Consider the following 272,254-nt stretch of genomic DNA (forward strand, 5'->3'; position numbering starts at 1 on the left):
CGAACAATAAATTATGCCGATGCTGTCTGGCTATGTGTGTCTTTGCTATAAAGGATCTCAGTTGCAATGTGTAAGGGACACTCAGAGAATTCATTGATAGACACTGAATTGATCTGAAAGTCACAGGGTTGTGATGGAGCTCATATAATTAAAGATGGACTTTGTGATAACTAACTCTGACTTGTGTGTGGTTTGCTCTCATGATTTGGTAAATACAGTAAATTTCCACGACACATCATGAGGTAGGAAAATTATATGGATATATTGAAGCAATTTCTCAAGACATCAGTCAGGAAGTTAAAGCTTGGTTGCAAATGGGTCTTCCAAATGGACAATGACCCCAAAAATACTTCCAAAGTTGTGGCAAAATGTCTTAAGGACATCAAGGTATTGGAGTGGCCATCACAAAGCCCTGACCTCAATCCCATAGACAAATTCTGGGCAAAACTGAAAATGTGTGTGTGAGCAAAGAGGCCTACAAACCTGACTCAGTTACACCAGCTCTGTCAGGAAGAATGGGCCAAAATTCACCCAACTTATTGTGGGAAGCTTGTGGAAGGCTACCCGGAACGTTTGACCCAAGTTAAACAATTTAAAGGCAATGGTACCAAATACTAATTGAGTGTATGTCAACTTCTGACCCACTGGGAATGTGATGAAATAAATCATTCTCTCTACTATTTTTCTGACATTTCACATTCCTCAAATAAAGTGGTGATCCTAACTGACCTAAGACAGGGAATTTTTAATATGATTATATGTCAGGGACTGTGGAAAACAGAGTTTAAATGTATTTGGCTAAGGTGTATGTAAACTTCTGATTTCCAACAGTACATATTTTGGCATAAAGTGTGTCAACAGACATTTCTCACATAATTAATTTTACTGACCCAAAAGAATCCCATTTTGCGTATTTAGTTTTGTCGACATTTGGAAAGGTTTCATCATTCCTGTCATGAAATGTTTTATCTGACATTTAATTTACTTGCATAAAAAGGTTGGATGGAAACCTGGTCACACACAGAGACAAGCAGGTCTCCACATACTTGTGGTCATGTAGTGTATTTGTCATACGCCATCAGGATTTCATCAATATCGAGTGATCTCTCTGTCTAAACATGGTTACCGAGTGGGAAGGAGAGAAAGAGAAAAGGACATATAAGTAATATCTTCACATGTGGTGTCCTTTTCTGTATGTACCTGTTTCTCCCTTTTTTGCTGTCTAAAAAACACGCAGACACACACACACACACACACACACACACACAGACACAGACACAGACACAGACACAGACACAGACACAGACACAGACACAGACACAGACACAGACACAGACACAGACACAGACACAGACACACACACACACACACAGGCAGCCATCTTGTTTTTCCGTAGGGGACAGGTGGATCAATGTCCCTGGGGACTCTCCAGAATTGTGTGTATGCTTTTTTTTCATGTGTGTAGTATGTATTATTGGGTATTGTAAAACAGAGAGTGACACAGTCATAAACCTACAGCCATAGCTCCCATGCATGGAAGCTGCCATAGTCTCTGTCAGAAACCATTTAACGCACTCTCCATTTCTAGAGTCATTCAAACATTAACCATTGTTCTGAAGAGGAGATAAACACAAACCTCAACCTCCTCAAATCCTCAAACTTAACTTAGCCCTGATAACTCAAAACACACTAAAACCTGTGATGTTCAATAATGTTGTCTTAATCAGTCCACTACCGAACCAAAACGATCTAGTAGATACTATATGGTAAACCTATGTTACTCAGTGTTCAGGAGTTCACTGTGAGTTTAGTGGTGCCTGTCACTTGGTCTGAAAGAGGTACATCAGGGAGTTTAGTGGTGCCTGTCACTTGGTCTGAAAGAGGTACATCAGGGAGTTTAGTGGTGCCTGTCACTTGGTCTGAAAGAGATACATCAGGGAGTTTAGTGGTACCTGTCACTTGGTCTGAAAGAGGTACATCAGGGAGTTTAGTGGTACCTGTCACTTGGTCTGAAAGAGGTACATCAGGGAGTTTAGTGGTACTTGTCACTTGGTCTGAAAGAGGTACATCAGGGAGTTTAGTGGTACTTGTCACTTGGTCTGAAAGAGGTACATCAGGGAGTTTAGTGGTACCTGTCCCTTGGTCTGCAAGAGGTACACCAGGGAGTTTAGTGGTACTTGTCACTTGGTCTGAAAGAGGTACACCAGGGAGTTTAGTGGTACTTGTGACTTTGTCTGAAAGAGGTACATCAGGGAGTTTAGTGGTACCTGTCACTTGGTCTGAAAGAGGTACATCAGGGAGTTTAGTGGTACTTGTCACTTGGTCTGAAAGAGGTACATCAGGGAGTTTAGTGGTACTTGTCACTTGGTCTGAAAGAGGTACACCAGGGAGTTTAGTAGTACCTGTCACTTGGTCTGAAAGAGGTACACCAGGGAGTTTAGTAGTACCTGTCACTTGGTCTGAAAGAGGTACATCAGGGAGTTTAGTGGTACTTGTCACTTGGTCTGAAAGAGGTACATCAGGGAGTTTAGTAGTACCTGTCACTTGGTCTGAAAGAGGTACACCAGGGAGTTTAGGGGTACTTGTCACTTGGTCTGAAAGAGGTACATCAGGGAGTTTAGTGGTACCTGTCACTTGGTCTGAAAGAGGTACATCAGGGAGTTTAGTGGTACTTGTCACTTGGTCTGAAAGAGGTACATCAGGGAGTTTATTGGTACTTGTCACTTGGTCTGAAAGAGGTACACCAGGGAGTTTAGTGGTACTTGTCACTTGGTCTGAAAGAGGTACACCAGGGAGTTTAGTGGTACTTGTCACTTGGTCTGAAAGAGGTACACCAGGGAGTTTATTGGTACTTGTCACTTGGTCTGAAAGAGGTACACCAGGGAGTTTAGTGGTACTTGTCACTTGGTCTGAAAGAGGTACACCAGGGAGTTTATTGGTACTTGTCACTTTGTCTGAAAGAGGTACATCAGGGAGTTTAGTGGAAGGACATGCTCTAGAGGAAATACTTTAAACTTTCTAGTGAACGATTGTTCTTTAAACTCATTTCCCTGTTTAAGCAGAAAACTCCACTCCTTATTTCTTTCACCAATCTGCTTTTTTTCTTTCATTCATTTTTTATGCTCTGGGAGGAATTTAACATTTCTGAGGTCATGTAAGCCTATAGTCAAACTATGTGCTGCTGTTTCAATGGAAGGACCCATGTGAGTTTGAGTAGAGTTGAGTGGAACATTCTTTTAAAAAACATGTACAGTACATGTGAGAGATTAGCAAAGAGAAACTATGAATGTTAGTCATTCTTTTTCTGCATAAGACAATGTGCAATAAAAGGCTGCTAAGCAAGTGACTGGACATTTTATAAAGGATAAAACAGTCCTTCAGTGTATCTCAGTCATAACCTGTAGGTGCCATTTTGAATAGATGTGCACTGTACCTTTGCATTTAGTAAATTTTAAGACATGACTATGCTACATATTCTGTTCAGTTCAGAAGAAGGTCAAACAACAGTTAAGGGCAGTTCCTGAATGTCCATAAGGAGCTGTGGGCACACGCACATATGGACACACACATGGTGAGCAGGAACCACGAGGAGGTGGAAGAGGAGGGATGTTATACAGTATATAACATGTCATGTTTGATTATATGAACACTTCAGTGGATCTTTGGCATTGGGATGCGTGGGAGGCTGGGGGGAACCAGGACTCTGGCTCTGAGCAGTCCCAGGTCTGGCATTTCCAGATTAGGGCTAGGAGGGCTGGTTCTCCCAAGGTCCCTTCTGACCCCCAGAGTGCGGGGCTTAGTGAGCACCCCGTGGTCCAGAGACGGGCTCACCGCCTGGGGACCAGAATTGAAGCAGGCCAGGCCCCTGGAGGGAGGCGACAGCTGCTTGGTCCTGTGGTTGGCCAGCAGCGCTGAAGACTCCGATCGAAGAAGAGAGCCATTAGTGTCCCCCTGAGGCAGAGCCGGGATGGACACACGCTTGTGGAGGCGTGGCGGCTGCAGGATGCGAGGGCAGCCAGGGCCCTGTGGCCCCAATGGAGAGGCTCGCTGCCCTCCCTCTGGCCTGGACAGAGCTCCTGGGGTTGGGCTGCTGGCTGCAGCAAGCCCCTGGGTGGGACTGGGGGTGGTTCCAGGCCACTCTCTGATATGTTTGTTGAGCTGGGTGCTAAGCAGCACACTCAATTCATCTGGTGGAGTGTCCACACCCATGGCCGGGCTTCCAGTGGGTGGGTCAGAGTCTGTGCAGTGGGATCCATCTTCCTTGGTCCTCCTCCCTCTCTGGGGGTCACTGTGGCCCTCGGTGTGGGCTGTTTTTACTAGTCTTTCTTGGGTGAGGTGCTCGTGGTGGTTGGGGCTGGAAGGCTGTATTTGTGGCTATGGATGAAAAACAAAAATAAACACATTACTATCAATTCACTGAGAATGTTGAGATATAAATATATTGTGTACATCACATATGAACTTCTGTCAGATAGAATGGAATATACATTTTTACTCTATTCAATCTCTTTATGCAGTTCCTGATACAGCCCTGCCTTTAGTTGAAGGAGGCTAATCCAATAGTTTCTGTTCCAGACACAACCGACCATTAGTTAAAGTCATTCAATCCAATATTTTTTTAAAGTATTCCCTTTCTGAGATCTGTATTCAAATATTTTCTTAAGTAGTTGCTTTCTCAGATCTGTATTAAAATATTTTTGAAAAAGTAGTCATTTTCTGAGATCTGTATTCAAATAGTTTTCAAAAGTAGCCATTTTTGGGATCTTAATTCAAATAGTCACCTCCAAAGTAATTATTTGTTCCCCCCCATAAAATAGTTACTTTCCACAAAGCATATTTAAAAACTACAGTTATCGCAGGTCTGGCAAGAACACTAGGTAGACTCCAAAATCAACCCACAGCATGCAGATGCACATCAACACTGGCATGCTTTCATCGTGCCATGTCATCGTGCCATGCCAGCGTTCAGGGCCCAGGGTGATGGCAGAGGTTAGAGGGTGGGAAATGCTTACTGTACCACGCTTTGGCAGTGATTTAGAGAGAGATGGGAAATGCTTACTGTACCACACTTTGGCAGTGATTTAGAGAGACATGGGAAATGCTTACTGTACCACGCTTTGGCAGTGATTTAGAGAGAGATGGGAAATGCTTACTGTACCACGCTTTGGCAGTGATTTAGAGAGAGATGGGAAATGCTTACTGTACCACGCTTTGGCAGTGATTTAGAGAGAGATGGTATGGACTAATTTCAGTACCAACACAAATTGTAATTGAATTCCATCATTTTGAATTTGTATTAGGATATTGAATTTGAATGTAATATTGTTGTATTTGTAATGCACAGTTGAATCATTGAATTCATAAATGTAACTTGTCTTTCATGATTTGAAACTGAATGAATATTGCATTCAGTTTAAATGTTTTTTTCAATTTAATTGAATATTCAAATTCAATAATTATATATTCAGTTTCAATATGGTAGATATCATATAAACGGTGAGTAGCAGCAGTGTAAAAACAAAGGAGTGGGGTGGGGGGGGGTCAATGCAAATAGTCCGGTGGCCATTAATTGTTCAGCAGTCTTATGGCTTGGGGATAGAAGTTGTTATGGAGCCTTTTGGACCTAAACTTTGCATTCCAGTACCGCTTACCATGCAGAAGCAGAGAGAACAGTCTATGGCTTGGGTGACTGGAGTCTTTGATATTTATTTTTTTTTTCTCCCCAATTTCGTGGTATCCAATTGTAAGTCATTACTGTCTTGTCTCATCGATACAACTCCCGCACGGACTCGGAAGAGGCGAAGGTCGAGAGCCATGCCTCCTCCAAAACACAACCCAACCAAGCCACACTGCTTCTTAACACAGCACGCATCCAACCCAGAAGCCAGCCGCACCAATGTGTCAGAGGAAACACCGTACACCTAGCGACTTAGTCTGCGTGCACTGCGTCCGACCCACCACAGGAGTCGCTAGTGCGCGATGAGACAAGGATATCCCTGCCGGCCAACCCTCCCTAACCCGGACGACGCTAGGCCAACTGTGTGCCGCGCCATGGGCCTCCCGGTCACGGCCGGCTGTGACAGAGCCTGGGCTCAGAGCCTGGGCTCAAACCCAGAGTCTCAGACCTGAGGCAACTCTGCCTCGTTAGACTGCACATTTTCAGGGGCTGTTTCAGTGCAGCACAGGGGAGCCCTTGGTGGATGCCGGAGGCTGAGCCCTACAGACATTTGTTTGAAGTCTCTAGCATTTCCACAATTTTGGCTATAAGAAATTATGAAAAAGTGCTAAGACTCTTCTCATACTCAGGACCTCTGCTTCACAAACACACATGACCACCCTCCTTGTCAATGTACTAACCGTTTGAGCTATCTAAAAATATCAATTTATGAAATCAATGATTAAATTTGTACATTACAAATCCACAAATATTAAATGAATGTCCTAATACAAATGCAAAATTATGCAATTCAAATCAAATTGGCACTGAAATCACTCTATAGATGGGATGAGAGAGAGATAGGAGATAAGGCACAGTAGCAGAAAGCAGACTGACAGAGACACACACACACATTTACATGTATGCACAGTACAGACATGCACGCACACATCTAGGACGCACGCGTCCATGCATGCAAGCACGCATGCACAGACACTGTTAAAACAGGGTTAACAGAGTTTGGTAGAGTTGGGTAGCTGAAAAGGAGCAATTGCATCAATGAGTGAGGATATCTTCAATGGCATCCACATTTTTACAAACGGGTACTTTGACCACTCCATCATACTGACTCAGTCTCCCAAACAGGCACAGAAAAGGACAGACACACTTACATCACACCTGAATTCAAGGGTTAAATAGTTCATTGCAAACAAGCTCAATCCAGTGCAAGCTCAGAAGCCAGGGCATTTGGCTATCCAGTGCATCTACTGTATTCTTGTCATCCTAACTCCTACCCACACATCTCCTCTCTAATATCCATGTTTTAATGACTGCATGCATGTGTTTTAATGACTGCATGCATAATTCTCTCTCTCTCTCTCTCTCTCTCTCTCTCTCTCTCTCTCTCTCTCTCTCTCTCTCTCTCTCTCTCTCTCTCTCTCTCTCTCTCTCTCTCTCTCTCTCTCTCTCTCTCTCTCTGTTCTAAGACTCTAGCTGAATAAAGACCTTGAAGTGTCAATGATGCCAAACCCGACAAATGCACCCCTTTGATTGACAGCGGGGTTGCCCATTATTATTGTCAAATCTAATTAAACACAGCCAATAGACTGCCGTGGTTGTGGAAATGCGTCCCCATTCCCACTGTTATGCTTTGGATGATGCCCAACCAGAGCCCTGTCGAGAAACATCAAAAGAATGTCATTTCTCTCTTTATTTATCATTCTTTTTGTCTCCTCTTCTCTGTCACCCTCAGTTCATCAGCAGAACACAACGTATTCATAATAGTGGGGTTTGGTAGGACAGAATGGCAATATTTGCACTGTGATTGCTAGTCTGCTTCATTTTAAATGAAAATGTCTCAGGGACTTGCTAAAGTAAATGATAAACAACCAACTGTTCACTATTACCATGTAGTAATTGTACTGTAGATAAAAGACGAGGTCTTGATTTGGGTGTCATAAACTCATCCAAGTAATTAGCTAGGCTTGTTACTTTACGCTGAGATGTGTCAGATAACGATCCAAGTCAATTTACAAAAACTACCCACTGCTTTTGCTTACTCAACCATGCTACCTACTGATTTCCCTACACACACTTTGTTCAGGTGAATGAACTGAACATCACTCATCCACTTCACTGATGAAAGCAATGGGTAGATCACACAGAGGAAGGGAGTAATGATGGAGAGAAGGGGGGCAGAGACAGGGGATAATGGAAGCAGACAAGGCAACGGGGGGGGGGGGGGGGGGGTTAGTGACTCACTCTGTCTGCGCTGGGGCATGCTGGTGCGGGGCAGACCCTGCCCGGGGGAGAAGAAGGGGGTGGGCAGCAAACCCTGCACAGAGAAAAGACAATGGAGGTATGACGTATAGTACCAGTCAAAGGTTTGGAAACACCTACTCATTCCAGGGTTTTTCTTTATTTTTACTATTTTTTACATTGTAGGATAATAGTGAAGACATCAAAACTATGAAATAACACATATGGAAACATATAGTAACCAAAAAAGTGTTAAACAAATCAAAATATATTTTAGATTATTAAAATTAGCCACCCTTTGCCTTGATGACAGCTTTGTACACTCTTGGCATTCTCGCAACCAGCTTCATGAGGAATGCATTTCAATTAACAGTTAAATGTTAAGTTAATTTGTGGAGTTTCTTTCTTTCTTAATTAATTTGAGCCAATCAGTTGTGATGGTAGGGGTGGTATAGGCTGCAGATAGGCCTATTTATTGGAAGAAAAGTACAAATAGGCAAAGAGAAGTGACAGTCCATCATTACTTTAAGACATGAAGGTCAGTCATGGTGGAACATTTTAAGAACTTTGAAAGTTTCTTCAAGTGCAGTCGCAAAAATTATCAAGCGCTATTATGAAACTGGCTCTCATGAGGTTCGCCACCGGAAAGGAAGACCCAGAGTTACCTCTGCTGCAGAGGATCATTTTATTAGAGTTACCAGTCTCAGAAATTGCAGCCCAAATAAATGCTTCACTGAGTTCAAGTAAACAGAGTCATCTCATCTATTCAGAGGAAACTGCATGAATCAGGCCTTCATGGTTGAATTGCTGCAAAGAAACCACTACTAAAGGACACCAATAAGAAGAAGAGACTTGCTTAAGTCAAGAAACATGAGCAATGGACATTAGACCGGTGGAAATCTGGCCTTTGGTCTGATGATTCCAAAATTGAGATTTTTGGTCTTTGTGAGACACAGGGTAGGTGAATGAATGATCTCCACATGTGTAGTTCCCACCATGAAGCATGGAGGAGGAGGAGGTGTGATGTTGTGGGGGAGCTTTGCTGGTGACACTGTAAGTGATTTATTTATAATTCAAGGCACACTTAACCAGCACGGCTACCACAGCATTCTGCAGTGATATGCCATCCCATCTGGTTTGCGCTTAGTGGGACTATCATTTGTTTTTCAACTGGACAATGACCCAACTCACCTCCAGGCTGTCTAAGGGCTATTTGACCAAGAAGGAGAGTGATGGAGTGCTGCATCAGATGACCTGGCCTCCACAATCACCTGACCTCAACCCAGTTTTGATTTGTTCAACACTTTTTTTGGTTATTACATGATTCCATATGTGTTATTTCATAGTTTTGATGTCTTCACTACTACTCTACAATGTACAAAATAGTAAAAACAAAGAAAAACTCTTAGTAGGTGTGTCCAAACTGTGGACTGTTACTGTACATGCATATAGAGATAGGTCCTATACATGTGAGAGTATAGAGTCACCATACCGCACACATACAGTACACAAACAGCACATAAACAGGAACACATACTGTCATACAAACAAAGACCCCCCCCCCCAACACACACAGTCCCAGAAAAACACCCACTGTTACCATTCTTACCTCTCCCTCTCTATGTCCTTGCTCTAGGATATTAATGCAAACATATTCCCTTTTTGAAAGGCATACAAATGAAAATGCATGAGGTTCTTATGTGAACCTCCCTCCAATATCTCATTCCTTTCTTTTCCATCTCTGCCTCTCTCACTCAATCTCTTTCCCACAGTCTATTACATTCAACACTGAAGAATCAGACCGACTCTTTGTCTGTGTGTGAGGGTGAATGCCTGTCTTCAATATCCGGCTCAATCCCACCTGAACAAACCCAAACTGTGCATAAAGATAAAATCATCCTGTGTAGAAGAAGAGTGGAGGCTCTTCTTGACTGTCAACGGGTAATCTCCTTCTCATGACTGTTTGGTGCTGCTCTTAAATTGGCCACATCTCCTCAAACCGAGAAGGACGCATAGGCACAGAGTGAGGAGAGACTGGACTCTCTGGGATGCCCGAGCAATTTCAGAGACAACCGCAGTGAGGGAAGTGGAGGACAAATGAGGTTTCTGATCGACTTCCTCCCTGTTTCTTCGGTACTACACAATTACAGAAGGACCCTTCTGTGCTGCCACCTGCCACGGCTTAATTTGCAGAAAGGAAGGTTTGAATTGGGAAAGAGAGCCTAGCACTGACAGTGGCTGGAATTTTCATTGGGCTGTCTCAGCTCAGGGCAAGCTTTCCTGTCTTCATCTTACATTCTGGTGTGAATACGTAGCTACTTCCCAGTTCTGACAGGTCTAGGAGGAACCCTTTATGTAAGGAGTATGGGATTCTCTTTCATTAGGAAGTACGAGCAAAGAACTAGCAATAATCACAATGGTGTTTTGTATGGAATGTTTCAAACACACACGTAGGCTAACGCTATAAACTACCTTGAACTCTACCATAGTTATTAGACGGATTTGACTTTCATCATGATGTCACCTCTTTAAGGAATACCTAGGATAGGATAAGTAATCCCTCTCACCCCACACCCCCTAAGTTTTAGATGCACTATTGTTGTTAAGTGACTGTCCCACTGGATGTCATAAGGTGAATGCACCAATTTGTAAGTTGCTCTGGATAAGAGCGTCTGCTAAATGACTTAAATGTAAATGTAAATGTAATGTCATTAGCATGCTTAACATGTCAGTGTGAAGCATTCAGAAACTGTGCATATTGTTGTTGATTTTCTCATAATTAAGTGTTAGTAAAGCATGAGCCGTTATGCTAGTAAAGCGTTAGCTTCCCCTTTCATCTTACAAGCTGGTGTGAGTCCTTATTTGAGGATCATGTTGTCATTGCTCATTATAAATTGTCAAGGCATTAGCAGCTCTGCTAGCAGTGTCCTTAAGGATGTCATGGCTTGCTTGATAAATCTTACGTAACTCCCCTAATCATTCACTACAAGAAAGACTTTCAGCTCGATTGAGAAAAATAGCAAGACATACAACCAAGGTCTGTACATTACTTTTTACTTCGGTAGTTCTCACAATTACATTTGCACCTGTCTGATATTATGAAGTTGATTTTCAAAGCAGAGTTTTGGTGGTAGCTGTGGGCAGGGCAGTGAGTGTGGAATCTCTGGGGGTGGGAGAGAGAGGCGGTATGGGGGACTAATGTCAGGACCTCTCTGTGAAAACCACCCATCATTCTAGATTAGAATGCTGGACACAAGCTGTTCTGTCATTGCCTCTTTCTCTCTCTCGCTCCCTCTCCCTCTACAAACCAACCTCCTGCTGACAGAATGACAAGAACATTGTGTCTGATTACAGCTTAGATAATGACAGAAAGAAAGAAGGAAAGAAAGAAAGAAAGAAAGAAAGAAAGAAAGGAAGGGAAGGGAAGGGGAAGGGAGAGAGATAGAAAAAAATAAAAGAGAGAAAGTTGGAGGAGGAGCGAGAGAGGGGTAGACAGAGGGGGGGTGTAGCAGTAATTAGCCTCTTGTCTTGGTCTGATGAAACATAAGGTTTAGCATTCATTTAGTCTTCCTGCCAGCACTTGTTTGCTTGTTTGTTTTAATGAGGCCATTTGGTATTCCCCTGTTTACTAAGCCCTTTGTTCAGAGGCATCTTCTCCTTGCCTCTGTACTCTATCTATCCTGCACCTCCATGCACGCACAAACATACTCTGTCTCTCTCCATGTCACTCTAATCACTGCATTGAGTTAACAGTAGGGTTGGGCGATTTTACCATTGCATCATCTATCGACGATGTTTGACAGCTATCGTCGATATTTGACTAGTCATTGTCGATAGTGACGAAATCATGATGTCAGATTTAACATATTGGAACTCACCTGCACCGCCGGAGACTGGCAGCGCACAACAACACAGCACAGTGAGGTCAAGATACAGTGGAGGCCTGTCAAGTTCTTCCACATCGATCTAGACAAACCATATCTGTATGGACCTCGTTTGTGCACGGGGGCATTGTCATGCTGAAACAGCAAAGGGCATTTCCCAAACGTTTGCCACAAAGTTGAAAGCACAGAATCATCTAGAATGTCATTGCATGCTGTAGTGTTAAGATTTCCCTTCACTGGAACTAAGGGGCCTAGGCCGAACCATAAAAAACAGCCCCAGAACATTATTCCTCCTCCGCCAAACTTTACAGTTGGCACTATGCATTTGTGCAGGTAGCATTCTCCTGGCATTGGCCAATACCAGATTCGTCTGTCAGACTGACAGATGGTATAGCATGAGAACGTGATTCCACTGATCCAGATGTCAAGCCCTGACCTTAGTTATCTCTGTTTTCTTTATTATTTTGGTTAGGTCAGGGTGTGACGAGGGTCGGTATGCTTGTTTTGTCTTGTCTAAGGTTTTTGTATGTCTAAGGGTGTTTGTAAGTCTAGGCATATGTAGGTTTCTGGCCTGAATTGGTTCCCAATCAGAGGCAGCTGTTTATCATTGTCTCTGATTGGGGATCATATTTAGGTTGCCATTTTCCCTTGGCTATTGGTGGGTTCTTGTCTATGTGTAGTTGCCTGTCAGCACTCGTTTATATAGCTTCACGGTTTGTTATTTTGTTAGTTTGTTCAGTGTTCTTCCTTCATTAAAAGAAGAATGTCTGCATATCACGCTGCGGCTTGGTCTCCTCCATACAACAAACTTGACACCAGAGTCTAATGGCGGTGAGCTTTACACCTGTAAGGAGTGCGTATCTGGTGGCAGGGAATTCAGACACAGGAGAGCAGAACTTGATAATAGCCGGAGCAGTTTAATAGTAAAACCAATGTATGGGCACAATAACCCGATGCGCACCAGTCAAACAAAATGTGCACAAGCACTTACAATAAACAATACCACAAAAAGACATGGGGGGAACAGAGGGTTAAATACACAACACATAATGAGGGAAATGAGAACCAGGTGTGTGGGAAAATGAGACAAAACAAATGAAAAATGGATCGACGATGGGTAGAAGACCGGCGACGTCGACTGCCGAACACCGCCCAAACAAGGAGAGGCATCAACTTCAGTAGAAGTCGTAACAACACCACTCCAGCCAACGCTTGGCATGGCAATCTTAGGCTTGTGGGCGGCTGCTTGGCCATGGAAACCCATTTCATGAAGATTCCGACGAACAGTTATTGTGCTCATGTTGCTTCCAAAGGCAGTTTGGATCTCTGTAGTGAGTGTTGCAACCGAGGACAGAAGATTTTTAAATGCTACGCACTTCACACTCTGCGGTCCCGTTCTGTGAGTTTGTGTGGGCTTACCACTTCGCAGCTGAGCCGTTGTTGCTCCTAGACTTTTCCACTTCCCAATAACAGCACTTACAGTTGACCAGGGCAGCTCTAGCTGAGCATCCATTTAACGAACTGACTTGTTGGAAAGGATGCATCCTATGATGGTGCCACATTGAAAGTCACTGAGCTCTTCAGTAAGGCCATTCTACTGCCAATGTTTGTCTATAGAGATTGCATGGCTGTGTGCTCAATTTTATACACCTGAAAGCCGTATCAACTATTTTGAAGGGTTCTCCACATACGTTTGTATATATAGTGTACCTGACTACCTGGCAATACATGGATGTGTGCACAGCGCTCATTCAAAAGTGTTCCTCATTGAGAGACCAGACAGGGAAGGGATATATAAAGGCTTCCATTTTCCTACTCACAGTACTCACACACTAATAAACTTTTTACACCATTGTGCCTACCCAGACCATAATACTCTGCTGGCTTTGATAGTTTATTCCCACATTGTTTATTCCATCACATTTCCAGCAGCATAACAAGACCATCTCTAGTTATGTAATTGGCTGTCTGCTCCTCTGACCTCGGTTCCAAAAATCTGTCATGACATTTCTCATGTAGCCTTTACAGTATGCAGCCGTTCTAATTATATTTACTTTAATCCCGTCTTTTATTACACAATTTAACATCTGAAGATCACTGCAGCCAGTTTGCTAGTCCCCTACTTCCTCAAAGAAGATCCAAGTGGGCTGTATGTCACAGACTGTTATGCAGGTGAATGAGGACCCAAAAGCGACTTGGCGAAAACAGTCTTTAATCCAGTTTAAGGAAATAGCAATACTCCTAGACAAATCGGAGCGGTAAATAAAGCATAAAAACAATTTCACTCGTAATCACGAGAACTGACTGGAGACTCGATAATAAACTGCAGGTTGCCTCGGGAAGGCACTTGACCGTAGCAGACTCAGACACCTGCTCACCACGCAGCATCTGAGGGAAACACGACACGACAGGGCGATACAAAGACACAGCACGGTGAACAATATACAAGGATCCGACAGGGCAGAAACGGAAAACAAGGGGAGAAATAGGGACTCTAATCAGGGGAAAAGATAGGGAACAGGTGTGGGAAGACTAAATGATTGATTAGGGGAATAGGAACAGCTGGGAGCAGGAACGGAACGATAGAGAGAAGAGAGAGAGGAAGGGAGAGAGAAAAAGGGGAACGAACCTAAAAAGACCAGCAGGGGGAAAACGAACAGAAGGAAAAGCAAAATGACAAGACAATATAAGACAAAACATGACAGTACCCCCCACTCACCGAGCGCCTCCTGGCGCACTCGAGGAGGAATCCTGGCGGCAACGGAGGAAATCATCAATCAGTGAACGGTCCAGCACGTCCCGAGACGGAACCCAACTCCTCTCCTCAGGACCGTAACCCTCCCAATCCACTAAGTATTGGTGACCCCGTCCCCGAGAACGCATGTCCATGATCCTACGTACCTTGTAAATAGGTGCGCTCTCGACAAGGACGGGAGGGGGAGGGAAGACGAACGGGGTGCGAAGAAAGGGCTTGACACAGGAGACATGGAAGACAGGATGGACGCGACGAAGATGTCGCGGAAGAAGCAGTCGCACAGCGACAGGATTGACGACCTGGGAGACACGGAACGGACCAATGAACCGCGGAGTCAACTTACGAGAAGCTGTCGTAAGAGGAAGGTTGCGAGTGGAAAGCCACACTCTCTGGCCGCAACAATACCTTGGACTCTTAATCCTACGTTTATTGGCGGCTCTCACAGTCTGTGCCCTGTAACGGCAAAGTGCAGACCTCACCCTCCTCCAGGTGCGCTCACAACGTTGGACAAACGCTTGAGCGGAGGGAACGCTGGACTCGGCAAGCTGGGATGAGAACAGAGGAGGCTGGTAACCCAGACTACTCTGAAACGGAGATAACCCGGTAGCAGACGAAGGAAGCGAGTTGTGAGCGTATTCTGCCCAGGGAGCTGTTCTGCCCAAGACGCAGGGTTTCTGAAAGAAAGGCTGCGTAGTATGCGACCAATCGTCTGATTGGCCCTCTCTGCTTGACCGTTAGACTGGGGATGAAACCCGGAAGAGAGACTGACGGACGCACCAATCAAACGACAGAACTCCCTCCAAAACTGTGACGTGAATTGCGGACCTCTGTCTGAAACGGCGTCTAACGGGAGGCCATGAATTCTGAACACATTCTCGATGATGATTTGTGCCGTCTCCTTAGCGGAAGGAAGTTTAGCGAGAGGAATGAAATGTGCCGCCTTAGAGAACCTATCGACAACCGTAAGAATCACAGTCTTCCCCGCAGACAAAGGCAGACCGGTAATGAAGTCTAGGGCGATGTGAGACCATGGTCGAGAAGGAATGGGGAGCGGTCTGAGACGGCCGGCAGGAGGAGAGTTACCTGACTTAGTCTGCGCGCAGTCCGAACAAGCAGCCACGAAACGGCGCGTGTCACGCTCCTGAGTCGGCCACCAAAAGCGCTGGCGAATAGAAGCAAGAGTGCCTCGAACACCGGGATGACCAGCTAACTTGGCAGAGTGAGCCCACTGAAGAACAGCCAGACGAGTGGAAACAGGAACGAAAAGAAGGTTACTAGGACAAGCGCGCGGCGACGCAGTGTGCGTGAGTGCTTGCTTAACCTGTCTTTCAATTCCCCAGACTGTCAACCCGACAACACGCCCATAAGGAAGAATCCCCTCGGGATCAGTAGAAGCCACAGAAGAACTAAAAAGACGGGATAAGGCATCAGGCTTGGTGTTCTTGCTACCCGGACGGTAAGAAATCACAAACTCGAAACGAGCGAAAAATAACGCCCAACGAGCTTGACGAGCATTAAGTCGTTTGGCAGAACGGATGTACTCAAGGTTCTTATGGTCTGTCCAAACGACAAAAGGAACGGTCGCCCCCTCCAATCACTGTCGCCATTCGCCTAGGGCTAAGCGGATGGCGAGCAGTTCACGGTTACCCACATCATAGTTGTGCTCAGATGGCGACAGGCGATGAGAAAAATAAGCGCAAGGATGAACCTTATCGTCAGACTGGAAGCGCTGGGATAGAATGGCTCCCACGCCTACCTCTGAAGCGTCAACCTCGACAATGAATTGTCTAGTGACGTCAGGAGTAACGAGGATAGGAGCGGACGTAAAACGTTCTTTTAGAAGATCAAAAGCTCCCTGGGCGGAACCGGACCACTTAAAACACGTCTTGACAGAAGTAAGAGCTGTGAGAGGGGCAGCAACTTGACCGAAATTACGAATGAAACGCCGATAGAAATTAGCGAAACCTAAAAAGCGCTGCAACTCGACACGTGACCTTGGAACGGGCCAATCACTGACAGCTTGGACCTTAGCGGAATCCATCTGAATGCCTTCAGCGGAAATAACGGAACCGAGAAAAGTAACGGAGGAGACATGAAAAGAGCACTTCTCAGCCTTTACGTAGAGACAATTCTCTAAAAGGCGCTGTAGAACACGTCGAACGTGCTGAACATGAATCTCGAGTGACGGAGAAAAAATCAGGATATCGTCAAGATAGACAAAAACAAAGATGTTCAGCATGTCTCTCAGAACATCATTAACTAATGCCTGAAAAACAGCTGGCGCATTGGCGAGACCGAACGGCAGAACCCGGGACTCAAAATGCCCTAACGGAGTGTTAAACGCCGTTTTCCACTCGTCCCCCTCTCTGATGCGCACGAGATGGTAAGCGTTACGAAGGTCCAACTTAGTAAAGCACCTGGCTCCCTGCAGAATCTCGAAGGCTGATGACATAAGGGGAAGCGGATAACGATTCTTAACCGTTATGTCATTCAGCCCTCGATAATCCACGCAGGGGCGCAGAGTACCGTCCTTCTTCTTAACAAAAAGAACCCCGCCCCGGCCGGAGAGGAAGAAGGCACTATGGTACCGGCGTCAAGAGACACAGACAAATAATCCTCGAGAGCCTTACGTTCGGGAGCCGACAGAGAGTATAGTCTACCCCGAGGAGGAGTGGTCCCCGGAAGGAGATCAATACTACAATCATACGACCGGTGAGGAGGAAGGGAGTTGGCTCGGGACCGACTGAAGACCGTGCGCAGATCATGATATTCCTCCGGCACTCCTGTCAAATCGCCAGGTTCCTCCTGAGAAGTAGGGACAGAAGAAACGGGAGGGATGGCAGACATTAAACACTTCACATGACAAGAAACGTTCCAGGATAGGATAGAATTACTAGACCAATTAATAGAAGGATTATGACATACTAGCCAGGGATGACCCAAAACAACAGGTGTAAACGGTGAACGGAAAATCAAAAAAAGAAATAGTCTCACTGTGGTTACCAGATACTGTGAGGGTTAAAGGTAGTGTCTCAAATCTGATACTGGGAAGATGACTACCATCTAAGGCGAACATGGGCGTAGGCTTCTCTAACTCTCTGAAAGGAATGTCATGTTTCCGAACCCATGCTTCGTCCATGAAACAACCCTCAGCCCCAGAGTCTATCAAGGCACTACATGTAGCACCCGAACCGGTCCAGCGTAGATGGACCTGTCATGTTTTGTCATTTATTATCTTGTCTTGTCCCTGTGCTTCCCATTCTATTCGTTTCCCTCTGCTGGTCTTATTAGGTTCTTTCCCTCTTTCTATCCCTCTCTCTCCCCCTCCCTCTCTCACTCTCTCGCTCTCTCTTCTCTCTATCGTTCCGTTCCTGCTCCCAGCTGTTCCTATTCCCCCTAATCATCATTTAGTCTTCCCACACCTGTTCCCGATCCTTTTCCCTGATTAGAGTCCCTATTTCTCTCCTTGTTATTCGTTTCTGCCCTGTCGGTTCCTTGTCTAGAATTCACCGTGCTGTGTTTGTGTATCGCCCTGTCGTGTCGTGTTTTCCTCAGATGCTGCGTGGTGAGCAGGTGTCTGAGTCTGTCTGGTTCAAGTGCCTTCCCGAGGCAACCTGTTGTTCACCTGCTGTTCAAGATCGAGTCTCCAGTTTGTCCTCGTCATTTCGAGTGAAAGTTGTGTTTTTTGGATTGTATTTACTTTACTGGATTAAAGACTCTGTTTTCGCCAAGTCGCTTTTGGGTCCTCTTTCACCAGCATGACAGGACCGACATAGTAGTACAGGATCTAGATGGAGAGACCTGAGTAGTAGCGCTCACCAGTAGCCCTCCGCTTACTGATGAGCTCTGGCTTTTACTGGACATGAATTGACAAAATGTCCATCAAATCCGCAATAGAGGCACAGGCGGTTGGTGATCCTCCGTTCCCTCTCCTTAGTCGAGATGCGAATACCTCCCAGCTGCATGGGCTCAGTCTCTGAGCCAGAGGAGGGAGATGGTTGCGATGCGGAGCAGGGAAACACCGTTGACGCGAGCTCTCTTCCACGAGCTTGGTGACGAAGATCTACCCGTCGTTCTATGCGGATGGCGAGAGCAATCAAAGAGTCCACACTGGAAGGAACCTCCCGGGAGAGAATCTCATCTTTGACCACTGCGTGGAGTCCCTCCAGAAAACGAGCGAGCAGCGCCGGCTCGTTCCAGTCACTAGAGGCAGCAAGAGTGCGAAACTCTATAGAGTAATCCGTTATGGATCGATCACCTTGGCATAGGGAAGCCAGGGCCCTAGAAGCCTCCCTACCAAAAACTGAACGGTCAAAAACCCGAATCATCTCCTCTTTAAAGTTCTGGTAATTGTTTGAACAATCAGCCCTTGCCTCCCAGATAGCTGTGCCCCACTCTCGAGCCCGGCCAGTAAGGAGTGAAATGACGTAAGCAACCCGAGCTCTCTCTCTAGAGTATGTGTTGGGTTGGAGAGAGAACACAATATCACACTGGGTGAGAAAGGAGCGGCACTCCTTGGGCTGCCCGGAGTAGCAAGGTGGGTTATTAACCCTAGGTTCCGGAGGCTCGACAGACCAGGAAGTAACAGGTGGCACGAGACGAAGACTCTGGAACTGTCCAGAGAGGTCGGAAACCTGAGCGGCCAGGTTCTCCATGGCATGACGAGCAGCAGACAATTCCTGCTCGTGTCTGCCGAGCATGGCTCCTTGGATCTCGACGGCAGTGTTACGAGCGTCTGTAGTCGCTGGGTCCATTCTTTGGTCGGATCCTTCTGTTATGCAGGTGAATGAGGACCCAAAAGCGACTTGGCGAAAACAGAGTCTTTAATCCAGTTTAAGGAAATAGCAATACTCCTAGACAAATCGGAGCGGTAAATAAAGCATAAAAACAATTTCACTCGTAATCACGAGAACTGACTGGAGACTCGATAATAAACTGCAGGTTGCCTCGGGAAGGCACTTGACCGTAGCAGACTCAGACACCTGCTCACCACGCAGCATCTGAGGGAAACACGACACGACAGGGCGATACAAAGACACAGCACGGTGAACAATATACAAGGATCCGACAGGGCAGAAACGGAAAACAAGGGGAGAAATAGGGACTCTAATCAGGGGAAAAGATAGGGAACAGGTGTGGGAAGACTAAATGATTGATTAGGGGAATAGGAACAGCTGGGAGCAGGAACGGAACGATAGAGAGAAAAGAGAGAGGAAGGGAGAGAGAAAAAGGGGAACGAACCTAAAAAGACCAGCAGGGGGAAAACGAACAGAAGGAAAAGCAAAATGACAAGACAATATAAGACAAAACATGACACAGACAGGCTATGTATTTCTCAGTATGGCAAATAAATGAATCAACGTTGTTTCCACAAAGCGTTCTCTTGAGTGATGAATCACGTTTCACCATCTAGCAGTCCGACAGACGAATCTGGGATTGGTGGATGCCAGGAGAGCGCTACCGACCCCAATGCATAGTGGCAACTGGAAAGTTTGGTGAAAGAGGAATAATGGTCTGGGGATGTTTTTCATGGTTCGGGCAAGGCCACTTAATTCCAGTGAATGGACATATTAATGGTACAGCATACAATGACATTCTAGATGATTCTGTCCTTCCAACTTCATGTTTCAGCATGACAATGCCCCCGTGCACAAAGAGAGGTCCATAAAGAAATGGTTTGTTGAGATCGTTGTGGAAGAACTTGACTGGCTTGCACAAAGCCCTGACCTCTACTCCATCGAACACTTATGGGATGAATTGGAACATTGACTTTGAGTCAGGCCGATTTCACCCAACATCAGTGCCCAACCTCACTAATGCTCTTGTGGCTGAATGGAAGCAAGTCCCTGCAGCAATGTTCCAACATCTAGTGGAAAGCCTTCCCAGAAGAGTGGAGGCTGTTATAGCAGCAAAGGGGAGACCAAATCCATATTAATGCCCATGATTTTGGAATGAGATTTTTGATGAGCAGGTATTCACATACTTTTAATCATGTAATATATTACTCTCATTTCTATGTGGATTTTTTTCTGGTATTGCACAAAGCTACATACTGGATCTTTAACATAATGCAAGAGAACAATTTAGATTGTAGAAAGAGAGGAGAGTACCAAAGCAGCGCAGAATGTCAGTCTTTTTATGTGGGAGAACTTGCACAATTGGTGGCTGACTAAATACTTTTTTGCCCCACTGTATATCGGAGTATTTTTATGGACAAGAGAAACATAGTTCCCCCTATTTGAAAATCATTCTGCAGCCTGGAATCATTTCATAAGTAACTAGGTCTAACACTTTTGTTTGAACATTGATTCAATGAGATGTTTATTGTGGCTTTTGTAACAATTTAAAAAAGAGGAATGACATTATGCACCAAATCACAGTTCTGGTATAACCAATGTGTCCTTTATATTGTGTTCTTCCCAGGCACCCAGTGTCCGGTCTGGAGCATGAAGTCACAAGCTCTGCTCGTGACTGCATACTGTAGCAACCCAGCAGTGCAAAATCCCCTGGTCTGCCATAGAAAGCCTACAGTATGTAAATTACGATCGCCAGAAAGGCCAAACCCCCCAAAAATGTACAGATGTTTTGGGCTCTAAAGCTATGATCAAGTTCGATCCCCGCTGTGAATTATTTAAAAGATAGTGATCCATTCTGACTACTACATTTGTCGACACACAGGACCACTTGATGACACAGACCAATCACAGGCCGGCAGGCTACGAAGAGGCTCGTGCCTGGTTGGTTTACTCTCTCAGGCAGGATGAAAACGACTACTGTTTGTCGACCATGATCCTTTGCTAGTTACGGAAACTTTCACCATGATACGTAGCAACTTGTTAGTGCCATTCAGCCCTTTTCAGCAATATGGCACGCTTCAAATTCAAATACTTCAGGCTTCATGAGCCATCGGGAGTTTTCCATAAGATTATGTGGATGATGTCACTACCTACTGGTTTTAATGTCTATGATTCTTCCAGCCAATTGACCCCTCCGTGCTCCGCAATGTTCGGAGAGGACGATGGGACGATCTGTCATTCCATACATTGCCAAAACCCTAGTTAACAGTGTATCAACTAAGCCATGGGAACTTAAGAGTTATATCTAATAACATGGGTACCCTTCATATCTCCCGAAGTTACAGTGGACTACGTTAAATTTATGAAAGTGTGGTGTATATAAATTCTCCAATTCCATAACAGTTTAAACATTTATAAGCCCAAACAACATCCTGGTGATTGGACAGTAGTAGTGTAATGCATTGGGTAAACCCCTATACAGGGACTAGTAGGCAGGACACAGGATGTCACACGCTAACAGTAGTGGTGGGAACTAAGATCAGAGGAGAAGATAAACCACATTTTCTACCTGCTCCAACAGCCATTTGAACTGTGAGGGGAGAGAGGGAGGGAGTGGGAGAGAGAGGGAGAGGGAGGAGAGAAAGGACAGATGTAGAGAGAACGGGAAGTGCAATCTGCAGTGCAGCATAAAACGTGCAAAAGTAAACAGTGTGAAACCTGGAACTTTGATACTGTCTGAAATAAAGAGAAAAAGAGAGAGAAACACCCTGCGGTTGTCATCTGATTTCTGTTTGTTTACACTCTTCTTTTTTCCTCTACTCATCATAAACCACTTCACTATATTCCTCCTAACCTTTCAGAGCAATTTGGACAATGTCAAAGTTATCATTATCGACTGTTTCCCTACAAAGAGTTAGAAGCAAAACCATCACACAACCGAATGTAACAGTGGATAAAAAGAAAGCAACAGGAAGGGAGAGGGTATATCAGGCGGGGAAATAGAACAATTAAATGGGGAAAGACTAAGTGAGATGGAGACAGACAGAGGATGAAAGAAAAAAGAAGTCACTACACCTGTAAATGGCTGAGAGCTGACGGCTTGTCTCAAGCACACAGTCAGTCTCACCATCCATCAAGTGATTCCACCATATAGGGAAATGGTGATGGGTGGGAGTATGAAAGGGGGATTGGGCAATATAGTACCAGTTATAGGTGAGAGAGTATGTTGAATGGGGGGATAGTGTGAGGGTGGGGACTATAGGTGATGGACTGGCTTGATGACTGACACAGTAGTGGACACAGTAGTGGACAGATTGGAGACAAACTGGATTTAGGTCTCCACTCTCCAGATATACAGTATATACTGTAGGTGTACTCACCGCTTGGCTGTGTCCTTGTCCTCTCCAAGAGGTCTGTGTGGCTTTGTCGTGGTGAGTTCGTCTGTCCCCCCCGAGTGACTGTGTCCTCTGGTGGCAGTGACCCCTCCCGGACAGGGCAGCATGAGCAGGCTGGGGGAGGAGAGAGAGAGTTACCACTACTGTATCAGGAAAATAACAAAAACAAATGAATGATCTACTAGGGTGAGTTGGTATTCAAAAACTGCATGTGTGGAACTTATTTCTGAGTCTTTGGGTTCTAATGAAGATACAAAAACAGTCTCTAGTCTAGACATAACTAGTAGACCCTATTAACTCTATGAGCTTGTAGGTCATCCCCAGTGGGTTTTGAAGTTTGGATTATATCAGTGGATCAGTTGGTAATTGACAGTTTGTCGTTAAACAATGTATTCATTCCAGGAGCCTCAATGTTGAGTGAGGTGAGGTTAATATTAATATTCAATACAATCCAACCTCATAATCAATGAAGAGCTAAGCTACATTAAAATGCAACATACCCACATGTCTGTCTCTCTCCTCAGAGAAAAAAAAAACACCCTTTGCTAATGACAGAACAGCTGCAGCTCTGCATCAACTGCTGACAAAGCAGACACACAAACTCAAACGTCAAAACTTAAAGTATTTTGGCAGCTCACCCCACAGAGAATTCAGCATTTCTTTCTCCCTTTATCTGGCTCATTATATTATTCTATCTATCTGTCTCTCTGTTATTCTCTCTCTCCCCATCCCTCTATTATTCTATCTCTCCTTATCTGGCTCTCATCTAATATTCCATTACATAACTCCCTTAATCTTTCTCTCTGTGTCCTTGGTAATTCTACATTATTGTCTATCCGTTTCAATCAGAATCCTTCCCTACTGCAGTTCATCCTCTCTCAATCTTTTCTATCCATCTCTCCCTCGCTTGATTTTTCCCATTCTCAGTTCTTAAAGTTCAGACAGAGATGTGCAAATATCAAGACACTGGTTGCGTGTGTGTTAGAGGTGGCAGAAGTGTGAGGGAGAGAAGATGCTATGTGGGATATTCTTATTGGAATTAGGAGAGCTGGAGAGGTTGGAACATTGATGTTGCTCTGACATTTTCTATTACTGTACCTGACTTTGCTGTAAGGAGGCCCTGAAGCTCAAGGCCAAAAACAAACAAAAAACATACTCTTGGGATGATTTTGTTTGTACGACTTTGTATCTCGTTTGAACGACTTAGTATCTCATTCCAATTACTTAGTATCTCGTTTGAACGACTTAGTAAAAAAAATAACTATTTAGTCGAATTAGTTCTCATTTGTTATGCAGCTTCTCAGACCGTGTAATGGTTTGCTACAGCCATTCCTTCATTGATTCCATTAATGTGATTATTCATTAGTTCTTTGATAGCCTAAAACAGGGCTGTTTTTGAATGCCAGAGCATGTAAGTGGGTGAGTGCAGAACAGAGCATAATTCAAGCTGATTTTTTAAAATGGTGTCAGCTTCTCTCCCGGCTCCAATTTCGCTCTGGTATTGCTCAGTCACAAGCTCTGGGCATGCTCTCCCTAGCATTTTTCATTTCCTCTATTCGGTTGTAATTATTTAGCCTACCCCACCTACAGTAGCCTATATCTAGTTTATATTCTACTTTCTAACAATAGGATATGTCGTTTCTATTTTGAAGGTAATCTATTATAGATGTTTCAGGTAGGCAAGACATAGACTACTGTAAAATGAATGTTTGCTTATCTTGGAATAGAAACACCATAATATAAATCTATTTAATTAAGCTAAAACATGTACATGTAAATAATAAAGGACAGTATCAGCTCCTTTTCATAAAGGGGAATAAATCATGTCAAAGTGCAGAGATCAAACCATTTGTGCACACAAGCAAGCACCAACAAGCTTCACCTGTGCACTGAGCATGGGGAATGCACCCTACATATAAAAAAATATTAGCATTATATAGACAGGAAAACACAAATGTAAAAGCTTGATTACAAACATTTTAAATACATTGAGATGAAGCCACCCCCATGTGTGGGATGTTATTTCTCAAAAATCAATTACATTTAAGTAGGGACCGACATAGAGTCCAGTAGGGCAGTATCACAAGGTTACATAGTCTACACTTCACTACTGCTGGAGGGAATACACAGCCATCCTTGATTGTGAGCTTGTATTAAATGTGTGCAACACAAGAGGTAAACAAACATTTTAGATCAATAGAACCAATTTCGGGAGGTAGCTTGATATATCATAAGGGAATTGCTTCAACCTCACTTACTGGTCGGACTAGATATCTTGCGCAGTCTGACAGAGAAGTGGCCTATATGAGTACTTTAATAGTAGCCTAAACATACAGCTAAAGTATTAATCACCAATACATTCATGAACTTCAGAGATAATAGGCTGGTTCATGCTGCAAACAACATGTTTTTATTAGCCTACCAGAATACAAAAATAGGTTTGTGATAGGCCTTCAATTGAAAGGTTTAATTAACTTGTTATATCATATAGTTCACAATAACAGGAACAAATACTTTAAATCACCTAAATAAAAAGATGACTTTGTTTCATCTTTAAAGAGTATGCTGATTGTATACTGAAACTTAAGGAAGCTCTCTGATTTTCAATAGCACTGATGACAACAACCTCTAAGCCATAACATAAGACTGCTGAACAGTTAATGAAATGGCTACACACACACACACACACACACACACACACACACACACACACACACACACACACACACACACACACACACACACACACACACACACACACACACACACACACACACACACACACACACACACACACACACACACACACACAATGCATCCTCGAGAAGCAGTGCTTGAGAGGGAGAACCGTAAGTAAAGGATGGATTTGACTGATGGGTTGCAAAAAAAATCCTTGCATTGCAGGGATCAACTTGCTGTGGCAGATGAATAGCCTCATACAGCAGGAGCAATAATAATAATAATAATAACAATAATAATAATAATAATAATAATAATAAAACAACGAATAAACAATTATTACCTTACTATTTTGTGCAGGCTGACGCAGACTGATAAGGCTCTTTCAAACATTTCAAGCTACCAGGAGTCAAAAGCCACCTACTGGGCAAAAAATGTCTGAGGTGTGCATGGATGAAATGTACAATAATGTTGTGTGGAGTTGTTTTTATTAGCGGGAAATAGTTGAACTAATGTCTAATTGGTCTTTGGTAACAAATATGTCACAATACAGAGTTGAGATCTTCATACCTTCTGCCAAACCTGGTCTGATATCGCAAAGAAGATTTGTCCTGTCCCTTTGAAGATTTAGATTGTAGATTACTGGTGTGGAACTGTTTTTACGCACCAATAATCTGTGTTCTCTTTTGGTAATACCACCATTTTGCATGCCGTCTGTGACTGTCGATGACAGCCAAAAGCTGTTTTGTTTGTAATGCGTCTCTTATAGAACGTTTGATCATTCAGTTGCCTGAGTACTTCAGTCTTGTAGACAGTGCAGTCTTGTAAAGTATCAGTGCCTCCCATGTCCACTGGGCTTGTTTCTCAGAGCGCGTAAAGTTATTCCTGAAATAGGGGATAGAGGCCTCCAACTTGGATATGTCTTTATGCATCACTCTGTAGTAGGTATCCACAGCTGGGTCAATAGGTCCATGTTGAATGAACATAGAGGACAGAGGGGTTGCAATCTCTAAAGAACCGTTTCAGATGTGCTTATGAATTAGTAGTCGACTCGAAACCTGTTGCAGTTGTGCTTCCTGATATTCAGGCTGATTTGCTTCTAGATGTTTTAATTTGTATATATTGTCTGTAAATAGTTCACAAAAGTTTATTGCACTGTACTGGCCACCAACTTGCTTTCTTTCATCAATCCCAAAAAATAAATGGCACAATAACATTTTCGGGAAATAGAATCCACACAAGGGATTGGCTTCATCTCAATGTATTTTTCAATTTCAGGCTTTTGAAATATACTAAACAAAACTATCAAATCAACATGCAATATTTCTATGATTTTACTGAGTTACAGTTCATATAAGGAAATCAGTCAATTTAAGATAAATAAATTAGGCCTGAATTTATGGATTTCACATGACTGGGCAGAGACGGAGCCAATCAAAATGAGTTTTTCCCCACAAAAGGGTCCAGCTGTCCGGGTGACTGGTCTCAGACGACTCCGCAGGTGAAGAAGCCGAATGTGGAGGTCCTTGGCTGGCGTGGTTACACTTGGTCTGCGGACGTACTTCCAAATTCTCCAAAATGACGTTGGAGGCAGCTTATGATATGATTCTCAGGTAACAGCTCTGTGGGACATTCCTGTAGTCAGCATGCCAATTGCACACTCCCTCAAAACTTGAGACATCTGTTGCATTTTTTTGTGTGGCAAAACTGCACATTTTAGAGTGGCCTTTTATTATCCCCAGCACAAGGTGCACCTGTGTAATAATCATGCTGTTTAATCAGCCTCTTGATTAAACAGCACTTGACACCTGTCAAGTGGATGGATTATCTTGGCAAAAGAGAAATGCTGACTAACAGGGATGTAAACAAATTTGTGCACAACATTTGAGAGAAAGAAGCTTTTTGTGCATATGGAACATTTCTGGGATCTTTTAATTCAGCTCATGAAACATGGGACCAACACTTTACATGTTGCGTTTATATTTTTGTTCAGTATATATTAAATTCTCCTTTCACTTGTTTATATTATGGCTAGATTTACAATAATAGTCCTTTATGTAATTGTGTATTGTTCTGTCTTAATAATAATAATAATAATTATATTGTCACGCCTTGATCTGTTTCACCTGTCTCTATGATTGTCTCCACTCCCTCCAGGTGTCGCTTATTTTCCCCAGTGTATTTATCCCTGTGTTTCCTGTCTCTCTGTGCCAGTTTGCCTTGTATGTTTCCAAGTCAACCAGCGGTTTTCCTGTTCTCCTGCTTTTTGCTATTCTCCTTTTTCTAGTCCTCCCGGTTTTGACCCTTGCCTGTTTCTGGACTCTGTACTCCCCTGCCTGACCACTCTGCCTGCCTTGACCACGAGCATGTCTGCCACTCTGTACCTCCTGGACTCTGATCTGGTTTTGACCTTTCACCTATCCACAACCATTCTCTTGCCTACTCCTTTTGGATTAATAAACATTGTAAGACTCTAACCATCTGCCTCCTGAGTCTGCATCTGGGTCTCGACTTGTGTTATAATAAATATTTAATTTGTAGAGCGCATTTCTCATACTCAATGCACATGTGATGCTTGCTTCTGTGTGCAAATCATTTGACCGTTGCAGTTTGAGATTTATTCCGTTTAATTTATGAAAATAAACTGATTCTGGCCTTTATCATTTAAGATTTATTTATGAAATTTTAGCTTCATTAAATATATTATTATTATATTATGGTGTTTCTACATTTTACAGCAGCCTATGTATTGCCTACCTGAAACATGCGTTAATACATTTGAAGTCCTTCAAAATAGAAATTACATATCCTAATGTTAGAAAGTAGAATATAAACTAGATGTAGGCTACTGTGGGTGGGATAGGCTAAATAATTACAACCAAATAGGCCTAATTAAAAGTGATAGTGAAAAAGTAAACAAAAAATGCTAGGAAAAGCATGCCCAGAGCTTGTGGCTGAGCAATACCAGAGCAAAATAGGTGCGGGAGAGAAGGCGTCACCATTTTCCAAATCTTCTCGAATTACGCTCTGCTCCTCCCTCCACACTCGCCCACTTAAATGATCTGGAATTAAAAAGCAGCCCTGCTTTAGGCTATCAAAGAACTGTCAATTCATAATAATATCAATGGGTGGAATCAGCGAATGAATGGCTGCAGCAACCATGACACTGACTGACAAGCTGCATAAGAAATTAGGTCTAAAATAACATTTTTTTACTAAGTCATTCAAACGAGAAAACTATGTAATTTCAACGAGATACTAAGTTGTTCAAATACATTTGTAATGTATTTGTTTTGCCTTGGGCTTCAGGGCTTCCATACATTTGGTATTACTGTACATGGGGAATTTGAATAACGTCAGTGGACAGTCTGTGTTTTTGCCTATTGAGACCACTAGCCCCTGAACACTAATGAACGTTCCAACACTGATGGATCCAGGTAAAAGCTAACAGAACTGAGATTACCATTCCCACATATGTAGATGTCTGACTATGGTATAAGTAAAACCACAACTCCCACATAACCCAATGTTGCACTAAGCAGCTGTCGTGCACTGGCAGAAAATGACTGCCGTCCTCTCGATGACCCCTCCTGGAGACTCACCCCCTGTTGCTGTAGCTGCCGTTGCTGTAGTGTGAGCTGAGCGATTGATCTCTCCTTATTCCTCAGCTCCTCCCTGAGCTTCCACACCTCCTTCATTAGCTCCTCCAACTGAAAAACGCACAGTGGTTAATTTCAAGTCTAACAATGCTACTTGTTTTGGCTCAAAGTCCGAAATAGTGTTTTTCCAGGTGGGGTCCTACCTGTAGGGTCATGCTGTTATCCTCTTCACCGCCCTCAACAACCTCTGGGCCACCGTCCTCCATCTACAAACATCAGAAAAAACACAACATAAGATTCAGTATTCTGAACAGTACTATGCTGGGCAGAAAGGAGAACTACCTGAAGGTATACAGTATTTTACATGTTATTATAGTGATACTACTAATTGCTACATAGTTGGGAGCCTCTTCGGTAGATTATTCTGTAGAATGGCTGATAAGGGCCTTGTAGCAGTTTGGTAGACATAAAAATAACTTTTCTCAAGCAGAGGGACATGTTCACTGTGTATCCCGAAATAACTGTAATTTTCTGCTTTTGGACGCTCTAGCTTGCCTATAGTCAGCTAGGTACACCGGTACAGCCTGTTGCTTGTAGCTCAGATAGATCAATTATGACTAAAGTAGAGATGCATTTTACAGCTGCTGCCCAGAGCACAACATTACAGCTCCAAAGAAACAATTAAGAAGAGAACAACTAATGGGCGGGCCAACAAACTGTGTGGTGCTCAAGGCCAAACTACCCTGTTAATTAAAGAAAACAAACAGACTTTGTCAATTAGATGACTACTACCAGCAGCAACAGCACTTCTTTTACAGTCAGAGGTCAAATATCAAATGAACATGAATCAAACATTTTGGGAGATAATGAACAGAATCGCTGCTCTGACAAGCAAATACAATTACCATCACAGAAGGTGAACTGTGTGTCGATATGTGTTTGTCATGTCATGTCAGAGATAATCTTGGGGCACAGTTGACTTGTTTTGGGGGAATGTAATCTGTTGAGGTCTGTGAGGCCAAAGCCAATATCAACCAGCCTGACACTAAGGTAGATATTGGGGTCCTACAGGGCCAGACATGAGACGCTGTACAGTCCGAGGCTGGACACTACTGATTAGCTGTCTCACACGTCACATCACACACTGTGCGTGCGTGTGCGTGTGCGTGTGCGTGCGTGCATGCGTGTGTGTGTGTGTGTGTGTGTGTGTGTGTGTGTGTGTGTGTGTGTGTGTGTGTGTGTGTGTGTGTGTGTGTGTGTGTGTGTGTGTGTGTGTGTGTGTGTGTGTGTGTGTGTGTGTGTGTGTGTGTGTGTGTGTGTGTGTGTGTGTGTGTTAAATGGAATGTGTCATCTGATACCGACAGATCTATTAAGTGATTAGGTACCACAGGTAACCCACAAGGGAGGAGCAGGGTCGTAGTAAGAGGTAAGAGGAGATGAGTGACACATAGAATAAAACCATGTGTCACAGTCACTCACTCGCAAGCCATGGACATGAGACATGTGACATTCTCAGTAAAGCACAGTAAAGCCAGCAGCTATTTTCTATGATTACATCATATCAAACCAGTTCTCTTCTCCAGAAATCTCTCCATCTAAGGAGATGTGGGAGAGATTCAGTGTGTACCTCTGCTACATTCTCACAAGTAGGCATAGAGGTTCACTGTGGCAGCAATGCAGATTTCTACTGCCTTTCAACTTCAGAAGCCTTCTCCCACCTGGATGTGTGATAAACTCCTATAAAGCTACTGCTTGATACAACATCAGCAGCCTTCGTCTAGCGAAGTGTAAACTCAAACCTTGACATAATAGTTATTCTACTAAAGTTACATTTTATTGGATGCTAAATCTATTTAATTGTAAAAGGAGCTGACAACAGTTACAAGATATGATTTCCACTTGCTTAGTCATATCTCAACTCAACAGAGTGATTAGATTGGAATTACATTGAGTTCCCGGGGAATACATTCGAGCCTTTGAGGGAGTGTGTGTTACCTGTAATAAACTCTTGAGTGTAAGCAGCTGGTTTTTCACTGAGCTGCAGTCCTGGGCCATATGTTTGAGTGTGAGCTCGTCCAGCGCCCCCGTGTGTCCATTGTGTCTCCCTACGGGAAGAAAGGGCTGGGGGCCTACCCTGAACCCCACAGGGCCAGCATAACCATCATACTGCTGGAACACTGGATCCCTGGGAGTGGGAGTGGGGGGGGAGAGAGGCAGTCAGATATTTATATTTGCCACATTGACAAGGTGTAAATGGGCAAATTAAGTCATTTACAAAATGCACTCTGGCTTTTTGTAAATCATTTCACCCTGGAGCTTCATATTCACGATTATCAAGTGGGTGGTTCGAGCCCTGAATGCTGATTGGCTGACAGCAGTGGTATATCAGACCATATACCACAGGCATGACAAAACATTTATTTTTACTGCTCTAATTACATTGGTAACCTGTTTATAATAGCAATAAAGCACCTCAGGGGTTAGAGGTATATGGCCAACATACCGCAGCTAAGGACTGTATCCAAGCACTCTGCGTTGCATCATGCATAAGAACAGCCCTTATCCATGGTATATTGGCCATATATAACACCCCCTCGTGCCTTATTGCTTAAATATAGCACACCTAGCATATTATGTTATGTTTGGTATTTTTACCATTTTCATGCTGTAGGATAGCTACTTATTCTCACCTGGTGTCATTGTGGAAGTGATCCGGTCCATTCCAGTGATGCTGCCTTCTCCTCCAGTGACCTTGTCGTCCCCCCCTCTCTGAGCGTTCAAAATGGGACATCCCGTTAGGGTCTTCACAGAGAGAAAGAGAGGTCGCGGTCATCCAAGAGTTAGCTTAGAATCTAAGATGTTTGTGTTTGTGTGTGTGTGTGTGTCTGGGGGCAGTGGTACTATATGTTGCATGTAGACAGACTCCTGGACACACACAAACAAATATTGCCCCATGATCTTATCTTTATCCCTACATTGTTGGAAAATGATAAACATTTCACTGTTAGTCTACACCTGGGTTCGATACTGTGACCAAAACAGTTGCATTTGCGACCATTTGACTTGGCAGTGCAACACAAATTTTGATTTGATTTGCTCAAAAAATATATCTATATATTTATTTTTACCTGGTCCCATTCCTTTTTTGTTCACAATTCGCTTTTTTTAATCATCAGAATTTATTCAAACAGTAATATGCAATTGACCAAAATTAAATCAACTTTCTGAAGAGGCAACAACGGCACGGGAATACCCATGTCTGTGTGTGTTAGGGCTCAACATGCAGGGGAGGTTTTGGAAACCCGCTTGGGCCAGTGAAAAAAAATGGTGTTTTTAATCCAGGCTAAATCATTTATTTACAACAAATACAGATAGATTCCAGAAGCTGTTTGTTCGTTATGTTGATTATTAATCACGCACGCAGCACACATATAGTCTATAGGTAATCTGTCGGGCAGAATAGCGCACAGCTCTCAAACAGCTGGTTGTTGTGTGGAGAGAAACCCGACAGCGGTAGGAAACATTTTCAAAGTTATGATATCTACCAGTAAATGCTAAGGCAAGAATGGGTATGCAAACCAATTAAATTCAAAGTCTTGGTTGAATATTTGCAATGCACAATTCAGTCATCATGGAATAGCCTACCTTGAATATGAAATACAAATGTAATTTGTCACATTCCCTGAATTAAACAGGTGTAGGCTTTACAGTGAAATGCTTACTTATGAGCCCTTTCCCGACAATGCAGAGTTAAAAAGTAAGGAAAAGTTGCTAAAAGTGTTAAAGGAAATAGTAACCCAAAAAAATAACAATAACGAGACTATATACTGTACAAGGAGTACCAGTACTGAGTCAATGTGCAGAGGCACGAGGTAGTTGAGGTAGTACAGTATGTACATGTACTAGGTAGTGATAAAAGTGACGAGGCAATCAGGATAGATAATAAACAGAGTAGCAACAGCATTTGGGAAGAGTGTGAAAGTTTTTTAAACGTGTCTTTATGTGAGTGTGCATGTGTGGCATCAATATGCATGTGTGTGTGTTTTGTGTGTGAGCGTAGGTAGTGTGTGTATATGTGTGTATATGTAGCCTAGTGGTTAAGAGCGTTGTGCCGGTAACTGAAAGGTTGTTAGTTTGAATCCCTGAGTCAAATTAACAAAAAATCTGTCAATGTGCCCTTAAGCAAGGCACTTAACCCTAATTGCTCCTATAAGTCGCTCTGGATAAGAGTGTCTGCTAAATGACGTAACTGTATGTTGGAATGTCAGTGTAGTATGTGTGGGTAGAGTCCAGCATAGAGTTATTGCAAATAAAAAGGGGATCAATGCAAATAGTCAGGGTAGCCATTTGAGTAACTGTTCAGCAGTCTTAAGGCTTGGGGGTAGATGCTGTTCAGGAGGCTTTTAGTCCCAGACTTGGCGCTCCGGTACAGCTTGATGGCGGAAGCAGGCGCTTTGATCCTTGAAAAGTCATTGAAGTTATGGTAGCAAATTTAGAAGTCTAATATAATTATTCCGTGATTTCATTTATCATAACATTTTATGAGATACGTAGGCGTTTTCATTTCCTGACATTTCAATTGAAGGGTTTTGCGCTTCTTTCTGTAGCTAGAGGACTCCTGATATCTCCAGGAGTGATAAGTATCATTTGTTTGTCTTAATCTGTTGTGGTCTAGTACTGTCTTTTTGCTAGGTACTTATGGGCTTGTACCAAATACCTCTGAGAGTACTGACAATCCTGCTTGATCTGTCCATCTGAGACCTGGCTTACGGAACAGGATCCCAACTCCGTTGTGGAGCTGCATTGCTCCACAATTATTAGAATGGATCAAAACATCGACTCTGGTAAGATATGGTGGTGGGGTTTGTGCAATCATCCATGAGAACTATTGCAATCCTGCCCATACTACAACTAAGCACAATGTCTGTAATAAAGACATTGAACTCCTTGCTCTGAACCTACGGCCATACTACCTGCCATGGGAAAATAAATCAGATCCAATTTTTTATTGTTTCCGTATCCCACGCTGACACCCAAATAGCTGCCGACTTGATTCACGACCTTGTATCCCAGGCTGAGACAGTCACCTGAAGCACTAAAGCTGATCCTGGGAGAATTTAACATGTGCAATCTATCTGAACACTTACCATCATATATCAGTAATATGTTACATGTCCTACCCGAAATGAAGCCTTTCTGAACCTCTGTTTTGCTAACATCCCAGGTGTGTATTTATCCAAGGCACTACCCAATCATAACATGGTTCAGCTCATCCCAGTCTACAAAGCACGTCTGCAATGATCACCACTGGTGTCCCCCAGGGCTCTGTTCTAGGCCCTCTCCTATTCTCGCTATACACCAAGTCACTTGGCTCTGTCATAACCTCACATGGTCTCTCCTATCATTGCTATGCAGACGACACTGTCATGTTTTGTCTTATATTGTCTTGTCATTTTGCTTTCCCTTCTGTTCGTTTTCCCCCTGCTGGTCTTATTAGGTTCGTTCCCTTTTTTCTCTCTCCCTCCCTCTCTCTCTTCTCTCTATCGTTCCGTTCCCGCTCCCAGCTGTTCCTATTCCCCTAATCAATCATCTAATCTTTTCACACCTGTTCCGTATCTTGCCCTCTGATTAGAGTCCCTATTTCTCCCCTTGTCTTCCGTTTCTGTCCTGTCGGATCCTTGTATATTGTTCACCGTGCTGTGTCTTTGTCTCGCCCTGTCGTGTCGTGTTTCCCTCAGATGCTGCGTGTGAGCAGGTGTCTGAGTCTGCTACGGTCGGTGCCTTCCCGAGGCAACCTACAGTTTATGGTCGAGTCTCCAGTCTGTCCTCGTCACTACGAGTGGAATTAGTTTTTTATGCTTTGTTTACCGCTCCGATTTGTCTAGGAGTATTGCATATTTCCTTTACTGGAATAAAGACTCTGTTTTCGCCAAGTCGCTTTTGGGTCCTCATTCACCTGCATAACAGAAGGATCCGACCAAAGAATGGACCCAGCGACTACAGACGCTCGTAACACTGCCGTCGAGATCCAAGGAGCCATGCTCGGCAGACACGAGCAGGAATTGTCTGCTGCTCGTCATGCCGTGGAGAACCTGGCCGCTCAGGTTTCCGACCTCTCTGGACAGTTCCAGAGTCTTCGTCTCGTGCCACCTGTTACTTCCTGGACTGCCGAGCCTCCGGAACCTAGGGTTAATAACCCACCTTGTTACTCAGGGCAGCCCACGGAGTGCCGCTCCTTTCTCACCCAGTGTGATATTGTGTTCTCTCTCCAACCCAACACATACTCTACAGAGAGAGCTCGGGTTGCTTACGTCATATCACTCCTTACTGGCCGGGCTCGAGAGTGGGGCACAGCTATCTGGGAGGCAAGGGCTGATTGTTCTAACAATTACCAGAACTTTAAAGAGGAGATGATTCGGGTTTTTGATCGTTCAGTTTTTGGTAGGGAGGCTTCTAGGGCCCTGGCTTCCCTATGTCAAGGTGATCGATCCATAACGGATTACTCTATAGAGTTTCGCACTCTTGCTGCCTCTAGTGACTGGAACGAGCCGGCGCTGCTCGCTCGTTTTCTGGAGGGACTCCACGCAGAGGTTAAAGATGAGATTCTCTCCCGGGAGGTTCCTTCCAGTGTGGACTCTTTGATTGCTCTCGCCATCCGCATAGAACGACGGGTAGATCTTCGTCACCGAGCTCGTGGAAGAGAGCTCGCGTTAACGGTGTTTCCCCGCTCCGCATCGCAACCATCTCCCTCCTCTGGCTCAGAGACTGAGCCCATGCAGCTGGGAGGTATTCGCATCTCGACTAAGGAGAGGGAACGGAGGATCACCAACCGCCTGTGCCTCTATTGCGGACTTGCTGGACATTTTGTCAATTCATGTCCAGTAAAAGCCAGAGCTCATCAGTAAGCGGAGGGCTACTGGTGAGCGCTACTACTCAGGTCTCTCCATCAAGATCCTGTACTACTATGTCGGTCCATCTACGCTGGACCGGTTCGGGTGCTACATGCAGTGCCTTGATAGACTCTGGGGCTGAGGGTTGTTTTATGGACGAAGCATGGGTTCGGAAACATGACATTCCTTTCAGACAGTTAGAGAAGCCTACGCCCATGTTCGCCTTAGATGGTAGTCATCTCCCCAGTATCAGATATGAGACACTACCTTTAACCCTCACAGTATCTGGTAACCACAGTGAGACTATTTCCTTTTTGATTTTTCGTTCACCTTTTACACCTGTTGTTTTGGGTCATCCCTGGCTAGTATGTCATAATCCTTCTATTAATTGGTCTAGTAATTCTATCCTATCCTGGAACGTTTCTTGTCATGTGAAGTGTTTAATGTCTGCAATCCCTCCCGTTTCTTCTGTCCCCACTTCTCAGGAGGAACCTGGCGATTTGACAGGAGTGCCGGAGGAATATCATGATCTGCGCACGGTCTTCAGTCGGTCCAGAGCCAACTCCCTTCCTCCTCACCGGTCGTATGATTGTAGTATTGATCTCCTTCCGGGGACCACTCCTCCTCGGGGTAAACTATACTCTCTGTCGGCTCCCGAACGTAAGGCTCTCGAGGATTATTTGTCTGTGTCTCTTGACGCCGGCACCATTGTGCCTTCTTCCTCTCCTGCCGGGGCGGGGTTTTTTTTGTTAAGAAGAAGGACGGTACTCTGCGCCCCTGCGTGGATTATCGAGGGCTGAATGACATAACGGTTAAGAATCGTTATCCGCTTCCCTTTATGTCATCAGCCTTCGAGATTCTGCAGGGAGCCAGGTTCTTTACTAAGTTGGACCTTCGTAACGCTTACCATCTCATGCGCATCAGAGAGGGGGACGAGTGGAAAACGGTGTTTAACACTCCGTTAGGTCATTTTGAGTACCGGGTTCTGCCGTTTGGTCTCGCCAATGCGCCAGCTGTTTTTCAGGCATTAGTTAATGATGTACTGAGAGACATGCTGAACATCTTTGTTTTTGTCTACCTTGACGATATCCTGATTTTTTCACCGTCACTCGAGATTCATGTTCAGCACGTTCGACGTGTACTCCAGCGCCTTTTAGAGAATTGTCTCTACGTGAAGGCTGAGAAGTGCTCTTTTCATGTCTCCTCCGTTACTTTTCTCGGTTCTGTTATTTCCGCTGAAGGCATTCATATGGATCCCGCCAAGGTCCAAGCTGTCAGTGAGTGGCCCGTTCCTTGGTCACGTGTCGAGTTGCAGCGCTTTCTAGGTTTCGCTAATTTCTATCGGCGTTTCATTCGTAATTTCGGTCAAGTTGCTGCCCCTCTCACAGCTCTTACTTCTGTCAAGACGTGTTTTAAGTGGTCCGGTTCCACCCAGGGAGCTTTTGATTTTCTCAAAGAACGTTTTACGTCCGCTCCTATCCTCGTTACTCCTGACGTCACTAGACAATTCATTGTCGAGGTTGACGCTTCAGAGGTAGGCGTGGGAGCCATTCTATCCCAGCGCTTCCAGTCTGACGATAAGGTTCATCCTTGCGCTTATTTTTCTCATCGCCTGTCGCCATCGGAACGCAACTATGATGTGGGTAACCGCGAACTGCTCGCCATCCGCTTAGCCCTAGGCGAATGGCGACAGTGGTTGGAGGGGGCGACCGTTCCTTTTGTCGTTTGGACAGACCATAAGAACCTTGAGTACATCCGTTCTGCCAAACGACTTAATGCACGTCAAGCTCGTTGGGCGTTGTTTTTCGCTCGTTTCGAGTTTGTGATTTCTTACCGTCCGGGTAGTAAGAACACCAAGCCTGATGCCTTATCCCGCCTCTTTAGTTCTTCTGTGGCTTCTACTGATCCCGAGGGGATTCTTCCTTATGGGCGTGTTGTCGGGTTGACAGTCTGGGGAATTGAAAGACAGGTTAAGCAAGCACTCACGCACACTGCGTCGCCGCACGCTTGTCCTAGTAACCTTCTTTTCGTTCCTGTTTCTACTCATCTGGCTGTTCTTCAGTGGGCTCACTCTGCCAAGTTAGCTGGTCATCCCGGCGTTCGAGGTACTCTTGCTTCTATTCGCCAGCGCTTTTGGTGGCCTACTCAGGAGCGTGACACGCGCCGTTTCGTGGCTGCTTGTTCGGACTGCGCGCAGACTAAGTCAGGTAACTCTCCTCCTGCCGGTCGTCTCAGACCGCTTCCCATTCCTTCTCGACCATGGTCTCACATCGCCTTAGACTTCATTACCGGTCTGCCTTTGTCTGCGGGGAAGACTGTGATTCTTACGGTTGTCGATAGGTTCTCTAAGGCGGCACATTTCATTCCCCTCGCTAAGCTTCCTTCCGCTAAGGAGACGGCACAAATCATCATCGAGAATGTGTTCAGAATTCATGGCCTCCCGTTAGACGCCGTTTCAGACAGAGGTCCGCAATTCACGTCACAGTTTTGGAGGGAGTTCTGTCGTTTGATTGGTGCGTCCGTCAGTCTCTCTTCCGGGTTTCATCCCCAGTCTAACGGTCAAGCAGAAAGGGCCAATCAGACGATTGGTCGCATACTACGCAGCCTTTCTTTTAGAAACCCTGCGTCTTGGGCAGAACAGCTCCCCTGGGCAGAATACGCTCACAACTCGCTTCCTTCGTCTGCTACCGGGTTATCTCCGTTTCAGAGTAGTCTGGGTTACCAGCCTCCTCTGTTCTCATCCCAGCTTGCCGAGTCCAGCGTTCCCTCCGCTCAAGCGTTTGTCCAACGTTGTGAGCGCACCTGGAGGAGGGTGAGGTCTGCACTTTGCCGTTACAGGGCACAGACTGTGAGAGCCGCCAATAAACGTAGGATTAAGAGTCCTAGGTATTGTTGCGGCCAGAGAGTGTGGCTTTCCACTCGCAACCTTCCCCTTACGACAGCTTCTCGTAAGTTGACTCCGCGGTTCATTGGTCCGTTCCGTGTCTCCCAGGTCGTCAATCCTGTCGCTGTGCGACTGCTTCTTCCGCGACATCTTCGTCGCGTCCATCCTGTCTTCCATGTCTCCTGTGTCAAGCCCTTTCTTCGCACCCCCGTTCGTCTTCCCTCCCCCCCGTCCTTGTCGAGAGCGCACCTATTTACAAGGTACGTAGGATCATGGACATGCGTTCTCGGGGACGGGGTCACCAATACTTAGTGGATTGGGAGGGTTACGGTCCTGAGGAGAGGAGTTGGGTTCCGTCTCGGGACGTGCTGGACCGTTCGCTGATTGATGATTTCCTCCGTTGCCGCCAGGATTCCTCCTCGAGTGCGCCAGGAGGCGCTCGGTGAGTGGGGGGGTACTGTCATGTTTTGTCTTATATTGTCTTGTCATTTTGCTTTCCCTTCTGTTCGTTTTCCCCCTGCTGGTCTTATTAGGTTCGTTCCCTTTTTTCTCTCTCCCTCCCTCTCTCTCTTCTCTCTATCGTTCCATTCCCGCTCCCAGCTGTTCCTATTCCCCTAATCAATCATCTAATCTTTTCACACCTGTTCCGTATCTTGCCCTCTGATTAGAGTCCCTATTTCTCCCCTTGTCTTCCGTTTCTGTCCTGTCGGATCCTTGTATATTGTTCACCGTGCTGTGTCTTTGTCTCGCCCTGTCGTGTCGTGTTTCCCTCAGATGCTGCGTGTGAGCAGGTGTCTGAGTCTGCTACGGTCGGTGCCTTCCCGAGGCAACCTACAGTTTATGGTCGAGTCTCCAGTCTGTCCTCGTCACTACGAGTGGAATTAGTTTTTTATGCTTTGTTTACCGCTCCGATTTGTCTAGGAGTATTGCATATTTCCTTTACTGGAATAAAGACTCTGTTTTCGCCAAGTCGCTTTTGGGTCCTCATTCACCTGCATAACAGACACACAATTAATCTTCTCCTTTCCCCCTTCTGATGATCAGGTGGCGAATCGCATCTCTGCATGTCTGGCAGACATATCAGTGTGGATGACGGATCACCACCTCAAGCTGAACTTCGCCAAGACGGAGCTGCTCTTCCTCCCGGGGAAGGACTGCCCGTTCCATGATCTCGCCATCACGGTTGACAACTCCATTGTGTCCTCCTCCCAGAGCGCTAAGAACCTTGGCGTGATCCTGGACAACACCCTGTCGTTCTCAACTAACATCAAGGCGGTGGCCCGTTCCTGTAGGTTCATGCTCTACAACATCCGCAGAGTACGACCCTGCCTCACACAGGAAGCGGCGCAGGTCCTAATCCAGGCACTTGTCATCTCCCGTCTGGATTACTGCAACTCGCTGTTGGCTGGGCTCCCTGCCTGTGCCATTAAACCCCTACAACTCATCCAGAACGCCGCAGCCCGTCTAGTGTTCAACCTTCCCAAGTTCTCTCACGTCACCCCGCTCCTCCGCTCTCTCCACTGGCTTCCAGTTGAAGCTCGCATCCGCTACAAGACCATGGTGCTTGCCTACGGAGCTGTGAGGGGAACGGCACCTCAGTACCTCCAGGCTCTGATCAGGCCCTACACCCAAACAAGGGCACTGCGTTCATCCACCTCTGGCCTGCTCGCCTCCCTACCACTGAGGAAGTACAGTTCCCGCTCAGCCCAGTCAAAACTGTTCGCTGCTCTGGCTCCCCAATGGTGGAACAAACTCTCTCACGACGCCAGGACAGCGGAGTCAATCACCACCTTCCGGAGACACCTGAAACCCCACCTCTTTAAGGAATACCTAGGATAGGATAAAGTAATCCTTCTCACCCCCCCCCTTAAAATATTTAGATGCACTATTGTAAAGTGGTTGTTCCACTGGATGTCATAAGGTGAATGCACCAATTTGTAAGTCGCTCTGGATAAGAGCGTCTGCTAAATGACTTAAATGTAAATGTAATGTAAATGCAATGAGAAAAGGGTGTTGCGAGAACAAACGGTCTTTTGTTAGATAAATGGAGCCAGGTTCCTGATAACTGCATAATCTGCAATAATCTGCAGTGACTGTTCCACTGGATGTCATAAGGTGAATGCAACAATTTGTAAGTCGCTCTGGATAAGAGCGTCTGCTAAATGACTTAAATGTAAATGTAAATGTAATATAATAATATAATAATAAATCAGGTGGCAGTAAAGAGGAAAGGAAAAATAACAGAGGCAACTTAAAAATATTTAAGCAGTGCAAAGCAGAGTACAAAGACCAATTAGAAAACATTTTCAAGGACCGTAAGAAATCCTGGCAAGGGCTACAAACCATCATAGGCTACAAACCAAAGAGACATTGGATGACTGTCAAATGACCTTGCTTTTCCAAAGTATTTTAACAGTTTCTATTTAGGTTGACTTTTTGTGATTTTACATCACAGCAGAAAGTGGACTTGGACAGTATAGACACCATACCAGCTGTTGATATACAGATTTCTGTGAAAGACATCAAGCAATAATTTCAACATGTCAACCCACGAAAATCATATAGTCCAGGCGACTTTGTCAACCACTTTGAAAAAAATCTGCTACTCATTCACTCAGCTTATTGACTCTGGTCTCACTCACACAGAACTACCCTACGCCTTGACCTCTTTCTTTTTTTCCGTACTCTCACAACTAGTGTCCCCTCATGGCTTGGTTCTAGGCCCTTTTCTCTCTAGTCACCAAGTAACTTGTCCCTATATTCTCACATGGTCTCTCCTATCATTGCTATGTGGATGACACTGAACAATTCCCCACTTGTGCCATCAAACACCTGCAACTTATCCAGAATGCTTCTGCCTGCCTGGTTTTCAACCTTCCCAATTTCTCTCATGTCACACCGCTCCTCTGAAAACACTCCACCGGCTTCCAGTCGAAGCTCGCAGCCACTACAAGACCATGCTGCTTACCTATAGAACAGCAAGAGGAACTGCCCCTCACTAACTTCAGGCTATGCTCAAATCCTACACCCCAATCTGAGCACTCCGCCACCTCAGGTCTTTTGGTCATCCCACCATTACGGGAGGGCAGTTCCTGCTAAGCCCAGACCAAGCTCTTCTCTGTCCTGACACCCCAAACGTGGAACCAGCTTTAAATAATCCTCTTCCTCACCTTGAACACCCCCCCCACAAAAAAATACAAATAAAAAAATGTAACCAACACTTTACACCCCCCCCCCGATGCTCACATTACTCTGACATTTTAGAATGTAAAAAATAAGGTGAAAATCAAACTTAATACCATTTAGGATAGATTATAAAAAATGCATTCTTAAAGTGGTAATGCATACTTTTTTGCATACATATTGGGGGGAGTTTTTTAAAAATCTATAGGCTATTACAACAATTACATATAAAATGTAGGTCCTTAATTAAATTACAATTTAAGTGCTTGTAAAGCCCTTGAATCTCACTTTCAAATGTCTGTATGAACCCTGTATAGATTATTTTCTCAGACCGCAAATTAAATCTAAAATCACCTGCTATTGAAATTATGCACCCATCATTTGCTTTGTGGTCAGATTTTTTTTAAATTTGTGCCAGTAGATTTCAGTTGGCACTGGCCCAGTGCGCCACAGGCAAATTTACCTGAATGTTGAATTTTGTATGGAATGCAGGCACATTATGGGACACAGGCCAGGTCATTATCAATGTGTGTGTGTGTGTATGTACAGTTGAAGTCGGAAGTTAACATACACTTAGGTTGGAGTCATTAAAACTCGTTTTTCAACCACTCCACAAATTTCTTGTTAACAAACTACAGTTCTGGCAAGTCGGTTAGGACATCTACTTTGTGCATGACACAAGCAATTTTTCCAACAATTGTTTACAGACAGATTATTTCACTTATAATTCACTGAATCACAATTCCAGTGGGTCAGAAGTTTACATACTTCTGTTCACTGTGCCTTTAAAAAGCTTGGACAATTCCAGAAAATGATGTCACAACTTTAGAAGCTTCTGAAAGGCTAATTGACATCATTTGAGTCAATTGGAGGTGTACCTGTGGATGTATTTCAAGGCCTACCTTCGAACTCAGTGCCTCTTTGCTTGACATCATGAGAAAATCAAAAACAATCAGCCAAGACCTCAGAAAATAAATGTAGACCTCCACAAGTCTGGTTAATCCTTGGGAGCAATTTCCAAATGCCCGAAGGTACCACATTCATCTTTCCAAACAATATTACACAAGTATAAACACCATGGGACAAAACAGCCATCATACTGATCATGAAGAAGACGCATTCTGTCTCCTAGAGATGAAATTACTTTGGTGCGAGAAGTGAAAATCATTCCCAGAACAACAGCAAAGGACCTTGTGAAGATGCTGGAGGAAACCGGTACAAAAGTGTCTATATCCACAGTAAAAATGAGTCCTATATCCACATAACCATAAAGGGCCACTCAGCAAGGAAGAAGCCACTGCTCCAAAACCGCCATAAAAAAGCCAGACTATGGTTTGCAACTGCACATGGGGACAAAGCTAATACTTTTTGGAGAAATATCCTCTGGTCTGATGAAACAAAACTAGAACTGTTTGGCCATAATGACCATCGTTATGTCGGGAGTAAAAAGGGGGAGGCTTGCAAGCCGAAGAACCCCATCCCAACCGTGAAGCACGGGGGGCAGCATCATTCTGTGGGGTTGCTTTGCTGCAAGGAGGGACTGGTGCACTTCACAAAAGAGATGGCATCATGAGGTAGGAAAGTATGTGGACATATTGAAGCAGCATCTCAACACATCAGTCAGGAAGTTAATGCTTGGTCACCAGTGGGTCTTCCACATGGACAATGACCCCAAGCTTACTTCCAAAGTTGTGGCTAAATGGCTGAAGGACAACAATGTCAAGGTACTGGAGAGGCCATCACAAAGCCCTGACCTCAATCCCATAGAAAAATTGTGGGCAGAACTGAAAAAGCGTGTTTGATCAAGGAGGCCTACTAACCTTACTCAGTTACAACAGCTCTTTCAGGAAGAATGACCCAAAACTCACCCAACTTATTGTGGGAAGCTTGTGGAAGGCTACCTGAAACGTTAAACAATGTATAGGCAATGCTACCGAATACTAATTGAGTGTGAAATAACAAATATACACACACACACACACATTGCCTTTTCAGGCCCTTTGACTTTTCCACATTTTGTTACGTTAAAGCCTTATTCTAAAATTGATTAAAATGTTTTTTTCCCTCATCAATCTACACACAACTGAAATATCACATGTACAAATGTTACGGATACAGTTATCCTGTGTGTGTGTGTATCCTGTGTGTTTCTTTTCTCTCCTTCTCCCCTCACAGGTGAAAACCATCACTCCCCAATCAGTCAACAATCAATCATCAATCAGAAGACACACCTCCTCCTATTTCCTGACCTATCACAGTTCCTTCCCCATGGTTTAAAAACCCCATCATTTGTTTGTTCAAAAGCTCAGCTCAGCTCAGGTCAGCTCAATCTCAATCTCTCTGTAAATGCCATGTCTGTAGGTCTCTGTGTTTCACTCTCGCTTTGTGTCTTAACCTTTTGTTTAAAGCACCTCCATAGCACTTTGTCATCACCTGTGAGTATTGTTTTTGGTTATGGTGTTTGTTTGTTTGCTGGTGGGAAAAGGGGAAACCAAGACAAGTCGCCCATGGGCATACACTACCCGTAGGTGAACTTTGTTAAATACACTAGGTAGAACTGGGCGGACCACCCACTGTATTTTTGGTTAGTTAGTTAGTTGTTGTTAAAGTAGGCTAGTCTCGCTTAGGGGTGTGTTTTTGTATATTTATCGTTTCTTTCCTTGGGTCCAGCTCAGCCCCTTTTCCTGCTCCCCCTATTACCGTGTGTTTATAAATAAACCTAGAGTTTGACGGTAGATTTCTGTTGTCGTGGTTATTTCGTGCACACTTTTACTTTGTCACAATAATAATTTGCATGAGTTATGTTACGGGTCTCATTACCATCCCCCCTAGACTGTCGGGCCAAAAGGGATTCGTAACAACATAAGTATTCAGTACTTTGTTGAAGCAGCTTTGACAGCATTGAGTCTTCTTGGGTATGACGCTACAAGCTTGACACACCTGCATTTGGGGAGTTTCTCCCATGCTTCAGGTAGGGTGGAGGGGATATGGTCATTGACTAGTCTCTCAAAGCACTTCATAATGACAGAAGTGAGTGCTACGGGGCGATAATCATTTAGCTCAGTTACCTTCGCTTTCTTGGGAACAGGAACAATGGTGGCCCTCTTGAAACATGTGAGAACAGCAGACTGGGATAAGGAGTGATTGAATATGTCCGTAAACACACCAGCCAGCTGGTCTGCGCATGCTCTGAGGACACGCCTTGCGAAGGTTAACACGTTTAAATGTTTTACTCACTTTGGCTGCATTGAAGGAGAGCCTGCAGGTTTTGGGTTGGTTTTGGTTTTGTTGTCCTCAAAGCGAGCAAAGAAGTTTAATTTCTCAGGGAGAAAGATATTGTGATCTGCGACGGGGCTAGTTTTCCTTTTATAGTCCGTGATTGACTGTAGACACTGCCACGTACCTCTCGTGTCTGAGCCGTTGAATTGCGACTCTACTTCATCTCTATACTGACGCTTAGCTTGTTTGATTGCCTTGCGGAGGGAAAAGCTACACTGTTTGTATTCGGTCATGTTTCCGTTCACCTTGCCATGATTAAAAGCAATGGATCGCACTTTCAGTTTCACGCGAATGCTGCCATCAATCCACGGTTTCTGGTTGGGTAATGTTTTAATAGACGCTGTGGGTACAACATCACCGATGCACTTCTAATAAACTCGCTCACCGAATCTGAGTATTCATCATTGTTATTGTCCGACTCTATGCGGAACATATCCCAGTCCATGTGCTCGAAGCAATCCGATTGGTCGGACCAGCGTTGAACAGACCTGAGCATGGGCGCTTCATGTTTTAGTTTCTTTCTATAGGCTGGGAGAAACAAAATGGAGTCGTAGTCAGACTTTCTGAAAGGAGGGCGGGGAGGGCTTTATATGCATGCGGAAGTTAGAATAACAATGATTCAGGGTTTTGCCATTGGATATGCTGATAATATTTAGGGAGCCTTGTTTTCAGATTAGCCTTGTTAAAATCCCCAGTTACAGTAAATGCAGCCTTAGGATATGTGGTTTCCAGTTTACATAGAGTCAAATGACGTTCTTTCAGGGCCATCGACGTGTCTGATTTGGGTGGGATATACATGACTGTGATTATGATCGAAGAGACATCTCTTGGGAGATAATGCAGTCAGCATTTGATTGTAAGGAATTCTATGTCAGGTGAACAAGAGGACTTGAGTTCCTTTATGTAGTTATGATCACACCACGTCTCGTTAATCATAAGACACACCCCCCTGCCCTGCTTCTTTCCAGAGAGATGTTTGTTTCTGTCGGTTTCTGCCGATCCATTGTGGTGGACCAAACAGAGGATCCGCTTCGGGAAAGTCATATTCCTGGTCGTAACGTTGGTGAGCTGACGTTGCTCTTATATCCAACTGTATGTAATAAAACCTAATATTTCCTGGGGTAACAATGTAAGAAATAACACATAAAAAACCAAATGTGCATAGTTTCCTAGAAACGCAAAGTGAGGCGGCCATCTCTTTCGGCGCCGGAAGAAAATTGTAGAAATCTCAAGGAAATCTCAACGATAATCAACAAATAGCATAGCAAAGGAGCTGAATACTTATGTAAATAAGGTATTTTATTAAAGTTTTCATAATTTTCCCTAAATGACAACCTTTTTCATGTTGTCACTACAGGTTATTGTTTGTAGATTGCTGAGGATTTGTATTTAGTTAATCCATTTTAGAATAAGGCTGTTACGTAACAATGTGGAAAAAGGCACTTTCCAAAGGCACTGTTTATATAAAAATTGGTGCAACCAAGTTATGTGCTGCTGCTGCCAACTGGAAAAGCACCAGTGGAAAAAGCTTGTGTAGAACCCTGAGAAGCATGTGACAACTTGATTTCTTTAGATTTTTAGAGGACATCTATTTGTTCCTACACGCACACCTACCCACAAACAAGCACACACACTCAGAAAGTCAGAATACAATCACATAGCAAAATAAGGATTCTTTAAGCAGTTCTTCATCTCATAAAACATTCACACATTGCTCCATTGCTTGAAGTATGATTTGTACTGAATAAGACATCAAACCAAAGACGGCAGTTCTAGACTCAAGCTAAGGCCGACAGTCAGTAGGACTCTCAGGGGAAAACATCAAGAGAGAAGTTTAACAAACTCGTACTCACCCACAAAACACAGACAGACACGCAATTTCCCTTTCAAACAGAGCAAGAAAGGAAGGGACATAAATATTTGGCAACACTATTCAAACAAGCCATTAATGAACCGAGACAACATCAAAAAGACAGACTGCATAAAATTGATTGCCCGTCTTTAAATAACTGAATCTTACTGCAGTTGTACCATGATGTGGTGCAAAACAAAGGACACAGAATACAGAAAGTCGGCCACTTTCTTCAGCTGAGGACTCAAGAAATAATTTATCCAGCCTCTCTCCACATACCGCAACTGATGACGACCCTGTCCAAATGGTCAGCTCAGCTACATTCCAAGACTCTCTGCTACATCCATAAACACGTTCTCAACAGTACAAAACTGAAATCCACATATAAGAAAGTGTGAGAAAACAGTGTGGGCTAAAGTGTCAGTCAGCTGTTTAAAGGGCTAGAGAAACTCATCCACCCTGTTTTCTGAGAAACTCTCTAGGAGCTGGGGCCAGAGAGGGAGGGAGAGGCTGGGGTGGCTGTGTTCGTGGCCAGGCTGGGTGTCACCAGCTCGGGGAGGGAGGGAAGAGACCACTGGGCCTCTCCTGTCATTGGAGCTAGAGCCTGCCTGCTGGATAAAATAGCAGGGCCTCCCTTTCCCTTCTCTCTTCTTCCTTTCCCCTTCCTGCTTGGCTGGCACAGCCTGCGTGTCAATGGAAAGGAGGGTGGAAGGGGAGGAGAGTGAGCCTAAGACTATGCAACATTAAATCTCCCTCCCTTCCTCCCCTCTCTCTAGGCCTGCCCCAAACGGCTGAGCTTGGCTGGACCCTCTCTCTGCTCTCCTCTCCCTTAGCTACGACCCTTCGCTATGACATACAGGACTATAAATACAGGCTCTTCCCAAAAAGGAGGAGAAAAGTATGCCTGTTGGATTCACATTCTTTCAGAGTGAACATTCCTGTTCATTCCTAGCATTCCTAGAACATTCCTAGAACATTCCTAGCACTCTGTAAACAGAAAAACAAGGCTGTGACTGTTTATATAGTCTTTCATTAGCTAGTTCTAATTAAAGGGCAGCTGCCCCAGTAATGTGTGTGTGTGTGTGTGTGTGTGTGTGTGTGTGTGTGTGTGTGTGTGTGTGTGTGTGTGTGTGTGTGTGTGTGTGTGTGTGTGTGTGTGAAGACTACATAAGCTTTTGGTTTGTCTGTGCGTTTTGGGGTCATGAAGGGACCCTTGTTAGCAATCCCTTGGCAAGACTGGTCAGTGGTCTGACACTGGGCAAAGTCTATTTGGAGCAGTAGAAAGAACTACATTACCCATGAATAGCATTGTCAGCACTGCATTCACAATACAGTTGAGAGACTTCATTACCCACGATTCACGGTCGATGTCCGATAAATAGTAATTAAATGCATGCCCATCCACACCCATAAATTCAGACAATTATGCTGTTTCTGAGAATAAAAGCATATTTACCAAAACGATACATGGAATTACTTTATCTTGTTACCTAATCAGCACTTGTTATAGGGCTAGGGAATGTGTCATGATTAGATATAACATGGAAAGGAAACATGATTACAATTACACAGTGGAATGAAGAGCTACATTCAAAAGGTGACCGGATCTGATCACAGTGATTAGGCTTTCAGTGTAATGATTAGGGCTCTCCTGAACCAATCATATTATTAAAGAGCACCAAGCCTGGGGAAGGGTGAAGGTCGAGGTCAATAAACACTGTGTGTGACTGCACCTGGAGCCACTATTGTCTGTCCTCTCACCATTGTGTAGAGAGCCTGCCTCAGGGAGGTTCACATCCAGCAGGAGGTCGTCATCCTCCAGGTCAGCTGGCTCCAGTGGTCCAGGTTGTTCAGAATGTTCTGCATAGAGGAAGAGAGGGAGGGAGAGAGACAAATGTTGGTTTCAATAAAAATTCCAATTTTGATTCACTTTATGTTTACACATCCATCATCTAGGACAATAATCAAGCTAGTAGCCCAACTGTTTGTCGTATCATTTCACAAGAGATTGTTACAAGAGATTCTAGAGGATGTCGGGGTATGTAAAAAAACACCTCACAATGCCCCCATCTGAAAAGGCATGATTGGGGCAGTTTTTGTATGCTAAAGTGAACAAGTAGTAGCCAAATTTCTATGCTCACACTTCTCGTTTTGAATCTCACAAACATCGGTTGACATTTAAAACAACAAGACGCAGAGTTGGAGACAAAAAACGATTAGCAGACAAATTCATTTCTCTAAAGGAAAATCCCTCTTGGAATGAGTATAATAATGTGCCGGCGAGCAGGTAAAATTATTACAGCTAAAATAGTTTGCATTCTGATTATACTACTTGTTGTTGAATTCAAAGCGTAGCACACCTAAAAGCAAAGAGGCCTAGAGTACAAATTAATACGTTAAAGTTTGAAGTATTGATTTGTACTCTTGACCTTTTTGCTTTCGGTATGCTATTCAAAGGATGAATTGCAAGGCAATTTTGTACATCAGATGAACATTTTTATAAATAACGATTGAAGATGTGCCCATAAAATGGAGGTTGGTGGTCATCAATGGATGATGTGTTATTTAAGGTAAGGAAAGCAGGGAACCATGATAGAAAACAGATAAAGAACATACAATATCTGATCCATACTTATGTCCCAACTGAACAGTCTTCCACACTGTAACAGTTCTCATCCTCATCACCATTCATTAGAAATGATCCCGAAATACAAGTTACTATTTCATTGTTTATTGAGCAGATGTGTGTAATGTGCAGCAGAGCGCCATATGCGTGTTTGGAGCCTGGGCACACAGCAAGATGTAACAGAACAGACAACACATTTTATCTGTCGTCCATTGTTAGACTGATCACCTAATATTATGAAGTCATTATGTTGTGCTCTGTATGTGAATGTCTGATCGCTGAGGCTGAGCTGTGTACTTACCTTGATGTGCATTCCATTCGCTTTGTCTCGTCCTGCGTGTTGTAAAGAAAGTGATGGTGCATTCAACCCCTTTTTATGAATGGATTCCCACCACTGTTGATGGTGGGCTAGTCCAAGTCAGTAGTGGACCCCAGGAACAATAGCTGTTGCTTCCGCAAAAAAGAAAATGGGGATCCAAATAAACCAATAAACTAATAGTGAAATGTGATCCTGTGTATTTACAGATAGACCATTATGAAGTTTGATATTATTTGTCAACATTATTTAAATTATAAAGATTTACATATGAAAATCATAATGATGTAACATGTAAACTGGTGAATGTTGAAGTTATTTGATATGTTGGTTTGTTCAACATCTGCATGATATAAGAGCAGGTCCAGTTAGAGCTGGAGTGCCAGAGGGCAGGCTGGGCTTCCGGCTAGTCAAACGCAGTGCAAGGATTAAGTTTATCAATGAGTTTATCATATTTATTGAGGTAATTTGAAGTTTATTCATTTTTTCTCATTTATTAACATGTTGATTTTTCAGATTTCTGGTACTATACCAAGACATTCACCTTTGCTTGAAAATAAATAATAAATAAATAAATAAAGCAATTTGCAACTGTTAACCAGCGTCCTGTTCGGGCACCTTAGACACCTCTCCAGCCGGTCTGCCTCCTTACACACACACACACACAAACACTTTCTCTCCTGTGATCTCTCCACTGCTCATTTCTTAGTCCTATTATCATTCTCTTGACTTCTCTCACTCTCCCTTTTTACCTTTCTGCATCTTCTTCCTCTCTTTACTCCTGACTCTCTTCACCTCTCTCTTCTTTCCCTCTGCCCTTACACACCTTCTCTTCTCTTTCCCCTCTCTCTCCTCTATAGAAGTCCCTTATGTGGAGAAGGTCTTAGTCACGGCACGTTGCACCAGAGGAAATGGGATTTCACACCGGCGGGCTTCAGCTAGGATGCAGAGCGGGCCTCATAATCTACCCCAAAAATGTGGAGAAAAAGGCTGGTTGAATAGACTGAGAATCTGGGATCATATTTCAAACAAATGTCACTCAAGCTGACTTCCCTGGCACTCTGATGTTTGAACCATCAGCCAAAATCAGAGGACTGGGGGGTCCAGCAGGACCACAGTAGCACAGCAGGTCCCCATTAGAAATGAAGCTAGCTCCAGTGGTGGTCCAAACAGTGGTGCTAAACCTGCTCAGCAGATTAAGACTCTTGGCCACTAATTTATAGGAATAGTGTGATTATCTCTCTCTCATGTCATATATATTAAATATAGTTAGATATTTCATCAATTGAGGTTACACATTGTTCAAATATTTAATCGATTGAGGTTAGGTCATTTCCATGTAAAGGGACCCATGAGCACCAACGTGAAGTTCACAGGATTATATCAAATTGGGTATCAAATGATAGCTAGTCTATACATTTTTATAAAATTAAAGCATATACACATTTGTTAACCATTTTCAATTAAAAAAATGTGGAATAAGTAAAGGGGTCTTAGATCACATCTTCCAGAAAAGTTTTTTTAAATGTATTAGAAATACATTTGAACTGAATAGTGCGGTAAATGTTCTGCCTTTTTTAAGTTTAAATCTTCTTAGGGATAGGGGGCAGTATTTTTACGTCCGGATGAAAAGCGTGCCCAAAGTAAACTGCCTGTTACTCTGGCCCAGAAGCTAGGATATGCATATAATTGGTAGATTTGGATAGAAAACACTCTAACATTTCTAAAACTGTTACAATAATGTATATTAGTATAACAGAAGTGATTTGTCAGGCGAAACCCTGAGGACAAAAACAATTGAAGGCATAGTATTGCCCAATGGGTTTCTATCGGAAGACCTATTTAATAGGAACCAGGTTGCAGTTCCTATGGCTTCCACTAGAGGTCAACAGTCTTTAGAAATTGTTCAATGTTTTTATTTTGAGAAATGAAAAAGTATGGCTATTCTTTGTAAGTGTCACTCCAGGTGGACTCTACTGTTTGATGCGTGTGAACTGGAAAGCGCTTCCTGCTGTTTTTATCCAGTATTGGAAACAATTTATCCCATCTTAAATTTGATCAGTTATTTACATTTACATTTACATTTAAGTCATTTAGCAGACGCTCTTATCCAGAGCGACTTACAAATTGGTGCATTCAACTTATGACATCCAGTGGGACAGTCACTTAACAATAGTGCATCTAAAACTTAGGGGGGTGGGGTGAGAGGGATTACTTAACCTATCCTAGGTATTCCTTAAATTTATGTTTTAGGGTACCTGAGGTAGGATTAGGAAGTTGTTTAAAATATTTGGACCAAGTTTACAGGTAACTTATTAGATACTTTGTAGTCATGTTGGGCGAGTTGGAACCGGTGTATTTCTGAATCAAACACACCAAATAAATTGACATTTTGGGGATATAAAGAAGGAATTTATTTTATTAAATGACCATTCATTGTGTCACTGAGACATTCGGGATTGCAAAAAGAAGAAGAACTTCAAAGGTAAGGCATTTATTATATTGTTATTTCTGACTTTTGTGTCGCCACCTGCCTGGTTGAAAATGATTTTCATGTGTTTGTAGGCGGGGCGCTGTCCTCAGATAATCGCATGGTATGCTTTCGCCGTAAAGCCTTTTGAAATATGACACTGCGGCTGGATTAACAAGAAGTTAAGCTTTATTTTGATGTATTACACTTATATTTTTGTGAACCTTGAATATAGATATTTCTGTAGTTTGAATTTGGTGCTCTGCAATTTCACTGGATGTTGTCAAATCGATCCCGCTAAAGGGATTGGTGCATGAAGGTATCACTAACAGGATATCCATTTTGCATCCGGTTTATACGGACCAACATCACATGCACAATAGCACTCAGTGTGCACAAGGAGCAGCGCGAGAAGCTATGACATCTCACATCATCCAAAAACAAGGCAGACATTGGATGAAAATAAAATGTTAATGTATTTGGCTGTGAGAGATGAAAAATAATTCTGCCTCAGTGAAAATTATTTGAATAATTCAATGGATGATTTGTGCACAAAAGTGATGACTAAAGTGTCTTATTAGCAATTTTCTAAATCTACTTCCCTACGTGGCTGTCTTTGGAAATGTCTGTGGATGGGCTTCAGTTAAACTGCAGTAACAAAGCAAAACTGATCCTTGCTTCTAGACCCGAAACCTGGCCCCTTGGTATCATCTAAATTCCAGGACTGCGGAATTGCCCTTTACACATTATTCACATTTTGGTTAAATCAACTCAGGATGCTTTTTGCTCTGGTTGTGTATAGCGACTGTAACATAATATGGGAATGCCAGCACTATTCTGTGTCCTACAGTGAGTCAACCTCTATTCCCCCTTCTTTTCCCTCCTGCCCCTCTCAATCTGCACCCTGTGGCGCGATCATCAAATCAAATCAAATCAAATGTATTTATATAGCCCTTCGTACATCAGCTGATATCTCAAAGTGCTGTACAGAAACCCAGCCTTAAACCCCAAACAGCAAGCAATGCAGGTGTAGAAGCACGGTGGCTAGGAAAAACTCCCTAGAAAGGCCAAAACCTAGGAAGAAACCTAGAGAGGAAACAGGCTATTTGGGGTGGCCAGTCCTCTTCTGGCTGTGCCGTGTGGAGATTATAACAGAACATGGCCAAGATGTTCAAATGTTCATAAATGACCAGCATGGTCGAATAATAATAAGGCAGAACAGTCGAAACTGGAGCAGCAGCACGGTCAGGTGGACAGGGGACAGCAAGGAGTCATCATGTCAGGTAGTCCTGGGGCACGGTCCTAGGGAACAGGTCCTCCGAGAGAGAGAAAGAAAAAGAGAATTAAAGAGAGCATATGTGGGGTGGCCAGTCCTCTTCTGGCTGTGCCGGGTGGAGATTATAACAGAACATGGCCAAGATGTTCAAATGTTCATAAATGACCAGCATGGTCGAATAATAATAAGGCAGAACAGTTGAAACTGGAGCAGCAGCACGGCCAGGTGGACTGGGGACAGCAAGGAGTCATCATGTCAGGTAGTCCTGGGGCATGGTCCTAGGGCTCAGGTCCTCCGAGAGAGAGAAAGAAAGAGAGAAGGAGAGAATTAGAGAACGCACACTTAGATTCACACAGGACACCGAATAGGACAGGAGAAGTACTCCAGATATAACAAACTGACCCTAGCCCCCCGACACATAAACTACTGCAGCATAAATACTGGAGGTTGAGACAGGAGGGGTCAGGAGACACTGTGGCCCCATCCGAGGACACCCCCGGACAGGGCCAAACAGGAAGGATATAACCCCACCCACTTTGCCAAAGCACAGCCCCCACACCACTAGAGGGATATCTTCAACCACCAACTACCATCCTGAGACAAGGCTGAGTATAGCCCACAAAGATCTCCGCCACGGCACAACCCAAGGGGGGGGGCGCCAACCCAGACAGGATGACCACATCAGTGAATCAACCCACTCAGGTGATGCACCACCTCCAGGGACGGCATGAGAGAGCCCCATTAAGCCAGTGACTCGGCCTCTGTAATAGGGTTAGAGGCAGAGAATCCCAGTGGAAAGAGGGGAACCGGCCTCTTTGGTTCATTGCTCTAGAGCCTTTCCGTTCATCTTCCCGCACCTGGGCAAGACTACACTCAATCATATGACCCACTGAAGAGATGAGTCTTCAGTAAAGACTTAAAGGTTGAGACTGAGTTTGCGTCTCTGACATGGGTAGGCAGACCGTGCCATAAAAATGGAGCTCTATAGGAGAAAGCCCTGCCTCCAGCTGTTTGCTTAGAAATTCTAGGGACAATTTGGAGGCCTGCATCTTGTGACCGTAGCGTACGTGTAGGTATGTACGGCAGGACCAAATCAGAGAGATAGGTAGGAGCAAGCCCATGTAATGCTTTGTAGGTTAGCAGTAAAACCTTGAAATCAGCCCTTGCTTTGACAGGAAGCCAGTGTAGAGAGGCTAGCACAGGATTCTAGCAGCCGTATTTAGCACTAACTGAAATTTATTTAGTGCTTTATCCGGGTAGCCGGAAAGTAGAGCATTGCAGTAGTCTTACCTAGAAGTGACAAAAGCATGGATACATTTTTCTGCATAATTTTGGGACAGAAATTTTCTGATTTTTGCAATGTTATGTAGATGGAAAAAAAAGCTGTCCTTGAAACAGTCTTGATATGTTTGTCAAAAGAGAGATCAGGGACCAGAGTAACGCTTGGGACCTAGAACAAGCATCTCTGTTTTGTCTGAGTTTAAAATAACTTCCTTATGTTTGAAACATCAAAAAAATCATCGAAAAAATCAAGAGAAAACTGCAAGACTCAATAGAAGACAAAACCAGGAACAAACCAAAAAAGACAGGCTTTTGAAAAATTAACTATTTTTCATAAAATTGTACAGTTATCTTAGCTAGCTGAATTGCTAGCAGAATTGTTTACTTGTTGCTAAGCAGTTGCTAGGGACTCTCCTGGAAGAAGCTAGCTAGCTTACAAAGAATAACAACAAAACATATCTAGTTAACAGAAGAAAGGAAGACAAAATAAGGACAAAAGAAGGACAGAAGAAAAAGGAAAAGAAAGAGGACAACAAAGTGAAACAGTCAGCACTTCTATTGCAACTTCGTATTTCGTCGTCCTAACGTAGTCTACACTGCTATCTGCCCAGCAGCTAGCCAGCTAGCAAACGTCCACCGTCTACCGAATAGCAGCACTGTAGAAACTATTACACTCAACTGAACGACTTGATTAGTGTAGTGTTAGCTAGCTACATAGTTGTCTTTGCTGTCTTCGTATCCAAGATAATTGTGTAGTTTAGAGTGTGTAGTCTTAGAGTGATTATCTTAATTTACTGAGGTTAGCTAGCCAGCTATTTGTCGTCCTTAACGTAGGAGACTCTGCTAGCTAGCCAACAGCTAGCCAACGTCTACTGAATAGAACTTCCGCACTCAACAACCCGGTCGCATTCCGCTTCGCTCCACAGGTAGTATCACATTTTTCATTTCATTTCTTTACAGCACAACGGTTTGATTTGTTTGATCGTAGCTAGCTACATAGCTAGCTACATAGCCGTCTGTGTATCAAAGATAATTGTGTAGTCTAGAGCGATTTTCTAGGTTAGCTAGCCAGCTATTGTCGTTCTTTTAACGCAACGTAACGTAATCAACACTGCTAGCTAGCCAGCTAGCCCCCGAATAGCAGCACTGTAGAAACTATTACACTCAACGGAACGACTTGATTAGTGTAGTGTCAACAACGCAGCCACTGCCAGCTAGCCTACAAAGTCAACAACGCAGCCACTGCCAGCTAGCCTACTTCAGCAGTACTGTATCATTTTAATCATTTTAGTCAATAAGATTCTTGCTACGTAAGCTTAACTTTCTGAACATTCGAGACGTGTAGTCCACTTGTCATTCCAATCTCCTTGCATTAGCGTAGCCTCTTCTGTAGCCTGTCAACTATGTGTCTGTCTATCCCTGTTCTCTCCTCTCTGCACAGACCATACAAACGCTCCACACCGCGTGGCCGCTGCCACCCTAATCTGGTGGTCCCAGCACGCACGACCCACGTGGAGTTCCAGGTCTCCGGTAGCCTCTGGAACTGCCGATCTGCGGCCAACAAGGCAGAGTTCATCTCAGCCTATGCCTCCCTCCAGTCCCTCGACTTCTTGGCACTGACAGAAACATGGATCACCACAGATAACACTGCTACTCCTACTGCTCTCTCTTCGTCCGCCCACGTGTTCTCGCACACCCCGAGAGCTTCTGGTCAGCGGGGTGGTGGCATCGGGATCCTTATCTCTCCCAAGTGGTCATTCTCTCTTTCTCCCCTTACCCATCTGTCTATCGCCTCCTTTGAATTTCATGCTGTCACAGTTACCAGCCCTTTCAAGCTTAACATCCTTATCATTTATCGCCCTCCAGGTCCCTCGGAGAGTTCATCAATGAGCTTGATGCATTGATAAGCTCCTTTCCTGAGGACGGCTCACCTCTCACAGTTCTGGGCGACTTTAACCTCCCCACGTCTACCTTTGACTCATTCCTCTCTGCCTCCTTCTTTCCACTCCTCTCCTCTTTTGACCTCACCCTCTCACCTTCCCCCCCTACTCACAAGGCAGGCAATACGCTCGACCTCATCTTTACTAGATGCAACTCCCCTCCAAGTCTCCGACCACTACCTTGTATCCTTTTCCCTCTCGCTCTCATCCAACACTTCCCACACTGCCCCTACTCGGATGGTATCGCGCCGTCCCAACCTTCGCTCTCTCTCCCCCGCTACTCTCTCCTCTTCCATCCTATCATCTCTTCCCTCTGCTCAAACCTTCTCCAACCTATCTCCTGATTCTGCCTCCTCAACCCTCCTCTCCTCCCTTTCTGCATCCTTTGACTCTCTATGTCCCCTATCTTCCAGGCCGGCTCGGTCCTCCCCTCCCGCTCCGTGGCTTGACGACTCATTGCGAGCTCACAGAACAGGGCTCCGGGCAGCCGAGCGGAAATGGAGGAAAACTCGCCTCCCTGCGGACCTGGCATCCTTTCGCTCCCTCCTCTCTACATTTTCCTCCTCTGTCTCTGCTGCTAAAGCCACTTTCTACCACTCTAAATTCCAAGCATCTGCCTCTAACCCTAGGAAGCTCTTTGCCACCTTCTCCTCCCTCCTGAATCCTCCTCCCCCCCCTCCTCCCTCTCTGCAGATGACTTCGTCAACCATTTTGAAAAGAAGGTCGACGACATCCGATCCTCGTTTGCTAAGTCAAACGACACCGCTGGTTCTGCTCACACTGCCCTACCCTGTGCTCTGACCTCTTTCTCCCCTCTCTCTCCAGATGAAATCTCGCGTCTTGTGACGGCCGGCCGCCCAACAACCTGCCCGCTCGACCCTATCCCCTCCTCTCTTCTCCAGACCATTTCCGGAGACCTTCTCCCTTACCTCACCTCGCTCATCAACTTATCCCTGACCGCTGGCACCCCTTCTGAAAAAACCTACACTCGATCCCTCCGATGTTAACAACTACAGACCAGTATCCCTTCTTTCTTTTCTCTCCAAAACTCTTGAACGTGCCGTCCTTGGTCAGCTCTCCCGCTATCTCTCTCAGAATGACCTTCTTGATCCAAATCAGTCAGGTTTCAAGACTAGTCATTCAACTGAGACTGCTCTTCTCTGTATCACGGAGGCGCTCCGCACCGCTAAAGCTAACTCTCTCTCCTCTGCTCTCATCCTTCTAGACCTATCGGCTGCCTTCGATACTGTGAACCATCAGATCCTCCTCTCCACCCTCTCCTAGTTGGGCATCTCCGGCGCGGCCCACGCTTGGATTGCGTCCTACCTGACAGGTCGCTCCTACCAGGTGGCGTGGCGAGAATCTGTCTCCTCACCACGCGCTCTCACCACTGGTGTCCCCCAGGGCTCTGTTCTAGGCCCTCTCCTATTCTCGCTATACACCAAGTCACTTGGCTCTGTCATAACCTCACATGGTCTCTCCTATCATTGCTATGCAGACGACACACAATTAATCTTCTCCTTTCCCCCATCTGATGACCAGGTGGTGAATCGCATCTCTGCATGTCTGGCAGACATATCAGTATGGATGACGGATCACCACCTCAAGCTGAACTTCGGCAAGACGGAGCTGCTCTTCCTCCCGGGGAAGGACTGCCCGTTCCATGATCTCGCCATCACGGTTGACAACTCCATTGTGTCCTCCTCCCAGAGCGCTAAGAACCTTGGCGTGATCCTGGACAACACCCTGTCGTTCTCAACTAACATCAAGGCGGTGGCCCGTTCCTGTAGGTTCATGCTCTACAACATCCGCAGAGTACGACCCTGCCTCACACAGGAAGCGGCGCAGGTCCTAATCCAGGCACTTGTCATCTCCCGTCTGGATTACTGCAACTCGCTGTTGGCTGGGCTCCCTGCCTGTGCCATTAAACCCCTACAACTCATCCAGAACGCCGCAGCCCGTCTAGTGTTCAACCTTCCCAAGTTCTCTCACGTCACCCCGCTCCTCCGCTCTCTCCACTGGCTTCCAGTTGAAGCTCGCATCTGCTACAAGACCATGGTGCTTGCCTACGGAGCTGTGAGGGGAACGGCACCTCAGTACCTCCAGGCTCTGATCAGGCCCTACACCCAAATAAGGGCACTGCATTCATCCACCTCTGGCCTGCTCGCCTCCCTACCACTGAGGAAGTACAGTTCCCGCTCAGCCCAGTCAAAACTGTTCGCTGCTCTGGCTCCCCAATGGTGGAACAAACTCCCTCACGACGCCAGGACAGCGGAGTCAATCACCACCTTCCGGAGACACCTGAAACCCCACCTCTTTAAGGAATACTTAGGATAGGATAAAGTAATCCTTCTCACCCCCCTTAAAATATTTAGATGCACTATTGTAAAGTGGCTGTTCCACTGGATGTCATAAGGTGAATGCACCAATTTGTAAGTCGCTCTGGATAAGAGCGTCTGCTAAATGACTTAAATGTAAATGTAAATGTAAACACAGGCTTCTAGCGAGGGCAATTTTGGGGCTTCACCATGTTTCACTGAAATGTACAGCTGTGTGTCATTAGGGTTAACATTATGTTTTCGAATGACATCCCCAAGAGTTCAAATAGATAGTGAAAACAATAGTGGTCCTAAAAAGGAAACTTGAGGAACACCGAAATTTACAGTTGATTTGTTAGAGGACAAACCATTCACATCTCTCCAAAGGAATGTGGTGATCGATGGTATCAAAAGCAGCACTAAGGTCTAGGAGCACGAGGACAGATGCAGAGCCTCGGTCTGACGCCATTAAAAGGTAATTTACCACCTTCACAAGTGCAGTCTCAGTGCTAAGATGGGGGATGCCTGGTAATTATCTATAGGCTATGTTTCAACTTGTCAATTTAAAATGATTTTCTAACAAGTTGTATTTTCTAACAACAGTTTGAATTGAGGTGTGTTCTGCCTCCTCATTAATTCACATAGAATCAAAGTAAGTTCTTTATTTTCTGTATATTATGTTGTCGTTTCTACTGTAGGTGCATACAGTATGTATGTATCGATGTATGTATGGAGCATAATGTATTTACATTTTTATTCACATGTTTTCAAGTACTGGTGACAAATAATGCATTCTGATGCATTCTGATGCATTATGTACTTCCGGCGCCGATAGAGATGGCCGCCTCGCTTCGCGTTCCTAGGAAACTATGCAGTTTTTAGTTTTTTTATGTGTTATTTCTGACATTGGTACCCCAGGTCATCTTAGGTTTCATTACATACAGTCGAGAAGAACTACTGAATATAAGAGCTGTTCAACGCTGGTCCGACCAATCTGATTCCACGCTCCAAGACTGCTTCCATCACGTGGACCGGGATATGTTTCGTATTGCGTCAAACAACAACATTGACAAATACGCTGATTCGGTGAGCGAGTTCATTGGAATGTGCATTGAAGATGTCGTTCCCATAGCAACGATTAAAACATTCCCAAACCAGAAACCGTGGATTGATGGCAGCATTCGCGTGAAACTGAAAGCACAAACCACTGCTTTTAATCAGGGCAAGGTGACCGGAAATATGACCAAATACAAACAGTGTAACTATTCCCTCCGCAAGGCAATCAAACAAGCTAAGCGTCAGTATAGAGACAAAGTAGAATCGCAATTCAACGGCTCAGACACAAGAGGTGTGTGGCAGGGTCTACAGTCAATCACGGATAACAAAAAGAAAACCAGCCCAGTCACGGACCAGGATGCCTTGCTCACAGGCAGACAAAATAACTTTTTTGCCCGCTTTGAGGACAATACAGTGCCACTGACACAGCCCGCAACCGAAACATGCGGACTCTCCTTCACTGCAGCCGAGGTGAGTATAAGATTTAAACGTGTTAACCCTCGCAAGGCTGCAGGCCCAGACGGCATCCCCAGCCGCGCCCTCAGAGCATGTGCAGACCAGCTGGCTGGTGTGTTTACGGACATATTCAATCTCTATTCCAGTCTACTGTTCCCACATGCTTCAAGAGGGCCACCATTGTTCCTGTTCCCAAGAAAGCTAAGGTAACTGAGCTAAACGACTACCGCCCCGTAACACTTACTTCCGTCGTCATGAAGTGCTTTGAGAGGCTAGTCGAGGACCATATCACCTCCAACCTACCTGACACCCTAGACCCACTCCAATTTGCTTACCGCCCAAATAGGTCCACAGACGATGCGATCTCAACCACACTGCACACTGCCCTAACCCATCTGGATAAGAGGAATACCTATGTGAGAATAATGTTTATCGACTACAGCTCAGCATTTAACACCATAGTACCCTCCAAACTCGTCATCAAGCTTGAGACCCTGGGTCTCGACCCTGCCCTGTGCAACTGGGTCCTGGACTTCCTGACGGGCCGCCCCCCAGGTGGTGAGGGTAGGTAACAACATCTCCACCCCACTGATCCTCAACACTGGGGCCCCACAAGGGTGCGTTCTGGGCCCTCTCCTGTACTCCCTGTACACCCACGACTGCGTGGCCACGCTCGCCTCCAACTCAATCATCAAGTTTGTGGACGACACAACAGTGGTAGGCTTGATTACCAACTACGACGAGACGGCCTACAGGGAGGAGGTGAGGGCTCTCGGAGTGTGGTGTCGGGAAAATAACCTCATACTCAACGTCAACAAAACTAAGGAGATGTTTGTGTACTTCAGGAAACAGCAGAGGGAACACCCCCCCTATCCACATCGATGGAAGAGTAGTGGAGAGGGTAGTAAGTTTTTTAGTTAATCGGGGTAAACATCACAGACAAACTGAATTGGTCCACCCACACAGACAGCATCATGAAGAAGGCGCAGCAGCGCCTATTCAACCTCAGGAGGCTGAAGAAATTTGGCTTGTCACCAAAAGCACTCACAAACTTCTACAGATACACAATCGAGAGCATCCTGTCGGGCTGTATCACCGCCTGGTACGGCAATTGCTCCGCCCACAACCATAAGGCTCTCCATAAGGCTCTCCATAAGGCTCTCCAGCAAACTACCTAGCCTCCAGGACACCTACACCACCCGATGTCACAGGAAGGCCATAAAGATCATCAAGGACAACAACCACCCGAGCCACTGCCTGTTCACCCCACTATCTTCCAGAAGGCGAGGTCAGTACAGGTGCATCAAAGCTGGGACCGAGAGACTGAAAAACAGCTTCTATCTCAAGGCCATCAGACTGTTAAACAGCCATCACTAACATTGAGTGGCTGCTGCCAACACACGGACTCAACTTCAGCCACTTTAATAATGGGAATTGATGGGAATTGATGTAAAATATATCACTAGCCACTTTAAACAATGCTACTTAATATAATGTTTGCATACCCTACATTATTTATCGAATATGTATACGTATATACTGTACTCTATATCATCTACTGCATCTTTATGTAATACATGTATCACTAGCCTCTTTAAACTATGCCACTTTGTTTACATACTCATCTCATATGTATATACTGTACTCGATACCATCTACTGCATCTAGCCTATGCCGCTCTGTACCATAACTCATTCATATATCTTTATGTACATATTCTTTATCCCTTTACATTTGTGTGTATAAGGTAGTACTTTTGGAATTGTTAGCTAGATTACTCGTTGGTTATTACTGCATTGTCGGAACGAGAAGCACAAGCATTTCGCTACACTCGCATTAACATCTGCTAACCATGTGTATGTGACAAATAAGATTTGATTTGATTGTTGAATAGATTGTAAAGGAAACCTATGATGTGTGTAAAATACTTTCTTGAAGGTGGTTCTGATTATAATGAGCTAATGCTAAGCTATTTGCACAGTGTATCCTGACCCCTCCTGTCTCAGCCTCCAGTATTTATGCTGCAGTAGTTTATGTGTCGGGGGGCTAGGGTCAGTTTGTTATATCTGGAGTACTTCTCCTGTCCTATACGGTGTCCTGTGTGAATTTAAGTGTGCTCTCACTAATTCTCTCTTTCTTTCTCTCTTTCTTTGCCTTTCTAGGGAGTTTTTCCTAGCCACCGTGCTTCTACACCTGCATTGCTTGCTGTTTGGGGTTTTAGGCTGGGTTTCTGTACAGCACTTTGAGATATCAGCTGATGTACGAAGGGCTATATAAATACATTTGCTTTGATTTGCCAGATATGTGGTGCCATGTTTGTTGACATTATACAATGCATTCTGGATGTCACGTAAACGTCTGTCAGACCAAATATGTCATAATGAGGTGAAGGAATGGTTCACTCATCTTTCGGGTAAACTTCCGGAAGTGAATGATCATAGACAACACACCCCTTTCAACATGCATGCAAATATATAAACAGACTCCAAACGCATCTTGTCTGCTCTTATTATCTTTGGTTGATGCGAAAAAACAAGTATGGCTGTGCGCACAAACTACCCATTGATGGATTACTTTCAATTTCTAGAAAATGTTTAACTCAATTATTTGATTAATGGTGAGCTCACCCGTGATGTGGTTAATTATAAATATGAATTGCTATTAGCTCATTCATATTGTAGTTTCTGTCAGTGGAGAGTTATATAAATATCCCTCTAGTGGTGTGGGAGCTGTGCTTTGGCAAAGTGTGTGGGGTTATATCCTTCCTGTTTGGCCCTGTCCGGAGGTGTCCTCGGTCAGTTTATTATATCTGGAGTACTTCTCCTGTCCTATTCGGTGTCCTGTGTGAATCTAAGTGTGTGTTCTCTAATTCTCTTCTTCTCTCTTTCTTTCTCTTTCTCGGAGGACCTGAGCCCTAGGACAATGCCCCAGGACTACCTGACATGATGACTCCTTGCTGTCCCCAGTCCACCTGGCCATGCTGCTGCTCCAGTTTCAACTGTTCTGCCTTATTATTATTCGACCATACTGGTCATTTATGAACATTTGAACCTCTTGGTCATGTTCTCTTATAATCTTCACCCGGCACAGCCAGAAGAGGACTGGCCACCCCACATATGCTCTCTCTAATTTTCTCTTTCTTTCTCTCTCTCGGAGGACCTGTTCCCTAGGACCGTGCCCCAGGACTACCTGACATGATGACTCCTTGCTCTCCCCAGTTCACCTGACTGTGCTGCTGATCCAGTTTAAACTGTTCTGCCTTATTATTATTCGACCATGCTGGTCATTTATGAACATTTGAACGTCTTGGCCATGTTCTGTTATAATCTCCACCCGGCACAGCCAGAAGAGGACTGGCCACCCCACATAGCCTGGTTCCTCTCTAGGTTTCTTCCTAGGTTTTGGCCTTTCTAGGGAGTTTTTCCTAGCCACCGTGCTTCTACACCTGCATTGCTTGCTGTTTGGGGTTTTAGGCTGGGTTTCTGTACAGCACTTTGAGATATCAGCTGATGTACGAAGGGCTATATAAATAAATTTGATTTGATATAAATATGACCACTTGTGTTATGTCAATCTTTCCTCAGTTAGCGCTAGGACAAATGTAGCCTACATTTTCTGGTTTGGATGATTGTGTTATGCTGTAGCTACGTCTGTGAATGTCTGAACATTGCATCCAAAAATAAACTCATCACATTCTGGACATAACTTTGTACGGACTGTGTTTGTGCAAAATGTTTCTGCGAAAAAACAGTGTGGCCAGCTCAAATGCTAATTGTTGCATCAATCGAAACTGGCCGTTCTAAATAAGCGTTCTAATCACACTGGTTTGAGCGTATGCTCCAGGGACCACTGTAGAATGATCACACCCATTTGTTGGTATGTGTGAAAAGGTTCATCAAAACACATACAAATTCATGCAATACCCATTCTGAAAGATTATGATACATAATAAATATACAAAAACGAATCCAGGTTCAATGCAATAATATTTTGGGGATTTAAAGGACCAATGCAGGCATTTCAATATCAATCTCATCTCATTTCAACAAACAGCACACACACACACACACACACACACACACACACACACACACACACACACACACACACACACACACACACACACACACACACACACACACACACACACACACACACACACACACACACACACACACACAGGTATTCCATGGTGGCGCAGAGGGTTAATGATCTGGTTGCAGGTTCAATCCCATATATTCTATAAACATGTTTCTAATGAAAATAAACTATGAAATTGAGGCTCAGATACAATATGAAAATAGATGTCTTCATTTCGTCCAGATGTTCAGTATAAATCCTGTCAAATGCAGAATTTAGAATAAACCTAAAAAACGACATTGTGTAAAAATGTAAATATACTTTTTTGGGCATCCAACATAATTCCTACTTTGAGACGCTTGACATGGTTATCCTAGATAAAGGACATGTTTTAGAAAAGTAAGCAATATGCAAACATGATTGCCATTGCTAGCTAGATAGCAAAAACGGTTAACTAGCAACAAACACCTTAAGACGATTTTTAATAAGTTATTTGAGAAGTTCGTAAATAAATCATTAAATATTAAGATATTGTTGAGGAATTGCATTTCCAAACTTATTTTTTCTTAATAAGCTTCTTAAGTTTATGTAACAAAACTAAGGCGGTAAAGTGCAATTCCTTAATAATATATTAAGATTTAATGATTAAAATAAAGGATCATTTATTTTATTTATTTTTCTTCTTAAAATTGAGATACTGTAGCTATCTAGCTTGCAATGGCAAAAATGTTAGCATATTTTTTATTGAAATTACTGTTCTAAAACATTTTCTTGGTTTTAAAAGAATCAACACTGAAACTTTCAGATGAAGTCTGTGAGTGAATTGCTAAATTGCTTTCATTAGCTTATTCTCTCACTGCCCTGAATATTTCCAACAACCATTCCAATACATTTATTTTCAAGAATCTAATTTATTCTTATTGTTTTGCAAAAGGAGAAACATTTTCAATAAGCTTTTTGAGGAATAGCAACTTTGCTTTACTTTCTTCATAAGTCTACAGTTGAGAAAGTGCAGTTAAGAAGCCATTCCTTCTTAAACCCTGGCTTACGAACAAAACATTGCAGGTTCAAACCCCATTTGCAGATTGTCAACACAAAGTGTAAATATTTTGTTTCTATGAGTAAATGCTATACAAATGTCCTATGAATTCATCTAAAATGAATTCATCTAAAATGGCGTGTCTATCAGCTTCTAGTGGGCCTACAATACATCCACACTGTCATGTTTTGTCTTAGATTGTCTTGTCATTATGCTTTCCCTTCTGTTCGTTTCCCCCTGCTGGTCTTATTAGGTTCGTTCCCTTTTTCTATCCCTCTCTCTCCCCCTCCCTCTCTCTCCTCTCTCTATCGTTCCGTTCCTGCTCCCAGCTGTTCCTATTCCCCTAATCATCATTTAGTCTTCCCACACCTGTTCCTTATCTTTTCCCCTGATTAGAGTCCCTATTTCTTCCCTTGTTTTCCGTTCCTGTCCTGTCGGATCCTTGTCTATTATTCACCGTGCTGTGTCTATGTATTGCCCTGTCGTGTCGTGTTTCCCTCAGATGCTGCGTGGTGAGCAGGTGTCTGAGTCTGCTACGTTCAAGTGCCTTCCCGAGGCAACCTGCAGTTCTTGATCAAGTCTCCAGTCTGTTCTCGTCATTACGAGTAGTATTATGCCTTTTGTTTGTAAAGTAACTTTACTGGATTAAAAACTCTGTTTTCGCCAAGTCGCTTTTGGGTCCTCATTCACCTGCATAACAGAAGGATCCGAACAAGGAATGGACCCAGCGACTACAGATGCTCGTAACACTGCCGTCGAGATCCAAGGAGCCATGCTCGGCAGACATGAGCAGGAATTGTCTGCTGCTCGCCATGCCGTGGAGAACCTGGCCGCTCAGGTTTCCGACCTCTCTGGACAGTTCCAGAGTCTTCGTCTCGTGCCACCTGTTACTTCCTGGCCTGCCGAGCCTCCGGAACCTAGGGTTAATAACCCACCTTGCTACTCCGGGCAGCCCACGGAGTGCCGCTCCTTTCTCACCCAGTGTGATATTGTGTTCTCTCTCCAACCCAACACATACTCTAGCGAGAGAGCTCGGGTTGCTTACGTCATTTCACTCCTTACTGGCCTGGCTCGAGAGTGGGGCACAGCTATCTGGGAGGCAAGGGCTGATTGTTCTAACAATTACCAGAACTTTAAAGAGGAGATGATTCGGGTTTTTGACCGTTCAGTTTTTGGTAGGGAGGCTTCTAGGGCCCTGGCTTCCCTATGCCAAGGTGATCGATCCATAACGGATTACTCTATAGAGTTTCGCACTCTTGCTGCCTCTAGTGACTGGAACGAGCCGGCGCTGCTCGCTCGTTTTCTGGAGGGACTCCACGCAGTGGTCAAAGATGAGATTCTCTCTCGGGAGGTTCCTTCCAGTGTGGACTCTTTGATTGCTCTCGCCATCCGCATAGAACGACGGGTAGATCTTCGTCACCAAGCTCGTGGAAGAGAGCTCGCGTCCAACGGTGTTTCCCTGCTCCGCATCGCAACCATCTCCCTCCTCTGGCTCAGAGACTGAGCCCATGCAGCTGGGAGGTATTCGCATCTCGACTAAGGAGAGGGAACGGAGGATCACCAACCGCCTGTGCCTCTATTGCGGACTTGCTGGACATTTTGTCAATTCATGTCCAGTAAAAGCCAGAGCTCATCAGTAAGCGGAGGGCTACTGGTGAGCGCTACTACTCAGGTCTCTTCATCTAGATCCTGTACTACTATGTCGGTCCATCTACGCTGGACCGGTTCGGGTGCTACATGCAGTGCCTTGATTGACTCTGGGGCTGAGGGTTGTTTCATGGACGAAGCATGGGCTCGGAAACATGACATTCCTTTCAGACAGTTAGACAAGCCTACGCCCATGTTTGCCTTAGATGGTAGTCATCTTCCCAGTATCAGATTTGAGACACTACCTTTAACTCTCACAGTATCTGGTAACCACAGTGAGACTATTTCTTTTTTGATTTTTTGTTCACCTTTTACACCTGTTGTTTTGGGTCATCCCTGGCTAGTATGTCATAATCCTTCTATTAATTGGTCTAGTAATTCTATCCTATCCTGGAACGTTTCTTGTCATGTGAAGTGTTTAATGTCTGCCATCCCTCCCATTTCTTCTGTCCCCACTTCTCAGGAGGAGCCTGGCGATTTGACAGGAGTACCGGAGGAATATCATGATCTGCGCACGGTCTTCAGTCGGTCCCGAGCCAACTCCCTTCCTCCTCACCGGTCATATGATTGTAGTATTGATCTCCTTCCGGGGACCACTCCTCCTCGGGGTAGACTATACTCTCTGTCGGCTCCCGAACGTAAGGCTCTCGAGGATTATTTATCTGTGTCTCTTGACGCCGGTACCATAGTGCCTTCTTCCTCTCCGGCCGGGGCGGGGTTCTTTTTTGTTAAGAAGAAGGACGGTACTCTGCGCCCCTGCGTGGATTATCGAGGGCTGAATGACATAACGGTTAAGAATCGTTATCCGCTTCCCCTTATGTCATCAGCCTTCGAGATTCTGCAGGGAGCCAGGTGCTTTACTAAGTTGGACCTTCGTAACGCTTACCATCTCGTGCGCATCAGAGAGGGGGACGAGTGGAAAACGGCGTTTAACACTCCGTTAGGGCATTTTGAGTACCGGGTTCTGCCGTTTGGTCTCGCCAATGCGCCAGCTGTTTTTCAGGCATTAGTTAATGATGTTCTGAGAGACATGCTGAACATCTTTGTTTTTGTCTATCTTGACGATATCCTGATTTTTTCACCGTCACTCGAGATTCATGTTCAGCACGTTCGACGTGTTCTACAGCGCCTTTTAGAGAATTGTCTCTACGTAAAGGCTGAGAAGTGCTCTTTTCATGTCTCCTCCGTTACTTTTCTCGGTTCCGTTATTTCCGCTGAAGGCATTCAGATGGATTCCGCTAAGGTCCAAGCTGTCAGTGATTGGCCCGTTCCAAGGTCACGTGTCGAGTTGCAGCGCTTTTTAGGTTTCGCTAATTTCTATCGGCGTTTCATTCGTAATTCCGGTCAAGTTGCTGCCCCTCTCACAGCTCTTACTTCTGTCAAGACGTGTTTTAAGTGGTCCGGTTCCGCCCAGGGAGCTTTTGATCTTCTAAAGGAACGTTTTACGTCCGCTCCTATCCTCGTTACTCCTGACGTCACTAGACAATTCATTGTCGAGGTTGACGCTTCAGAGGTAGGCGTGGGAGCCATTCTATCCCAGCGCTTCCAGTCTGACGATAAGGTTCATCCTTGCGCTTATTTTTCTCATCGCCTGTCGCCATCTGAGCGCAACTATGATGTGGGTAACCGTGAACTGCTCGCCATCCGCTTAGCCCTAGGCGAATGGCGACAGTGGTTGGAGGGGGCGACCGTTCCTTTTGTCGTTTGGACAGACCATAAGAACCTTGAGTACATCCGTTCTGCCAAACGACTTAATGCCCGTCAAGCTCGTTGGGCGTTGTTTTTCGCTCGTTTCGAGTTTGTGATTTCTTACCGTCCGGGTAGCAAAAACACCAAGCCTGATGCCTTATCCCGTCTGTTTAGTTCTTCTGTGGCTTCTACTGATCCCGAGGGGATTCTTCCTTATGGGCGTGTTGTCGGGTTGACAGTCTGGGGAATTGAAAGACAGGTTAAGCAAGCTCTCACGCACACTGCGTCGCCGCGCGCTTGTCCTAGTAACCTCCTTTTCGTTCCTGTTTCCACTCGTCTGGCTGTTCTTCAGTGGGCTCACTCTGCCAAGTTAGCTGGTCATCCCGGTGTTCGAGGCACTCTTGCGTCTATTCGCCAGCGCTTTTGGTGGCCGACTCAGGAGCGTGACACGCGCCGTTTCGTGGCTGCTTGTTCGGACTGCGCGCAGACTAAGTCGGGTAACTCTCCTCCTGCCGGTCGTCTCAGACCGCTCCCCATTCCTTCTCGACCATGGTCTCACATCGCCCTAGACTTCATTACCGGTCTGCCTTTGTCTGCGGGGAAGACTGTGATTCTTACGGTTGTCGATAGGTTCTCTAAGGCGGCACATTTCATTCCCCTCGCTAAACTTCCTTCCGCTAAGGAGACGGCACAAATCATTATCGAGAATGTGTTCAGAATTCATGGCCTCCCGTTAGATGCCGTTTCAGACAGAGGCCCGCAATTCACGTCACAGTTTTGGAGGGAGTTCTGTCGTTTGATTGGTGCGTCCGTCAGTCTCTCTTCCGGGTTTCATCCCCAGTCTAACGGTCAAGCAGAGAGGGCCAATCAGACGATTGGTCGCATACTACGCAGCCTTTCTTTCAGAAACCCTGCGTCTTGGGCAGAACAGCTCCCCTGGGCAGAATACGCTCACAACTCGCTTCCTTCGTCTGCTACCGGGTTATCTCCGTTTCAGAGTAGTCTGGGTTACCAGCCTCCTCTGTTCTCATCCCAGCTTGCCGAGTCCAGCGTTCCCTCCGCTCAAGCGTTTGTCCAACGTTGTGAGCGCACCTGGAGGAGGGTGAGGTCTGCACTTTGCCGTTACAGGGCACAGACTGTGAGAGCCGCCAATAAACGCAGGATTAAGAGTCCAAGGTATTGTTGCGGCCAGAGAGTGTGGCTTTCCACTCGCAACCTTCCTCTTACGACAGCTTCTCGTAAGTTGACTCCGCGGTTCATTGGTCCGTTCCGTGTCTCCCAGGTCGTCAATCCTGTCGCTGTGCGACTGCTTCTTCCGCGACATCTTCGTCGCGTCCATCCTGTCTTCCATGTCTCCTGTGTCAAGCCCTTTCTTCGCACCCCCATTCGTCTTCCCTCCCCCCCTCCCGTCCTTGTCGAGAGCGCACCTATTTACAAGGTACGTAAGATCATGGACATGCGTTCTCGGGGACGGGGTCACCAATACTTAGTGGATTGGGAGGGTTACGGTCCTGAGGAGAGGAGTTGGGTTCCGTCTCGGGACGTGCTCGACCGTTCACTTATTGATGATTTCCTCCGTTGCCGCCAGGATTCCTCCTCGAGTGCGCCAGGAGGCGCTCGGTGAGTGGGGGGGTACTGTCATGTTTTGTCTTAGATTGTCTTGTCATTATGCTTTCCCTTCTGTTCGTTTCCCCCTGCTGGTCTTATTAGGTTCGTTCCCTTTTTCTATCCCTCTCTCTCCCCCTCCCTCTCTCTCCTCTCTCTATCGTTCCGTTCCTGCTCCCAGCTGTTCCTATTCCCCTAATCATCATTTAGTCTTCCCACACCTGTTCCTTATCTTTTCCCCTGATTAGAGTCCCTATTTCTTCCCTTGTTTTCCGTTCCTGTCCTGTCGGATCCTTGTCTATTATTCACCGTGCTGTGTCTATGTATTGCCCTGTCGTGTCGTGTTTCCCTCAGATGCTGCGTGGTGAGCAGGTGTCTGAGTCTGCTACGTTCAAGTGCCTTCCCGAGGCAACCTGCAGTTCTTGATCAAGTCTCCAGTCTGTTCTCGTCATTACGAGTAGTATTATGCCTTTTGTTTGTAAAGTAACTTTACTGGATTAAAAACTCTGTTTTCGCCAAGTCGCTTTTGGGTCCTCATTCACCTGCATAACACACAAATCTGGAGAGAAACATATTGCGGATGTATTCCAATCTGCTTTAAGGAGCTACACATTTATATGTTGAGAATGTTGTGGTAATATTAGGTAAAATAATTAAACAAAACATTTATGAGCACCTCCAAGACAAGGTCAAATGTACATTGTATGAACATCAATGGAGCAATGTTAAATCTAAAACCAATATGCTATGAATGTTATAAAAATGGAGTTATTTGGAACTTGTAGAACATTATACAACATTGTGGGAATGTTCTGTGCTACCTTCGCGAATGTCACAATAATATTCTTGCAACATTAAGGGAATGTCCATTGCAACCTAACTTAAACATTGCATGAATGACATTGCATATAAACATATTTTCTGTTCTGGGAAAGTTCGTGCAACTTTGGGGAATTGTTTTATGTAAACTTTGCATAATCATAAACATGACTAGACAGCTTTTGTGACATGAGAACATTTGCCACAACATAAGAAATGTTCTGGGAACTTTTGGTTTGCTGGGAAAAACATTAGTGGTACATTGTGTTAATAAATTACTTGGAAACCTAATGAGAACTTTTGGGAAATGTTTATTGGTGGTTGTTACACATGTTTGTGAATATTAGGAAAACATTGTTATCAAAAACAATATTTGAATATTTTTGGGATGTTGTCATCCTAATGTTAAAACCCTAACTAGAACTTAATGGGAATCTTAACTAACTATTGTTCTGGGCATGCTCCCAGTATGCTGGGATGAGCCTGAAACAGGAAATGTTCAAATCAGTAGCTGTCGCAGAAATATCCTCTGACGTACCATGGCATGTTCACAACATGTACATTATATTTACAATAACTCTCAATAGAGGCTTCAGATCTACCTACAGATCAAGCTCTTTAAATAGATCATTACTCTAATTGACAATCATTCCCAGAAAAGAAAATGTAACACAGTAGGGCTTATAGCAGCGTGAGATACTTAAGAGTTCTAAATAGTTCCTTTCATACAAGACCACTGCAGTGTATCTGAATAAAGTTGGACTAACTAACCATATGTGTGAGTGTGCCTCTGTAACGCCTCCACAATGGCATTATGATGACCCTATCCTACACTGAAGTTCTTTATGGAAAGCACTTAGCCTGTCCTTTAGATATAAAATATGTCCTCTACCTCTACAATGATAGCACTCCTTTGTAATCCAATTACTCGACTCATTTACTGCTCTTGAACTAATGCATTTCCCCCAAACCCAATTCTCAGGCTCTAGCCAAATGGATATGACCCTTCTCTGTGGTTCTATAAAGTGTGTAATGTGGGGTAATCTAAGCGTCCATTGCTGCAAAGGGCTTATTGACTTTTAGAGGGTCACTTTGAGCACAAAGAGTTTTAGAGAGATTCACGAGAGCACAACTTCACTTCCAAGGACAGTAGGATGATACAGACTTGGGCACAAAAGAGAGATTTAGGGAGAGTAACATGCTGACCAGACCAGACATGTCGTGTGCACGAGCGTCACAAAATAAATGTAGAAATCCATCAATTATTGCACCCACACTGCTCACGCGTGCCAACGAGCATCTGCGCTGCGAAGGGCTAAAATAGAAATCAGTTGTATTTCTGACACAGAGCTCACTGCAAGTCCTGCCTCTCCCATCTCCTCATTGGTTTATAGAAGCAGGTACCCACGTGCCATCTCCTCATTGGTTATACCCACGTGGGTGATTGAAAGACTAAATGTTTTGATGGTCGTCGTGGTAATACTATGAAAGTGTAGATGCCAATCCCCATATATGTTCAAAGATGAAAAAGCCTGGAAGGAGGAGAGATGACTAGAAATGATTCAGTTGACCGTTTAATATGAGGATTAATTGTCGAAGTAGAGGACATTGTGCATTTCAGGTAAAATAACAACTCAATGTTTATATCCCAGGACAAATTAGCTAGCAAGTGCAAGCTAACGAGCTAAATTGCCATAAATGTTTAATGTTTAATGCTTTTTGACCTGTCCCCAAATTAATGTCATTGGTTCAGAGTTTGTTTTAACCTGCGTGTCGTGATCGCGTTTGGTGTAGGGCGATAAAATAAATGTATGCACAATAGCGCACGATGGCACAAACGCACAGCCGGTTTGTGTTCCGTGTCAGCCCCATACTCTGATTCAATATTCACATTATAAGAAGGAATTCCCTTCGACCACGCCCACAAATTGGGGAAAACAAACAGTCTTTCCTACTGACCACCATTGTAAAAGAGCAAACGATTTTTAGTTATACAGAAATAACAAAAAAGTGCCAAAAAGCTGCTGCTGTTCAAAAATCCCGACTTACAGTTAGCAAATTAATTATTCCAAGTAGGGAAATAGAGCCTGCGAGAATAGCCCTCTGGATTTAGGCTATTGTGGTGTTGGAAATGTGGAGACCCGGTGTCTAAGTGCTATTGAGGTGACCGTATTACTGCCACACAGGCGGTCACGAGTCATGAAGGCAGTCAAATTCCACATGACCGTTTAGTCACGATAATTAGGCTTCTCCAAGCTCTGACGCTGCTGATGGTTATTAGTAGGCTACCAAATTTGCTAACTGCCTGGTACATTAACATCAATGCGAATCTATTGAAAAATCGAATCAAACACTTCATGAGAGCTCAGACTGACATAGGCTCGTGATTTTGAATCAGAGAGGTGTGGGGGGCTGCCATAATCAACATCCACATCTACAGCACCGGGGGAACAATGGGTTAGCTACCTTTCACAGGGGCAGAACAACAGAACACATTGTTAGCTCAGGGATTCGATCAAGCAACCTTTCGGTTACTGGCCCAATGCTCTAACCACTCGGCTACCTTCCGCGCATCATTATCAAATGCTTGTCAAATTGTAAATGAGAGACTATTGGAAAGTGTACAGCCTGCAAAAAAAAGAGTTCATGCCTTTCTAGCTACTTTTTTCAAATCCTCATTAGTCTCATCATGCAGCCTTACAATGTATTACAAATCTAAACATACAGCCCAACAGTTGTAGAACAGCTAAAGCTACATTAATAACACTAAATTAAGCATACACAGTTGAAGTCGGAAGTGTATATACACCTTAGACAACTACATTTAAACTCAGATAGGATCACCACTTTATTTAAGAATGTGAAATGTGAAATGTCAGAAAAATAGTAGAGAGAAGGATTTATTTAAGCTATTATTTCTTTCATCACATTCCCAGTGGGGCAGAAGTTTACATATACTCAATTAGAATTTGGTAGCATTGCCTTTAAATTGTTTAACTTGGGTAAAATGTTTCACGTAGCATTCCACAAGCTTCCCACAATAAGTTGGGTGAATTTTGGCCCATTCCTCCTGACAGAGCTGGAGTAACTGAATCAGGTTTGTAGGCCTCCTTGCTCACACACACTTTTTCAGTTCTGCCCACAAATGTTCTATAAGATTGAGATCAGGGCTTTGTGATGGCCACTCTATTACCTTGACTTTGTTGTCCTTATGGCATTTTTCCACAACTTTGGAAGAATGCTTGGGGTCATTGTCAATTTGGGAGATCCATTTGCGACCAAGCTTTGTTGCTTCAATATATTCACAAATTTTCCTACCTCATGACGCCATCTATTTTGTGAAGTGCTGCAGGCCCTCCTGCACCAAGTCACCCCACAACATGATGCTGCCAAACCCATGCTTCACGATTGGGATGGTATTCTTCGGCTTGCAAGCCTCCCCCTTTGTCCTCCAAATATAACAATAGTCATTATGGCCAAACAGTTCTATTTTGTTTCAACAGACAAGAGGCCATTTCTCCAAAATGTACAGTCTTTGTCCCCATGTGCAGTTGCAAACCGTAGTCTGGCATTTTATGGCGGTTTTGGAGCAGTGGCTTCTTCCTTCCTTTCAGGTTATGTCCTGGGGTGGCAGCGTAGCCTAGTGGTTAGAGCGTTGGACTAGTAACCGGAAGGTTGCGAGTTCAAACCCCCGAGCTGACAAGGTACAAATCTGTCGTTCTGCCCCTGAACAGGCAGTTAACCCACTGTTCCCAGGCCGTCATTGAAAATAAGAATTTGTTCTTAACTGACTTGCCTGGTAAAATAAAAATAAATATAGGACTAGTTTTTACTGTGGATATAGACACTTTTGTACCGGTTTCCTCCAGCATCTTCACAAGGTTGTTGTTCTGGGATTGATTCGCACCTTTCGCACCAAAGTATGTTCATCTCTAAGAGACAGAACGCGTCTCCTTCCTGAGCGGTATGATGGCTGCGTGGTCCCATGGTGTTTATACTTGCTATCTATCTAGCATTTGGAAATTGCTCCCAAGGATGAACCAGGCTTGTGGAGGTCTAAAAAAATGTCTGAGGTCTTGGCTATTTCTTTAGATTTTCCCATGATGTTAAGCAAAGAGGCACTGAGTTTGAAATACATCCACAGGTACACCTCCAATTGAATCAAATGATGTCAATTGGCCTGTCAGAAGCTTCTAAAGCCATGACATCATTTTCTGGAATTTTCCAAGCTGTTTAAAGGCACAGTCAACTTAGTGTATGTAAACTTCTGACCCACTGGAATTGTGATACAGTGAGTGATAAGTGAAATAATCTGTCTGTAAACAATTGTTGGAAGAATTGCTTGTGTCATGCACAATGTAGATGTCCTAACCGACTTGCCAAAAGTATAGTTTGTTTACAAGAAATCTGTGGAGTGGTTGAAAAACTAGTTTTAATGACTCCAACCTAAGTGTATGTAAACTTCCGACTTCAACTGTAGGAGTACCTATGGGTTGGTCCTGGACCAGGATGGAGGGTGGTATGCTGCTGGCTCATAGCGTGGAACTGAGGAAAATGGCTTCAACATGTTTTAATTGTCCAGCCAAATTAATTCTAGGAAGATCATTGGAGATGTTGCCTTACTATGAGTACAGTTTTTATTCATATTGACCCTGACATGTCCTTTGAGCCTTAAACTGCAGTTACTGCCTTCTTCCTTGGCATGATATGTTACAAAATTAAAGGGTAATACCAACTCAAAGAGCAGTATCTGCCATTTTCATTTGTTAGTTTACTATACTTCTCATTTATGCTATTAATAAAAGAGCTGTGTAATTACTAACGGTGTAACAGAGTTGAAGCTGCATCCTTTGCGTGTCTTCCACTAAGATACCAGTTGCATTTACATGGAGATGTGGGTTCTGTGTCAGTCACATTATATACTGTGTTTTACAAGTAGCTCATGTCTTGTTATAAGAATAAATGTGAAAAGCAGCCCGGCAAATGTTTTAATTAAATTAAATGATTACCTATCTTGTAATATAAAATGATGGAATATGATAGAAGTATGAGGTAGGGTAATACTAATTATAAAACATTACAATGAGATTGCTAATTAATAAAAACATTAAATCAATTTATCAATCTTACATAGACAATTTCGAATAAATAACAGCTTTAAGAATTCATTTTAAACATATTTAAATTTTCATAATATTCATAAGAGGACACAAATTAATGACATTTAGCTACATTTGATAAAATGCTGAATAGTTACATTTAATTTAAGTAACATTTCATTTTTAAGTATAACATCTTCAGGGCTCATTCTCAGCAAAGCCAAGGCATTCCAGAAGTGCCTTCGATTTGCAGGCGTCAGAGAACACAGCTTGGTGATGTCCATCTTCTTCCACTCTTCTATCCCTCTATCCTGTGTTTGTAGTGCCGAGGGTGTCTCTAGAGTGACTTTCTTCATGATAAAGTCAAGCTCTGTGAAGTCCTTTTCTTCATGGGAGACTTCAAAGAAGAGGTTCCTGGATCCACGCCTCACCTGGATCTCAGCCATCTCTGCCATCTTTGATGCTGCTGCCATCTTCAGCTTCACGATGGAATGGCCAGCTTTACATGCCATGATGTTTTTCCTTTTATTTTCGACAACCTCCAACCTGCCTGCGTTGGAAGTGGCTACCACATGGAGGAAGTCCATGAATTCATATGCCAAATCTCCAGGTCAAGATTTAATTTCCTGTTCCACAACATGGTGGAAACTGTCTGCACTCATGAAGGTGTGTCCCGGCTCGAAGAACTTGAGGGTGATTTCCTCCATAAAAGTTGAGTCGGCATTGACAACACTCACCAGTGATGTTAGTGGATTGGCAGGCTTGGGTTTCCATGGCCTCATTCTCCCTGTGCTCCATCTTCAGTTGATGGCTCGCACTCCTCCTCTCCAAGCTTCATAAAGTTGATGTTCCTTCCCTTTACTGCCTTGCGATACAGTACGTTTCATAAACGCAGCTGGCATTTTTGTTCTACTCCTTGTAGTCATTATGCATGAACCAAATATTGACGTCACTCGGTAGGTAGAGGTGTGCTCTCTTCTGTAGTGGCTGATTTGGGGATTATTTATTTTTTACCTTTATTTTAGTAGGCAAGTCAGTTAATAAGAACAAATTCTTATTTTCAATGACGGCCTAGGAACAGTGGGTTAACTGCCTGTTCAGGGGCAGAACAACAGATGTTGTACCTTGACAGCTCAGGGATTTGAACTTGCAACCTTAAAGTTACTAGTCCAATGCTCTAACCACTAGGCTACCCTGCCGACCCATGGAAGGACTCAATGTGTTGCAGGATTGGATTCATGTTCAATTTGCTCGCTGAAGCTTTCTTTCCCCTCTCATCCTTTGGTGGAATCAGTTTGGTGCTGATTGACTTGCCCATCATCGTGATAATCAGCTTGTCACTTTTGGGGTGGTAGCCCAATGTTGTCAGAAAAAACACTTTGCAAACCTGTTGTGCAGAACCGCTCTGGTTGGGGAGATGGTACACCAACGACCTGCTGCATCGACTGTCAGCGCCAGCAGTGATATTTCTCTTAGATTGCTGTGCCACCATGTGGAAGATCCATGTCCTCTTCTCCTTATACTTCATCTCCAAATACTGTTATTTCCAATACATTTCCCATATTTCCTTTTGCTTAACCTCTGAAATATTCTGAGTACAGTGCCTCTTGTAATTGGGACCACATGGCTTACCCATTGGTTTAATATTGGATTTCTTGTTTGATAGTACATCTGGAGTTTTGTCTATGGACTCAGATGTCACTTGTGCTGGAACATCCAACTCTGAAGGCGGATGATAATCCTCATTATCCTCATCGGCAATTGATTTCTCATCTAGTAGACTGATGTCTAAGGAGTCAGAGACCACCCACTGGTTCTCTATTTCTTCAAATAGTGTTGACACTGTGACTTCAGTTGAAGGGGGCAGATCAGGAATTTTTTTGGAATGTGTCCCTCACAATCAACTGAAATAAATAGTGCAAATAATCAGGAACATGCACCCTAATGATTATTTTCTGTCAAGGATGATAATTATTAATATTGACATTTTGTGGGGTGCAGACATGATCATAAACCTTTTCAGTTATTCTATTCTATAATTATAGGATATAATCAATATTGATTTTAACTTGTTAAAACATTATCATGTTACTTTTCATGGTCATAAGTCAGTTCATCTATTCATGTCATACCGTCTCCCAAAAAGGCTCTTAACTGTGCATCTTTATTTACAAATAAAACAAATTGCATGGATGGACATTAACAGAAATAAAACCTAGTATTGACGTCACTGGCTAGAAATCGTGTGTATGGTGTAATGATTCATAGAAACCATCAGATACAATTTCAGAGTATAATTCTTTATACGGCTAATAGATTGAAGCTAGTATCATTTGTGGATCTCCTCTTATGAGAGCAGCTAGTTAGCTAACTTCATTTTGATCTACTTAGCTAGCTAGTTCTTACCAGTGTCAACGTTTCAGAGCAAGTTCAACCATCATTTTCCCCCGGGAATGCTGTGCCGTGATGTTGTGTCGCTAGATTAGCATTGTATGTGTGTATATCTGTCAGTCAGTGTCATACAGGTTCAATTGTATAGCTGTCAGAATAAAATTATAGTTACTGCTATTTACCTTGGTTTCACAGTAACGTTTTGCAGTTACTGCTACTATGACCTTCACTTTCACAAAAGCCATTGTGCATTCAGGCTGTATAGATAACCTCTGCTTCTCTTGTTCCCTCAAGACTCCATGCAGCTTTCTTTCCCTGTCTCTGAAGAGGTGGTCGCTCCTGAGCAGGAGTTGAGCAGCAGTATGTGGCAGGAGGACCATGTTGTGCAGGTGAGTGAGGACCCAAAAGCGACTTAACAGAAACTGAGTTTATTTAAGTCCAAACAGAAATAACATAATCCTCAATCCTTTACAGGAAATGTCCAAACGGGGAAAACAGAAATCCTCTAGTTGTAGAGGGGAATTGCAGGATAAGCGGCAACAGACTGCAGGTCCCTTCGGGTAGGCGCGGGCCGTAGCTGACAGAGACACCTGCTCACACGCAGCTTCTGAAGATAAGGCAAAACACGACTGGACGGAACAAGAACACAGCAAACAGCAAACAAGAATCCGACAAGGACAGAAGCAGAAACAGAGAGAGAAATAGAGACTTAATCAGAGGGCAAAATAGGGGACAGGTGTGAAAGAGTAAACGAGGTCGTTAGGAGAATGAGGAACAGCTGGGAGCAGGAACGGAACGATAGAGAGAGAGAGGGATAGAGAGAGGGAAAGAAACCTAATAAGACCAGCAGGGGGAAACGAATAGAAGAGAAAGCACAGGGACAAGACATGACAATATATGACAATACATGACAGTACCCCCCCACTCACCAAGCGCCTCCTGGCGCACTCGAGGAGGAACCCTGGCGGCAACGGAGGAAATCATCGATCAACGAACGGTCCATCCCGAGATGGAACCCAACTCCTCTCCTCAGGACCGTACCCCTCCCAATCCACTAAGTACTGGTGACCACGTCCCCGAGAACGAATGTCCATAATCTTCCGGACCCTGTAGATAGGTGCGCCCTCGCCAAGGACGGGGGGAGACGAACGGGGGCGCGAAGAAAAGGCTTGACACAGGAGACATGGAAGACTGGGTGGACGCGACGAAGATGTCACGGAAGAAGAAGTCGCACTGCGACAGGATTAACGACCTGAGAAATACGGAACGGACCAATGAACCGCGGGGTCAATTTGCGAGAAGCTGTCGTAAGGGGAAGGTTACGAGTGGAGAGCCATACTATCTGACCGCGACAATACCTAGGACTCTTAGTCCTACGCTTATTGGCGGCTCTCACAGTCTGCGCCCTATAACGGCAAAGTGCGGAAGGAAGCTTAGCGCGGGGAATAAAATGAGCCGCCTTAGAGAACCTATCGACAACCGTTAGAATAACAGTCTTCCCCGCTGACGAAGGCAGACCGGTAATAAAGTCTAAGGCGATGTGAGACCATGGTCGAGAGGGAATGGAAAGCGGTCTGAGACGACCGGCAGGAGGAGAGTTACCTGACTTAGTCTGCGCGCAGTCCGAACAAGCAGCCACGAAACGGCGCGTGTCACGCTCCTGAGTAGGCCACCAAAACCGCTGGCGAATAGAAGCAAGCGTACCCCGAAAGCCGGGGTGGCCAGCTAACTTGGCAGAGTGAGCCCACTGAAGAACGGCCAGACGAGTAGAAACGGGAACGAAAAGAAGGTTACTAGGACAAGCGCGCGGCGACGGAGTGTGAGTGAGTGCTTGCTTTACCTGTCTCTCAATTCCCCAGACAGTCAACCCGACAACACGCCCCTCAGGGAGAATCCCCTCGGGGTCGGTAGAGGATACAGAAGAACTGAAGAGATGGGACAAAGCATCAGGCTTGGTGTTCTTAGTGCCCGGACGATAAGAAATCACGAACTCGAAACGAGCGAAAAACAACGCCCAACGAGCCTGACGCGCATTGAGTCGTTTGGCAGAACGGATGTACTGAAGGTTCTTATGGTCAGTCCAAACGACAAAAGGAACGGGCGCCCCCTCCAACCACTGTCGCCATTCGCCTAGGGCTAAGCGGATGGCGAGCAGTTCGCTGTTTCCCACATCATAGTTACGTTCCGACGGCGACAGGCGATGAGAAAAATACGCGCAAGGATGGACCTTATCGTCAGAATGGGAGCGCTGGGACAGAATGGCTCCCACGCCCACCTCTGACGCGTCAACCTCGACAATGAATTGTTTAGTGACGTCAGGAGTAACAAGGATAGGAGCGGATGTAAAACGCTTCTTGAGGAGATCAAAAGCTCCCTGGGCGGAAACGGACCACTTAAAGCACGTCTTGACAGAAGTAAGGGCTGTGAGAGGAGCTGCCACTTGACGGAAATTACGAATGAAACGCCGATAGAAATTCGCGAAACCGAGAAAGCGCTGCAACTCGACACATGACTTAGGGACGGGCCAATCGCTGACAGCATGGACCTTAGCGGGAACCATCTGAATGCCTTCAGCGGAAATAACAGAACCGAGAAATGTGACGGAGGAGACATGAAAGGCGCACTTCTCAGCCTTCACATAAAGACAATTCTCTAAAAGGCGCTGGAGAACACGTCGAACGTGCTGAACATGAATCTGGAGTGACGGTGAAAAAATCAGGATATCGTCAAGGTAAACGAAAACAAAGATGTTCAGCATGTCTCTCAGTACATCATTCACTAATGCCTGAAAGACAGCTGGAGCATTAGCGAGACCGATCGGCAGAACCCGGTATTCAAAATGCCCTAACGGAGTGTTAAACGCCGTTTTCCACTCGTCCCCCTCCCTGATGCGCACGAGATGGTAAGCGTTACGAAGGTCCAACTTAGTAAAGAACCTGGCTCCCTGCAGAATCTCGAAGGCTGACGACATAAGGGGAAGCGGATAATGATTCTTAACCGTTATGTCATTCAGCCCTCGATAATCCACGCAGGGGCGCAGGGTACCGTCCTTTTTCTTAACAAAAAAACCCCCGCTCCGGCGGGAGAGGAAGAAGGCACAACGGTACCGGCGTCGAGAGCAACAGACAGATAATCTTCGAGAGCCTTACGTTCGGGAGCCGACAGAGAGTATAGTCTACCCCGGGGGGGAGTGGTCCCCGGAAGGAGATCATGAGGTCTCTGATGAGTCCAAATTGAAGATTTTTGGTTCCAACCGCTGTGTCATTGTGAGATGCAGAGTAGGTGAAATAATGATCTCTGCATGTGTAGTTCCTTGCATAAGGAGGTTTGATGGTGTGGGGGTGCTTTGCTGGTGACACTGTCGATGACTTATTTATAATTCAAGGCACACTTAACCAGCATGGTACCACAGCATTCTGCAGTGATACGCCATCCCATTTGGTTTGAGCTTAGTGGGACTATCATTTTTTTCAACAGGACAATGATCCGGCACACCTCCACACCCAATTGTGATGGGATGGGATGGGATTAGTTGGACTGCAGAGTGAAGGAAAAGAAGCCAACAAGTGCCCAGCATATGTGGGAACTCCTTCAAGACTGATTTGAAAAGCACTCCAGGTGAAGCTGGTTGAGAGAATGCCAAGAGTGTGCAAAACTGTCATCAAGGCAAAGGGTGGCTACTTTGAGAAATCTTAAATAGAAAATATATTTTGATTGGTTGAACACTTTTTTGGTTACTACATGATTCCATGTGTTATTTCATAATTTTGATTAATTCACTATTATTCTACAATGTAGAAAATAGTCAAGATAAAGAAAAGTGTGTCCAAACTTTTGCCTGGTACTGTATATATATATATATATATTTTTTTTTTTTTAAACATGTATTTAAGCCTTTATTTTTGGGACCATTTAAACTGTAGTTCCATACATGTTTTCAACTGGTACTGGGGGACCTTCAGATGAGTCTTGTGTGGTATGTGGGTGTCTTAGAGCACAAACAACCGACATGTTCATGTTTGTAAGAGTCTCACCTTTACACAGAGGAGCAACCAGACGCTGCACCTAACTGCATTCAGCAAACAACGGAATTGCGAGAGCTAGCTATGTACTGTCCCACAAAATTATTAAACATAGCAAGCCATTTGCTGAGGGCTATTTCATTAAAGAATGTTTAATTGACTCTGCAGCAATACTTTGCCTGACAAGAAAGAGCTGTTTGAAAATATTTCCCTGTCAAGAGGAAAAGTGACACGGCGTGTTGAGGACATCGCAGAGAATATGGAACAACAGTTGAAAGACAAGGTAAAGGATTTAATCTTTTTCTACTTGGACCTGGATGAGAGCAGTGATGCATGTGACATGGCACAGTTGTTGATATTCTTACGAGGCATAACCCCAGACTTGAAATGACAGAATAGCTTGTTTCAGTCAATGAAGAGCACGACCACAGGGAAATATTAATTGGAGGTTAATAAGTGTGTGGAAAAGCTGGGACTGAGTTTTGAGAAGTTATTCATTGTGACCACTGATGAGTGCCCAAACTTGACAGGAAAAAAACATTGTCCATTTGAAAAGGATACAAGATCAAGTAGCTGAGCTGAACCCAAATAAGACAAATATTTTCCTGCATTGCATTATTCATCAGGATTTGCTCTGTAAATGTGTTGTGAAAATGAGTCATGTTGTGGATACAGTCACTAAAGTGGTAAACTTCATAAGAGCAAAATCTTTATCTTTATCAAAAAATCTTTATCTTTAATCTTTGTCTCACTGTTGGAAGAGATAGTCGGGTCTTTCAGATCTCCCCTACCACACAAACGTGAAATGGCTGAGTTTGGGGAAGGTGTTTAAAAGGGTGTGGGACCTGAAGTTGGAGATTGCTGCGTTTTTACATATGAAAGGAAAATATGTGGAATACCCTCAGCTGCAAGATAAAGAATGGTTGGCTGATTTTGCCTTCACAGTGGACATCATGGCCTTCATGAATGAACTGAATTCCAAACTACAAGGTAAGGGCCTTTTTGCACATCAGATGTACAACCTTGTCAAAGCCTTCAAGGGAATATTACTCCTCCTTACCTGCCAAGTAGAGGCCAACAATCTCACCAATATTCTGACACTATTAGTCTGTTCCCTATCAGATGACCAGCAGGAGAAGTATACATCGCTGCTGCAGGCTTTGAATGGTGAGTTTACTCATCATTTTGAGGATATCAAAGTGTTGGAAAATGACATGCGGTTGGTTTCCTCTCCTTTCACCTTGTTGATAATAATAATATTTATTTTATATCCTATTATATATTTCCTTTTATATCCACAGTTAAATGAGTCCTATATCGACATAACCTGAAAGGCCGCTCAGCAAGGAAGAAACCACTGCTCCAAAACCGCCATAAAACTCCAGACTATGGTTTGCAACTGCACATGGGGACAAATATCAAATTTTTGGAGAAATGTCCTCTGGTCTGATGAAACAAAAATAGAATTGTTTGGCCATAATGACCATAGTTATGTATGAGGGAAAAGGGGGACTCTTGCAAGCTGAAGAACACCATCCCAACTGTGAAGCACGGGGGTGGGAGCATCATGTTGTGCGGGTGCTTTGCTGCAGGAGCGACTGGGGCACTTCACAAAATAGATGGCATCATGAGGAATGAAAAGTATGTGGATATATTGAAGCAACATCTCAAGACATCAGTCAGGAAGTTAAATCTTGGTTGCAAATGGGTCTTCCAAATGGACAATGACCACAAGCATACTTCCAAAGTTTTGGAAAAATGGCTTAAGGACAACAAAGTCAATGTATTGGAGTAGCCATCACAAAGCCCTGACCTCAATCCTATAGAACATTTTTTGGGCAGAACTGAAAAGCTTGTGTGAGCAAGGAGGCCTACAAACTTGACTCAGTTACTTACACCAGCTCTTTCGGGAGGAATGGGCCAAGATTCATCCAACTTATTGTGAGAAGCTTATGGAAGGCTTCCTGAAATGTTTGACCCAAGTTTAACAATTTAAAGGCAATGCTACCAAATAGTAATTGAGTGTATGTAAACTTCTGACACACTGGGAATGTGATGAAAGTAATAAAAGCTCAAATAAATCATTCTCTCTACTATTATTCTGACATTTCACATTCTTAAAATAAAGTGGTGATCCTAACTGACCTAAGACAGGGAGTTTTTTACTAGGATTAATTGTCAGGAATTTTTAAAACTGAGTTTAAATGTATTTGGCTAAGGTGTATGTAAACTTCCGACTTCAACTGTAGGTGGAAGTTCACACGATGGAAGTTCACACGATTCACATATCACTGCTCTAGTCAATGCACATCAGAGACTTCACTCTTCACACCAATTGAGTAGTTTAAATGTAATGTTGAGCTCTCTCTCTTTCTTGTGTTTTTGTTCATACCCGTTAACAAGAGTTCTGTCAGTGGTGCTGAATGCACAGAATGCTTTTCCCTCCGTGTTGTTCATTGCATGTTTAATAATGAAAATACCTACTAAAAGGAGAACATGGATGTGGTTTATTTCTGTGCATGTTAAAAAAGTTAAATAAGTAGCATTTCTGGATGTGATTTACAGTAGATACATCTGTCAACACAGTCATACACATGAGGTATAATCATGTGATATGATTCTGGCCTGAAATGGGAAAAATATATTCTAATGTGGCCCTCCATGGAAAATATTTGCCCAGGCCTGACCTCCACCCATCCATGTCTACGCCCCTGAATGCAACCAGCGCATGTTGACATTTGGCACAAATAGCCTACTAACCAACACTTTGGACTAAACTTTTTCAATACCTGGTTTGCATACCCATTGTTTCCTTAGTTAGCATTTACTGGTAGATATCATAAGTTGAAACATCTTTCCTATCTTACCGGCTACCGATGTCATTCTTCTGTGAGCTGCTCCATGCCAAAACGAGTTGAGAGCTGCACACTCTTGTTGCCTGCAGATGATATTCCTCTGAAACTAGGCTGTGTGTGTGGCACACGTGAATATATTTAATGTGCTTTGCGATTGTGTAGGCTACTTTGTTCATTATTTCTCTACTGTACTGCATTATTGATAAGTCGTATACCTCCACTACACTTTGATACACATCAGTAGGGATTAAGAAGTGAGTATAATCAATGTCCACTGACAAAAAGTGGGTATACGGCTTATACCTGCGTATACCCTCCACTACACCACTGGCCCTTTTGTGTTTTACAAAAAGTGCACTCCTACGTGAGTGAGCTGGTATTACGGTTGATGTCCTTTCAGAATCATGAACCTGTCACACACTGAAGGTCTATAGGTTCAGCACTGCACAAACATGTCTATAATATATATAAAGGCTCTTAAGATATGCATGTTTCATGAAAAGTGTGTATGTACCTGTACATACATGGATTACCAACTGGGGTCATTTTGACACCAATAAGAAACTATTGGAATAGCAGTAATAGCAAAATAACATAATTCTTATCAAAATATCATTAGATAACTAAATCATTTTAGTAACATTAATATTGATTTGTATATTGTTGGAGGAAATTATAGTTGAAATGATTAATTACGTATACATTTTTAATTAGAACCATTTATTCTAATACTATTATGTTATGGTATGAAATGTATGGGTTCTTGGTTAAGCTGTTACTGAAAATGTAAGTAAAACGAATTAATTGTCTGTACCTTGCGGGTTTAACCTGTTACTCCTACCCCCTACTTTTTCGAACATTCTGTTAAAAATCGCGCAACATTTCAGTGCCCTGCTGCTCATGCCAGGAATATAGTATATGCATATGATTAGTATGTATGGATAGAAAACACTCAGACGTTTATAAAACTGGTTAAATCACGGCTGTGACTATAACAGAACGTGCGTTTCATCGAAAAGCGCAGGAAAATCTGATCACTGAAAATGGAAATATATATCCATCCGCCACTTCAAACCATTGATAAAGGTGAACCACAATAAATGGGGCTGAGGTTGCAATACCTACAGCTTCCACACGATGTCAACAGTCTTGTCATTTGCCTAGGCTTTGTTTCTTGGTCAAACGAAGAAGAGACAAGCCATTTGTTCAAGTCTCCGACCGGATATTTTGGTTGAGATTTACCCGGACATTATTTCCAGACGGACAGCTAAAGAATATACATCGCCTCGTGATCAATTTGGTCCCTTATTAACGTGTACTAATACCTAAAGTTGCATTACAAAAGTATTTCGAAGTGTTTTGTGAAAGTTTATCATCAACTTTTTTAATTTAAAAAAATGACGTTACGTTATAAGACGCTATTTTTTTCGTTTATCACACAATCTTCATAGATCGATATCTAGGCTATATATGGACCGATTTAATTGAAAAAAAGACCCTATGGTGATTATGGGACTGTCACGGTTTTCCTGTGGTGAAGGAGAGTCGGACCAAACTGCAGCGTGTCGATTGCAATCCATGTTTATTGAAAACAAACGTAAACACGACTAAACACAAATACTACAAAACAAATAAACGAAAACCGAAAACAGCCTATACTTGTGTCAACTAACATCGAACAAGGACATCAAGACACTAAGGACAATCACCCACAATACAACCAAAGAATATGGCTGCCTAAATATGGTTCCCAATCAGAGACAACGTTAAACACCTGCCTCTGATTGAGAACCACTTCAGACAGCCATAGACTCTCCTAGAACACCCCACTAAGCTACAATCCCACTAAGCTACACACCACATACAAAAACCCATGTCACACCCTGGCCTGACCAATTACATAAAGAAAAACACAAAATACTTCGACCAGGGCATGACAGAACCCCCCCTAAGGTGCGGACTCCCGAACGCACCTCAAATCAATAGGGAGGGTCCGGGTGGGCGTCTGTCCATGGTGGCGGCTCCGGAGCGGAACGTGGACCACACTCAGTAAATTTCTTAGTCCCCACTCCTTGCGTCCCTAGATAGTCCACACTCGCCGCCAACCATGGCCTAGTATTCCTCACCCAGAACCCCACTAGACTGAGGAGCAGATCGGGACTGAGATGAAGCTCGGGACTGAGGAGAAGCTCGGGACTGAGGGGAAGCTCAGGAGTGAAAAGAAGCTCAGGAGTGAAAAGAAGCTCAGGAGTGAAAAGAAGCTCAGGAGTGACAAGAAGCTCAGGAGTGAAAAGAAGCTCAGGAGTGAAAAGAAGCTCAGAACAGAGGGGCTCTGGCGCCTCTGGGCTGAGGGGCTCTGGCGCCTCTGGGCTGAGAGGCAGCAGCACCGGACAGGCGGGAGACTCCGGCAGCAGCGTCGGACAGGCGCGAGACTCCGGCAGCAGCGCCGGACAGGCGGGAGACTCCGGCAGCAGCGCCGGACAGGCGGGAGACTCCGGCAGCAGCGCCGGACAGGCGGGAGACTCCGGCAGCAGCGCCGGACAGGCGGGAGACTCCGGCAGCAGCGCCGGACAGGCGGGAGACTCCGGCAGCAGCGCCGGACAGGCGGGAGACCCCGGCAGCAGCGCCGGACAGGCGGGAGACCCCGGCAGCAGCGCCGGACAGGCGGGAGACTCCGGCAGCAGCGCCGGACAGGTGGGAGCACCTGCAGAGAGGAGACAGAGAGACAGCCTGGTGCGTGGGGCTGCCACAGGAACCACCAGGCTGGGGAGACCTTCAGGAGGCTTGGTGTTAGGAGGAGCCTGAAGGACCGGGCTGTGGGGGAGCACTGGAGCTCTGGTGCGCAACCTTGGCACCACTTCTCCAGGCTGGACAACTACCCTAGCCCGGACCCTCCAGAGCGCAGGCACAGGTTGAACCGGGCTGTGGGTAAGCACGGGAGATCTAGTGCTTACTACACGCACCTCTCCATTAGGCTCCACTCCCACATTTGCCCGGCACGAGCGGAGCGCAGGCAGAGGACGCACTGCACACTATCAGCACCCCGGAGACACAGCACGCAGAGCCGGCGTACCGGCGACCAGACCCACTGAGCAGGCACCATACGCCCTGGCTCAATGCCCACACTCATATGGCACTTTCGGGGGGCTGCCCTATAGCGCACCGGGCTATGGGCACGCACTGGCGACACCGTGCGCTTAACCGCATAACACGGTGCATGACCAGTAATGTGCTGCTTATAATAAGCACGAGACGTGAGCTCAGGTCTGGTACCTGGCTCAGTACCACACCTCGTCTGCCCCCCCCACAAAAAAAATTGGGGGCTGCCTCTCGTACCTGTCGCACTGCCGTGCTCCCTCCTCATATCGCCGGCTCCTCTCTCCGGCTGCCTCTGCTCTCCTCGCTGCCTCCACTTGTTCCACCTTTGGGCGGCTACACTCCCCTGATTTAGCCCAGGGTCCTCTCCCGTCGAGGATTTCCTCCCATGTCCAGAAATCCTTAATACGCATCTCCTCTTTGGGCTGCTCCTGCCTGTTGACACGCAGTTTGGTCCGTTTCCGGTGGGTGATTCTGTCACGGTTTTCCTGTGGTGAAGGAGAGTCGGACCAAACTGCAGCGTGTCGATTGCGATCCATGTTTATTGAAAACAAACGTAAACACGACTAAACACAAATACTACAAAACAAATAAACGAAAACCGAAAACAGCCTATACTTGTGTCAACTAACATAGAACGAGGACATCAAGACACTAAGGACAATCACCCATAGTACAACCAAAGAATATGGCTGCCTAAATATGGTTCCCAATCAGAGACAATGATAAACACCTGCCTCTGATTGAGAACCACTTCAGACAGCCATAGACTCTCCTAGACTCTCGTTCACAACGAGTGTAGGTTTAATTCAATACCCTGCATGTGTATTTTAATGAACGTTTGAGTTCTAACTAGTACTATTAGCATTTAGCGTAGCGCATTTGCATTTCCAGATGTCTAGATGGGACGCCTGCGTGTCAGGTAGGAGCAACAGGTTAAGGGAGAAGGATGACGTATCTTTTCAGACAGATAAGAATGTTTGTTTTGTGTTCCATTAGTGGAGAAAAGTATATATTTTAGACAGTTTGGAATGTAGTTTTATGAGGGGGGTAGAAGAAGATCTCCAGACCTGAAGACACTGCGCTATTGTGGGGATCGGAGAGAGTGTGTGAAACTGATGACGTCATTTTATGTTTTCTCTTTAAAATTTAATGTTCTTTGTATTTTGGGTCAGTACTCATCAAGAATAAATGCTGAACTTGTTTTTAAGACTGGTCCCTTTCTATTTCATGCAAATGATAAATTTACAACTTATTATGAAATAGATAGAGTGTGAATTTGGTTTTGGCTACAAAACATATAGGAATTTAGAATTCCTCTATCAATTGGTCCTTCGATCCCGGATCTAAATACCCCTCCCTGTTATCTGGAGGTAGTACGCTGAAAATCGTGCACGGACGGGAGACACCCGTTTAAAAAAAAAGTCCTGGCCTCCGAATTGAGGTTAAAATACAGGCCGGCGTATTATAACAGAAATCAGAGAGGGTAACTAGATACAACGAACATTGCTTTCCCAGTCGGCCTGTATCCCTTCCGTCTTCAAGAGAGCGAGAGTTGCACCCCTTCTGAAAAAACCTACACTCGATCCCTCGGATGTCAACAACTACAGACCAGTATCCCTTCTTTATTTTCTCTCCAAAACTCTTGAACGTGCCGTCCTTGGCCAGCTCTCCCGCTATCTCTCTCTGAATGACCTTCTTGATCCAAATCAGTCAGGTTTCAAGACTAGTCATTCAACTGAGACTGCTCTTCTCTGTATCACGGAGGCGCTCCGCACTGCTAAAGCTAACTCTCTCTCCTCTGCTCTCATCCTTCTAGAACTATCGGCTGCCTTCGATACTGTGAACCATCAGATCCTCCTCTCCACCCTCTCCGAATTGGCATCTCCGGCGCGGCCCACGCTTGGATTGCGTCCTACCTGACAGGTCGCTCCTACCAGGTGGCGTGGCGAGAATCTGTCTCCTCACCACGCGCTCTCACCACTGGTGTCCCCCAGGGCTCTGTTCTAGGCCCTCTCCTATTCTCGCTATACACCGAGTCACTTGGCTCTGTCATAACCTCACATGGTCTCTCCTATCATTGCTATGCAGACGACACACAATTAATCTTCTCCTTTCCCCCTTCTGATGACCAGGTGGCGAATCGCATCTCTGCATGTCTGGCAGACATATCAGTGTGGATGACGGATCACCACCTCAAGCTGAACCTCGGCAAGACGGAGCTGCTCTTCCTCCCGGGGAAGGACTGCCCGTTTCATGATCTCGCCATCACGGTTGACAACTCCATTGTGTCCTCCTCCCAGAGCGCTAAGAACCTTGGCGTGATCCTGGACAACACCCTGTCGTTCTCAACTAACATCAAGGCGGTGGCCCGTTCCTGTGGGTTCATGCTCTACAACATCCGCAGAGTACGACCCTGCCTCACACTGGAAGCGGAGCAGGTCCTAATCCAGGCACTTGTCATCTCCCGTTTGGATTACTGCAACTCGCTGTTAGCTGGGCTCCCTGCCTATGCCATTAAACCCCTACAACTCATCCAGAACGCCGCAGCCCGTCTGGTGTTCAACCTTCCCAAGTTCTCTCACGTCACCCCGCTCCTCCGCTCTCTCCACTGGCTTCCAGTTGAAGCTCGCATCTGCTACAAGACCATGTTGCTTGCCTACAGAGCTGTGAGGGGAACGGCACCTCAGTACCTCCAGGCTCTGATCAGGCCCTACACCCAAACAAGGGCACTGCGTTCATCCACCTCTGGCCTGCTCGCCTCCCTACCACTGAGGAAGTACAGTTCCTGCTCAGCCCAGTCAAAACTGTTCGCTGCTCTGGCCCCCCAATGGTGGAACAAACTCCCTTACGACGCCAGGACAGCGGAGTCAATCACCACCTTCCGGAGACACCTGAAACCCCACCTCTTTAAGGAATACCTAGGATAGGATAAGTAATCCTTCTCAACCCCCCTTTAAGATTTAGATGCACTATTGTAAAGTGACTGTTCTACTGGATGTTATAAGGTGAATGCACCAATTTGTAAGTCACTCTGGATAAGAGCGTCTGCTAAATGACTTAAATGTAATGTAAATGTCAGTAATTTTTATTATTGATTAAGGGGGAATGACTTAAATTATCATAGAGTGGATTTAAGTTGTTCTCAGATTGAAAGTCAACTCTACAAATAGGCTATGCTTGGAGCGACATTGTAGTTAAAAGTCTTATAGGAACAGCGACTTACTGTATATTCCTACAGTGATCACTGTATATGGGTGAAAACTAGTGTCAGATCGAGCGATGAATAGAGGGGGGTCTTTCCCGGTTTTTAGTAGTCTGTGTTCTTGATAGTGAAACGATCTGAGAGACAAGGCAAGAAGGGCATTCTATGCCATCAAAAGAAACATAAATTTCAACATACCAATTAGGATTTGGCTAAAAATACTTGAATCAGTCATAGAGCCCATTGCCCTTTATGGTTGTGAGGTCTGGGGTCCGCTCACCAACCAAGACTTCACAAAATGGGACAAACACCAAATTGAGACTCTGCATGCAGAATTCTGCAAAAATATCCTCAGTGTACAACGTAAAACACCAAATAATGCATGCAGAGCAGAATTAGGCCGATACCCACTAATTATCAAAATCCAGAAAAGAGCCGTTAAATTCTACAACCACTGACCCAAAATTAAGGAAAGCTTTGACTATGTACAGACTCAGTGAGCATAGCCTTGCTATTGAGAAAGGCCGCCGTAGGCAGACATGGCTCTCAAGAGAAGACAGGCTATGTGCTCACTGCCCACAAAATGAGGTGGAAACTGAGCTGCACTTCCTAACCTCCTGCCCAATGTATGACCATATTAGAGAGACATATTTCCCCCAGATTACACAGATCCACAAAGAATTCGAAAACAAATCCAATTTTGAAAAACTCCCATATATTTTGGGTGAAATTCCACAGTGTGCCATCACAGCAGCAAGATTTGTGACCTGTTGCCACGAGAAAAGGGCAACCAGTGAAGAACAAACACCATTGTAAATACAACCCATATTTATGCTTATTCATTTTATCTTGTGTCATTTAACTATTTGTACATTGTATATATATATATAATATGACATTTGTAATGTCTTTACTGTTTTTAAACTTCTGTATGTGTAATGTTTACTGTTAATTTTTGTTGTTTTTCACTTTATATATTCACTTTGTATGTTGTCTACCTCACTTGCTTTGGCAATGTTAACACATGTTTCCCATGCCAATAAAGCCCTTGAATTGAATTGAATTGAAAAGTGATTGTGTGGTTGAGGTTCCGTGGGAAGAAACGGAACAGGTAATTTTATGCCATCAGCTTTCAAGAATAGACACTGCAGGATTGGTTTTGGGACTGGCCTCGTTCCATTTGTTTTCGGTCAACTTTACAAGTAGGCTATGTTTGGAGCGACATAGTTTAAGTCAAAAGACCTATAGGAACAGTGATTACTGTATACGGGGGTGTTAAATGTCAGATTGACCAATGTATCCAGCGGAAAGACAGAACAAGTGACCCCATAGATATATAGTTCTTTTATTTTTTTTTATTTTTACCTTTATTTAACCAGGCAAGTCAGTTAAGAACATATTCTTATTTTCAATGACGGCCTGGGAACAGCGGGTTAACTACCTGTTCAGGGGCAGAACGACAGATTTGTACCTTGTCAGCTCGGGGGTTTGAACTCGCAACCTTTCGGTTACTAGTCCAACGCTCTAACCACTAGGCTACGCTAATAATAGACACTGCAGGTTAGTGGTCTTTATTTAGATTATGGGGAACAATTGAGTTGCTTTTCCGTTGGTCATTTTCAATCAACTCTACAGATTAAGCTATATTTGGGGCGACATTTTAGTTCAAAGTCCTATAGGAACAGTGATTACTGTATATTCCTACAGTGATCGCTGTATACGGGTGAAAACTAGTGTCAGATTGAACGACGAGTGGACGGAGACTCTTGAGACTCTGTCTATTTGTCCTCGGTCAACCCTACAAGTCAGCTGATTTGGAGCGACAAAGTCCTATAGGAACAGTAATGTATTGTATACGGGTGAGACTTAATGTCAGACTTTAGTAGATGAGGATTCGAATAAAGAGATATTAACCATAAGGTGTTAAATATTGGAATTACTAGGCGTGAGTAGATAAGGATTCCAATAAAGAGAAATTAACATAAAGGGTTGAAGATTGGAATTATTAGGAGGGGCAGGAATTTATTATAATGGGTAGTAACCCCTCTAAACTGCTTTCTGAAGAGACGGAAGATTACCGTTATATGAAACAAAAAGATAGAAGGAATGTAGATTTCTGTCCTAAATGGGAAAAAAGGTATGGTTTTGACGGACGCCTAGATGTCGAAAAGTTAGAATTTCTGATAAGACAAATATACAAGGATTGTGACAAAGATGTGAAGAAGCAGAGTAAACTAGGTTTAAACGTAGCTCGGGCCTGGCTCTCGGAAGCTAGGAAGAGAGTGGAGAAAGATAGAAAAAAGAGAGATAAAGGGAGCCAAAATATTCTGCCCTCCGCTCCCACAGCTGTAAAAAGTGATCAATTGGGTGGGGGTGGGGATCAAAACCTATACCCTTCTCTAATAGACCAAGCTTACAGGGATAATATCGATGATGAGGTGGTGGTGACCCAGAGGAAAGCAAAGTTACCGCTTCGTGCTGAGCCCCCCCCCCAGCTTATGACCTGGGAGCGGATGGCGTGAATACAGAGAAATTGATTAGGACAGTATTGAGAAAAGTGCAGTCAGAAAAATAATCGGTAGAGACTCTGACCGTAAAAGACGAGGATAGGACAGGGATGGAAAAATATCAGATGCTTTCACCAAATCAAAACAGATCGGGACTACTTAGAATGACTTCTGATATGGGAGAGAGAGCAAGACCGCTGCATTGGAGAAATTCTCAGAGTTATAGAGGGGGAAAAGCCAGTGCAGAGAAGGAAGAAATGTACCCTCTGATAGAATTACCTAACTCCCAGGCGGGAGAGGATGATCATGAGCCAATTGTTCGGGTTTACAGACCCTGGACACTGAGGGATGTAGAAAAGGCAGTTGAAGGGATCCCACACCCTAGAACTGGAATGGCAGGTTTTGAGAGAGATCTGAATGGACTGGCGTTCAGTTTCAGATTGAACACTGGAGAAGTGGAAAGAGCAGTTAGAACTATGGTAGGAAAGGATTGGTTTGCTGCGCGCGGGGCCTGGGTGCCAATGGGGAATAATGGGAACATTATACAGTGGAGCACGAGGCTTGGGGAGCCATACAGAGCAAAAATTACAGAATTGTGTGCTAATCTAACTGAATATTACCATCGACACACTGACTTCTCAATAGTAACTGAATGTAGACAGGGAGAAAATGAATCTGTCAGTCAGTACCTAGAACATTTAAGAGAGGTATTTAATGCCAATATTGGTACGCCAGAACCAGCCCAAGGGGGATCAAAATACCCCTTATCATCAAGAACTGAAAATAGCCTTTTTAACGGGAATGCGCGTTGAAATTAGCAAGGAGATGAAAAATAACTTAGTGAGATGGGGGTTGGCAACTCTCGCTGAGGTAAAAATAAAAAGATATGCGCAACACGGACAGACAGAAAAAAGGAAAAAAGAGAAAAGAAAAGATGAGTTTTTAATGGCATTATTAGAAGACAAAGCAAATGAAGGAAAGAATAGTGGAGACAGAGAAGATCACGTGTAGGGTAAGGGGAGTTCATATGTTTTAATTGTCAGGGGATGGGGTACATGGCCAGAGAATGTGAAGCACCCTGTAAACACTGTGATGAGAAGGGACACAACATCCGCGATTGCAAAAAAAAAACACAAAAAAAGAAGGGAGGCGATAAGGGAAGGAGGCGCCCGAAATCTGACTCAGAAAGCGAGGTAGATAATTCCTGACTAGAGGGGGATACAGCTAAAATAGTCATGCAAGAAGTAGCAGACTGGTGCGACAGAGATGACAACGACTGTAGTAATCACAAACCAGACATAAACAATTTTGAGATAAGCAACAGAGGCTGAAGTGTTTGAATTGGCAACAATAGATCTTGCTCTAGCTCAAGAAGAGAAACCTTTTATGACACTGACAGTTATGGGAAAAAGAATGACATTTTTGTGTGATACGGGGGCATGCAGGACAGCCATATGTAGCGGGGATGCGCCTGAAGTGATTCAATCCTCAGGCGATAAGATAATTGTCCGTTCTGCGTCCGGTCACCATTGTGTAGAGAGGCTCTCGATTCCCATAACCCTCAGACATGAAATGACTGAGGATGAGGCAACGGTCCCAGTACTGATATCAAAATTGTGTCCAGTAAATCTACTAGGGAGAGATGTCATGAAAATCTTGAACATAGCCATATCACCTACAGACAAAGGTATGAAAGCCCAAGTGATTAAAAATAACATGGTAATCTGCGGGCAAGGGGATCCGCTTTATTGGTATAGTCAAGATTTGGTGAAGGGGGGTTTAACAGATATACCCAAAGCATTGGCGGATTTGACGGACGATGTGATGTCAGGACCTACTAAAAGAGGCCCAGATTACTTGCACTGTGCACTGAGGTACAAAGGAAACCCCGGTCCGGACCTGGAGTATAAGGGGGCACTTCTGAGAGTCGGGGAAAGAACCATTGGTTTGAAATGGTTTTACTATGATTATACGCATGCGGCTGTAGAGGTGGAACTGTCAGCTCATGTCCAGGCCCTGTACAGGGAGAAATGGTGCCCTTATGTGGCCCTAGCTAAGAAACCCTCTGCACAGTGGAAGGACATGGGAAAATGGGTACCAAAGGGAAACGAACTGACAGACTGGGAAATGAAAAAGGGGGGGGGCTGCAACACAGCCCGTCCACGGATAGATACAGACGTAAACTGAACTGGAGAGCAATTTGTGCCCCCACAGTGCACATCACTGAGGGCGGAGAAGGTTTTTGAGAAGCAGAATACCTGTTGACAGTAGAACAGGAAGATGATTTAAAAGGGATACCCGAACATCTGTGGTCGCAAGGTCCCGGAGATGTGGGATTAACTAAGGGAGTAACGCCGGTACAAGTGGTTCCTAAATCAGATTATAGACCTTACCAAAAACAATACCCTTTGAAGCCGGAAGCAATAAAAGGAATAACACCCTCGTTTGAGCAGTTGAGGGAGGTGTTAACATACCGGGGGATGAAGCATTCTGTAACTCGCCTCTCTTCCCAGTGAAGAAGGCGTTCCCTAGCACTGATTGGAGAATGGTGATGGATCTACAAGGAGTCAATAGCAGTGTGATCCCAAGAGCACCTTGTGTGCCAGATCCACACACGCTGTTAAACCAGTTGAAGCCCGGGAATGCTTACTTTACTGTGATAGACCTGGCCAATGCATTTTTTAGTATTCCACTACATCCAGACAATCAGGGATGGTTTGGATTTACTTTTTTGGGTCAGAAATGGGCGTATAGCCGCCTAGTCCAAGGCTATCTCGAGAGCCCCACGATCTATTGTCAGGCTATCACTAGAAATCTCAGAAAATTCGACCCTCCACGGGGAAGTCAAATTTTGACATATGTGGATGATATTCTGTTGTCCAGCCCCTCAGAGGAGGCCTGTAAAGAGGACACACTGGCACTGTTCCTCTTCTTGGCTGACCAAGGTCACAAGGTTAATAAGAAGAAGCTGCAGCTCTGGCAGAAGCAAGTTATCTATTTAGGACACACCTTAACACAGGAAGGAAGAACACTTAATTTGACCAGGAAGACAGCCATACTAGAAGCGCCCAAACTATTTAACAAAAAACAGATGATGAGATTTTTGGGAATGATTAACTATTGTAGAACATGGGTCCCGCATTTTGCATTACATACAGGGTTACTTAGTAATTTGATCTATGGTAAGGCTATGACGGCGAAAGATAAGATAATATGGACAAAGGAGGCGGAAGAACAGTTTACGGCTATTAAACAGCTATTGATATCCGACACTGTTCTGGCATTTCCTAAAGTATGACCGTGAATTCACACAGACCGTGGATTGCAGGGAGGGGTTCATGACATCAGTGCTGACCCAGAGACATGGAGGGAAAAATAAGCCAGTGGCCTATTATTCCTCCCGTCTTGATGAGGTGACACAGGCAATGCCTCTGTGTTTACAGTCGGTAATGGCCACGGCACGGGCGGTGGAGGATTCCGCCTCTGTAGTGCTATATCATGATTTAACATTGAGGGTACCACATGCGGTCTCAATTTTGTTATTGGAACATAAAATGGCATACATGTCACCAGCTAGACATTTGTCTTGTATGATCATTCTGTTAAATATGCCAAATTTAACAATTGAGCGTTGTACTACCTTGAACCCCTCCACTCTAATTCCTATAGCCACAGATGGGAGTCCTCACGATTGTGTAGCGGAGACGGAGAAAATGATTCTCCCCAGGGCAGATCTGACTGATATGCCTTTGACAGATGCAGAAATAACTATGTTTGTTGATGGATCTTCTAGAAAGAATCCAGATGGCTCAAATGCTACTGGATATGCGGTAGTGACCCTCACTGAGGTGCTAGAAGCTGAGGTGTTACCAAAGAATTACTCAGCTCAACAAGCTGAAATTGTTGCACTAACCAGGGCTTGTGTATTAGGGAAAGGTAAATGTATTATGATATATACTGATAGTGCTTACGCTTTTAATACTGTTCTTGTATTCGCAGCACAGTGGAGGATCAGGGGCATGGTTACCACTACGGGAAAAGCCATCACTCACGCGCAACTAATTTTAAATTTACTAGAGGCAATTTTACTTCCCCAAAAATTTGCCATTTGTAAATGTGAGGCACATACCAAAGGCATGGATAGTGTCAGTGTGGGTAACAGATGGGCAGATGTGGTTGCGAAAAAAGCAGGGGAAAAAACGCACTCTCAAATACTCTCTTTTAAAAGAGGAAGGTTGTATCAGCACTGAGATACTGAGGGAAAGTCAGCTTAGAGCCCCCGTTAAGGAAGTTACTAAATGGGTCAGAATGGGAGCTGTAGATAGATGAGGTATTTGGCATAAAGGGAATCTACCTGTTTTACCTAAGTCACTGTTTAAATATGCTGCTGTATTGATACATGGGCAAAGTCATGTATCAACAGGGGGGATGGTAGGAATGGTTAAACAACACTTTGTAGCATATGGAATAACTAACTATTTTAAAAACTTTTGTTCACGGTGCACTATATGCGCACAAAGTAACAACCAAGGTGGAGTAAGGGTACCACAAGGGGTTTACCCAGCAGCTAAGTACCCATTCCAACAGTGGGAAATGGACTTTATTGAATTAACTAAGAGTGAAAACAAGAAGTGGTGTTTAACAATAATTGATAAATATACCAAATGGGAAGAAGTGTTTCCTACATCCTCAGCAGACGCAGAAACAGTGGCTAGAGCATTATGTCAAGAGATAATTCCACGATTCGGATTACCAGAAACTATTTATAGCGACAATGGTTACCATTTTTCTCATCAAGCAATTGATCATATAGGTCAGAAATTGAATATAAATATGAAGAAACATTGTTCTTATCACCCCCAAAGCGCTGGCCTTATCGATCGCATGAATCGATCGGTAAAAGGTTGATTAAGGAAAACACACCTAAGTACTGGAATGAACTGGGTAAAATGCCTGCCCATAGTGTTAATGACTATTAGAATAACCCCTGATAGGGAGGGGCTATCTCCATTTGAGAAGGTTTTTGGTAGACCCTATAGAATGCCCCAATTAGGGCGATTGGAGGAAGCAAATGTAGAAATAGAAAGCAGTATGGTGGAACACATGAGGAGGTTGTTCATTAAACTTCTTGCGGCGACCCATCCCGGATCCGGGATCGTGACTACGGCTCAAGCTCATTACCATAACGCAAAATGCAAAATAATATTCTTAGAAATATTTAACCTCCACACATTAACAAGTCCAATAGCTCAAATGAAAGATAAACACCTTGTTCATCTACCCAGCAAGTCAGATTTCTAAAATGTTTTACGACGAAAACATAGCACATATTTATATTAGACCACCACCGAAACAAAAGACGAGAGGCAGCCATTTTGTCCCAGAAAATATAAAATTATAAAAGCAGGATTAAAAAATAAATAATTCACTAACCTTTTGAAAATCTTCATCAGATGACAGTAATAGTACATGTTACACAATACATTTTTTTTTCAATAATATGTCATTTATATCCATAAATCTCCGTTTACAATGATGACATTTCAAAAAATGCTACTCAAATGTCCGGAGAAATTATGATAGCTCCGACAGATAACGTCAGATAACAAGCAATAAACATGACTAAATATACATGTTCTACATATAGTTACAAAGATACACTTCTTCTTAATTAATGCAACCGCTGTATTACATTTATTTTTAACGTTACAGAATTCGTTCACTGGCTATACCATGAGACGGCGCTCAGATATTAGCAGTATGTCTCCTCTACGTTTGGAGTCCACAGAAACCCAAAATAACCACATAAATATTCCCTTACCTTTAATGTTCTTTGATCAGAAGACGTAGAAGGAGTCATACTTACCCAATACATCGTTTGGTTTCACGTTGTGTGTGTCTGTATTAGCATATGCTAACAGCTTCAGCTGAAATGCACCCAAAATGACTTCTGGTCCCGCACTCTTGCGCATCAAAACTTCAAATTTACATATTATATGTCGACTAAACTGGTCAAACTATGTGCAGAATCTAGCTTTATGATGTTAACATGTAAAACAATGATCAGCGCGAACAGACAAACCGCCTTCAATTGGTGTTTCTTGGAAAAGAATGTGCCCCAAATCGGCCGCGCGCAATAGAGTGCATGTATTTGAGAGTGACCCGAACATTTTCGCCCGTCAAACGAAGAGGGCTCGCGAGATTCTCACAATGAACGCGCCATTTGAAAGCAGGCATCGCGCTGAACACATACATACTGTTTCCAGATCGGTAGCTGCCTGGGAAGGGCGGGGTCGATGACGTCAAAGTTGACCCAACTTTTATCTTGACAAGAGAGAGTTTGGGAGAAAGGCTGCCCTGAGAGTTCTGCTTTACATACAGACATAATTTAAACGGTTTTAGAACCTTTAGAGTGTTTTCTATTCAATAATAATTATTATATGCATATATTAGCAATTTTGGGAAAAAATATTTTCAGTTTACTATGGGCACGCACTTCCTCCAAAGGGGGCAGTATTGAGGCCTAGTCTTAAGAGGTTAACCAAACCCGTATGTCAAAAGTTTTATGCCCAACAGGAGAACTACAGAAGGAGGTGGCACACAAGATTCGACCAGGAGACAACCTCGGTGGGAGGGACCATTCCAAGTGCTCCTGGTGACTGCCTTCGCGGTGAGAATAGCCGAAAAAGGGACCTGGGTCCATATCACGCATTGTAAGAGGGTGAGACACCCTGACACTGTCGAACAATCACAGGGGTAGGAGAGGAACTGCTACCTCCAGGGTACGGGGGTCAAACTCCTACTTAAGATTTCTTTACCTGACATTTCCCCGCTGTGAGCGTTCATAGAAGTGTGGTGATGGCTTGGTCTCTTGCTGATGATATGTTTTCAGGAAAGGGGTGGGGCTTTATAGGTTCACTGACCATCCTTGGCTGTCTTATTGTGGGAACTATATTCTTAATCCATCATGAGCCCCCAGAAAAGATTAAAGAGGATAACCTGACCCAGGTGCTAGACGATGGAGCGTTTACATTACTGAAACATTTCAAAAGATCACTGCAGCAGATCAGTAAGGAAGTGAGAGTAGAATTGGGTAAGGATGTTTCAGCTGAATTTTATGTTGATCAAATGGGGTCATTCACTCCTTGGCAGTCTAGGACCATGGGTCTCTATGGGAAATATTTGTGTAAATCACCATGTAATTCATGGAGTCAGGTCATAGCTAATACTAAAGGACATGGCTACATGAATCCAAACACCCGATTTGGGACCAGATGGAGTTTAGTGAGAGTTGATGTTTCGGACTGTCTTCCCGAGCAAAATAAATATTGTATAAAGGTACGAATAAACATCAAAGCAGTAAACTCCCAGGATCTTGGTTTATGGTATATCGGCTTTGACCAGTTCTCAACTGATACCATGGTGCCGTTCTGGGTGGTGAAGTTGAGAGGGGGTAGAGAGGATATGGTCCAGCAGAGTTCGACTAACATCTCCAAAACATCAGGCGTTCTTAGTAAAATATTCCAGGGTGAAGGACCAGTACGAATAGTCCAGACAAAAGACCTTATAGAGGTGGAAACCGGGTATAGAGATTCCAACTTATGGATGGAATGGATACAGTATACGGCTAGGTCAGTGGCTACAGAAGAATGTTATGTCTGCGCTACTGCTAAACCTCGCTTGACCACTATCCCTTTTCCACTTAATGGAATGAATTCACCTAAGGGAATGACCTGTATGATGAGATTGTTTATGAAGACGAGTATGCCAGATAATGACAGCTGCATTGAATTGCACTATTTATATCCACAGGCACCCTTTAAATCAAGGCTTCCTCCCTTTACAGTATCCAGAGGAGATTATTACTGTTTGGCCCGGTACAGTACTCATGGAAATTATGTGGGAGAAGTTAGTATTTGTAATAGAACAGAGAATGTTACCACTAATAAGACCATGTCGGATTTGAGAGGAAGGTTAAACTCTGAAGATTTCAGTAAAGTAAGCTGGGCCAGGGCTGACATCTGGTGGTTGTGTGGGGGAACAATTCTATGGCCAGTATTACCCACAGATTGGGTGGGGTCATGTGCGTTAGTGCATTTGGGGATGCCTTTTACACTCATTCGACACCAGGACATGAAGTGATCTAAACGGGAAAAGAGAAGCACTCCATCTGGGTCATTTGATGACAGGGTATATATTGATAACATTGGGGTTCCACGGGGAGTGCCTGACGAGTTCAAAGCAAGGAATCAGATCTTGGCTGGCCTTGAATCAAGCATTTTTTGGTGGTCCACTATCAATAAAAATGTGGATTGGATCAATTATATATATTATAATCAGCAACGCTTTATTAATTATACTAGAGATGCTGTTAACCTCTTGCTTCTACCTGGCACGCAGGCGTCCCATCTAGAGCTCTGGAAATGCAAATGCGCTACGCTAAATGCTAATAGTATTAGTTAAAACTCAAACGTTCATTAAAATACACATGCAGGGTATTGAATGAAAGCTACACTCGTTGTGAATCCAGGCAACAAGTCAGATTTCTAAAATGTTTTACGGCGAAAACATAGCACATATTTATGTCAAACCACCACCGCAGACATAGCTCATTAGCATAGCCAAGTAGGGAAAAATATGCAATCAACAAACGCAGGATTAAAAAAAAATCATTTCACTAACCTTTTGAAATCTTCATCAGATGACATTAATATAACATGTTACACAGTACATTCATTTTTTTTCAATAATCTGCAATATATATCCATAAATCTCTGTTTACAATGACGCATCGTTCAAAAAATGCTACTAAAATGTCAGGAGAAATGAAATAGCTCCGGCAGATAACGTCAGCTAACAAGGAATACACATCATAAACTTTGACTAAATATGCATGTTTTACATATGTATAGGAAGATACACTTCTTCTAAATGCAATCGCTGTGTTACATTTATTTTTAACGTTACAGTTTACTAGGCTATACTAGGAGTCGGCGCTCCAAATGTATCATTATGCCTCCTCTATCTTGGAGTCGACAGAAACCCAAAATTAACACATAAATATTCCCTTACCTCTGCTGTTCTTCCATCAAAAGACCTGGAAGGGATTATACTTACCAAAACAGCTTTTAGTTTTCAAGTCTGCGTCTTTCGATTCTCAAAATAGCCACTTTTCGGTCGAAATGTAGGCAAAATTCAAGTGGATGCGCACCAAAACGTCGAAATTATATATTATATGTCGAGTAAACTTGTCAAACTATGTTCATAATTAAGCTTTAACATGTTATAAAGGTGTACAGCAATTGTGAGGACGAAGCGAAACACACATGTCTTTTAATTGAACCTGAAGAAAAGAGAGAGTGGGAGCAGAGCGCGCATAAACGTACACTTTTTTTCGCGTGACCGAGACCTTTCGGCACGCTCAACGTCTCGTGAGCGCGCGATTGTCACAATGAGAAGCCCCATTGAAAGCAGGCTTCGCGCTGAACACGTAGGAACTGTTCCCAGAGCGGTAGTTGTTTGGGAAGGCGTTTAAGATGACGTCAAAGTTGGGCCAACTTTTTCCATGACAAGATAGATTTTGGGAGAATGCATGCCCTGAGACTTCTGCTTTACATAGAGACCAAATTTAAATGGTTTTAGAAGCTTTAGAGTGTTTTCTATTCGATAATATTTTTTATATGCATATATTAGCAACTTTTGACAAAAATGTATCCTGTTTTATATGGGTACCCAATTCCTCCAGAAGGGGCAGTAAACAGGGCTAGGCTTAAGAGGTTAAAGGATTGGCAGAACAAACTGAGGCAACTAGTCTAATGGCTTGGCAGAATAGGATCGCATTAGATATGTTGTTGGCTGAGAAGGGAGGAGTTTGTGTGCTTTTCGGAAACTTGTGTTGCACGTATATCTCAAATAATACAGCACGGGATGGCTCAGCGACAAAAGCCTTAGCTGGTTTGACCACCCTGGCTAATGAAATGGCAGTAAACTCTGGGGTGGATACTACTTTGACTATTTGGCTTGATGATATTTTTGGAAAATGGAAAAATGTTATGATAACGAGGTTGTGGGCTACATTTACTTGTCTGATTGTTTTGGTTTTGTGCAGTTGTTGTCTAATACCCTGTGTACGAGGCCTTGTTTCTAGAACTCTGGAGAAAATTATGACTCAGCAGATGATGAGATATGGGCAGATTCCAAGTTCTGACCCGTGGGATGTGGAATGTGGGACTACTGAACAAGGGGATGAATCCGGATCTTTCGTCATTGGGGAATTTATGCTTGATGAGACTAGTGTTGAGATGAAGGGGAATTAGATTCTACTTTGTTTCAATATTAGACTGTTTTTTTAATGGAGATTGTAACGAAAATCCTGATGAGAAGAGTTATGATTCTGATGTAGGTTATAAAACAGTTGGAGTTAAGGTTAGACTTGATTAATGATGGGTGAAGAGTCTGATAAACCTTCATAATAAGGTTAGTTGTAAGTTTATTCATATTCATTATTAATTATGTATACATTTTTAATTAGAACCATTTATTCTAATACTATTATGTGATGGTATGAAATGTATGGGATCTTGGTTAAGCTGTTACTAAAAATGTAAGTAAAACTAATTAATTGTCTGTACCTTGCGGGTTTAAGGGAGAAGGATGATGTATAAGACAGATAAGAATGTTTGTTTTGTGTTCCATTAGTGGAGAAAAGTATATATTTTAGACAGTTTGGAATGTAGTTTTATGAGGGGAGTAGAAGAAGATCTCCAGACCTGAAGACAATGCGCTATTGTGGGGATCGGAGAGAGTGTGTGAAACTGATGACGTCATTTTATGTTCTCTCTTTAAAATGTAATGTTCTTTGTATTTTGGGTCAGTACTGATCAAGAATAAATGCTGAACTTGTTTTTAAGATTGGTCCCTTTCTATTTCATGCAAATGATAAATTTACAACTTATTATACAATTAGATAGAGTGTGAATTTGGTTTTGGCTACAAAACATAGGAATTTATAATTCCTCTATCAATATTCTGTAAAACAATATAACATATTTCATCTACATATTTCCATTCAATAAGTGCATTAGTACTAAAAATCTGATTTTGAAGTAAATATAAATTGTTTCGTATTTATGTGGAATAAAACGAATTCAAAGGGGCGGTACACCAACATGTGAAATATACTTAATTTTATTGATAAAAAGTGATTCATCCATTTATCCTGAGGGACAATGGGAGTTTTCTTTATTTAATTACCCCACAGCCAGCATTAGCATAGCTGTTAGTGAAACAATGGGAGTGGTAGGGCATATGGTAGGATGCTTCAAAAAGTATGCTCAAATCCTCAATGTAACTTCAAACCAATGTTATAGCAAACCAAAAACCATAAAATGTTGCACATGTAGAATATTGGAGGATATTACAAAATGTCTGGTATTTACTGTATATAACATCTCCCATAGAATAACGTTTTTTTGGAGAATACATACTGATTTGCGTTTATTGTCGGGGGAAATGAGCATTACACCAAGGTCTGTACTCTGGAGCAGGATCGATTTGGAGGAGGAAGGTCCGTCATGGTCTGGGGCGGTGTGTCAGAGCATCATCGGACTGAGCTTGTTGTCATTGCAGGCAATCACAACGCTGTGCATTACAGGGAAGACATCCTCCTCCGTCATGAGGTACCCTTCCTGCAGGCTCATCCTGACATGACCCTTGAGCATGACAATGCCACCAGCCATACAGCTCGTTCTGTGTGTGATTTCCTCCAAGACAGGAATGTCAGTGTTCTGCCATGGCCAGCGAAGAGCCCGGATCTCAATCCCATTGAGCACGTCTGGGACCTGTTTGATCGGAGGGTGAGGGCTAGGGCCATTCACCCCAGAAATCGACCTAGCCCTCACAGGCAGGTGCCTGGGTGGAAGAGTGGGGTAACATCTCACAGCAAAAACTGGCAAATCTGGTGTAGTCCATGAGGAGGAGATGCACTGCAGTACTTAATGCAGCTGGTGGCCACACCAGATACTGACTGTTACTTTTGATTTTGACCCCACCCCCCCTTTGTTCAGGTACACATTATTCCATTTCTTTTCATCACATGTCTGTGGAATCGTGTTATATTCATACAAATATTTACACATGTTCAGTTTGCTGAAAATAAATGCAGTTGAAAATTAGATGTTTCTTTTTTCTGAGTTTACAAAAATGTTGTTGAAACATATTTAATTAAATTACCGAGTTCGGGAGCCGATGTTAGGTGATTTGGCCTGGCTCGCATTCGGAATTCCGCATTCCGCTTCGCTTTGTGCACAGGGGCATTGTCATGCTGAAACAGGAAAAGGCCTTCCCCAAAATGTTGCCACAAAGTTGGGAAGCACAGAATCATCCAGAATGTCTTTGTATGCTTTGATATTAAGATTTCCTTTCACTGGAACTAAGGGGCCTAGCCCGAACCATGTCAAACAGCCCCAGACCATTATTCCTCTTCCTCCTCAGGTAGCATTCTCCTGTCATCCGCCATACCCAGGTTTGTTCTTCGGACTACCAGATGGTGAAGCATGATTCATCACTCCAGAGAAAGCGTTTCCAGTGCTCCAGAGTTCAGTGGCAGTAAGCTTTACACCATTCTAGCTGAGGCTTGGCATTATGTATGGAGATCTTAGGCTTGTTTGCGGCTGCTCGACCATGGAAACCTATTTCATGAACCTCCTGACAAACAGTTCTTGTGCTGACGTTTCAGAGGCAGTTTGGAACTCAGTAGTGAGTGTTGCAACCGATTACAGACAATTTTTACGCGCTACGCGCTTTAGCACTTGGCGGCTTGTGTAGCCTACCACTTCACGGCTGAGCAGTTGTTGCTCCTAGACATTTACACTTCACAATAACAGCACTTACAGTTGACCGCGGAAGCTCCAGCAGGTTAGAAATTTGACAAATTGACTTGCTGGAAAGGTGGCATCCTATGACAGTGCCACATTGAAAGTCACTGAGCTCTTAAGTAAGGCCATTCTACTGCCAATCTTTGTCTATGGAGATTGCATGGCTGTGTGCTCGATTTCATAGACCTGTCAGCAATGGGTGTGGCTGAAATAGTCGAATACACTAATTTGAAGGGGTGTCCACATACTTCTGCATATAAAGTGTAAATTAGAAAGCAGCAACTGCGGCTTTGAAGTCAGACGGAGCGAGGATTAGAGACAGAGAGCCATCAGGAGTATGCTCTGCTACTGGGTGGATATGTCTCACATGAGGGAAGCTGAGTTTTAATAACAACACAGCAAATACTAGGTACCTGCAGGAATAAGGATTAAACAGCCCAATGAGACTAAGAGAAAATAAGATAAGAGAGAGGGGCTTCACTGTGTATTCCGATGTCAATCAAAGTGAATCAGTTACTGTATTTCTTGGGAAATAGCCATTTTCAGGTACATTACAATGAATACTGATAGCCACTCTACAATATGTCTTCCAATGGCATGATGTAGAAGTGTTCAGACACTCTTTTTTTGTAATTTCACTTGGTTTTGAAAATCTTACCCCACTATTGATAGACCTCCGCAGGCTCATTTGGCCGTATAAGGGCACACAGAAAACATGAACAAAGGTGTTGTACACATTAAATTGTGTCATTCTAAACTTTATCCTGAATGTAATGTTTAATTTTGTTGGACTCTATACTTCCCCATGTGCATGCATTCTCGTTCATATTGTGGTGATACTAATGTTTTCTCATGACAATGCATTCTACAGTGACCAAATAAAGCCAAATAATTATTATCCGTTCTCATATTATTATAGCCCATTTAGGACATAACAAATATTTGCTATTATCCACAACACATACAAGTGCCATTTTTCACCTGCAGACTGCTTGTACTCGCACATGTAGGGGGAGGAATGGAAAAGAGAAAGCATGCACGGGCATGGAAAACTATCACTCGAGTACAACAAAAGAGCATGTCATTTACATAAAAATAGAGATTTGGTTAAAACAAAACAGAACCTGTCTGTTATTGCAGCTGTTCCGAAGGAGTCCACTTCCTCTCACTCCCCTGACTTACCATAAGTGACTATATGGATTTGATTTGTTCTCAGAGAGATTCATCTAAGCTTGTGCATATGTGGCGGACAGTGGTGAATGCAATAGGCTAGCCGGGAGATTAAAGTAATTCCATTATAATGCATTGAAAACATCTTATATAATGACTTCTAATTGAGAAGCTGGCAGTCTCAACAGTAGGCTATAGGAAATCATCAACAGTGCACCATGGAAGTCATTTGAACCTTACCACAACCACACACACACAAAAACACACTCTTGTGTCTTAAAATAAATTCACACTGCCATCAAGTGGAGTCATAGAGCAATTGCAAGCCAGCAAAACTAAGATGATGACTGTGATTTGATTTGTCTTGGGAAAAACAGAGTTTTCTGACTCGGATCTCATTAGTGTTATGAAGCTCTTTTACAATAATACGTTTGTCTGATTAATCCAACGCCAGACCTTCAAGGCTGTCAGTTCCCTCTGTTAAGATACTTGTCTGTCTAGATGTCAGTTCCTGACAGTACAGGGGAGGGTACCAGGCCCTCTGGAATACCCAGCCCAGCAATTATTCTGCATGTCTTACATCCTTCTTCTGGTCTATGTGCCAGACTGGTATTCATTGTCTATTCCGACATGATAAGATGATAGATGATAGAGAGTTAGACTCATTCTATTTATTGAGCCAATTCTCTATCATCTCATTATTTTTATAAAAACATGTTTTTAACCTTTATTCAAGTCAGTTAAGAACAAGTTCTTATTTACAATGACAATGACTTCCCATGAAGCTAATCAGTCTGCAGACGACTCTTTCCCACTCCATTCCTATTCATCTCCTTCTCCGTCTTACTCCTTTGCTCCCTCTCTTCATAACTTTCTCTAAACGATTTATTTTAAATACTCTTAATGACACAGAACATCGAATGTCTTGAAGGTTGTTTTGTTTTGATTCTATCTACGCTTCTTTATTAGTGAAAAAATGCCACTGCACAGTTGCCCGCAAGGTGTCGCCCTACACACATGCTGTGCAGGCACTGAATCACGTTCCAAATTAATGCAGAACATCTCAAGGATGCATTGACTTTTCTAACAGGCCAAACAATTATGACACAGTATGTTAGATGGACTCTATCCCACTCGGTCTACCGGACACAATATTGTTTTAATTGTAATTGTATCAGTACAATGATTTTCTAGTCAGAAAGTCACACACACCTACTCAGAACAGTTGGCATCCCCAGACAGCTCTCTTATCAATCAATACATATGGCCTCAGTTGTCTTTAAACCACTGTTAGGTCAACAGTCCCATGTCTACATGTAATGGTAAACCCCAGAAGAAGAGAAGAAAATACAAAGCTGATTAACTTATGTAAATCCCTTTCATTAAGCATTTTAAACATTCCAGAGCCAATGGCACCACACCAGAGACGAAACAGGGAAAACAGTCAGATTATCTTCAGGAGATAATATGTGACTTGTAAGGACCTATGTAGACATTCCAGAATCTGGGAACCCAGACGGAGGGAGACCTTGGTTGGAAGTGGGTGGCTAGCAGCCTTGGCATTCCTGTTCCTTTTCTGTCCGAAGTCTTTGTTTTCCTAATCCCTATTAAGGATCCAATTCACTAAATATTTAGCAGCGGGATTAAGGGCAGGTAGGCATGCTGGGAGGACAAGACTGACACAATAGGGTCAAAGGTACACACTGTATCAGGCCTTTGGTGAATAACAACACTAGTCAATCTGATGAAATAACTATGTAGTGTACATCATACATAAATGACAGTACATCATTACTAGTCAGTGATACTATATCAAGTGTATGCTAGGTGAAAGACAAGGCAATTGGGGACCAAAAAAAATAGTTTTGCCACATCTAAACAATGACACTCTCTATGTCTAGGCTATCTAACCAGCCAGGTAAATATAGGTGTTTCCTTGTGTATGAATTTGGTACCTTGGGGCAAACCAAGCGTTGACGCACTATGTTGTTGAGGTGGCCTGAATAGTCGTAGCTCTCACATGGGTGCATGCTCCGTCCCAGGGGCTCTAAACCCCTGTAGGTGCCTCCCAAGCTATTGGAGGACAGCTCCAGAGATGAGCCCTGGAGGAAGATGCCCTCACCCCTACTTCTTCATTCTGGACTGCACAGGGGACATACACAGGCCAAACAGTTCATACTGTACCTTTTATTGACTGTCAGGAATCGCGGGAATCGCGCCCCCTCCCCCCCCCTCCTCCCTCTCTGCAGATGACTTCGTCAACCATTTTGAAAAGAAGGTCGACGACATCCGATCCTCGTTTGCTAAGTCAAACGACACCGCTGGTTCTGCTCACACTGCCCTACCCTGTGCTCTGACCTCTTTCTCCCCTCTCTCTCCAGATGAAATCTCGCGTCTTGTGACGGCCGGCCGCCCAACAACCTGCCCGCTTGACCCTATCCCCTCCTCTCTTCTCCAGACCATTTCCGGAGACCTTCTCCCTTACCTCACCTCGCTCATCAACTCATCCCTGACCGTTGGCTACGTCCCTTCCGTCTTCAAGAGAGCGAGAGTTGCACCCCTTCTGAAAAAACCTACACTCGATCCCTCCGATGTCAACAATTACAGACCAGTATCCCTTCTTTCTTTTCTCTCCAAAACTCTTGAACGTGTCGTCCTTGGCCAGCTCTCCCGCTATCTCTCTCTGAATGACCTTCTTGATCCAAATCAGTCAGGTTTCAAGACTAGTCATTCAACTGAGACTGCTCTCCTCTGTATCACGGAGGCGCTTCGCACTGCTAAAGCTAACTCTCTCTCCTCTGCTCTCATCCTTCTAGATCTATCGGCTGCCTTCGATACTGTGAACCATCAGATCCTCCTCTCCACCCTCTCCGAGTTGGGCATCTCCGGCGCGGCCCACGCTTGGATTGCGTCCTACCTGACAGGTCGCTCCTACCAGGTGGCGTGGCGAGAATCTGTCTCCTCACCACGCGCTCTCACCACTGGTGTCCCCCAGGGCTCTGTTCTTGGCCCTCTCCTATTCTCGCTATACACCAAGTCACTTGGCTCTGTCATAACCTCACATGGTCTCTCTTATCATTGCTATGCAGACGACACACAATTAATCTTCTCCTTTCCCCTTCTGATGACCAGGTGGCGAATCGCATCTCTGCATGTCTGGCAGACATATCAGTGTGGATGACGGATCACCACCTCAAGCTGAACCTCGGCAAGATGGAGCTGCTCTTCCTCCCGGGGAAGGACTGCCCGTTCCATGATCTCGCCATCACGGTTGACAACTCCATTGTGTCCTCCTCCCAGAGCGCCAAGAACCTTGGCGTGATCCTGGACAACACCCTGTCGTTCTCAACTAACATCAAGGCGGTGGCCCGTTCCTGTAGGTTCATGCTCTACAACATCCGCAGAGTACGACCCTGCCTCACACAGGAAGCGGCGCAGGTCCTAATCCAGGCACTTGTCATCTCCCGTCTGGATTACTGCAACTCGCTGTTGGCTGGGCTCCCTGCCTGTGCCATTAAACCCCTTCAACTCATCCAGAACGCCGCAGCCCGTCTGGTGTTCAACCTTCCCAAGTTCTCTCACGTCACCCCGCTCCTCCGTTCTCTCCACTGGCTTCCAGTTGAAGCTCGCATCCGCTACAAGACCATGGTGCTTGCCTACGGAGCTGTGAGGGGAACGGCACCTCAGTACCTCCAGGCTCTGATCAGGCCCTACACCCAAACAAGGGCACTGCGTTCATCCACCTCTGGCCTGCTCGCCTCCCTACCACTGAGGAAGTACAGCTCCCGCTCAGCCCAGTCAAAACTGTTCGCTGCCCTGGCCCCCCCAATGGTGGAACAAACTCCCTCACGACGCCAGGACAGCGGAGTCAATCACCACCTTCCGGAGACACCTGAAACCCCACCTCTTTAAGGAATACCTAGGATAGGTTAAGTAATCCCTCTCACCCCACCCCCCCCCTAAGTTTTAGATGCACTATTGTTAAGTGACTGTCCCACTGGATGTCATAAGGTGAATGCACCAATTTGTAAGTCGCTCTGGATAAGAGCGTCTGCTAAATGACTTAAATGTAATGTAAATGTAGTGTTATCAAGAGCACTAGAGCTGTCAATTGTGGCAACTAGTAAAAACAAATTACAACAGTAGAAGATGTGATTCTATCAGGTGTTTAAGCTTACCTGAGAGGCCCATCCCAGCCCAGTCCATGGTCTCATTCAGGAAGCTACGCAGGCATACTACGTCTCTTCTTGTTGTCAGGGACATCCCTGTCCCCATCAGTCAGGTTATCAAAATCATCCAAGAACTCCTCGCTGGTTTTTTTATTTTCTTTTTTTTCTCATCTTTATTTAACCAGGTAGGCAGAGATTTTTGTAGTTCGTTCCAGTCATTGGCAGCAGAGAACTGGAAGGAGAAAGAATTGGTTTTGGGGGTGACTAGAGAGATATACCTGCTGGAGCGTGTGCTACAGGTGGGAGATGCTCTGGTGACCAGCGAGCTGAGATAAGGGGGGACTTTACCTAGCAGGGTCTTGTAGATGACATGGAGCCAGTGGGTTTGGCGACGAGTATGAAGCGAGGGCCAGCCAACGAGAGCGTACAGGTCGCAATGGTGGGTATTATATGGGGCTTTGGTGACAAAACGGATTGCACTGTGATAGACTGCATCCAATTTGTTGAGTAGGGTATTGGAGGCTATTTTGTAAATGACATCGCCAAAGTCGAGGATTGGTAGGATGGTCAGTTTTACAAGGGTATGTTTGGCAGCATGAGTGAAGGATGCTTTGTTGCGAAATAGGAAGCCAATTCTAGATTTAACTTTGGATTGGAGATGTTTGATATGGGTCTGGAATGAGAGTTTACAGTCTAACCAGACACCTAAGTATTTGTAGTTGTCCACGTATTCTAAGTCAGAGCCGTCCAGAGTAGTGCAGGCGGGTAGGTGCAGGTAGCGATCGGTTGAAGAGCATGCATTTAGTTTTACTTGTATTTAAGAGCAATTGGAGGCCACGGAAGGAGAGTTGTATGGCATTGAAGCTTGCCTGGAGGGTTGTTAACACAGTGTCCAAAGAATGTCATGCTGGTGATAGAGGACCCAAAAGCGACTTAACAGAAACAGAGTTTATTCAAGTCCAAACAGGGAATAACAGAAATCCTCTAGTCTGTAGAGGGGAATAACAAGAGAAGCGGCCACAGACTGCAGGTCGCTTCGGGTAGGCGCAGGCCGTAGTTGACAGAGACACCTGCTCACACGCAGCATCTGATGAAGGCAAAAAACACGACAGGACAGGGCGAAACACAATCACAGCACGGTGAATACTAAACAAGGAACCGACGGGACAGGAACGGAACACAAAGGAATAAATAGGGACTCTAATCAGGGGAAAGGATCGGGAACAGGTGTGGGAAGACTAAATGATGATTAGGGGAATAGGAACAGCTGGGAGCAGGAACGGAACGATAGAGAGAAGAGAGAGCGAGAGAGTGAGAGGGGGAGGGGGAGAGAGAGGGATAGAAAGAGGGAAAGAACCCAATAAGACCAGCAGAGGGAAACGAACAGAATGGGGAGCACAGGGACAAGACATGATAATAAATGACAAACATGACAGTACCCCCACTCACCGAGCGCCTCCTGGCGCACTCGAGGAGGAATCCTGGCGGCAACGGAGGAAATCATCGATGAGTGAACGGTCCAGCACGTCCCGAGACGGAACCCAACTCCTCTCCTCAGGACCGTAACCCTCCCAATCCACTAAGTATTGGTGACCCCGTCCCCGAGAACGCATGTCCATGATCTTATGTACCTTGTAAATAGGTGCGCTCTCGACAAGGACGGGAGGGGGAGGGAAGACGAACGGGGTGCGAAGAAAGGGCTTAACACAGGAGACATGGAAGACAGGATGGACGCGACGAAGATGTCGCGGAAGAAGCAGTCGCACAGCGACAGGATTGACGACCTGGGAGACACGGAACGGACCAATGAACCGCGGAGTCAACTTACGAGAAGCTGTCGTAAGAGGAAGGTTGCGAGTGGAAAGCCACACTCTCTGGCCGCAACAATACCTTGGACTCTTAATCCTGCGTTTATTGGCGGCTCTCACAGTCTTCCCCGCAGACAAAGGCAGACCGGTAGTGAAGCCTAAGGCGATGTGAGACCATGGTCGAGAAGGAATGGGGAGCGGTCTGAGACGACCGGCAGGAGGAGAGTTACCCGACTTAGTCTGCGCGCAGTCCGAACAAGCAGCCACGAAACGGCGCGTGTCACGCTCCTGAGTCGGCCACCAAAAGCGCTGGCGAATAGACGCAAGAGTGCCTCGAACACCGGGATGACCAGCTAACTTGGCAGAGTGAGCCCACTGAAGAACAGCCAGACGAGTGGAAACAGGAACGAAAAGGAGGTTACTAGGACAAGCGCGGCGACGCAGTGTGCGTGAGTGCTTGCTTAACCTGTCTTTCAATTCCCCAGACTGTTAACCCGACAACACGCCCATAAGGAAGAATCCCCTCGGGATCAGTAGAAGCCACAGAAGAACTAAACAGACGGGATAAGGCATCAGGCTTGGTGTTCTTGCTACCCGGACGGTAAGAAATCACAAACTCGAAACGAGCGAAAAACAACGCCCAACGAGCTTGACGGGCATTAAGTCGTTTGGCAGAACGGATGTACTCAAGGTTCTTATGGTCTGTCCAAACGACAAAAGGAACGGTCGCCCCCTCCAACCACTGTCGCCATTCGCCTAGGGCTAAGCGGATGGCGAGCAGTTCACGGTTACCCACATCATAGTTGCGCTCAGATGGCGACAGGCGATGAGAAAAATAAGCGCAAGGATGAACCTTATCGTCAGACTGGAAGCGCTGGGATAGAATGGCTCCCACGCCTACCTCTGAAGCGTCAACCTCGACAATGAATTGTCTAGTGACGTCAGGAGTAACGAGGATAGGAGCGGACGTAAAACGTTCTTTTAGAAGATCAAAAGCTCCCTGGGCGGAACCGGACCACTTAAAACACGTCTTGACAGAAGTAAGAGCTGTGAGAGGAGCAGCAACTTGACCGAAATTACGAATGAAACGCCGATAGAAATTAGCGAAACCTAAAAGCGCTGCAACTCGACACGTGACCTTGGAACGGGCCAATCACTGACAGCTTGGACCTTAGCGGAATCCATCTGAATGCCTTCAGCGGAAATAACGGAACCGAGAAAAGTAACGGAGGAGACATGAAAAGAGCACTTCTCAGCCTTTACGTAGAGACAATTCTCTAAAAGGCGCTGTAGAACACGTCGAACGTGCTGAACATGAATCTCGAGTGACGGAGAAAAAATCAGGATATCGTCAAGATAGACAAAAACAAAGATGTTCAGCATGTCTCTCAGAACATCATTAACTAATGCCTGAAAAACAGCTGGCGCATTGGCGAGACCGAACGGCAGAACCCGGTACTCAAAATGCCCTAACGGAGTGTTAAACGCCGTTTTCCACTCGTCCCCCTCTCTGATGCGCACGAGATGGTAAGCGTTACGAAGGTCCAACTTAGTAAAGCACCTGGCTCCCTGCAGAATCTCGAAGGCTGATGACATAAGGGGAAGCGGATAACGATTCTTAACCGTTATGTCATTCAGCCCTCGATAATCCACGCAGGGGCGCAGAGTACCGTCCTTCTTCTTAACAAAAAAGAACCCCGCCCCGGCCGGAGGAGAAGAAGGCACTATGGTACCGGCGTCAAGAGACACAGACAAATAATCCTCGAGAGCCTTACGTTCGGGAGCCGACAGAGAGTATAGTCTACCTCGAGGAGGAGTGGTCCCCGGAAGGAGATCAATACTACAATCATACGACCGGTGAGGAGGAAGGGAGTTGGCTCGGGACCGACTGAAGACCGTGCGCAGATCATGATATTCCTCCGGCACTCCTGTCAAATCGCCAGGTTCCTCCTGAGAAGTAGGGACAGAAGAAACGGGAGGGATGGCAGACATTAAACACTTCACATGACAAGAAACGTTCCAGGATAGGATAGAATTACTAGACCAATTAATAGAAGGATTATGACATACTAGCCAGGGATGACCCAAAACAACAGGTGTAAACGGTGAACGGAAAATCAAAAAGAAATAGTCTCACTGTGGTTACCAGATACTGTGAGAGTTAAAGGTAGTGTCTCAAATTTGATACTGGGAAGATGACTACCATCTAAGGCAAACATGGGCGTAGGCTTGTCTAACGGTCTGAAAGGAATGTTATGTTTCCGAACCCATGCTTCGTCCATGAAACAACCCTCAGCCCCAGAGTCAATCAAGGCACTGCATGTAGCACCCGAACCGGTCCAGCGTAGATGGACCGACATAGTAGTACAAGATCTAGATGAAGAGACCTGAGTAGTAGCGCTCACCAGTAGCCCTCCGCTTACTGATGGGCTCTGGCCTCTTACTGGACATGAATTAACAAAATGTCCAGCAACTCCGCAATAGAGGCACAGGCGGTTGGTGATCCTCCGTTCCCTCTCCTTAGTCGAGATGCGAATCCCTCCCAGCTGCATGGGCTCAGTCTCAAAGCCAGAGGAGGGAGATGGTTGCGATGCGGAGCAGGGAAACACCGTTGATGCGAGCTCTCTTCCACGAGCCCGGTGACGAAGATCTACCCGTCGTTCTATGCGGATGGCGAGAGCAATCAAAGAGTCCACATCTGAAGGAACCTCCCGGGAGAGAATCTCATCCTTAACCACTGCGTGGAGTCCCTCCAGAAAACGAGCGAGCAGCGCCGGCTCGTTCCACTCACTAGAGGCAGCAAGAGTGCGAAACTCAATAGAATAATCCGTTATGGACCGTTCACCTTGGCATAAGGAAGCCAGGGCCCTAGAAGCCTCCCTACCAAAAACTGAACGGTCAAAAACCCGAATCATCTCCTCTTTAAAGTTCTGGAACTTGTTAGAGCAATCAGCCCTTGCCTCCCAGATAGCTGTGCCCCATTCTCGAGCCCGGCCAGTAAGGAGTGAAATGACGTAAGCAACCCGAGCTCTCTCTCTAGAGTATGTGTTGGGTTGGAGAGAGAACACAATCTCACACTGCGTGAGAAAGGAGCGGCACTCAGTGGGCTGCCCGGAGTAGCAAGGTGGGTTATTAACCCTAGGTTCTGGAGGCTCGGCAGGCCAGGAAGTAACAGGTGGCACGAGACGTAGACTCTGGAACTGTCCAGAGAGGTCGGAAACCTGAGCGGCCAGGTTCTCCACGGCATGGCGAGCAGCAGACAATTCCTGCTCGTGTCTGCCGAGCATGGCTCCTTGGATCTTGACGGCAGTGTAACGAGCGTCTGAAGTCGCTGGGTCCATTCCTTGGTCGGTTCCTTCTGTCATGCTGGTGATAGAGGACCCAAAAGCGACTTAACAGAAACAGAGTTTATTCAAGTCCAAACAGGGAATAACAGAAATCCTCTAGTCTGTAGAGGGAATAACAAGAGAAGCGGCCACAGACTGCAGGTCGCTTCGGGTAGGCGCAGGCCGTAGTTGACAGAGACACCTGCTCACACGCAGCATCTGATGAAGGCAAAAAACACGACAGGACAGGGCGAAACACAATCACAGCACGGTGAATACTAAACAAGGAACCGACGGGACAGGAACGGAACACAAAGGAATAAATAGGGACTCTAATCAGGGGAAAGGATCGGGAACAGGTGTGGGAAGACTAAATGATGATTAGGGGAATAGGAACAGCTGGGAGCAGGAACGGAACGATAGAGAGAAGAGAGAGCGAGAGAGTGAGAGGGGGGAGGGGGAGAGAGAGGGATAGAAAGAGGGAAAGAACCCAATAAGACCAGCAGAGGGAAACGAACAGAATGGGGAGCACAGGGACAAGACATGATAATAAATGACAAACATGACAAAGAAGGGCCGGAAGTATACAGAATGGTGTTGTCTGCGTAGAGGTGGATCAGAGACTCACCAGCAGCAAGAGCGACCTCATTGATGTATATAGAGAAGAGAGTCGGTCCAAGAATTGAACCCTGTGGCACCCCCATAGAGACTTCCAGAGGTCCGGACAGCAGACCCTCCGATTTGACACACTGAACTCTATCAGAGAAGTAGTTGGTGAACAAGGCGGGGCAATCATTTGAGAAACCAAGGCTGTCGAGTCTGCCGATGAGGATGTGGTGATTGACAGAGTCGAAAGCCTTGGCCAGATCAATGAATACGGCTGCACAGTAATGTTTCTTATCGATAGCGGTTGAGATATCGTTTAGGACCTTGAGCGTGGCTGAGGTGCACCCATGACCAGCTCTGAAACCAGATTGCATAGCAGAGAAGGTATGGTGACATTCGAAATGGTTGGTAATCTGTTTGTTGACTTGGCTTTCGAAGACCTTAGAAAGGCATGGTAGGATAGATATAGGTCTGTAGCAGTTTGGGTCAAGAGTGTCCCCCCCTTTGAAGAGGGGGATGACCGCAGCTGGTGTCTCCTCGAGAGAGCGATGAGGCTGAGGAAAGAGACATGTCCTCTAGCCCCTCCCGTGTCCCCCTGAGCAGCCCCCCTGAGGTCCTGTTACTGTCACTGAGGGGATCTGGGGTGAGGGTGAGGGCGACTCTGCCGTATCCCTGCCCCCCACTCCTCCAGCCCTTACCTCCCCCGTCAACCTTCCTGTAAACAGTGGTTTCTGCTGTTTGGTCTGGCCTGACCGCATCAGTCCATAGCCCAAAGCAGAGGGCTTGTTAAGAACACAGTTGGGGAGGAGATGCTTTTTCAGGGCACTAGGGGCTATGGAGGGGGAGTAGGCTGAAGAGGGGTTCCTAGGACACTGAAGCTTCCACAGCCCAAGTCCCAGCCCGTCCCAATCCCTGTGCCCAGGCAGAGGCCCACCCCATGGCCCAGCCTCCCATTCAACATCTGGGGGGGTTTGATATGGTTTGTCCTGGGTGGATGTAGCTGAGTGTTGGCCAGAGGCTTGGCCAGCTCCACTGCCCGATTAAAAGGAAAAGGAGCATGCCATAGGCATGTTGGTCGGGGATGGAATCTGCTTGAAGTGGGTGAAACTTTGGGAGCGCACCATGCTATCCTGCATGAGGAAATTGAGGCTGTCGCTGGACTGGGAGAGGCTGTCTCTAGAGCTGCTGCGAGGGGAGCTGGAGCTGGCCCGTGGCCTCACCAGCCCTGAGTCTGACCATCCTGAGCCAGCAGTAGCTCCATTCTGGCCTGGTTTGGGGCCCCCACTGAGGGAGGGGCTCGGCCCCTGTCTGGACTCTGCCTTGGGGCTCGTCTTTGTGGCCTGGCAGGGGATGGCCTTGGGGCTGGAAGTAGAGGACACAGACACATCAGACCTCCTGGCCCCATTAGGTCTTGACATTGTTTTTCTTAAAATAAATTACAGCAGTAGAAAGTTTACCTCCGGTCCTCATTCTCATCTTCACACTCTTTCTCTCAAACTGAACAGGACATCAGTAGGCGCACAAGTATTTCACAAATAATGAATTATTTTCGGCAGAAGCCCTTGACACTCCTCCTGAAGAGCCACCATACACAGCACAGTCATTGGTTAGGCAGCACAAAAGGGTTTTGTCATGCGGGTGAATGAGGACCCAAAAGCGACTTGGCGAAAACAGAGTCTTTAATCCAGTAAAGTAATTATACAAACATAAGACATAATTCCACTCGTAATGACGAGAACAGACTGGAGACTCGATCAAGAACTGCAGGTTGCCTCGGGAAGGCACTTGAACCTAGCAGACTCAGACACCTGCTCTCCACGCAGCATCTGAGGGAAACACGACACGACAGGGCGATACACAGACACAGCACGGTGAACAATAGACAAGGATCCGACAGGGCAGGAACGGAAAACAAGGAGAGAAATAGGGACTCTAATCAGGGAAAAGAATAGGGAACAGGTGTGGGAAGACTAAATGATAGATTAGGGGAATAGGAACAGCTGGGAGCAGGAACGGAACGATAGAGAGAAGAGAGAGAGGAAGGGAGAGAGAAAAAGGGGAACGAACCTAAAAAGACCAGCAGGGGGAAAATGAACAGAGGGAAAAGCCAAAATGACAAGACAATCTAAGACAAAACATGACAGGTTTACATCAGCAAAAGCATGGCAGGCCGGGGCTGTTGATTGGGAACACCTATCCATTGCAGTGTGTAATACAATGAAGCCTCGTTTTATATACATCATCTCAGCAGCGTAAAAACTTTGGAAGGAAGTATGTTTTCTTAAAAATATAACTGCTCATGTCGTCGCTAGTTACTACAGCCACAAAGTCACAAGGCCCGCCTACCCGACCAATTAGATGAGGGAGTGTGATGATGCATATTTAGGTTCGCGGGAAACGCCTCATTTTCGAAATGCCATACTTGAGATCAAGTTTGAGGACCAAATAACTAAATACACTCAGGAACAACAATTGGTAACATCACTAAAATTCATAACATTGAGAAAGGACAAAAGTTGTGGGCAAAAGAGAAAGTTGTCTTTTATTTTTTACATGTGTAACCTTTATTTAACTAGGCCAGTCAGTTAAGAACATTAAGAACAAATTTTTATTTACAATGATGGCCTACTCCGGCCAAACATGGACGAAGCTGGGCCAATTGTGTGCCACCCTATGGGACTCCGAAACACAGCCGAATGTGATGCAGCCTGGATTCAAACAAGGGACTGCAATGACGCCTCTACTCGGGAGCCCACATAACTAGTAGCTAACTTTTGCTACTCTCATCTAAAATGAGCTATCTTGCACAAGGAATTCCATTCCAAGCACATAGGAGTTATGTAAGATAGATCAACATTTTTAGTTTCCTGACAATACTTTCATTGTAACAGTAATATATCATATTCTTGACCCTAACCCAACAGATGCACAGCAGTGGTGGAAAGATACCTTAATAGAAAATGAACAGGGAGTACAGGAGAGGGCTCAGAACGCACCCTTGTGGGGCCCCCGTGTTGAGGATCAGCGGAGAGGAGATGTTGTTGCCTACCCTCACCACCTGGGGGCGGCCCATCAGGAAGTCCAGGACCCAGTTGCACAGGGCAGGGTCGAGACCCAGGGTCTCGAGCTTGATGACGAGCTTGGAGGGTACTATGGTGTTGAATGCCGAGCTGTAGTCGATGAACAGCATTCTCACATAGGTATTCCTCTTGTCCAGGTGGGTTAGGGCAGTGTGCAGTGTGGTTGAGATTGCATCGTCTGTGGACCTATTTGGGCGGTAAGCAAATTGGAGTGGGTCTAGGGTGTCAGGTAGGGTGGAGGTGATATGGTCCTTGACTAGTCTCTCAAAGCACTTCATGATGACGGAAGTGAGTGCTACGGGGCGGTAGTCGTTTAGCTCAGTTACCTTAGCTTTCTTGGGAACAGGAACAATGGTGGCCCTCTTGAAGCATGTGGGAACAGCAGACTGGTATAGGGATTGATTGAATATGTCCGTAAACACACCGGCCAGCTGGTCTGCGCATGCTCTGAGGGCGCGGCTGGGGATGCCGTCTGGGTTTCTTCTTGTAGTCCGTGATTGACTGTAGACCCTGCCACATGCCTCTTGTGTCTGAGCCATTGAATTGAGATTCCACTTTGTCTCTGTACTGACGCTTAGCTTGTTTAATAGCCTTGCGGAGGGAATAGCTGCATTGTTTATATTCGGACATGTTACCAGACACCTTGGCCTGATTAAAAGCAGTGGTTCGCGCTTTCAGTTTCACGCGAATGCTGCCATCAATCCACGGTTTCTGGTTTGGGAATGTTTTTATCGTTGCTATGGGAACGACATCTTCGACGCACGTTCTAATGAACTCGCACATCGAATCAGCGTATTCGTCAATATTTTCATCTGACGCAATACGAAACATGTCCCAGTCCACGGGATGGAAGCAGTCTTGGAGTGTAGAGTCAGCTTGGTCTGACCAGCGTTGGACAGACCTCAGCGTGGGAGCCTCTTGTTTTAGCTTCTGCCTGTAGGCAGGGATCAGCAAAATGGAGTCGTGGTCAGCTTTTCCGAAAGGGGGGCGGGGCAGGGCCTTATATGCGTCGCGGAAGTTAGAGTAACAATGATCCAAGGTTTTACCACCCCTGGTTGCACAATCGATATGCTGATAAAATTTAGGGAGTCTTGTTTTCAGATTAGCTTTGTTAAAATCCCCAGCTACAATGAATGCAGCCTCCGGATAAATGGTTTCCAGTTTGCAAAGAGTTAAATAAAGTTTGTTCAGAGCCATCGATGTGTCTGCTTGGGGGGGATATATACGGCTGTGATTATAATCGAAGAGAATTCTCTTGGAAGATAATGCGGTCTACATTTGATTGTGAGGAATTCTAAATCAGGTGAACAGAAGGATTTGAGTTCCTGTATGTTTCCTTCATCACACGTCTGATTGATTGTTTCGCACAAACTGTATGCCGGAATACACGTCATCACACTTGCTAAGAGTCAATATTTGCAGTGTTGACCCTTCTTTTTCAAGACCTATGCAATCCGCCCTGGCATGCTGTCAATTAACTTCTGTGCCACATCCTGACTGATGGCAGCCCATTCTTGCATAATCAATACTTGGAGTTTGTCAGAATTTGTGGGGTTTTGTTTGTCCATCCTCCTCTTGAGGCTTGACAACAAGTTCTCAATGGGATTAATGTCTGGGGAGTTTCCTGGCCATAAACCCAAAATATTGACATTTTGTTCTCCGAGCCACTTAGTTATCACGTTTGCCTTATGGCAAGGTGCTCCATCATGCTGGAAAAGGCATTGTTCATCACCAAACTGTTCCTGGATGGTTGGGAGAAGTTGCTCTCGGAGGATGTGTTGGTACCATTCTTTATTCATGGCTGTGTTCTTAGGCAAAATTGTGAGTGAGCCCACTCCCTTGGATAAAAGTTGTGGGCAAAATAGAAAAATTGAAATATAATGGTCTCAGGATGCTTTACTGTTGGCATGACACAGGACTGATGGTAGCGCTCACCTTGTCTTCTGCGGACAAGCTTTTTTACGGATGCCGCAAACAATCAGAAGGAGATTGACTTTACCCCAGTCCTCAGCAGTCCAATCCCTGTACCTTTTGCAGAATATCAGTCTGTCCCTGATGTTTTTCCTGGAGAGAAGTGGCTTCTTTGTTGCCCTTCTTAGCGCCTCACTGTGCGTGCAGATGCACTCACACCTGCCTGCTGCCATTCCTGAGCAAGCTCTGTACTGGTGGTGCCCCGATCCTGCAGCTGAATCAACTTTAGAAGATGGTCCTGGTGCTTGCTGGACTTTCTTGGGTGCCCTGAAGCCTTCTTCACAACAATTTAACCGCTCTCCTTGAGGTTCTTGATGATCTGATAAATGCTTGATTTAGGTGCAATTACTGGCAGCAATATGCTTGCCTGTGAAGCCCTTTTTGTGGAAAGCAATGATGAAGGCATGTGTTTCCTTGTAGGTAACCATGGTTGAAGGAGGAAGAACAATGATTCCAATGCACCACTCTCCTTTTGAAGATTGCAATCTGTTATTCGAACTCAATCAGCATGACAGAGTGATCTCCAGCCTTGTCCTCATCAACACTCATACCTGTGTTAACGAGAGAATCACTGACATGATGTCAGCTGGTCCTTTTGTGGCAGGGCTGAAATGCAGTGGAAATGTTTTTGGGGGTTTCAGTTCATTTGCATGGCAATGAGGGACTTTGCAATTAATTGCAATTCATCTGATCACTCTTCATAACATTCTGGAGTATATGCAAATTGCCACCATACAAACTGAGGCAGCAGACTTTTTGAAAATTAATATTTGTGTCATTCTCAAAACTTTTGACCAAGACTCTAGTAGACATGGGAAAGTGCCTAATTCCTTACATAAAGGGAGAGCAGGCCATGTCTGTGCTAGAGGTCGACCGACTATGATTTTTCAACGCTGATACCGATTATTGGAGGCCCAAAAAATGCAGATTAATCGGCCAATTTGTATATATATTTGTAATAATGACAATTACAACAATACTGAATTAACACTAAACAATTTCATTTTAACTTAATATAATACATAAATAAAATCAATTTAGTCTCAAATAAATAATGAAGCATGTTCAATTTGGTTTAAATAATGCAAACACACAGTGTTGGAGAAGGAAGTAAAAGTGCAAGATAGCTTTTTATAAGATAAGTTTAATGCTAGATTGCAAACTTACCATGGCTCCGTGCTGCCTACACTCGCTTAACATGTGGTCAGCCTGCCACGTCTCTTCGTGGGTTGCAATATTAATCGGCCATAATCAGCATCCAAAAATGCAGATTACTGATTGTTATGAAAACTTTAAATCGGCCCTAATTAAATCGGCCATTCCTATTAAATCGGTCGACCTCTAGTCTGTACTACAGAATGCAGGGCATGCGGGAGACCAGTGTTTTTTCATAGTTGTGATGTCTTCACTATTATTCTACAATAATAGTAGAAAATAGTACAGTTAAAGAAAAACCCTGGAATGAGTAGGTGTGTCCAAACGTTTTTTCGTTAAATTATTGTTTTATGTAGGATGCTACATTTTTGACCAGTTGCAATTGTAAGTAGGCCTAATAAAGCCTCATAGTCTACCTCAGCCAGTTAAGTTATTTTATATAAGTCTAGGCTCCAAAGAAATAGACTCCAATTAAGCCCTCTTGTTTGTGAAGTCAAATTAAAATGAAGATTACTGTTGGTGTGCAACACCTGCATAACAAGCTATATTTTCAGCACCAGCCTACCCCGGCCATTGAAGGCCTACCCACTGGGCCAATTGTGCACTTTGGCACTCCATTAACCATGTGTATGTAGATAAGTGTGTAGGTAGATGAGGAAAGATAGATACAAATCATTTGTTGCAAGTTAGGAGGGGGGTGTGGGTTCACACCAAGCTCAAGTTGGTGGGGGGGCACACCTAGCTTGGCTATTAAACAATTTTTTAATAAAGTTTGAATAGTCCATTTTCCAGCTAATAGCCCATCCTGCTATGCTTGAGAGAAACTAATTATAATACGTTTTCCCCTTTCCACATGTTAAAGATTCCAATAGATAAAGGGTTTTTAGCCACAATCGGCCCCAACCCCAATTAATACATTTGGGCACAGTCGATAGCACGGTGGACTTTGGGCTAGAATGTTGAGGGTTCGAAACTTGCTCCCTGCTTGTTTCATTACATTATTATGCAGGTCTCAGAGCAAATAGCCTGGATTGTTACCCATCTCATTCCTCGCTCTCTTCCAAGGGTCATTCAGCATGCTTGTGGGCGTGCTGGCAGGATGTACTTTTTTAATTCTGTATATATGAATTATAAAATCATGTTTCTAGTCTATTGCATGGTTACAATGTGAAATCATTGATGACCCAGGAGTGGTAAACACTGTTGAAGTGTATAATTGTAATACATACATGCAGACACAGCATCATTCACAGAATGGAGTTTGAGACACCTGGTATTGGACATGACAGAAAAAAACTTTATGACAAAAACATATGCACAATCGTTTGTCTCTACATTAACTAACTAACATATTCATCTCAATTTTACATTTTTTTGCTTGACTCGTTATGATGTTATAACTACTTACATTTGCCTCCCCGTAATGTTTTGTCAGCTATCTTTGCTGAAGAAAGTCACCAGGGATGGGTGGCTCCATGTTAAATTCGTCATTGGAACCACTCGATATGATTGGTCATATAAAAACCTTGGGACCCAAATGCATAATGAGCACTCTACCTACCCCTTGTGGTGGTCTGGAGCAATGAAGCCGTGACGTTGGGTACCTCTAAGTCCTGCGGTGTAGGAAGAACCACTGTAGCTATCATAATATGCTGGCTAGACATTCCAAAGTATATCAAGGTAATTAGGCAACCGCTATCTGGCAAAGTGATTTGTAACTTTTCAAGCTAACGTTAGTTTTGTTAGGTTACCTTAGTTAACTGACTACCGCAGAGGCTAATGTGACATCAACATCAAGCTCAGCACCAGGAAGTAGTGTAAGTCACCTTCTAAAATCTTACTAAGATCTATTAAATATTTCCATGACTCCATGATGAGCAAATAAATATACTGGAGCTAGGCATAAACATGGTTTGTGTCTTGTTGTTATAGTTGGGTTTATAAGTAGACTACAACGTCTACTGTAGTTTTCTGTTTTATGGAGGCTAAATTGGAGAAAAGGTGGGATTAGTAAAGAGGGGATGGTGTGGGTGACTGACTGGTGTCTGTTGGGGGTGGGTATTGTGTTTGAAGGTTAGTATGCATGATCTATTGACATGAGGGGAGTGGGTGGATATTGTATGTTGTTTGAGTGTGTATTGATGGTGGACAAGTAGTAAAATATTGGATAATCACTGACTACTGTGTCCTACAGACTAATCCTACTGCTGATGACGATGACACCAGCTATAGTATTACATAGCCTGTAGACCCAATGAATGTTGACCCATACATATGAGCGTGGTTTATTGTATGGTTACACACCCTCATTATCAGTCTTCATGTTTTACACATACTCTTCATGTCTTTCCAGGAGACTTGCAGTACAAACAAATCTTCCGCAAGAGGTCGAAGCAGTGGGTGGTAAGGAAAGTGCAGAAGAGGCTTGTCCACCCACCTTGTTCACCTGCCACCTGCCTGTGGAGTGTAGAAAGGACCAGACGGTTGTCTACAAGGAGCCAGAGTTACATCCCCCCCAAACCCAACAGCTAAACAACCTGCTATTACTCAACACAAGAAGAGGTTCAACAGCTGAACAACATTCTGGAACCTGCCTGGAACATTCAACCAAAACAAAATCCATATTCATTTAGATTGATGTTGTAGAATAATATAGAATACCTAGTATGCTCACACCTGCATTGTGGTATAGATATTGCTAGCTGTTGTACATACAGATGCCAGATGCACAGTGTTTCCTCCGACACATTGGTGCAGCTGGCTTCCGGGTTGGATGCGCGCTGTGTTGAATCTAGGGGGCACTATTTTCATTTTTGGAAAAAGAACGTTCCCAAAGTAATCGGGCTATTTTGTCAAGACAAGATGCTAGAATATGCATATAATTGACAGCTTAGGATAGAAAACACTCTAAAGTTTCTAAAACTGTAAAAATATTGTATGTGAGTATAACAGAACTGATATTGCAGGCGAAAGCCTGAGAAAAATCCAATCAGGAAGGGACTCTTATTTAGAAAGCTCTGTGTTCCTATGCGTCCTTATTTAGCAGTGAATGAGATATCAACCAGATTCCCCTTTCTATGGCTTCTCAAATGTGTCTAGTGTCACAATACATAGTTTCAGGCTTTTATTTTGAAAAATGAGCCTGAACGTCAACATTGCGTCAGTGGTAAGCTGGAGTATCTCAGAGTGTTTTGTGCATAAAAGACAAATGCGGCCATTGTTTCTCTCGTTCCTACTAAGAAGCCACCTGTCCCGGTTTATATATTATCGAATAGATATTTGAAAAACACCTTGAGGATTGATAATAAACCATGTTTGCCATGTTTCTGTCGATATTATGGAGCTAACCGCAATTTCCGGTCAAATTCTCAGCCAAACGTGAAGAACGAATGGAGTTATTTCGGCTACAAAAATAGTATTTTTGGAAAAAAGGAACATGCTATCTAGCTGGGAGTCTTGTAAGTGAAAACATCCGAAGCTCATCAAATGTAAACGATTTAATTTGATTGCTTTTCTGATTTTCGTGACCAGGTTACCTGCTGCTAGCTAGGCATAATGCTATGCTAGGCTATCGATAAACTTACACAAATGCTTGTCTTGCTTTGGCTGTAAAGCATATTTTCAAAATCTGAGATTACAGGGTGATAAACAAAATTCTAAGCTGTGTTTCAATATATTTCACTTGTGATTTCATGAATATTAATATTTTCTACTAATATTTTTTGTCTGTTGCGTTATGCTAATTAGTGTCAGTTGATGACAAGCTCCCGGATCCGGGATGGGTAGTTACAAGAGTTAAGAAGCAGTGCGTGTTATGCTGGTGAATGAGGACCCAAAAGCGACTTAACAGAGTCTTTATTCCAGTCTTAAACAAAAACGATACTCCTGGATATTATCTTAGGTAAATACAAAACAGGAAAACTGAAATCCTCTCGTCAGTAGAGAGGAACGACTGGAGACGCGACCACAGACTGCAGGTCGCTTCGGGAAGGCACAGGCCGTAGCTGACATAGACACCTGCTCACACGCAGCATCTGAAGAAGGCAAAAACACGACAGGGCGGAACAAGGACACAGAACAGCAAACATCAAACAAGGATCCGACAAGGACAGAAGCGGAAAACAGAGGGAGAAATAGGGACTCTAATCAGAGGGCAAAATAGGGGACAGGTGTGAAAGAGTAAATGAGGTAGTTAGGAGAATGAGGAACAGCTGGGAGCAGGAATGGAACGCTAGAGAGAGAGAGAGCGAGAGAGGGAGAGAGGGAGGGGGAGAGAGAGGGATAGAAAGAGGGAAAGAACCTAATAAAACCAGCAGAGGGAAACGAATAGAAGGGAAGCACAGGGACAAGACATGATAATCAATGACAAAACATGACAGTACCCCCCCCACTCACCGAGCGCCTCCTGGCGCACTCGAGGAGGAACCCTGGCGGCAACGGAGGAAATCATCAATCAACGAACGGTCCAGCACGTCCCGAGATGGAACCCAACTCCTCTCCTCAGGACCGTAACCCTCCCAATCCACTAAGTACTGGTGACCACGTCCCCGAGAACGCATGTCCATGATCTTCCGTACCTTGTAAATAGGTGCGCCCTCGACAAGGACGGGGGGGGGAGGGAAGACGAACGGGGGAGCGAAGAAAAGGCTTGACACAGGAGACATGGAAGACAGGGTGGACGCGACGAAGATGTCACGGAAGAAGCAGTCGCACAGCGACAGGATTGACAACCTGAGAGACACGGAACGGACCAATGAACCGCGGAGTCAACTTGCGAGAAGCTGTCGTAAGGGGAAGGTTACGAGTGGAAAGCCACACTCTCTGACCGCGACAATACCTAGGACTCTTAATCCTACATTTATTGGCGGCTCTCACAGTCTGCGCCCTGTAACGGCAAAGTGCAGACCTGACCCTCCTCCAGGTGCGCTCACAACGTTGGACAAAAGCCTGAGCGGAGGGAACGCTGGACTCGGCGAGCTGGGACGAGAACAGAGGAGGCTGGTACCCAAGACTACTCTGAAACGGAGATAGCCCGGTAGCAGACGAAGGAAGCGAGTTGTGAGCGTATTCTGCCCAGGGGAGCTGTTCTGCGCAAGACGCAGGGTTTCGAAAAGAAAGGCTGCGTAATATGCGACCAATCGTCTGATTGGCCCTTTCTGCTTGACCGTTAGACTGGGGATGAAATCCGGAAGAGAGACTGACGGAAGCACCAATCAAATGACAGAACTCCCTCCAAAACTGTGACGTGAATTGCGGGCCTCTGTCTGAAACGGCGTCTAACGGGAGGCCATGAATTCTGAACACATTCTCAATGATGATTTGTGCCGTCTCCTTAGCGGAAGGAAGCTTAGCGAGGGGAATGAAATGTGCCGCCTTAGAGAACCTATCGACAACCGTAAGAATCACAGTCTTCCCCGCAGACGAAGGCAGACCGGTAATAAAGTCTAAGGTGATGTGAGACCATGGTCGAGAAGGAATGGGAAGCGGTCTCAGACGACCGGCAGGAGGAGAGTTACCTGACTTAGTCTGCGCGCAGTCCGAACAAGCAGCCACGAAACGGCGCGTGTCACGCTACTGAGTAGGCCACCAAAACCGCTGTCGAATAGAAGCAAGCGTACCCCGAACGCCGGGGTGGCCAGCTAACTTGGCAGAGTGAGCCCACTGAAGAACAGCCAGACGAGTAGAGACAGGAACGAAAAGAAGGTTACTAGGACAAGCGCGCGGCGATGCAGTGTGAGTGAGTGCTTGCTTTACCTGTCTCTCAATTCCCCAGACAGTCAACCCGACAACACGCCCTTCAGGGAGAATCCCCTCGGGGTCGGTAGAAGCCACAGAAGAACTAAAGAGACGGGATAAGGCATCAGGCTTGGTGTTCTTATTTCCCGGGCGATAAGAAATCACGAACTCGAAACGAGCGAAAAACAACGCCCAACGAGCTTGACGTGCATTAAGTCGTTTGGCAGAACGGATGTACTCAAGGTTCTTATGGTCAGTCCAAACGACAAAAGGGACGGTCGCCCCCTCCAACCACTGTCGCCATTCGCCTAGGGCTAAGCGGATGGCGAGCAGTTCGCGGTTACCCACATCATAGTTGCGTTCCGATGGCGACAGGCGATGAGAAAAATAAGCGCAAGGATGGACCTTATCGTCAGAATGGAAGCGCTGGGACAGAATGGCTCCCACGCCCACCTCTGAAGCGTCAACCTCGACAATGAATTGTTTAGTGCTGTCAGGAGTAACAAGGATAGGAGCGGATGTAAAACGCTTCTTGAGGAGATCAAAAGCTCCCTGGGCGGAACAGGACCACTTAAAGCACGTCTTGACAGAAGTAAGAGCTGTGAGAGGGGCAGCCACTTGACCGAAATTACGAATGAAACGCCGATAGAAATTAGCGAAACCGAGAAAGCGCTGCAACTCGACACGTGACTTAGGAACGGGCCAATCGCTGACAGCCTGGACCTTAGCGGGATCCATCTGAATGCCTTCAGCGGAAATAACAGAACCGAGAAATGTGACAGAGGAGACATGAAAGGCGCACTTCTCAGCCTTCACGTAGAGACAATTCTCTAAAAGGCGCTGGAGTACACGTCGAACGTGCTGAACATGAATCTCGAGTGACGGTGAAAAAATCAGGATATCGTCAAGGTAAACGAAAACAAAGATGTTCAGCATGTCTCTCAGTACATCATTAACTAATGCCTGAAAGACAGCTGGAGCATTAGCGAGACCGAACGGCAGAATCCGGTATTCAAAATGCCCTAACGGAGTGTTAAACGCCGTTTTCCACTCGTCCCCCTCTCTGATGCGCACAAGATGGTAAGCGTTACGAACGTCCAACTTAGTAAAGAACCTGGCTCCCTGCAGAATCTCGAAGGCTGACGACATAAGGGGAAGCGGATAACGATTCTTAACCGTTATGTCATTCAGCCCTTGATAATCCACGCAGGGGCGCAGAGTACCGTCCTTCTTCTTAACAAAAAAAAAACCCCGCTCCGGCGGGAGAGGAAGAAGGCACCACGGTACCGGCGTCGAGAGAAACAGACAGATAATCCTCGAGAGCCTTACGTTCGGGAGCCGACAGAGAGTATAGTCTACCCAGAGGGGGAGTGGTCCCCGGAAGGAGATCAATACAACGATCATACGACCGGTGAGGAGGAAGGGAGTTGGCTCTGGACCGACTGAAGACCGTGCGCAGATCATGATATTCCTCCGGCACTCCTGTCAAATCACCAGGTTCCTCCTGAGAAGAGGGGACAGAAGAAACAGGAGGGATAGCAGACATTAAACACTTCACATGACAAGAAATGTTCCAGGATAGGATAGAATTACTAGACCAATTAATAGAAGGATTATGACATACTAGCCAGGGATGACCCAAAACAACAGGTGTAAAAGGTGAACGAAAAATCAAAAAGGAAATGGTCTCACTGTGGTTACCAGATACTGTGAGGGTTAAAGGTAGTGTCTCACATCTGATACTGGGGAGAAGACTACCATCTAAGGCGAACATGGGCGTGGGCTTCCCTAACTGTCTGAGAGGAATGTCATGTTTCCGAGCCCATGCTTCGTCCATAAAACAACCCTCAGCCCCAGAGTCTATCAAGGCACTGCAGGAAGCAGCCGAACCGGTCCAGCGTAGATGGACCGACAAGGTAGTACAGGATCTTGATGGAGAGACCTGAGTAGTAGCGCTCACCAGTAGCCCTCCGCTTACTGATGAGCTCTGGCTTTTACTGGACATGAAATGACAAAATGTCCAGCAGAACCGCAATAGAGGCAAAGGCGGTTGGTGATTTTCCGTTCCCTCTCCTTAGTCGAGATGCGAATACCTCCCAGCTGCATGGGCTCAGTCTCTGAGCCGGTGGGAGGAGATGGTTGAGATGCGGAGAGGGGGAACACTGTTAACGCGAGCTCTCTTCCCCGAGCTCGGTGACGAAGGTCTACCCGTCGTTCTATGCGGATGGCGAGTGCAATCAAAGAGTCCACGCTGGAAGGAACCTCCCGGGAGAGAATCTCATCTTTAACCTCAGCGTGGAGTCCCTCCAGAAAACGAGCGAGCAACGCCGGCTCGTTCCAGTCACTGGAGGCAGCAAGAGTGCGAAACTCTATAGAGTAATCCGTTATGGATCGATCACATTGACATAGGGAAGCCAGGGCCCTGGAAGCCTCCTTCCCAAAAACTGAACGATCAAAAACCCATATCATCTCCTCTTTAAAGTTCTGATAATCGTTAGAACACTCAGCCCTTGCCTCCCAGATAGCTGTGCCCCACTCCCGAGCCCGGCCAGTAAGGAGTGATATGACGTAAGCGATCCGAGCTCTCTCTCTTGAGTATGTGTTGGGCTGGAGAGAGAACACAATATCACACTGGGTGAGAAAGGAGCGGCACTCAGTGGGCTGCCCAGAGTAACATGGTGGGTTATTAACCCTAGGTTCCGGAGACTCGGAAGACCAGGAAGTAGCTGGTGGCACGAGACGAAGACTCTGAAACTGTCCTGAGAGGTCGGAGACCTGAGCGGCCAGGGTCTCAACGGCATGACGAGCAGCAGACAATTCCTGCTCGTGTCTGCCGAGCATTGCTCCCTGGATCTCGACGGCAGTGTTGCGAGAATCCGTAGTCGCTGGGTCCATTCTTGGTCGGATCCTTCGGTTATGCTGGTGAATGAGGACCCAAAAGCGACTTAACAGAAACAGAGTCTTTATTCCAGTCTTAAACAAAAACGATACTCCTGGATATTATCTTAGGTAAATACAAAACAGGAAAACTGAAATCCTCTCGTCAGTAGAGAGGAACGACTGGAGACGCGACCACAGACTGCAGGTCGCTTCGGGAAGGCACAGGCCGTAGCTGACATAGACACCTGCTCACACGCAGCATCTGAAGAAGGCAAAAACACGACAGGGCGGAACAAGGACACAGAACAGCAAACATCAAACAAGGATCCGACAAGGACAGAAGCGGAAAACAGAGGGAGAAATAGGGACTCTAATCAGAGGGCAAAATAGGGGACAGGTGTGAAAGAGTAAATGAGGTAGTTAGGAGAATGAGGAACAGCTGGGAGCAGGAACGGAACGATAGAGAGAGCGAGCGAGAGAGGGAGAGAGGGAGGGGGAGAGAGAGGGATAGAAAGAGGGAAAGAACCTAATAAGACCAGCAGAGGGAAACGAATAGAAGGGAAGCACAGGGACAAGACATGATAATCAATGACAAAACATGACAGTGCGGCTTGGTTGGGTTGTGTATCGCAGGAAGCATTACTTTCAACCTTCGTCTCTCCCGAGCCCGTATGGGAGTTGTAGCGATGATTTAGCACTATTCCAAACAGCTAAGCCTATATACACTTGTAACTTTTTTTTTTATTCGGGAAAAAGATGTCTATCAACTGTAACCTTAGACTATCCTCTTTCTTAACAATAGCCTGCATAGAAACCAAAACATCTCCGGTGCAGCAACATGCACTCATTCGTCGTCATGCTCTGTTGTAGTATTAAAAAAAGATTCTGCTTGTCTACAATGATGTAAAATTCTGTAGAATTGTATGAAATGTGTTCATAAAAGGCTATTTTTTCTCGGACCGCAAATAAGATGATACTGTAGACTCATGCAATGCTTGTATTATAATGGATATCTTTTCACCCCTTACCTTGTCCGTGGTGGTCTTCGAATCCACAAACTTCTGGCTGCTTTTCCATGTAAAGCTTACAAAACAAAGACTAGTTTCTAAAACTGCATTCATGGAAGGACAAATTACATATTACTGAATGGTGGGCCATCCATTTTTATTTCAGAGAGGTCCGATTTTCTCCAGGTATCCCTCATTATAAATAACGGACAGTCCCTAACAAACATAATGACTCCCCAATGTGATGTGTGGTTCTGTGTAATGGCCAAAGTGCACTGCTGCAGTGTGAGTCAGGGTAGGATTTTAATACAGGAAAGGTGATTTGAAATGGCTCAGATTTCAACAGCTATATGATTATAATCACATTTCACAACAGCACTCTCTCAAACTCCCAACACTCAGGGACGTGCCAGAGAATCAGTGGTGTCCTGTGCAATGTGCATGTGTTAGTGCTCACATGACCTTGACATGAACCACCATTAGAAGACTGCAGTGCGTTTGACAACTTGCTTAATTTCAGGCATCTGATTGGCTGCGGGGTAGAGCGAGGTTGATGATTGCCCTGTAGCAGGGTCAATCACTCCCAGTTTGGTCAATAAAGTTTATGAAGCAACAGGAGTACATACTAAACCCTTCTCTACTCTCCCTGGCCCATACTCGTCTCTCACCCATAGAAAATAATATAATCTCTATGCTCACATGTGTAACGCAGGTTAACTAATGTTGAATACTTATCGTTACTTGTGAGATTCCTAAAACCAATCATAATATACTATATTGTTATTGATATGTTTAAGTTGACAGCTATTACAAATCAGCTGTCAGAAGCCGCATGAGGAGCAGTTTATTTTGAGCCAATCAAAACTCAATATTCTCTTAGTCCCTCTCCTAACCTCACATTATACACTAGTTGGCGCCAACATGCTGAAAAGGAGCTAGAACGGAACTTGAAGAGCTACCGCCATTCCATTGAAGAAAGACAATGTTTAAAATCATTGGAAAGTTGCAGAAAATGTAACTAAAAAGAGAGAACTGGACATTAACACTCACTTACAAATACAAACGTGCTGTGAAGGGATTGAGGGAAAGATTGACACCGGGATTTTGGTGTGTTTTCGTATGGAGAACGAGCGTCTAGTGATTAGGCTAGCTAAGATATTGCTTGCGTTTTGTGCGTGTTCATACTGAACCAAGCATATGCACAAGCCATTAATATTTAGGCTAGGTCGGCTATCAATCAATTGAAATAACAAATGTTAGTGATCGTGCATGCAAACTATTTTAGTTTTCATACTTTTATAAAATGTGATCAACTAGTATCATAATCCATTTTGGTACACTTATGTTTTAGATTACTTTATAAGAAATGACGTGTAGGTGTAAACACTAGTACTTTTCATTTGCCCGGGTTAGTCAGGGAGAGCCTGGTGCTGTAATTGTGTAAAGTCCTTTGCATTGCCCAGGCTAGTAATTGTTCAGTCCACGTGAGCCTAGTGCTGTAGTTAAAGTGTAAATAATTTTAACTAAGTTTTATTTTCTTATTCCTGTAAGAGATTAAAGCTAAGCACTATATTAATGGTTATATGAAAGGTACACATGGTATATATATATATTGTGTGATCCTGTTTGTAAAACAAATCAGGTTTTTTGAGTATGGATTCAGTTCCACCAAGGATGGCAAGCCGCCCGAACCCAGGACATCGATTAGAAGATTTGCATGCGAAGACTTCTTTTCCTTGGAGAGCACTGAATTTGTACTGCCATACTACGGTGTGGTAGGATTTTTCTTGCAAGACGTCATTGCGTCATACATTGCAGTGGGATTGTAATAAGCACATGCTACACTTAAACACCTTACAGTGTTTTTGATAGGCACAGTCACTCACATTAGATTCCATCTCATAGTGGTTTATAAGTCAGCATTTGTGAATTAGTTTGTGTTTCTCTGTGGATTCATGTTTATTGTATTGCTACTGAACTTTGAAGATTGAAATCTGAGAGACCCTCAGATTAAGATAGAGTTGGGTGCACCCTAGTAAACTATAGACAGGATATATGACCGATATCTACATTATGTCTATTGTACTATTGATATATTTCAATCATATTGAGCTCATTGTACAAATTTCAAAATGATATAGGTGATTCATTTTTTTAAATAATTTTTATTTTCAAAAATCAAGCCGGCATTCTTTTCCTAAATTATTCAGTTGTGCGGTTCATTTCTCCCTACTGCTCAAGTAGAGAACCTAACTGGTCCAATAGAGTTTAAGCTTAAACATACAGTAGCCCTTAGTGTTAAGCAATTGTTACACATGCCTTTTGCCATTGATAAAAGGGTAGAAGAGAAATTCCATTGGTAATTCAATTTGAGTTATTGTCTTCAGATGCTCTTATCTATTCAATAATGACTTCAACTCTAAAGTATGCTTCAAATCTGTACTCAGTACTTCTGGCGTATTAGAACACATAGCCATATTCTTTATGACTTGATGTGGAATGTATTCACTTCAGTTGGAATCACAAGTCTTTGTTCTTGCCTTCTGGTTGAGGAATGTTCATTGCAATGCCTGATCATAGGCATGTCACAAGGAGCTGAATGTCACACAGTAATTCAGGATTGTCACACAGTCATTCAGAGAGATAATCCTTGCTTTTGTGGCTATACCAACGTGTGGAACTCATGTGAATTGCATATGGCCTAGCTTTCATGAAAAAAAAAGCATTTTGATAAATAAAGTTTACATTCAAATGGCTCTCCTGTGATGCAGTGAACTGCGACATATGTCTATTTTCCTGAAACGAGTCACATTTAGTTACGTTACAGCCTTGTTCTAAAATTGATTTTTTTTTTTTTTACAATTCATCAGCAATCTACACACAATGCCCCATGATGAGGGAGGCAGGTAGGCTAGTGGTTAGAGCATTGGGCCAGTAACCAAAAGGTTGCTGGATCAAATCCTGAGTTGACAAGGTAAAAATCTGTCATTCTGCCGCTGAACAAGGCAGTTAACCCACTGATCCTAGGCTGTCATTGTAGATAGGAATTTGTTCTTAACTGACTTGCCCAGTTAAATGAAGATAAAATAAACTTAAAACAGAAATTACTTTCTTTCAGTCAGAAGTGTACATACACTTAGGTTGGAGTCATTAAAACTTGTTTTTCAACCACTCCACATGTCTTGTCAACCAACTATAGTTTTGGCAAGTTGTTTAGGACATCTACTTTGTGCATGACAAAGGTCATTTTTCAAACAATTTTTTACAGACAGATTATTTCACTATATCCCAATTCCAGTGGGTCAGAAGTTTACATAGACTAAGTTGGCTGTGCCTTTATACAGCTTGGAAATTTCCAGAAAATTATGTTATGGCTTTAGAAGCTTCTGCTAGGCTAATTGACATCATTTGAGTCAATTGGAGGTGTACCTGTGGATGTATTTCAAGGCCTACCTTCAAACTCAGTGCCCCTTTGCTTACCATCTTCGGAAAATCAAAAGAAATCAGCCAAGACCTCAGAAAAAATATGTAGACCTCCACAAGTATGGTTCCTCCTTGGGAGCAATTTCCAAATGCCTGAAGGTACCACGTTTATCTGGACAAACAATAGTACGCAAGTATAAACACCATGGGACCACACCGCTCAGGAAGGAGACGCATTCTGTCTCCTAGAGATGTACGTACTTTGGTGCAAAAAGTGCAAATCAATCCCAGAACAACAGCAAGGGACCTTGGATCTTGTGAAGATGCTGGAGGAAACAGGTACAAAAGTATCTTCATCCACAGTAAAACGAGTCCTATATCGACATAACCTGAAAGGCTGCTCAGCAAGGAAGAAGCCACTACTCCAAAACCGCCATAAAAAAGCCAGACTATGGTTTGCAACTGCACATGGGAACAAAGATCGTACTTTTTGGAGAAATGTCCTCTGTTCTGATGAAACAAAAATAGAACCTTTTGGCCATAATTACCATCATTATGGTTGGAGGAAAAAGGGGCAAGCTTGCACCCAAAGAACACCATCCCGACTGTGAAGCATTGGGGTGGCAGCATCATGTTGTGGGGTGCTTTGCTGCATGAGAGACTGGTGCACTTCACAAAATAGAAGTCATCATGAGGAATGAATATGTAGATATATTGAAGCAACATCTCAAGACATCAGTTAAAGCTTGGTCGTAAATGGGTCTTCCAAATGGGCAATGACCACAAACATACTTCCAAAGTTGAGACAAAATGGCTTAAGGACAACAAAGTCAAGACATTGGAGAGGCCATCACAAAGCCCTGACCTCAATCCTATAGAAAATGTGTGGGCAGAACTGAAAAGTGTGTGCGAGCAAGAAAGCCTACAAACCTGACTCAGTTACACCAGGTCTATCAGCAGGAATGAGACAAAATTCACCCTAAGAATTGTGGGAAGCTTGTGGAAGGCTACCCAAAATGTTTGACCCAATTTAAAGGCAATGCTACCAAATACTAATTGAGAGTATGTAAACTTCTGACACACTGGGAATGTGATGAAATAAATAAAATATGAAATACATCATTCTCTCTACTATTATTCTAACATTTCACATTCTTAAAATAAAGTGGTGATCCTAACTGACCTAAAACAGGGATTTATTACTAGGATTAAATGTCAGGAATTGTGAAAAACTGAGTTGACATGTATTTGGCTAAGGTGTATGTAAACTTCCGACTTCAACTGTTAGTATACAAACCTTTTGCTATGAGACTCAAAATTGAGCTCAGGTGAATCCTGTTTCCATTGATCATCCTTGATATGTTTCTACAACTTGATTGGAGTCCACCTGTGGTAAATTGAATTGATTGGACATGATTTGAAAAGGCACACACCTGACATTAAAAGGCACATGACAGAACACTTGGAGTTTGCCAAAAGGCACTGAAAGACTCTCAGACCATGAGAAACAAGATTCTCTAGTCTGATGAAACCAATATTGAACTCTTTGGCCTGAATGCCTAGCGTCACGTCTGGAGGAAACCTTTCACCATCCCAACGGTGAAGCATGGTGGTGGCAGAATCATGCCGTGGGGATGTTTTTCAGCAGTAGGGACTGGGAGACTAGTCAGGATCAAGGCAAAGATGAACGGAGCAAAGTACTGAGAGATCCTTCATGAAAACCTTCTCCAGAGCACTCAGGACCTGGGAGTGGGACGGAAGTTCACCTTCCAACAGGACAATGACCCTAAGCACACAGCTAAGACAACGCAGGAGTGGCTTCGGGACAAGTCTCAATGTAGCCCAGCCAGAGCCCAGACTTGAACCTGATCTAAAATCTCTGAAGAGACCTGAAAATAACTGTGCAGCAACAATCCAAATCCAACCTGAGCTTGAGAAGATCTGCAGAGAGGAATGGGAGAAACTCCTCAAATACAGGTGTTTCCAAGCTTGTAAAGTCATAGCCAAGACTCGAGGCTGTAATCGCTGCCAAAGGTGCTTCAACAAAGTACTGATTAAAGGGTCTGAATTCTTAAGTAAAAATGATCCGTTTTTTTATAGATACATTTGCAAAAATTTCAACAACAAAAAAACATTTTTGCTTTGACATTATGAGGTATAATGAGGTCAGTCAATCCGGAATGTCTTAAAGTAATGATGGACTGTCGTTTCTCAATGCTTATTTGAGCTGCTCTTTCCATAATATGAACTTGGTCTTTACCAAATAGGGCTATCTTCTGGATACCACACCTACCTTGTCACAACACAACTGATTGGCACAAACGCATTAAGAAGGAAAGATATTCCACAATTGGTTAAAGTAGCCACACCTGTTAATTGAAATGCATTCCAAGTGACTATCTCATGAAGCTGGTTTAGAGAATGCCAAGAGTGTGAAAGGTGTGATCAAGGCAAAGGGTGGCTACTATGAAGAATATTAAATCAAATATATTTTGATTTGTTTCACACTTATTTGGTTACTACATGAATCAATGTGTGTTACTTCATAGTTCAATGTCTTCACTATTATTCTACAATGTAGAAAATATTAAATATAAAGAAAAACCCTTGAATTGGTGTGTCCAAACTTTTGACTGATACTGTACAACATATCTTTGTTTGAAGCCTGAAATGTGGCAAAAAGTCGCAAAGTTCAAGGGGGCCGAATACTTTCGCAATGCACTGTACACCGACACACACACACAGACACACCCAATGAGAGAGACCCTGATACTACAGGTTGGGGGGGGTCCTACATGGGCAGACCCTCAGTGGAGACAGTCAGCTGTTGTGGGGTAGTGTGGTCGTAAACACAACGTAGCCAACACAGAAGCAGGATGGGCCCTACACAAACAGGTGCCAGGGGAACACACACGGAGATATGTGGAAGTGGAAAAGAAAACATCCACCAGAGCATCAATATATGTCCAGCTCACTAGTAGATATGGGGTTATGATACAGGCAGCTTAGCACTTTCTGGGTTATCTATTTCACTTGGCAGACAGTGTCAAGTGTCAATCGAGAATAACAGGTCTTGGTAGATGTGTATTAGGTGCTCTCTTGTACAAATGTGAACCAAAATTCAAGACACTTATAACCCTATAATAGTGAAACTCACAATATAAACTAATTCAAAAGCTTGAATGAAATACTCTTATTTATCCATCAATGAACTGACAAATTACATAAATCCCTCGGTTCTTTTTATAGCACTATTACATAAATATCTAAGCATAACATAAACATTCATGGTAAAGTAACTTTTCCAGGAGATGTTTTGAGTCACACCCCCAGGGTTATAACACTGCATAAAACATGGTGCGTCTTCTGCGTGGCTGGAGAGCAGTAGGGAGAGAGAGCGATTTTAAGATTGGCCATAGGATGCTCGGTTGACGGATGAGAGCATAGTAGGTCGACGTGAGTTGTGTATCATGGCTAGACCCAGCAGACTGTCTGAATAGATTATATTAGATGAGTTTAATAGTCAAGTGCGCAGGGTCGCAGATGTAATTGCAAGGTACAGTTAAATGTTTAAGCTCTGAGCTCTAACAGTGCAAGTCAAAAATAGTGACTAAACACAACAGTCAAGAGAGACAGGAGAAAACCATATGAGCCATTGCATTGACTCAAGTTTTGATACTATGGGCATTTCAGAAAATCTCATGTCTTTGAGTAAATGGCAAACGTAACCACATTGACAAGTTGCCCATGTATTGTACTTTATATTAGGTCTTAAGGGTTAACCTTTAATAATGACTTACTGACATGTTATTGTTGTTATTATGTTAATATTATGTCTGTATACAGTATCTCCTCTTTCCATATGACAGGAGACATGTGCAGAATACCATGGATAAAGAAAATTACAACAGTGTAAACAGATTCATTTGAGGTACAATATGGTAGGATTTTGAATTAGCATAGTGATTAGAAAAAGTGTGATATTGACTCTTACCTGGAAGTGCAGTTAAATGTTTACTGGGTCCACATTCCAAAGAAGATAATTGTCAGATGAAGGAAGTGGCTACTGTCCTGAAGTTGAAGTAATCCTCTTGTTATCACCAAGTTTGTTTCTCTATATAAGAACAGTTTTCTTTAGAATGTTAACAATAAATGGAAATACTAACAACTAACCTATTCATGCTGTTAAGTATATTGACGTTGAAATGTGGTTCAAATTCAACTATTGCAATAGGCCTAATGTAAAGAACATTTTAAATATCCCCAGGTTGCAGTGTGGCGAAGATAAACGCAAACTACAGCGGAGTATTACGCGCTGTCAACACCGATAGGCTACAATGTAACGATAAAGTCAAATTATGTCATGCAGAGAATCAATGTATCCACGTGGACGTGCCGTGCCGTGAAGTAACTGAAATGTCCACCAGAAAACAAACATTTTCGATGAAAATTCAACCCTACGTTACAGTTCGGCCGAATTCCCAGAGGAAATGCATGATTTTTTTATCATTTCAAAAACATCCTCTTCTACTCGATTTTGCGGAGCGTTCGGAAGTCACCTGGAACTCAATGGCGTGGCGACACCTCTAATCTCAATGTGTACAATAATAAGTGGTGCAAATTGTTTTTCATAAAACGACCGTTTGAACGATGCGATAGCAGAAGTACAAGGCGTTGGAAATGTTGTAGGCCTATCTTTATATTCATTTAAATAACTAGGCTACCTGTTTTTCAGCCCTCATCCAGCTTCGACCTCAAGCATTCTGTCGTCTACTGTAGCGCTGTTGACGCTGAAGCCAGCTGTCATACTTTCCTCCCGCCCTCAGTAAACGTGCGCGCGCTCACTGGTCTCAGGTTTTGTGCACATTTTGGGATATAAACTGCTACCGTAGAGATAGCAGGCTTATGCTACCATAATGTGTTATGAGAGTGTAGTGTGTATATAAGATTTGCAAAAAAATACATGTAATCATGGAAATAAGGGATTGAAGAATTTCTCACACACTCACACAACCACTCTCACACAAACTCTGAAAGGTTTTCAGAGGGATGACAGTACATGTTTTTTTTCCACTCCATTTGGCTCTCAAATCCCATTTGAAGATCATGCGTTTGAAGCGAAGTTTCAGAAGGTCATGACATTTTAATCTAGTGAGAAATATGAGAGCTTTTAATTCAGAAAGAAAATAGAGAAATTAGGTTAGCTAACTCAACGTTTGGAATAATAATTGAGGTTCTGCTGTTGGACCATGTACTGTATACAGTACCATCAACAAATGAATTCCCCCAAAATATAGCAGTCGTGCATCATAATGGCCACTAGGTGACAGTGTTAAGCTTCTCCTGACATTGATACCCTAGCTCCCTCAAACTCAACTCTGGACCTTGAAGCCAGTTCCACTGCATTTTTTCATTGTTCCCGTCGAATCAGGGACTGATTTAGACCTGGGACCCCAGCTGTGTGCTATTACTTATTAGGTAAGACAGAAAACCAGCAGGCTTCGGACCTCGTAGTGTAAGAGTTGAATACCCCTGCAGCCTACTCAGTAAGTCATTCTCCACATTTTTTACGTTTATTAATTTATAGTGCATTCATCTGAAGATAGCAAGGTGGGACAACCACATATCACAGTCATAGTAAGTACATTTTTCCTCAATAAAAGTACCTATCAGCAAAGTCAGTGCTAGTAGAGGGGAAAAGAGTCAAGTACGAGTGTTAGTTCACAAAATGCTTTTTTTGTGTGTTGGGGGGGACGAGAGGGGGGTTGCTATAAGATTATTTAAGATACTCTTAGAGAGGTAGGGTTTCAGATGTAGATGTTTTTGGAAGATAGGCAGGGACTCTGCTGTGAGGGAAGCTGGTTCCACCATTAAGGTGCCAGGACAGAGAAGAGCTTGGACTGGGCTAAGCGGGAGCTTCCCTCCCTACATCAGTATCTTCAGCCCTGACAAACTGTATAAAGTTTGTTCCTTTATGAGGATTGATGAAGATAAATATATGTTCATACCTATGAGGTTCTCTGAAAATGTAGGATAGTAATTGCTATGGGCTTCATTCTTTCACAACACTGAACATTTTGGGATATAACACTGAAAAGTTGCTATAATACCCATTCACCTCTGCAGTGTATTTGAGGTGTGCACGATGACCGGTTTGTAAGGAAGGGAAACGGGTTCTCATTGAGGTTGGCACTCGTTCACAGACATATTTACAGGCCAGAGAACACATGGGCTCAGCCAATAAATCTCTCTCTGTCTCTCTGTCTCTCTCTGTCTCTCTGTCTCTCTGTCTCTCTCTCTCTGTCTCTCTGTCTCTTGCTCTCCACCATCTCTCTCACTCATTCACTCACTCTCTTCGTCTTTTTACATCATAGGTACAGTTAAGCCCTATTCATACACTCTCTCACAATAGTTACCTTTAACTATGTCTTGAATAGCATTTTCTGTTTTTGTCTAATTGATTGACTGCCTAATGACGGAAGTATTTTGCTCTGGGTATTTTGGGTCTGCTGATGTGGCCTCTCAACAGGGGGATAATGTGAACTGAAGTGAGAGAACATTTCGGTAAGAGGAGGAGGCAGAAAGGAGGGAGGAGGGGGAGATAAGGTGAAAATGTAAAAATAGACAATCAAATAAAATGAGAGAGAAAGTATGGGAGCAGAATTGGACCATAAAAACAGATGCCTTCAAAAGGTGTGTGAAAAGGAGAGGAAAAGCTATGCAGCTGGCAAGACGCAGGAGAACACGGAAAATAGCAACGGAGAACAAAAGCAAGTGAAACTGGTAAGATTTTTGAAGCAGTGGAGGAACATGACTTGTTCCATATAATGACTTCCTCTGTTGATGTCTAATGTCCTCTCCATGTAACTCAATCTGGCTTCTACAGTACAGTAATGGGAAATTATTGCTTTCTTCTGACTGAGCTTCATTGTTTTATTCTACATTATTGGAATGACTGTTAAATAATGGAGGGAAATTACAATAAATGAGCTGCATTAGGGAAGGAGATAATTAAGAAATATGTGTCTGTTATCCAAGCATTTATGGATAAATTGACAATCTGAAAGTTGTATTTGTCTTTCACTCTGTAACTTTGGTTATTTTACAGTCTATGCATAAAAATAATTTTAAAGGATATTGTTTAAATGTTTAGATTTTTTATTTAATACATTTGATATACAAGTGGTATAACAGATGAATTGACCTGTTAGAAACTCCTTTCTCCCGTGGTCAGCCTGCCATCTTGACCACAATGCACCTGACTATAAACCTGCTCTGCCTGCTGGTCCTGACCTTTCACCCTGACCTAGCCATGGTGAGTATAACATTTCTCCTCATTACATTAGGAGGCTGGGACCTGTTCAAAAGAGTACAATGTTACAGAAGATTCAGACAAATGTTACCGAAGGTTATAGAACATACAATATGATTGTCTATCTGTCACAGTCTATGGTCTGTCATGTATAATACTAAATGTTGTAAGCTCTATTCATTACATATTTATCTTCAGCGTTCGAAATGTTTCATCTCACTGAATACACCCCTGGTAACCTGAGAAATGTATATTTCCATCCCAGGTGGTATGGAAAGGTGGGACTGTTATACATTGAGGATTGTTCATAGAAGTCAATGCATACTTTAATTTCCAGCCAGGCACCAGGTAAACATGTGTGTACAGCTGAGGAAATCCCTTGGCATGTCAAAACAACAGAAGGAAAAATATTTGGGCCTACTGAAGTAGGAAAGCTTACACACATTGAGCATACACATTGTGAAATGGTTCCACATTTTGGAATTAGATGGAGGTAAACCAACATTTCTCTGTTTGTTATTGAAATGGAATTGAGTTGGAGTTTAAAGGGCGATAAATTTGTGTTAAATTGGGCTTTGGGAGCTGAGGCTCCATAATTTTGGGTCACAATACACCTGTTTCTCACTAGAATGGAGCATATGTTCAGGGCAGATGTGGGTCTGGCTCAGACTACAAAGACCCTGGTAGTAGATTGAGGATAGATTCAGGGGTGGGGGGCTGTTCTGTGCCAGTCAAGCTTCCATATACTCCAAAAAAGTCATCAATCTTCCATATATAAAGTGAAATAACTTATGGACACTGGATTGGCTTGAATATTTGTTTTATTATTATCAGTAGGAGACTGATAATGTTGATGGGGTCGTGGTGGAGCAGGTTGAGACCTTCAAATTCCTCTGTGTCCACATCACTAAGGAATTAATATGGTCCACACACACCCACACAGTTGGGAAGAGGGCATGAAAGCACCAGCTCTTAATTTGAGCCGGATCCTGCTGGGATCCGGCACCTCTCCATTTTGGACTGTTTTGTTCAGGTGTTGTCCCGAAAAGCTCCCCCCTACCAGAACTCTCACCCCTTCGTGAAACTCGCATGCACTGAATTCTTCATTGCTGCGACTTGATTGTTAGTTGAGATTTCTGATCACGTTAGGCTGCATTTCATTAAATTATTTTGTCGGTTTGATCTTGTGGGAGACACTAGTAGACTAAACACTAGTCGGTTTGGCTATTTGTTTCAAGCCAAAATTTGTCCTCTCTCCCGTGTCTTATTCGACTAATAGTTGTTCTGAAATGTTTATTGCTTACCTACATTTTACTCCCTCTGTTTAATATAACACACATACATTAATTATTCATTTCGGTTAACTATCCTGATGTGAAGTTTGTTCTATAGAAAGTATTTGACTCTGATGTGTGCCACAGAAAGTACTTGACTCTAGCCACAAAATTAAGGGAATTAAAAGGGTTGGAGTTTTGGCAAGGCTATTTTCTTGCCTGCCGAAATTCTCTTTCAACCCCCCCCCCATCTATCTTGGGACTGCAAGGCCTGGCACACTTCTGAATAATTTTGGTAACTCATCTTGACCAGTAGTGTGTGCCACAGAAAGTATTTGACTCTAGCCACAAAATTAAGGAAATTAGTAGGGGGTGGGGTGGGGTTTTGGAAGGCTATTTTCTTGCCTGCCGAAATCCCCCCTGGCACATTTCATAATCATTTTGGTAGCTCATGTTAACCAGTATTGTGTGCCACAGAATGCAAAATTAGATTATAAAGAAACATAAACATTTTGCAATCTTTAAGAAATTAAAGAAAATTCACAAATATTATCACATAATAACACAAACATCACATTAAATAGGAAATACAAATGTAAATCATGATAAGATATAAAATGACAATAAATCAAATATAAAAACACAATAAATAACATAAACAAATTGGAAAGTTGCAACAGCTCGACTGAACATTTCGTCCACTTTTTACCGATAGTTTTCCAGGTGATACCGTCGCCTGGAACTCAAGCCTAACCTAGTCCTCACAGGCAGCGCAAACATAATCCTCCAATGATGGGATGGTTTTCATACAGGACTGGTGGAACCATCATGGGCAAGCAGTCACAACCAATATGAAATGTATGATGAAAAATGTTAATATATTTCAAACTTTAAATACATTTTCTTGAATTACCATTTATTTAATTATCAGACAAAGCGGAAAATACTACCTTTAGAAATAATACTGCTTTATACGAGTTTGTACTCATAAAAATGTGCCTTTTAGAAGTGAACAAGCAATTACACAGTTAGTGTCTTCCTCCTTATTGTTCACCTCCCCACAGAAGTAGCACAGCTGGTTCAGGTCATCTAGAAAAACATAATGTCAAGTAGTCTACACATCTTTACATGTATATTTCTGAGCAAACGGGGAACAGGGAACAAGGGAATAGTATAGGTTTCTTGTAGCAAAATTATTTAAATACATGTGTTTTAGTGGCCCTCTAGTCGTTGGATCAAAGATAACCTTGAAAGATCCATATAAATGTTTTTTTAATCTATAATTATATTAAATTAGAAAATGAACATAGCAGTGTTTTGGAGGAGAGTGACTGCTATTTCTTCTCTCATGATGTTAACATCTTTGTCCGTATTTGAAAAGACAATCGACTCCTCCTTCAAAACAAATTCAGCAAAATGGCAAAAAATGTGATGAGCATTTCGGTTTTCCACAACAAAATTGTTAGACGAAAGATTATAATTCGCAAGTATACAACGACACAGCTTTAGGGTAGGGTTAGAAATAATAAACTAGACTATGTGGGGTTCTAGATATGTTGGTAATTGTGCATGATTCCCAATTAGATGCAGCTGTATTTAAGTAGCTGTTTTTCCCACCTATGTTTTTGGAATATTGTTTTGAGTTAGTGCACGTAGCGTCTCTGTTACGGTTTGTTGTTAGTTTATTGTTTATTTGTTTTTGTCTTCGCTTATTTTCACTTTCTATTAGTAATGTGGAACTCAACATCCACTGCGCTTTGGTCCGACATTTATTCTAGCGAAAGTGACAATACTATAATTTGACAATTCTGTTGTGCCTTTTAGTCAGTATATTTTCAGTAGGTTAATTGTGCATTACCTACACTCTCAATCTTACTTTAAAGTAAAAGACCCCACAAGAAGTAACATCTTGTTGGCATGGGTGAGGAAGGGTACCACATGCCCATCTGGAGATATTACTACACTTCTCTCTCAGGAATGATCTGAACATACAGTTGAAGTCGGAGGTTTACATACACCTTAGCCAAATACATTTAAACTCAGTTTTTCACAATCCCTGACATTTAATTCTTGTAAAAATTCACCACTTTATTTTAATAATATAATAACAATATATGCCATTTAGCAGATGCTTTTATCCAAAGCGACTTACAGTCATGTGTGCATACATTCTACGTATGGGTGGTCCCGGGAATCGAACCCACTACCCTGGCGTTACAAGCGCCATGCTCTACCAAGAATGTGAAATGTCAGAATAATAGTATAGAGTGATTTATTTCAGATTTGATTTCTTTCATCACATTCCCAGTGGGTCAGAAGTTTACATACACTCAATTAGTATTTGATACCATTGCCTTTAAATTGTTTAACTTGTGAAATGTTTCGGGTAGCCTTCCACAAGCTTCCCACAATAAATTGGGTGAATTTGGGCCCATTCCTCCTAACAGAGCTGGTGTAACTGAGTCAGGTTAGTAGGCCTCCTTGCTCGCACACGCTTTTTCAGTTCTGCCCACAATTTTTCTATGGGATTAAGGTCAGGGCTTTGTGATGGCCACTCCAATACCTTGACTTTGTTGTCCTTAAGCCATTTTGCCACAGCTTTGGAAGTATGCTTTTGTGTTTTTTGTCCATTTAGAAGACCCATTTGCCACCAATGTCTTGAAGTTGCTTCAATATATCCACAGAATATTAATTTCTCATGATGCCATCTATTTTGTGAAGTGCAGCAGTCCCTCCTGCAGAAAAGCACCCCACAACATGATGCTGCCACCCCCCATGCTTTTTGGGATGGTGTTCCCCTTTTTCCTCCAAACATAACGATGGTCATTATGGCCAAACAGTTCTATTTTTGTTTCATCAGACCAGGGGACATTTCACCCAAAAGTACTATATTCGTCCCCATGTGCAGTTGCAAACTGTAGTCTGCCTTATTTTGTGGCGGTTTTGGAGCAGACTCATTTTACTGTGGATATAGATATTTTGATATAGATAGATATCTATATTTTGGATATAGATACTTTTGTACCTGTTTCCTCCAGCATCTTCACAAGGTCCTTTGCTGTTGTTCTGGGATTGATTTGCACTTTTTGTACCAAAGTACTAAGTGGTTCAACGGCTGCGTTGTGCCATGGTGTTTACTTGCGTACTATTTTTGTACAGATGAAAGTGGTACCTTCAGGTGTTTGGAAATTGCTCCCAAGGATAGACCAGACTTGTGAAGGTCTACAATTTTCAAGGTAGGGCTTGTAATACAACCACAGGTACAGCTCCAATTGACTCAATTGATGTCAATTAGCCAATCAGAAGCTTCTAAAGCCATGACATAATTTTCTGGAATTTTCCAAGCTGTTTAAAGGCACAGTCAACTTAGTGTATGTGAACCTCTGACCCACTGGAATTGTGAAACATTGAATTTTAAGTGAAATAATTTGTCTGTAAGCAATTGTTGGAAAAATTACGTAGATATCCTAACCGACTTGCCAAAACTATAGTTTGTTAACAAGAATTGTGAAGTGTATGTAAACTTCCGACTTCAACTGTTTATGTTAATTAAAGTACAGAATTTATAAACACTTGATTACAATGTAGAGATTAATAACAGATGGGAATCTGAGAATGCAGGGATTCCAGAAGGGTGTGAGTTGAAGTAGTCAAATCTGGAGCTGACAATGGCTGGAATGTAAATGACGTGATCATTTCGGATTATCTAACATCTGAGAATGGGCAGGCATTCCCTCGGATGAAGAACATCTCCGTCTTGCTGATTATGTAATGTCATCCAGGTGGAAATATCACCTGCATATCTGATGTTACGTCCGTTCTTGGAATTAGACCAAGGTGCAGCGTGATAGGCATATACATCATTCCTTTATTAATGAACACCAAGAATAAACAACAAAAGCTCTGTAGCGCTAAACGGCAACAATACAAAAACAAGATCCCAAACTGAGGGTGGGAAAAAGGGCTACCTTAGTACGATCCCCAATCAGAGACAACAGTAAACCAATCTGATTGGGATCCATACTAGGCCAACAAAGAAATAGACAAACTAGAATGTCCACCCAAATCACACCCTGACCTAACATAATAGAGAAATAAAAAGGCTCTCTAAGGTCAGGGCATGACAAATGTAGGAAAAGAGATAAGGGGAGTTGAGTGTCCTGTGAATCTGTATATCTACTGTACATATGTGTGTATATATACCTTGGTATATCTTTTTTGTGTTTTAATTTCTATTATTATTATCATTATTGTGGTTGAGGGGTGGTGGGTGGGGGGAGGACCAATTGGGGAGGGGATTCTTCATGGAGGCACATTCAGTCATAGTTTTGTTTACTATTGTCGCGCCCTGGCAATAGAGGCTTTAGAGGCAGTGACAATTATACTATTATACATTTATTTTTTATATACATTTATTTTCTCTTCTTATAACAGTTTACTGTGATTATGGATATGCACTCATGTTGACTTATATATTTGAACTTTATTTTTTGCCCAGAGTACAAATTTCAGATTTATTGTTTTTATTATTTTATTATTACTTTTAAAAAGTCAAAAGAAAATGTAGGAAAAGCACCATGGGATGGGCGATTGAGTGATGGGTAGAGAGAACAGTAAAGGGCTCTGAAAACAATTATTGCTGAAATAACCACTTCCTTTTTAGTCTAATACTTCCTGTGGCACAAATCAGAGGGCATGATAGGTCACCAAAAATTATTCTGAAGTGTGCCAGGCCTTGCAGTCCCAAAATAGGTGGGGTGGGGATTTTGGCAGGCAATTTTTTTGTGGGTTTGGTAATATCAAAAGGCAGAGGAATTTTTACATTGAAAAAACAGACAATTATTTTTCACGCCACGAGAGGTACCGGATCCGGCCAAATAGGTTCTGGTGTTGTGCGAAAAGCTCCCCCTGCCAGAACCCCCCCCCTCAATTCTTCATTGCTGCGACTTGCTTACTAGTTTAAAATTCTGATCACGTTAGGCCGTTTTCATAACAAATGCTTATGTTGGTTAATCGCGGGGCGGCACTAATGTCTGCAGTTTTCAGTGTGGTTATTTGGGGGGGGGTCGGCAAGGCTATTTTCTTGCCTTACCAAAATCCTCCCCCACCCTTCTAATTTCCTTAATTTTGTGGCTAGAATTAAATACATTCGGTGGCACACTCTATTGTTCAACATGAGCTCCCAAAATGATTATGAAGTTTGCCTGGTCTTACAGTTCAAAAATAGAAGGGGCGGGGGGGATTTTGGCAGGCAAGAAAAGTTTGCCTGGTCTTACAGTCCCCCCCCCCCCCCCAAATAACCACACTGAAAACTGCAGACATTAGTGCCGCCCCGCGATTAACCAACATAAGCATTTTTTATGAAAACGGCCTAACGTGATCAGAATTTTAAACTAGTAAGCAAGTCGCAGCAATGAAGAATTGAGGGGGGGGGGGGGTTCTGGCAGGGGGAGCTTTTCGCACAACACCAGAACCTATTTGGCCGGATCCGGTACCTCTCGTGGCGTGAAAAATAATTGTCTGTTTTTTCAATGTAAAAATTCCTCTGCCTTTTGATATTACCAAACCCACAAAAAAATTGCGTGGAAAAGTAGATTTTCAGCCAGGGCCTAATATTGTAAAGGTTGATTCAGGATGGGCCTGCCTGGGTTTATCATGGGCTACAATGCTCAACATTGTAACCTATGATTGAGACCAACGCTTGGCTGTGGCTGTGAGAAGCCAGTTCAGTTTCTCTCACACAGCTAGAATGAGATTCACTTTATATGATCTCTCTCCCTCACTGCTCAGCCTGCAACTCTCATCTCTCCAGCATTGCACTTCATCATATATTTCCTTATAAAATTGCGCGAAGGGTTGTGAAGTAACTGCAGCACCCCTGATAAATTTAAATACATTTGCTAAAAGTATATCATTACTGTTGTCTGTTCATAAATACAAGACATTATTCAGAATAGGCAACTACACCATGAGAAGGCCTATAATTTAGCAACAGCAGATCAATAGGTTTTTTTTTTTTATAACCTAGCTGTTGATTGTAGCCCAATAACAGGAATAGTCTACAGTCAGGAACGTGCGACAAATCTGTCTTTGAAAAAACTGCATGCAGACAAAACAGGCCTTTTGCAATATTTCAAATTCAATTGAGGGAAAACACAGGTTGGAAAGCAAATGGCTCCTGCTGAAAAGAGAATACTCTATGCTGTAGGCTACCTAAATATTTGATCAACTTCCAAATATTGTTTTACAAAGTAAAACAAGAGATATAGGCTTTTGGCAGGAGCCATCGCCATTTTTAGGACTATAATTTCCTTCTCATATTGTAGCCTACAATATGTGTCTCCACACACCTGGGCCTAGGCTATTGATGGATTCAAGATGAGGTTGTTTTTATTGATTTCAGATTCTCAGTTTGTCAGTGTCAAAGTACTCTGCCATTTCGATCGTGTGTGTGGTATTAAAAAAATACTCTGCCAAAGTCTCCATTCATGTAAAATTATGTAGATTTTTATGAAATGCATTTATAAAAGGTCACATTTTTCCTGTACCCTAGGCTACCAATAATGTGCCTCTACTCTACTTTACTATTAAGGTGATTTCTATTTTTAATTTTTTTTTGTCATGCATTGTGGTACCTCAGAACTCCCCAGGTCACCCCTTGCTCACGCTTACTTTTTGTTCTGGAACCTCCCGATTCACAAATGCAGCACTGGAAAGCACCTCTTCCCCCTCCAGAAGGCTGAGATTTGGCATGGGCCCTCAGATCCTCAAAAAGTTATACAGCTGCACCATTGAGCGCATCTTGACTGATGGCAACTGCAAGACACCCCGACCGCAAGGCACTACAAAGGGTGGTGAGTACGGCCCAGTATATCACTGGGGCGGAGCTCCCTGCCATCCAGGACCTCCATACCAAGTGGTGTAATAGGAAGGCCAAAACATTTTCAAAGACTCCAGCCACCCAAGCTATAGACTGTTCTCACCGATACCACACGGAAAACAGTACCAGTGCACCAAGTCTGGAACCAGCAGGACCCTAAACAGCTTTTACCCCCAAGCCATAAGACTGCTAAACAAGACTGCTAAATGGCTAATGAAATGGCTACATGCTGCTGCTACTGTCCATCTATCCAATTGCTCAGTCACTTTAACCCTACCTATATGCAAATAACTACCTCAATTACCTCGTACATCAACTCTGTACTGGTACTCCCTGAATATAGCCATGTTATTTTTACTTGTCATTGTTATTCACAGTGTATTTCCTTGTGTCCCTATTTCTATTTTTTTTTATCTTTAACTCTGCATTGTTGCAGAAGGACCCTGTTGTGTATGAAGCTTGTGACAAGTAAAATACGATTTTATTTTATTTTATTTAGACAGTCAGGCATATTTATTATGGCTGAAGAGACTTGTTTGGGAGGCTCTGATTTGCTTGGCCTCTATTTGTCTGAGAACCCAACCACCTAAAATATCATTTTAAAAAGTTTCTCCAGAACACAGCAATTGAAGTTATCAACTCATGTTGAGTGGATAGGGCCTCAAATATGCTGTACTAGTACAGTGGCCTCAAATATCACAGCATGAAGAGACAAACACATGTTCTGGGTCTATTCAATGTTACAAACTGATAAGAGCTGTCTGTCTCTTTTTGCTCCTGAATTCTGTGGGTTGTTCAGGGAGGAAGATCCCAGCGCAAACAAAGGCAGGCTGAGGACAGTCTAAGACCATACCTGGGTAGAGTGGACCCAGGTGAGACGAGTCTGCCATCGTTGTTAACTTTGTCCTAGTTGATTTATATCCAACATTAAATTCATGCACAAAGTCAGTAAATATTTAACACCTAGTGACAGTCACTTCTTCCACTGTTTCCCTTTTTCTCCCTCCATCCCTCCCCATGTCCTAGTCCAACTGTGTGAGCTGCTGAAGTGTCACAGTCCAATGGGCTCCTGGTGCCAAGTGGTGCAGGACAACGAAGTCCTCGTCCCAAAGTGTGTGTGTCCGAAGACCTGCCCACGGTAGGGCCACACCACAAACTTAATTCAGTTGTATTCAAGACAGGTGCATTACACCGATTTAATATTGTAAGGCAAAATATTGTGGTTGCACAACATTGTGATTTTGACGCATGGCTCATTTTCATAAATTACGAAACTATTGCATTAACTATTCAAATCGACACAAACATGAATTTATGTCTGGTAGTACATTTGCTGAAAGTTAATGACCATTACAAACCAGAATCATGGAGACAGCTGTTACTTCCATCCCAAGGCTGTGTAACTCCCACCCTGCCAGCAGGTACAAAAGTAACTTTGCAGAGTTCTATTCTCGGTCTGTTTCATTTAAACGAATTTACCTCAGAAATGTAATTACAGTTGCTAATGGTCGAGGACATGTATAAGTTGTTTGTCATTAAAAAGAAATGGTGTCTCTAGCTCTATCAATCTCGGAGTAACTTTCGTCCCTGTTCTCCCTTACAGTAACACTTCTTCAAAATAGTCAGAATCAACCTAAGATCAAGAAATTGGTCATTATTTAGACATTTTTGCAGGTCTTAGTCATGCAATCTAACTAAGATGTTTGGTGCAGTGTTTCTCAAGTGAAAATAATTGCTTGAAAACCAGTCATCAGTCATTGAATGACAGCAAACACTTTATTGAAGAATCCCTACAGTTGACCAATCACTGGCGAAGGGGTGTAGACTTTGGCTATCGAACGTCAGCTTGCCTCAAGAAAAAATTGTGTGCTCGAACAGCCCAAAGAACCTGCCGAACAGCAAAATGAATAAAAACGTCACAAAATGTATCAAAATATATGCGCAAACTGTTTCGATCAATAAGGAAAAGTAAGCTTTATTCATTACGCATGTAATGATTTGTGTGTGCAGGCAGGGGGCACCAGTGTGCAGTGTTCTGGGAAAGACCTATGGGAATGAGTGTCTGCTGCATAGAGAAGCCTGCCGCAAGAGACGTCGCATTGGACTGGCTCATATAGGACCCTGTCTTGGTATGATACACAAACTCACTCACAGTACTCTACCTACATAATAAGCCTTATTCATGTCCAGTTCCCACTTCATGCTTTTCTTATGTTTGTTTCCAAGTTCCCAAGGCAAACTGCACAGAGGAGGAGTATGGCCAATTCCCATACCGTCTAATGGACTGGTTCCTCCTATTAAGTCGTATGGGAAAGTCTTATGCCCCCTATGCCCTGCCCCAGAGCTGCCTGAGCCATACCCAGCGCACCCAACTAGCCCAGGTAACAGACAAGACAGAGGAAAAGGGCTTGGCAACTATGGTCCTGGACGGCTGCAATGTTTGCAAGATTTATCTCTACCCAAGCGCTACTGCACCTGATTACACTTATCATGAACTATATTGAAGGGCATGAAGAGCACTTTGGCATAAGACCACTATGATTTGTGTTGTGGTGTTAACAAGCTCCTGTTCAGCTTATTGTGTGGTCTTCCACAACTCAGAATGAGGGGGCTTACAGGAACCCCAGTATAAATAGACTGTCAATAATCACTCAATTATTCAATAAGAAAGTAAACTGGATGGTAATATTATATCCCCATCCCCACCTTCCTGTCCTCTCGCCATTCCTTTATCTATTCAACTAACCACATCCTTAACCTTCTCGTTGTCCTCCTTCCTCCTCCCTCCCACTCTGTTCATCCTCCTTGTAGTTATTGGCAAATAGGAGAACCTGGGCATGAATCGCACATTTTTGTCATTTAATATTCGTCTGCTGAGATGTTACCTCTCTTTCCTCTCCTGAATCGTGTAGCGGCGGTTTGCCCTGCTGGACAGGAACAAGGACGGGAAGCTGAGCCAGAGGGACCTGAGGAAGTTGCGCTACAAGAGGATGCCTCTCGAGCAATGTGCTAACTTCTTCTTCCAGTGAGCCCCACTCTGAATACACACTAGACTTCACATTTCCCTTATCCTCTATGCACCACATACAAATACATACAAATACAAATACAAATCCCCACTATGTTCATTACTGTCTTTATCAGTTGCCAACTATCGATATAATTTCATCTCAGTCAATATAGAAAATACTTATCAATTAAACTTATACATTGAGAATGCTATGGAAAAATGTGACATTTGGGGAAATTAAACCAATTTTTAAATGGAATATCAAATGATTTCCTGAATGTAGAGGGTTAAAACGTCTCACCATGTCATGGCATTTATCCCATTCCATGTTGCACCTCCCTTTCACATGTGCTCTCTCCACTCCATCCTCAACAGACATCCTCTGTGCCAATCAGCTTTCTTCTGAGCCATGCTCTCCCTCTACTAACCAGCCCCCCTCCTCCCCCCTCAGCAAACGTAACATGTGTAAATATTTGTATGAACATAACAAGATTCAACAACTGAGACAAAACTGAACAAGTTCCACAGACACATGACTAACAGACATTGAATAATGTGTCCCTGAACAAAGGGGGGGGGGTCAAAATCAAAAGTAAACATCAGTGTCTGGTGTGGCCACAAGCTGCATTAATTACTGCAGTGCATCTCCTCCTCATGGACTGCACCAGATTTGCCTGTTCTTGCTGTGAGATGTTATCCCACTCTTTCCACCAAGGCACCTGTAAGTTCCTGGACATTTCTGGGGGGAAATGGCCCTAGCCCCCACCCTCTGATCCAACAGGTCCCAGACGTGCTCAATTAAATTGAGATCCAGGCTCTTCACTGGCCATGGCAGAACACTGACATTCCTGTCTTGCAGGAAATCACACACAGAATGAGCAGTAGGACTGGTGGCATTGTCATGCTGGAGGATCATGTCAGGATGAGCTTGCAGGAAGGGTACCACATGAGGGAGGAGGATGTCTTCCCTGTAACGCACAGCGTAGGGATTGCCTGCAATGACAACAAGCTCAGTCCGATGATGCTGTGACACACCGCCCCAGACCATGACGGACCCTCCACCTCCAAATCGATCCCACTTCAGTGTACAGGCCTCGGTGTAACGCTCATTCCTTCGACGATTAATGTTAATCCGACCATCACCCCTGGTGAGACAAAACCGCAAATCGTCAGCGTAGAGCACTTTTTGCCAGTCTAGTCCTGTTTGTGCCCATAGGCGACATTGTTGCCGGTGATGTCTGGTGAGGACCAGCCTTACAACATGCCTCAGTCCAGCCTCTCTCAGCCTATTGCAGACAGTCTGAGCACTGATGGAGGGATTGTGCGTTCCTGGTGTAACTCAGGCAGTTGTTGTTGCCATCCTGTTCCTGTCCTGCAGGTGTGATGTTCAGATGTACCAATCCTGTGCAGGTGCTGTTACACGAGGTCTGCCACTGGGAGGACAATCAGCCTTCCTGTCCGTCCTGTCTCCCTATAGTGCTGTCTTAGGCATCTCACAGTATGGACATCGCAATTTATTGCCCTGGCCACATCTGCAGTCCTCATGCCTCTTTGCAGAATGCCTCATGCCAGAGGCTCATTCACGCAGATGAACAGGCACCCTGGGCCTCTTTCTTTCTGTGTTTTTCAGAGTCAGTAGAAAGGCCTCTTTAGTGTCCTAAGTTTTCATTACTGTGACCTTAGTTGCCTACCATCTGTAAGTTGTTAGCGTCTCAACAACCATTCCACAGGTGCATGTTCATTAATTGTTTATGGTTCATTGAAACAGTGTTTAACCCCTTTACAATGAAGGTTTGAAGTTATTTGGAACTTTATGAATTATCTTTGAAAGACAGCGTCCTAAAAAAGGGACGTTTCTTTTTTTGCTGAGTTTAACCATTTGCACATTGTTACAACACTGTTAAACATGCATTTGGGATGTATTTACAATGGTGTTTGTTCTTCACTGGTTGCCCTTTTCTTTTGGCAGCAGGTCACAAATATTTTTCCTGTGATGGCACACTGGTATTTCACCCAGTAGATATGGGAGTTTATCAAAATCTTTCCTTAAATTTGGGTCAGTCACTGTACTGTACTCTCTGTTTAGGGCCAAATAGCATTCTAGCATCTTCTGTTTTTTTGTTAATTCTTTACAATGTGTCAAGTAATTCTCTTTTTGTTTTCTCATGATTTGGTTGGGTCTAATTGTGTTGCTGTCCTGTGGTCTGTTTGTTTGTGAACAGAGCCCCAATACCAGCTTGCTTAGGGGACTCTTCATCTCTCTGTAGGTGATGGCTTTGTTAAGGAAGGTTTGGGTATCGCTTTTCATTTTAGGTGGTTGTAGAATTGAACGTTTCTTTTCTGGATTTTGATCATTAGCGGGTATCGGCCTAATTCTGCTCTGTGAGCATTATTCAGTGTTTTACGTTGTACACTGAGGACATTTTTGCAGAACTCTGCACCCAGAGTCCCAATTTAGTGTTTGTCTCATTTTGTGAATTCTTGGTTGTTGAGCAAACCCCAGATCTCACAACCATAATGGCCAATGGGTTTTATAACTGATTCAAGTATTTTTAACCAGATCCTAATTGGTATGTCAAATTTTATGTGCCCTTCTTGCCATGTCTCTCAGATCGTTCACAGCCTTGTAGAAGTAACCTGTCTAGATGGAATTTATATTTGTGGTCCTGGCGACTGGACCTTTTTTGGAAGACAATTATTTTGGTCTGACTGAGATTTACTGTCAGGGCCTAGGTCTGTCAGAATCTGTACAGAATATCTAGGTGCTGCTGTAGGCCCTCCTTGGTTGGTGACAGAAGCACCAGATCATCAGTAGACATTTTACTTCATATTCTAGTAGGGTGAGGCCGAGTGCTGCAGACTTTTCTAGTGCCCTCGCCAATTTGTTGATATATATGTTGAAGAAGGTGGTGCTTAAGCTGCATCCCTGTCTCACCCCACGGCCCCGTGGGAAGCAATGTGTGTGTTTTTTTGCCTATTTTAGAAGTTGTCTAGAAGGGATTGAATTTGTTGTTGCCTAATTGTTTTTGGATAGGTTTCCATACTACATTTCTTAATATTACTCAGTTGCTTTGGCTTTGATGCCTCATTATTGAATATTGCTCTGTTCGGGTAGACTGTGAATTTGCTGTGGTCTGATAGGAGTGTCAGTGGGCTGACTGTGAATGCCCTGAGAGACTCTGGGTTGAGATTAGTGATACATTAGTCTACAGTACTGCTGCCAAGAGATGAGCTATAGGTGTACCTACCATAGGAGTCCCCTCGAACCCTACCATTGACTATGTACAAGCCCAGCGTGTGACAGAGCTGCAGGAGTTGTGACCTATTTTTGTTGGTTATGTTGTCATAGTTGTGCCTAGGGGGGCATATGGGGAAGGGAATGCTGTCACCTCCAGGCAGGTGTTTGTCCCCCTGTATGCTGAGGGTGTCAGGTTCGTGTCCGGTTCCGGCATTTAGGACGCCACAGACTATTACATGTCCCTGGGCCTGGAAATTATTGATTTCCCCCTCCAGGATGGAGAAGCTGTCTTCATTAAAGTATGGGAATTCTAGTGGGGGATATAGGTGGCACACAGGAGGACATTTTTATCTGTTAAGATCATTTCCTTTTGAATTTCTAGCCAAATGTAAAATGTTCCTGTTTTGATTAAGTCAATGGAGTGCGTTAGGTCTGCTCTATATCAAATTAGCATACCCCCTGAGTCCCTTCCCTGTTTCACACCTGCTCGTTTGGTGGATGGGACTACCAGCTCTCTGTAACCTAGAGGGCAGCCAGCGGGTCCATCTCCTCTATACCATGTTTCTTGTAGGATGACAATGTACGTGTTTCCGATTTTTCACTCTCTCTTCCATAACCCATGTCCTAATCTCTCTCTTTCCTCCCTACTATGCCTATTCAATCTCTCTGTCTCTCTCAATCTCTCACTCACCTCCCCTTCTCCCGCCTCTGTCGTAAATCTTGTGTGTGTGCTGCCAGTCTGCAGTGACAGGTTTTGTGGGAGTGGGGCTGGCCGGCTCAATGTCAAGCCATTCCCAGCAATGATAATGTTTATTACCCACTGAGCTTCCCGCTGTGTGTGGATTAGCGCAAATGGAAATGGTACCCTTCAAAGATAATGTTTCTTTGTGGGTGAAGACAAATGTCAGTCTGTGCATATTGTGTGCAGATGTGTTTGTTTGCATGTGTCCTTTGTGTTTGTATGCTTCATTTTCCCTTCGTGTGTGTGTGTGTGTGTGTGTGTGTGTGTGTGTGTGTGTGTGTGTGTGTGTATTTGCAACAGTATACTTATGTTTGTTTATGTATATTCTCTGTATAAAGGTCATGTGACCATAACAAGAACAGTAAGGTGACCCTGCATGAATGGATCTCCTGTCTGGTGGATCGCTCAGAGAGCTGGTTCCAGAACTTCATGTGTGGGTGCAATCACTTACCCTCACTATCTAAACGATGCTACATTACGTGTAGATCCTAGTGTTTTGTGTGTTTCATCTTTAATTGAACAAAATTTAATTACAGGAAATTATTTAATTACAGCAAATATTTCTTTCTCTCTCTGACAGCTATGCAAATGGGATCCGGTAAGCTGTGTCCCATGAAGACTGACAACCACCTTTGACCTGGACATGAACACATCTCCTCTCGCTTGTCTACATGTGCATCTGTTTATCACTGCTATCTACAATAATAAGCATACAAAATGATCCACTTTTCTCCACTTCCAGCATCATACTCCCCTAACTGTCACACTCAGTACTGTGTTTGTTTTTGACTTATGACATCTGTTTTGTGACGGTTACTGTACATTCATCTGTGTGGAGAAATGGCCTGTAATAAATGTCTGAGACCTGGCTGCCCTGTTAGTGTCTCTATGGGGATGGCCTGAGGAGAGAGGGGCTCATTAAGAACCTAGAGGACGTGTCGCATGGATCAAGCATCCAATTACTGTATGAAAGAGAGCTGGAGAAAGACTCACAGAGACAGTTGGATACTATGATAGAGGGAAGAGATGGAAAAGAGATGATGGAAGGCGAGCAAGCTTAGTGTGAGACGCCGTGACCAGGGAAGGGAACGAGGGATAATGAAGGGGAGGGATCAGAAATTAGAAAAAGGACGGGAGGGGGATGGAATAGTCGGAAAGAAGTAAAGTTAGGGGAAAAAATAAAGTATATGAGAAGAGGTTTGATGTGGGGAATATTAGCCACAGCGTATGATATTTGTCAAGAGGAAAATGTAGAAATAATGACTTCTTGTAATGTCAAAGATCCAAATCATTAGCCATTAACAGGCTTATACATACCAGTACATTCTATCATATTGAGGTATTTCAGCTGTTGCCTCAGCTTTTCCATAGCTCTAGTTTTTGTTTTGTGTGTGTGTGTGTGTGTGTGTGTACTCTCAAAGATCAGTAGGGGATGTACGTGGCCCGGGGTGGGTTCTTCCGTTCCACTGGTGTCTCTGGACTAATTAGCCGTCTGATTTTGCTTCGCCTGGAGGATGGGGAGAGAGAGAGATATATTTCAATATTCAACATAGGATAGAGATGCTTCCCAGACATAGGGCAAATGAGGAATGAGAGTTGCAATGTGTCCAGAAAAAAACCAAAGAATCAAAACAAGATTTTTTTCCTGACGTCTCAGATTCGCTCTCATCACTTTTGATGAAGACGAGACCACTGGAGGCTGTAAAACATATCAGAGTTTTTAAAAAGAAGATAGGAATAAAAACAGACGGCAAGGGCAGCTGTAAATGAAGAGATATAGGTACGTGATCGGAGATCAGCCAGAGCCAATTGAGAGCAGGCTATATTTGCTAATGAGTGACCTGCTAATCAAGATGTTTACGCAGTCACCACGGCAAGGGGAAAGGAGATACAAAGTCCCACCTTCAATTGCTCCCCCATCCCAGGGGACGTGCTCCTTTATCTGTGAAAATTAAATGAATTGTTGGCGCCACCCCTGGAGGTTCCAGCCTCCCCTCCCTCTTTGTGTCTTCATACCCCTACGTTGATACATTCCCACTTATTACCTCAGGACCGCCTGCCCCACCTTCAAACCTACCCTCCCACACCCAGGGGAGGCTAATACTGATCCAAAGGCTGCCCATCCGATCCCAGACAGTTGTCCCTCCCTACTTACTCACACTCACCTACAATCATTCCCTTCTCTTTCTCTTCTCAACTTTCTGGAAGTTGAATAGCTAAATCTTTCCCACCTCCCAACCCAACCTTTTCCTCTCCCTCCTGGTGATCTGATCTGAGATGGTGTTTGTCCTCTCTCTCTCACACTCTCCCTCCCTCCCTCCCTCCCTCCCTCCCTCTACCTCTTCTCCCTCTCAAGGGACTCTCTGCCAGCTCAGGAGCAGATGGGTGGCTGGCGATGATATGTTGTTAAAAATAAAGATTCCTCTTAACCCATTGTCAGCTAGCGCCCTCTCTATTTCTTTCTTTCTTTCTCAAAACACTGCCCACGCAACACTTTACAACATAATCGCAGTACTGTGCCGCTCCCGCTCTGCAGACAGTAGCCCAGCTGTCTGTCCCGTACGGCTGAGCCCTGACCTTAAAAACATGATATTTAATACATGATCGTCATAAAGTCGGCCTCCTGCATTATGCATGACTCGTAAGCAGACATAAATAATGAATGAAACCAGCAATTTTGTGGTTTCTGCCATGCAATTATTTAAATGAAATTTTCTGTCTTGGTTTTTGTTGCTCTCAGCGGATGGAGTTAGTCCAGTGGCTGTTTGTCGATAAGTTATTAAAGGAACACAAGAGAGGGAAAGTGGGATCAAATTAAATATTCAGGCCAGCTCTGATGGTGCAGACCCCACCAGAGAGAGATAGAAAACGACAGACGGAGAGAGAGTGTGCGTTTTGTGGGTGTCTGTCCTGATATACCTGTCATATTCTAGCATGCAGGCTGGGTTACCTTACAGATACAATGGGAGAGAGGTGAATTATGGGGACAGGAAGATTCTTCTGACATTACTTTTGCTCCATCAGATACGCTGATCCATTTCCTGCACTAAACAGCAGCACTGAAATAAATTAAATATACGGACAGTCAGTTGTATATAGGCTATAACCCCAAAAGGTTAATCAGAATCTTGCCTTCAAACGCATCAGCCATATCGTGCTCTGCCAGATTGTCAACTTTTAAAACTTCAGAGGGATTCTAAAGTGGGCCAGGGAGAGAGAGAGAGAGAGGGGAGAGCTGTTAGCTTTGAAAGAGAGTCCAGCAGCAGTGAGGGGTCCTTCCTAAAAGGGGAAACAGATTTTGCCACTGCTCTGATCATTAATATATTCATCTATTTTTTTCCAGGAGGTTTTGCTTTAAGCCCCCATATTGCAGAGGGCTCTCAGGTTTGTCTAAGGACAGACAATACTCCCTCTGGGTGAAGTGGCTCCATTCAGAGGACCTCAATAGTCCCACTGAAGTAGCTAGAGAATGGGTGGGAAAAGCCCTGGCGAGAGAAAGGAGAGGGGAGTTAGCACACAATGCAAACGGCCTCTTTGGTTATCTGATGATATTGACTGAAGACCGGAAGAAAGAGTACCTACATGCCGTTCTCCATTGTGCGTCTTTGTGTGTCAATGTGCACCTTGCTCCTCCGAGAGCTGTACTTGACCCATACCTCCTCACACTATACAACACCACACCACTCCACCCCAACTTAGATTTTTAAGTTTACAACACTCTGCTGTGGCAGAAGAAAATGTGATGTCAAGCTCCCACAGTTCATACTTAATATAGATCTTATCAGACCCTCCAGCAAATGGTTAATGTGGGCAAGTTTTGTATCATCATTCACTCCCTCTCCATTCTCCTCCACTACCTCTGACAACTCCCCCCCCCCCCACCTTCTGCACACACACACTCCCCCCCACCACCAGCCTCACTCCCACTCCGTGACCTCACCACCCTGAACACACATACACACACACTACACACGTGTGCCTACCTCAGTTTGATTTGTGTTGCTCACTGAGATCTGAACTGGACTGGAGAAGAGACATTGGAGAGGGGGAAAAAACTAGAGAGAAATAGGAGAAGAGGATAGAGAAGAGAAGAGAGAGAAGCTTCACTCACAGACGCTGACATTCACAGAGCGATCACAGATCTTGTAGGACTCGTACTGGGTAAGGCTCCACATGTGACTGAGTGGGACTTACAGATACCCAATACTGTGCTTTGGGACTTGACACCACACTGGGAGTTGTGCTGAGGCAGTCGGACACCTACTAAAGCAGAAAGCAAGCTCCAGGGGAAGGAAAGGGGCATCCGACAACAACCTGTGTTGTTTGCTCGAGCTCCTCCTCCCGTCCATCTCTTATCCTCCTTCCGTCCATCTCTCCTCTCATCCCTCATATTCTGCTCTGGAGTGGGAGAGTCTGTCTGCACTGTGAGGTAAGGACAAGCATGTTGTTGTCAAGTGCCTGTGTGTGCATCATGAAATGTTCATATCGATAAACAAGTCTGGATGTTATTCAAACTTGTATCTACATCAGAGCAGTTCATTTTTTTCTCTCAGTCTCGGGAGGTTGAAGAAAGCTGTGTGGGGGTTTGGAGTACTTTGGGTTTGTTGTCGGTGGGACAAATACATGACGTAAATAATGAAGCTTTATGTATTTTTTGTTGTTTTTTATTTACATAGTTTTCTACATACTGTAGCTTTCCTCTAAACCACTGTGCGTTTCACAATGACTGCTTGTCTGTCAATCATTTGTCTGTCTGTCAGTCAACCTGCCTTTTTATTTCGTCCATCTCTCCTCTCATCCCTCATATTCTGCTCTGGAGTGGGAGAGTCTGTCTGCACTGTGAGGTAAGGACAAGCATGTTGTTGTCAAGTGCCTGTGTTTGCATCATCATGAAATGTTCATTTCGATAAACAAGTCTGGATGTTATTCAAACTTGTTTCTACATCAGAGCAGATCATTTTTTTTCTCAGCCTTGGGAGGTTGGAGAAAGCTGTGTCGGGGTTTGGAGTACTTTGCGTTTGTTGTTGGTGGGACAAATAGATGATGCAAATAGTGAAGCTTTTATGTATTTTTTTCTGGGTTTTATTTACTTCATTTTCTACATACTGTAGCTTTCCTCTAAACCACTGTATGTTTCACTATGACCGCTTGTCTGTCAATCATTTCTATGTCTCTCTGGCAGTCAACCTTCCTTTTTCTCTGTCTCTCTGTCAGCCGGTATCTCAGTCTGTTCCTCTAGCTCCCCATAAGAGTTGCTAAGTGTGATTGTGTAGTGGGAAGTGATAGCAGAAGGAAAGAGGACATAATGAAGGAGGACATCAGAGAGATCCAGCAATAACGTGTGTGTGCGTGCGTGTGTGTGTGTGTGTCTGTGTGTGTGTCTGTGTGTGTGTGTGTGTGTGTGTGTGTGTGTGTGTGTGTGTGTGTGTGTGTGTGTGTGTGTGTGTGTGTGTGTGTGTGTGTGTGTGTGTGTGTGTGTGTGTGTGTGTGTGTGTGTGTGTGTGTGTGTGTGTGTGTGTGTGTGTGTGTGTGTGTGTGTGAGAGAGCGAGAGTGTGAGAGAGAGAGAGAGAGCGAAAGGGAGGGTGAGAAAGAGGGGGTGGTGGATATAAGGGAGAAAGATGGCTAACACACTCAAACACACGAGCAGTTGGGTAGAAGAACCCTCTACACTCCACCTCCCACCACCTCGCCATATCATGTCCCCCCAAACCATATCCCATATTGGTGAGGATACACAAAATCCTTTGGGGACCTACCCATGCCATTTAATCTGTCCCTCTAACCCACTCACAGGAGGCAGATGGGACCCCCTAAGTCTAGGACAGAAGACATCTGACACAGTGTCTATACCGATAACAAAGCAAACCAAAATTGGTTCTGTGAAAGTTCCCAGAATATTTGTTAGGTCTGAGCAAATCTTCTCATAATACAAAAACTGTCCAGTTGTGGTGATGATTATAGAATGTTTGTATAAAACATTTGCCTGATGTTGCAAGAACGTTCCTAGAACACATTTAATCTGTTTTTTTTTAAAGGCTCCTAGAATGTTTCATTATGTTGTGGGAAGAGTCTAATGAGAACAAAAATATATATTCCCAAAAGACAAAAACTGTCCAATTGTGCAGATGATTATACGGAGCATCTTTTAGGGACTAAAACACCTTCACTTGATGTTAAAAGAACATTCCCAGAACACATTTCAAATTCAGTGTACTTGTAAGACTGTAATTTGTGATTTTCTTTCTTCAACACATATGTTGAAAATCTTATGAAATGTGATTTTGAAATTTTGAAAAGGTCAAAAAAGAAAAAGTATTTAGTTTGATGGTTCAGTCTGTATTTAAAAAGCATATGAATACATAAGAAAACAAGTTATATAAAGGAAGCTCTTTCCAACTAAAATCACACTTCACAAGACTTTCAACACATGATGAAGAAAGAAAATCACAAATTACAGTCTTACAAGTACACTGAATTTGAAAAGGATATGAACATTTTATATGTCCTCATTGACCATATTTGACTAAAAAAAAGCCCCACAAGGCCAAAGCTATCCCCTGGTGGCGAAGAGGGTTAATTATCTGGCTGCAGTTCTGAACATTGCATCTTCAATCCCACATTTTCTGTAACGATTTTTCTGTAACCAAGTGAAATTGAGGCCCAGATATACTCTACTGAAAGAGAGGTTGTCTTTATTTCAGATATATAAATCCAGTCAGAAATGCAGAAAAAAAAGCACTGTGTAAAAATTGACGGCTCAAATGAATAAGAAAAATCCTACCTTGAGACACTTGATTTGCTGATCCTAGATCAGAACTCAGTCTTGTAAATATGGGTCTAGAAGTACGCAGCATACTGTGCGATTGGAAAGTAGACCCCTTTTTTCTCACTTTTTACAGCCCTATTCTAAAATTCATTCAATTGTTTTTTCCCCCTAATCAATCTACGCGCTATACCCCATAACGACAAAGCAAAAACAGGCACATTTATTAAAACCAAAATACTGAAATATTACATTTACACAAGTATTCAGACCCTTTACTCAGTACTTTGCTGAAGCACCTTTGGCAGCGATTACAGCCTCGGGTCCTCTTGGGTATGACGCTACAAGCTTGGCGCTACGGACATATTAAATCATTCCTTATCCCAGTCTGTTGTCCTCACATGCTTCAAGATGGTTGCCATTGTTCCTGTACCCAAGAAGGCACAGATAACTAAGTGACTACCGCCCCGTAGAACTCACTTCTGTCATCATGAAGTGCTTTGAAGACTTGTCAAGGATCATATCATCTCCACCTCACCTCACCCTAGACCCACTTCAGTTTGCATACCACCCCAACAGATCCACAGACGACACAATCGCCATCACACTGCACACAGCCCTATCCCATCTGGACAAAATGAATACCTATGTAAGAATGCTGTTCATTGACTACAGCTCAGCATTCAACACCATCGTACCCTCCAAGCTCATCATCAAGCCTTGAGGCCCTGGGTCTCAACCCCACCCTGTGCAATTGGGTCCTGGACTTTCTGACGGGCCACTCCAAGGTAGTAAAGGTAGGAAACAACATCTCAACTTGGCTGACCCTCAACACTGGGGCCCCACAAGGGTGCGTGCTCATCTCCCTCATGTACTCCTTGTTCACCTACGACTGCGTGACCATGCACACCTTCAACTCAATCATAAAGTTTGCAGATGACACAACAGTTGTACAGTACACATCAACTGAAATGGTCTACTCACACAGACAGTGTGGTGAAGAAGGCGCAACAGCGCTACTTCAACCTCAGGAGGCTGAAGAAATTTGGCTTGTCACCCAAAACCCTGACAAACTTTTACAGATGCACAATCGAGAGCATCCTGTCGGACTTATCACAGCCTGGTACGGCAACTGCAACACCCTCAACTGCAAGGTCTGCACAACGCATCACTGCAGGCAAACTACCTACCCTCCATGACACCTACAACACCCAATGTCACAGGAAGGCCAATAAGATCATCAAGGACATCAACCACCCGAGCCACTGCCTGTTCACACTGCTACCATCTAGACGGTGAGGTCAGTACAGGTGCATCAAAGCTGGGACTGAGAGACTGAAAAACAGCTTCTATCTCAAGGCTATCAGACTGCAAAATGTAGGTTGCTGAATCACTAACCCAGAGAGGCTGCTGCCTACATTAAGACCCAATCACTGGCCACTTTAATAAATGGATCACGAGTCACTTTATACAATGCACTCTAAATAATGCCACTTTAATAATGTTTACATATCTTACATTACTCATATCACATGTAAATACTGTATTTTATACCATCTATTGCTCCTTCGCTATCGCTCATCCATATACTTACATGTATATATTCTCATTCACCCCTTTAGATTTGTGTGTATTAGGTAGTTGTTGGGGAATTGTTAGATTACTTGTTATATATTATTGTTAGATATTACTGCATTGTCGGAACTAGAAGACCAAGCATTTCGCTACACTCACATTAACATCTGCTAACCATGTGTATGTGACATGTAAAATTAGATTTGATTTGAATTATTTGGGGAGTTTCTCCCATTCTTCTCTGCAGATCCTCTCAAGCTTTGTCAGGTTGGATGGGGAGTGTCACTGCACAGCTATTTTCAGGGGTCTCCAGAGATGTTCAATCAGGTTCAAGTCCGGGCTCTGGCTGGGCCACTCAAGGACATACATAGACTTGTCCCGAAGGCACTCCTGTGTTGTCTTGGCTGTGTGCTTAGGGTCGTTGTCCTGTTGAAAGGTGAACCTTTGCCCCAGTCTGAGGTCCTGAGAACTCTGTAGCAGGTTTTCATCAACGATCTCTCTGTACTTTGTTCATCTTTCCCTCAAGAATGACTAGTTTCCCAGTCCTTGCCTCTGAAAAAATCCCCACAGCATGATGCTGCCACCACCATGCTTCACCGTAGGGATGGTATTGGCCATGTGTGGTGCCCGGTTTCCTCCAGATGTGAGGCTTGGGATTCAGGCCTGAGTAAAGCATCTGAATACTTATGTAAATGGAATATTTCAGTTTATTTCTTTTTTTTTTATTGGGGAAAAAAAATCTTTTTTTGTTGTTGTTGCTTTGTCATTAAGGGGTTTTGTGTCTAGATTTATATGGACAATTAAAACAAATCAATTTTAGAATAAGGCTGTAACATAACAAAATGTGGAAAAAGTGAAAGGGTCTGAATACTTTGCGAGTGCACCGTACGGTATGTGGCACCAGTTATGAACATTTTAGACATGAAGCTGTAGAAAACACCAATAATTTATGTGCCTCCATCACACTTTGCCTTCTTTTGCTCCATTTCTCATTCACTACTCTGGACCCCATCCTCCCCCTCTTTTCGTGGTCCTTCTGTAGCTCAGTTGGTAGAGCATGGCGCTTGTAACGCCAGGGTAGTGGGTTCGATCCCCGGGACCACCCATACGTAGAATGTATGCACACATGACTGTAAGTCGCTTTGGATAAAAGCGTCTGCTAAATGGCATATATTATTATTATTGGCATATATATTCATTTCTCAAAATGTTCTCTCACTCTCCCTCACTCCGTGTCTCTCATTTCTCTCTCTTTCAATCTTTCTCACTCTCACCTCCTTCTCTCATTTCTCTCTCTCTCCCTATCTCCCTTCCTCCCTCTCTGTAAAAGCTTTATGGGTTGTTCACTCCACTACTGGGATAATGAGATCCTCCATACTTTGTAATGATGCAACTGTTGTTGTAACTCAGAGGTCCCAGGGCCATCGAGACTCAGATGTATATGCCTAGAACCTACGTACAATTGTCATCTGATCTGCAGGGCACAGCCTTGACGCCGACAAACACACGTTGAGAAGCAGGTGTTTTTTGAAGATTGTGACTTTGAATGAATGCATGTTTTTTCTCTTGGGACGAGAGCCAAGACCTGTAATCATATCTTCAAATCTACACAACAGTGAGAACAGAAAAGAAAAAACAGCCCAATCTGAAATCTGTTTCAAAGTTCTTGTGGCTTTGCCTGCTTTTGTGAAGAGAATCTGTCTTCCAATTGGATTATACTGAAGCACCTCCAGATGTTGTTTGTGTTTTTCCAAACTAAATTGGCGGATTTCCGTTAACAAAGGCTGCAACGACCATGAAAAAATACCCTCTATTTAGAGAACAAACCCATTTGTACTGGCATACTATAAATAGATCTATATATTCAAATGAATCCACTTCTGAGAGATATTTGCAACCCACTTCACGCTTTGAAAGTCGTACGATGAGTGATTTTTCAGCAAGTGTCAAGCTGCGCTATACAGATCCCAGTAATATAGCGTGGCAATTTGCTTTCCCGCATGAATAATTCTATGTGAATAGCTGAAATGTTTCCTCATATCAATGAATCATCTGCTGCTAGACCTGTTTAGTACATCATGAACAGTAGGAGCAGAACTGTATGTGATGGAACTGATGGATGCTTTTGACCTTTCCCCTGCTCTTTCAGTCCCTGGGAGACGGCAGAGTGTTGACAGTGTGAATGATGGCAGCAATGGCCCTGTCCTGGTATCTCTGCCTGGCCGTGACTCTCCTCTGTGGCCCCTCCTGGCCCCAAGGACACTCGGCTCTGGCCCCTGAGAATGAGGTGCCACTCCGCCCCACCGCCTGGCTGCCTGATGGAAAGGTCACCTCCATACATCTGCCCAAAGGACGCACCCGGAGGTACAGTATAGAGATCACGTCAGGGGAGGTGGATAGTATTGCACACTGAATGTTTATGTTCCGTGTCCTGGACAAAGATTGAAACACTTAAGAAAGGCCCCTGTTTAAAATGCTGTCACTACAATAGGCTAAGTTATTACAAGCTACCAAAATGGTAATTTCCTGCGTAATTCTTCATTGTTTTGAGCAAAAACAATGATAGCCTTAATCTTAATCGCCATTTCTTTGGTTGTTGGAAAGGCAGTGGTTGAGCGTAGTGCGGCCGCATGGGCAGTAAGAGCAACCCACTTGGCCCGGGCTCTGCTGATCATGTCAGTGTTAGAGCTCTAACACTGGGAACAGTGAATTGGAATATAGGCATCCCTGTGAGCTGTCCATCTGTCCATCCATGCAGCCAGGCATTAAAAAAAAGAAGATTTTTTTTTAATTAGAAAAAATCTGCTAATTATGATTCGAATTAATCAATCAGTTAAACTATGTATTGCCCTTGACAACATTAGCATGGCACAGCTGTTGATAAACTGCAGCACATCAGCAGTTGGGCCAGAAAATACATGTAAAAGAATGATACTATTTTTCAACGGGCAGAGTAAATATCCCAGAGCCTATGACAACAAAGAGGTCAATTACATCTCAATATTGAATGTCTCATCTTGATGAGTTGTGTTGGTGAAAATACAAAGATGATCAAATATTGATGTCTGAGTCGGTGATTGATAATGAGAGTCATGGTTAATTGGTGAGTTTGAATCTAATTATATTGTGAAGGAGATGAACAATAAGCTTGTAGAAGGAGATCAGAATGTCACTTGGAATGCTTTGACGGCTACATGTTACAGTACTTTTCTTAGGTACAGTATGTTATTACATTTGTAAGGGGGAAGAAAAATACATGAGAATTTCATAGACAATCCCTTTTTCGTGTGGTACCTATCTTCGTGCAGACTGTACTTCACATTGAAGAAGAAGGTTGTGATGATGTCTGTGACCGTCAGTCCCTGTGACCTCCCCATCGAATGGACCCTCGCAGCCCGAACCCTAAAGGACAAACCGCCTAAAAGTCCACACTGTAAGTGGGAAACACTGATAGAAAATAAAAGCAACTACACACAACACCCTCTCACATGCAATTCCTATTCATATCAATTCAGTTTCATTACACCTCAATCCAATTCACACTGGAGCCATTTATTTTTGACATAGTGTCCATTTAAAGACTGACCCTGGTCATAAATGTCTACAAGATAGGAGAGACTTAATCAGTCCATTGGTCTTGCTCTCCCTTTCCACCTCTCTCTCTTTTCCGCTCTCCCGATCTCTTACTCACACACACACAGTACTGAGCCCAGGACTAGTATATCACTGGACAATCTGTCCAACCATTCTACCTTCAAAGCAAGAAGGACAGTAATATCTAAATGTCACACTTGTATCCTGAATGTAAGAGAGATTAGAAGGACGTTTGTATTAAAGTATGATTATATCTGTATCACATACAGTACAGTGGCTTGCGAAAGTGTTCACCCCCCTTGGCATTTTGTTGCCTTACAATGTGGAATTAAAATGTTTTTTTTGGAGGGTTTGTATCATTTGATTTACACAACATGCCTACCACTTTGAAGATGCAAAATAGTTTTTATTATGAAACAAACAAGAAATAAGACAAAAAAAACTGATAACTTGAGAGTGCATAACTACTCACCTCTCCAAAGTCAATACTTTGTAGAGCCACCTTTTGTAGTAATTACAGCTGCAAGTCTCTTGGGATATGTCACTATAACTTGGTACATCTAGTCACTGGGATTTTTGCCCATTCTTCAAGGTAAAACAACTCCAGCTCCTTCAAGTTGGATGGGTTCCGCTGGTATACAGCCATCTTTAAGTCATTTCACAGATTCCCAATTGGATTGAGGTCTGGGCATTGACTAGGCCATTCCAAGACATTAAAATGTTTCCACTCAAACCACTCAAGTGTTGCTTTAGCAGTATGCTTAGGGTCATTGTCCTGCTGGAAGGTGAACCTCCATCCCAGTCTCAAATCTCTTGAAGACTGAAACAGGTTTCCCTCAAGAATTTCTCTGTATTTAGCGCCATGCATCATTCCTTAATAAATTCTGACCAGATTCCCAGTCCCTGCCAATGGTATTCTCGGGGTGATGAGAGGTGCTGGGTTTGCGCCAGGCATAACGTTTTCCTTGATGGCCAAAAACCTACATTTGACCAGAGTACCTTCTTCCATATGTTTGGGGAGTCTCTCACATGCCTTTTGGCGAAACACCAAACATGTTTGCTTATTTTTTCTTTAAGCAATGGCTTTTTTTCTGGCCACTCTTCCATAAAGCCCAGCTCTGTGGAGTGTATGGCTTGAAGTGGTCCTATGGACAGATACTCCAATATCCGCAGTGGAGCTTTGCAGCTCCTTCAGGGTTATCTTTGATCTCTTTGTTGCCTTTCTGAATAATCCTTGCCTGGTCCATGAGTTTTGGAGGGTGGCCCTCTCTTGGCAGGTTTGTTGTGGTGCCATATTCTTATAGTTTTTTTATAATGGATTTAATGGTATTCAGTGGGATGTTCAAAGTTTCTGATATGTATTTATAACCCAACCTTGATCTGTCCTTCTCCACAACTTTGTCCCTGACCTGTTTGGTGAGCTCCTTGGTCTTCATGGTGCCGCTTGCTTGGTGATCCCCCTTGCTTAGTGGTGTCGCAGACTCTGTGACAGATAATGTGACACTTAAATTGCACACAGGTGAACTTTATTTAACAAATTATGTGACTTCTGAAGGTAATTGGTTGCACCAGATCTTATTTCGGGACTTCCTAGCAAAGGGGGTGAATACATATGCATGCACCACTTTTCCGTTTTTAATTTTCCTTTTTTTTTTTTTAAACAAGTCATTTTTTTCATTTCACTTCACAAATTTGGACTATTTTGTGTATGTCCATTACATGAAATCCAAATAAAAATCTATTTAATTTACAGGTAATGCAACAAAATAGGAAAAACGCCATGGTTATGCATGCAAGGCACTGTATTGCCAATACTTGAGGAAAAGGGTTTAAATTTGTAATTTAAAATAACACATTATAGAGAGGGTTCTGCGTTTTCAAATAACTTTTATAAGATTGATAGATTTGTACAGAACGGCATGCGAGTAATAGCCTATACAGTACAAACTGAAATTCAGCTAAATTCAGGCCTTTACCATTTAATTGAAAATGTCTCATATTCATGCCAAATAGATTTTATTTGCGCTTCTATGGGTTAAGCAAAACCCAAAATAGAGCAAATCTGGTGGAAACCTCTCAAAGAGTTGCAGAAATAGAACTTGAGGGTGAAATAGAGAACAGATAAGTCTAAGCTACATAACTACATTCCATTTAAAAAAATAATAATAATCTCTCGTTGAGCACAAAAAGGACAGTTACCAAAAGTAGCCTATGTAGGCTAGCAATGATATTATGCAACATGGCCCTCACCAGCCTGCTCAGTTAAAATCAGTGGGTATTCTAGATGGACAAATGAGCAGCTTTATGAAGTTATACTGTAACACATAAATCATTCAGAGTTTGAACCCTATGTTCCCCAAAGTCTGCCTAAATTATTCACTTCGATTGTGTAACATTTGGTCACTTTTTATTTCCCAAGGTAAGGAGAAATTATAATGGATGATGGTGAAAAGGGGTTTATATGAATAAGGGACTATCTTCTTTGCACTTCATTGATTATAGTTGACTACTGTATTCATTTAAAGTAATCAGGATACGTATTGAACTGTAAGACTGTATCTTCAATGAGTGTGAATGTATGTTCTGTCTAGTGAATGTAAGTATGTGAGCGGATGTATGAGGCAGAATATTAATGACCCGTGGCTTAAATAACAGTGTTTTCTGCACAGGGAGTACCAAGAATAGTATGCCAGAGGTGTGGTGGAGAGGGCCTGGAACTGAAGCCAAGATACACACCTACACTGGCAATGCCATGGACACCTACACAGGTCCTTCCTATGCCCCAGCATCTATCTACATCCTCAGACTGCGCCCCAAGGACCAGGACACCAGGGCTACCATGTACCTCCATCAGGGCTCTGGGCCCTCAGGGGCCTTCCCGGAGCTTCCCTCTGACCCCCATGTCCACACACTGGGTGTAGGAATGACCAGTGTCACCCTCAGCTGGGGCCCCAGTACCTCCGTCACAAGACTGCCGCACACCCAACGCATCTATGACTACTGTGTCCTTGTCAACCGCAAACACAACTACCGCAACCTCTGTGCCGCCCGGGAGGGCATCAGGAAAGAGCAGGAGAAAGACAAGAAACGGCAGAAGAAGGACAAACAAAGGAAAGTAACTGTGTGGCCCATTCTCAAAAACTGGTGGTGGCAGCAGTGGGATGCTGAAACAGATCTCCGGTCACCTGCTGCGCTCCGTGACCAGCATGATGATCTCCAATGTGTTTGTAAGGGAACAGAGAGCGTGTGCACTGTTTCAGAGCTTGTCCCCGACACGCAGTACTACTTTGACGTATTTTTGATTGACAGGCTAAATGGAACCAGTGCAGCATATACTGGAACGTTCGCTCAAACACATGAGGAGGCCCGACCAGCTATCACACCACTCAGGGAAGGGGAGCTCCGGTGGGTGACCTTCCGGGATGGAGGCTCAACCTCTGGGGAGTTCTTTAGCTTCCGTCCCCGGGGTTGGCAGCAGAGTGGCCTGCTCACTCTCCAGAGCTGCGGAAGCAGTGAGAAGATCAAGGTCACCATCTCCAGCAAGGGCCAAGAGCTTAGCTCCCAGGCTGTGGGAGAAGACTTGGCTCAGATCTGGCTCCAGGGCAGCCCCTCCTACCTCATCCACCTGGAGAGAGAGGGAACTGCGCCCCCCAGACAAGCTGCTCTAGGGGCACTGAAGGCCTCTGTTAAGATGCAGGCATCCTCTGCTTACCATCGTCAAGGGGTACCTTCGCTCCCCACCACCCTGCAGATTAAGTCTTTCAACAGGCTGAGGAGCTGTGACTCCATCACCCTGGCCTGGATGGGCACAGAGGAGAGGAGCCTATACTGCGTGTACCACCGGAGGCTGAGTAAGGGCGAGAAGGGAGCTACGGCACCCTGCCTGGGGCCTGAGTCACGGTCGGACACTGAGAGAGTCGTGTGTAAATACTTCCAGGAGCTAAACCCTCGGCGGGCTGTCACGACGGCCGTGATCGGTGGCCTGGAGCCTGGAGTGGCCTACATGTTTGATGTCTATCTAATGAGACGCTGGGGGATCCCCATAAAGTACAGCAGCAAGACAGTGAGAACCAGGAAGGAGTGCTGAGCTGTTGCCACCTCCTAGTCTCGTAGTCTGCAGCAGTATTGGACTCAACAAAGAGGTGATTTACAAAGACTTACCATGACAAAGCCATTCTACTATGAGGGAGACTGTTAATAATTGTGGTACACCCTCCGAAGAGTGGTCGCATTTGAACACTGGTACCCATGGATTGGGTAGGAGAAGCAGAGGGGGGACCGCACACCAGCAAAATTAATTCCATTACAGTAACCTGCTGTGCTTTTTGTCTTTTTGTTTATAGTTGTGCCAGTTGTCCAAGTACTTATTCTGAGTCGGAGTACAAAGGAGGATAGAGGTTTTTGATGACAAAAAATGTCAGCAAAGACTTTGCCCAAAAATATGCAACAGAAACAGATGGAGCTTTGATCGTACTTTACAATGGGAATGGAGAACGTATGGCAAGATCCTACAGAATATATTTAGTGCTGCATTGTTTTGTTCTATATTCTACAGGCTTAAAACACAGATGGGGTAATCTATTGATACTTAGCGCAAAGTCCGTGTGTAGGCTATCTTGTGTTCTGCTTTCGCATGAAGCAGGTAAAATGAGCTAGCGTCATTGTCTTTGATGTATTTTAATTGTGCTATGCTTAAAATGCCCCAATAACCACATTAGTATCTGCATCTCGGTATCAACATCTAATAAAATATCTTCTTTTGTTTGACTCTTTGCTGACAATTAGTTGAGAAAATGATTAAATTGAGAAATCAATGTGACCCTAATGTTAACACTTGCATTTATTTATCTCTACTTGGATGATTACTACAAAACTAAAGAAAACGAATGAAAATCATGATTGCCTAGCTGCCCTACCTGCTTCAACAGACAGAATGGGTGGTCATCAACCTGTGATATCAGAAAGTCCTGATTCCACAAAACACACTAAAAAAGTAACCAATACGAGTGCGTTTTTGCATCGACGTAAGCATGTTTTCGTTACGCCTGTTGCATGCTTCCCAGTCGAAACAGTTTGTGCCTATATTATGCCTAAATTAAAATGTGTGATGTTTTTGTTAGTTTTGGTGTTCGACTGATATTTTTTTCCGGCTGTTCGCACACACAACATAAAATGTTTTTATCTTGAGGCAAGTTGAAGTTCGGTAGTCGAAGTCTACGCCCCTTCGTCTGTGATTGATCAACAGTAGGGGTGGGAACTATGGACAGGATTTTTCAATTAAGTGTTTGCTGTGATTAAACCAGAAAGCGCAGCAGCAAATAGTTTTCATGAAAAAAATTCACTTCAAAAGTACTGCACCAAAAATCTTAGCTAGATGTAAAATTGTGTGACTTAGTCCTCCTCAACAGAAATGTTTAAATTAATTACATATTTCTTGATTTATCTTCATGATTAATTTTGAATATAAAATTAGTTGTTTAGATCCTGGATTCTGATTGGTTGATATGCATGAGTTGAGGGACACCATGACATGTTAATCTCATAATTCCACTGTCCCACAGCCCAGGGAAGAAATTCATAAACTTCATCTCCCTCTGGGAAAAAAGCATTCACCATGGAAACCGTAAATACTCGCAATTCCATTAATTCATTAACCAGCACAGTGCCAATGGCCTATTGGATATTATTTTATTTGAATATGTTTTGTTTTGTTTAGCAACATTGAACGAATAGAATGATTAGAATTAAGGACTGGGTCAAAACATGAGAGAATGACTAAACACCATCCCACTTGGGTAGAAACTTCAGAGCAAAAGTTATCCAATACATGCCAGCAGGCAAGGAACATAATGGCTGTGAGATTTATTGGCAGCCCCTAATTGAGAACAGAAAAGTGCTGGGCCATTTTAGCTGGCAACGATGTGAGTGGGACGTCCCATTTTCCACCATAGAAGAGACAAGCACTGACTGTCAATATTTTACCTTTATTTAACTAGGCAAGTCAGCTAAGAACAAATTCTTATTTTCAATGACAGCCTAGGAACTGAGCTAATCAGTGGGTTAACTGCTTTGTTCAGGGGCAGAACAACAGATTTAACCTTGTCGGCTCAGGGATTCAATCCTGCAACCTTTCGGTTACTTGTCCAACGCTCTAACCACTAGGCTACCATCACCAGGACCACAGACATTACTTCCACTCACTTGCCATCAACGGAAATGTCACTATAGCTTGATTAGCTCAGACTCGCTAACCATAATAGTTGTTGCCAATGTAGGCCTATTTGATACTTTTAAATCATTATTTATTGACATTCTTGTCTCTCATTATCATTAAATCTATACTAGGTAGCTAAATGGAAATGATTTGTTTAGCATAGCAATGAAGAAAATGATTAGGATTAACGACTTGGTCAAAACACGAGAACATAACTAATGACCAGCGGCTTGGGTAGCATCTTAAGAAAAACGTATTTACTCATTAAAATAATGTTTTATAAATATTTTGGCAACCATTATATAAAAGCAGCAAGGCCCTCGATCCCAGGGATTATTGTGTGATAACTCCCTCCTAAGGACTGTTCTGCTTAACTATTTAACTAGTTTCAGGAAGTCTTATGGCTATGTTGTCGCTACAGTAGCGCAAGAAGGAAAAACAACAGTAATATTGCTGCTTTAAAAAAAAAATGTTAGGGAGTATGCAAGCGCAGAAGTTTGCTTCACCTAGCTGATTTCTGCTATGAACAAACCAAACCTATGTATGCTGACCCTTAACCTACACTCTGTGGACAGGACAGAGCACCACATTTTGTAAACAAAGCAAGTGAAGTTCTTAGCCAGCTAGCTACTTCGACAGTTTTGATAAAGAAGACTGGTAGGTTTTGATACGTTATTGTAATTAACTTTTACAGCTAATATCTGTTTTGAATTACTTTGAACTACTTTGTGGCGCCCAACAACTAAGAGAATAGTACTTCTGTAGTAATCAACTATGTCTTAGCTAGCAAGTATGGTAACTTTACTTATCAATTTGTTGGCCACTGTCAGCTATCAACCTAACTAGCTAGCTAGGTGAGTTGTGTGCTTACTTTTATACCTCAGTCAATGAATGGTTGTGTGCTGTACTCGAGGTAGGAGACAATTTAAGGTTAAAGGGGTAATCTGTAGTTCAAACAAATATTCCAAAAAGGGAGGAATGCCCAAATAGGAGGGAAAGGAAAAAAGTGAAGTCTTCAAACCCTTTAAAATAAAGGACACTATATATATACAGTACCAGTCAAAAGTTTGTACACACCTACTAATTCAAGGGTTTTTCTTTATTTTTACTATTTTTGTATGTTGTAGTAAAATAGTGAATACATCAAAAATATGAAATAACACATATGGAATCATGTAGTAACAAAAAATATATTTTATATTTGAGATTCTTCAAAGAAGCCACCCTTTGCCTTGATGACAGCTTTGCACACTCTTGGCATTCTCTAAACCAGCTTCATGTGGTCGTCACCTGAAATGAATTTCAATTAAAAGTTAATTTGTGGAATTTCTTTCCTTCTTAATGCTTTTGAGACAATCAGTTGTGTTGTGACGAGGTAGGGGTGGTATACAGAAGATAGCCTTATTTGATAAATACCAAGTCTATATTATGGCAAGAACAGCTCAAATAAGCAAAGATAAACAACATTCCATCATTACTTTGAGACATGAAGGTCAGTCAATCCAGAAAATGTCAAGAACTTTGAACGTATCTTCAAGTGCAGTCGCAAAAACCATCAAGGACTATGATGAAACTGGCTCTCATGAGGACCGCCACAGGAAAGTAAGACTCAGAGTTACCTCTGCTGCAGAGGTTGAGTTCATTAGAGTTAACTGCACCTCAGAAATTGCAGCCCAAATAGCTTAAGTAACAGACACATCTCTACATCAACTGTTCAGAGGAGACTGCGTGAATCAGGACTTCATGGTCTAATTGCTGCAAAGAAACCAGTACTAAAGGACACCAACAAGAAAAAAAAATTGCTTGAGCCAAGAAACACGAGAAATAGACATTAGACCGGTGGAAAGCTGTCCTTTGGACTGATGAGTCCAAATTTTGGTTCCAACCGTCTTTGAGAGACGCAAAGTAGGTGAACGGATGATCTCCGCACCTGTGGTGTGAACTGGAACACGCTGTCGTAGGCATCGATCAAGAGCATTCCAAACATCCTCCGTGGATGACATGTCTGGTGAGTATGCAGGCCATGGAAGAACTGAGACATTTTCAGCATCCAAGAATTGCGTACAGATCCTTGCAACATGGGGACGAGCATTATCATGCTGAAAGATGAGGTGATGTATGGCGGATGAATGGCACAACAAAGGACTTCAGGATCTCGTCACAGTATCTCTGAGCATGCCATCGATAAAATGCAATTGTGTTTGTTGTCCGTAGCTTATGCCTGCTTCCCTGAAATAACATCTGCACAAACTGTCAGAAACTCATTGATTGTACAAACCCACACATTCATCAGCTGTTCAGGGTCTGGTCTCAGACGATCCCGCAGATCAAGAAGCCGGATGTGGGCTGGCGTGGTTACACGTGGTCTGTGGTTGTGAGGACGGTTGGATGTACTGCCAAATTCTCCAAAATGACGTTGGAGGTGGCTTATGGTAGAGAAATGATAATTAAATTCTCTGGCAACAGCTCTGGTGGACATTTCTGCAGTCAGAATATCAATTACACACTACCTCATACTTGAGACGTGTGGCATTGTGTTGTGTGACAAAACTGCACATTTTAGAGTGGCCTTTTATTGTCCCCAGCAAAGGTGACCCATGTAATGAGCATGCTGTTTAATCAGTTTATTGATATGCCACACCTGCCAGGTGGATGGATTATCTTGGCAAATGAGAAATGCTCACTAATAGGGAGGTAAACAAATTTGTGCACAAAATTGGAGAGCAATACGCTTTTTGTGCTTATGGAACATTTCTGGGAACTTTTATTTCAGCTCATGAAATATGGGACAAACACTTTACATGTTGTGTTTATATTTTTGTTTAGTGTTGCAAGTAATTTTAGATTGATGTTGGCAGCAACTTGTATATTCCATATGCATCCACACCAAATGTTACTTAGTTGTTAGTTAGTGCAATTTTTATCCTGTAAGTCGAATTTACAGTATCTTTATACACTGGTACTTTATAACTATCACATGTCAAACATAGCATTTTGTATTTGAGGTGTTTTATGTTACGCTGAATAATCCAAGAGCCTTGAGAGGCAATTCAATAATTATATTTATTTGAATACACATCTTTATTATTCTATATAAAATTCTGGGATAAACTTCAAAAGGAATCCATACAGAACTATGCTGCATTTCAAGCTTTATTAATGCCATCTACAAGAGACCATCCAGTGCAACCTAACACTATAAAGAAGTCAAATACCTCCATGTTAGTTGGTGCTCCTGACTGTTGTGGAAGCCATTGAAATAGAAGGGGACCTGCAGTTCTGTTTTGGAAAATATACATAAAAACCTTCCATCTCAGTCATAATTAGGAAATGCAAAGGAGCGCCAATATATCTTGTGTTAAGCACAAGGGACTAGAAACATACATGTGCTTATAAACCCCTATTACATTTATCAGAAATCTTAAAGGTAGGTCAAATTTGGATTAAAACTTGTTACCTGCATGCCCTCTAGTCACACATCTGTCACGTATTTATATAAAAATTGCCTGACTGATCTAGGCTCAGCTAGTCCCTCTGCTGAAAACAACATATGGCTTCTACTGCAGTGAGGTGAATTGTCCCAGTACTAATACAGCCCCTCTATTCCCTCACATGTCTCCTGTGGCTTACACTAAGCCCTCATCACAAAAAGGCTTGTGAGGAAAACACCAAATACCTACCCATTTAGTTAGCTTCTAAAGCTCGTCTTGTCTCCTCCTGTTAAGGTATGCTATGTGAAACCCAGAGGTTTTGTGCTCGTCTTTTTACACATGGGAAGAAAAAAAAACATGTCCTTAGAAAAGTACAAAGCAGCCTGACGAAGCGTGTCAGTGTGCAAAATGCTTTTGACTTCCCATTACCTGCATAGAATCACTTAAGAGTATAGAGATAGATCAGAGAAAAGAACAGACAATATACATTCACACATATACATCTAAACCATAGATACAGTACACAGTACACACAATACCGTTCAAAAGTTTGGGGTCACTTAGAAATGTCCTTGTTTCCATTAAAACATACATGAATAGGAAATAGTCAAGACGATGACAAGTTATAAATAATGATTTCTAATTGAAATAGTAATTGTGTCCTTCAAACTGTGCTTTCGTCAAAGAATCCTCCATTTTCATCAATTACAGTCTTGCAGACCTTTGGCATTCTTGTCAATTTGTTGAGGTAATCAGAAGAGATTTCAACCCATGCTTCCTGAAGCACCTCCCACAAATTGGATTGATGGACACTTCTTACGTACCATACGGTCAAGCTGCTCCCACAACAGCTCAATAGGGTTGAGATCCGGTGACTGTGCTGGCCACTCCATTATAGACAGAATACCAGCTGACTGCTTCTTCCCTAAATCGTTTTTGCAAAGTTTGGAGCTGTGCTTCGGGTCATTGTCCTGTTGTAGGAGGAAATTGGCTCAATTTAAGAGCCATCCACAGGGTATGGCATGGCATTGCAAAATGGAGTGATAGCCTTCCTTCTTCAAGATCCCTTTCACTGTGTACAAATCTCCAACTTTACCACCACCAAAGCACCCACAGACCATCACATTGCAACCACCATGCTTGACAGATGGTGTCAAGCACTCCTCCAGCATCTTTCCATTTTTTTGTGCGTCTCACGAATGTTCTTTGTGATCCTAACAGCTCAAACTTAAACTCTGTCTATAACACTTTTATCCAATCTTCCTCTATCCAGTGTCTGTGTTATTTTGCCCATCTTCATCTTTTCTTTTTATTCCCCAGTCTGACATAAGGCTTTTTCTTTGCAACTCTGCCTAGAAGGCCAGCATCCCGGAGTCGCCACTTCACTGTTGACTTTGAGACTGGTGTTATGCGGGTACTATTTAACGAAGCTGCCAGTTGAAGACTTGAGGCATCTGTTTCTAAAAACCAGACACTCTAATGTACTTGCTCAGTTGTGCACTGGGGCCTCCCACTCCTCTTTCTATTCTGGTTAGAGCCAGTTGGCGCTGTTCTGTGAAGGGAGTAGTACAGTTTCTTGGTAATTTCTTGCATGGAATAGCCTTCATTTCTCAGAACAAGAATAGACTGACTAGTTTCAGAAGTTTTCAACAGTTTTCAGCTATGCTAACATAATTGCAAAATGGTTTTCTAATGTTCAATTAGCCTTTTAAAATTATAACTTGGATTAGCTAACACAATGTGCCATTGGAACACAGGAGTGATGGTTCTGATCAATTTGATGTTATTTTAATGGTCAAGAAATGTGCTTTTATTTAAAAAACAAGGACATTTCTAAGTGACCCCAAACTTTTGAACGGTAGAGTACATACCGACATACAGGTGGTAAATGAGACAGTTTACCATCTTTGGCAGCCAGGTAAGCTGAGAGTTCCAAAATACAAAAATAAGGCTCTCGAAAAACAAAAAGCATCAATAAATAAAATCACCAAACAGTACATTGTACAAAAGATCTGCTTCTGTATAAAGTGTCGTTTGAGGGCACCGTTGGGATTGGAAGCAGGGCTTGCACCTTGCTGTGCTGAGGAGAGTGTGGTTGGAGAAGGTGGAGGTGGGCGAGGTCAAAGCAGCTACAACCCAGGTCTGCTACTGCGGGACATGAAGCCACCCCGGTTGTGGGAGCTTGCTGGGACTGAAACAGGCACCAGTAGAGCTGAGAAGAGAGGAGATCAGGACAAAGAAGACAAGTGTTAATGAGCATTGATAGTTAATACTCAAATTTGTCTCTAATTTAAAGATAACTACTTTCCTCGTAACCAGAGGCTAGGACCGAAGTCTCTCATAAACATACTTAATTACCAAACACAACCCAGCGACATGTTTTATTAATGGAGTGGCCGCAGATCTTTTTTTCACGGAAGGTGCCGAAGCGTCGGGGCATGTGCGGATCACCGTCCGTTCTGCGTATGTGCTTCTTTACCTCTACTTTATGAGCACATTTTTGAGGTCTCCTTCCCTTCACATTTCCCAATCAATCGTGAATGACCATTTCAAGTTTTACCAACCCGTTTTATCTCAATCAGTTTCATGGGGATATGCATTTAGATCATCTTGAGTTGTTCAGTGGTGTTTTGAATGATGTTCAGTGAGCACATTTTTGAGCAAATGGTTCAAACTGTAGCATAGCCTATCTGTGTATTTTGCCTAGTGGCGCACCCTGTTGAGTTTTGGCCACATGAAAGAAAAATGCAGTGGTGATTTTGTCATACAGTAATGTTATACTATGACTTTATATTATGTGATCTTGTAGACATTGATTCAGCTTTGATATAACTTTATTAAATGAGACCTGTTCGCCAGAGTAGACTGTTCTTTACAAGTAGAGCAGAGAATGCATAAAGTTGTGAATAAACACAAGCGTAGAAGCTTCGGGATCTGTAGTCTGGGTAAATAAAGGTCCGTGAGAAGTCAGATCCGCAGCCACAGCCTTTTAGAAATGATGAGGACCACTGGAGATGCCTACTGACCTGGGGGAGGGGCTTGTGTATCAGGCTCCTCCTCATCTTCAATGGGGGAGTGGCCCAGGGGGTGGTGGGCAAAGGAGTCCAGGAAGGAGGAGCTGCTGATGCCCAAACTGATGCCCGTCACTCCGATGCCCAGAGAGTCTGCCAGGATACCAGACAGAGACTCAATCAGTCAGTCACAAAAAGAAATGTGTAGAAACTGTGTACAGTATGCAATGTAAAACGAGGTGCGCACCTGTACCCACAGATGCCCTACCAGGACGTCCCTGTCCAATGTTGTCCAGCACCGTGAAGGAGCGGCGGTAAGGGGTGTCTGACTGCAACAGAACCCAGAGTTAAATCTCACTGACTGGGACGCAGGCAAACATATTCCACATTCATCCTTTACAAAATAAACCTACAAAACATACCAAAATCATGCTGTAGTGGTAATAATGTGTGACCACCATGTGTGACCACCATGTGTGACTATAGCCATACCCTGTAGGTGTGGGTGGTGTTGGGACGGGAGAATACGTCCAATTGATGAAGCCGATCCCGAGGAAGCAAACTACCTGCTTCATCTGTAACAGCACTGTGGGCACGACTGGACGAGTCTCTATGCCGCTACACAAAATAAAATTGCGTTGTGTTATTAGCAGGTGATAGTATTAAGTGTTTTATCAAGTCAGTTCAAGATGTACAACTAGTATGCAGTTTTACTCGTCCCATACCCGAGTAGGTCTGAAGTGCTGTCCAGAGTGCCTGGGCTCAGCGTCCCCAGTGCCGATGGGAGGAAGGAGTGTGTTCCTGCTCAGAGGCATCAGAGGAGAGGCCAGGCGGTCACTGGCTGTGGGTCTGGAGAGAGTAATAACTCTGTTCACCTTCCACGCTTTCTATAAAGTTACACAAGTCCCTTTAACATGGAGCAGACTGAAATCTCACTCCACACAAGGGTAAATTATATGCTCCAAACAGATATTGTTCCACTCAAGGTTCATGACAAGTTCATCTGTTAGGATGGTTAGCTACACACACACGCACAATTCCTCACATCCCTTCCCCTCCATTCTGCTGAACAGAACGCCACAAGGCACAAGTTAAAAGGCAAACCGCTTTCAAAGTAATCTCTCTGCACAGACGGTTCTCCAGCTTCAGAGCGATAGGAGAAGAAGTGCGAGGAAGGAGGGGTGTACATGGAGGAGGACAGGGACCAGATGGAGATTGGGTAACCCTCTAAGTTAACTCACAGGCGCGTTCCACGGATGACCTCATCCATGGAGCCAGCGGCATTGGACTGCGTCAGGCTGGGAACCAAGGGCAAAAGAGTTCGTGGAGGCAGGTTACGGCGTCTCGCCGACTGGGCAGGGCGGGGGAGGGAGGAGGAGCTCTGCTCTAGCACCCGGCGAGGACGTAGCTTGCTAGACGGAATCACGGTGGACCCTGGCCTATGGGTCATCACCCTCTCCTCAGGGTCCCTAAGAAAGGAAAGGAAGCGATTAACCTTTACTCAAAGTAAGATATGCATTCACACCTACATATCCATAGCTAATAACAGTCTCTTCACCTCTTATTTAATAAGACGATAATAGGTAATCAGTAATAATAGTGGTTGACCCCTAGAGTTAGCTCCTAATGCTACACTCTACTAATAAAGATTCTTATACTAAATAATAATACCAAAGATTCTTATACTAAATAATAATACTAATAAAGATTATTATAGTATCAGCAGGAGTATGATCAGTACTTATGGTCTCCATACTGGGCTCTCTCCATCACTCCCAGGTTCCTCTGCTGCAGGGGGATGCCGTGGATGACTATGAGTTCGTTGAGGTTGTGATGTGTCACCGCCGCCTCTACTGGGACCCGACTGGACTGTAGGAGGCAGAAGCCGATACGGAGTAAGAGTCATTCACCTAAAGTGGTCATTCACCTAAAAAAAACTACAGCCACCTCATTATCACTACGGACACTTGCACGTCACCTTAGCCCCAACTCAGCGTTTCTACATGCAACCAAGTGGAGAGGACCTACAACCACCCACTTGAGACCAAACAAACAATTTGACTAAAAAGTCAATTAAAGCAAGAATTGAGTAAGTAAAAGCATTCCAAAATTGTCATTTGATACATAAAAAAAAAGACAGACAGGTGTAATAAAAAAATAAAAACTCAACAGTTGGTTAAGAAGTAAGAAAGTGACTAAAATTGGTATGGTTTGAGCTATTCAACAGGCACAAGCACATTCAGTCTAAGAATGAATAAAAACATGCCGCTGTGGATGGCGTCGATCGGCAACATTTTGCCTCTAGGTGAGAGTTGCATACAGTAGATGATTTTTTCTGCTTTTTGGATTTCCGTCTGGGCTTGTGCTTTGAGCCCCTTGATTTTGTGGTCTTTGGGGGAAAAAAATGGATGACCAAATGAGAGTGAGAGAGAGAAAAGGAGGTAGTAAGGAAGGACAGATTGGTGGTTAAAAGGGTGTGGAACAGACCAAGGAACAAGAAAGAGTAGGGGGCAAAAAGAAGGAAAGAAACAAGGATTCAAGTTAATTAACTATCTGACAGCCTTAAAACAGAGTGAGAAAAACTCCTGACAGCAGGGGAAAGCAATTCAGCATCAGTGTGTGACTGTGTTTCCAGTTTTGAAAACTCAGCCTAAACTCTCAAACTAATCTGAAACTTATTAGTCCATTCACAGTGCTTAGTAATATATCCTATTGATCTAAATCCTACATCCTAACAGTAGGATTTTGCACTCTACAGAGAGGTAGACCCATTGGTGGTCCTTCTCCCCCCTCTCTGGACACTGACCTGGGGTTGCGGGGTTCCTGTTAGCTGGGGCACCCTGCTCTGGCCCAGCCTGGGGAGCAGAGTGGGCAGTGTGGACAGGAGCAGTAAAGGGTTCTGAGCATCTGACTGGGATGGGCTGAAGTTCACTGCATTTTTCTCATCATCTGTCAAAAAGAGGATGCAAAATACTGTCAACACAGGCTCAAGCAACAGATTATGCTGTGGGTATGACATCATTTGGCAATGATGGATTTCTTGGTTTAAAAGTAAATTGCAAGTCTCTTTGTTGAGTAACAGAACACTAATATATGACCCAGCGTTGCCTATAAGACATTGCCCTGTGGTTCTACCTGACACACAGCCCTCCCAGTGCCTGCGGACCAGCTCCTCCATCCAGCCAAACAGCTCTCGCCACACATCGTCAAACAGCAGGTCGAGGACTGCCTGTCTGCGACAGCGGTAGGGAGACACCGGAGGCAGGCCGTACCACCGCCGACCAGCCCCCATGCACCCCCGCTCCCACTTGTCATCCCTGTAAAGGGCAAACCATAGATTAAACCATCAACACAACAGACCTGGGCAAAGTTATGTAAAACACTGTCAAATACAGAGCTTGATTTAAGGTTACTTGGTACCCTTAGGGTAATCCCAAAAGTAGGCAACAAGCTCAATCAACTGCACCATACTGTAAAGTGTTTGAAATGCCCCTATAGATATACTGGAGGGTACTAAACAGGAGAGCCGGGAGGTGACCCACAAATCCCTGCAGTCAAAGGCCAGGTACTCCTCCATCAGGCCTTCAGCCTCGATCACCCTGGGCCTGTCATGACCTCTGGATCCACTGGGAGTACCAGGGGGGTGGTCAACATCCTCACGGGGCCTGGACAGCACAGCCTTCCTACCTTGCACACACAGACTGGACACACAAACAACACGGTTCCTAAAAAGCATCAGTCCTAATTTTTTGGCTAGCCAAGGTAGCCTAGCCAGTACATGTACGCCTTGCAAAAAATAATACATATTATTTTATATAGTTTTGGGGGTTGCCTGTTTTGCATGTTATTTTGGCATTAATAAGTGTCACATGAGTTTGCAAGCAATGTAAAAACATTTTTTTTTTAATGAGTTAATAAAGCCACATACAAACTTCTCTTTTTCGTTTTCTTGAGTAAGGCCTGGCTCAATGCTTTCTGTGGTGGTGGGGCAGCCAGCGGAAAATATGGAGCGTAGGTGTTGATAACGTTCTCTAGTTGAGCCGTGATTGGCTCAGTGTTCTGTCACTCATTGGGACACTACGTCACCGCCAAATCTAAGGGTAGAGCTCGCAAATGCAAGCCCTTTGGGTGCTGCAATTAGAGTTACATTAGAAGTGCCCATCCAAGAAGGCTCAAGGTCATTGCTCACAGATAAAATTATATCAAACCACATTTTATCTACAGCAGCTTTGATTGGACTGATCATGTCAACATCATACTTTTAAAATATTGAATCAAGTCGACACTCTACTGGCACATCCAGTAGTTTTAATCCTTGTCATATGAAGAGAAATAATGAAGTGAAATTATAGATAAAATGTATTGGACATTGGACATAAACATTACATAACAAGTTGGAGATTGCAAATTCAACAATGAGTGGTTTGGAAGGAATCAGTGGCTAACTGCAAGCATTTCAAAGCAATCACTAGCCTGCTAGTCAGTGGAGTGGGTGTGTGGTCCCAATTCTGGGTTTAAGGGTCTCTTTTCCAAGCTTAAAATTATAAACATTCAACATTGTCCATGCTGTCAATCCAGCATGATTTCTGCCTCGCTTTAAACAACTGTTAACTTGGAACTGGGAAACTGACTTCAGTGAGTTCAAAACAACTGGGAACTCTGAAAAAAACTAGCTAAAAAAGATAAGTTTGGAATGTTCATCTAACTCGGAATTGCAGTCTGGAATTCGGGCCTCTTTCTAGAGCTCCGACCTGACGTCATCATGACCCCCCCCCAAGTTCCCAGTTGTCTTGAAAGAACCATAAATCCAGAGAATGCCAGACTTTGATGTTTGATGACAAGTGAGCACAACAAGGTGAGTCAAAAAATGTATTGTGTATTGTGCATAAATTATAATCATAATACTGAGTGTATGTTGTGTAATAAGCTGTTAGTAGCCCATGTGCCTCACCTTAATAATTTGGTCCTGTCTCCCCTCCTAAATTCACCTACTGTTCTGACTTGGTGGTGCACATGTAGCCGGTTTTAGAGGATGTAATCATTGAATATTGTAAGAGCTTTCATTGTCTGCTTATATGCCCCCTTTATTTAACCTACGGTTCTGACTTGGTGTACAGGGAGAACACTGTAAGAACGGCCGTGTTCTCAATTCTGTCGCTGTACATTTCAAAAGTGCTGAACAAATAGTTATATTGACTACGTCTGTCCTAGCTCGCTCATTAATGTCTTAATCGAAATGAAGGATTGCCTCTTATCCGCTCGCCAACCCCTTATGCCTTTGCTGGTACACCTCAATTGTTAGTTAGCCAGACAAGCTCCACTGATAGCCAGGTGTAGCAGTGGTAAGGTGTTGGGACAGCTTTATGTAGGCCCTAAGTGTGTCACAGTTATATTGCAATTAATATATTGTTAAGTGTTTTGTAGTGGGTTTGCTGGCATGCATCTAAAAAAACATGGGGGGATTTGCCTCCCCCAAGATTTACATGCTAAAATCGCAACTGACGCATTGTAACTTACACACGCTGACTTACTTAAGTTGACTTGCTGTTTGACAAGCCACACAGTATGTAGGTCACAAAACCACAAAGCAAACGGACATCCATAATTGATGGGTTAACAGCATCAGTAGTCAGTGCTCACTCTGTGCAGGGGCCAGGCTTGTCCTTGTCCTGGGGCTTGCTACTGATGCTGTCCTTTTGTCCAGCTGCACTGCTGCTGGCTGTCCCGGTCCCCTCCCCTGAAGTGGCGTACCACTGGAAGCCCTCGTCATTGGGACACACCAGCTGACTACCCAGAATCCTGTGGGTTCACATAGCAGGGTGGAGGGGGTCAAACAGGGATTACAACCTAAATGAATCAAACCGATAGGAAAATGTATTAACCCCCCCAAACACACACTGAGCCAATGGTTTATGATATCTTATTGGGAATGGGGCCCAAGGGCTTTGAGCCTATAATTATGTGGCAAGCAGTTTCTTCTCAGGTTTGAAAACAAATCTAAATTAGATTCATCTTAGGTACCTTCAAGTTGGACTGTTCTTTTAAGAGGAATACCTTTATTGAACCCTAAGTACTTTCAGTGATACATTTACATGCGAATAGTGTAGGAACAAGGCTAGAGTGGCAGTAATGTGTGACAGTGTGTGAGAAGTGAGAGGTGAGGGGGGAGTTGGGTGAGTACCCACCGTAGGTGAGGGAACCTGAAGGCCCACTGATGGCACTCATTTTGCAGCCCCCGTAGATGTGCCCCACCCCGCCCCTCATAAAGCTCCTCGTCAATCTCCTCAAACATCTGCTGCACCTGTCGCGACGCCACCTTGTCAAATTCCTGAGGGATGGAGGGAGGGAGAGAGGTAGAGAAAGAGAGGAGGCCCTGCAGAGGAACACTATGACAGAAGGCAGTTGCTTTTCAAGCTAATCAAATATTAGCAGCACATCGCTGAGAGTCGTTTATGTCACAGCAGGCGATGGGCTCCTAGAGCTCCCAGGGAACTGTGTGTGTGGCAGTGTATGAGTGATCGTGCTGGAGTAATTGGTATCATGTGCATATGTTTGTGAGAGACAGAGAGTGTGTGCCTGCACAGGCAGGTTGTGTTTACTGTAGAATATAAATTAGGATTATAGAAGTATGACTCCTATGAGTCATGGAGTTTTTTTTATAAAGTTTCTGAGGGAAAGCTCTAGAAAGCTAAAAATCACCATGAAGTGAAACCATGAGGGAACTGACCTCTGCAGACAGAGTAGACTGTAAGTCATTAGAATAAAATATGATAAGGCTAATTTAATTGAAAACTGTATAAAAGACTGTTGTAGCATTCAGCATGGCTAGGTCTAGCTAGTGCCTTCAGAAAGTATTCACACCCCTTGACTTTTTCCACATTTTGTTGTGTTACAGCTTGAATTTAAAATGGATTAAAATGAGATCGTGTCACTGGCATACACACAATACCCCATAATGTAAAAGTTTGTTTTATTTTTTACAAATTAAATAAAAATGTAAAGCTGAAATGTCTCGAGTCGTTAAGTTTTAAACCCCTTTGTTATGGTAAGCCTATAATTGTTCAACAGTAAAAATGTGTGCAATAATAATGTTTAACATGATTTTTGAATGACTACCTCATCTCTGTATCCCACACAGGTCAGTTCAAAACAAATTCTTAATTACAATGACGGCCTACCGGGGAACAGTGGGTTAACGGCCTTGTTCAGGGGCAGAACAACAGATTTTTACCTTGTCAGCTCGGGGATTCGATCCTTAGATATAAATATATGTAAGGTCCCTCAGTTGAGCAGCGAATTTCAAACACAGGTTCAACCACCAAGACCAGGGAGGTTTTCTAATGCCTCGCAAAGAAGGGCACCTTTTGGTAGATGGGTAAAAAAGCAGACACTGAACAGTCCTTTGAGCATGGTGAAGTTATTAATAACACTTTGGATGGTGTATCAATACACCCAGTCACTACAAATATACAGGCGTCCTTCCTAACTCGGTTGCCAGAGAGGAAGGAAACTCTCAGGGATTTCACGATGAGGCCAACAGTGGTTTTAAAACAATTACAGGGTTTAGTGGCTGTGACAGGAGAAAACTAAGGATGGATCAACGACATTGTAGTTGCTCCACAATACTAACCTAAATGACAGAGTTAAAAGGAAGACTGTACAGAATAAAACTATTCCAAAACATGCACCCTGTTTGCAATAAGGCACTAAAGTAAAACTGCAAAACATGTGGCAAAGAAATTCACTTTATGCCCTGAATATAAAGCATTATGAATACACAACACATCACTGACTAGTATCACTGACTAACCCTCTTCATATTTTCAAGCATGGAGGTGTCTGCATCATGTTATGGGCAAGGATAAGGGAGTTTTTATGATAAAAATAAACTGAGAGCTAAGCACAGGCAAAATGCTACAGGAAAACCTGGTTCAGTCTGCTTTCCAACAGACACTGGGAGACAAATTCACCTTTTAGCAGGACAATAACCTAAAGCACAAGGCAAAATATACACTGGAGATGCTTACCAAGATTAAATTGAATGTCCCTGAGTGGCCTAGTTACAGTTTTGACTTCAATTGCCTTGAAAATCTATGGCAAGACTTGGCTGTCAAACAAAGATCAACAACCAACTTGACATGAATAATCTGCAAATATTCTGCAATCCAGGTGTGCAAAGCTCTTCGAGACGTACCCATAAAGACTCACAGCTGTAATCACAGCCTGTTTTCACTTTGTCATTATGGGGTATTGTGTGTAGATGGGTGAGAACAAACACATATTTAATCCATTTTGAATTCAGGCTGTAACACAAAAAATGTGGAATAAATCAAGGGGTATGAATACGTTCTGAAGGCAACATAAGCGCTTGATACTCAGAACATAGGGCAATTGAATGGTAAGATCCAGCTGAGAAGGTGAGGCGAGACTCACATCATAGCCCCAGGAGAAGACAGAGCTCCTCTCTGTAGAGATACCCGTCTCTGTGTAGCTGTGGATCCCAGACCAGGACCGCGTCGTGTCTCCAGTAGTGGCCGTTGGACAGTCTGACCGGCGAGAGGCTGCAGATGTCATCTCCGAGCTGCAGAAGAGGACAGACATTGTTTACATGTTGCTGTACATTACAGTGTTGTGTGTTGTCGAGTGTGTGAGGGTATAATTTAGACCAGATTATGTAACTAACTGGCTACCTCCCTCTTTATTGTCTCCTTGCCTTCACGCATCTAAACAGGATATGTGAAAGCAAAATTGCTGCTCCCTACAAGTGTACTTGGTATCGACCGCCCGATTCTTTGAGAACAGGTCATACCTGTTGTAAGTGGAGACAGCTTCCTGAAGGTCATTGAGGAGGCAATGGGGGAGGAAGTCATTGTCTACCTCCTCTGGGAGAGGGTGATGGTCAAGGCTGCTTCGGGATATGCCCCGACTGCAGAGAAAGGAAAACACAGCTTTATTAAACATGAGTAAGCAATAGCATCGATCGATACATAGATATTTCATTCTAATACTTTAGTAGGTTGATATGTATTGATATGTATTGTACACTAATCCCAAACAAACAAGGAGTGAAGCATGAGGTGGAACTTTACATAATCAATTTAAAGCATTAAACATTATCCTATCCCATCCCTTTGTGGAGGCAACTGACCTTGGTGTGACAGATGGGCTGTCAAAAATGTGATCTGATCAATACATTCTCCTTTTACATTGTCATACGATCATGGACTGTGCATTAGCTAACGTTAGCTATTACTTACCAACAATGTAGCGTTAGTCAATCCAGGTTAGCTAGCTACCAAATCAGTATCTCGAATGACAGAAATGACTGTTAGCAAAGAATGATAAGCTTGGTCATTAGTAAACAAGCTTGCTTTACTTACATCTCAAGATTGTGCGAAACTGTTCTCCTGCTGTATCGCGAAATCATTCTCCTTTTTCTGTTTATCGGCTCATGCCCTCCTGTGTGTCCTCTCTCGTCGTGCATCCCTCTGATTCCTGTCCCCACTTTGTCTTTTGGAAGAGGTTTGCCATTTTTCCCCGACCGCAGGTCAATACGTACACACTTGCAAGTTAGCTAGCTACTGTAACGTTAGCTATCTGGCCTCGTTGCTACTAAACTTATTGAGGCTAACAGTAATTGCAGCTAACTTGCTAGCTAGCTAACGTAGTTACTCTAGATAACTGAGAAAGATATGTATTGATCTATAATATAATATTTCAAACAAACCGTGGCCTACAAATGTGTTTTTATGTTTCAGCGCAAGTGTAATAATATATAGCAATATTACAGCATCCATTACTACTAAAGAGGATTATTGCCACAACAACAAGGATGTTATGGACACCCAATCCATAGGCCTGATGGGAAATACATTTCTATCTCGTCTCATATGTGCTTTCTCCTTAATATAAAAGACTACAAATCCATATGCTCTGTGCGATTTTCATGTCGCGCTCCTAAATTCTATCCGTCTCTCACTGGGGAATTTTGACCACACATATTTATTTTGATACTTTTGTTGTAATTCCACATTTTATGTACATTTTACAAATGTTATATTGATTCATTATATGTTTGGTCAATATTTTAACACTTAAAGCACATTGTCATAGCAGTAAATAATTATTTATGAGATACATCCGTTTCATATAGGAACCATAGTAAAACTAGTTTTATAGCCGAGATGTATTAATTGTAGGACAAAAACTGTCTTAAAAACAGCATGAGAACGACAAAGCTTCACGACTAATTGTAATTGTATTGGACTCCGTCTTGAAGACCAACGTTACATCAGATACACAATAAACAAGGCAAGGTAATACCGGTCTCAGAACTGTCACTAACGTGAATTTATCATGGTAAAGACACTTTAACTAGTATGGTATCGCGTTCGCTAGCTAGCTATCAATCCAGTTAGCTTACTTTTATTGTCATGACTTAATTTGCAAATATCCTGTAATTTGTAGTTTAGGCCTATACATTGAAGACTTCGAGCGATCAAGATGGCATGTGATCAATTGCAGTTACATAAACAAACATTTAGCTAGCTGGCCTAATTACATCATTCCACGATAGCAAGGTCTCCAGAGGCATGTCCAAACTAGAACCCTAGAGCTTACTTTAACAGTTAGCGAATCGGTACATTAATCGATATAGGACGAGCTAAATACTTTATTTTCCTATAACTAATTGAATTATCATTCAAATGTCATTGTACATACAGTGCACTCAAGTATTCATACCACTTGACTTTTTCCACATGTTACGTTAGTTTTATTCTAAAATGGATGAAATAGTTTTTTCTTAATCCACACACTACCTCAATTAAAAAGCAAAACCTTTTTTCTTTAAAAAAATGTTTGCACAAAAATAATAAACTGATCACGTTCACATAATTATTCAGACCCTTTACTCAGTACTTTGTTGAAGCACGTTTGGCAGCGATTACAGCCTTGAGTCTTCTTGGGAATGACGCTATAAACTTGGCACACATGTATTCGGGGAATTTCTCCCATTCTTCACTGAAGATTGTCAGGTTGGATGGGAAGCTTTGCTGCACAGGGGGTTCAAGTCAGTACTGAAGTGCCATGTCTAGGACAAAAAGGCTTCTCAATAGTGTTTACCCCCAAGCCATAAGACACCTGAACAGGTAATGGATACCCAGACTATTTGCATTGTGTGCCACCCCCCAACCCCTCTCTTACGCTACTGCTACTCTCTGTTCATCATATGCAGTCATTTTAACCATATGTACATACTACCTCAATCAGCCTGACTAAACGGTTTCTGAATGTAGCCTCGCTACTGTATATAGCCTCACTACTGTTATTTTTCACTGTCTTTTTACTGTTGTATTCTTTACTTCCCTATTGTTCCCCCAATACCTTTCTTTCACTATTGGTTGGAGCCTATAAGTAAGCATTTCACTGTAACACCTGTTGTATTTGGTGCACGTGACAAACTTTGATTTGTGCTCTCGCTGGGCCAGGTCTTGAGTGCACTTTTCATCAAGGATCTCTCTTTACTTTGCATCCCCACAGCATGAGGCTGGCACAACCATGCTTCATGATGGTGCCAGGTCTCCTCAAGACTTGATTATGGCATTCTGGCCGAATGTGTTAAATATTGGTTTCATCAGACCATAATTTCTTCTTTTATGGTTTGAGCGTCTTATAGGTTCCTTTTTGCAAACTCCAAACGGGCTGTCGTGCCTTTTCCTGATGAGTGGCTTCTGTCTGGCCACTCTACCATCAGGCCTGATTGGAGTGCTGTAGATGGGAGAACCTTCCAGAAGGACAACTACTTCCACAGAGGAGCTCTGTCAGGTTCTTGGTCACCTACCTGACCAAGACCCCTTTCCCCCTGATTGCTCAGTTTGGCCTGGCAGCCAGCTCTAGGAAGGGTTTTGGTGGTTGCAAACTACTTCCATTTAAGAATGGATGCCACTGTGTTCTTGGGGACCTTAAATGCTGTAGATATTTTTTGGAACCCTTCTCAAGATTGTGTCGAGGCAGAGATCTAATCTCGGAGCTCTATGGACAATTACTTCAACTTCATGGCTTGGTTTTTGCTGTGACATGCAGTGCCAACAGTGGGACCTTGTATAGACAGGTGTGTTTGTGCCTTTGCAAATCATGTCCAATCAACTAAATTTACCACAGGTGGACTCTCGAGTGACGCAGTGGTCTAAGGCACTGTGTTTCAGTGCGTCGCTGCAGTCCCTAGTTCGAATCCAGGCTGTATCTCATCTGGCTGTGATTGGGAGTCCCATAGGGCGGCACACGATTTACCCAGCGCCGACCGGGTCTGGCCGGGGTAGGCAGTCATTGTAAATAAGAATTTGTTCTTAACTGACTTGCCTATTTAAAGGTTCATTATTGTCATTTTTTTATTATGAAGTTGTATAGAACATCTCAAGGATGGTCAATGGAAAAAGGATCCACCTAAAGCTACATTTTGAGTCTCATAGCAAAGGGTCTGAGTACTTATGTAAATAAGGTATTTCAGTTTTTTTATACATTTGCAAAAATTCTTGACCTGTGTACTCTTTGTCATTATGGGATATTGTGTGTAGATTGATGAGGGGAAAATGTATTTTATACATTTTAGAATAAGGTTAATGTAACAAAATGTGGAGAAAGTCAAGGGGTCTGATTACTTTCTGAATGCACTGTATGTCACAATGTCCTGACCTACAACAGTCTCTGCTGATATCAATGTCAAGAAACATCACTTCTCTTGTTATTGCTCATATCATAGGTTCATCAAACCATTCCCACTATGGACCTACTTAGGAGAACAGCCATGCAAGAGGACATGGTCCAGTACGATCTCTTCTTGGTTCAGCCAAACCTCTCAGACACACAGGCTGACGAACTATGTCTGCAACACCTAGTGGAGGAGATTTTGGCCAAGGTTGCACCTCTCCTTACGCGGCATATCTGGCAACAGCAGCCATTCAACCTCAAGTACCACACTGAGAAAGGTACAGTACTTGTCCTGATCTGGATACAAATATTGTTGAAGGTTTTAAGTATTTGTTATATAAATTAATTTCAACCTTTGACTGATTGAATGGTGGTGTCTTGATTGTACCTGCAGGGGGAGTTCCTGCACACATTGGAGGTTGCACTGTGTTTGGGGACAGTGTGGATGATGAGTGGTTCATCGTATACCTCCTCCTCCAAATCACACAAGCCTTCCCTGAACTTGCTGCCAGGTAGAGTGGAACACAGTCTGAAAAGCCTAATACTTCCAGTTGGTTTCAATTCTTCTTTTGTGTTCTTTCCTACTGATATTTACTTTAACTTGATACAGGTTAGAGGACAATGATGGAGAGTTCCTTCTGATTGAAGCAGCAGACTATCTTCCAAAGTGGTTGAATCCAGAGAGCAGTGAAAACAGAGTAAGATCTCTGACTATGATCTGTTTATCACTCTTTGTACATCGCTTCACATACCTGACTATCCCTTTGTTTGTTGTCTCTGGAGGTGCATATCAGATGTCGCTCACTCCGGTCTCTCTCTCTCTGTAGGTCTCTTTCAATCTGTGTGTTTCTCTGGTTTTGGTCTGCTAGGTGTTCCTCCACAGAGGTGAGCTGTACATCCTGCCTTGTCCCTCCCGCTCTGGTGATGTTGGACTGCCCAGAGATGCAGTGCCCAGTGTGACCCAGGCTCTGGCACTGCTGTCATCCCACACACAGGCCTGTCTCGCAAGCCCCAAGATCCGCACTGCCCTGGGGAAAAGACTGGCGGGGTGAGTGAAGCAGCAAAAACAACGCTATGACTTGAAGGGATTGATTGTAAGGTACCTGTTTGATGGTAGTTTTGGGCATTATGATTGCTCAGAAATGCATATTTAAGGGTATATAGATTTGTGTATGTCTAGCCACACATTCAAGCCTACTGTCATAATGACCGTGAGTGGGTGTATCTGGCTTCACAGATATCCAGAGAAGATCCAGGCAAACCTTCACCATGCTCACTGCTTCCTGCCTGCGGGCATCGCTACAGTGTTGGCACAGCGACCAGACCTGGTTGCCCCGGCAGTGTCAGCTTTCTACCTGAGAGATCCAGTAGATCTACAGGCCTGTCGGACGTTCCGGACCTTTCCCGCCGACACACGAGTCCTAACCTCGGTACACATAAGTTGCCTTTTTACTTGTTGACGGGTGTATGCATTTTAGTGTTACCAGATTTTTCTTGGCAAAAAAAGACCACTACACAGCCAAAACTCTATGGTCCTTTAACCTGCTTTTGTAAAATATGATGTGCCATTGCTTGCGAAATATACAAATGGGACTCTGGTTGGAAACACAAGGCTGTTTTTGTTCCTTTACTTCCTGGTATCGCGGTATTGTTATCATTACAACACGACTGCATTGTGTGTTATGCAGTGTAGTTTTGATATATTAGTGCTGTATTTAATGTTGCCTACGTGTCTTTCCAGGTGACATTCACCCGTTGCCTGTACGCCCAAATGCAGCAGCAGCATTTCACCCCCGACCAGAGGAGTGGGTTCACCCTGCCTGCCCGGTCCCACCCCCAGTACCGTGCCCACGAGCTGGGCATGAAACTGGTGAGTTCACCCCCACCCACTAACAATATTGATATTTCTTAGACTATTTGGGGAAATTATTTATTGTGTAGTTCTTAGTTCTTCTTGTCTCTGACCTTCCCAGGCCCATGGCTTTGAAATCCTGTGCTCCAAATGCAGACAGCCATCATCGGTGCCTGATGCTCCCATCAGCTGTAACCCCTTGTGGAAAGGATTTCTGAACAGTCTGAAGAAGAATGGTTATTTCAGAGTGAGTCATTACTCTGCCTCTGATAGAAAGGGTGATTGGCTCAAGTCTTGCATATATTTGGTATGTGTATATGTATGTCACATTTTTATGTAATTATGTCACATTTTTATGTAATTATTTTATATGATCTAAGATGTAGCAGACACTAGCTCATCGTTTTTGTACCAATGAACTTGAGTTATTAAACCGCTGTAAGCTTGACAGCATGTACAACTGATTCAACTGATCGTTAACCCAGTGAACTGATTACACGTTCAAGAGTTTCGATTTTTCTATTATTGGTTAGTAAGAGAGAAAAGATTACCAATCTTGCAAACAAAAGTAAATCATTATTTCAGAATTGTTTAGATTGTGAGACTGCTAATCTCTGTTGCTAGTTAACCAGTAAGAGGGGGGGTGGGGGGGAGAAGCTCTTGAATCCTCTATTTGGCGTTTCAGTGAGGATAGCAGTGTTGTACTTTTAGCATTGCAATTGTCAGTGATTCCTAGTGTTATACCTTTTGGTGACCTTATTGTCTGTGGCAGGGGGAGCTGGAGGGCTCTGCACATTACAGAGAACTGATGACCTCAGCAGAGAACTTCTTTAAGCAGTCAATCACCCCAACACACAGGTGAGTGCTCTCAGCTTGTGTGTGTAGGTACCCGTGTGGTATTTTCAATGCTGTGGTTTTACAGGCCCTCTTAGCTGCAGAGACAAATTTAACTGTTAAAGCTAATTTAGTGCAATTTTACCATGGGGCAGAGATAAAAAAAAAGTGCGGTTTCACACACAAATTCTTGCAATTCTACATTTCGCCATGGGGCTGAGAATTTTCAGTTGTAAAGCTAATTTCCTAACAATTATGTGCATTTTGACATGGCATAAGCCATCTGAGTGACTCAAACAGGACTAAATCAATATGGACTCCCATGACATTTTGGGAATTTCATATTCTCCCTGACTGTCTAGTTTTTATTTTGGTGATTTGTTCATTCTTAAAGAGGATCCTATTGAAAAATGTATTGCTCCATTAGCTTTTCTATCTGGTTTTAGTCATTTAAGTTTACACAAATGCTTTAGCAGTGCATCACTGCTAAATGCATATAGGGAAAACACTGAATACACTATCCTGTGTGTTTGTAGCTCAGGTGGCAGGGCCCCAGCTGAGGAGGTTCTTCAGCTATTACAGAGCTGTGCTCCCTACAACCTGGATGAGCTGAGTAAACGGGAGGCCCATCTACCCCCAGAGGATAGTGAGTACAACCCCTCACTTTACTATAGTACAACAGTCAGTCTTGTACCAGCACAGGTGCATTGCGTGGAGTTACTTTTATTATATCTCACTCACTGAACTGATATGTTCACACCACAAAGTAGCATGCTGGCTTTCATGTTAGATAAAATCAGTCGTTAGGACTGCTGATCAAGGGAAGGGATCAGCCTGTAATGAACATACCCATGTAGTAACAGAACAAAGAAGCTGTTTCCATAAAGATAAGCTAGAATGTGCTTATCAAGATTGATGACAACACTGATTTTTCTCTTATCCCCTCCCGTGTCCAGGTGAAGGTTGGCTGGATATTTCAGCCCAGGAGCTGGAGCATCTGTTGGAGGGGAGTGGAGTGGGGTTGGGTGGCTCCGAGCCCAGCCTGACCAAACATACGCAGGGGGGAAGGAGTGAGAAAGGGGAGGAGGAGGGCAGCTACAGCATGGTGGCTGTAACCCAGGGCATGAAGAACTTCATCAACGCCATGTCTTCACACGAGGGGGCTGAACTACCCTGGTTAGACTGACTGAGTGGCTGATTCACTGTGTCCACACTGTTCTACTTAGCAGTTAGCTTCCCACGTAAAGGGCTATGCAATAATACGGTATAGAACGTTAATGTACGCTAGCTGACTGTAATGGGTATTCAGGTGTGTGTGTATATGTGTAATTTGACTTTGTTTATTATAGGTCCCATTCAAATGAGCTGTTCAGGTTTGATCCAGAATCTATGGCTGGTGCACTGGACAGACTACTGGGTATGTAGTTGAATAAGGGCTACTTTTTTTATGAACTCCCATATGTCACAGTAGAACTAGCTTGAAGATGGTGGCCTGCGTTAGAGCCCTGTGCAGGTATGAGTTAAAGCCAGAGCTGGCTTTAAACACTCTTGTTCCTGGACAAGCTTAACCCCTTCACCCGCTTTGAAGATAACAGTGCCACCAACGCGGCCCACTCCCAAGGACTGTGGGCTCTTGTTCCCTGTGGCCGATGTGAGTAAGACTAGCGTGGTAAGTGTGGTGTGTTAACCCCCCGCAAGGCTACTGGCTCAGACTGCATACCCAGCTGCGTCCTCGGCGCAGACCAGCTGGCTGGAGTGTTTAAGGACATATTCAATCTCTCCCTATCCCAGTCTGCTGTTCCCACTTGCTTCAAGCTGTCGGGGCATTGTTCCTTTACACAAGAAAGCAAAGGTAATTTAACTAAATTACCCTGGGGCGGCAGGGTAGTCTAGTGGTTAGAGCGTTGGACTAGTAACCGGAAGGTTGCAAGTTCAAATCCCCTAGCTGACAAGGTACAAATCTGTCGCTCTGCCCCTGAACAGGCAGTTAACCCACTGTTCCTAGGCCATCATTGAAAATAAGAATTTGTTCTTAACTGACTTGCCTAGTTAAATGAATAAAATTACTATCACCCTGTAGCACTCACTTCTGTGATCATGAAGTCCTTTGAGGCAATTTAAGGATCATATCCCTTCCACCTTACCTGACACCCTAAACCCACTTCAATTTGCTTACTGCCCCAATAGATCCACAGATGATGCAATCACATTGCCCTCATCTGGACAAGAGGAATACCTACGTAAGAATGCTGTTCATTGACTATAGCTCAGCCTTCAACACCATAGTACCTTCCAAGCTCATTATTAAGCTTGGGGCCCTGGGTCTGAACCCCACACTGTGCAACTAGGTCCTGGACTTCCTGATGGGCTGCCCCCAGGTGGTGAAGATAGGAAACACCTCCACTCAGCCCCCTTCTGTACTCCTTGTTAACCTGTTAACTGCATGGCCATGCATGCCTCCAACTCAATCAAGTTTGCAGACTACAGAACACTAGTAGGCCTGATTACCAGCAATGGACGAGGCCACCTCAATGTCAACAAAACGAAGGAGCTGATCGTGGACTTCAGGAAACAGCAGAGGGAGCAAGCCCCTATCCATGTCGCAGCAGCGCTTCAATCTCAGGGGCCAAAACAATTTTCTATAGCCTCCTAAGACACAACTTTTACAGATGCACAGTTGAGTGACTCCCTAGTGGCGCAGCCGTCTAAGGCACTGCATCACAGTGCTTGAGGCGTCACTACAGATCCGGGTTAGATCCCGAGCTTTGTCGCAGCTGGCCGCTAAGCAGGGTTGGTCCTGGTCAGTCCCTGGATGGGAGACCAGATGCTGCTGGAAGTGGTGTTGGAGGGCCAGTAGGAGGCACTCTTTCCTCTGGTCTTAAACAAAATGAGACACTGCCCTGTGTAGGGTTCTGTCTTTCGGACGGGATGTTAAACAGGTGTCCTGACTGAGGTCATTAAAGATTCCATGGCACTTATCGTAAGAGTAGGGGTGTTAACCCCGGTGTCCTGGCTAAATTCCCACTCTGAAATGGCCCTCAAACCATCATCGTCACCTAATAATTTCCAGTTTACGATTAGCTCATTCATCCCCCTCTACCATGTAACTATTCCCCAGGTCGTTGCTGTAAAAGAGAACATGTTCTCAGTCAACTTACCTGGCACAATTGGCCCAACATCATCCGGGTTAGGGAAGGGTTTGTCCTTGTCCCATCGTGCTCGATCCTGGGCTGTATCACAGCCTGGTATGACAATTGCACTTCCCGCAATCGTGTTGTCTACCAAACGCATCACCGTGGGCACACTTCATGCCCTCCAGGCCACGTACAGCACCCGATGTCACAGGAAGGCCAAAAAGATCAAGTACATCAACCATCCGAGCCACGGCCTGTCATTCAGAAGGCGAGGTCAGTACAGTTTAAGATAAAATGTATATATTTTAAACTTTAACTAGCTAAGTCTGTTAAGAAAAAATTCTTATTTACAATGACTGCCTAGGAACTGTTGGTTAACTGCCTTGTTCAGGGGCAGAAGGACATATTTTTACCTTGTCAGCTCGGTGCTTCGATCCAGCAACCTTTTGGTTACTGGCTCTAACCACTAGGATACCTGCCCCCCCAGATGCATCAAGCTGGGACCAAGAGACTGAGAAACAGCATCTATCAAGGCCTTCAAACTGTTAAATTGCTGTCACAAGCCGTTACTCAACCCTGCACTTTAAGGGCTGCTGCCATTTATACAAAGACATGGAATCACTGTAAACTTTAATGTTTACATACTGCTTTACTCATCTCATGTGTATGTACTGTATTTTAGTCAAAGCCACTCTGATATTGCTCGTCCTTATATTTTTTTCTTAATTCCATTCTTATTATATTTGTGTGAATTGTTAGATGCTACTGCACTGTTGGAGCTAGGATCAGAAGCATTTCGCTATATCCGCAATAACGGCTAAATATGTGGTGACCAATAACAACATTTTATGAGTATATGTGCAAATGGTTTCGCTTCAAAATGTTAGTGATACCCGAGCCCTTACCCTAGTTATGGATTTAAAAAAGACAGGCCCGGCCTTTACCCTAGTTATTGATTAAGCTGCTGCATAATGTCGGGACCTGTCTAGTCTGTACTTTTCAACTATCTGCTATGCAAATATTTCAGGGGCTAAGGATGAGGAGTTGGACTCAGACGACCTAGATGACGAAGATGATGATGAGGATGATAGAGTGAAGGGTCCTACTGGACCGCTAGGAGTAGGACCAGAAGCTTTGGAAGATCTTAGGAAGTACATGGATGAGATGGACCATGAGCTTATGGGCACAAACATCGGACAGAGCTTCAACCAGCAGGTAAGTCCGAGTTGTGGATATTTATTACTTGTGGCTGTGTACAAATTCTGTAAAGAGTTATTTGAGAGAGGCTGCATGAGTTGAATTAGATGCATAGAAATATGTTAAATAATAATTATATTTTATGGTTCAAGCAGGACACTAGTAAAGCAGGCCAGGAGGATCTGCTGGGTGGGGATGAAGAGGAGATCCAGCCCCTGAACATAGACCTTAACCTGGTCACTAACCTCCTGGAGTCTCTGAGCTCCCAGGCTGGGCTGGCTGGGCCTGCCTCTAACCTGCTGCACAGTCTTGGCATCCACCTGCCCCCCAATACTGACCGTTCATGAACACCTGCCCCCCCCCCCCCCCCCTCCCCCAAAACTGACTTTTCATTATGACCTAGTGCCCATATCTTACTGTCTGCACAGCCAGGATGCACAGGACTTTAAACTCCTGGCTCAGAGTACACTGGGCCAGAATCATATTGATCATCAGGATAGGGGTTTGACAACTGAATCATGTTTGCATTCAGAATGACAAGATCTAAAAGTTAACTGTAACCCTAAAACTTTGATTCTAACAGAGATACTTGTATCCCTGTTGGATATATTAATCTGATTCTGACTGTCTTAAATGTGTGTTCTTTTTTTACAGCACTTATAATACATGAAATAGTCAAATAATAAAGCCATTACTTTTGGGGGACAAAATGTGTAACTATTTTCTAAATTAAGTTAAATTATTTTCACTGCCTTGAAACCACACTTCTTCACTTACCCTGTGCCTTTATTGGAATTACATTGTTATTAAATATTAACCAAAATGCACATGTCGGATAAATAATGTCAGGACAGGTCTGATGGAAAACGCAAATTTTTCAGTGAAATTTCCAAATGTCTAGAATATTTTGTTGACAAGGTGAGATTTGTCAGTAACAATTATTTGGAAAATGGTGATAACACCTTTATGCACAAATAATGATTTAATAACGTAAACCTGGAGTCGCACGAAGATATGTTGTGTGGTCGTCTCACTACGACTCGGAAACTTAGCATTTTATTAGGTTAAAGATGAAATGTGTTATAAAATCACAGGGTGGGAAAGTGTACGGTGATGAGTTTGCGGCTTTCCGATAGATATTCTATTTGACAAATAAAAAATTCTTGCTCTTAACCACAATAAGCCCCCCCCCCCCACACACTGTATATGTGAGATATTAGCTAGTGTTTTATTATGTGACTTAACTGTTGCTATTTAATGCAACAGTCTTTGTGACAATGGGTAGAGTAGAAAATTCACATTGAACTAGTTTTTATTCGGTATATCTACATGAATTTACAAAAGTCATTTAACTGATTTCAGCCAGTGTATTGTATGTCAGTGGATTGACTGTGTTGTTTGAAGTGAATATTGGCAGTTGGAAAAATGCATGGAATCATTCCTCTAAATTTGGATGGCTAGCTATCAAACATACAGTGCATATACATTCTTCAAATGCATTATTTTTACACTATCTTATAGCACTGGCAAACCATGGTTGACCAACTCCCAGACTGAAATGGCTGACATTTACCTTAAGTTCAAGATTATTCTAGTAATTTGATTTTTTATTTATTTTACTAGGCAAGTCGGTTAAGAACAAATTCTTATTTTCAATGAAGCCCTAGGAACAGTGGGTTAACTGCCTGTTCAGGGGCAGAATGACAGTTTTTGTACCTTGTCAGGTGGGGGATTTGAACTTGCAACCTTTTGGTTACTAGTCCAATGCTCTAACCACTAGGCTACAGGTGGCCCCATGTGCTTGGTCATGTGCTTGCTTTTTATCATTTGTCTTTTATAGCTCAGTTGGTAGTGCTTGTAACGCCAGGGTAGTGGGTTCGATTTCCGTGACCGTCCATATGTAAAACCTATACATGCATGATTACGTTGCTTCGGCTAAAAGCGTCTGCTAAATGGCATATGTTATTATATCCCCAACAAGTTGGTTCTTTATGCATATATTCACATGATTGGATGGAAACCTAACTACTGTTAACCTTTATTGTTGCATGTGGGGAATTGGAAAAACCTTGAGGTAGACAGTATCTTAATCGGTTAACACTTGAACTGTAATGCTTATTATTTAGTTTATCAATTACACCACTCTAAAGTAGCAGCTTTATGACATATTCCCAGTTGGATAATTTCTGTATGGTTGATAATCCAGTGCAAAGATTTTATCCAGTCTCCCTACATATTGAGTGCCTTTTCAAACCATTTGATATAGGTTCAGTAGTAAGTATGATATACAGGATAAGAAGGAACACAGCGCTGGTAATTAAAGCGCTGCACCTAGGGTGTTGAAGACTTTGTACTATAGAGTGAATAATACTGCTCTGTAGTACAACTATCCTTCTACTGGTAGAAGTTGACCATATAGACAGATCTAGGAAAAGATTATCCTTACCAAATCCTCCCTTTAACCATTAACTTTTACAGATCCACAATCGTGAGCATCCTGTCAGGCTGTATCACAGCCTGGTACAGCAACTGCTCCACCCTCAACTGTAAGGCTCTACAGAGGGTGGTGTGGTCTGCACAACGCATCACCGGGGGCAAACTACCTGCCCTCGATGACAACTATAGCACCCGATGTCACAGGAAGGCAAAAAAGATCAAGGACAATAACCACCCGAGCCACTGTCTGTTCACACTACTACCATCCAGAAGGCGACGTTAGTACAGGTGCATCAAAGCTGGGACTGAGAGACTGAAAAACAGCTTCTATCTCAAGGCCATCAGACTGCTTAAAAGCAATTACTAACTCAGAGGCTGCTGCCTACACGGAGACCCAATCACTGGCCACTTTTACAAATGGATCACTAGTCACTTTAAACAATGCCACATTAATAATGTTTATATGTAATGTAAAATGTATATACTGTATTTATACCATCTATTGCATCTTGCCTATGCCGCTCGGCCATCGCTCATCCATATGTACATATTCTCATTCAACCCTTTTTAGATTTGTGTGTATTAGGTAGATGTTGGGGAATTGTTAGATATTACTGCGCTGTCGGAACCAGAAGCACAAGCATTTTGCTACACTCGCATTAACATCTGCTAACCATGTGTATGTGACAAATGCAATCTGATTTGAGGGAGGCAACTGACTTCTGAATAGTCTCTAGAGTCAACTTCATCCTCCTCCATGTTGGATCATCTACAACAGGCTGTACAACGGTCTTGTTAATCCGTGTGCCGTGTGGAGTAGCGCTGCAGCCAGCGGAGAGAAGCTCAGAGCGGCCATGTCCACCAAGAGATGCTGTAGAGCTCCCAGCAGCAGTATTGCCAGCAGGTAGCCCATGAAGAGCAGGCTGTGCCAGCTACCCTCGCCCAGTGCCCGGGGGCTCTCTGGGTGCAGCAGGCACAGGAAGCCAAGCACCAGGCTCTGGTTCACCATCAGGGTGAAGTACAGGTCAAAAGGCGAGGTATGGGAGCTGCTGTGGTGCCGGTGCTCGGTCTCAGCCACCTTGGCCAGCCAGGTCAGAGAAAGGCTGTGGAGAAGGAGGGCCAGCGGGGCGTAGAGACACTCCAGAAACTCCACTGACGGGAGACCCTGAGACACTGCAAAGAGAAGGGGTAAGTTAGTGTACTGACACAACTGATGATTGACACACCAACACCATCAATTTTATGAGACTATTCAGATTTCCCACAAACCTCCCCCACTGACTTTCCCCTCAAGCTAATCACTATAAATGCATTTACCTGTGATAGTGACGGAGGTGAAAGTGATGACCGTGATAAGGCCTGTTAGGTGGACTGATGGCGGTACTGCCAGGCGCAGGCCGTGACTCCAGCCCACACAGAGCAGGGGCAGCAGGCGCATGGTGAGGGTGTACATGCCGGAGTGGGCACTGGCCTCTGCCCACACACCCAGCACAGTTTGGGCACTGCCACAGACAGAAGGCACCAGCAGGCGTTCACCCAGAGACAAAGAGTATGGCTTCAGTGGTGCCAGGCCCATGGCATGGAGGAGCAGCAAGTATAGCAGAGTCACCAGCACCTGGGAAAGACATGCCATAAACACAGGCAAACATTAGCCATTTTAAAGAGCAACTGCCCCTAAAAACCAACTTCTCCTTTTGAAAATGGCCTATTTGGCATCGATAAGTCAAACTCTGACTATGAATTGTAAATAAGTGGTCATAGTCCGTCTCATACAAAACTGAGATTTGCGAGATGATCGTATGTCACATAATGAGGGTTCCGTAACAGTTTTCCTTGGGTTGGGTTAATTTCAGTCAAGCCCACATGCCCACAGCCAGCAGCACCCAAGCAATCCTCAATTGGGAACACAGCTGCATGCGACCAGATCGACAATGGGCATTACAATTTGGTTTGACATTTGATATCCCTATGTGGCTAGTTAGGGACCATCAGTAAATTACACAATGTACGTGGAACAATATCTTAAAATATCAATAGCTCCCAATTTCATATATTAATCTCAAACCAACTACAGATTGTAGAAATTCCTTTACAAATATTGAAAGCATTTAATGAGACAACTAAAATGTCTGCAACATGAAAATATTTTCACCTTTACATTGTGTAATTTATTGACGGTCCCTAACTAGCCCCGTAGATAGGCTATCCAAAGTCAAACCAGCTTTGTTACAGTCGCACACCAGCCGGCTGAAGATAACTTTACAATAATTCTGATCATTATTATTTCTAAAAGTTACCACTTAGCAAAGGCCTAATGATGATTAAAAACATTGATGGCTCATGCAAAATCCAAACACCACAACTCAAAACCCGACACAGATTATTCTTATAGTAACCCTGAGCAAACCGTGCCCTACCTGGACAAATGTGATTGGTACAGCAAACTGGTAGTGGTACTGCGGAATGAAGATATCAGCAACAAAGCTGCGGAGCCGATCTGCCAGGGCATACAACACCATGACCAATAGGGTGGCACCATAGCTGAGTAATGGCACTAGAGGCTTCCATACATCAGGCAAAAACCTCCTCAGTATACTAGCACTCCTCTTCCATCTCATCCACCAAGGACTGTTCAGGGAACACAATGGCGTAGAGAGTAATACAGGAGGAGTGTACTTCAGGAGACTATTGATAGAAACATTTAAACGAATTGGAATACACTGCAATGAACTGCACATATCTCATGTGTCTACAATTAAGTACTATTAATCTATTATCTACTATTATAGAAAACATGTGAATACCATTCTGTCCGGAGACAGCCCCTGGTAGTAGGGTAGGTATCCCTGGGATCCATCCTCATATTCCAACTGCCTTTCATCAACCCCTCGACTGCATCCGGTAATGGAGGTAGAGAGCCACCGTTCCTCCACTCCCTAAAAAATGGGCGCCACCAATCACTTCAATGACATAAATCACATTAAGATTTCTTTATTAATTTATCTAGGGCTTTCTGTCTTTGTAATTGACAAAACACTATGACACAATGATACATTCCAAAATGCCATAAATACATTTTCTGAAATTAGCTTTAATTGTTTTTAAAAAATTATGAAAGATCTTGGTGTTTAATGACATGGGGTTGTTAGTTGTTATCATCTAATGACATGGGGTTGTTATTTGTTATCATCTAATGACATGGGGTTGTTATTTTTGCTATATCTGCCTCACTCTCAGATAAATAAGTAGCACTGCTAGGTTTTACACTGTCAAATGTAACATAACTACATTTTTTATAAAGAACTACTTAAATGACACATTTGTGACAAATATATAACAAATGATAATTCAATACAGTAATATGAGATCTGTATGTAAAACAATTACCTTGACATTTTAGTCATTTAAAACAGGGTTCCCAAACTCTTCAAGTGGACTATACCCTATATTTACTCAGACAAAACTCCATAAGAAAAATGTATGTCCCTCGTCCCCTTCTCCTCTCCAACCAATATCCACAGATGAAACAGGTTGATGTGGTTATATTGACCACAGATACATGTTCCTTATCAAACAGGTTTAAAAGAGTTCCCTTTCTATGTTCTCAGTACTGAGCGTCTGATGGCCAATGACCTGAGTGGAATGCATTTTCCATGTGAGCCTTCACGAACTCTAAGCACACAGTTATTGACATCTAGATGGACTTTAACCTCACCTGTTATAAACTCAGCAGAAAAAGAAATGTCCTCTCACTGACAACTCTGTTTATGTTCAGCAAACGTAACATGTGTAAATATTTGTATGACCATAAGTTTCAACAACTGAGACAGAAACTGAACAACTTCCACGGACATGTGACTAACAGAAATGGAATAAAGTGTCCCTTAACAAAGGGGGGGTCAAAATCAAAAGTAACAGTAGTATCTAGTGTGGCCACCAGCTGCATTAAGTTCTGCAGTGCATCTCCTCCTCATGGACTGCACCAGATTTGCCAGTTCTTGCTTTGAGATGTTACCCCACACTTCCACCAAGGCACCTGCAAGTTCCCGGACATTTCTGGGGGTAATAGCCCTAGCCCTCACCCTCCGATCCAACAGGTCCCAGACGTGCTCAATGGGATTTAGATCCGGGCTCTTCGCTGGCCATGGCAGAACATTGACATTCCTGCTGGCATTGTCATGCTGGAGGGTCATGTCAGGATGAGCCTGCAGGAAGGGTACCACATGAGGGAGGAGGATGTCTTCCCTCTAACACACAGCGTTGAGATTGCCTGCATTGACAACAAGCTCAGTCCGATGATGCTGTGACACACCGCCCCAGACCATGACGGACCCTCCACCTCCAATTCGATCCCTCTCCAGAGTACAGGCCTCGGCCTATTGCTCATTCCTTCGACGATAAACGCAAATCCGACTATCACCCCTGGTGAGACAAAACCACGACTCGTCAGTAAAGAGCACTTTTTGCCACTCTTGGCTGGTCCAGTGACGGTGGGTTTGTGCCCATAGGCGACATTGTTGCCGGTGATGTCTGGTGAAGACCTGCCTTACAACAGGCCTACAAACCCTCAGTACTGCCTCTCTCAGCCTATTGCGGACAGTCTGAGCACTGATGGAGGGATTGTACATTCCTGGTGTAAACTCAGGCAGTTGTTGTTGCCATCCTGTACCTGTCCTGCATGTGTGATGTTCAGATGTACCAATCTTGTGCAGGTGTTGTTACACGTGGTCTGCCACTGCGAGGATGATCAGCTGTCCGTCCTGTCTCCCTGTAGCGCTGTCTTAGGCGTCTCACAGTACGGACATTGCAATTTATTGACCTGATCAAATCTGCAGTCCTCTTGCCTCCTTGCAGCATGCCTAAGGCACGTTCATGCAGATGAGCATGGACCCTGGGCATCTTTCTTTGTGTTTTTCAGAGTCAGTAGAAAGGCCTCTTTAGTGTCCTAAGTTTTCATTACTGTGACCTTAATTGCCTACTGTCTGTAGGCTGTTAGTGTCTTAAATGAGTGATCCATATGTAATTACAAACGGGGTGGTTTGAGCCCTGAATTGTGATGGGCTTAAAGCCGTGGTATGTCAGAATGTACACCAGAGGTATGACATATTGTTTTGCTGCTCTAGTTACGTTGGTAACCCGTTTATAATAGCAATAAGGCTCCTTGGGGGTTTGTGATATATGGCCACTTTGCATCGCGCCTAAGAACAACCCTTAGTCGTGTTACATTGGCCATATACCACACCTTTCCTCGGTCCTTATTGCCTAAATATATCACCTAGAGGTGGTCATAGGAAGGAGTGATTTGATCCCTGAGAGGAGAGGCGGTTGTGGTTTCAGAAAATCAGAGGTTTTAACCCATGCATGTCAGCTGGTCATCTATCCAGGATACAGTTGTATGCCTTGTAGCCATTTGGAAAATACCTGTGGGCCACATTGTAGATAGTTGTAAACATGTTATTGACACGTTATAAAAATAGCTTGGCTTGGTCATGGTTTTATGCTTAGAAAGCTCACAGTATATGTAGCCCAGTGGTAAAAGCACATACAACTTTGTCATGAATGCTTTACATATTGTATGGAAGTACTGTTAGGTCTATCTTTGACTTTCATTTTTAAATAAACAATGCATGTGTCTGCTCCATCCTCTGCATTTGTATCCATCCTCTGCAAATGTGACATACCATACTGTTTAGTATGACTTCATATGTGCATGGAGGTGTATCTAGTCCTACAGTAACCCTAGTAACCCTAGAATCTCATCACTGATCCTTCATGCACAAAAAATGGTGCATTAAAAACAACCCAATTTGGGTTACTTGGTAACCCAGGGCTGGGTAAATATTGGACAGAACATATGCTGGGTTATTGTGACCCAGCCATTTGGATTGCGTAATCAAGCCTACCACTGTAGTGTCGACTGCAAACTTTATGATTGAGTTGGAGGTGTGCATGGCCACGCAGACATGGGTGAACAGGGAGTTCCAGAGAGGGCTGAGAATGTACCCTTGTAGGGCCCCAGTGTTGAAGATCAGCGGGGTGGAGATGTTGTTTCCTACCCTTACCAACTGGGGCGGCCTGTCATAAAGTCCAGGACCCAGTTGCACAGGGCGGGGTCGAGACCCAGGGTCTTGAGCTTAATGACGAGTTTGGAGGGTACTATGATGTTAAATGCTGAGCGGTAGTCGATGAACAGCATTCTTTCATAGGTATTCCTCTTCTCCAGATGGGTTAGGGCAGTGTGCAGTGTGATTGCGTCGTCTGTGTACCTATTGGGCGGTAAGCAAATTAGTGGGTCTAGGGTGTCAGGTAGAGTGGCGGTGATATGATCCTTGACTAGTTTCTCAAAGTACTTCATGATGACCGAAGTGAGTGCTACGGGGCGATAGTCGTTTAGCTCCGTTACCTTAGCTTTCTTGGGAACAGAAACAGTGGTTGCCCTCTTGAAGCATGTGGGAACAGCAGACTGGGATTGGATTGATTGAATATGTCCGTAAACACACCAGCCAGGTGATCTGGCTGGTGAACGCGGCTAGGGATCCAGCTAGGGATGCTGTCTGGCCCGGCAGCCATACGAGGGTTAACATGTTTAAATGTTTTACTCATGAGTCCGCAGGATTTGGTAGCGGGCTGTGTCGGTGGCACTGTATTGTCCTCAAAGCGAGCAAAGGAGTTGTTTAGTTTGTCTGGGAGCAAGACATAATGCTGGACAGCTGTTTGTTCACCTGCACCCGCCCACTATTGCTAATAACCAATCCGCAACAGCACAACTAGCCTATATGTGATAAAGTGAAAATCTGAAGCCCGCTCCCAACACTAACACGCTAATATAGAAAATGCGCTGTAGGTTACAGTCAGATGGTGGAACAATTTTTTGTTTCACTTATAATTTCTGACATTCTGTGAAAAAAGCTGTGAAAATGGCCCAACGTGTTTCTGATAAGATTACAGTTCGGCTTGGATGCATAAATTTCTGATTGAAATAATATCCGTTTTTATGATGCTGATAAAGATCGCACCTCTACAGATGGTTTCTAACTGCGTTTGCATTATCTCAGGATGCTGAAAGAAAGAAATCATATTTCTCCACTCCTGTTTCCGAGTCAAAATGTAGCTTACATTTGGTGTATCATTTTACTGCAATACATTTTTACAACTGCAGGAGTTAATATTACAGCTACGTGAGAGGTTATAGACCTACAGTCAGTGTCTAGATTTCAATTTCCATTTCAATCAAATTGTATTTGTCACATGCTCCGAATACAGTGAAATTCTTACTAACAAGCCCTTAATCAACAATGCAGTTCAAGAAAGAGTTAAGAAAATATTTACTAAATAAACTAAAATAAATGTAACATAATAAAAATAAGAGGCTACAGTGGCAAGAGAAATTGTGTGAACCATTTGTAATTACCTGGATTTCTGTATAAATTGGTCATACAATGTATACAAACAATTGACAAAAGTCTGTTAAAACTAATAACTGAACTAATAACGCACAAACAATTATGCGTTTTCATGTCTTGATTGAACACAACGTGTAAACATTCACAGTGCAGGGTGGAAAAAGTATGTGAACCCATGGATAATTAGTTGACCATCCTTTGGCAGCAATAATCTCAACCGTTTTCTGCACAACAGTCAGGAGGTATTTTGGACCATTCGTCTTTACAAAACTGTTTCAGTTCAGCAATATTCTTGGGATGTCTGGTGTAAACTGCTCTCTTAAGATCATGCCACAGCATCTCAAATCGGGTTGAGGTCAGGACTCTGGCTGGGCAACTCCAGAAGGTGTATTTTCTTCTGTTGAAGCCATTCTGTTGTTGCTTTACTTCTGTGTTTTGGGTCGTTGTCCTGTTGCATCAGCCAACTTCTGTTGAGATTCAATTGGCGGACAGATAGCCTTACATTCTTCTGCAACATGTCTTGATAAACTTGGGAATTCATTTTCCCGTTGATGATAACAAGTTGTCCAGGCCCTGAGACAGCAAAGCAGCCCCAAACCATGATGCTCCCTTCACCATACTTTACAGTTGGGATGAGGTTTTGATGTTGGTGTGCTGGGACTTTTTTTCCCTGGACACACAGTGTGTTGTGTTCCTTCCAAACAAGTACATTTTAGTTTCATCTGTCCACAGAATATTTTGGCAGTAGCACTGTGGAACATCCAGGTACTCTTTCGCAAACTGCAGACGTGCAGCAATGTTGTTTTTTGGACAGCAGTGGCTTCTTCCGTGGTGTCCTCCCATGAACACCATTCATGTTTAGTGTTTTACATATCGTATACTCGTCATTCGAGATATTAGCATGTTCCAGAGATTTCTGTAAGTCTTTAGCTGACACTCTAGGATTCTTAAGCTCATTGAGCATTCTGCTCTGTGCTCTTGCAGTCATCTTTGCACGACGGCCACTCCTAGGGAGAGTAGCAACAGTGCTGAACTTTCTCCATTTATAGACAATTTATCTTACTGTGGACTGATGAACATCAAAGCTTTGATATACTTTTGTAACCCTTTCCATCTTTATGCAAGTCAACCATTCTTAATCTTAGGTCTTCTGAGATCTCTTTTGTTCGAGACATGGTTCACATCAGGCAATGCTCCTTGTGAATAGCAAACTCAAATTTTGTGAGGTTTTTATAGAACAGGGCAGCTCTAACCAACATCTTCAATCTGGTCTCATTGATTGGACTCCAGGTTAGCTGACTCCTGACTCCAATTAGCTTTTGTAGAAGTCTTTAGCCTAGGGCAGCCTTTCTTAAAGCACCTGTTAATGGTGGGTCATGACATGTCAGAGTACATTTATACTTATTACATGAATTACTGGAATTGATTTGGTCATCTGCATCTGCGCTCTCTGCTTAGCAGTGGTCTCTGCTCAGTTTGGCAGCTGTGCAAGTGTGAGAGGGAGATGCCCTTGTGCTTGGCGGTTTAACAAAAAAAAATTCTGCCGTTTTCTTGAAGATTACTCCATGACACACACAATGCAGCACTGTCATTCAGCATCAGATGTGCTGTCTGCCACTGACTTGTCATTCCCAATCGCCATCACTCACCTCTGTCATGAAATGGATTGAGCTCAATTGTCATGAAACGCATATACCGTGATGAGTTTCTCTCTATTTCTTACAAACTTATAACAAGGAGCGCCCACAATGTGTTTTGTGCGGGAAAGTGCTTAGTAATGAGTCTCTCATAACGAACAAATTCATTAAACAACATGTCCTAACTAAACATACACAGCATGATGGTAAACCCAGGGAGTTCTTTCAGAACAGGGCAGAATGATTCAGGAAACATTCGACATTGGAAAAGTCTGCAAGCAAGGCATTGTTGTCATTTTATAAAAGGTGATGATGAGCAGAATAAGGGAATACTAACTAACTCTCATAGTAGTAGATGTGAGTTTCTCTTTCAAACAATCCCCTGGCCTTGTACACAGCTAATAGCTAACATTCGCCAAAGCACACTAGCATAGTAACAGTACAGATGAAGATGAAAAATGATCAGGCCTACTGCACATCTTACTGTAGAAATTATTGTTGAAAACTAGTCTAGGTTGGAACGGTTACTGTTAAAATACAATAATATGTTTTATTCTTAACTGGAATAAACTGATTGAAGCAAGATGCGTTTTGAGGCAAACCCTCTCACACAGTTCTGGGTTGCTCATCTACAATAGGAAGCAGTCTCCTGCCTGAATGAGAAAGCTGTAGATGTTCTGGTTCAGTTAGGCACCACATACCTATGCGAGTCAGGGTTCTCAACTCTGACATACTTAACTCTAGGATAGATATGTGGGACGGTAGCGTCCCACCTCGCCAACAGCCAGTGAAAGTGCAGGGCGCCAAATTCAAAACAACAAAAATCTCATAATTAAAATTCCTCAAGCATACAAGTATTTTACACCATTTTAAAGATAACATTCTCGTGAATCCAGCCATTTCAAAAATGCTTTACAGCGAAGGCACCAAAAGATTATGTTAGGTCACCACCAACTCACAGAAAAACACAGAAATACTCATCATAAATGTTGATGAAAATACAAGTGTTATACATGGAATTAGAGATATACTTCTCCTTAATACAACCTCTGTGTCAGATTTTTTTTAAACTTTACGGAGAAGCAAACCATGCAATAATCTGAGTACAGCATTCAGACAACAAAGCAGCCAAAAGGATATCCGCCCATATTGTGTAGTCAAAATTAGTCAGAAATAGCATTATAAATATTCACTTACCTTTGATGATCTTAATTAGAATGCACTCCCAGGAATCCCAGTTCCACAATAAATGTTTGATTTTTACGATAAAGTTCATCATTTATGTCCAAATAGCTTATTTTGTTAGCGCGTTTGGTAAACAAATCCAAATGCGCATTCAGGTCATTCAGGACGAAAAGTTCAAAAAGTTATATTACAGCCGTAGAAACTTGTCAAGCTAAGTATAGAATCAATCTTTAGGATGTTTTTATCATAAATGTTCAATAATGTTCCAACCGGAGAATTCCTATGTCTGTAGAAAAGCAATGGAACGAGAGCTAACTCTCTCAGAGCCTGTGGCACTCTGCCAGACACCTGGCTCAATTCCCTCTCATTCGCCCCCACTTCACAGTAAAAAATTGAAACCATGTTTTAAAGACTGTTGACATCTAGTGGAAGCCTTAGGAAGTGCAATATGACCACATTTACACTGTATATTGGAATGGCAACGAGTTGAAAAACTACAAACCTCAGATTACCCACTTCCTGGTTGGATTTGTCTCAGGTTTTTGCCTACCATATGAGTGCTGTTATACTCACAGACATCATTCAAACAGTTTTAGAAACTTCAGAGTGTTGTCTATCCAATACTACAAATAATATGCATATATTAGCATCTGGGACAGAGTAGCAGGCAGTTTACTCTGGGCACCTTCTTCATCCAAGCTACTCAATACTGCCTCCCTGTCACCAAGAAGTTAAAAAAACAAGTACAGAAACAGTTTCAAGGCGGAGCATGATCTCAGTATTGCACTGTCAAAAACGGAGCCCAGAATAGACATGCTTGTTGAAAACTTCAACCAGCTACACACCTCTCATTAGTACTATGTGTGTGTGTGTTTTCTGGTCTACATCTTTGTGATGTGATCAATCAGTTTATTCCAGTTCAGAATTAAAAATGCTTTATTGTATTTTAACAGCAACAGTTCCAACAGATATGTAAGAGTGTTTTTACTGGGGGAAAATAAACATGAATATATATATTTATATGCATAATTCATTGTTATTTGTTTTTGTCTATATTGCATTTGTTTTGGGCACCAGGGCGATGAAATGTACCAATATTTATGTATAAGCTTGGGTCCCAGGAAAACACAGAATTTCAAATTTGGGTCCCAGCCTGAAAAGGTTTAAGGAACCCCTTGCCTTTTCAACCTACACTGTGAATGTCTAAATGATGTAGAAAAATACTATTTGTGTGTTATTAGTTTAAGCACACTGTGTTTGTCTGTTGTGATTTAGATGAAGATCAGATCCAATTTTTTGACCAATTTATGCAGAAATCCAGGTCATTCCAAAGGGTTCACATACTTTTTCTTGCCACTGTATATACAGGGGGTACCGGTACCGAGTCAATGTGCGCGGGTACAGGTTAGTCAAGTTATTTTGCACATGTAGTGTGATAGAAATTACAAGATTATGTTATAATACTGTTGTTGCATCAAATTGTTTTATGCAACAGAGTAGAGGGTTCTTGTAACTCTATTGTGTCTGTAAGAACTGAAAGTTGGCCTCTGGGCGACTTAATGCTGACAGAAGATTTACGATACTTTGGGTGATAAAACTAACAAGAACACATTCCATATCATGAGTTGGTGTTTCTGTTCTATAAGGTACCAGGTAGAGATGGTTCGGGCCAGACTCTGGTTTCTACACAATGAGAACAGTTTTTAATAGCAGATACTGTCTGCTGTGAATTATAAGTATCTTTCATACAAATCTTAACCTTGTGACCCATTCCATACATCTGTTTGTCATGTAGACTGAAGGGAGTGTATCTTGGCTATAAAATACCTTTGTACCTTTGTCTCAGGGCTCTCAACGAATCACCTAAGAGTGAGTTGTCGACCAGCCATCATTATCGTAGAGCACTCAATCGATACACTTTATATGTGTGTGTGTGTATTGACCTACTCCCTTATTAACTTCTTAAGGTATCGGGGACGCTAGTGTCCCACTTGGCCAAAAGCCATGGAAAATGCAGCGCGCCAAATTCAAATAAAATGATATAAAAATCTAACTTTCATTAAATCACACATGTCAGATATTAAATTAAAGCTACACTCGTTGTGAATCCAGCCAACATGTCAGATTTTAAAAAGGCTTTTCGGCAAAAGCATAAGAAGCTATTATCTGATGATAGCACAACAGTAAACAAAGGGAGTAGTATATTTCAACCCTGCATGCGCTACACAAAACGCAGAAATAAAATATAAAACATGCCTTACCTTTGACGAGCTTCTTTTGTTGGCACTCCAATATGTCCCATAAACATCACAATTGGTCCTTTTGTTCGATTAATTCCGTCCATATATATATATTATATATATTATTATTATTATTATTATATATTATATCCAAAATGTCCATTTATTTGGCGCATTTGATCCCGAAAAAAAACAGCTTCCAATTTGCGTAACGTCACTACAAAATATCTCAAAAGTTGCCAAAACATTTCAAACTACTTTTGTAATACAACTTTAGGTATTTTTAAACGTTAATAATCGATCAAATTGAAGACGGGTCTATCTGTGTTCAATACAGGAAGACAACAAATCAAGCTACTTTTCAAGTCTTGCGCAACTCTCAACAGTGTTACGCAGTTCCTAGATGGCTGTACTTCTTCGTTGCACAAAGGAATAACCTCAACCAAATTCCAGAGACTGGTGACATCCAGTGGAAGCGGTAGGAACTGAAAACAAGTGCCTAAGAAACATCGTTTCCCAATGAGATCTCACTGAACAGACAGAGACCTCAAAAATAATTTCTGAACGGTTAGTCCTCTGTGTTTTGCCTGCTACATAAGTTCTGTTATACTCACAGACATGATTCAAACAGTGTTAGAAACTTCAGAGTGTTTTCTATCCACATCTACTAATAATATTCATACCTTATAGTCTTGGCATGAGTAGCAGGAAGTTGAAATTGGGCACGCTATTTATACAAAAGTGAAAATGCTGCCCCCTATACCTTAAGAAGTTAGCAAGTGAATAAAGATTTAGTTTAAGTATGACTCTGACTTGTGTGATAAGTTTGTCTCTCATTTGATAAAGAAATTATCTCCACATTTGCCGACAAGGATTGGATGTGAATCTTCACTTGGTGACCGCTCCTGACGACCTGGGTAAATAGTGCACAAGGGATCCCTCAAACTTGGTATCTCAGGGAGACCACACTTCGGGAAAGGAGCAGATGGACCCACCTTTGATCTGAGAGGCAGTGAGCCGAGTGGATACCACATCCCAAACTTAGTTAAAAAAAAAAAATAGGTGAGCGAACACAAAAACTCAACTTTTTAAGAAAAGCCTCTGTTACGTAGGTTCTGAGTGTGTATTTCTATGTGAGGGGGGCACCTTGGAGGCGTAAACAGGGTAGAGTCAGTGGAGGATGATCTGAGAGTTAGTCGACTCAGACACTTATCATTGGTTCGTTGCGGGTGACAAAGAGCCATTCTGACAATGAATTGATCAAAGTGGGGATTGGTGTGGTCTGTAGGGGTGAGAGGCCAGGGTGACTGTGGGTTCTGTATGAAACACGGTACTTGGTGAATCCCTATTGGGGGGGAAAAAAATGTGTTCTGAAAAGTGTCTAAGTGACCCTCAGAAGTGGTTAAATCCAATTATTTGAAATGTGCTAGCCAGGTATGCACTGGGTTAATCTGTGTGAGTGATTTTATAAAAGTGTTCTGAGTAGGCGCGGTAGGTTGACTGTGTGGATAACCTTTCAATGATGTTCTGTGTGGACATCTGACCAATTCTGTGTGAGTGGTCTGACCAATCCTGTGTGGATGGCTATTTAAAAATGTTCTGTGTGAGCATTTGATCAATCCTGTGTGGGTGATTATGAAGGCTCTGTGTGAGCTTGAGATAAATAATAATTAGTAGATAAGTTAATGCTATGCAATGGTTTAAAATAGTTAGGTACATATGTGAAAGGTATAAACCAAATCCACCTTTAGACGTAAGAAAATATTCCTGCAGTTTATAAAAAATATTGATTAAGTGTGTTTGGGAACAGCAGTGTGTGAATATAATACGAGAGTCGTGTGAGTGTGGAAATAAGATAATACATTTGCATAATAAGATGATATAATGTTATTTTGGTGTTCCGTCCATCACTGCCCATCAGAATATTAACGGGTGGAATTGGGAGCGTGATGTTATTTTATACCCGAAGAGCATTATTCCTACAGTGTCCAGTAACCTTCAGGGTTTTTTTTCTTGCTGGGAGTTTGCGGAGCCAATTAATTGGTTGATGTGAGTACCTAAGAACGTCAAACGTTCATTATGGATTCTGTGAAAAAATGATAAATTGTATGCGTGTATAATCGAGTAATAGAGATTTGATAAAGTAATATTGGGAATATAATGAGATGCAATGTAAAAAACCCATACGTAGTTTAAGTTGGTCCCTTTATTAAAACTTCTTCATGATTGGTGTCCCGTCCATGAGATGGTTGAGCTAATGTGATTAGCATGAGGTTGTAAGTAACAAGAACATATCTGATATTGGACAGAAAGCTTAAATTCTTGTAAATCTAACTGCACTATCCAATTTACAGTAGCTATTGCAGTGAAATAATACCATGCTATTGTTTGAGGAGAGTGCACAATTTTGAACTTGAAAAGTTATTAATAAACAAATTAAATGATTTGATTTGAGAGTGCACAATTTTGAACATGAAAAGTTATTAATAATCAAATTATGCACATTTGGGCAGTCTTGATACAGCATTTGCATTTCTGTTAATGGTTCATTGGATCAGTCTAAAACTTTGCACATACAATGCTGCCACCTAGTGGCCAACATCTCATTTACACCATGGCTGGAATAATACATTATGGCCTTTCTCTTGCATTTCAAAGATAGTACAAAAAAATACAAGTGTAGTGTTTCCTTTCAAATGGTACCAAGAATATGCATATCCTCGTTTCAGGGCTTGAGCTACAGGCAGTTAGATTTGGGTATGTAATTTTAAGCGAGATCCTTAAGAGCTCATCTTTGAAATAAATGAGAAAGGACATAATGTATTATTCCAGCCTAGGTGCAATTTCGATCTTGGCCACTAGATAGCAGCAGTGTTTGTGCAGTGTTTTAGACTGATCCAATGAACCACTGCATTTTTGTTCAAACTGTTGTATCAAGATGGCCCAAATGTGCCTAATTTGTTTATTACTAACTTTTTATGTTCAAAATTGTGCACTCTCCTCAAACAATAGCATGTTGTTCGTTCACTGTAATAGCTACTGTAAATTGGACAGTGCAGTTAGATGAAAAGAATGAAGCTTTCTGACAATTTCAGATAAGAAAATGTCCCAGTACATTGACATGTTACTTACAACCTTATGCTATTCGCGTTAGCATACGTTAGCTCAACCATCCCCGTGGATGGGACACTGATCCCGATGAAGATAAATCTTCTTAGGGATAGCCCCCTTTTTTAAAATGTTCTCCTCAGGCCCTGAAGCAAGGATATGCATATTCTTGGTACCATGTGAATGGAAACAGTTTGTGGAAATGTGAATTGAATGTAGGAGAATATAACACAATAGATATGCTAGAAGAAAATACAAAGGAAAAAAACAACTGTTTAAAAAAAAAAAAAATTCTACCATGATCTTTGAAATGCAACAGAAAGGTTCCAAATCTAGCCATCACTCTGGTTGTAATTCCGATGGTGTCCACAAGTGGGCAGCAGTGTATGTACAAAGTTTTAGACTGGTAACTTGAAGTATGAGCAAGCTAAATTACATTTGGTGTGAAGTCACCCAGGTACAGTGCCTTGCGAAAGTATTCGGCCCCCTTGAACTTTGCGACCTTTTGCCACATTTCAGGCTTCAAACATAAAGACATAAAACTGTATTGTTTGTGAAGAATCAACAACAAGTGGGACACAATCATGAAGTGGAACGACATTTATTGGATATTTCAAACTTTTTTAACAAATCAAAAACTGAAAAATTGGGCGTGCAAAATTATTCAGCCCCTTTACTTTCAGTGCAGCAAACTCTCTCCAGAAGTTCTGTGAGGATCTCTGAATGATCCAATGTTGACCGCAATGACTAATGATGATAAATACAATCCACCTGTGTGTAATCAAGTCTCCGTATAAATGCACCTGCACTGTGATAGTCTCAGAGGTCCGTTAAAAGCGCAGAGAGCATCATGAAGAACAAGGAACACATCAGGCAGGTCCGAGATACTGTTGTGAAGAAGTTTAAAGCCGGATTTGGATACAAAAGGATTTCCCAAGCTTTAAACATCCCAAGGAGCACTGTGCAAACGATAATATTGAAATGGAAGGAGTATCAGACCACTGCTAATCTACCAAGACCTGGCCGTCCCTCTAAACTTTCAGCTCATACAAGGAGAAGACTGATCCGAGATGCAGCCAAGAGGCCCATGATCACTCTGGATGAACTGCAGAGATCTACAGCTGAGGTGGGAGACTCTGTCCATAGGACAACAATCAGTCGTATATTGCACAAATCTGGACTTTATGGAAGAGTGGCAGATATCCATAAAAAGTGTCGTTTAAAGTTTGCCACAAGCCACCTGGGAGACACACCAAACATGTGGAAGAAGGTGCTCTGGTCAGATGAAACCAAAATTGAACTTTTTGGCAACAATGCAAAACGTTATGTTTGGCGTAAAAGCAACACAGCCCATCACCCTGAACACACCATCCCCACTGTCAAACATGGTGGTGGCAGCATCATGGTTTAGGCCTGCTTTTCTTCAGCAGGGACAGGGAAGATGATTAAAATTGATGGGAAGATGGATGGAGCTAAATACAGGACCATTCTGGAAGAAAACCTGATGGAGTCTGCAAAAGACCTGAGACTGGGACGGAGATTTGTCTTCCAACAAGACAATGATCCAAAACATGAAGCAAAATCTACAATGGAATGGTTCAAAAATAAACATATCCAGGTGTTAGAATGGCCAAGTCAATGTCCAGACCTGAATCCAATCGAGAATCTGTGGAAAGAACTGAAAACTGCTGTTCACAAATGTTCTCCATCCAACCTCACTGAGCTTGAGCTGTTTTGCAAAACTGATAGAGACATACCCCAAGCGACTTACAGCTGTAATCACAGCAAAAGGTGGCGCTACAGAGTATTAACTTAAGGGGGCTGAATAATTGTGCACGCCCAATTTCTCAGTTTTTTATTTGTTAAAAAAGTTTGAAATATCCAATAAATGTCGTTCCACTTCATGATTGTGTCCCACTTGTTGTTGATTCTTCACAAAAAAATCAGTTTTATATCATTATGTTTGAAGCCTGAAATGTGGCAAAAGGTCGCAAAGTTCAAGGGGGCCGAATACTTTCGCAAGGCACTGTATCATATCAGGTGATGTGCTTGAAAGAGATTTCAGGTAAACACGAAACAAAGCTCAGTTTGCCTGCGTTAAAGTCCCTGGCCACTAGGAGCGTTTCTAAATGTGCATTTTCTTATTTACTTATTGCCTTATACAGCTCGTTGAGTGTGGTCTTAGTGCCAGCATCGGTTTGTGGTGGTAAATAGATGGCTACGAATAATTTAGATGAGAACTCTCTTAGTAGATAGTGTGGTCTTCAGCTTATCATGAGGTATTCTACCTCAGGCGAGCAATACCTTGAGACTTCTTTAATATTAGACATTGCGCACTAGCAGTTATTGACAAATAGACACACAACCCCGCCCCTCGTCCTGCCGATACACAGAGATGCCAACCAGCTCTATATTATATGTGTCGTCGTTCAGCCATGTCTCGGTGAAACATAAGATATTACTGTTTTAAATGTCCCGTTGGTAGGATAGTCTTAATCGTAGATTGTCCAGTTTGTTTTCTAATGATTGCACGTTGGCCAATAATACCAAGGGTGTAAACCACCAAACCACTTGAACTACAATAACATTATCAGTAACCGTTACATAATTGTTTTATTCTTGCTTTGACTGTGATATGTGGTTGTTTATCTACCTTAGTTGAATGCACTGACTGTAAATTGCGCTGGATGAGTGTCTGCTGAATGACCAAAATGTAAAGTAAAAACAAACAATTGCAAAGCATGCTGGGTATTATTTAATGACCTCCACCCCAAACAAGTACAAATGTGACCGACCTGTTCGATTCGGTCTTATGTAGCAAAATTTGAAATCGTTTTTTTTTTTACATTGTATAAAAGTAAAGAAATGGCATATCATACACTATTGTAGAGGAACAATGGAAAAGTAATTCTGCTTTGAATGTTCAAATGTGTAATCACATCCTCCGCTAAGTCAGTTATTTATCTTATACCTTGTTCTTGTGGTAAAAATGATGTGGGTAAAACAAAGCTCAAATTAAAAGTATGGTTTTCAGAGCATCATAGCACCATTAAGTGCAAAATTTTGACTTACCCAGTTGCTGCCCACTTTTTGGAAGAAAATCACTCGATTTTGTCCCGACGTTATATTGGCATCACACCTCGACAATTTATTGATAAAACGAGAGGCTGCCTGGATCTTTAATTTAAAAACTCTTGCTCCCTTCGGGCTCAACGTAGACATTGATCTGATGCCCTTCTTGTGATTCTGCTATTCATTGTAAATGTTTGTAGGCCTATGTAGCAAAATTGTATCTATGATCGTATGCTATCCATTCATGTTTTAAGTATGTTATTTTTATATCTGAGAATGAACCAATGATATCAGGCCACACCCGGCCATGACTACAGACACCTGTGTGTGTCCTTTGACACTATATACTGTAAACTCGTCACCCCGCAGTATTTGTCATTATACCCTGATGAAGACAGCTTTCCTGTCGAAACGTTGGTTATTAGGTTATTCAATTATTGCCTCTGAGCTCCTAGAGTGTGCGGCTCTCCTTTAATTTTCAAACCTTAGCTTTTTAACAGTACACTTTAACTTGCAATGAAAATGACTTTCTGACTGAATAGAAACGTACAATAACTAAAAATGTAGCTAGCTAGACTCTCTTACCCATATACATGGATGAACGCTTCTCCCTCTGTCACGGATGCCATGGTTGCCCTTAATTTGAAGATGTATAAAACACCCGTCTCCGGATTACAACAGCCTTCCTCTTTTCTAGTTTCTCTACATATTTGCAATCAAACGCCTGAATTTTCTCCACCTCCTTAGCTATCATACTCTGCTTACATTCAAACCCATCCATTATCTCAGCCAATCATGGCTAGCGGGAAGGTTCATGTCTTTTTCCGTGGCTAAACCAACTAGGCTCATCATTTAACAATTGTATTCGTATTTACAGATGGCATACATCATACAGATGGCAAGTTTGTTCTTAAGGCACATGAAAGTTCACATGTTCCAGAAAGCATTTCTGCCAAAAACGCATTTTGATTCAAAAATATATATATTTACGTTCAAATGCCTCTCGTGAAGTAGTGACGCGAGACATACGCCTAGGGTCCTGAAACCAGTCACTAATGTTCATCGGTCCAGACAAGACGAAATCTAGACTAATCATAGACATCTAGGCTATGTTTCACAAGTTTGAACAGCACAGTATAGTACCGCACAGTTTAGTACAGTAGAGCACAGTAGAGTACAGTTGAGTACAGTATGGTACGGTACAGGACAGTAGAGTTTTATTTAGCAGAGTACAGTACAATATGGTACAGTACAGTAGAGTTTAATTCAGTAGAGCAGAGTATATTAGAGTAAAGTAGGGTACAATACAGTTCATTATTCTGTTCCATACCCTCCTGTGCTGTACTGTACTCTACTGAACTGAACTATACTTTACTGTATTCTATTGTGCTCTACTGTATCATACTGTACTATACTGTACTATACTATACTCTACTATACTCTACTCTCCTTTACTTTTCTGTTCTGTTTCTCTACTCTACTGTCCTCTACTGTACTGTGCTGTACTGTGCGGTCCGAACTTAGACGTCTATGTTTGTGACTAATCAAGGCCAGCCCACACCGGACCTAATCTGAACCAATTATAGACTGCTTTAAGCTGGGGAAGATTGCCTACAGCGAGGTGGACTACTACCACACTGAGCTGTGGATGAAACAGGCCCTGAAGCAACTGGACGAAGGAGAGGAGTCCACCATGGACAAGGTTACCGTGCTGGACTACCTCAGCTATGCCATCTACCAGCAGGGAGAGCTAGGCAGGGCCCTGGAGCTCACCAAGAGGCTGCTCATACTGGGTGAGATACCCTAACATGGCTCAGAATTAAACTAGGCACACTGGGGGTGGGGTCAAACTTAGGACACACAAAGAAAGTTAAAGGAGTGAAAATGAGAGCACACTGAAGGACCTGAACTGTTAACAAGTTCTGAGGGAATATGATGCCCTCCAGGTGAATCATTGAAAAACAGATACTGTCCTGATAGAGGATTACTCATAAAATGTCCCAGGTGGCAGTAGGATCTGAAGTTAGTCATCCAGATAGTCAGTAGCGCTGAGCATGAATCTTAAAAATGAGATGAAGTTTCCCTTGTCTTGTTACTGTATGAGCATCAGCATTTCATCTCACTGTCCCCTCTCTCTCTCTCCTCACTCCAGACCCGGAACACCAGCGTGCCAACGGCAACCTGAAGTACTTTGAGTTTCAACTGATAAAGCAGATGAAGGCCCAGGCCAAGGAGGCCCAGAAGGCCCAGAATGAGGGCAAGCGGTGAACGAAGAGACAGACGAGTGATGCCTCCAAGGAGAAGATGCGCTTCCGGGAGCCTGTCCCAGAGAGGGAGATTTATGAGATGCTCTGTCGTGGGGAGGGCATCAACCTGGTGAGGAGGAGTTACTCACACACACAGTGAAAGGTTGAGCTCATATAAATGGGTTTAGAGTGTGTCATGTTGTTGTGCATATGTGTGTATGTTAGTTGAACACAAGTTGTCGTCATCAAAGAGTAACGTCCAGTTTCTAGCTCTATCTCTTCTTGTGTCTTTATCTCTATGTCAATCTATCTGTCAATCTATCTGTCTTCTTACCTCCACCCTGTAGACCCCCCGCAGACAGAGACGGCTTTTCTGACATTACTATGACAACCACAGTCACCCCAAGTACCTGTTGAGCCCGGTGAAGCAGGAGGACGAGTGGGACCGGCCCTACATTGTCCGTTACCATGACATCATCTCTCACAGCGAGATCAAGAAGGTCGAAGAGCTGGCCAAGCCCAGGGTAAGTTCCACTCTCTGTCGGGTATGTGTGTGTTGGTTACATTGAGGTAATAAGGGTTCAGAAGGGTGTCCTGGCCACACAGAAGTGTGTGATGGAAGAGTTTCATGGTCCTACAGAAGTGTAATTTCTGTGTCGTTGCTCTGGGGTAATCAAGATACTCATACTAGTAACTGTCTGACCAGCTGCAGCTGTGTATCTGCAGCTTGGAGACCATTGGAAGGCAGAACAAATGGGCAATGTTAATGGTAAACATAAACACTCTTGACACAGTATGCATTGATCGAGTCAATGAGAATTGACTTATATCAAAGACCCATGAAAGTGTAGTTAGGTTGAGCCATTTAAGCCCACCCAGAGCAGAGGCTGGTGCATGGAGTTGGGCGATGAAGGTGGTGTCAGGATATCCTGTAAACCCCCTCTCCCTGGCTTACAGCTCCGCCGGGCCACCATCTCCAACCCCATCACTGGTGTGCTCGAGACTGCCCCCTACAGGATCAGCAAGAGGTAAAGCACAGCCAGGTGCAGGCAGCAGGAGAGGATGGGGTCGAGGGGAGGGGTGGAGCAGGAGGGGGGCACACATAACCCCTCTCCCCATTCTCACCCCACCTCAATCCCCTCCTCTTACGCCTGCCATTGGCCTATGCCTCTAAGTCCGGTCCGCATTCCTCCCTCCACCCGAGGCTGGAAGACTCCTCTGCAAAAGCACAGAATCTTACATTGACTAGACCCTCCTCCACTCTCTCTCTGACCAATTTTGTTAGTCTAACCATAAGTCAGATTCTAGAAGATTCCAAGGGTGTTCTCGAGGTTCAGAGTATAAACTAATAAAAAGGAGAGAAGAGTGTAGGGCCTGAAAGTGGTGAAAATGTGCTTCTGCTCAGGAGTTACAGCTGCTCTAGGATTTTAACCCAGTGGAGGGGGAGGGGGGGTAAACGTATGGGTGTACAGATGTAGTTGTTTATATTAACATAGTTGCTTTTGGCCAACTAAGGGTGCGTCAGGAGCAGTCCTTTCACAAATCCTCTGTTCCTTTTATCACTAATGTAATCACTAGTTTAGCATTCTCCTAATCTACCACATAAACCATTAAGTGATACTAACCTTGGGTGAAAGGACTGGCCCTGAAACAACCCCTGGCATAATGTCGGAATAACATTGACCAGATCTGCTTATCTTTCTTTCTTTTCTTTCTGTTTCTTTCACTTCCCGTTTCCCTCTACTTCCTATATTTTTGTGTTGTGTATGTTACACCTCTCTCCCTTTCTTTTCTTTACACCTCTCTCCCTTTCTTTTGTTTCCTTCCTTGTTTTTTCTTGTGCCCGGGAACTAGCTAAGGCGCGCCACAGTAACTGGGAAACTCACCACGGCCCTGTACAGAGTCTCCAAGGGGTAAGGGGTCAAAGGGCATAATACATTAGGGGCTCCAGAGACTCCCCATGGCCTCTGGGCTTTATCCATCTCATACTACCCTGACCTGCATCCCCAGGATGTCCTATCCATGTTTCGGCAGGTCTTTGAGTATATATGGCCACCTCACCACCTTTTCCTGCAGTGAATCTCTCTCTCACTCGCTCTCGCTCTCGCTCTCTCTCTCATATATATTTTTATATACATATATATATATACAGTGCCTTGCGAAAGTATTCGGCCCCCTTGAACTTTGCGACCTTTTGCCACATTTCAGGCTTCAAACATAAAGACATAAAACTGTATTGTTTGTGAAGAATCAACAACAAATGGGACACAATCATGAAGTGGAACGACATGTATTGGATATTTCAAACTTTTTTAACAAATCAAAATCTGAAAAATTGGGCGTGCAAAATTATTCAGCCCCTTTACTTTCAGTGCAGCAAACTCTCTCCAGAAGTTCAGTGAGGATCTCTGAATGATCCAATGTTGACCGCAATGACTAATGATGATAAATACAATCCACCTGTGTGTAATCAAGTCTCCGTATAAATGCACCTGCATTGTGATAGTCTCAGAGGTCCGTTAAAAGCGCAGAGAGCATCATGAAGAACAAGGAACACATCAGGCAGGTCCGAGATACTGTTGTGAAAAAGTTTAAAGCTGGATTTGGATACAAAAAGATTTCCCAAGCTTTAAACATCCCAAGGAGCACTGTGCAAGCGATAATATTGAAATGGAAGGAGTATCAGACCACTGCTAATCTACCAAGACCTGGCCGTCCCTCTAAACTTTCAGCTCATACAAGGAAAAGACTGATCCGAGATGCAGCCAAGAGGCCCATGATCACTCTGGATGAACTGCAGAGATCTACAGCTGAGGTGGGAGACTCTGTCCATAGGACAACAATCAGTCGTATATTGCACAAATCTGGCCTTTATGGGAGAGTGGCAGATATCCATAAAAAGTGTCGTTTAAAGTTTGCCACAAGCCACCCGGGAGACACACCAAACATGTGGAAGAAGGTGCTCTGGTCAGATGAAACCAAAATTGAACTTTTTGGCAACAATGCAAAACGTTATGTTTGGCGTAAAAGCAACACAGCTCATCACCCTGAACACACCATCCCCACTGTCAAACATGGTGGTGGCAGCATCATGGTTTGGGCCTGCTTTTCTTCAGCAGGGACAGGGAAGATGATTAAAATTGATGGGAAGATGGATGGAGCTAAATACAGGACCATTCTGGAAGAAAACCTGATGGAGTCTGCAAAAGACCTGAGACTGGGACGGAGATTTGTCTTCCAACAAGACAATGATCCAAAACATAAAGCAAAATCTACAATGGAATGGTTCAAAAATAAACATATCCAGGTGTTAGAATGGCCAAGTCAAAGTCCAGACCTGAATCCAATCGAGAATCTGTGGAAAGAACTGAAAACTGCTGTTCACAAATGCTCTCCATCCAACCTCACTGAGCTTGAGCTGTTTTGCAAGGAGGAATGGGAAAAAATGTCAGTCTCTCGATGTGGAAAACTGATAGAGACATACCCCAAGCGACTTACAGCTGTAATCCCAGCAAAAGGTGGCGCTACAAAGTATTAACTTAAGGGGGCTGAATAATTTTGCACGCCCAATTTTTCAGTTTTTGATTTGTTAAAAAAGTTTGAAATATCCAATAAATGTCGTTCCACTTCATGATTGTGTCCCACTTGTTGTTGATTCTTCACAAAAAAATACAGTTTTATATCTTTATGTTTAAAGCCTGAAATGTGGCAAAAGGTCGCAAAGTTCAAGGGGGCCGAATACTTTTGCAAGGCACTGTATATATATGATCCTGTTGAACAGTGAGTGCCCCCTTGTGGAGATCTAATACACACACAACCCAAATCTATGGTCAGACTACTGATTGTACAGGGACATGCCAGTCTTAAGTCAAAGATACTTTTAAAAAACTTCCTCTTTTTAATAATAGAACCAAACATTCCACCACCCCACATCACTTTGTTTTTTCTGTCCCTGCCTATTACTGCAAATTAGTGCTTATTTGTGTGTGTGTTTGCTAGTGTGTGCATGTGTGTGTCTGTCTGCTTCTGTGTGTTCATGTGGAAGTATGTGCAACTGTGTGTGTGGTGAACTGAGCGTGAACTTCATTTGAATTGACAACGAGTTCAAAGTGGGAGAGCAGTCATAGCAAGGAGAGAATTTGCCTTTTTGACCTAACCAGCACTGTATCATGTCCAATTAATTGTTTTACTGTCTTCACTCCCCCAACAGCAACTTCTAATAAATCAATTTACTGAGACATCACATAGACTAACACTCATCTTAGTTTTGATTTTCAATATGAAGTAATACAGACAGTGTATTGCACTGGGGAGGATGAGTCATTTTATTGGCTGAGAGATTCAATCATGTATCTAATAAAAATGTATGGTGTGTGGAGAACAGATGTCTGAACCCAAGCCTTTGGCCTGGACCTCATCCCGATGCCGTAAACTCAAACTCCAGCCTCCTGGCCTTGAAACCATTGCAACCACAATTGCTACAACTCTCACTACACGCAGTGTATGGCAAATCTATTAAGCAGAGAATCCACCATTTGAATGCTATTGTCTGTGGTTTTACCATTTTTATTTGCACACTGAGGCTTGTGGTGCATGTCCCAGAAAAACGAAAATAATGTTGTGGACCATAAAATTAGAGAACTAACAAATTGTGATGTCTTCATATGATACATGAAAGAAGTCATTGCCATGACACCCAGTCAGAATGGCTGTCTCCCAATTGGAGTGGGCAGTTTATACTACTGGGCCTCGGTGGATGGTGAAAGACTCTCCTCTGGTGCCCCTTAAGTCATCAACCAAGCCTGTGACCTCCAGAATTGTCCCAGGCCACATTATTTTATTTTATTTTTTATTGAACCTTTATTTAACTAGGCAAGACAGTTAAGAACAAATTCTTATTTACAATGATGGCCTTACCAAAAGGCAAACGGCCTGATGTGGGGACGAGGGCTAGGATTCAAAATAAAAAATACTATAAAAATATAGGACAAAACACACATCACTACAAGAGAGTCAACACAGCACTACATAAAGAGAGATCTAAGACAACAACATAGCAAGGCAGCAACACATGACAACATGGTAGCTACACAACATGGCAGCAGGACATCATGGTAGCAGCACAAAACATGGTACACACATTATTGGGTACAGACAGCAGCACAAAGGGCAAGAAGGTAGAGACAACAATGCATTACACGAAGCAGCCACAACTGTCAGTAAGAGTGTCCATGATTAAGTCTTTGAATGAAAGGATGGCTCACATTATGACTGCAAACTGAAAGCTTTGACCTATAGAAAGCTTGAAAAGTAGATAAAGAAACACATTACTTTATTTAGTTACTCCTAAACTTCAGACACTCCCACCACTGTATGCTGAGCTGATTGGAGACTGTCGGGCCGCTTTCTCAAGTCCTTCCTCTTCCTCTCTCAACGCTCCTCCCATCGCTCATCTATCGAATGCAAGTAACGCATTAACCTACTGTAGTTTATATATTTCCTATTCAGCAGTAGCTTGCAGCATGGTTTGTCTAGTTTCTCTCTCTTCTATACTGTTCATCACTAATAACTGCTGTTCTATAGTGACTCTACTGCCCCCCTGTGACAATTTATATACCCTGTATTTGACCTGTTTTCCATGAACCCCTGTGTCCTTCCCCTGTCCCAGTGCTGACAGCATATGAACACCCATCGATTGACCAGATCAACCAGCGGATTGAGGACCTCACAGGACTGGCGATGGACACTGCAGAAGAGTTGCAGGCAACATGTGTTTGTTTGTGTCATTGTTTGGGATTGTTGACGGTTACTTTTCCAAAATTAATGATCTCACGATTCAAATGTTTGTTGCTTTTCAGGTTGCAATCTACGGTTTGGGAGGGCAGTATGAGCCACACTTTGACTTTGGACGTTTTAGTATTGCCCTGCAGCCCTGATTTATAACTGGACACATTATTGCTGTAAGACGTTTTTGGATTACACATAGGATGTGACATTTTTGATTTTCATATTGATCATGTCATGATAACCTAGTCTCTCTCTCTCTACAGAAAGATGAGCCAGATGCCTTGAAAGAGCTGGGAACTGGAAACCGCATAGCAACCTGGCTCTTCTATGTAAGCATCTCTATATGCATGAGACTGCTTCCGTCTTTACCCCCACCCACCTAAAATAAATACATTAGGGAAGATTCCAATAAGATAATAGTGGATGACTAGTTCTTGTTTTCTCGATTCTAGATGAGTGATGTGGCAGTAGGAGGAGCTACAGTTTTCCCAGATGTGGGTGCTGTAGTATGGCCGAAAAACGTGACTAAAAGGTGTATATTTGCGGCCAATGTGTATGAGCGTAGTTACATCATTCCCTGTAACCTCTCTCTGCTGTGTGTGATGTATTACAGGGGACTGCAGTGTTCTGGTACAACCTGTTTCCCAGTGGAGAGGGAGATTACAGTACTAGACACGCAGCCTGCCCAGTACTGGTGGGCAACAAGTGGGGTGAGTTTGTGTATTGAAACCACCTAAATGAATCTCTGTAAGTACTGTAGAAATTTTACCAAACCAGGCTATGGCAGCTAACATATTTCTCTATCCTCCTTGTCAACCTCAGTATCAAACAAATGGATCCATGAACAAGAGCAGGAGTTCAGACGAACCTGTGGCCTGAATGAGACTGCATGATGAAGGGTGAAGGCTTTCCTTCCACACCCCTCCTCCTCTTTCCCGTTGTTCCTCTTGAACCCCGGGACCTGAGAACACTTCTGCTAACACTTCAGTCTATGAAAAGAGGGCCGTGGGCATCCCTCCTCCTCCTCTTCCTCCCTCCCTCATTTGCTCCTTACCCCCACTCTGTTCCCCTCTGAGCCCAGGGTGTTTCGGAGCTTGCAGTTTGGACAGTATTAGTGGTGTTCTGACTGACATGGTGCCCTCAAGGCTGTTGGACATGTCTCAAATGAACATGTTGTGTGTTCATCCTTATGACTTTGTTTGCACTCTTTATGGACTCTGTGCACAGCTCAAATGGTTATTTCAGAGTGAAGGTTCTGGAGATGACTGCAAGTCTAGCTCTGTTCTAGTGTAATTCATATATAGTCTCTGCTCCTCTCTACGTGAATTAGTCCATAATAAGCCATGGACTTTTTTGTCAATCCAGGTCAATGTTCACTCAACGTCTTATGTCAAGTCACTCCAGTTTGTACGAACAAAACTCTTTCACAAACACACCACACACACACAGACATACACTCCAACACTCCCACGTACTGCACAGACAATCTTATCTGATGTTTATCTGTTTATAGCTTGGGGTGTAATTTGTTTATTGTTTTTCTTTATGCAATACTGTCTGGGGGCCTCAAGGAAGAAAGATTATATTTATATCTGATAAAATTCACCCATTTTGTGTTTATGTCCTTTCAAATGTGCAGGAATATTTTTGGAAGTGTGAAATTAATGTTTTCTACAGAAATCAAGTATATTGCTGCCCACCTGAGTGATGTTTTTATTTTTTATTCTCATTTGTTGACCTGGGTACTTTGTAGGCTATTTTCACTCAAATAACTGAAAGAAGTAGGCTTTGATGATTTATAAAAGCATCTCTGGATGTGAGAGATGCTATGTACTCTCTCATGCAAAGAAAATGTGTGTTTAGGGCCTCCCGAGTGGCACTGCATCGCAGTGCTAGCTGTGCCACTAGAGATTCTAGGTTCGAGTCCAGGCTCTGTCGCGGTTGGCTACAGGGATATCATTGCGCACTAGCGACTCCTGTGGCGGGCTGGGCGCAGTTCACGCTGACACGGTCGCCAGGTGTACAGTGTTTCCTCCGACACATTGGTGCGGCTGGCTTCTGGGTTGGCTGGGCATTGTGTCAAGAAGCAGTGCGGTTTGGTTGGGTTGTGTTTGGGAGGACGCACGGCTCTCGACATTCACCTCTCCCGAGTTCGTACAGGAGTTGCAGCGATGAGACAAGACTGTAACTACTATCAATTGGATACCACGAAATTGGGGAGAAAAAAAGGGGTGAAAAATGTGTGTTTACATGAGAGACGTGTTTGTTGTTAGCTGTTGGAATACGGGGCCACGTCAGAACATTGGCCTGCTTGATTGGAAGAGGGGATGCTTTTATGGAACAGTTAGGGAGGAGGCCTCGCTGTGCGTTTGTGAATGATAGAGTGTGTTTGGTTTCATCAGAAATACATATTGTGTGTGTGTGTGTGCATACGCATGTGTGTTAAGTCACTGCTAGGACCTGCTTGCAGAATCACCAGAATCATATTCCTTCCAATGTTGAAGTAACAGTGTCCAAACCTGGGAATAAAATTCCAAGAGCAATGTCTTCTCGTCTTCTCGTCCTAATGACTTCAGTTATGCTGTGGTGTCCTATAGCACCTCTGTGTGTACTCAGATGTGAAAGGACTTATTGTTCCAGAATGTATTTTCACGGATACATTTGAAACTCTGAGTTATCATTACTACAATATAACTATCCATCTTACAATCATACTGATATTTTATTAATGAAACAAATACTTATCCTCCTGCCTGCCTGCCTGCCTGCCTGCCTGCCTGCCTGCCTGCCTGCCTGCCTGCCTGCCTGCCTGCCTGCCTGCCTGCCTGCCTGCCTGCCTGCCTGCCTGCCTGCCTGCCTGCGTGCGTGCGTGCGTGTGTGTGTGTGTGTGTGTGCGTGCGTGCGTGCGCCGCCTGTGTATGTGTGCGTGCGTGCGTGCGTGCGTGGGCGCGCCTGTGTGTGTGTGTGTGTGCGTGCGTGCGTGCGTGCGTGCGTGCGTGCGTGTGTGCGTGTGTGCGTGCGTGCGTGCCTGTGTGTGTGTGCCTGTGTGTGTGTGGCACTCGTGCCCGTGGGTCTGTGAACAATAGAGCAGTGATACAGTAGAGCCCTGATACACAACACGCCTGTCACGTGACCTGTCAGTACTAATTGATATCAGCACTTGTCCGGCTGTGGCAACTGCGGCCAGACAGAACACAGTCAAGCGTGAGTGAGAGAGAGGGAGTGAGCTAGAGAGGGAGAGTGGAAGTTACCCATCTCAGGTCAAGAATTCAATTATCAGAGTCAAAAACACATAAGGATATTGGAAGACAAAAACGCAGTGAATTTGGGGAAATATAAATACTTAGAACGCAATGATGACCCAAATAGAGACGACGGTGCATTATGACAACGGATTCGGAGATGAGGAGGACTACATGATACAGGAGGATGAGTGGGACAGGGACATGTTGCTGGACCCTGCCTGGGAAAAACAGCAAAGAAAGGTAAATCGAGAGAAGATGACGACATGCACATAACCAATTCAACAAATTAACTTTATGCACTGCAGTACTTTACGCACCAGTTTGGGAGTTTACATGACAGCAAATTAAAATTGGTTTGCATTTCCAAATGGTTTGATAATTAAATATTAAGTTATTAATGTTGAGCTCAGACTTCAAATCTTCTCTGGTTCCTGGTATTGGGTTCAGACGGAGCCAGGGGTCTGTCTTGGCTCCAGGGAATATTGACGGACAGATGCGATGGGTACCAGCTAACAATAGCTCAATGAGCGGCTCTCGAACTGCTGCCATTCCACTGATACGCGAGGAATGTGAAACTGTCAACAGATGCTTCTTAACACACGATGACGTGCTTGGGATTAGAATGGATGCTATATCTAATTTTAACCTCGAGACCAAAAGGCAGTATAGTGGGTTAATCAAATGTCCTTGCTGTGGAATTAATTTGTTTATAGAAACCACAAAATACTGTACCAAGCATCTGAATATAGGACCCCAACTCAGGCATCTGTCAACTGGTTTAATACAGAAGGAGGTTACAGTATGTCTTCCTTCAGAAATGCTCACACTTTATTGTCATGGAAGAGGTTGAACAGTGTCTCAACTATCTTCATTTAACAAGGCAAAGCAAATATTTTTTTGTGGGTATTTTAGGTACATGCTAATTAAGACCTATAGGCCTACTGGGTGCCTTCTGCATGGTATAAGCATGGTATAGTTGGATAGCAGTGTTGACCACGTGATATTTTTTTGCAGTTCTCAGTAACTTATTTGGCATCTTAATTAAGGCTCGTTATTAGTTTTTCCTCCACTTTAATCCTATTACCCAGTAAGAGCCACCAGGGACGACAGGGCTGCCCTTGAATGAGACCTGCTGGCACACTGAACTGTCCTTACCTTTGTACACTAACTTGCCAATTAGGCTACCATGTTCTAGCACAGGCTAGGTGTGCCACCCGACTGTACCAGGTGCCAACTGATTCAGCCGAGGCAAATTAGGCATGGTTCTTCGAACCAAGAGTGAAAATAATGAATAAACAGCCTTCAACCAGTTCATAGGTTTGAACACCTCCTTCAATAACAGGATTGGTCCCTATTGGACATGGTTCATGAATATATTTATCTCTGGATGTTAGGGCTGTTGGAGGGAGGAATGATGTTGGGGGGGTTAGGTCTGGAGGACTAGCCATGTTGAACGAGGGGGCAGCAGTCCAATGTCACATACACTTTGGTCTGTTTTGTCATGCTGCGTCCTTTGTTCCAAAGCCTCTAATATTCCTAATTTAGACAGGCATTCCACCGGGCAACCTCTCCAGGCGGGTGGCGTTAACCCACAGCCCTCTGGGGGACCAGGCAATGTACTATAAGAACTTAAGGTTCTTAAGGGCCAGAGGATCACTCCCCCAGTCATGCTGTGTGGACTGGAATGGCTTGAAAATACATGTCTCTGAAGCATACAAACATTCTCTGTGTTTATGCACAGTACAGCCAACACTGTGTAGATGAATGCTGGAAGCAGATTGACAGATCACATTCCTGATTGGATGTAAGGAGTCTAATTGAGGCTGATCCAGTAAGGCATTTTGAGAAGAGATGTTCAATGTATCCCATTCAGTAAACTGTAGATCGCTCTCAGTTTGTGACACGTGCAAGAATTGACACATTTGAGGATTTCAATTAAGGCCCATAGCCCGTTTTAGCCTTTGCCCTTTCGGTATTCACATACAGTATCTGGAAAGACTGGATAGATAGTGAAAGAAATATGGCTACAGTTCCACTTATCCTTTTTGATTATCAGATACTTGTATTCATTTTAGTAAAAGTGTGGCTTTTTATTTTCGAAGAGAAACACATAAGAGAAGAATGCACTGTATGCATGTGACATTTTCCTATCATTTTGAAATTCAGTTCAAATGTTTTCTTCCTGTCTCTTATCACTAGAGCCATCAGAGCAGGCTACATCTAACACCTTATATCATCAGCAGTGGTGTAAAGTACTTAAGTAAAAATACTTTTAAGTACTACTTAAGTAGTTTTTGGGGGATGTGTACTTTACTCTACTATTTATATTTTTGCCAACTTCTACTTCACTACATTCTGAAATAAAATAATGTACTTTTTACTCCATACATTTTCTGTACTACCCAAAAGTACTATTTACATTTTGACAGGAAAATGGTCCAATTCACACATTTATTAAGAGAACGTCCCTGGTCATCCCTACTGCATCTGATCTGCGGAACTCACGAAACACAATTGCTTCGTCTGTAATTTAATACTGAGTGTGACCTTGGCAATTCGTAAATAAAAAAACAACAAGAAAATGGTGTTGTCTGGTTTATTTAATATAAGGAATTTGAAATGATTTATACTTTTACTTTTGATACTTAAGTACATTTTAGCAATTACTTTTACTTTTGATACTTAAAGTATATTCAAAACCAAATAATTTTAGACTTTTACTCAAGTAGTATTTTACTCAGTGACATTCACTTTTACTTTAATCATTTTCTATTAAGGTATATTTACTTTTACTCAAGTATGACAATTGAGTGCTTTTTCCACCACTGATCATCAGGAATGTGAGCTGGGATCTTCTCAAAGCTTTTATCTATACAGTGTTGATTGCCTCTGGGCTCTGTGTGCTATGGTGAGATCGAGTGACTTAATATAAGCAGGAGAGAGTTGTAATATTTAAGTCATGCATAAGGATACAGTAGAAAGCATGAGCGTTATCGGAGAACAAATGATGTAATCCTTTATCCTTTATAGGCAGTAGGTTGGTTGGAGGGAAGGTGAAATTTGAAACCTAGGGGTTTGCTGACCCTCGACAAATAGGTTAATCTCAATATGTGGCACTTGCCATAGGGACCACAGTCAGCACAATTGATGGCCAGTCATGCTAAACTGTTATCTTATAGTATGTTACAACCAAGCGATACACTTACGGTAGCTACCTTCATAATGTATAGATGGCAAACACTTTCAACTGGGAAGGGTAAATTGGAAAATTATGTAAAATGGACTGTAAAGTTTTAAAACATTGTGGAACATTCTACCTTTGATGAATAAGACCCGTGATGGAAAACTCAATCAATGTTCTCTGATTAGCTCACAGAAAGTCTCTCTACCATCAATGCTCAAACCCATCCTAAGGTATGTGAAATTTACATTGTCCTATTTGTATTTTACTCACCAAAATATCATTTTATTTGTAGACCTTCACAGCTTGGTGTAATTCCCACCTGCGGAAAGCAGAAACACAGATAGAGAACATTGAGGACGACTTCAGGAATGGCCTCAAACTCATGCTTCTCTTGGAAATTATTTCAGGTACTGTTTGTTGACTAAATAGTTGATAGTTGAATACATTGATTGGTACTCACAGAGAGTGTAATGCTGTTTGCTCCTTCCCTCAGGTGAGAGGTTACCTAAGCCTGACAGAGGGAAGATGCGTTTTCACAAGATTGCCAATGTCAACAAAGCCCTAGACTTCATCACCAGCAAGGGAGTGAAACTCGTCTCTATTGGAGCTGAAGGTGATATTTCATTTGGCCTGTACTTTACCTGTTGGCAGCTCAGTATCTTTTGATTCATTTGAATAATCAATTATCTAATTCACTGAAGCAGGTCTTATTCATCAAAGGTAGAGTGTTCCACAATGTTTTAAAACTTGACAGTCCATTTTACATGAACTTTTACAATTATGTGATGAATCTGATGGTAGTTGGATTTTCTTCTCTTCAGAAATTGTGGATGGTAACGTTAAGATGACTCTGGGAATGATATGGACCATCATCCTCCGCTTTGCCATCCAGGACATCTCTGTAGAAGGTAATATAGGACAATTGTAACAGAATAGCGTACTTGAGGAAAAAAAACCTGCCTTTGTTATTATTGTATAATAAGTTATGTCCTGCATATGGATTCCCAGTGTTTTTATACTGCAGCTACCTTCCTGGTTTAATGAAATAGAGATCTCACTGGGGAATATTGCTGTTGAACATATATTTCTCTCTCCTTTCAGAAACCTCTGCAAAGGAAGGCCTTCTCTTGTGGTGCCAGAGAAAGACTGCCCCCTACAGAAATGTCAATGTCCAGAACTTCCACATTAGGTGAGAACACTCTTGAGTCTTTTCCTAACCCTTTAGAGTCCAAGCACTGTCTACCCCGGGTTGATGGTGTTCTACTTAGCTATATGGAATTGTTTTAAGAAGGTCATACCAAGGATCATTTTGTTATTTTGATTTTGAATGTTAAGACTCCTTGAAGTTGCCTAATATGCATTTTTCTATTTTATTATTTTCTATACTAATGCGTTAGTACTAAGTAATAAGAGATGTAAAGCCTGCACACACTATAGTTCTCTAGGACCAGTGTTGGTGACCTCTGCTTTACTCAGTTATCATGCCAATCTGACCTCTGACCTGGTTCTCTCTGCTGCCTGCTGGTGAAGCTGGAAGGACGGACTGGCCTTCTGCGCCCTGATTCACAGACACAGACCTGATCTTATCGACTATGCTAAGCTCAACAAGGTCTCTCATGTGTCCCAATCACTAACCGTGATGGTGTCTGGTGCCTCCCACATACTAACATAGAAGGGTTCCCTATGTCCATAATATTAACCTAAGTCTTTCCCACAGTGTGGATTAATAGAACGTTATGATGTGGGTGGGTTGACTTTTGAGAAGCAGAAATAAGAGAGTGTTTCATTATGTGTAACTCAGGGGTTCTCAAACTCTTTGGGGCCGGGGACACCTTTTGTGTTAGCCAATTCATCAGGTACTCCCTCATGTTCAGAACACAGCTCGAGTGTGTTTAAAATGGCCAACAAGGACTTTTACACTACATGGCTGGACAAACCAATTCTCAGGCCCGGGAAATACAATTTAAAAGTCCTGCCTTTTGGCATTGGAGAGAAAATGTTGCAGTTTTCAAGCTAATTTCCTGCAATTCTACACATTTTGTCTAAGGCAGAGATATTTTTCGTTGTTGCAGCTTTAAAGCTAATATCCTTCAATTCTACACATTTTGCCATGAGGCAGAGAGAAAACTGTGCATTTTTAAAGATTCAATTACAGTACATTTATGTCCACCAAAAATTTGCGGGGGTGATAGTATTGAGTTAAAAAAATTGATAATTGGTGTGGTACTGTGGATACCAATATCTTATTATCTTAACTTATTCTATGGATCCCTTTGCCCCCAAAAATGAAATGAACCCCTGATTTAACTCACCCAATCTATTCCTTACTGATTTCTGCATTCACTGTTTTAATGACATGCTCACCTGAATGACCCACTATTGTATAAAGCTGGAAGGAAGGTTTAGCCTTTTGTGCCCTGATACATAAACACAGGCCAGATCTAATCAACTATCAAAATCTGAAGGTATCATATGTGTAGATACAGCAGTGTTTGAAATCTCATAAAAGTAGACTTTGTTGTGTGTAGAATTGTGTGTGCAATGTGTAGTAGTAAGGCTCTGGAGCAGCATGTGTGCATGCTGTGTCTGTGTGGAGTCTGGCGTCGCTAGGGCAATGGGCCTGCCTGCTCTGCTTGGAGAAGAGGGCTGAGGAGCAGACCAAGGGACAGAGAACAGAGAGAATAAAAAATGCAAGGAAATCAAGATAGCAGTCACAGCTGTACAGATAACTAATCCAAAGCACTCTATGATGTCTAGCAAGTCATACCAAATACACAGCTGAAATCACCATCTCCCACATTCTCCCTTTGTGCTATTTACAATCAAACACGTGACTGGCTCGACTGTTCTGAGAAACTATGGTAATCTTCATAATGTAAAATAATGTTACAGGTGAAGTTCCTCTGCGTCCACATCACTGAGAACCTGACATGGTCCCTCAACAACACCACTCTGGTGAAGAAGGTGCAACGGTGCCTCTACGTCCTCAGGTGTTTGAAGAAATTTGGCATGTCCCTCCGGACACTCTCCAATTTCTACCATTGCTCCATTGAGAGCATCCTGACTGGCTACCTCACGGCCTGGTACGGAAACTGCTCCGCTTTTGACTGCAAAGCCCTTCAGCGGGTGGTGAAGATCACTGGGGCCATGCTCCCACCCATACAGTACATTTAGTTCAAGGCTCGTAACATCATCAAGGACCCCACACATCCCAGCCACGGACGGTTCTCTCCTTTACCGTCTGGCAAATAGTATCAGAACATCGGATCTCAAACCAGGCTCAGAGACAGCTTTTACCAACAAGCCATCAGACTGCTGAACCGGGACTGACCACCTCCACACCTTGCACTGACTTTTAGTGCACATGCACTCGCTCACACATTCGCTCACACACACTTGTACATATGTATAAACATATGCATAAACACATACACACACACACTAACAACATCTCACGGTCTTACTTCAATATTCAACGTTTGTCCAGGGAGGGATAAATAACTAGGATAAACATCCTGCAGGATCATATTCTAAAACATCATGAGAGTACGACCCTACTGCACACAGGAAGTAGCGCAGGTCCTAATCCAGGCACTTGTCATCTCCCATCTGGAGTACTGCAACTCGCTGTTGGCTGGGCTGCCGGCTTGTGCCATCAAACCCCTGCATCTTATCCAAAATGCTGCAGACCGCCTGGTTTTCAACCTTCCTAAGTTCTCACATGCCACCCTTCTCCTACATACACTCCACTGGCTTCCAGTCGAAGCTCGCATCCACTACAAGACCATGATTCTTGCCTACGGATCAGCAACCTACCTTCAGACTATGCTCAAACCCTACACCTAAACCCGAGCACTGTGTTTTGCAACTCTGGACTCTTGGCCCTCCTACTCCTACAGGAGAGTTGCTCCCGCTAAGCCCAGTACAAGGTCTTCTCTGTCCTGGCACCCCAATGGTGGAACCAGCTTCCCCCGGAAGCTAGGACAGAGTCCCTGCCCATCTTCCAAAAGCACTTGAAACGCTACCTCTTTGACGAGTATCTTAAATAATCTCCTCCTCATCTCGGCTATTTCCAAATACCTTGGTATATGGTATACACAGTATACCACCCAAGCCTAGTACACACTGGGGAATTACATATATTTATTTATTTCATTTATTAGTGTGCTTTAATTGCTCTTATGCAAGCTTTTATAGAACTGGCAGCAGATCTGCTCAAAGTTGAATTAGAATAACCATAGACCACTTAAACTGGTACAAAAATTCTACTCACGGGTGGCCAAAAATAACTTACTGAAAGCCACACCCTCATTAAACCACGCCTCCTACTTAACGAGGCCCACCATTATAATGCATAAATCCTGTCAGTAAGATGGCACAGGTGGATTCGATTCATCATTGTATCTAATGTTGGGTACAAATATCTACCTTTCTTCAATACATTTTAAATGTGTACCTTTTCTGCTCAGCAAATGTACAGATCAGTACCATCAATAATCATTAGTGGACCCTTGGGGGTACATAAAATAGGTTTGTGTCCTGGGAAACAGAAATGTACCCTAACTGCCTCCCGGGTGGAGCAGTGGTTAAGGGTGCTGTACTGCAGCGCCAGCTGTGCCATCAGAGACTCTGGGTTCGCACCCAGGTTCTGTTTGTAACAGGCCGCGACCGGGAGGTCCGTGGGGCGACGCACGATTGGCCTAGCGTCGTCCGGGTTAGGGAGGGCTTGGGCGGTAGGGATGTCCTTGTCTCATCGCGCACCAGCGACTCCTGTGGCGGGCAGTGCGCGCTAACCAAGGTTGCCAGGTGAACAGTGTTTCCTCTGACTCATTGGTGCAGCTGGCTTCCGGGTTGGATGCACGCTGTGTTAATTAAAAAGCATTGCGGCTTGGTTGGATTGTGTATCGGAGGGCGCATGACTTTCAACCTTCGTCTCTCCCGAGCCCGTACGGGAGTTGTAGCAATGAGACAAATAGTAGCTACTAAAACAATTGGATACCATGATATTGAGGAGAAAACGGGATAAAAAATAAATCAATAAAAAAAATGTACCCTGTACGTATTTTTGGGAGAATATGTGATGATTGTAACTTTAAAGAGTAGACTACTACAGTGTGGAATATACAGATTTGTGTCCTTCCACCGTGTTACCTGTGGCCTTTATAATACCGAATTACATTTACAGTACATATCCATCCTTGTTAATCTAAAAAAAAGTAACATAGTCCATTATGGTTTTCCCAGGAGGCGGAACTGACTTAGCCCTGACTGTGAATAGATGAAGAAATATGAGCCACATCCCAATAGAGCCCAGGGTTTACCTCAGCTGTGGTGGGCAGATACCTCTAAATCAGGCAGCTCTTTATAGGGCAATCACTATAACCACTGTTGTTTGGGAATACACATAACAATGGATAGATCTGGGCAACCCAAACCATTCATAATGTTGTTTAATACAGAAAAGAGCCAGTTTTAGTAGAGGTGTCCCCCCCCCTCTCTCATACATATGCACGTGGACACATACACACACACCTCTGCTCCCCCCACCCCCAAACACTCCCATGCGTGCATTGGACCCAGACAGGCCCTGTCAGCTGTCATGTCTGGCTCCAGGTGAGTGGGCTCAGTAAGCCATGAGTGTTAGCTTGCAGAAATGGCTCCATGTGGGGAACAGGCCCATGGGTATCTGCCCCCCCTGGATCCCTGCAGCTGCCACTGTCCTGTAACAGGCTTTTCCCCCTCAGCCGGCATCAGTGGAACAGACTTAGGACAATAGTAGCAGCATGAGCCCTCTCCTCCCACTAAACAAACTGACTCACCCTACCCCATTAGTGAGGAGACACTTACTGACTGTCTGTCACCTGTTTGGTTAATACATCACTGGGTGCAGGACAGTTTGTAATCTGGGTTCAAATACTGTACATGTGCACGTTTTTTTTCATGTTAAATGTAAATGAAAACATGACTGTATCTTAGTTTGAAAAAGTGTAATGGTGTTAAGGTGGCGTTGAAAGACAGCTATATGCTAACTGCTATGTAACAATATAATTGGAATGTATGTTTCTATAATACTGACTCTTTTCTAGGATGATCCTATGGGGAACCTGAACCTGGCCTTTGAAATAGCAGAGAAGCACCTGGATATTCCTAAGATGCTGGACGCAGAAGGTAATGTCTACTAAGGAAACAACGTTTGAATTCGGCATAAGCTATAGGGATCTTGTTTTGCTCAATATGAAAACATGAACCATCTTATTTGGTACTGTAATGGTGGGAGTCAGACTATGGGTTTTGTTGCAGGATTGTCTGGAGGACATTGCCAGGATGATTGTCTGTACTTGTATGAACGTTGTAATGATAAAGTCCTATGTGCTTGGTATCCCACAGATTTGATAAGTGCAGCAAGGCCAGACAACAGGACTGTTATGACCTATATGTCCAGTTTGTATCACACATTTGCAATGGTACAGAAGGTGAGGTCACATTGGTCAAGCTTTAGGTCCTTGTTTAGACCCCTTGGCCATAGACCGACCCACTTTCCTTCCAGGATAGCCCTGGGCTAAGACGTTCAGGTGTGGAGTCTCTATCAATGGTCCTTTTCCTCTGTCGGTGCTCTTGTGTTTCCTGTTTCCACCTTGAGTGTCTTCCTCCTTCTCTACTTGTTGTCCGTCACCCTCTTCTGTCCCTCCGTCCACACTGTAGACATCATCAACACTCCTAAGCCTGATGAGAGAGCTATCATGACCTATGTTTCCTGCTTCTATCATGCTTTTGCTGGAGCTGAGCAGGTATACAGCTTGCCCCATGAACAATTTGAATCGAGTTTGTGAATGCAATATGTTTTATGTACAATATCCCCAAATCATTTGATGATGGTTACCATGTGTCAATCATTCCACTTAAAATAAGCACATGATAATCCAATCATTCAAATGTTCTAAGGTCTTATTTAACCATCACTACCAAAAACACATATACTGGTCTGTTCTCTTCGCTAGCCTGAAAGTTGTTTGACATCATACTAAGTTGGTCAATTGTGAGTTTGACATTGACATGCATGTTTTTGAAACGACACACACAGATTGCTTTAAATGTATGACTTAGATGGAGTGCATGTTGGTGGGGTGGGGGGGGGTAATTGTATGAGGAATTGCATTAGATATGTGACAACACCCTCACCTCACCTCTCTTTCCTCCCTGACCTCATTTCTCCATCCTCCCTCCCCTTGGTAGGCTGAGACAGCAGCCAACAGGATCTGTAAAGTGCTGGATGTGAACCAGGAGAATGAGAAACTTATGGAGGAATACGAGAGGCTGGCCAGCGAGGTAAAGCATACTTTTGGACATATGCTCTCATATTGGTGAACTCTCTTAGGGACATACTTCTACCCCACTTGGAAATGTCCAAGTATTCAAATCAAATTCAAAGTCCAATTCAACTTAATTGATTTGAGAGGAATAACAACACACAAACCCCATAGCTCCACTCCATCATTACCCTCTGTATTCCGTAGCTACTGGAGTGGATCCGCCGGACCACCCCATGGCTAGAGAACAGGGCCGCAGAGAAGACCATGGTTGAGATGCAGAGGAAGCTGGAGGATTTCAGGGACTACCGCCGCATGCACAAGCCCCCCAAGGTGCAGGAGAAGTGTCAGCTGGAGATCAGCTTCAATACCTTGCAGACCAAGCTGCGCATAAGCAACCGGCCTGCTTTTATGCCTTCTGAAGGAAAGATGGTATCTGTAAGTGTTAACACCCAACATTCAATGATGAATCATATAAACCTGATGAAACACAAGCCACCAGTCACAGTACAGTAGCTATAGATAGCTATGGATATAGGTAATCCAAAAGACCAAGGTAAAGACCAAGGCACTCTTACCAGAATGTTGATAAAGTTATAAAGCTATTTTAATCGTATATCAACTGAGCGTGATGAGCGTGTCTTTGTGTCTCCATGTTGCTGTAGGACATAGCCAGTGCATGGCAGGGGCTGGAGGGGGCTGAGAAAGGTTATGAGGAGTGGCTTCTGACCGAGATCCGCAGGCTGGAGAGACTGGACCACCTGGCTGAAAAGTTTTGCCAGAAAGCCACCACCCATGAGACCTGGGCTAGTGGTCAGTCTGGGCTATTATTGTCTGTCTGTGCAGTGTTTACTTATGTCTCTGGTATGTCTAGAGTTTGACCTTTGAATGTAAGTGATTAGCTCCAAATCCTTTGAGATTTTTCAATGGGAAAATGTCAGAGTGAATCTTCAGCATTTGTTTTGACTAACGGGAGATTCATGGCCATTGCTCTCGCTTTCTCTGTCTCTCTCTCTTTCTATCTCAATCCAATTCAAGGGGCTTTATTGGCATGGGAAACATGTTAACATTGCCAAAGCAAGTGAAGTAGATAATATACAAAAGTGAAATACACAATCATTTCTCTATCTCGCTCTCTCTCTGTGACCAAGGTAAAGAGCTGATTCTATCTCAGAAGGACTACGAGACTGCCACCCTGACGGAGGTGCGGGCGTTGCTAAGGAAACATGAGGCATTTGAGAGTGACCTGGCTGCTCACCAGGACAGGGTGGAGCAGATCGCTGCCATCGCACAGGAGCTCAAGTGCGGACTTTTCTTCTAACCCTCACTCCTAACCATCATCCCTACCAAATCCTATTCCTAATATCATGGCTTTGACAAGTAATACAATCTGCATTCTACTTAAAGGAAAATTCCACCCAAAAACCAGTCCATTGTTGATATAGTTTCCAAATGTTTTGCATGTAAGCAATCAAGTTTTTAAGATATAGAACTTTCAAAATACATAAATATGGTATGATGCCTTTATCTGTGATTAGGTGTGGCAACAAATACATTTTAAGTTATGTTATTGGCCATCTCCATTTTGTTCATTTTCATCAATTTTGTACATTTCTACATTTCCTGAACTAATTTCCACACTGTACCACATTTGTTTTGTCTTTGTGTGCCTCTATTTCGTCAATAAGTCACTTTTCCTTCATACGAATACTTATTCTCCTCTGTGACCATGTTTTTTCAATGGATTCACTTGCAGTTTTTATTTCAGTGGAGTATATTGCAATCGAATGATTTCCGGGGGTCTCTACTTGGCAAGCTTGTTCTCTCTAAGTTGTTGACTTGGTCTGCTAGCAAGTTAGCTAGCAGTTGTCAGCTGTTAACAGTTTCTTACTGGCAATAAAAATGTATGATTGACATTGTCATTGCTAAATTATTTAATGTAACAAATACAATTTTTAAATACTGTTAGAGAAGGTACAGTAAAAAATCCAAACTGGTCCATGCATCAATACCAGTATTATGTTAGTAAAACACAGTACACTTCCCAGCCCTAGATTGACCTGTATGTTTCATGTGGTGTTGTGCAGTGAGCTGGACTATCATGGTGTGGCTTCTGTCAACAAGAGGTGTCAGAGCATCTGTGATCTGTGGGATCAACTTGGTACATTGACCCAGAAGAGGAGAGAGGCTTTGGAGGTGAGTGGAGGGGGTTGAGGTTAGGGACATGACATGCTATGTTCTCAGCTAAACTGCGCTAAACCCAGTGAAAAGCAAGCCGGCACAGTACATCTCGGTAGTGTGAAAAGAGAACCAGTTCCATCAATCCAGTTGAGAACGGAGGAGGTAAAGCAGTGAATGACGTAACCTTGGGTTGGGGTGGAGTGTTCACAGGTCAGCTTAATCCATAATAAAGTTACATCTCATGTATTTTCTATTGCGATAGCTTGGGATTGGGTCTTGGGAATGAAGACACAGCTGATTATTGGTTGCCCACTATGTCTTCTGACCGAGATAAGGGGATGAACTAAAGGCACAATCATGTAGATTTGGCTGTCTGTACAGTATCCGGCTGGCAGGATGCCCACAGTCCCCTTCCTCTGAGCCCCTCTGATCCATACTGTACGCTCATGACCTGCAAATGTGTCAAGACCTTTATCCAGGCCTGGGATTAGGGTGACTGACATGGACTGCTGTCTGCCACCTGCCCCTGCCCAAAGGGAGTGGTCTAATCCATGCAGACCATCTTGCCAAACTCAGGGGTCAATTGGGTCACGTCAATGTGATGCATCCTGGGATTAGCATCCCAAACAGGTGAAGCAATATTAATGGATTGTCAATGAGATGAATGGCACAGTTCTATCGCTCCTGTTTTCCAGAGGACAGAGAAGCTGCTGGAAACCATTGATCAGTTGTTCCTGGAGTTTGCCAAGAGATCAGCACCTTTCAACAACTGGATGGAAGGGGCTATGGAGGATCTGCAGGATATGTTTATTGTACACACGATCGATGAGGTCCAGGTACGTAATACTCGCTGTTACAATTTAATCATCCTACCGTTGTTACAAATGTTGCAGCCATGTAATTTTGGTTCAGTGCCCAAAGTACTTGCTTACGTACACTGCAACCTCTCCTCTCCTTCTCCCCTGCAGAGCCTGATCTCTGCCCATGAGCAGTTCAAGGCCACCCTCCCAGAGGCAGACGGAGAGAGACAGGCCATCCTGGGGATCCACAACGAGGTGCAGAAGATTTCCCAGAGCTACGGCATCAAGGCCAACCTCCTCAACCTCTACAGCACCATCACCACAGAGGAGCTCCTCGCCAAGTGGGACAAGGTACAACCTCGAAAATGTACATATATAAACTTGAGACACACATGCACACATATTCACGCATGCACATACACAGCCAATTTCTGTCAGATTGATGTATGCGTTGTTGCCATGTTTCTGACCAGGTGAAGAAGCTCGTTCCCCAGAGAGAAGGCTCCCTCCAGGAGGAGCTAGCCCGGCAGCATACTAATGAAAGGTTGAGACGGCTGTTTGCTACCCAGGCTAATCTCATAGGACCCTGGATACAGACAAGGATGGAGGTCAGAGAGTCAGCCATCAGTTTAGTGTCTAAAGGTACCCTTGGATCCGGAACAAAAACCTGGTTTGCTAATTTGTTTGGTTCTGACAGGAGATTGGGCACTGCTCCCTGGAGGTGGGCGGTACATTGGAGGACCAGATGACCCAGCTGAAGCAGTTTGAGCACATCATCGTTACCTACAAGCCCAACATCGACAAGCTGGAGGGAGACCACCAGCACATCCAGGAGTCCCTGGTGTTTGACAACAAGCATACCAACTACACCATGGAGGTACTGCAGAGCAGTACAGAGAGCACAGAGAGACGGTCTCTACATGCGGTCTATATAGATTAGATGTGGTCATGGGGATAATGATGATGGATGTCATCGAGATCCCAAAGTGCATTGTTGGAATACATTGTTGACAGCTGATTAATCTGTCTGTCTGTGTCTATATCTGTCGGTGTGTTTAATCGTCATGGTAAAAGCACATCCGTGTGGGCTGGGAGCTCCTCCTCACCACCATCGCCCGTACCATCAACGAGATCGAGACCCAGATCCTGACCCGCGACGCCAAGGGCATCAGCCAGGAACAGATGCACGAGTTCCGCTCCTCCTTCAACCATTTTGACCGGGTATAGTACTCTATCCACACCCTGGACTCCCTGTTCTCAGTCTCATATAATAACACTTAACCTGAATGGCATGTTAAGTAGCATAATGCCACTGACAATTGTTTGTTTTTTACTGTCATGCCTATCTTATTCAGAAGCTGCGTAAGGAAACGGGTAATATGTTGTTGTTGATACTGTAATAGAATGGTCACTGCTTTGTGGCCTTGGTTGTTTAGACAGTTAGTGTGTGTGTGACACCTCTGAGTGAACTCTAACACCTGGTCCCAGGAGAACACAGGAATACTGTGAGGAGATCAAGACCTGTCTGATCAGCCTTGGTCATGTGGGCAATGAACATCAGGTACTCACCCCTACTGACCTCTAACCTTTCATGATTCCTGACTGACTCTCATTGATGACTTAGGCTTCTTCCATCCTTCTAGAACAGACCAAATCAGCTGCTACCTCACATGTTTCCCAGTTCTATCTATTTTTCAATAGTGGGCTCTAAATAATACACTACATTATGGCTATGTTGGCGGTAGCAGCTTTCGTCTGTGGTTGTGTGTATGTGTCCATGTTTCTGATGTTAGCTTTGATCTTCTCCCCTACCGGATCGCCACTGCTCTACCATCCACCTTCTCTTGGTCTCCCTCCCTCCTCTCTATCTCATCCGCTCCCTGTGCGGTGACCTACTCCCAACCTCCACCCTATGCCACTTGACCTCCGACTACAGAAGAAACACGGGGCGATGGACACTGATGACTTTAGGGCCTGTCTGATCTCCATGGGTTATGATTTGGTAGGGGTCTCAATGTTCTCATGCAGAATTACAGTATGCAAATAATGGATACTAACACCAAGAGGTATTGATAATATTCTATGTGTAATAGCGAACAAAGATATCAGTGCTCTTGTCTCTGATCTCGCACTACTATCTCTGTCTCTCTCTGTCTGTCAGGGTGAAGTGGAATTTGCCCGTATCATGATGCTGGTTGACCCCAGTGCCACTGGCATGGTCTCTTTTCAATCATTTATCGATTTTATGACCAGAGAAACCGCTGACACGGACACCGCCGAGCAGGTTGTGGCATCCTTCAGGATCCTGGCAGCCGATAAGGTGTGTGTGTGTGAGAGAAAGTGAACGGGAGTGTGACAATTGTGTGGAACATGTCAATCACACAGATGGAGCAGATTCAGTACAATGGTCAACACGCATATTATTCTGTCAGATCATTAATATTTGCTAAAGCGGATTTACCTACATGAGCCCGTGTTCTCTCTGTTTTTCTCCCGACTCCACAGCCCTACATCCTGGTTGAGGAGCTGAGGAGGGAGCTCCCCCCTGACCAGGCAGAGTACTGCATCTTGAGGATGCCCTGCTACAGTGGCCCAGGGGCATCCGCAGGGGCGCTAGACTACACCGCCTTCTCCACTGCCCTCTATGGAGAGAGTGACCTCTAACCCTGCAAGATGATGCCCAAAAGTGACCTCTTGACCACACCCAATACGTCTGGATGAAATTCCCTTTAACCAAACACAGAAATGAGAGGTGGTTACCTATGTTAGACTCACAATAGGTAGATACAGTACATTTAGCTACTTATTGTAACACAATAGTTTCCCACATATGAGTTCTGCGGTGAAGTGAAGACAGAATAACAGTTTTTCTTATCTGCTTTCAGGAGTAACATGATCATATAAGCTACAATAGTTCGATATAATATGTTTATTGACCACAGTAATAGCGGCAGTTGGATATGTAGCTAGAACAGAAAAATAGCAGGCTAATAGTCAGCATTTTCTCCTCATCTTCTTTCAGTGCCCTATTAGGAACTACTGTAGGAGTTCTAACTGGGAATAAGACAAAAACATTGAAGTTAGATGTTGAACTGATGCTGGTTTCCAGTGGGATGTTGTTTATGTAACCAAAATGTACTTGTGGTAAAATCATAGCTCATGTTTCCTGCTCCATGCAAACTTTTCTCGCATCACATTTGACCCTATATATATATAAAGAACAGTTATAGGCTATGATTGATTGATAAAATAACAGGTTGAACAGTTAACAAACAATGTACAGTATAATTCTCACACCCAAAGCTAAGAGAAATCATTGTTACATTTTCTTATTTGAGAACATAAGGAGCTTGGAACAACGTTGCCTCTGTGATGATATTGCTTATTTCCTTAAATCCTCTGAGATTCCTACATACTTTGAATCAAACCTCAAAGAGGGTGAAGCCTGTCTCTCAGCCTGCCCCCTGTTAAGCAGTTTGGATTTCCCATTTGAAGACAGGGAGGGAGAAGAGAATCCATGTACTATTCAATCCAAAGAAACAAAAAGAAACGTTTGACCGTTTGAGAGACTGTTGACAGTAAACTTTGTAGTTTCAAGTGATTTGATTATTCAATAAACCCTCTTGCTGATCATCACTGAGGTTTATTTTTCTTTACATAATAAAAGAGTGCAGTTAAATACAACATTGTGTTTTTCTATACTTTAGGCCTAATCTGTAAAAGCTATATTTCCTTTCATTGAAGTTGATTAAAGTTGGCTATATGAAAGTTAAAATGACAGTCACAATTCAAACATGGATATAATCAAATAAAAATGATCTGCAAAATCTGATGTGAATATCCTACATTTGATAAGATTGGCAGGGCAAGGGCTCTCAATGGTAGCATTCTTACAGTCAAAGGCTACTGTATGAGTGTGATTATGAGCCCAGAGAGGCTATATTGAGCCGTTTTGTGCCAAAATGTAGGACAAAAGTGGGGATAACGTAGCCTAGTTACCTGACACCACCTCTTTAAATGTAGTAGGCATATATTCCACAAGCATAAACTTCCTGACAAAGAGGGGTATTTATTTAGTCAGTTCCCACTAATCACTGACAAATGCTGATGTCTTTTGGACGTTTGAGCAAGTTCGAATCCAGCAAAAGAAAGTTGTTTTTGAGATTTGTGTTTTAAGCCTATCCAAAACCTTAACCCTTATCTTAACCATTCGGAGTTAATGCCTAACCTTAAGGTTTCTGTGTTAATGCCTAAGCTTAATCTTAAACAACTTGAAATTTGACATTAGCAACAACTTTGAAATTTAACATTTCAGAAACATGGATGAACCTCTATTCTGGCGTGAGACTGAAAGCTAGTTGAACTTGAAAGCCCTGATCGCTAAGTTCATTTTAAGATGTCAGGCTCACTACCCAAACCATACACAATTTGTTTCAAGTGCCCAAGAGATGTCATGTGATCTCCTACTGCTCTCTAGTGGATGAACTAGGAATCAGACAGAGGATATACATCAACAGTTGAGTAGAGACTTCAGCTTTCTCCTCATACAGTGAATTCGGAAAGTATTCAGACACCTTGACTTTTTCCATATTTTGTTACATTACAGCCTTGTTCTAAAGTTGCTTAAAATGTTTATTCCCCTCATCAATATGCAAACAATACCGCACAATGACAAAGCAAAAACAGGGTTTAAGAAATGTTTTCAAATTTATCACAAAAAAAAACTGAAATATCACATTTACACAAGATTTCAAACCCTTTACTCAGAACTTTGTTGAAGCACCTTTAGCATTGATTACAGTGATTACAGTGATTACAGCATTGAGTCTTGGGTATGATGCTACAAGCTTGGCACACCTGTATTTGGGCAGTTTCTCCCATTCTTCTCTGCAGACCATCTCAAACTCTGTCAGGTTGGATGGGGAGCGTATTTTCTGCTCTTTCCAGAGATATTCTATCAGGTTCAAGTCCGGGCTCTGGCTGGGCCACTCAAGGACATTCAGAGACTTGTCTTGAAGCCACTCCTCCATTGTCTTGGCTGGGTGCTTAGGGCCGTTGTACTGTTGGTAGTTGAACCATTGCATCTGTCTGAGGTCTTGAGCGCTCAAATATATGTCTGTACGTTGCTCTGTTCATCTTTTCCTTGATCCTTACTAGTCTCCCAGTCCCTGCTGCTGAAAAACATCCCCACACTCCAGACATGATGCTTGGCATTCAGGCCAAAGAGTTCAATCTTGGTTTCATCAGACCAGTTCATCTTGTTTCTCTTAGAGTCATTTAGGGGCCTTTTGGCAAACTCCAAGTGGTCTGCCATGTACCTTTTACTAAGGAGTGGCTTCCATCTGGCCACTCTACCATAAATGCCTGATTGGTGGAGTGCTGCAGAGATGGTTGTCCTTCTGGAAGGTTCTCCCATCACCACAGATTAACTCTGGAGCTATGTCAGAGTGAACATCGGGTTCTTGGTCACCTCCCTAACGAAGACCCTTCTTCCCCAATTGCTCAGTTTGGTCAGGCTGCCAGCTCTAGGAAGAGTCTTGGTGGTTCTAAACTTCTTCCCTTTAAGAATGATGGAGGCCACTGTGTTCTTGGAGACCTTCAATGCTGCAGACATTTTTTAGTACCATTCCCCAGATCTGTGCCTCCACACTATCCTGTCTCTGAGCTCTACGGACAATTCATTCGTCCTCATTTCTTGGTTTTTGCTCTGATATGTACTTTCAATTGTGAGACCTTATGTAGACAGGTTCCTTTCCAAATCATGTCCAATCAATTGAATTTGCCACAAGTGGACTCCAATTAAGTTTAAGAAACATCTCAAGGATGTTCAATAGAAACAGGATGTACCTGAGCTCAATGTCGAGTCTCATAGCAAAGGGTCTGAATTCTTATGTAAGTAAGGTATTTCTGTTTTTAATATTTTATACATTTCCCCAAAATTCTAAAAACCTATGATCCTTTTGTCATTATGGGGTATTGTGTGTAGATTGATTTTTCAAGGGGTCTGCTTACTTTTGAGCTATTTCTCAGGTTGTTTTTTGGGTCATGTAGAGCATATTCTACCAATCAAATTATATCACTGAAGGAGCACATCTGGCTGATTATGCCACACAGCTTACCCCAACCCCTACCTTCACTAACCAATCAACAAAAGCGACCCCATTTACTATAGCTAACCCATGGCCTACCTAACTAAAACATTCACTGTTACTACGGCAATGTACTGCTACTAGTAATTCTGGCCTACTTACTACTACTACTACTACATTACTACTACTACTAATAATAATACCTAGTCTCCCACTGAAGGCAACTATTAACCTGTTGAACTTTGACCACCTCTGGTGGAATCTTCGAAACAACATATAATATGGTATACTACCCTCCATAAGGAAAATTTTGGTTTCAGAACTACAAGGCTTACAAACACATGCTTAGTATAGGAACAATATACAGTTGAAGTCAGAAGTTTTCATACACCTTATACATTTTAACTTCTAGAGTAGGGGGCAGCATTCTGAATTTTGGATGGAAATTATAATTGTGGTCCTTCTGTAGCTCAGTTGGTAGAGCATGGCGCTTGTAACGCCCCACATATGCTCTCTCTAATTCTCTCTTTCTTTCTCTCTCTCGGAGGACCTGAGCCCTAGGACCGTGCCCCAGGACTACCTGACATGATGGCTCCTTGCTGTCCCCAGTCCACCTGACTGTGCTGCTGCTCCAGTTTCAACTGTTCTGCCTTATTATTATTTGACCATGCTGGTCATTTATGAACATTTGAACATCTTGGTCATTTTCTGTTATAATCTCTACCCGGCACAGCCAGAAGAGGACTGGCCACCCCACATAGCCCGGTTCCTCTCTAGGTTTCTTCCTAGGTTTTGGCCTTTCTAGGGAGTTTTTCCTAGCCACCGTGCTTTTACACCTGCATTGTTTGCTGTTTGGGGTTTTAGGCTGGGTTTCTGTACAGCACTTTGAGATATCAGCTGATGTACGAAGGGCTATATAAATAAATTTGATTTGATTTGATTTGATTTGAGGGTAGTGGGTTCGATCCCCGGGACCACCCATACGTAGAATGTATGCACACATGACTGTAAGTCGCTTTGGATAAAAGCGTCTGCTAAATGGCATATATATATATAATTATGCCCAAATTAAACGGCCTGCTCCTCGTGCCCATAAGATATGCATATAACTGGTAGATTTGGATAGAAACCACTCTAAAGTTTCCAGAACTGTTCAAATAGTGTCTGTGAGTATAACAGAACTGATATTGCAGGTGAAAACCTGAGAAAAATCCATTCAGGAAGTAGTTTTTTTTTGTTGGTTTTGTAGTTTTCTATTCAATGCCATTACAGTATCCATTGACTTAGGACTCCATTTGCAGTTCCTATGCCTTCCACTAGATGTCAACAGTCTTTAGAAAGCATGATTCATCAGTGTTATCTAAAAGCTGTATAAAGTGCACTATTCCAGACCGGTCTGCACATTTTCAAGTTTGAATAGAATTTCTAGCATTAACAGTCTAAGAGTAGCAGAATTGCCTAGGTTGGTCGATTCATGTCCGTGGTTGTGGACAAATGGTGGACTGTAGCCTGCCAAGCGCACGCTGGGTCAGAATGATAAGGAGCCACCCAATGAGAATCAGTCCATCTCACTGATTATTTTTCAACTATGCTTTCTACAGACAGTGAACTGTTTTAAATTTTCAGACATGGCTGAATCAGGAGAAAGTGAAGATAAAATCAATTTTCTAAGTACAGTAAGTAGGTTAATGCTAATGAGAATTTAACACAGGTGGTGGCATTGGCGGGAGAGTAAGGTTGTGTGCCGCATACACTATGTTGGGTATCGATACGGTAGCCAGAAAAATAAGCATTTACAGTAGGCTACCGTAAAATAATCACTGGTACTTTCGGCCACAATGGTCAGGGGTATGATAATACTTTTACCTCTTCACCTTTTCCCACTGTCACACACTCTTTTGAAAGTTACTTATAAAAAATTGCAAAAGCAAAACCTTCGTTTTCAGGATAGAGAGTTTAGAGTACACTATGAAACTGTTACATTTTTTGTCTATTTGAAAGTTACTAGACTAGGGGAGGCAGGGTAGCCTAGTGGTTAGAGCGTTGGACTAGTAACCGGAAGGCTGCGAGTTCAAACCCCCGAGCTGACAAGGTACAAATCTGTCGTTCTGCCCCTGAACATGCAGGTAACCAACTGTTCCCAGGCCGTCATTGAAAATAAGAATGTGTTCTTAACTGACTTGCCTGGTTAAATAAAGGTAAAATTTTTTTTTATAGTTACTAGACTGTGTTGAATGGCTATTACTTGTTTTTAAAGGTCCAATGCAGACCTTTTTTCTCTCAAAATCACAACATTTTTCGGTAACAATTAAGTACCCTACTGTGATTGTTTTAAATTAAAATGGTCACAAATCTACTGAAATAGTTTCTTAACAAAGAGCAATTTCCTCAATAAATAATTTTGCTAGGACTGTCTGGGAGTGGTTTGAGTGGGAAGGGGAAAACAAAAAAACTAGCTGTTATTAGCAGAGGTTTGAAACTCTATTTGTTATTGTTTTATAAACTAATTTACTGCCTGTTTATGTCATCCCATCAATACATGCTGACATTTTAGGTGGTTTTTCAAACAGCTCTCCCTTCAAACAGTTCTCCTAACCTCCTAGTGTGGAAATATATATTAAACACAGGGAATCATGTTTTTGACTGCACTGAGCCTTTAAAACGTACTATTTTCAGGATACCATGACTTGTTTTTATTTTGCTAAGAAAAGACAGTAAATTACAGAATGTCACTCTCTCTATTGCTCTCCTCTCATTTGAGTGAATAACAGCCATTTATCCTTTTTCTTTAGTCACTCTTGCAAATTACTTGCTGACTTTTCTTACAAACTCTAAATAAACATTAGCCTACTTCTGTAGAAATGTTAGTTTATTTATTTTTTCTGTGTTTAAATATATTATCTCTACTGAGATAACGGAGGCCTATCATTCTCTGTGGTTGAGTCCTCCTCTCACTGTAACGGGTGTCGTCGTCGGATGAAGAGGAATCGGACCAAAGCGCAGAGTGGTAAGTGTTCATTACTTTTTATTTAAACTGATCACTAAACAAAAAATACAAGTGAATAACCGAAACCGAAACAGTCCTGCCAGGTGCAAAACACTAAACAGAAAACAACTACCCACAAAAACCATGTGGGAAAAGCTACCCATGTATGGTTCCCAATCAGAGATAACGATAGACAGCTGTCCCTGATTGAGAACCATACCCGGCCAAAACAAAGAAATACAAAACCATAGAAAAAAGAAAATAGAATGCCCACCCAAATCACACCCTGACCAAACCAAAATAGAGACATAAAAAGCTCTAAGTTCAGGGCGTGACACTCACGGCTTGGTATCTCAGCCATTTGATAAAGACATGTCACTGGTGGAGTGTTGGCTGATGCTGTGTGAGACAGTCACGTGCTTAGATGGACTATTTAGGGCCGTGGTGACAGGTACTGCTTCAGGCATTTTGGTCTCTCAGCCCACGCCAGAAATCTCTGAAACTAAGGTTGCAGTTAATTTTGGTGTGGCCTTTATCTCTGCTCGCAAAGAACTTGAGATGGGCCAAGTCAATCCCCCTGCCCTGCCCTGACCTGACTCTACAATGCAAGATTAAGCTCAGTAACAATTGAAAAACTTTCAAATCCCATGGGATATTGACAATTTTAAATGTGTGGCCTGAGTGGAAATGACATTATTCACCCCAGCCAGCTCTTCACCCCAGCCAGCCCTATTCCTTACTCTGTTAGGTCCCTATGTGGTTCTACTGTGCAGTGTGACTCATAAAGTCCAGAGGCTGCTCATAGTAGGGTGGAATGGAGGTTGAGGCAGGGATCAGACACCACAGTGGCATCATGCCCTGGGCACTGAGAGGTGTTCCAGCCTGGCTGCTTTCCTTATATGGCTGTGACCTGACTCCCTTGGTGTGCACTTTTTAAAGGAATCTTTGCTACAATGTTGAAGTAGTATCTAAGCAGTGTTAATTTTGGCACTCTTTTTTAAAATTGAGTCTAGACTTAGTCATTTTGATTCAAATGTAATAGAGTCTTAGTCACATTTTTGCCATTTGAATAATGATTTTGTGTAGTTATTGTCGAAATTATGAAAACAGTTGGTCTTTTAGTCAACCAAATGCCCTTTCATTTTAGTCACATCACATTTGTATTGCCTCATTAACTTATACTGAACAAAAATAGAAACGCAACATGTAACAATTTCAAACTTACAGTTCACATAAGGAAATTAGTAAATTGGAAAATAAAAATGTAGGCCCTAATCTATGGATTTCAAATGACTGGGAATACAGATATGCATCTGTTGGTGACAGATATTATACATACATTTTTTGGGGCGTGGATCAGAAAACCAGTCATTATCTGGTGTGACCACCATTTGCCTCATGCAACGTGACAAATCTCCTTCGCATAGTTGATCAGGCTGTTGATTGTGGCTTGTGCAATGTGGACATTTTCAGCTTCCAGGAATTGTGAAACATAAGGTGATAGTGACGGATGAATGGCACAAAAATGGGCCTGTAAGGGTCCTATGTGTAGCTGGTGTAGGGAGTCAGGAGCAGGACAGCAGATATGAGTAATCAAAGTACTTTACTCAAAAAATATAAATATACAAGCCAACAATGATAGCCCACAAACACGGACCGAATTACAAATAAAAATCCCTCACGAACACAACATGGGGAACAGAGGGTTAAATAATAAACAAGTAATTGCTTTAGTGAAGCCAGGTGAGAAAAGACAAAGACAGAACAAATGGAAAATGAAAAGTGGATGGGCGGTGGCTAGAAAGCGGGTGACGTCGACCGCCGAACACCGCCCAAACAAGGAGAGGGACCGACTTCAGCGAAGTTGTGACAGGGCCTCAGGATCTCGTCACGATATCTATGTCATTACTGTGAGGATCCAAAGATTAGGACAGTAGATCAGTGGGAGAGGGGGGGGGACACAAACAATATATTTCAACATCCAAATGTTAGAGTATGGAAAATGTATGTCTATTTTGTGATGTCGTTCAAATTAGTATAAAGATATTATAATGAAAATATTGTAACTTGAAGAGCTTTTACACTGGGTATATCAGGTTTACATAATTTATGTTGTGTAGAAATATCAAGGATAAACAATGTTTTTGTGACAATAGGATTGTGATTCTAGTTACTTAACGAGATCATAGTAATTATGATACCTAGCCTCATAACTAGCCACGTCCCATGGAGCCCAGAGAGCCGACAGCATGACATTTATACCAGAGGGTATAAAAGATTGAGTTAAAAATGAACGTATCAGACTAAAAAGGACCACAAGCTGCAGCTAGGTCTATTAGTCACGACACTGAAACGCCACACGAGGTTGGTGAAGACAAAAGAAACCTCTAACCATCCAATGCTACGGTTGAGTAGCTGTTCTAAGTACGGTATCCAAGAAAGTGAACTTTAGAAGGATCCGGTTATTCTCTTCAAATCATCGTCGCCTACTGTCACGCCCTGACCTTAGAGATCCTTATTATTCTCTATATTTGGTTAGGTCAGGGTGTGACTCCGGTGGGAAAGTCTATGTTTTCTATTTCTTTGTTTTTGGCCGAGTGTGGTTCCCAATCAGAGGCAGCTGTCTATCGTTGTCTTTGATTTTGGATCATATATAAGTTGTCATTTTCCTTTTGGGTTTTGTTGGATCTTGTTTTCTGTTTAGTTTCTTAGCCTTTCAGAACTGAGTGCTTTCGTTTTTTTTTGTCGTTGTTATTTTGGTGTCATCAATAAAAAGACGATGTAGGCCTACCACGCTGCGCCTTGGTCCACTCTTCGTTCTACAAACAAGAGCCGCTACACCTACACTGCTCTCATCACCACTCCGAGGATCATTGCCATGGCTGATTAGCCGTCCTCAGAAGACCACTCTTCCAGAAGGAGTGCAAGTAAACAGACAACTAAGAATAAGGACATTGTGACCTCTTGTGGACAATCAGAGACTTACACCTGAGAATGAAGGAGAAGGCCATCCGAAGAAGAAAGCCCAATCAAACCCTTCTCACATAGCAGAACCCATCCCACGAAGGCCTGGGCCCAACAGAGACACTAGATGAAGACTTTCAACACGTACACTACCTTTCAAAAGTTTGGGGTCACTTAGAAATGTCCTTGTTTTTAAAGAAAAAAATAACATCAAATTGATCAGAAATACAGTGTAGACATTGTTAATGTTGTCAATGACTATTGTAGCTGTAAACGGTTGATTTTTTAAAATGTAATATCTACCATAGGCGTACAGAGGCCCATTATCAGCAGCTATCACTCATGTGGTCCACTGGCACGTTGTGTTAGCTAATACACGTTTATTGTTTTAAAAGGCTAATTGATCATTAGAAAACCCTTTTGCAATTATGTTAGCACAGCTGAAAACTGTTGTTCTGATTAAAGAAGCAATACTTCCAAATCATGTCCCAAATCATGTCCCATTGTGTGCCTTTCCAAATCATGTCCCATCAATTGAATTTACCACAGGAGGACTCCAATCAAGGCTGATCAATGGAAACAGGATGCACCCGAGTTCAATTTCAAGTCTCATAGCAAAGGGTCTGAATACTTATTTAAAACATTTCCAAAAAACAGTTTTAGCTTTGTCATTATGGGGTATTGTGTATAGATTGATAAGGAACATGTTTAATTGAATCAGTTTTAGAATAAGGCTGTAACGTAACAAATGTGGAAAAGTCAAGGGGACTGAATACTTTCCAAAAGCATTGTAAGTCTCTCCTTTACAGTGGACAGTGTCCAGGTGTCCTGTTATACAATCCTCAACTGGGCAATAGGGTATTTCTGTTTTTTAAATGCAAACATTTCTAAAAACCTGTTTTGCTTTGTCATTATGGAGTGTTGTGTGTAGATTGATTCGATTTTTTGTTGTTGTTGGTTTCATCCATTTTAGAATACGGCTGCAATGTAACAAAATGTGGAAAAGGGGAAGTGTTCTGACTACTTTCCGAATGCACTGTATCTACCTTTATCTGTTGTAAGATTTTAAATGTAAAAAAAATAAAGCTATATCTACCTCAATTACCTCGTACCCCTGCACATCCACTCAGTACTGGTATCCCTTGTATATATATAGCCAAGTTATCGTTACTCATTGTGTATGTATTATTACTTCCATTATTATGTCTTTTACCTTTCTATTATTTCTCTATTTTCTTTCTCTCTGTATTTCTGGGGAGCGCCCGTAAGTAATTGATTTGATTTGCTGCTTATATTAACTGTGCTTATCACTGAAACTCTCAATCTCTCCAAAAACTCTTGTCCGGTCCACTTCATAGTCAGATTTTAGTAACAGAGATAATTTAGTGTCATATTGTTTTAGTCAACAGAAATGTAAAATCATTTTAGTTATAGTTTTTTTCTGGGTTTATTTAGTCAGTTAAAGTCTTGTCAATTGCAAGTAAAAAATCGGTGTTTGGCTAATTGTTTTGTTAACATTTTTATTGATGAAATTACCACGGTGTCTAAGTTACAGTGCCTTGCGAAAGTATTCGGCCCCCTTGAACTTTGCGACCTTTTGCCACATTTCAGGCTTCAAACATAAAGATATAAAACTGTATTTTTTTGTGAAGAATCCACAACAACTGTGACACAATCATGAAGTGGAACGACATTTATTGGATATTTCAAACTTTTTTAACAAATAAAAAACTGAAAAATTGGGAGTGCAAAATTATTCAGCCCCCTTAAGTTAATACCTTTTGCTGCGATTACAGCTGTAAGTCGCTTGGGGTATGTCTCTATCAGTTTTTCACATCGAGAGACTGAATTTTTTCCCATTCCTCCTTGCAAAACAGCTCGAGCTCAGTGAGGTTGGATGGAGAGCATTTGTGAACAGCAGTTTTCAGTTCTTTCCACAGATTCTCGATTGGATTCAGGTCTGGACTTTGACTTGGCCATTCTAACACCTGGATATGTTTATTTTTGAACCATTCCATTGTAGATTTTGCTTTATGTTTTGGATCATTGTCTTGTTGGAAGACAAATCTCCGTCCCAGTCTCAGGTCTTTTGCAGACTCCATCAGGTTTTCTTCCAGAATGGTCCTGTATTTGGCTCCATCCATCTTCCCATCAATTTTAACCATCTTCCCTGTCCCTGCTGAAGAAAAGCAGGCACAAACCATGATGCTGCCACCACCATGTTTGACAGTGGGGATGGTGTGTTCAGGGTGATGAGCTGTGTTGCTTTTACGCCAAACATAACATTTTGAATTGTTGCCAAAATGTTAAATTTTGGTTTCATTTGACCAGAGCACCTTCTTCCACATGTTTGGTGTGTCTCCCAGGTGGCTCGTGGCAAACTTTAAACAACACTTTTTATGGATATCTTTAAGAAATGGCTTTCTTCTTGCCACTCTTCCATAAAGGCCAGATTTGTGCAATATACGACTGATTGTTGTCCTATGGACAGAGTCTCCCACCTCAGCTGTAGATCTCTGCAGTTCATCCAGAGTGATCATGGGCCTCTTGGCTGCATCTCTGATCAGTCTTCTCCTTGTAGGAGCTGAAAGTTTAGAGGGACGGCAAGTTCTTGGTAGATTTGCAGTGGTCTGATACTCCTTCCATTTCAATATTATCGCTTGCACAGTGCTCCTTGGGATGTCTAAAGCTTGGGAAATGTTTTTGTATCCAAATCCGGCTTTAAACTTCTTCACAACAGTATCTCGGACCTGCCTGGTGTGTTCTTTGTTCTTCATGATGCTCTCTGCGCTTTTAACGGACCTCTGAGACTATCACAGTGCAGGCGCATTTATACGGAGACTTGATTACACACAGGTGGATTGTATTTATCATCATTAGTCATTAAGGTCAACATTGGATCATTCAGAGATCCTCAATGAACTTCTGGAGAGAGTTTGCTGCACTGAAAGTAAAGGGGCTGAATAATTTTGCACGCCCAATTTTTCAGTTTTTGATTTGTTAAAAAAGTTAGAAATATCCAATAAATGTCGTTCCACTTCATGATTGTGTCCCACTTGTTGTTGATTCTTCACAAAAAAATACAGTTTTATATCTTTATGTTTGAAGCCTGAAATGTGTCAAAAGGTCGCAAAGTTCAAGGGGGCCGAATACTTTCGCAAGGCACTGTAGTTTTACTGTATCAAATACATTCTGATTTCAGGTGAAAACAACTATTTTAGCAATGTGTTCTTTGCCCCTGCCACTGTCAGGATGATGAGGAGGTCTTGCAGTGCATCTTTATGTCCCAGCAGGTACAAGCTGTGTCTGGCTCCTGAGGGCTTTGGTTGCAGACTCTGCTGTCTGGAGTCCACCTCCAGTTGCAAGGTAAAACTTCATCCCACAGCATGATAGTTGGAATCAGAGGATGCCAGATCAGAGGATTGATAAGAGACTGATTCGTCTGAAATGTGTACACTGTGTTCCCCAGAATGTTCCACCAGACGTGTCCGTGTGTGCCTTTGTGCTGGTCCAGTGTCTGTCTGTCAGAGCTCTGCAGGAGATGTTGGCTAACAGGGAGGACCAACAGCTTGGGTCTCATTCCAATATGATATGCTGCCTAACTATAAGGGACAGATTAAGTCATGGTTTTGTTAGAATAAGAGCCCTAGTAATGTTATGTTGTGCAGGCTGGACAGGGAGTTGGTTATAGTATCGTCCTCTACGATCATGCTGCACTGTTCCTACACTCCTACAGCAGAATGGTGAGTGTTCTCAACCAATCACAGTGTCTCTCTCAATAACTAAGACTTGTCATTTGGCTGTATCAATCTCATGAGGGCAGTCATGTAATTGATTATACCGTTTCTTCGTGTCATAAGGGGATCTTCATTGTTTAAATGGATCTTCCTACGTTTTCTTCTCCTTCAGTATCTTTGTTTGTCCACATCCCAGTCTTTGACAGATAAGCTAGCATTTGATGTTGGCCTGCAGGATGATAAAACAAGTCTTTTGCATCATTTTAAAGATGTGTTCAAATGCTCGATGGAACTTCAGAAAGTTTTGATGATGTCTAGGTATTAGTTTTGATGATGTTCAGATATCATTTTTCAGTAGGCCTATGAGTAAGTAGTATGTCCTCTGTTCTGGCCATCAACCAAATTCAAAACAAATGACCTATGTCCAGGTGGGGCATGTTGGTGGACTATTCACCCTCCCTCCAAGAAGAGGTCAAAGGAGGAGAAGGTCTCATACTGGTCAGTGTGTCATGAAGAGATACAGTGACATGCCATGCAAGGCAGACAACGCAGGTAACCTTCGAAGAGGAGAGAGGTAGTTAACATGATGATGTTAGAATAGACTTCAATAGTGTCTGATATAGACCCCACAATAATAACAGCCACTTTATGGATGGTTTATTTAGAAACCGTTTCCATTATGTGAAATCCTTTTAAATCCTGATAATCTCTCTCTTCATCCTCTTCCTCCTTGTGGATGCAGCCTTCCAGCAGACCCTCTGGAGTGACACCTCCATCTTCTCCTGGAGTGGAGTTGCTCAAGGCAGGTTGCCTCTTTCTGTCATTACAGAGAACACAACCTATCGCCCTATCTGAAGGGCGGGGACATGTTGAGGTTGCTGATCGGACACACAGAGGAGTGTCTGCCTGTCCCGTCTACAGAGCAGGGGAGGAGCAGTCAAACCCATACACATATCAAACACCAACAAGAATTTGGATGATTTAAATTCTGCCAATCATTCACTCATGTAAGCTTGTGCTCTCTCTCTCTCTCGTGTCAACAGGGCAGTGCACTATGAGGGTGGAGCAGTGCCCAGCCATGCCTGCTCTCTCTAGAGGCTGGAGATACTGCGTGTTGTGTAAGTCGGTCACATCTCTTTCTCATACCCCTCATACACACCCCATAAGATGCAGCCATGTGCAGCCATGTGTATCTGTGTTTGTAAAAGATGCGCTCACTTGTATTTGGTCCAGTGGAGTGGTAGCGGTAAGAGGAGAGGTAAAACTGTTTGCAAACTGCAAAAATATTCATAGGATCTAAGTGCAGACAGCATTCCTCCCTCCTCTTACTGCTATTACCATAGCTCCATGCACTTATTGCATGCTGACTGAACTCTAGCTGATTGAGCAGTAGCCATACACGCTGAGGTCAGCCATTCCGGCTCCACCATGTCACCACAGGGAGGTACCTGAGTCTGACCGTGGAGGGAGGCCTTCACCTGATGGACAGGGGGAGGGCTGACGTCAGGTCCATATCCTGCTGCCGACCCTCCAAGGTCAGAGGTCAAATTACAACTGATCTGTTCTTTGTCTACCCCGAACACATAGGCAAAATCTGATACCCAGTGGTATTGATTGGTAAAATGTTGATGTTGATTAGAATCACATTTCCGGATTAGTCTTTAGGAGAAGCTGAAGTGTGGGCCAAAGAAGCACATAGATGGTATGGCTGCCACGGTGATCAAGTATGAAGACTCCATGTGCTACGTCCAGCATGTGGACTCTGGTCTGTAGCTCACCTACTAAGCCATCAATGCCAAGTTTGTCTGCTTGGGAGAGGTGCAGCACAAGGTAATATAATGTATTTTTCCAGCACTGATTTCTGCTGAACTTCATTGCACCGTAAGCTTACTCAGTATTTGAGTCATTACTTTGACATATGCTTATTTTCCCATCTTTAATTTGTTGACTTTTGTGTGTACTGTGCACTGTATTGTGTTTTGTTGTCACATTGTCCCATGACCCTTTCTCTTGGTTATTATGCACAGTGAGTGTCACATGGATGACGGTCTGAGCCTGTCCCTTTATCATAGAGAGGAATCCCACCCAACCAGACTCATCCTCAGCACAGTCCTCTTCTTCACACACTTCATCAGACAGGCCACCACACAGCCCTCTAGGGAACCTGGCTAACTGGGTTCCCCCAGAGGGATTTAGCTGAGGTAACAGTGTGATTGCTTTAGGAAAAAGTGTATATGATGGAGCCATTGTGTAGTTTGAACATTTGGGCTCATTTAGCAAGGCATGGACAAAAAATTAATACATTTGGAAATGCAGAAATTGTTGATTGAATGTTGTCAATCTTCTCTCAATCTTCTCTCCTGTTTTTAGGAGACTTGACAGTCTTAGTCAGCAGGGGAACGTTCCCTCTTTCAACCTGCCACTAGAGACAGTGGCCCTGAGTTTGCAGGATCTGATTGGCTACTTCCAAACACCTGGGGAGGGGCTAAGACCTGAGGCTAGGCAGAAAAGTGTGCGAGCACTGAAGAACAGTGGAGGTAATGGTGATTTATTTAGCCTTGAATCTAATGTCCCTAAAATAGCCACAACAAAATACGTGTTCTGTAGTTGTGTGTTTTTGTTTGAAAATTTTGCTATTTTAACACTTTATATTTCTTTCTCTCTCAGGGGGTCATCAGGTTTGGTCCTTGACTGCATTGACCATTTACACCTGTACAGCAACGCAACTCATTTTGCTAAGCTGCTGGGAAAAGGCAGCAGATGAGTGGGACAACATCCTCAACTACTTCTATGAGCTACCAGGTGAGAATAACCCACTCAGCATGAAATACATTTACTGTAGAGGACAGTAATATGTGTATATAAACTCAGCTAAAAAAGAAACGTCTCCTCACTGTGAACTGCTCTTATTTTCAAAAATGTGTATGAACATAACAAGATTCAACAACTGAGACATAAACTGAACAAGTTCCACAAACATGTGACTAACAGAAATGGAATAATGTGTCTCTGAACCAAGGGGGGGGGTCAAAATCTTTTGATTAACAGTCAGCATCTGGTGTCTGTTAACCAGCTGCATTAAGTACTGAGGTGCATCTCCTCCTCATGGACTGCACCAGATTTGCCAGTTCTTGCTGTGAGATGTTACGACACTCTTTCAGCAAGGTACCTGCAAGTTCCCTGACATTTCTGGGGGGAATGGCCCTAGCCCTCGCCCTCCAATTCAACAGGTCCCAGACGTGCTCAATGGGATTGAGATCCAGGCTCTTCGCTGTGTCAAGGCATAATAATACTGACATTCCTGTCTTGCAGGAAATCACGCACAGAATGAGCAGTATGGCTGGTGGCTTTGTCATGCTGGAGGGTCATGTCAGGGTGAGCCTGCAGGAAGGGTACCACATGAGGGAGGATGAAGTCTTCCCTGTAACGCACAGCGTTGAGATTGCCTGAAATGACAACAAGCTCAATCCGATGATGCTGTGACACACTGCCTCAGACCATGACGGACCCTCCACCTCCAAATTGATCCCGCTCGAGAGTACAGGCTCGATATAACACTCATTACATTCGACGATAAACACGAATCAAACCATCACCCCCGGTGAGACAAAACTGCGACCTCAGTGAAGAGCATTTTTTTGCCAGTCCTGTCTGATACAGCAACGGTTTGTTTGTGCCCATAGGCAACGTTGTTCAACACCATAGTACCCTCCAAGCTCGTCATCAAGCTCGAGACCCTGGGTCTCGACCCCGCCCTGTGCAACTGGGTACTGGACTTCCTGACGGGCCGCCCCCAGGTGATGAGGGTAGGCAACAACATCTCCTCCCCGCTGATCCTCAACACGGGGGCCCCACAAGGTTGCGTTCTGAGCCCTCTCCTGTACTCCCTGTTCACCCACGACTGCGTGGCCACGCACGCCTCCAACTCAATCATCAAGTTTGCGGACGACACAACAGTGGTAGGCTTGATAACCAACAACGACGAGACGGCCTACAGGGAGGAGGTGAGGGCCCTCGGAGTGTGGTGTCAGGAAAATAACCTCACACTCAACGTCAACAAAACTAAGGAGATGATTGTGGACTTCAGGAAACAGCAGAGGGAACACCCCCCTATCCACATCGATGGAACAGTAGTGGAGAGGGTAGCAAGTTTTAAGTTCCTCGGCATACACATCACAGACAAACTGAATTGGTCCACTCACACTGACAGCGTCGTGAAGAAGGCGCAGCAGCGCCTCTTCAACCTCAGGAGGCTGAAGAAATTCTGCTTGTCACCAAAAGCACTCACAAACTTCTACAGATGCACAATCGAGAGCATCCTGGCGGGCTGTATCACCGCCTGGTACGGCAACTGCTCCGCCCTCAACCGTAAGGCTCTCCAGAGGGTAGTGAGGTCTGCACAACGCATCACCGGGGGCAAACTACCTGCACTCCAGGACACCTACACCACCCGATGTTACAGGAAGGCCATAAAGATCAACAAGGACATCAACCACCCGAACCACTGCCTGTTCACCCCGCTATCATCCAGAAGGCGAGGTCAGTACAGGTGCATCAAAGCTGGGACCGAGAGACTGAAAAACAGCTTCTATCTCAAGGCCATCAGACTGTTAAACAGCCACCACTAACATTGAGTGGCTGCTGCCAACACACTGTCATTGACACTGACCCAACTCCAGCCACTTTAATAATGGGAATTGATGGGAAATGATGTAAATATATCACTAGCCACTTTAAACAATGCTACCTTATATAATGTTACTTACCCTACATTATTCATCTCATATGCATACGTATATACTGTACTCTACATCATCGACTGCATCCTTATGTAATACATGTATCACTAGCCACTTTAACTATGCCACTTTGTTTACTTTGTCTACATACTCATCTCATATGTATATACTGTACTCGGTACCATCTACTGTATGCTGCTCTGTACCATCACTCATTCATATATCCTTATGTACATATTCTTTATCCACTTACACTGTGTATAAGACAGTAGTTTTGGAATTGTTAGTTAGATTACTTGTTGGTTATCACTGCATTGTCGGAACTAGAAGCACAAGCATTTCGCTACACTCGCATTAACATCTGCTAACATTGTGACAAATCAAATTTGATTTGATTTTTGATTTGATGTCTGGTGAGGACCTGCCTTACAACAGGCCTACAAGCCCTCAGTCCAGCCTCTCTCAGTCTATTGTGGACAGTCTGAGCACTGATGTAGGGATTGTGCGTTCCTGGTGTAACTCGGGCAGTTGTTGTTGCCATCCTGTACCTGTCCCACAGGTGTGATGTTCCGATGTACCGATCTCGTGCAGGTGCTGTTACACGTGGTCTACCACTGTGAGGTACATCCGAACATCACACCTGTGGGACAGGTACAGGATGGCAACAACAAATACACCTCTGCTGTCTTCAACCAGGATCTCAGCGATCATTTCAAGGGTAGGATGGTTAGGATGATATCTATGAGGGTGCCTGTGTTTATGGTTTTGGGGTTGTACCTGGTAGGTTCATTGGTCATTTTTGTGAGATTGAGGGCATCTATCTTAGATTGTATGACGGCCGGGGTGCAAAGCATGTCCCAGTTTAGGTCACCTAACAGTACGAGCTCTAACGATAGATGGGGGGGGGAGGCAATCAATTCACATATGGTGGCCAGGGCACAGCTGTGGGCAGAAGGTGGTCTACAGCTAGCGGCAACGGTGAGAGACTTGTTTCTGGAAAGGTGGATTTTTAAAAATAGAAGCTCAAA

General features: G+C 43.4%; 7 protein-coding genes, 1 long non-coding RNA gene and 1 pseudogene across 22 annotated transcripts; 6 read left to right on the plus strand and 3 right to left on the minus strand.

The window, feature by feature from the left end:
* Window positions 1–3,214: 3,214 nt before the first annotated feature.
* On the minus strand, window positions 3,215–142,929 carry LOC124038282. 2 transcript variants are annotated; one of them, XM_046353946.1, is made up of 9 exons: window positions 142,835–142,929; window positions 142,105–142,224; window positions 48,873–48,971; window positions 31,714–31,825; window positions 31,019–31,208; window positions 29,227–29,289; window positions 29,027–29,134; window positions 22,731–22,859; window positions 3,215–4,374 (listed from the first exon to the last, which is right to left on the minus strand). In XM_046353946.1, the coding sequence occupies exons 4-9, from the start codon at window positions 31,812–31,814 to the stop codon at window positions 3,652–3,654; spliced, it is 1,314 nt and encodes a 437-aa protein (XP_046209902.1). In that variant the 5' UTR covers window positions 31,815–31,825; window positions 48,873–48,971; window positions 142,105–142,224; window positions 142,835–142,929; the 3' UTR covers window positions 3,215–3,651. The 2 variants fall into 2 exon arrangements, with proteins under 2 accessions (XP_046209902.1, XP_046209901.1); XM_046353945.1 differs by lacking the exons at window positions 48,873–48,971; window positions 142,105–142,224; window positions 142,835–142,929 and adding an exon at window positions 47,391–47,625.
* Window positions 142,930–143,540: 611 nt separating this feature from the next.
* Window positions 143,541–161,434, plus strand: LOC124037237 (SPARC-like). Of its 5 annotated transcripts, none has more exons than XM_046351914.1 (11): window positions 143,541–143,588; window positions 143,698–143,747; window positions 144,804–144,893; window positions 145,345–145,425; window positions 154,376–154,448; window positions 154,603–154,714; window positions 155,587–155,705; window positions 155,803–155,957; window positions 156,489–156,601; window positions 160,905–160,999; window positions 161,147–161,434. In XM_046351914.1, the coding sequence occupies exons 4-11, from the start codon at window positions 145,363–145,365 to the stop codon at window positions 161,200–161,202; spliced, it is 786 nt and encodes a 261-aa protein (XP_046207870.1). In that variant the 5' UTR covers window positions 143,541–143,588; window positions 143,698–143,747; window positions 144,804–144,893; window positions 145,345–145,362; the 3' UTR covers window positions 161,203–161,434. The 5 variants fall into 5 exon arrangements, with proteins under 5 accessions (XP_046207870.1, XP_046207865.1, XP_046207868.1 ...); XM_046351912.1 differs by lacking the exons at window positions 143,541–143,588; window positions 143,698–143,747 and adding exons at window positions 143,611–143,656; window positions 144,640–144,674; XM_046351913.1 differs by lacking the exon at window positions 143,541–143,588 and adding an exon at window positions 144,640–144,674 and having other exon boundaries at window positions 143,658–143,747.
* Window positions 161,435–164,568: 3,134 nt separating this feature from the next.
* ndnfl (neuron-derived neurotrophic factor, like) lies at window positions 164,569–177,600 on the plus strand. Of its 2 annotated transcripts, XM_046351916.1 has the most exons (5): window positions 164,569–164,995; window positions 165,386–165,410; window positions 171,055–171,269; window positions 172,214–172,338; window positions 175,169–177,600. In XM_046351916.1, exons 3-5 carry the CDS (start codon window positions 171,088–171,090, stop codon window positions 176,584–176,586), a joined length of 1,725 nt encoding a protein of 574 aa, XP_046207872.1. In that variant the 5' UTR covers window positions 164,569–164,995; window positions 165,386–165,410; window positions 171,055–171,087; the 3' UTR covers window positions 176,587–177,600. The 2 variants fall into 2 exon arrangements, with proteins under 2 accessions (XP_046207872.1, XP_046207871.1); XM_046351915.1 differs by lacking the exon at window positions 165,386–165,410.
* Window positions 177,601–183,927: 6,327 nt separating this feature from the next.
* On the minus strand, window positions 183,928–195,009 carry LOC124038283 (protein FAM149B1-like). 4 transcript variants are annotated; one of them, XM_046353949.1, is made up of 16 exons: window positions 194,536–195,009; window positions 193,965–194,081; window positions 193,589–193,736; window positions 191,341–191,483; window positions 190,796–190,954; window positions 188,698–188,856; window positions 188,291–188,472; window positions 187,962–188,104; window positions 187,422–187,544; window positions 186,912–187,024; window positions 186,397–186,624; window positions 185,881–186,004; window positions 185,648–185,773; window positions 185,403–185,484; window positions 185,171–185,308; window positions 183,928–184,356 (listed from the first exon to the last, which is right to left on the minus strand). In XM_046353949.1, the coding sequence occupies exons 1-16, from the start codon at window positions 194,637–194,639 to the stop codon at window positions 184,274–184,276; spliced, it is 2,172 nt and encodes a 723-aa protein (XP_046209905.1). In that variant the 5' UTR covers window positions 194,640–195,009; the 3' UTR covers window positions 183,928–184,273. The 4 variants fall into 4 exon arrangements, with proteins under 4 accessions (XP_046209905.1, XP_046209904.1, XP_046209907.1 ...); XM_046353948.1 differs by having other exon boundaries at window positions 186,897–187,024; window positions 194,536–195,008; XM_046353951.1 differs by lacking the exon at window positions 187,422–187,544 and having other exon boundaries at window positions 194,536–195,007.
* Window positions 195,010–195,315: 306 nt separating this feature from the next.
* Window positions 195,316–205,590, plus strand: ecd (ecdysoneless homolog (Drosophila)). Of its 2 annotated transcripts, none has more exons than XM_046353952.1 (14): window positions 195,316–195,471; window positions 197,916–198,141; window positions 198,258–198,375; window positions 198,474–198,561; window positions 198,733–198,911; window positions 199,101–199,293; window positions 199,605–199,733; window positions 199,837–199,962; window positions 200,488–200,573; window positions 201,086–201,195; window positions 201,506–201,725; window positions 201,899–201,966; window positions 204,711–204,898; window positions 205,036–205,590. In XM_046353952.1, the coding sequence occupies exons 2-14, from the start codon at window positions 197,937–197,939 to the stop codon at window positions 205,225–205,227; spliced, it is 1,902 nt and encodes a 633-aa protein (XP_046209908.1). In that variant the 5' UTR covers window positions 195,316–195,471; window positions 197,916–197,936; the 3' UTR covers window positions 205,228–205,590. The 2 variants fall into 2 exon arrangements, with proteins under 2 accessions (XP_046209908.1, XP_046209909.1); XM_046353953.1 differs by having other exon boundaries at window positions 195,329–195,466.
* Window positions 205,591–207,883: 2,293 nt separating this feature from the next.
* LOC124037239 lies at window positions 207,884–210,987 on the minus strand. Of its 3 annotated transcripts, none has more exons than XM_046351919.1 (5): window positions 210,704–210,987; window positions 210,121–210,252; window positions 209,734–210,001; window positions 208,634–208,931; window positions 207,884–208,489 (listed from the first exon to the last, which is right to left on the minus strand). In XM_046351919.1, the coding sequence occupies exons 1-5, from the start codon at window positions 210,718–210,720 to the stop codon at window positions 208,086–208,088; spliced, it is 1,119 nt and encodes a 372-aa protein (XP_046207875.1). In that variant the 5' UTR covers window positions 210,721–210,987; the 3' UTR covers window positions 207,884–208,085. The 3 variants fall into 3 exon arrangements, with proteins under 3 accessions (XP_046207875.1, XP_046207876.1, XP_046207874.1); XM_046351920.1 differs by having other exon boundaries at window positions 209,734–209,944; window positions 210,121–210,276; window positions 210,704–210,986; XM_046351918.1 differs by having other exon boundaries at window positions 210,121–210,276; window positions 210,704–210,986.
* Window positions 210,988–227,543: 16,556 nt separating this feature from the next.
* Window positions 227,544–230,380, plus strand: LOC124038733 (annotated as a pseudogene).
* Window positions 230,381–233,335: 2,955 nt separating this feature from the next.
* On the plus strand, window positions 233,336–236,062 carry LOC124038286. Of its 2 annotated transcripts, XR_006839336.1 has the most exons (5): window positions 233,336–234,167; window positions 234,258–234,323; window positions 234,447–234,526; window positions 234,608–234,704; window positions 234,817–236,062. It is a non-coding gene; the product is annotated as an uncharacterized LOC124038286 (long non-coding RNA). The 2 variants fall into 2 exon arrangements; XR_006839335.1 differs by having other exon boundaries at window positions 234,447–234,704.
* A 1,093-nt stretch (window positions 236,063–237,155) lies between these two features.
* LOC124038285 (alpha-actinin-2) lies at window positions 237,156–254,395 on the plus strand. Of its 2 annotated transcripts, XM_046353954.1 has the most exons (21): window positions 237,156–237,479; window positions 240,716–240,830; window positions 240,917–241,036; window positions 241,245–241,331; window positions 241,525–241,612; window positions 241,954–242,032; window positions 246,510–246,591; window positions 247,126–247,211; window positions 247,657–247,749; window positions 247,938–248,168; window positions 248,396–248,543; window positions 248,882–249,032; window positions 249,818–249,926; window positions 250,607–250,747; window positions 250,880–251,062; window positions 251,185–251,319; window positions 251,409–251,588; window positions 251,786–251,932; window positions 252,648–252,713; window positions 252,873–253,031; window positions 253,217–254,395. In XM_046353954.1, the coding sequence occupies exons 1-21, from the start codon at window positions 237,348–237,350 to the stop codon at window positions 253,373–253,375; spliced, it is 2,691 nt and encodes an 896-aa protein (XP_046209910.1). In that variant the 5' UTR covers window positions 237,156–237,347; the 3' UTR covers window positions 253,376–254,395. The 2 variants fall into 2 exon arrangements, with proteins under 2 accessions (XP_046209910.1, XP_046209911.1); XM_046353955.1 differs by lacking the exons at window positions 237,156–237,479; window positions 240,716–240,830; window positions 240,917–241,036; window positions 241,245–241,331; window positions 241,954–242,032 and having other exon boundaries at window positions 241,594–241,612.
* The last annotated feature ends 17,859 nt before the right edge of the window (window positions 254,396–272,254 follow it).

Source organism: Oncorhynchus gorbuscha, linkage group LG06 (genome assembly GCF_021184085.1).
Source record: "Oncorhynchus gorbuscha isolate QuinsamMale2020 ecotype Even-year linkage group LG06, OgorEven_v1.0, whole genome shotgun sequence".
NCBI classification, from domain to species: domain Eukaryota; kingdom Metazoa; phylum Chordata; class Actinopteri; order Salmoniformes; family Salmonidae; genus Oncorhynchus; species Oncorhynchus gorbuscha.

What these genes read in the sequence shown, in the direction of transcription:
- LOC124038282 (XM_046353946.1), bottom strand. Translation starts at nt 31,814, where the DNA reads ATGTCCCATTTTGAACGCTCAGAGAGGGGGGGACGACAAGGTCACTGG. An exon ending in CACTTCCACAATGACACCAG is followed by an intron (nt 31,209 to 31,713) that starts GTGAGAATAAGT and finishes TCCCACTCCCAG; the next exon opens with GGATCCAGTGTTCCAGCAGT. An exon ending in ATAACAGCATGACCCTACAG is followed by an intron (nt 29,135 to 29,226) that starts GTAGGACCCCAC and finishes TGCGTTTTTCAG; the next exon opens with TTGGAGGAGCTAATGAAGGA.
- LOC124037237 (XM_046351914.1), top strand. Translation starts at nt 145,363, where the DNA reads ATGCACCTGACTATAAACCTGCTCTGCCTGCTGGTCCTGACCTTTCAC. An exon ending in TTCACCCTGACCTAGCCATG is followed by an intron (nt 145,426 to 154,375) that starts GTGAGTATAACA and finishes TGGGTTGTTCAG; the next exon opens with GGAGGAAGATCCCAGCGCAA. An exon ending in AGCGCACCCAACTAGCCCAG is followed by an intron (nt 155,958 to 156,488) that starts GTAACAGACAAG and finishes TGAATCGTGTAG; the next exon opens with CGGCGGTTTGCCCTGCTGGA.
- ndnfl (XM_046351916.1), top strand. Translation starts at nt 171,088, where the DNA reads ATGATGGCAGCAATGGCCCTGTCCTGGTATCTCTGCCTGGCCGTGACT. An exon ending in CCCAAAGGACGCACCCGGAG is followed by an intron (nt 171,270 to 172,213) that starts GTACAGTATAGA and finishes ATCTTCGTGCAG; the next exon opens with ACTGTACTTCACATTGAAGA. An exon ending in ACCGCCTAAAAGTCCACACT is followed by an intron (nt 172,339 to 175,168) that starts GTAAGTGGGAAA and finishes TTTTCTGCACAG; the next exon opens with GGAGTACCAAGAATAGTATG.
- LOC124038283 (XM_046353948.1), bottom strand. Translation starts at nt 194,639, where the DNA reads ATGCACGACGAGAGAGGACACACAGGAGGGCATGAGCCGATAAACAGA. An exon ending in GATCGACGCCATCCACAGCG is followed by an intron (nt 187,025 to 187,421) that starts GCATGTTTTTAT and finishes TGCCTCCTACAG; the next exon opens with TCCAGTCGGGTCCCAGTAGA. An exon ending in TACACAAGCCCCTCCCCCAG is followed by an intron (nt 184,357 to 185,170) that starts GTCAGTAGGCAT and finishes CTCTCTTCTCAG; the next exon opens with CTCTACTGGTGCCTGTTTCA.
- ecd (XM_046353952.1), top strand. Translation starts at nt 197,937, where the DNA reads ATGGACCTACTTAGGAGAACAGCCATGCAAGAGGACATGGTCCAGTAC. An exon ending in TCAATCACCCCAACACACAG is followed by an intron (nt 200,574 to 201,085) that starts GTGAGTGCTCTC and finishes GTGTGTTTGTAG; the next exon opens with CTCAGGTGGCAGGGCCCCAG. An exon ending in GACAGAGCTTCAACCAGCAG is followed by an intron (nt 204,899 to 205,035) that starts GTAAGTCCGAGT and finishes TGGTTCAAGCAG; the next exon opens with GACACTAGTAAAGCAGGCCA.
- LOC124037239 (XM_046351918.1), bottom strand. An exon ending in GGCTGTCTCCGGACAGAATG is followed by an intron (nt 210,002 to 210,120) that starts GTATTCACATGT and finishes TTCTATCAATAG; the next exon opens with TCTCCTGAAGTACACTCCTC. An exon ending in TACCAATCACATTTGTCCAG is followed by an intron (nt 208,932 to 209,733) that starts GTAGGGCACGGT and finishes TGTCTTTCCCAG; the next exon opens with GTGCTGGTGACTCTGCTATA.
- LOC124038285 (XM_046353954.1), top strand. Translation starts at nt 237,348, where the DNA reads ATGATGACCCAAATAGAGACGACGGTGCATTATGACAACGGATTCGGA. An exon ending in TCTCTTGGAAATTATTTCAG is followed by an intron (nt 240,831 to 240,916) that starts GTACTGTTTGTT and finishes TCCTTCCCTCAG; the next exon opens with GTGAGAGGTTACCTAAGCCT. An exon ending in CCAGGACATCTCTGTAGAAG is followed by an intron (nt 241,332 to 241,524) that starts GTAATATAGGAC and finishes CTCTCCTTTCAG; the next exon opens with AAACCTCTGCAAAGGAAGGC.